Source organism: Xyrauchen texanus, chromosome 31 (assembly GCF_025860055.1).
Source record: "Xyrauchen texanus isolate HMW12.3.18 chromosome 31, RBS_HiC_50CHRs, whole genome shotgun sequence".
In the NCBI taxonomy this organism is placed as follows: domain Eukaryota; kingdom Metazoa; phylum Chordata; class Actinopteri; order Cypriniformes; family Catostomidae; genus Xyrauchen; species Xyrauchen texanus.
The window spans coordinates 40,211,538-40,491,020 of NC_068306.1; the positions used below are offsets into that span (position 1 = coordinate 40,211,538).

General features: G+C 40.0%; 3 protein-coding genes and 1 long non-coding RNA gene across 4 annotated transcripts; 1 reads left to right on the forward strand and 3 right to left on the reverse strand.

Annotated features, from left to right (window-relative positions):
* Nucleotides 1-57,421: 57,421 nt before the first annotated feature.
* LOC127624553 (protein Jade-1-like) lies at nucleotides 57,422-198,846 on the reverse strand. The gene is made up of 12 exons (XM_052099325.1): nucleotides 198,104-198,846; nucleotides 140,071-140,134; nucleotides 121,578-121,663; nucleotides 120,236-120,393; nucleotides 117,372-117,514; nucleotides 102,639-102,850; nucleotides 102,380-102,547; nucleotides 97,288-97,404; nucleotides 89,765-90,250; nucleotides 71,099-71,216; nucleotides 65,898-66,026; nucleotides 57,422-58,146 (listed from the first exon to the last, which is right to left on the reverse strand). Exons 1-12 carry the CDS (start codon nucleotides 198,188-198,190, stop codon nucleotides 57,422-57,424), a joined length of 2,493 nt encoding a protein of 830 aa, XP_051955285.1. The 5' UTR covers nucleotides 198,191-198,846.
* An 18,875-nt stretch (nucleotides 198,847-217,721) lies between these two features.
* On the reverse strand, nucleotides 217,722-220,041 carry LOC127625139 (uncharacterized). The gene is made up of 3 exons (XR_007968260.1): nucleotides 218,647-220,041; nucleotides 218,431-218,563; nucleotides 217,722-218,199 (listed from the first exon to the last, which is right to left on the reverse strand). It is a non-coding gene; the product is annotated as an uncharacterized LOC127625139 (long non-coding RNA).
* Nucleotides 220,042-220,131: 90 nt separating this feature from the next.
* LOC127625138 (CDKN2AIP N-terminal-like protein) lies at nucleotides 220,132-223,800 on the forward strand. The gene is made up of 3 exons (XM_052100228.1): nucleotides 220,132-220,382; nucleotides 221,249-221,363; nucleotides 223,530-223,800. Exons 1-3 carry the CDS (start codon nucleotides 220,171-220,173, stop codon nucleotides 223,533-223,535), a joined length of 333 nt encoding a protein of 110 aa, XP_051956188.1. The 5' UTR covers nucleotides 220,132-220,170; the 3' UTR covers nucleotides 223,536-223,800.
* Nucleotides 223,801-224,001: 201 nt separating this feature from the next.
* On the reverse strand, nucleotides 224,002-245,245 carry LOC127625137 (ubiquitin-conjugating enzyme E2 B-like). The gene is made up of 6 exons (XM_052100227.1): nucleotides 245,085-245,245; nucleotides 244,134-244,214; nucleotides 243,050-243,075; nucleotides 225,258-225,347; nucleotides 225,077-225,165; nucleotides 224,002-224,688 (listed from the first exon to the last, which is right to left on the reverse strand). Exons 1-6 carry the CDS (start codon nucleotides 245,126-245,128, stop codon nucleotides 224,560-224,562), a joined length of 459 nt encoding a protein of 152 aa, XP_051956187.1. The 5' UTR covers nucleotides 245,129-245,245; the 3' UTR covers nucleotides 224,002-224,559.
* Nucleotides 245,246-279,483: the final 34,238 nt, after the last annotated feature.

Consider the following 279,483-nt stretch of genomic DNA (forward strand, 5'->3'; position numbering starts at 1 on the left):
TACAGCAATCTGACATTCATTTCATCCCATGGATCAGGATGCCCGCTTCCGGATGCAACAACTCTTAAGAGAGATGACGACACAGATTACATTATTGGTGTAAAGGGGTTCAAATTTATAAAAGCAGTCATAGTGGTCATTCTGGATTATCTCCTCAACATAAAGTTAAAAGAGATCCAGCACACTTGTTTGTATGATCCTGACAATATTTCCTTTACACACATTTTGAAGAAATTTCCTGTAAACTGTTTAAACCTGTGTTAAATCAAGTCATCGCCCAGGCTTTAAAACCATTTTGGTTGACACCGCATCCTCAGAGAATCATGTCGAAGGCGTGTTGTGTGAACTGCGAGAGGAGCCGCACATTCTACAGAGACTGCGTGAAATCCGTGAGAAGCTGGTGAATGATAGCGGTGAACAGGCTGTCTATGACACAGTGGACGGTTGGAAAGGTTGTTCGGCTGATTCCAAATTTTGACGCTAACAATGGGTAACTGCTGTGGAGTTACCCATTGCTCGACTTCAATGTGAAATAGCCAATATGTTGTAAAAGATCATTAATGACGAGCGTTCTGGCCAAAACAATCTTGTAAATGAACCCTATATTAACAAACGGCTGATTTGTCTAAAGAAGCACATGGACATAGTCAGCTGTCTATCAAACAACTGGACTGAAATGATACAACTCTATGCCTGCCAGAATGATTCGCCCTGTGTGTTGCTTAAAAAGATTCTAAATACATTGTTTGAACGCGATAATGTCTGTAAAATTGCCAATACAATATGCTTATGTGCATATGTAACGGATACATGTGTAACGGATGTGGACAGACACACTCACAGGTGGAGTTCTTCCAACTTTGGTTTATCTTTTTGACAGAAAAAGTACAAATCAGGTTGGCTGACAACAGATTACTGCAGACATTCATAAAATACTAGAAAAATAGAAATTACACATTCACTCAACTCGTAATTTAAATAATTGTCAGAATGTTAAAACACTGACCACAGAAATTAACTCGTTCCCACTCGTGAGACGCACAAGGAAATTCAATACATTTATAACAATCTTAACAACCATGTTTAAGTGTTAAATGCATTATATATATGTTCAAATCAATTTATGCAAGCAACTGCGTCGAAAAGATTAACTTAAAACATATTGTTATCACAATTATTTTGTTATTGAGTTAGAGTGCAAAAAACCATACATAACTACAGCATTTACACTTGAATCTGCTGCAGTACGGCAAGAGAAGACGAACAAAATACAATGCCTGCAGTACCATAAACAGCCACAGGTGGGAAGCCCTCGAACCCCAATGAATAAAACCAAATGCCTTATTTTATGGAATTCACACATCAAAACTTTAAATTAAATATTATTTTTTTTATCCTGTTACACATGTATGATGTTATTGTCAAGAAACGATCAGAGTGATAGGCATCTTTGAAAAGGTCTTTGAAAATGTTGATACTCTGTTTAATTACCTGATTGACAAAAATGCTGATACATGTGTTAATTTCCTACAATATCTCGACATTGGTTGATGTTGGTGTTTCTATTTTAACTATTTAAGCATGCATGTGTGATTAACCCTGATTTAAAATAAAAGGATGCTTTTATAGAATCACTGTTTCATTATTTACTACACACCATCAAACCCCGGCTCTTTAGGGGGTGTCAGTAGTTTAAAACGTGGTGTATTAGAGGAGAGTGGTGATTTGCTAAGTGATAAAGAAGTTTCAGACTTGCTAGCCAGTCAAGATGCTTATACGCTCCACAGACCACTACGCCATCATTTTAAAAGGAATAGGCGGATCTTTTGTGACGTCATTGTTTATGTTTGTCGCGTTGCATCATGGGAATCGTGTGGCAGGAAACACCGCTAAATACCTGTAATTTGATTGTTTTGCACATTTGGATGAGGATTTAGAGAAGAGGATGGTTCACTCTTGCTGTGTGGTCGATTGTACGGCTCGTTGGGGGCCTGATAAAAAGTTTTTTCGAATTCCCTCGCGAAAAGGATCGTTTCTTCGATTATTTCGCCGTTCTCTTTGGCGATCACCCACGGGAGATGCGAATCACGCTGTGACTCTGCTTGGCCAGGTCTAACCTCTGCTTTTAGCATGATCACTGCTTTCTGTTTGGCAGAAAAGATCGGCCCAACTTTTCGAGAAACAAAATAATCATAGGCCTCCAGACTTTTGAAAGCCTTTAATCTTTCATGAGTGAAGGGTCCAGGGGTTTCTATTAAATAAGAATAAATGTCTCCCCAGCAGATTGGTGGCCAAGACACGGGCGAGTCGGACCAACGTTTTTTGTCATCCCAGATCTCATATGGGCTTTGAATAACTTCGATTTTGTCACAATACAAATTTTGAGCTTCTCTCCAAACCTCCTCCGGTCTTCAGATGTTAAAGTGCTTATATATTGTGGATTTTGCCCGCTAACTCTCTTGAAAGTGCTCGTCGCGTCTTTACAGCCCGCCATACTGTTTGTTTTGTTGCCACACAACCACTCGCGCATGCGTACAAAGATGTCAACAAAGATCCTCCTATATGGTCATTGTTTATGGTATTGATACACAGTTTCAAATGGACCTGGTAGATATGTCAATATATTCTATGGAAAATGACAATACTAAATTTCTGCTTACATGTATAGACGTGTTTAGCAAATATGCATAATATGCATATGTTGTATAAAGAACAAGACTGGAATGGCGGTGGCCAATGCATTTAATTCAATACTACAAGAGGATAGAATACCTCAGAAAATTCAGACTGACAAGGGGAAGGAATTTTTTAACAAGCATTTCCAACAACTAACTAAAAAGCACAGCATTTACCATTTCAGCACGGGGAGTGAATTGAAGGCAAGCGTTATTGAACTCTTTAATAGGACATTAAAAGGACGGATGTGGCGGTATTTAACAGCTATAAACTCTAAAAGCTACATCAATGTTTTACAAGACATTATTCAAGGATACAACAGTAGTCATCACAGAAGTATTAAAATGAGGCCTGTAGATGTCAACAAAGAAAATGAACCAGTCATTTATGACAATTTGTATGGTAATGTGTGTAAGAAGACACCTGTATTTAAATACAAAATCGGCGACAAGGTTAGAATATCAAAGATGAGGGGGTCTTTTACCAAGGGGTATGAACAAAACTACACTGATGAGTTCTTCACTATAACCGAATGTATACCACGTCAACCACCAGTCTACGAACTATCTGATTATGATGGTGATGTTATCGATGGATCATTTTATGAAGAGGAGCTACAAAAAATGATTGTGGACAAGGACAAAGCTTTTAAAGAGGAAAAGATATTAGACAAGAAGAAGCACGGCAAAAGAACCATGGTGCTCGTACGGTGGGTGGGATGGCCTCCGACGTTTGACAGCTGGTTTAATGAAAAAGATGTTGTAGATCTACAGAGCTCTTAAAGCATATAAAAATATACATTTGTCACCTGAGTTCATTTCTGCAGTAAACGGTCATGGATGAAGCAGGGTTTTATGTCACATTGCCATGCGATGCTTCATTAGCTCTTTCCCCCGAAAACCGAATTTCAAATTACAGAACAAGATTAGCCAGACCTATAAACTTAAAAGGCAAGTGGGAGGTGGGTCCACTTGAGAGAGGTTAGAAGCGACAGAAAAATATATTTTGGGAACATGAAACTGAATAGCGGATATTATGACGAAGTTTTGTTTGTAATTAGGGAGATAAATGCTTTGCTACCTCAACATGTACGTCTCGGTTACGATCATGTGAAAAACAAAGTGTACATGACAGCACCACCAGGAAGATCTAACATTCCACGGTAAACTAGCCATTATTTTGGGTGTAATACAGAAGAAACCATTGGAAGCTGCAAATGAGCATACTGGAAATGAATGCAACGAAACCAATTCTACAACAGTGTACGCACCACACCAAGCCGAAAAAAATGGAGGGTTTTACACCGTGTACTGTAGTATATTTTTTATCAAGTTAAATTGTTGTTTTATACCACAGTTATGTCTGAGGAGCAAACATGCAGTTTACTGTGTGTAAAGGCCTGTGACGTGATGAATATGTGCTCACATAGGTTTGACTATTTGACTGTGTGTGCAGAAACATAAAACATAAATAGCATTACTTAGGGGAGAATTGATCTCTTCCAAAGGACATTCTGTTACTTCTTAATATGGTCAAGACCAGAGTCAATGAAGAGCATGATAGATAATACATGTAAGCCCCACCTTGTTTGAGGAGATGTATTTAAGTAAAACCAAACCAGAGATGCTTCAGTTGTTGTTGGTACTGTGGTTTCACCGTAGGCAACTCGGCTTTATTGTGTGATAATAAAGTCTATTCTTCTGAAATCAAAACCCCAAAGATGCTGAGTGATTTTTCACAAAATTGGCATGAAAAACTACTACAATTGGCTCCGAACAGGGACAGAAGAGAGCAGAGTCGTTACATCGCGGGCTGGCTGGGAAAGCAAACACAAACACGGTGGCCACCATTAAGAGGTAAGCATATTTTGCTTATAAACGTTTGTGTTACTTGCCAGTTTGCCTGTGGTGGTAAGAACGCTCAAAAAGCTCTTCTAAACCAATAAAGAAAGGAAAATAAGAATAAAGGGTTTTGATTCCAGAAGAAATAATTGCATGCAATGATGCATGCAACAGCGTATTTGCTGTTAAGGGCTTAGATGAAATAACAGTAAATAAGGGCAGATAAAGTTTAAGAAAATATTAATATAGGCATATGCGGATACCGCTCTTTGGAAATATTAATATAAGAGGTCTGAATAGGCATATGCGGATACCGCTCTTGGGAAATATTAATATAAGAGGTCTGAATAGGCATATGCGGATACCGCTCTTGGGAAATATTAATATAAGAGGTCTGAATAGGCATATGCGGATACCGCTCTTGGGAAATATTAATATAAGAGGTCTGAATAGGCATATGCGGATACCGCTCTTGGGAAATATTAATATAAGAGGTCTGAATAGGCATATGCGGATACCGCTCTTGGGAAATATTAATATAAGAGGTCTGAATAGGCATATGCGGATACCGCTCTTGGGAAATATTAATATAAGAGGTCTGAATAGGCATATGCGGATACCGCTCTTGGGAAATATTAATATAAGAGGTCTGAATAGGCATATGCGGATACCGCTCTTGGGAAATATTAATATAAGAGGTCTGAATAGGCATATGCGGATACCGCTCTTGGAAAATATTAATATAAGAGGTCTGAATAGGCATATGCGGATACCGCTCTTGGGAAATATTAATATAAGAGGTCTGAATAGGCATAAAAGATTAAAAAGTAAATAGATAAATTACTAATAATAAATCCTGCAGGTCACCTAAGAGGGGTGAAAAGTTGTCGTTCACTGTGTTAAGGAAGTGAATCAGTGATGGTAAAATAGGGGTGTTTTAGAATTTTAGTGTATCTTCTGAGAGCTCTGTGTTTATAAAGGCCTTGTGTTTGTAATAAGTGTAATATTTCTGTGCTTGTAAGAATAATTGTGGTTCAAAGAGTGTGCAGAGTGAATGTGTATGAAAAAGTATGACTGAATAAAAATATAAGTTCGGTACAGGGATTGGAATGTGTGATTAGTCGTTGACCATAAAAGGAACACTGTGTGGATGTAATATGAGCCCAATAAATAAATAAGAGACAACGCTGAATGGAGTAAAGTTGTTCCATAATGAAAGTGTGTCATTTATATGTTGAATGAATGTTTGAAATGAAAGCTGTCTCATAAAACTGTGGAAGGAAATTTCCGTTGTTAAAATATAGAAAACTAAAAATGTTCCAAAATATCAGCCTGTGCTGCATAAATGGTAAGGTGTATATATGCAATTTACAGCAGGGAAAATATATTTGGGCTATTTTCAACCTTCCATCAATATATGGAGGCAGAAGAGAGCTGATAATTACAGGCAGAGAAGGCACCTAATAAATATTCTAAATATTGCAAAGTGGAGATAAAACCAATGATAAAGATATATAGATAGAAAAATAAATTTAATAAAGTATAAACAAATAATAAGAAAAAGAATAAAAATAGCTGAAATAATATAGATGTAAAACGAAATTAGGAAAAAAAGAAATCAAAAAGTTAACTTACAACTGTCTGGAAAACATTTAGTCTTGGCTGTTCTTAGTCTAGCAGCTGTTGATTGGAATGGGCTAGAACATAACTCCTAAACTAGACTGTAGCATAGAAATGTATTTGACTTCATGCAGATAATCTATACATTCAAGAGATATTGTAGGGTGTGTGACCAAGTTAGAAAGACTCAGCTTTGCTGCGTAGACAGAAAGTTAACTCTCAGCTTGTGAGGTTTTTTTAGAACTAGCAGCTGGCAGTGAAAATATGCTTAACTTCTGAACTGGTCAAATCACAGAAGAGAAGTAAACTTCATATAGAAAAGTTATGAAGTCAAAATAAATATCTGTGCTTAAAGTTTAACATTTCAAGCACAGGGACAAGTAACAATAAAAAATTGAAATTGAAATAAAAAATGAAACAACTGTAAAGTAATTAAAATCAGTTTGAGAAATCAAAAATAAAATAATAAATAATAAGAATAAGAATTAAAGCTTTAAGTCCAGTGTATTGCATTTAACTGAAGTCAACTAAGTAATTGGAATTTAAACAAAGGTTGTATATAAGATAAGTGTTGTTATATTACATAAGGTAAAACTCCAGTGGAAAGAGTAAAATCTAGAAGTCCACTGTGTAAAATCTCAAAGAAATGAGAAAGCACAATAAAAGTATTAAAAAGTAAAGGTGAAAGAAATCGGGAAAATTGTTTCAAAATATTGCTGTTGAAGATTAGTGTAGAAGGAAATACATTTAAAGAAGAAATAAGAGACTAATTTATTCTCTAAATGTATTGATTTATCTAAATTAATGGTGCTAAAATAATTTTTCATTTTTATATGCCAAGTAAAAATGAAGAAGGAACAAGTGGAGAAATAAGAACTAAAATCTAGATGAAAACCGATCCTAAAAATTGACAAACATATAGGAAATGTATTCATGTATGGGGTATAATAATTCATATATTAGAAGAAGATAAGGAAAATGATTTAGAAAGACATTTAGATTAAAATGTAAAAAAAATAAATAAAAAGATAAGAGTAAAAACTAAGAACAGGAAAAATAAACAGAATAAAGTAAGAGCTATATCCAGAAAATTTAAAATTCACTGAGGAAAATGAGACAGGGCAGAGAAAAAGCTGAGAGATGCAGAGGAGGGTAAAAGGACAGGGTTCTTTTTAAAAATACCTCCCTATGTGACCCCAAAGGTCAGCTCCCAAAGGTCAGCTCCCAAAGGTCAGCTCCAAATACTTTGGATAGAATGTGGATGTCATTTCACGTAGTGTGGCCAGTAGTTATCAAAGCCACAGAAAATGGGAAAGGGAGATTAAAAAAAAAAAGATTTTGAAATTGGAATATGAAAAGTAAATCAAATTCATGTGTCTGTTTTATGTTCTGTCTAGTCCAATATGAGAGAATAACATTTTTAACATTATTAAATTAAACTATAATGTCTTGATATATAAATGTTATATAAATGTATATAAACCCATGATTATATGTTTTATTTTTGATGTGTTTAAATATGTCTGGAGAACAATGTACATGTGTGTGCAACTTTATTGGTGTAAACTTGATCAACCAACAAAAATAAAACAGATAGTGTTTATTATTTTTGCTAGGAATGTCTGACTGGAGAGATTGAGTGAAACCTAAGTGCTCTTAATAGAAACCGATCCTGCACTCTGTAAGAAGAAAGAGCAGGAGGGGTTCAACCTGGTGTCTCTCATGGTGTCTCTCATAATGTCTCTAGTCAAACACAGGGGGCCCCCGAATTTAGGAAAAAGAGATAGCAGATTCTTTTGAGATTAGACATTTTTCTTTTATTTCTTGTTTTATATATACAGTGTAGGCATTGGTTGATCATGGGTACACTGAAAGTTGTCACTGAGACTAGAATTAAAGAAAATAAATTTAAGAATGATTTAAATCATTTCATGTTCTCTACGTTTCAAATTTACTCAGATAAGTTTTTTCTTGGGTTTGTTCTATGACCAATCATGCCAGATAGAATTGAAATAAGTCCCAATATGTGGTATATTTGATTGAAAAAATATTAAATGCTAAGGAAAAACTGGAGATTGGTATTAGGTGAAACCCATAGAGAAACATTAAGATTAAATTGAATATCATGAATAATTTGATGTTAATGTGTCTATTCTGTGTGAAATTGATGCTAACTATGTTTTACTCTCTCTGTTGTCAGCATTGTGTAAGTCATTTCAATAACTCATTCTGGAACCAGTCTCTCACCATTGCAGATTGCTGGGCCAGATGAGTTATTGAAGAAGCTTATATTACAGGAGACAGTCCGGAGAAAAGAAAAAAACTGAGAAATACAGTATGTGGGCGGTTATATGATTGGCCCTCCTACTATCATGAATGCTGGTAATCATTACTGAATTGACATTTCAATTGTGGATTCAAATTTCTCTTGATAAGTTGATTTCAGTCATATATGACTAATTGGATGTTTGATTCTCCAAATGCCATCCATGGGTTCAATATCCATGTCTAAATTGTTCTGAGGGTCTAAATTTAAATCCAGCATCTAATTGCGAATTTGTTGATATGAAGGTTAAATATTAAAACTAAATGGCAAAGTAAGAGTAACATATTGGATTGTTTACTCCCCTAAATTTTCCAAAGACTACCCTCACTTTAAAGAAAAAGATTAATCAGTACTGCAAGGAGTTAATTAAGTGTCTATCTCTAGTAAGCTATTTTTTATTTTGAGGTAAATCCATGAAAAATCAGTTTTAAGGTATACAGTTTATGCACAGTGACATCTGTCTCCGCTATTTAACTGAATAATTGATCATGAAATGCTGATAAGTATAAAACGTAATAACTGAAAAATAATATTATTAAATGATGATAACATTAGGATATAAAAAATGAGACTTGTAAGAAATTCAAAGAACATAATGTATTTTAATGATCAATTATTGCAAAAAACAAGATATTTGTCTGAACTTCCATTGTGCCAATTTACTATTTTATTTTGTTTAAAATCTTTAATTTATTAATTTAAAAAGGTGATTTATGTTGGTTTATTTGACATAATGAAAGTTCCTTCTCCTGAGAAAGAGTAAGAAAAGGGAGAAAGTAATCATAAGAGAGTTTATTGATTTAAAACAAAAACTTAAATTTCTCAATGGTCTGAATACAAATGCGCATTATTTTTATTGCGCGAGGAGGGAAGGGATAAGAGAAGTAGAAATTCTAGAAGTTTTCTTGAAGATGGTTTACAATGGCAAAGGTTGAAAGCAGATAATATAATAAAATATATTTGATTATATCATTTTATTAAATTACATTTATCACTATTCTCACTGTTGTAGAATTACAAATGTGTTATTGTGATTTTCTAAGAAAAAAAAGGAATAACTGTAACAACAGTGTGAAGGAGTGCAATCTCTCTCTCAAAATTCTTTCCCTCTCAGCTCTCAGTTTAAGTTTTTAAGTGGGCTAGAACCATATCACTAATTTGTTTTATTTTCTTTTGATTTTATTTTCTTTTACATGGAAAATGATGTGATTTGACAATAATGTTAGATACAGTAATATGAAGGAAAGGTTCAAACAGCTTTCCTCATCATGATTAAAGATTTGTTATTTTCAGAGGGCAATTTGAATCTCATACTAAAGATAAGAGATTTGGTTGAGTGTACATCTGGATGAATAAATGTAGGTTCTAAAACTACCTAGAAATTATTAAATTAAGTGATGATTTAAATTAAGCATCTTAGAAGCTTGACAGAGGCGACCCTGTATTTTGATTTGTTCTGATGGATAGTCTTCAACAAGGGACAAGGTCTTTTGTGACCTTTGCCAAAGGAAAAAACATAGCAGCTTGAATGAAAATTAGTGAACTGTAAATGAGTTCAATTGTTGCATTTTACTTTTCATTTGGACAGTATCAATAGATTGTTGAACTTTGAATAATGTTTTGTGAATTTAACCATGTTTTGGACTGTCTCAATGTTTGAGCAGTTGTAGATGGCTCCATTGGCTGTGATGGTTCTCAGGTGATGCTCCCTAAAACAAGGGAAAATGTTTGTTTACAGATACCAAATTATTAAAGATTGGATAATAAGACTGAGCGGTACCGAGACCAGAGACAAGAGATGATGACCCAATAATGGGTAAAATTCTCCAGTGGCAAGAGGTGACGACCCAATGACGGGTAAAGACTCTCTAATTGCAAAATGAGAGCTGCCTAAGACAGGCGCCACCGCCCTGGAAACATGCCCAAGAAGGGTGAACTGGGTTTAAGGAAGTGGATGGATGCTTTAAGGAAAGAAGCATCAAAAGGGAGGTCTAGAAGAAACCTGCCAGAAGTTGTGAGTTCCACTCAACCTGACAGTGTCTTAATAACCGCTTTATTAAAATATTTTATCACAGCGATGAATAACAAGCATTCTATCACTGTGTTATCAGGGGATCACACCCTGTGTAGAAGACCAATTATAGATTGATTTTGGAGGTAAAGCTTTGAGAACCGTTGCATACAAAGAAGTGCCTAAATTATTATTAAGCAAACCTGGGACTGTTTGCATGATGAAGGAAAATTATTTTTATTTATGCTGTTATTGAACTCATGTACATTTGAATAATAATGAAGAATGGAAAAGAATATATGGTGGTGACTAAAAATGAACATGACCTGATTGCCAAAAGAAATGGGGTACACAATTAACTAAAATTAATATAATATCTGGATAATAACATTGTGGAAGGAATAAGATTCTGTGTGATCCTTAGTAAAATAATTTTGGATTCAAGCAACAGTAAAGCAGATGACTTTGATTGATGTGAATGGCCCAATGCAATGGCAACTACCCTGAATGGACAGAAAGACCAAATTGGGAGGAAATTGATTCCTTCAATGAATATATAAGAAGATATGAAGAACCACGCCCTGGGTGTAAGTGCTGGTTAACCTCTCCCCAAAGGGTGATCCTCTACGATGCATAAAGCATCTGGGTTGAAGACATCTACACTACAAGCAAGAACTCTTAAAATTAGGATGAATATTTTGTTTAATGCAATCTACATAACTGTGACAACCAAAAACAAGACCAAACCAGGAGCACGTACATGCTTAAATATGTTAATTTGTGACTATAGAAAGTCACAGAGGAGGGAATATGTAGTATATTTTTTATCAAGTTAAATTGTTGTTTTATACCACAGTTATGTCTGAGGAGCAAACATGCAGTTTACTGTGTGTAAAGGCCTGTGACGTGATGAATATGTGCTCACATAGGTTTGACTATTTGACTGTGTGTGCAGAAACATAAAACATAAATAGCATTACTTAGGGGGGAGAATTGATCTCTTCCAAAGGACATTCTGTTACTTCTTAATATGGTCAAGACCAGAGTCAATGAAGAGCATGATAGATAATACATGTAAGCCCCACCTTGTTTGAGGAGATGTATTTAAGTAAAACCAAACCAGAGATGCTTCAGTTGTTGTTGGTACTGTGGTTTCACCGTAGGCAACTCGGCTTTATTGTGTGATAATAAAGTCTATTCTTCTGAAATCAAAACCCCAAAGATGCTGAGTGATTTTTCACAAAATTGGCATGAAAAACTACTACAGTACCTGTACACGTATCGAATATCAATCTGTGGGGGATGCACACGCTCCGCTTTTGAGATGTGTACATAACTGGATCAGATCGTGAAATGGTCAGTGTTGCATATGACAGAGTGCACTACGTGTCAGTGAATAAAAATTATATTGGAGAGATTTGTATGGAACTCAAAGACGACAGAAACAGGGAAGTGCCGTTTTCTTACGGTAAAGTTGACGTTAAACTACACTTCAGACCTGTGAAACAACCAATCCTTTAAAAATGGTGTATTATAACCCATACCAAATGGATCCTACTCACTAAGTAAACTATTATAAAAATCAAGCAGGCGGAGGAATGCCGGGGTATGTTGGCGGAGGTGTTATGTATGGGGCAGGGCTCAGGTCTTTTCAGGGATTTGTTTCGAATGGCTCTTCCGTTGTTAAAAAGAGGTTTCAGCATAGCCAGACCACACCTTAAAAATGCTGCTAAAAACATAGTTAGAGACATTGTCACCAATGCCATGACACATTCCTTTAATAACAATAAATCTCAAGATGGGTTGGGTTTAATGGTTATGTTACGTAAACGGAGGTCTAAACCGATGACATCTATTGAAAAAAAAACACATACTTTGAAATCCCTCTTCTATCTGCAATATCGAATATCGCTCCATTGGAGTTTTTCATAGCGGAGAATGATGAAGATTATATAGATTTGAATAATACACTACTTTACATGCGTGTTAAAATCACAAATCCGGATGGTTCAAATATCAGAGATGGGACTCCTGTTGGACTGGTCAATTATTAAACACGTACCCTTATCGATGCATTATATAATGCCTTTTAAACTATTGTAAAGACACCCTGGAATGTGTTTTTTCAGCAGGTTTATTTTACAAAGATTCTGCAGGCCATATGGATGTAGGCGATCCGGCAGGGGCTAACAATGGTCTGACAAAGAGGGCTGCCTTTAACCAAGAAAGTGCAGTAGTCAAGCTTTTATCACCCATACACAGTGATATTTTCTTTCAAGAAAAACTAAAGCTTAATGGGGTGGACATTAAAATCCATCTGACAAGAGGCAAAGATTCATTTTGTCTAATGAGGAGTGATGCTATAGCATACAAACAAAATATTTTGTCAGCATCCCTGTTTGTCAAAAAAGTATCTGTATCACCAGGAATGAGACTGGGACACGCTCAAGCACTACTCTCAACCACGGCCAAATACCCCATTGATAGGGTCTGCCTGAAAAACTTCTCCATACCAGCTGGAGGACGTGTATCAAACCAGGAAAACATACAGTATTCTTAGGCACACTTCCCAAATCTATCATACTGGGTATGGTCGATAATGATGCTTTTACAGGGTCATACAATAAAAACCCTTTTGCATTTAAGCATTATGATCTGTAGTTTCTAGCTGTTTATGTGGATGGTCAGCAAAACCCCGCCAACCCATTACTACCTAACTTTGGAGCAGGCAACGCCGTGCAAGAATTTTTCCAGCTTGCGCTTTCGTCTGGAAGACATCTAAAAAACCAAGCGCTGGTAATCGACAGAGAAGATTTTCAGCAGGGTTATACCCTTTATGGTTTTAACCTCACTCCAGACTAAGATTGTGGCCAACACATCTTGCATGTTAAGCCTGGGAATAACAGACTAGAAGTGCGGTTCAGACAACCGCTTTCAAGAACCATTAATCTGAATGCTGTTTTTGACAACATCATAGAAGTTTCTAACCGAAGGCAGGTGCTTATTGACTACTATTAATTGAAAACATGAACACCATACAACTTACCGCGGCTATGGAGAGAATCACACAAAACACACATTTTCTTGGTGTACTACCGTGTGATTATTTACCAAAGGATCCGTTAAGAACACTACCCACATCTGCTATAATCAACACACAGCCTTCACAACTCCCCGGCAAACACTGGCTGGCTATTTATATAAATAAGGATGGTTAGGCATTTTTCTTTGACAGTTTCGGTAATAGTCCTGATTTTATTCATTTTCCTGTATCAATCATTGACTTTCTAAAAATGAATTCAACACGCATTCTATATTCAGCTAAACAAGTTATTAACATTATTTTATGTCTGTCACATGTGGTCATCATTGTGTTTTTGTTCTATATCATATGATTCGAGGTCAAGATTATGATGATGTTATGATGCTTTATAGTGATGATTTTATTACAAATTATGAATTTGTATCACGTTTTGTGAAAAAACTAAGGATAACTCATTGTAACAGTACTGCATTTAAGTGTATTCAATGTGTGCAAATGGGTGAAACGTTTATGTTAAATACATGATTGTAAAATGGATGTTTCTAATAAATAAAAAAAGGTCAATGCTAAATATACCAATGTCATAGCGTTATTGAATATCACATGATTAATTTGTACAAAAATATTAACATCAAAATTATACAAGATCAAAATGACAACCATAAGTTTTGATCAAGAGTCGGTGATTTAAACGCTGACGCCTCTGAATCCTTAGAAGAAGGTGTACTTAAATACATTCTTTGTACCATAGAGGACGATGTAGACAGTTTGGTTTTAAATGAACTTATTACACGTCTAACCGTATGGTTTGGTAATGTTGAATAGGGGATGTTTAAAGTAGCAATTGCCTGCAAAAACTCAGTCCATCCATGAGGTCTACGGTCACCCCTAATATTATGTGGAGCCGTAATACTCTTCACAAGATCCAGCTCGTGTGATCCCTGTATAGTAATACATTTAAATACAAACTACCCCGAATCATTCCAAGATGAAACTTCTTTCGCTTTAGACATTTTATCCATAATGTATCTTGTGTTTTTCACACTTCTCAATGGTAAATTTTTCAACACATCGGCAACTCCATCTTCAACAGAGGTAACAGATCGGGGGGGTGGTAATGTAAGCGTTAAGGTGTTACTGTCCCGATCACCCTGTTTAACTACGGTTAAAAATCTTTGTAAAACTGCGGTGTAAAGCTTAGCCTTCTGATGAGTATCCAAATTGCCTTTATACAAAATATTTATTATAGCAACATCCAGATCGTCCTCCACGGTTTGTTGAATAGATTCTCGGGTATTGGACATCTTAAGTTTATCTATTTGATTTTGAGGAACTAAAAACAGCTTCTCAGCATACTCCATCTTCAACCTTGTTCAGACGTTATCAGACTGGATATAAAGGGGACTGCTATGCTCAAGAGCGGAAGAAGAATTCCTCCGTTCTGTTTGATCTTGTGTTTTTTTCTGTACACACCAATCTTTTTATTGGCTATGTATTTAATTTCAGTCCTTCTCCTCTTCAACCGGCGGTGTTGCAGGGTTGTTAGCGGGATTGTGCCATAGAGAACATTAAGCGCGACCTCACACAATGTTAAAATGAGCTCATCAGATGCTGATTGAATAATAAGATGCCTTTGCATCGGGGTCGCTTTAAACATATACTTTTTATTTGTTATACCTTTTATTATACACCACTTGAAACTTTTTAACAGCTGATTTTTTTTTTTGCAAAGTGAAGTTCTTTTTATTCCTCACGATGTTGTCTGTGTAGGCTAGGATGTGTCTGGTGTCATGCGATTTTACATAACTGTCAACAAGACCGATCAAAGTGTCTAATCTAATGGCCATGGAATTTTCGGCATTCAAAGTTATACCCTTTGCTTTCATACACACTTTACCTTTCGCAGTGCAATATCCATATGTTTTAGGCCCTCCTGAGCAAAACTCTGTGATGTAATCATCATTGCCTATTTCATCAGTCAGATCTCCTAAATAAGGCCCCATAGGAGGTTCCCAATCGCCATCTCTAGAGATAAAGATAACGCTGTCTGTGTCGCTATACAACAATCTGTCCCCCAGTTTATCCATATGGCTATACAATTCTAACCGTGCGTGTGCTGTTGTAAAGGCCCCCAGAAATATATTCACATCCCCGGTGTTGTACATGGCACCATCATCATGACAATAATTTACAAGCGCAATTTCATCAGACACAAATGTGAAATATTTAATGTCATACTGACAAATATGATGTGAACAAAGTCGTCTGGGTCTTTCAAAAGCCTAGAAGTGGGTAGATTTTCTCTCATTGAAAAACACCCCTCAGACTATTCAGCAACAATTTGTTGATAGACCTCTGTGTAGGGTTGTGACAGATCTTTGCAGGATCGAGTTTAATCCCTTCTTTTTTAAAGTAATCATCAATATAGGCTTTTTTGTCTGACTCAGTGACTACGTGAGAGGGGTAGTCTGAGGCCTCCTGTTTAAACTTCAGAAAGGTCTTTACATAATCGGAAAACAGTGTTTCCGATTTCTCTGCAAAGTGCCACACCTCTGAGACTTCCATTACAATATACCCCTTCTCAATCACCTTCAACAATTCAATGGCTCACCCAGCAGCCTGAGATAGATCTCTCCTCATCTGTATGCGTACAAGATGTAACATTGATTTGTTTCTCAGCGCATGATCTGCATAGAGGAAACATGAGTTTCCCTGCACATCTGTAAGGGAGAACAGGGTGAAGCAGTTTTTGGGGGGTAACATTGTGGCCTTAATAAGTCCGTAATAATTTTCAAGGGGTTCAAAATCCTTGTCCAACAGGGTAGCTTTTTCGAGCCTGACAGTAAGGATAAAGACCTGTGAAATCAACATATCTGATCTTCTCATTTTCTGTAGTTTTGTGGTACAGCTTGTAAGCATTTGTAGGACCCCCAAAGAGTGCATCACGCGGTTTCAGTGCACGCAATTACATGAGGGTCAGTTTGCTTAAGATTCTTCCATACATACATTACCTCAACGTCTAAACAGTATGCGTTCTGCAAAACATCAAGCTTTTCATTAAACATCCTCCTGAGCACTCCAAAAGGAATATTTGACAGGGGATTTTCATAGTCAGGTCTGTAACGACACTCGTGACCATGGTGAAAACAACCAGCAAATTCTAGAGCTCTTCGTACACCGTCTTTTTCATAATATCCATCAACAAATTAGCCTCCAAATTTCAGGGCATGGTGGATGTCTATGTCACAGGTTTTTTTCACATACTCAAGCCATTCAATAGAGATGTTAGAGAATGTCTTATACTGATTGAAGTATGTATTATTATGCGTCAGAGCCAGTGTATTTCTAGAGAGAAATTGTGTCTTGAAAGTCCCCATACAGCAACTAGCAAGAGTCACGTAGCTGAAAGGATCTACCTGTGTGCATCGCAGGAATTCATCTCTAAATGTAATACATGCTTCACGTAATAAAACAACATCATTCATGTAATAGACTCCAATCTCGTTTCTGAAATCAAAGACTTTACCATCGACTGTTTCGTACCACTGATCAAATTTTGCCCTGGTACTATCTGTCATGGTGTTGTACCCGTAGTAGTTTTTCGCAGGCTATGGTCCTATATAAGTCTGATTTTCCTGTCTGTTGAAATAGTGAGGAAAGAATCCTTTTTCTTTATTTTGCAAATTTAATGCAAAAGTCTTAGACAGAGCCATGTGGAGGAAGGAGTAAGAATCAATAAAACGCTGCCTAAAAGTCTCATCATACATGAAAATGGTTCTACATCCTTGCATTACTATGTGAAGTTGGAGTCCTGCATTGCAAATACTCCAGAATTAAAAAGTTGTCAAATCCGCTTGAATTGTGTGCTATCCATGTGTAATTTTTGAATCTCGGCGGTCTAAACCTGCAAACGAGTTGTCTCACACACTCCTCACCTCCAAATTGAAATGTCTCACCATCAAAAGTCATGGCAAAAACATAATTAGCGTGTTTCAAAATCATAGAAAATGTAGCGATCTGTATATTCCTTGGGAGGGGTAGGCTGTATGAAATACGGTTGTTGACCTCCACGGCTTACATCATCCCCGGAATGTAAATACTTTTTATGAGGTTATGAGGTTTGGGGTTTTTGGCTGCAGTGTGGTAGCATTTACCGCATTTACGACAATATTTTGTAGTATTGCAAGGAGATCTACCACAATCATCATCTGTAGGGGCTACTGTTTTATGGGCATTAAAACAGTAGCTAGATCTGCAATAGCGTAAGCAGTCCAGACAGTGTATTGTGTTTTTAGGCTGCTTGTAGCACTCACTATCATTGCAAACAGAGCACACATATTTACAGTCATGATTCTGTCTGCTCGTTTACCCTGTGTAACAGAAATCACACACATATGCAGACCCTATAAATGTTTTCAGGTTGAATATAAAGATATGCTGTTTTGGGGTGTGGTTCATCAGAAGTTTTATAATTTTCTAACTTTCCATCGCTTGACCTGTGAAAGACAACAATTTTTATGTCTAATGAATGTTCAAATTTCGCAATGTCTCCTAGACCTATTTTGTCCTGAGGTGTGAAACCGCCAGCACTCTGAATGGTTTTACCCCTACTTTCTAAGTTGTCATGTGAAATCTGCGGGTCGAGAATATATGCTAGGCATATTGAAAAGCACAGATTGTTTGACATATTGACAGGACAGAATAACTGCATTAGTTTTCTTCTAATTACATCATCATGTGCTATATCAACAACCTTCCTACGAGACCCACCGTTCTTACTTCTGGCTATGGATACGTGTAATTGCAAACTGTCGTCGGACATCACTTTCGTATTACCCTGCATAATTTTTTCAAATTGTTCTACAAAATTGTTTTCATTGTAGTCATTATTAGGTGATAATACACAGTTAACATCAGATTTCAGACTGGGGCCTCTCAGTGTAATATTAATCAAACTGGCTTCACCGGCCATCTGTCTGGAAAATGACACCATCTTCTCTGCGTTTGAATAATAGCCTCTAATCTAGCATTTAAATCCAAATAGGTAGGACCTAAAACATCCATCAGATGATCAATTATGGCTTGTAGCTGTTCAATATTTGACAATTGATCGTATCTAGTTCTTGCAGAAGGGTTTTCTTCAAAGTCTGGTTGACACTCTTGCAATTCATCGTCTGAACGTAGTCTTTTACTAGCCATATTTGAAAATCTTTTTCTCTTTAGGTTTATTCTCCACTGATTATACACCAACTACACAAATCTGCTGTATGAAAAAAACAATCACAGATCAACTAAATAAATAAGTTAAAACAACACCCCTTTTAAAACAAATCAGTCATAAACACAATTAGTTATTTTCTACCATCTATGACAGGGTTATTGATGTTGGATAAAAGCTCTACCATGAGTTGACATTCTCTGTAAGCGTCCTGGAGCACACGGTCGTATTTATTTAACACTTCTCGATTGGCACCAACCCATTCAGCGCCGTCTCTTCCACACACACCTGATTATTCGTATCGCCGTCCGTACAATCCAAGACTGGATTAATCTCCGAAATCACATTCTCTTCATCATTTAGCAACAGCTCCTCGTTATCCATAACAGCGTCTGAAACCACAGGCACAGCGGCTGATGATGAGATTGCATTGTCACTATTGTCTGGAATAAGTTCCCTGCTGAAACTACCAGCAGTTATATAAAGAATGAGAATATAATATGTGTATTAGTGAGGGATTACCATTTTTTATTTTTAACAAATGTTAGCGTGAAATCATACTCCCCAACTGACTTGTTTAACACTGAATGTAGTTGTCGTGATGGTGTTTGATCGTTTTTTCGTTCTCCTGATAAATTACCCCGTTTTTTTCCACCAAAATAGCCTCTCGTACAATTTCCAGCTGGGGATACAACATGTAATCGGGGACTGAATTCCTCAGAATGCTATCCTTGTTGCCTCTCCGTGAATGGAGCAACAGTGAGGCCTTTGGTTCAACAGTGGTGAACCCCGGTTGTGAGACAAGCGATGACACGTCAATAAATTTTTTGTTTTGTTTTATCAATACTGCATGTTAGAGATAGACCGCAGTTAATGTATACATACCTTGCAGTGCACGTTTGTTGAAAGATTTGCTCTGACCTGTTGTTTTATTAATTAACGGTTCAGTCACTGAAAATAAAAAGAATATAGTCACATAATATCTAAACACTTCCAATATATAAATACATGAAAAAAATTATATTTACGTAAACTTACACAGTTGATCAATGCGATCCAGGTTTTCATATTCGTCGATATGTCCTGAATTACGTACATACAAAATGTTTAAAATCCTGTAAAACATCAAGTTATAAAATGTTTAAAATCCTGTTAAACATCAAGTTTGTAAAGCACAAATATTTTAAAAATCATCGTTCAAGCGTTCAAGCAACACGTACTTTTGACAACTGCTATCGTCTCGCCCACGCTCCTGAATGACTCGGCTGTGACAGATGACCACAGGACACTGGATATTCTGTTTTAAATAGGGGTGGATCTGTTCTGGAGATGCACACATAATGATTTAATATCCTATCCCCATCTAGCAGCTATAAGACCCCATGAGAGCAGGACGCCCCCACCGGGTCATAAAAAAGCTGACCACAAGACACTGGACATTCTGTTTTAAATAGATTTGGATCTGTCCTGGAGATGCACACATAATGATTTAACATTCTGTCCCCATCTAGCAGCTATCAGACCCCATGAGAGCACGACACCCCACCGGTCATAAAAATGACGTGTCGTGACACTCAAAATGATTTAACAGTTTTGTTTAAATGATTACTTTAAAAACATACATGCCTCCTAAGAGAAATGATGTTGTGAAATTAACAGAGGGCTTATATTTGGCTCTGAGGACAGTATTACAATCCATTGGTTTTCTGAAAATCTAGGAATGTAAATCATCATTAGGATTTCTGATTATTTTCAAATCAAGAAATGTATCTCAGTAAATTAGTATTCCAAGCTCACTTTCAAATGATTATTGAGACAAATTTGTGAAAAGTATGAAGTTCTTTAGCTGAACCTGTTCAAATCAAAAATACATCATCTAAATCCCTGCACCAGCATAGGCTACAGTCTTATTAAGGAAGAGGTTGTCTAAGGGATATATAAACCTCTCTTCTCACAATCCAAAAAAATTAATAAAAAATAATAAGTTTGCATTAAAAAAAAGTATTTTTGGAGTGCTGCATTGCTGTGGGATCCTTTATGTGGGATTATTGCAGGCAAGTAAATCAAGCTCTGTGTTGCAGCCAAAAGAAGATTTTGAGAATGATTTGGTTAGGCTTCAGTATGAAGTTAGCGAGCTTCAACAACTCATTGAATTGTTAAATAATCCCCAAGATACAGTAAGTCGAAAAAGGTAGAGAATAATCCTGAACTACGGAAATTTTTCAGTTGCAGATACGTGACCATTTACTGGTGAGACTTCCTCCTTCTAATTCGGATGCTGCTGATAAAGTGCAGGTGGTTCTCCCTAAAGGCACTGTTCCTCAGGTTTTAAAGATGTTGCATAATGCTGTTACAGGGGGACATCTGGGAGTGCATAAATTGCAAGGCAAAGTTAAGGATCGTTTTTAGTGGCCAGGGTGGTTTGCTGATGTAAGGCAGTGATGTAGAGAATGTGAGGACTGTGTATCACGCAAGTTGCCAGGTTATAACCCCCGGCCCCCCTTTGCCATTCTGTTGTTTCACGCACTTATGAGTGTGTTGCTTTGGACATACTTGGTCCACTCCCAGAGACCTCTAATTCAAATCTGTATATTTTGGTCGTGGGTGACTATTTCTCAAAATTGACTGAAGCATTTGTGTTGCCTAACCAAGTGGCAAAATCAGTTGCCAAAGTCCTGGGTGAGGAATGGGTTTGCTGTTATGGGGTTCCACGGAGTCTTCACTCTGATCAGGGCCGTAATTTTGAGTCCATACTTTTTCAGGAGCTTTGTAAGTTATTGGAGATAAACAATATTTGGTCCGCCCCATATAGCCCCCAATCAGAGGGTCTTATTGAATGGTTCAATAGGACGTTACTTTCCATGTTGTCATTTTACGTGGATAAAAACCAACAAAACTTGGATTCTTTATTGTCTTATGTGATGATATCCTACCGTAGTAGTGTTCATGCTTCAACCGGTTTTACCCCATATAGAGTGTTGTTTAGGAGGAAAATGTACTGCCTGTGGATGTTATGTTGAATGTGAACTTGGAAGAGAAATTTTACTCTCCTAGTGAATAAGTGGAGCGTACAGCCGAGACCTTGTCTACTGTGGTAGAGGCGGTAAGAGAACATCAGTCACATGCATCTAATCAACAGAAGAAATGTTTTGATTTTCGAGCTCAAGTACAGTACTATTCAGTGGGTGAACTGGAAAAAAGGAGTTTTTTTTAAGTTGCAGAGAAATTACAAGGGGCCTTATAAGATTTTGAAAAGATTTTCTGATGCGTTGTATCAACTGGGACCAGTAAGGGGTGGGACTACTATGGTGGTTCATTGTAATCATTTAAAACCATATGTTTCTCGATTTGTTTCAGAGAGACTGGATGTAAATAAAGACCATGGACAACTACCATTACTGGAACAGTCGGATCCTCCCCCTCAGCCAATGTTCCAGACTGAACTAGGTGAATCCTGCCAGTTAGAGGAACAACCCACAGATTAAATGGATCCCAATTGTGTTTCAAGTCCATCAGCACCTCCAGAGCAGCAGGCAGGGCCTACAGTGGGACACAGTGATTGTGCTGTGCCCTCAGGAACACAGGATGGTATGGAGGATACCGTAGAGAGGGTAATGGCCTCTGGCACGAAGTCTGCATGACCAAAAATGTTGCCAGTATAGGCCAAGGATTAGCTTTAAAAATTACTTTTTAGTAGAGGAGGTAGTGTGACGTGTGGAATGCTGTCTGTAATTGGGAGAAATGAGCGAATGCAAGATCGGCTATGAGAGAGCAGCCGGACTTGATTGCCTCCACCTGGGTGTTGTGGCGGAAAGGAAGTGTTTAAGAAGGAACACGGGCAAAGGAGAGGGAAGGGAGCTGGTGACTTATATGGGGAATGTTACCCTCATCTCTGTTTTAGTGTCTCTGTTTTTACTCCGAAAAGGAAACATCACGACCAAAGTCATTACATTACTTGCTGTAATAGGGCTATTGTGCCTTACAGTGGCCTTTAAACACAGCCAAAGGACATGGACTGAATATTATCCTTGTGTGACTTTGTTGGCATACAGAACAGTCACTGGGTTTGCTCCAGCTTACCTACAATCATTTTGCAGAGCTATGTTCCCACCGGAAGGCTGCAGCCTAGTGTCTGTGAAGCAGACTCTCTGTCTTCAAAAAATGGCTTAATACTTTTCTGTTTTGGAAGTTAGTTGTTGTAATCCCCACTCACTACCCTCATTTTCATCTTTTCAAGCCCATATCATTACCTTTTCTATGTCTCAAGAGTGAACAATGTTGTAGCAAAAAATTATTAACCAACCATTTTCACTTCGTAAGAGACACTCTTACACAATTATTTATTCTTGCAAGAAGGACCCGGTCATTACACAGGAGTTAATCTGTGCCGTGAGTGGGACCCAGAGGGGAGGGCTGACTTGTATTTTATACTCTTTTTATCCCAAGGTTTCTTAACAGAAACAGATCCTCCCCCTCTGCATTCCTCAGACACAGAGGCATTCCCTTGCAATGACTATCACTGATCAATGAGTATCAACATTTCTACAACAATTCCCCGCTTTTTATCATTCAGATTACTCAATCACAATAATAAACAATACGACAAATTTTAAGTCATATCATCACACATACACTCTTCTTCTCTGATTTTCGCATAAATGATCACTCTCTTAAACATTTGTGAAATAACATTTGGAAAAAGTAAAAAAGCTTAGGCTGTTTTTTTTGTGGGGATAGTCCCTTAAGTATTAGCAAGCAAGTAAATACTTTATCTGAAGCCGGGCTAAATGAGTAAACACTGTTACTGCACGTCTGACATAAAATCAGACCCTCAGTCACCTCAGTATAAACAAGAAATAGTGTACAGATTAAGTAGGAAAAACACATCAATTTAACATTTTGGTTATGTCACATCTCTTGGTTATGTCAGCAGGCTATAAAAATACAAAGAATAAAAGTAGAATAAAATCCCTCATTTCAAACCCTCTCCTTGTACGTCATATCGTAACACGGATGACCGCTGCTTATAACCCTCTTTACATATCAAAACATTCTCAGAAATAAAAGACATACCTCATTTTAACACATTTCACAGTAGCTCTCGCTACTTGTATCATCATATTTGTGTTCATCATCCTCTGGATATACGGTCACTTTTTCAATTGAACAGACATCCCTGCTTTAACCAGTCTCTGTACTGAGCTGGAAACACAGGTTATAATGCATGGTAAACATAACAATATCAACAGTCCTATCACCGCAATTGGTAACACAGTTTGAATCAGCCAATACCCCCATCCTCCCCAGAGATTCATAAACCAAGTAAACCATGTACTCTCAACATGTTCTGGCTCCTGTACGGCTTTTCTCATGTGTTCAATTACATTCGTGATGTTGTTGCTGTAATCTGGAATATTGAAACAACAAGACATTCCCAACATTTTGCAAACTCCCCCTTTCTCTGCAGTTAACATATCAAGAACCAACCTGTTTTGAATGACCGCATCTCTTAACTGTTTCATTTCATCATTTATCGTTGTCAAAGCATTTTCAGTGCTATTAGCTATTGCTAATACTGTCCATGCTAGCCCATTTATCTTGTTAATTGTTACCGTTGTACCCACCCCTAAGAACAATGACCACCCCACATTTGCTGCATAATGCTTTGGTAAAACCCCAGGCAAAATTTCAACATTTCTTTCTTTCCCTTCTTGTAGTCGTAGTAGTACGCTTTCACGTTGCCCCACTTGCATGGATCTCTGCAGACATAGAAATGTGCGTACTCTTCGCTGCGTCCCTCACAGTTCGGACAGTTCTTTTGAAATGGGTTGCAGTTGAAAGTCACATTTGTTCCTTCCTGAATCGTGATGATTTCTCCTTCCAGGCCACGTGTTGGCTCCACGAACATAAATGCGCTTCTCTTGACACATCGGATGGTATTGTTTGGCGCAGTTGTCTCAGTCCAGTTGGTGTGGTTTTCTGTTGATAACACTCTCAGGCCCTCGGTAAGGTGCAGTATTATCATACAAATTGTCGCTACAAGCAAAGTCATTATGCACATACTCTTACCCAGACCACACATTCCCTGCACTCTGAATGGGTGCCACGGTCTCCATTTCTTCCGTTTGCTAGATCATTACTGCAGCTGTGTGACCAGAAGATGTGAAGGAGTTCAGTCTTTGAAGCACTCAGAGTCTTACCTGTTTTGCTGATTAACGGTGCTCAGCCGGATGCTGTTTCCACAACTAGGGCTGCCTGCCTTTTCCAGTCTCCACCCTTCTTCTTGTATCTTGCTCCTCTTAAACACACACAGCTAGAATGCAGGGGTCTGTTGTTAATATTCCTTGAATTATTTTCAGTTCGTACCTTTTCACGATGATTACTGCTTGTGACCACACGATGGGGTCCACTCTGCACACAGGCCGTGTTATTCTCTGTGGTTGGCCTTGCTCTTCCACTGATAGTGGTGCTTGGTGTTCAGACTTGATCTCTGCATTTATTGACATTCACTCGGAACAATCTCTTCCTGTTGCTGATTCTCCTGTGATGTGGGCGGAACTTTCCTGCAATGGTTGGCATGAACCCACGTAGCTCTCTCTGAGACCTTCACTGGCGTGTGAGTCGTTAGTAGCACTTGGAATGGTGCCAGCCAACTTTTTGCCTTTCAGCTCTTTCTCATCAGGTCATGAACCACAACGAAATTGCCAGGCCTGATTTTATGAAGGAAGGTTTCAGCAACCTTCCTCTGAGCAGCTTTCACCTGAACACAAACATTGGACAACAGAGAAGACATTTTTTTGCAACAATACAACATGTCATTCTCACACAGATCTGTTGATGGCAGCCTCTGTCTACCCCCCTCTATTTCAAATGGACTTAAATTTGTTTTGACTCTTTTTCTCATTCTGGTGTACATCAACACAATTGGGAGTGCTTTAACCCATGTGAGCCCAGTTTCCTCACAGCACTTAGCCAATTTGTTCTTGATTGGTTGATTCTCCCTCTCAATAGCGCCTCCACTGGCAGCATGGTAACTGCAGTGTGTTCTCATTTCAATTCCCAAAAACTGACCCACCTGCTTTATTGCTTCATTGACAAAGTGTGTCCCATTGTCCGAGCTGATTTTCATTGGAATTCCCCATCTCGGAACAATCTCGGTTAAAAGAGCCTTTGCTACTGCTGCCGAGTGTTGTTTCGAGGTTGGGAAGGCCTCAACCCATTTGGACCACATGTCAACCATCACCAGGCAGTATTTCTGTTTTCCACAAGGGGTTAACTCGATGAAATCCATCATCAGATACTCAAAAGGCCCCCCTGATGGTGGTTGAGATACTATAGGTGTTTTTATCCCTCTTGCCACGTTATGTGTGTTACAAATTACACATCTTTTGCAAAAATTTTCAGCAAACCACAATTCTTTCATTTGCGCAACCATCCCCTCTTTTGATACATGGTTTAACCCATGTATCAACTTTCCATAATGAGGAAAGAAGTGTTTGGGTAAACAAGGCATGCCATCACAGCTCATCCACACATTCTCCTTAAAGCTACAGCCAGCCGCCTCCCACCGTTTTTTTTTTCCCCTTGCCTGTGGAAAAAGTTTGCATGCTCTGTAAACAAGAAGAAATGTTGAGGTTATTGTCAGATATCAAAGCACACGTAGTCTCTTTTGTCTCCATCGCTGCCTCGACCTTCGCTGCCACGTCTGCTCGTGCGTTTCCTGTTGAGACTGAACTGTTATCGTTAGTGTGCGCTGCGCATTTGCAAATCGCGACCTTGTCTGGTAAAAGAATGGCCTCCAAAAGCTCAGACACAAGAGATTCATTTAATATTGGACGACCATCTGACTGCAAAAATTTTCTGTCCTTCCATAAAGCACCAAAATCTTGTGTTACCCCAAAGGCATAATGCGAATCTGTGTAAATTGTCACACATTTGTCTGCCCTAAGTTTACATGCTTCTGTTAAAGCAACCAGCTCAGCTGCCTGAGCTGAATAATTTGATGGCAGTTTGCCAGATGTCACGACCTCAAATTCAGTGGTTTTCTCGTAACCAACCTTATTCTTTCCTGTTTGTGGATCTTTGGAAGCCGACCCATCCACAAAGAGGATATTGTCACAATTGTCTAATGGCGTGTCTAATAGATCTGGATGTGGTGTGCACACCTGTGGCATGTCCAATAAAATTGTGTGGTACCTCAGCCATCGGGCTGTAGATAAATGTGACGTTCTCTGCTCTTGCAAAATCATGGAGACTGCGTGTGGGTCCATCAAAGTTAAATCAGAATACCCCACAAATTCGCTGGATGCCAGTACTGCCAGTTCAGCAGCTGCCACAGCCCTCAAACAGTGTGGTAGACCTGCTGCTACTGCATCAAGTTTGGTTGAAAACTATGCCACAGGTCGCAGTCTGTCTCCATGAGTCTGCAAAAGAACAGAAGTCATAAACCCATTTTTCTCATTAACCATCTGAACAAATGGTTTGTTTAGATCTGGCAGGCCCAAAGTGGGAGCCAGAGCCATTTGCACTTTAATGTTAACAAATGCCTCTTTGGCTTTGCTTGTCCAAACAAGCTTGTCACATGACCTCAGCCCTTTCCCTGTCGTCAGGGCTCGTAAAGGCTGTTCAAGAATGGCATAATTAGGAATAAATGTACGACAATAAGCACACATTCCTAAAAATGACAATAATTGTTTTTTCGTAATTGGTTTTGGCACATCTTTTATGGCATGTACACGTTTGTCACACAGATGGATTTACTGTTTGGTCTGATAACATGTCCCAAAAACTTTATTTCCTGTTTCACAAACTGCAATTTTGAAAGACTGACTTTGTGTCCCTCCCTCTCTAGGTGCTTCAAAATGGACACAGAGTCAGCCACGCACGTAGCTTCATCACATGCACAGATCAACAAATCATCCACATACTGCACTTCAATCTCAAAATCACATTTTGATATAAATGCTCCTACACTCTCCGGGCGGATCCGAGGCAGTCCTCCAGCACCTGGTGGACGGAACACCCCGCCGCGTTCTCAGGGAACAGAAGAACAGGTGCTCTCGCTCCAGGCAGTCGGCAGTGAGCCCCTCCCCGCTCACGGTCAGCGGTCTTAAACCCCGCCGTGTTTCAGCGGCCGGTAGGCAACTCCTCTGCCCCTGGCAGTGGCCCTGACTGCTCCAGGCGGTCGGCTAGGAGCCCCTTCTCCCCTCGCAGTTCAGGCAGCTGGGCTCCTCGTCCCCCGGCAGATGGCCGCGGCTGCTCCGTTGGGGTGGACGGTAGTGGTGAGAACTCTACTACGGCATATCCCTCCTCCTTCCCGGCTTTCGGCACCAGTGTAACACAGTTAAAGGATGGGCAAGCAGAGGCGAGAACCGGCTTTTCAATATAAATCATATTTAATGAAACTCAAAACACACAAACATAAACACACATGACGGACATGTCTGCTAACAATCTCTCTCTCCCGCACGATACTCTGCAGTCGACCTTTAAACCTCAGCGGCTTGATTAGCCCAATAAGGGACCGGGTGTGTATGATCACGACCCGGCCCTGCCCTCCGCCCTGCCACAATCACTAAGATGGTATCTCAGGATCAGAATGTCATAGAGACTTCCGGAATTACTTATTTCACCCAGGGTGGCAAGGAGCCTCATTAAGTATCACCTTGGTAACTGCCTAGCTACCACATAAGTTACCCTAGCAACCGATTAACAAATAACTTATCACTGCAAAAGAAAATTGTAGAGACTTCCGGTTTGAATTATTTCACTCAAGATAGCATGGAGGCTCATTAAGTATTACTCTGGTAACTACCTAGCAACGACATGGGGCTACCCTAGCAACCAAGTAACAAATCACTTATCCCGGCACCAGAAAATTGTAGAGACTTCCGGGTTGACTTAATTCACTCAGGATGGAAAGGAGGCTTGAGAAGTATCACCCTGATAACAGCTTAGCAACCAGATGAGGTTACCCTAGCAACCAAGTAACAAATGACATATCTCTGCACCAGAAAATCGTAGAGACTTCCGGGTTGATTTATTTAAAAGAGTATGGCAAGGAGACTTGATAAATAACACTATGGTAACTGCCTAGCAACCAAATGAGGTTACCCTAGCAACCGAGTTACAAATCACATATCTCTGCACCAGAAAATCGTAGAGACTTCTGTGTTTATTTATTTCAATCAGGATGGCAAGGAGACTTGATAAGTATCACTATGGTAACTGCCTAGCAACCAGATGGGGCTACCCTAGCATCCGACTAACAATTCACATATCTCTGCATCAGAACTTCGTAGAGACTTCCGGGTTGACTTATGTCACTCAGGATAGCAAGGAGTTTTGAAAAGTATGACTCTGGTACCTCCCTAGCAACCAGATGAGGTTACCCTAGCAACCGAGTTACAAATCACATATCTCTGCACGAGAAAATCATAGAGATTTCTTTATTTATTTCAATCAGAACGGCAAGGAGACTTGATAAGTATCACTATGGTAACTGCCTAGCAACCAGATAAAGTTACCCTAGCAACCGAGTAACAAATCACATATCTCTGAATCAGAACTTCGTAGAGACTTCCGGGTTGACTTATGTCACTCAGGATAGCAAGGAGTTTTGAAAAGTATGACTCTGGTACCTCCTTAGCAATCAGATGTGGTTACCCTAGCAACCAAGTAACAAATCACATATCTCTGCACCAGAAATTCATAGAGATTTCTGTGTTGATTTTTTCAATCAGGATGGCAAGGAGACTTGATAAGTATCACTATGGTAACTGCCTAGCAACGACAAGGGGCTACCCTAGCAACCAAGTAACAAATCACATATCTCTGCACCAGAAAATCGTGGAGACTTCTGGGTTGACTTATTTCACTCAGGATGGCAAGGAGTCTTGAAAAGTATCACTCTGGTAACTGCTGATCAACCAGATGGGGTTACCCTAGCAATTGAGTAACAAATCACATATCTCTGCACCAGAAATTTATAGAGACTTCTGGGATGATTTATTTCAATCAGGATGGCACGGAGACTTGATAAGTATCACTATGGTAACTGCCTAGCAACCAGATGGGGTTACCCTAGCAACCGAGTATTAAATCACATATCTCTGCACCAGAAATTCATAGAGATTTCTGGGTTGATTCATTTCAATCAGAATGACAAGGAGTTTTGAAAAGTATCACTCTAGTAACTCCCTAGCAACCAGATGGGGTTACCCTAGCAACTGAGTAACAAATAACATATCACTGCACCAGAAAATCGTAGAGACTTAGGGGTTGACATATTTCACACAGGTTGGCAAGGAGATTTTTGAGTATCACCTTGGTAACTACCTAGCAACCATATGGCATTACCTTAGCAACCAAGTAACAAATCACATATCTCTGCATCAGAACATCGTAGAGACTTCCGGGTTGACTTATGTCACTCAGGATAGCAAAGATTTTTGAAAAGTATGACTCTGGTACCTCCCTAGCAATCATATGTGGTTACCCTAGCAACCAAGTTACAAATCACATATCTCTGCACCAGAAAATCATAGAGACTTCTGGATTGATTTGTTTCAATTAAGGGCAAGGAGATTTGATAAGTATCACTTTGGTAACTGCCTAGCAACCAGATGGGGTTACTCTAGCAACTGAGTATTAAATCACATATCTCTGCACCAGAAATTCATAGAGATTTCTGGGTTGATTCATTTCAATCAGAATGACAAGGAGTTTTGAAAAGTATCACTCTAGTAACTCCCTAGCAACCAGATGGGGTTACCCTAGCAACTGAGTAACAAATAACATATCACTGCACCAGAAAATCGTAGAGACTTAGGGGTTGACATATTTCACACAGGTTGGCAAGTAGATTTTTGAGTATCACCTTGGTAACTACCTAGCAACCAGATGGTGTTACCTTAGCAACCAAGTAACAAATCACACATCTCTGCACCAGAACAACATAAAGACTTCTGGCTTTGTTCATGGGTCTCAGGGTAGCAAGGATCAATCTCTCTATCTGTCTGTCTGTCTATCTATCTATCTATCTATCTTAGGGTAAATATTTATCTATCTATCTCTCTATATATCTATCTATGTATCTGAGGGTCAATATCTATCTATCTATCTATCTATCTATCTATCTATATGAGGGTGAATATCTATCTATCTATCTATCATCTATATGAGGGTCAATATCTATCTATCTATCTATCTATATGAGGGTCAATATCTATCTGTCTGTCTATCTATCTATCTATCTATCTGTCTGTCTGTCTGTCTGTCTGTCTATCTATCTGAGGGTCAATTTCTATCTATCTATGTATCTGAGGGTCAATATCTATCTATCTATCTCTCTCTCTATCTATCTATATAAGGGTCAATATCTATCTATCTATCTATCTATCTATCATCTATATGAGGGTCAATATCTATCTATCTATCATCTATATGAGGGTCAATATCTATCTATCATCTATATGAGGGTCAATATCTATCTATCTATCTATCTATCTATCTATCTATCTATCTATCTATCTATCTGAGGGTCAATTTCTATCTATCTATGTATCTGAGGGTCAATATCTATCTATCTATCTATCTATCTATCTATCTATCTATATGAGGGTCAATATCTATCTGTCTGTCTGTCTATCTATCTATCTATCTATCTATCTATCTATCTGTCTATCTATCTGAGGGTCAATTTCTATCTATCTATGTATCTGAGGGTGAATATCTATCTATCTATCTATCATCTATATGAGGGTCAATATCTATCTATCTATCTATCTATCTATCTATCTATCTATCTATCTATCTATCTATCTATCTATCTATCTATCTATCTATCTATCTATCTGAGGGTCAATTTCTATCTATCTATGTATCTGAGGGTCAATATCTATCTATCTATCTATCTATCTATCTATCTATCTATCTATCTATCTATCTATCTATATGAGGGTCAATATCTATCTGTCTATCTATCTGTCTATCTATCTATCTATCTATCTATCTATCTATCTATCTATCTATCTATCTATCTATCTGTCTGTCTATCTATCTATCTGAGGGTCATTATCTATCTGTCAGTCTGTATGTCTGTATGTCTCTTTCTATCTATCTATCTATCTATCTATCTATATATATATATATCTATCTACCTGACTGAATGGTCTTATAATTTGTAAACTTTGAAAACTACTAAAACTTATATCTAAACTAAAAACCTTAAAACTTCAAGCTTTTACAACTACTTCAAGTCTTATCCCGAATAGTGTGCTATATTTTTTCTAACTGATCAGACTTACAGTATTCCCACAGCGGATGATCAAAAACTGGAAAAATCCCATTCACTTACATTGACGGAATGTTCAGATGAGCCAACACCAACTGTCAAAATTCAAATATGAGCCAACAACAGAAGGCATAAACATGTTTAGGCTGCTTTTCTATCAAATCTCTATTTCTATCTATCTCTTAAAGTGATGAGGGCCACTCTGTTCAATCTTCACTTCTAACAAATTCAATCAAACTTTATTTAAAAAACTGTTTTTACAATATTGCTGTCAATACAATGTTTATATATCTCTCTCTATCTATTTCTTTCTATTCATCATTTTTCCTCCCTCTGTCATATCTGTCTATCTGTCTGTCTGTCTGTCTGTATGTCTGTCTGTCTGTCTATCTGTCTGTCTATCATTTAGTGCAACCTAGCAACCAGAACCCATTGACTGCCATTCAAAATTGCTTAGATGGATATCACCTGATCAGAATGTCCTACAGACATGAGAGTTGGCTTGTTTGAATTGGGTGAGCAGTCAGTCTATAAGTATCATCATGGAAACTACTAAGCCACACCCTAGCAACCATTTAGAGCACCCTAGCAACCAAATCCCTTTGACTTCCATTCAAAATCACTAAGATGGGAATCTCAGGATCAGAATGCCATAGAGACTTCCGGGTTGACTTAGTTCACTTAGGATAGCAAGAAACCTCATTAAGTATCACCTTGGTAACTGCCTAGCAACAACATTTGCTTAACCTAGCAACCTAGTAGCAAATATCATATCTCTGCACCAGAAAATCGTAAAGACTTATGGGTTGACTTGTTTTAATCAGTATGTCAAGTACCCTTGATAAGTATCACTATGGTAACTGCCTAGCAACCAGATGGGGTTAGCCTAGCAACCGAGTAACAAATCACATATCTCTGCACCAGAAAACTAGAGACATCTGGGTTGATTTATTTCAATCAGGATGGCAAGGAGACTTGATAATTATCACTATGGTAACTGCCTAGCAACCAGATGGGGTTATCCTAGCAACCAAGTAACAAATCAAATATCTCTGCACCAGAAATTCATAGAGACTTCTAGGATGATTTATTTCAATCAGGATGGCAAGGAGACTTGATAAGTATCACTATGGTAACTGCCTAGCAACGACAAGGGGCTACCCTAGCAACCAAGTAACAAATCACATATCTCTGCACCAGAAAATCGTGGAGACTTCCGGGTTGACTTATTTCACTCAGGATGGCAAGGAGTCTTGAAAAGTATCACTCTGGTAACTGCTTAGCAACCAGATGGGGTTACCCTAGCAATTGAGTAACAAATCACATATCTCTGCAACAGAGCATCGTAGAGACTTCTGGGTTGATTTATTTCAATCAGGATGGCAATGAGACTTGATAAGTATCACTATGGTAACTGCCTAGCCACCAGATGGGGTTACCCTAGCAACCGAGTAACAAATCACATATCTCTGTACCAGAAAATTATAGAGACTTCTGGGTTTATTTATTTCAATCAGGATGGCAAGGAGACTTGATAAGTATCACTATGGTAACTGCCTAGCAACCAGATGGGGTTATTCTAGCAACCGAGTAACAAATCACATATCTCTGCACCAGAAATTTATAGAGACTTCTGGGATGATTTATTTCAATCAGGATGGCAAGGAGACTTGATAAGTATCACTATGGTAACTGCCTAGCAACCAGATGAGGTTACCCTATCAACCGAGTAACAAATCACATATCTCTGCAACATAGCATCGTAGAGACTTCTGGGTTGACTTATTTCACTCAGGATGGAAAGGAGCTATGTATTGTATCACCCTGGTAACTGCATAGCAACCACATGGGCTTAACCTAGCAACCTAGTAACAAATCACATATCTCTGCACCAGAAAATAGTAGAGACTTCCAAGTTAACTTATTTCACTCAGGATGGAAAGGAGCCATGTATTGTATCACCTTGGTAACTGCATAGCAACAACATTTGCTTACCCTAGCAACCTAGTAACAAATATCATATCTCTGCACCAGAAAATCGTAAAGACTTACGGGTTGACTTGTTTTAATCAGTATGTCAAGTACCCTTGATATGTATCAACCTGGTAACTGCCTAGAAACGACAAGGGGCTACCCTAGCAACCAAGTAACAAATCACATATCTCTGCACCAGAAAATCGTAGAGACTTCTGGGTTGATTTATTTCAATCAGGATGGCAAGGAGACTTGATAAGTATCACTATGGTAACTGCCTAGCATGGATTTACTTGTGATGGTTTTTTGCTTTTGAGTTGCTGACGTCATTGGACATCCTGTTGCTGACGGCACAGCATGCACGCACGCTGCACGAGAGTTTGTTTGTGGCCTGCTTAGCACTGCTTATTCTCATACGTTCAACGTTATAGTCATCGTTCATAGTTATATCCTTTGTCATTTTACCGCGTTTCAGATCCTTCTGCTTTTTCTCCCGTTTCATCCGCGTGTATTTTACCGGTTGCTGCTGACACCTAGCTAGAGTCTGTGTTTGTAGCCTTTAATCCTTAAACATCTGCCATTTTTAAGCACGCATCGGGTCTTCCCGTATTATTCTCTTATCGGGATTCAACTGCGCGCATATTCCACCTGCATCCGCATTCTATTTTTATCGCGATTAAACTGCGTGCATATTTTCAGCACGCACCCGTTTTTTCTCCTCTGCGGTACACAGATTATTGCATCGATCTCAAAGCACCGCTTATCAGAACAACCACCACCAACAACAAACCATTTTGTGAGGGATTCAAATCAATCTCAAAACCCTCACCGCCATAAGTCATGTCATCGGCTCAAGGTATTTGTTCCTGCATTGCATGTCACATGTTTAAAATAGCCTCCTCCATCGGCAGTGAGGGATTCACTTGTGATAAATGTAAGGAATTAGTCAGGCTGACGGAGAAGGTTAATGAGTTAGAGACTCGCATCCGAACGCTAGTAGAGGCCAGTGAGAAAGAGAAGCCGGTACATACTATTTCGGATGCAGGCAGTACAGAGAGCAACACACACACTTTGGTTCCGGCTATAGAGCCCCTGCAGCAGGGCATTTGGGTGACGTCTCGGTGGCATACTCGTTCAGCAAAGAGACACCACTCTCCCGTTCCTGTTAGGGTTTCCAATCAATTCTCCCCACACAGTGATACACCCACTGAGAATCACATTGAAAGAGCCCTTGTTATCGGTGATTCTATTGTAAGGAACGTGGAAATAGAGACTCCAGCCACTATTGTTAATTGCATTTTGGGGGCCAGAGGGTCTGACATCAAATCAAATTTACAAGTGCTGGCTAATGCTAAACGTAGATTTTCTAAAATTGTTATCCATGTCGGCACTAATGATGTCCGGCTTCGCCAGTCAGAGATCACTAAAGATAATGTTAAAGAGGTGTGCAAATTTGCAAAAACGATGTCTGACACTGTAATATGCTCTGGTCCCCTCCCTGCTCGTCGTGGTGACGAGGTTTATAGTAGATTAGTGTCACTGAATGGGTGGATGTCTGAGTGGTGTCTGAAGAATAAAATAGGATTTATAGACAATTGGAAAAGTTTTTGGGGTAGACCTGACCTGCTAAAGAGAGACGGACTCCATCCCTCCTCTCTAGTAATTTGGCTCATAGAATTAATAATGATATTAATTGACTAAATGGGGCCCAGGTCAGGAAGCAGACAAACTGGTTAATCCGAACGTCTGCTAGCTGCCTTGAGACGTCACACAGGTCACATAAACTACAACACATAGAGACTGGATCACCTAGATATCTCATAGAGACTGTGTCTGTTCCACGAACTATGAAACACAATACCCTCACTAAATCATTTAGAAAAAATTTGATTAAGGTCAAACTTGATCAAAACAAACAAATTAAAAATAAATATCATATAAAAATAGGGCTACTAAACATTAGATCTCTTTCTACCAAAGCACTAATTGTCAATGAAATGATTACAGATCATAGATTGGATGCACTCTGTTTGACTGAAACCTGGCTTAAACCGGATGAATATATTAGTTTAAATGAATCTACTCCCCCAGGTTATTGTTATAAACATGAGCCTCGTCTGAAGGGTCGAGGAGGAGGTGTTGCTACAATTTACAGTGAAGTTTTTGGTGTTACTCAGAGGACAGGATATAAATGTAAGTCTTTTGAACTAATAATGCTTAATGTGACACCGTCAAATCCAAATATAAATAAAAAATCTCTGTCATCCTTTACCCTTGCTACAGTGTATAGATCACCCAGGACTTATTCAGATTTCCTTAGTGAATTTGCAAATTTTTTATCAGATCTTGTAGTTACTGTAGATAGAGCCTTAATTGTTGGTGACTTCAACATTCACATGGATATGAAAAAGATACATTGGGATTAGCATTTATCGATATTCTGAACTCTCTTGGAGTCAAAATGTAACAGGACCAACTCATCGCCATAATCATACGCTAGATTTAATTCTTTCATATGAGTTGATGTTGATAATATAGAAATTCTGCAGCAGAGCGATGACATCTCGGATCATTTCCTCGTCTCTTGCATGCTGCAATCAGCTAATGTTACTCAATCTACACCACGCTATCGTTCAGGTAGAACTATTCTTTCGGCCACTAAAGATAGCTTCACTAATACTCTTCCAGATCTACAGTATCTCATATACTCAATAAACCCCAAAGCCCAGACGAACTTGATGAAATAACAAAAATGTTTAATGCAGTCTTCTCTAGCACCCTTGATGTTGTCGCCCCACTTCAATTAAAGAAAATTAAAGAAATAAGCCCTGCACCATGGTACAATGATCACACTCATGCTCTCAAGAGAGCAGCTCGGAAAATGGAGCGCATGTGGAAAAATACAAAATTAGAAGTATTTCAGGGTGCATGGAAGGATAGTGTCTGTAGCTACAAACACGCACTCAAAGCTGCCAGGTCAGCATATATTAGTAAACTCATAGAAAATAACCACAACAGTCCTAGATGTTTATTCAGTACTGTGGCTAAATTCGTTAGGAATAAAGCCTCAACTGAACCAGATATTACATCACAGCTCAAGAGTAATGACTTCATTAATTTATTTACAGATAAAATTGAAATAATCATAAATAAAATTGGAATTATGCAATCATCTGTCATAGCACCTCAGAAAACAGTGTCGAATAATTTTCCTCATGTGCAACTTCAATCCTTCGCTATCATAGGTCATGAAGAGCTAACAAAACTTATCGAAACATCAAAAGCCACAACTTGTTTGTTAGACCCTATACCAACTAAGCTCTTAAAAGAGGTATCTCCTGTAATATCAGAACCTCTTCTTAATATCATTAACTCCTCACTATGCTTAGGACATGTCCCAAGAAACTTTAAAATGGCAATTATCAAACCGCTTATTAAGAAGCCACAACTTGATCCTGGAGAACTTGCTAATTATAGACTGATTTCAAATCTCCCGTTTATGTCAAAAATACTAGAAAATGTATTATCCTCCCAAATATGTTAATTTCTACAGAGAAATAGTATATATGTAACAGGTACATAAAGTGTACTGTTAAATGTATGTATAGTTTTAGAATTCGCACAAAATTGTTCGTTTACATGTACCTGATATGACTGCCTAAGTGAAGTGAGTACCTTTCTCTTTAATTAATGTGATGTCATGAGTCAATATAATTTCCCGTTCTGTCCCCTCCTCTTCCTCTTTGCATTGGTGATGCAGTGAGAGGTGAGGTTATTTTGGGCTCCTGATAATCATCTTTAATCCTAATTTTAATTGTTGCTTTTAGGTCTATATTTTCACTCTAATTCATGTGTATAATATTATTTTACCTATTTGTGTATTTATTTTTGTAATTTCATCCCGATTAATTGATATTTTTGCATCTGGGCCTAAATGTTAAATGAGAGCACATGTGACAAGTGTACATCACATTTGTTTTATAGCATTAACGAGGGCGACTTTCACTAAGAGGCTGATTTACATTTGTTTGTATATCAGGTATGTTCTCTGTTATGCATTTTATTGATTTCTTTCTCTTTGCATTGGTGATGCAGTGAGAGCATTAACGAGGGCGACTTTCACTAAGAGGCTGATTTACATTTGTTTGTATATCAGGAATTAAAGATTTGTGAGCTGCCGAATGCTGTCCTGTTCTTCTCATGCGCAACCCGAAAACACAACGCAGACGACAGACCAGTTACATATACAGTATGAAGAATTTCAATCAGGATTTAGGCCTCACAGTACAGAGACTGCACTTATCAGAGTTACAAATGACTTGCTCTTATCATCTGATCACGGCAGCATTTCTCTTCTAGTGCTTTTAGATCTTAGAGCTGCATTCGACATGATAGATCACGACATTCTCTTGAATAGGCTGGAGAATTATGTTGGAATTTGTGGAGTGGCATTAGCATGGTTTAGGCAGGGGCGCAACTACCCAGTGTTAGAGGGCTATGCAGCAACAATTTTTGCCCCCCCCCCCCACTTATAAATAAATAAGTTTGCCGGACATCATCATGTATGGGCTTCAAATAATAAAGGTTTATTTGAAAGTATATCAGACAGCCACTGTAGGCCTACGGTATATATGTACATATATATATATATATTAATATATATTATTAACAATGTTATCAAATAATAAAAAGTTACAAACAGAATAAAAAGTTACAAACAGAATAAACAGTTAGAACTAGTCTGTCACCGATTCTCGATGCCCAATCCAAGTAACAATGTTGCTACCAAACATTCAAAAGCGCTCTTTAGTTTCTACTAAATTGTAACATGGCGTGCCTTTTCACTTGCCCATTTATCTATTATTGCATCGAATGAAATGGTTCGTGCCACACTGTTTTCAACTGAAATGACTGCTAATTGGGTTAAGCGATCATTACTCATGTTGGAATGAAGGTATGTCTTTATCAGCTTTAGCTTGCTGAATGATCTCTCCGCAGAGGCAACTGTCATAGGCATTGTCAGGAAAACTCTCAGGGCTACATTTGGAAAAACCAAATCAAGGTTCTCCTGTAGGAGGAAATTTAATTTATCCAGAGCCTTTTCATGACCCCTAAGTAGACGGCTCGCTGGGTAAATTTCCTGAATGATATCCCTTGAAACATCATTGGTAGCTAGGGCATATATTGTCACTGATTCCTCCAACTCAGCTTTTGTCATGTGTTCCATTTTAAAAATGAACTTAAACTTTTCGGACACAAGCTGAAGATTGCAAAATCTGTCAGACAACTCCTGAATTACTGTGTCAACAATTGCATTGAAAACCTCACTGTTAAATAAAGCAGCCTAAATTCAATTCTTAAATCAGCCTAGTGATGGCATCATATAAGACAACTACTATGCAGTAAGGTTGTGCTGCTGTTGAAATTACATTAACATTTTGGATTTTAAAAAGTACAAATATGGCACACACACACACATATATATATATATAGATATGTAATTACAGGGTCACATCTCTCTCTCCTTTAAAGGTCTGTGCTATATATATATATATATATATATATATATATATATATATATATATATATATATATCACACACACACACACACACACATAGCACAGATTTTTAAAGAGAGAGAGAGAGATGTGACCCTACCATAGGGTTTAACCAAAATCTAATGTAAATATCAGCAACATTATTTTGCATGAAGTTAGCAAACACTTTCCAGTCTGTTAACATTAATATTTGCAAGCCTCTAAGTTTGCTAGCAAATCTATGCATGATTCCATGGTAAACCAGAGATATTGCATTAGTTGTTTTCCAGATTCTTGTTATTTATCATACATGCTACCTTATATTTTTCCGTTTTCAGCTCAGCAACCTCGGTTTTGCATATTCTAAGCTAGCTAGCTACATGTTCTGGCTGCTACATTCCCAGTCTTAGCAAACGCTAGCTAGTCTGTTAACATGAATATTTGCAAGCTTCCAAGCACAGACGTCACACTTTAAATCCTACCTGTTGCCTTTCACCATCCACTTATTAAGCTGCTGTCGCATCCCTTGACATGCAATCTCCTTTTCCCTCTTTCTTTTTCTGTTTTTAGCCCCCGACAGCTTTTTTGCTTTATCCATCTTTGAGTTTTAAAGACAACTCACTCCTGCTGCTCACTCCTGCTGCTCATTCAGCGCTCGCGTCGCGATATTACCCTTCTGTCAAAATAAATTCTATGATGGAATCTTATGAGGGCGCCGGCGCCTACACTAGTCTGTTAGTCCTCTAAAATTTATATAACTTTTTTATATTTAACTTATATAACTTTTATATAAATTTATAAAACTTATATAAATTAGAATTTATATAAATAGCGCATACCCACTTTTTGCGCCACTGGGTTTAGGTCATATTTAGCAGACCGCTACCACTTTGTCTATGTAAATGAGGAATTGTTAAACCAAACAAAAGTAAAATATGGAGTGCCACAGGGATCAGTTTTAGGGCCTCTGCTTTTCTCCTTGTATATGCTTCCCCTGGGAGATATTATCAGGAATCGTGGAATAAGTTTCCACTGCTATGCTGACGATACACAACTTTATATTTCTTCAAAACCTGATGAGATTTCACAATTCTCAAAATTAGCAGAGTGTATCAATGAAATAAAAAATTGGATGGCCAGAAATTTCCTTCTACTCAATTCTGACAAAACAGAGGTTCTAATTATTGGACCAAAAAACTCTAAAAATAAGCCACTAAAATTTAATTTGACTCTAGATGGATGTACTGTTACATCATCTTCAACAGTGAAGAACTTAGGTGTTATATTTGATACCAATCTGTCCTTCGAAAATCAAATTACAAATGTTTGTAGAACAGCATTCTTCCACCTAAGAAATATTGCTAAATTAAGGCATATGCTCTCGGTAGAGAACCAAGAAATATGATCATATTAGCCCCATTTTATCATCGTTACATTGGCTACCTGTTCAATTCCGTATTAATTTAAAAATTCTGTTAACTACATACAAAGCTTTGAATGGTCTAGCTCCGCAGTACTTAAGTGACCTTCTACCACGCTATATTCCAACACGTTCATTAAGATCGCAAAATTCTGGCCTATTAATAGTTCCTAGAATATCAAAATCCACTAAAGGAGGAAGATCCTTTTCATATTTGGCTCCTAAACTATGGAATAGTCTCCCTAACACTGTTTGAGATGCAGACACACTCTCTCAGTTTAAGTCTAGACTAAAGACTCATCTATTTAGCCAGGCATACACCTAATTTATCCTCCAACCCACAATTAGGCTGCTTTAGTTGGGTCTGTCGGAACCAGAAACCAGAAACATTGAGCATGATCTCTAACTCTGCAATAAATTGAATGGCATCTACGCTTACATCTTTTTATTTGTTTCCCTGTCTCAACTTCGGGACTCCTATCCTGAGATCACCAGAACCGGCTGGATCCAGCACCATTCCTGCTTCATGTTGGACTCCACTGCTACATGTCGCAGAATGATGATGACTAAATGCAGCCGGTGCCAGCCAAACATCACTTCAGTCTATTATGATGGACTTCAGAGGATGAAATGATGCCAACTCCAACCTGCATCACCTCGGTCTATTTATGGGCTATGATCTTGAAATGAAATGCTTAGACTAAAGGGGGTCGCACACCGAACGAGAAGCGCAGCGCAGCGCCGCGCCACGTCTAGAACAACTCACAGGTATCGCACACCAGAAGCGCACATTCTATTCGCGCGAGCTCAATTTTGAATCAACTCCTGGTAGAAGTCTAGAAGAGCTGCACGATGGGTGAGTTTTAACTTGATGTATTATTTATTTTTTATGTTAATTGAATAATAGCTGATGTTTGAACGTTAATCAAGTAAAAGTGTCTATCACGTTGTTAAATCTGTTATTTTGTTGTAACGTTATCCGTTGTCTTGGCAACTATGTTACATAATACAATTGTATTTATTTAGCTAGCGTTTAGCTAACCCAAGTGAAAAGTATGAGAGTATGGTTAGTATGGTAGAGTATTGAAAAATGGCACAACAGGGGAAAATGAAAGATTTAAAAGGGCTATGTCTGTTATATATTTTTTCCAATATGACTTTATTCAAGCTGTTAAATTAGGAATGTTAAACTAAATGTATATTGCAGCACAGGGTGAATTCAGTATGTACATTAACGACGATTTGAGACAAATAAATGTAAATTTAATATACAACTATGTAAATGGCGCTCTGTGGCGCGGCAGGGTTTTGAACAAGGTGCTGAGCCGTAGCTGGGCGCCGCTGACAGATGCCGAATGGCGCCGCCGGTGTGTGTACACTCATAGAGAATAATGTGTTCGAATTTTAAAGACATGGCGCTGCGCGACGCGGCGCTTCTCGTTCGGTGTGCGACCCCCTTAACTATTGCCAACAAAAGCCTTCATCAGCCAATTAACAAGGACAATTGCATCTATGTGAACTTCTGCAATTAATCAAGATGGACTTCAAAGACTTTGGTCATTAATCTTACAGTTCAAACACAATCGATGTTTAATCACTGACCCTTAACACTTAGTTTAATAATTTTAAACCATGATTTTACCTATACATAATTAATATTTACATTACATTCCTAATGTTAGCCAGAGGGGAACTGGCCCCCACAGTGCGTCTGGTTTCTCCCAAGGTTATTTTTCTCCATTAATCAACATCTTATGGAGTTTTGTGTTCCTTGCCACAGTCGCCTACAGCTTGCTCCCTGGGGTTATTAATACAATTATCATTTAATTATTTTTAAACACTATTAAAAATAGTATTTTATCTAAATTACACAATGATGATTAATCGACTTTATAGACATTACAGTTGTATCGTCTGTTAATGCTGATATTCTGTAAAGCTGCTTTGAAACAATGTGTGTTGTGAAAGGCACTATTCAAATAAAATTGACTTGACTTGACTAGCAACCAGATGGGTTAGCCTAGCAACCGAGTAACAAATCACATATCTCTGCACCAGAAAACTGTAGAGACTTCTGGGTTTATTTATTTCAATCAGGATGGCAAGGAGACTTGATAAGTATCACTATGGTAACTACCTAGCAACCAGATGGGGTTATCCTAGCAACCGAGTAACAAATCACATATCTCTGCACCAGAAATATATAGAGACTTCTGGGATGATTTATTTCAATCAGGATGGCAAGGAGACTTGATAAGTATCACTATGGTAACTGCCTAGCAACCAGATGGGGTTACCCTATCAACCGAGTAACAAATTACATATCTCTGCAACAGAGCATCGTAGAGACTTCTGGGTTGACTTATTTCACTCAGGATGGAAAGGAGCCATGTATTGTATCACCCTGGTAACTGCATAGCAACCACATGGGCTTACCCTAGCAACCTAGTAACAAATATCATATCACTGCACCAGAAAATCTTAGAGACTTATGGGTTGATTTATTTCAATCAGGATGGCAAGGAGACTTGATAAGTATCACTATGGTAACTGCTTAGCAACCAGATGGGGTTACCCTAGCAACCGAGTAACAAATCACATATCTCTGCACCAGAAAATTGTAGAGATTTCTGGGTTGATTTATTTCAATCAGGATGGCCTATTGACTTTATAAGTATCACTATGGTAACTGCCTGGCAACCAGATGGGGTTACCCTAGCAACCGAGTAACAAATCACATATCTCTGCACCAGAAATTCGTAGAGACTTCTGGGTTGATTTATTTCAATCAGGATGGGAAGGAGATTTGAAAAGTATCACTATGGTAATTGCCTAGCAACCAGATGGGGTTACCCTATCAACAGAGTAACAAATCACATATCTCTTCACCAGAAAATCGTAGAGACTTAGGGGTTGACATATTTCATACAGGATGGCAAGGAGCCTTTTGAATATCACCTTGTTAACTGCCTAGCAACCAGATGGTGTTACCATAGCAACCAAGTAACAAATCTTATATCTTTGCAACAGAACATCATAGAGATTTCCAGGTTGACTTTTTTCACTCGGATGGCAAGGAGCCTTGATAAGTTTCACTCTGGTAACTGCCTTGCAATGACATGGTGTTACCCTAGCAACCAAGTATCAAATCACATATCTCTGCACCAGAACAACATTAAGACTTCTGGTTTAGTTCATGGGACTTAGGATAGCAAGGATCTATCTATCTATCTATCTATCTATCTATCTGAAATAATGGTCTTATAATCTTTAATTTACATGGTAGTGATCAATTGATGTATTACAGGAAGATCCTCCAAGTCAGCAACGATCTTCGTCAGCATTGCAATAGACATTGTGCAACATTTCTCACCAAAATTCCCTAATTTTTCTGACCAACTTGACTCCCGGGTTTGCGGTCTTCTGCTAAATGACGTCAGCCTGAGCACATAAGTGTCTTTTAATGTCTCCAGGGTCACAGGATTTTGAATTCTTTGACATCATGTCCTCCTAGAATAGTTATGGAACAGAGCATATCGAATCTCACTGGTTTATGACATTAATAGTGTTAAAACTAGCAAAGTGTGCAGAGCTCGCGTTCACATATTCGGCATTACGTGACCTCTCATTTTGAGGCTTCTTAATGTGGTGACCAATCATGCTAATTCAAACGGATGCACTGCGTAGGCTCTCTCTGTGATCTTTAGAGTTCATAGAAACAAAATAATTATAACACTAGTAAGTAGACTTTCTTTTTCACCCCCTATCCACATCCTTATCTGAGTTGGCCACAGCGGAGACTCTGCCACCCTTTCCCGTTAACCCACCTCTTACTTTTCGATGTGGTATACTTCTGAAGCTTCCCCAGTAGAACTTTTTCCTTGCAGTAATTGTCTACTGAAGTATTTGTTTTTTTTTTATCTTCCGTGTCAAATGAAAAGTTAATTAAATGGTTACCAACAATTAAATTCTCCTATGACGGGAAGTGTCACCTCACATCTCACACACTTTACATCAAAAAAAGAAAAAATGATTGTGAGGTGCTTGCTACTTAAAAAAGGTTAATAGATAAATTTATTGTTATGATTTTCCAGTGTTGAAGTATTAAATATGTTATAAGCTATTAGACAAGGCAACTCCATGAGCAGGCTTGTATGATCAGACAATGTCTTTTTATTATTAAGAAAAAATGTAAGTTGTTCTGGTTATGACAAGCAGGCGGAGGCAGACGGGGAGTGAGGATCTATAAGCGGGTTTATTGAACAATAGTGAAAACAAACAACACTGGAACAAATGAAATGGGGGGACTGAAACTAAAATATGAAAACATCCTGATGTGCTGGATCCTGGCATGAGGGCAGCTGCGAATTGCATCTATCCATACATGTCTTTCGGAAAGCGTGTGTGGCAGGGGCGATTTTAGGATTTCTATTTTAAAGGGGTTCATCCCTGAATGAAACCAATGCCGCTCACCCTCGGCACAAGTTAGATATATTGTCGGGGAGGACGCATTGCGGCCAATGGGCTAGGAGGCTGGGCCTCCTAGCCGCGGGTCTGGGGAGACAGGCCGCCAATGATGCTGCAGCCCCTCTCAACCCAGTAAATAGGAGGGGAGTGTGGTCGCCCGTCGGAACCTGCTTATGCCCTGGACCATTCCATGAACACTTCCCCGACCTTTACTGAGCCCCATCTTACTGCAAGGATCCCCCTTTCTTTTGGATACTTATCCCCCTTGGAGACTTTATTTTCACATTCTAAACATTTTATTTTAATAATCGTTTTCATTAAATGCCTCTACGAGGCCTCACGCCACATCCACTCTGTCTTTTGCTCACCCCGCCACAACATTTAATGTATTTAATGCATAGATAGTGTTTTGTTTTTAAAACTGCATTTTATATATGCTATATCAAGCTATAGCAATTCTACTTTTAATTTGAGGATGATGATGATGATTAATTAGTTCATGAGTTTTCCATTATTTGGAATTTCATCCATACATCTGTCAGGGTTATACTAACTAATCAATTAATTATGTAGGAAGTGACAGACATAATGTAGAATCGCAGACCCCTTACATTACAAATCAGAGATTTCTTACATTTCAAGACATGATTTAAATAGTTTGTCAAAGGTGTTAGCACACATTTTTTTATCAATGGACTTCGGGTTAATCTGGGGTTGATGGTGGGGTCAGAGTTCATTTCCGACAAAAACGGAATGGCCATTCTGGCTAATGGTGGTGGGACGAGAGCGCATTTTTGGCCATTTGTCAAATATGAGCTTTCCATACACCATCATCCTCACCTCAAAATCCATTGAGAAAGAACACCCATGACATACTGTTTAAAGTTATGCACCCAATTACATACTTCTGCATAAAATATATAGACCTCAGTTTACGGTATTTCAGTGCACCTCAGTTTATTAGAGCACACTTCACCAATCCATGTTCAATCCTCGACACAGATAGAGGTACTTGCTTTTGATATGAGTGAGTTTGGAAAAAGTGGGTTTGCACTGTGGTTTGGCTGGTCATTATAGCCTTCAAGTGCTCTTGGTTAAATCAGAAATATGAGTTTCCCACAGGGAAATTGCAGTTCTGACATTAAAAGCCATGCAAACTAACTCAAAATCTGAGTTTTGTGACCTTGTGTAAAGGTAGGATAAGTGTTTGGTTTGTTCACCCGACTCTTTATGGAACAAAAGTCAACCAGCTTTTCCTTGAATGTCTGTTTGCAAGTTATAATCTTATTAGTTTTACACTTTAAAAAGTAATTCACAAGCACCTCAGGACAACACACTTGAATCGTGATTCACAATGCACGTGAATGTGTATTGTACGCATTGTTGATAATACTTCAGTTTGTTTTGCCCCCCCCACTTCACTTGAGTTTATGGGTAAAACACTACTAGTGTTTTGTTTGAGAACAAATCATTGTTTTTGAAAATCTTGTGAATGTGAAGTATATCATTCCCTTTCATTTCCATTGGTTAGTCATTAATTACTTTTTTTTTTAAGAATCAGTTGATTTAATGATTCATATAGCACATAAAAGATGGTTATTTGTCATCACCTACTTGTTTGAAGAAATACTTTAGAAACACAAAGAAAAACTGGGATAAATCAAAATCTCTACTACTTCAAACCCCTGTTAATAGATAATCATCTCATGTTATAAGAGTGAAAGCATAAAGAAATGCACACAGTTTTGCATATGCTAGACCTAGCATATTAATATGCAGGTAAACAATAGACTGTTAACTTGACTCTTTGTCTCCAATTTTCAAATCTCAGATTGAGAAGGAGCAATGTAGATTCTGTCCTGGTTGCAGAACAGTGGATCCGCTCTTGAGACTAGCGAGGGTCCTAGAGCAGTGTTTCCCAAACCTGGACCTGGAATACCCACAACACTGCACATTTATCTTGTCTACTTATTTAAGACACCTTATTTTACTCATCAGCTCATTAGTAGAGGCTCCATGAGTGGAATTGTGTATGTAAATGTAAAGGTTGGAAGAGGAGGAGGACACAGAAGGCGGGTTGCTCCACTCAGGTAATGATTTTTACTGAACACACTGCAGCACTCACAGCTTCATAATAATATATCAGAATAGCAACCCTTCAGCTTCACAATAACAAATCTACAGCTTCACAATAACATCTGTTCAGGACCCAGACTCTCTCTGCCTTCTGCTGGTGGCGTGGGTGGTTTTATCCGCTCTCCCCATGCTCACTGGAATTAGAGACAGGTGTTAGTCATAATTTAGCTCAGGTGTAAGTGCACTTACCGCTTTCTCTCTCTCTCTCTCCGGATGGGCACTTGACCATGCCCCTGCTGCTACATACCCCCCTGCCTGACTCAGGCCAGGGTGCCATCCGGTCTACTTTTAAATAGAACAATTCAAATTTAAAACAAATATTCTGCTGCAATGTAATCTGTATGAAACAAAGCGATGTACAGTTTCACCTGGCTCAGCAAATTATCTCTAATGTGATCACACCCACCAGCAGAGCACGCCATTCATACGGTAATGTGCTGAGACGATCAATGCAAATGGTAAACGCCCCCGACTGTGCCTTAAAAACAACAAGTTTGTTAATTTTTCTGCGTGTTTGAAAGACAGCACGAAGAGTTACAATTTTCCTAAGAAGAACAGCGGGAATTGCATTTTGAAGAGAGACTTGATCCAGCCGCAGATACAATTTCAGACGAGTAAGTCATCTAGTTTAAATTAGTTGACATGCTATTTTATATAAACATGTACATATTTTACTAGTGGGACTGTTTCCAGACTTGCCAGCCAGGATTCAGAGTATTGACATTTTAAATATGTCCTAATAAGCAAGTTTTAGTTAAATTTAAATGCTGTTTTGGCTAAAGCAGGCATTTAAATTGGATGCTGTATGATATAAATATGATATGTAATATGATATAAAAATAATATGAATGTTTAGATTATATTTTATCTAGTTTTTATGCTGCCTCATTATCATCAACAAAGCTTGTGCTTGCAAATATGTGTTCAGGTGTAAATGAGTAAAATGCACTTTAAATATGCCCATATTAGAAAATCAGCATATTATAATGATTTCTGAAGGATCATGTGACACTGAAGACTGCAGTAATGATGCTGAAAATTCAGCTTTGATCACAAATTGCCTTTGACAATATATTCAAATAGAAAACTGTTCAAAATATCAATATTTTTACTGTATTTTGGATCAAATAAATGCAGCCTTGGTGAGCAGAAGAGACTTCTTTTAAACGGTAGTGTGGGTCTAAAATTAAGTAAAGTCTTTTTGTAAAGAATATGTATAGTCCGATTACTTCTTTTAACTTAAAACTTGATTTTGATCATTAAGTCTCCTCACATTCATTCGCTTTCTTTCACATTCCTCATTGATAGGCACAGGGGAGGGGTCTTTTGTCTCCTCAGGTGTGAAATACAATCGATATTCATGATAGTTCAGGCCTCCACGCATATAACCTTTCTAACACTAAAAGTGTCTTACAAAAGTTCAATTATTATACTGTTTTGTATAAATGAATGATCAGGATGATTTTCACATCATTATGTAGCAGAAATTCTAGGCTACAAGATCCAGTTCTCAAAAGGCTTGTGGACAAATGTTTAGTATGTGTTATATGGCCTTATTTCAATGACTTAATTTAGGTTCATGCCGATTGGGTGCAATGGCGCTTTTGGGGTGGCCGGCAGATTCACCAGCTGACATTCACGGCAAGCCGCACACCGCCTCCGGACATCGCCGCCAATGCCCGGACAATAAAAGCGGGCTATTAAGCAGTCCAGTGTCTTTCTTTTCCCTAGGTGACCTGCCATCGGATTATAGTGAGCCCCTGGAAAACCATTTCCTAGCATCTCCGCGGTATCAAGAGCTGGGTTGTATCTTCCTTTGAAGTGTCCTACATCACTCGATACAACTACTTGTTTATAATTGCGAAATAGGGATATGAAAGTGCGACATTCGGCCAGAGTTGTTGACCATCGATTACTCTAACTTGGTCGAAGGCATGCTTAAGGGTCTCATCTCGTGACTGAGCTACTATTTTATAATGCTTTTATAATGTTTATTAATTTAAATGCATTGCATGTGCATGCACATAATTTGCAGTCCTCCACATGCTTTGTGCAGTATTAACATTAATGATTAACAGATTAATAGATTAATTTTCACGCCGATCGATTATAAAATGTCTGAATTTAAAAGTGCGAAGTGCATGGGTATGTGGTGCAGTAACACAACAGTAGCACAGGTCTGGATTTGATGTGAAGCACAGCTTTATTGACTGCACTGGTTAAACACAGCTGAGCGCTGGCAATGATTAAGTCATCACAAACAACATGCACATACAGTCACATGAACATTATATTGCTCTAAACGACTGCTTAACATGGAAAATTTGCAAAAAAAACGAAATAATAAAAATATTTTTTTGCCTGATAAAAATACTTTTTTAAACTCCTATAAAGATTTCCAAAAAAAGAAAATAAATATAGCTAAACAAAAGCCTAAAATAATTTAAAATAGCTCGTCTTTTTTCTATGTTCAATAGTTCTCTCTGCTATTAACAAATGGCACAACATTCTTTGAAACAAAGAATATATAAAGAGAAACTCCTGCAACATTCATGTGATCATATCGTGATGATTCTACATCCACTCCGGACCCTGATCTCCTTCAAGAAAACAAAAACACCACAGTGCTCGTGACAGGGACCTGATGTTGAATATTAAACAGGCAGGAGAGAGAATGAACCAAGACCAACTTTCATATTACAACAAAAGCATGTTTGAGCAGGTAAAGATCTTTCCTGACAAGCTTCTACAGCAGTTCAAGAGCTCAGCACACAAGTTAACAGAACTTCTGTCCCAACGGATGAAAGTTAACTGAGGTTTATTGAGAGATGAGTGAATCTCACAAAAAACATCAAGAAACATTCAGGTCATATTTGACCCCACTTTTGTTTCTAAATGTATTATAAGCATTACTCTAATGAGAATTTGGGAGGATGTGTTTAAATGTCATGAAAATAATGTATTAATATAATATATTATTAAATATAGCTGTCAATTTAAAGCGTTAATTCAGGTTATACAGAGAACAATCCACACTCACCGACAGCAGACAAAACAAGTTGAGAGCACATTTTTGCGTTCAAACAGCTTCAAACTATATTTGACTTGACAGTGATCTAAAAAACGGTATGTTAATGACTTGACGCAAACGTTAAGCAGGTGTGCATTGACGTGTCATTAGAAAAGCCCTCATAATAAATCTATCTCGGACTGATTGGCGAATTCAATTGCAAAATGGATTATGTGAACTGTAGGCCAATGATAGGCAGATGACACAAGTTCAATAATATGGAAATAATAAAAATATTGCATACTAAAAACACTTTTTTAATTGTCTTTTGGTGACACTTTACAAAAAGTTTCTGTTTGTTATCATTAGTTAATGCATTAGGTATCATGAACATACAATTAACAATATAATGTTTACAGCATTTATTAATCATTGTTATTATTATTTAATAAAAATACAATTGTTTATTGTAAGTTCATGTTAGTTCATAATGCATTACTAATGAATCAATAACAAACACAATGTTATTGTATTAGTATGTTGAAATTAACATTAAGATTAATAAAAGCACATTGTTAGTTTATGTTAACTAACATAATTAACTAATGTTAACAAATGGAACCTTATTGTAAAGTGTTACCGTCTTTTCTAATGCTGTACTCGTGTGTCACAATTATGTAACACATTTTAATGACCTATATTATAATTTTTTTTATAATGATTTAAATATAACTATTTATATATATTTAATAATTATTTACTGAATTATAGTTATTTGAGGTGCTTTCTAAGCAAAGATTTATATATGTGATCAATTGCGTTTAATTTGTTTAATGAATTGGCATACCATGTAATTAATTCAATTAAAATTTTAACTGATTGACAGCCCATATATATATATATATATATATATATATAAACACACACTGCATCCGGAAAGTATTCACAGCGCTTCACTTTTTCCACAATTTGTTATGTTACAGCCTTACTCCAAAATGGATTAAATTCATTATTTTCCTCAAAATTCTACAAACAATACCCCATAATGACAACATGAAAGAAGTTTGTTTGAAATCTTTGCAAATTAATTAAAAATAAAAACCGATCACTTGTACATAAGTATTCACAGCCTTTGCCATGACACTCAAAATTGAGCTCAGGTGCATCCTGTTTCCACTGATCATCCTTGACATGTTTCTACAACTTGATTGGAGTCCACCTGTGGTAAATTCAGTTGATTGGACATGATTTGGAAAGGCACACACCTGTCTATATAAGGTCCCACAGTTAACAGTTCATGTCAAAGCAAAAATCAAGCCATGATGTCCAAGGAATTGTCTGTAGACCTCCGAGACAGGATTGTATCGAGGCACAGATCTGGGGAAGGGTACAGAAACATTTCTGCAGCAATGAGCACAGTGGCCTCCATCATCCGTAAATGGAAGTTTGGATCCACCAGGACTCTTCCTAGAGCTGGCCGCCCGGCCAAACTGAGCGATCGGGGGAGAAGGGGCTTAGTCAGGGAGGTGGTCAAGAACCCAATGGTCACTCTGACAGAGCTCTGGAGTTTCTCTGTGGAGAGAGGAGAACCTTCCAGAAGAACAACCATCTCTGCAGCACTCCACCAGTCAGGCCTGTATGGTAGAGTGGCCAGACGGAAGCCACTCCTCAGTAAAAGGCACATGACAGCCTGCCTGGAGTTTGCCAAAGGCACCTGAAGGACTCTCAGACCACGAGAAACAAAAGATTGAACTCTTTGGCCTGAATGCAAGCATCATGTCTGGAGGAAACCAGGCACCGCTCATCACCTGGCCAATATCATCCCTACAGTGAAGCATGGTGGTGGCAGCATCATGCTGTGGGGATGTTATTCAGCAACAGGAACTGGGAGACTAGTCAGGATCGAGGGAAAGATGAATGCAGCAATGACACATCCTTGATGAAAACCTGCTCCAGAGCACTCTGGACCTCAGACTGGGGTGAAGGTTAATCTTCCAACAGAACAACGACCCGAAGCACATAGCCAAGATAACAAAGGAGTGGCTATGGAACAACTCTGTGAATGTCCTTGAGTGGTCCAGCCAGAGCCCAGACTTGAACCCGATTGAACATCTCTGGAGAGATCTGAAAATGGTTGTGTACCGATGCTCCCCATCCAACCTGATGGAGCTTGAGAGGTCCTGCAAAGAAAAATGGGAGAAACTGTGTCCCAAGCTTGTAGCATCCTACACAAAAAGACTTGAGGCTGTAATTGGTAACAAAGTTGGTTTAAAGTATTGAGCAAAGACTGTGAATACTTATGTACTTGTGATTTATTTCGTTTTTTATTTGTAATACATTTGCAAAGATTTCAAACAACCTTCTTTCATGTTGTCATTATGGGGTATTGTTTGTAGAACTTTGAGGAAAATAATGAATTTAATCCATTTTGTAATAAGACTGTAACATAACAAAATGTGAAAAAAAAAAAAAGAAGCGCTGTGAATACTTTCCAGATGCACTGTGTGTGTGTATGTGTGTGTGTGTGTGTATATATATGTATATATATATATATACACGGACACACACACACACTACCATGCAAATTGACATTTTGCTGTTTACTGCATTTAAATGGTCATGCAGTCTTAAAAATGATTTTTTAAAAAGGAAGAATATTCCATGTAGTCCATCAATAATTATAAAAGCAGCATGCATAATAATTATACCAGTTAGAAAAATGTTGGTTAAAATATATATTTTTTCTTTTCAGTGTGGGGTGAAATATGACCCAGAAATTGTAATTATGGAATGAAAAATCAATTCCAGCAGTGGAATGAATCACCGTCACTGACCTCATTTGACCAAAGAAGGTATAAATAAACATCTCCTCGAAAGCTTGAGCCCATGCTGTGGTTAAAATGCAGCGCTCAAACCCATAGAAAAGATCTCCATGATATTCTGCCTCTCTACATTCCAGGAAAAACTAAAAGTGGAGATCAAAAACTAACAAAGCACTAGTTAGCGTTTGTGTTTGGAGTTGTCAGCACTCTATACAAATACATTTGTAACAGAGATTTTGTCATGTAACTATTCCAGTACAGCAGGGGTTTGAGGGTTTGTGGGTAAAAACACATTACTTGACAAAAGCTGAACATGTACAGTGGTCAAGCAGTAATCAGAGTATAAGTTTTACACAAACGGCAACTAGGCATGAGAAAGCAGCATGAACCCTTGCAAATGGGTTTAAACTAGATCACTAAAGGCACAGTATCCATTGTCTGCGTTTGGTGCATCCTGAAGCATCTATGATAAGTCCCTATTGAAGCAACTACTATATATGAGATATATACAGAGTGTTTGTCTGATGACTGTATAATTCAGACAGCGTGAATGAAGAGTCCGAGCGCAGCTTAATACGGGTAGATGAGTGAAGTTTAAAGGGATAGTTCAGCCAAAAAAGACAATTCTGTCATCATTTACTCACCCATATATTGCTCTAAACCTCTATGAATTTTTCTTATGCTATACACAAAAGATGATGTTTAGCAGACTGTTCATACTGTGCTTTCCATCCAATGAAAGCATCCAAAAAGTACCGAAGGTTTTAGTCTGTTTAGAAGGTGAATTTGATCGGCTGCAAATGAAAACAAGGCTGTTCACTAGGTACTTTCTTAAGGTTTAATGCCATGTCTAATTTTCTTCACATATGTTTTCCAAAGTGTTTTTTTGGAAAGACATACTTCCAATGTTGTGCCGACAACAATCAACAAAAAGGTACACAACAGTAGAACTCATTTTACAGTCTGTATGGCTATCACTTAGTCTCATTTTCATTCATGTCAAAACAAATGTAGCATCTCCCCTGACTAAGCTCCATAAGGCTTCCTCTCAAGTCATGTGATAGATTTGTGAGGAACAGTCTGAGATTTAAATCAATGTTTAATATTTCAATGAAAATCTTGCCCTCGCCAACAAGCTCTCAAATCTCATTCTCAACTTGGTGTTTTATGAAACATGCAAGATGTTATTTGGTGACATTTGACAATTTATGTGACAAAATTAGATTATCACAAAACCATTTTGTCAAGTTTGAATATGAACATATTTTTAGAGCAACGAAAACGATTATGTTTGTGTCTGTTTCTCACAAAATGCGATTGTATGGCTTCAGAATACACAAATCTTATGGACTACATTTATGATACTTGAATGTGCTCTTTTTCTGTTTTGGAAATTGTCAGCCGCTAGTTGCCTTTCACTTTCATTTCCTGTTGTGTTCCACTGAAGAAAGTCATACTGTTTGGAATGACAAAATTACCATATTTTTTGGGTGAACTAACCTTTACGTGTGTTTAAAGGTTGACACTACATCAAATAAGTTACATATCAGTTGCTTGTGCCTAATAAACAGAACATTTCTGAAAATAAAGACATCACTGAACCTCTGATGAGAAACAACTGATTGATGATGCATCCAGGAGTGTTTACAATACATCCACTGCACAACATATGCTCACTTCATATTCTTTGGCATCATCAAAAACAAAAATAGGAAATCAAATCCACCTTTGTCATTGTGCTGAGACAAAGCCGCTCAGTAGTCATGAAAATAAACATTTGCTAAAGAAACATTGTCTGTGAATGTATACGTTTTACTTACGACTTATGATTGGCATCTCTTCTACTCTGTAACCCTGAGATAAACACTATGGGTTGATTCATTACACCAGCCAGATATTAATTACCAAAGACTAACAATACCTTGGAACTGTAAAATTCAACAATGAATTCATTGAAGCTTGTTTATGGTCTCTTGGGATTTGGGGTCCATAAATGGCAAATGCTGTATTTCTATAAGATTTTCTAGGCACTGCGTTAAACTACACTTTAAATGAGCTTTTTGACCCAGCAGATGCTCATTTCTGATTGCCATCGATGTATTGAATAAGTTAAACAAGCTGATTGTGACCTTGATCTGGGGAGCTACAGAAGGCACGCTGACTTTACTGGAGAACGTAAATGATTCTTTCTGAACCAAAACCAGTTCAACCAAATTGGTTCAATTCACACCGCAGCTGATTGTGAACTAAATCTGATTTCTCTCCCTCATGTGTCACACAGATCTGGTTTTTGAATGACAGGTGTGACATTTTCAATTAAGATCTGGTCACATATGGAGAAATATATGTGATATGTATCAGATTTCTTTAAATATCAGTGCAAACAGTTCATGTGATTTTTACATCAATCTAATGTAATATTTGTCAGAATTGTGCACTTCATTTACTCTTGGCATGAAGATGATGTAGGAAAGCAAAAGGCTTTGTTCACAGGCATAAAAATATCTTAAATTTTTTTTATAGCATATTCGACTCAAATCTGTTTAGTTATTTTCAATGTGAACAGAAAGCTCAGTGAATCCAGTTTCTACAAACTCAATCAAAAAAGCATGCGTATGTGCTTTGAAATACGATTAAAGATTTTTGGAATGTCTCAGTCTGAATGGTCAGATCGGATATCAAGTGGGTCTTTTTTTGTCATTTGGGAGATGATGCCTATGAAACATCGTATGAAGTGTGCAATTAAGTCTGGAGCTGACTCGGTGCACTCATTTCTGCTCATAGTGAATAATATTTGACGTATTCTATATTCAAATATAATAAAAGTCCTATTTTAGTAGTATTACATTATTTATCATCTCACAAACAGCCAGTATGTGCTGTGGTGGTGGCGAGAAGGGGTCCAGTTCGTTGGATTAGAATAAGTTTCCATGGCGGTCTAATTTGGCCTCATATCTGTCTCTGTGGTTGTGCTTTAGACAAATGTTGGATGGTCTTTCAAATCTACCAACAGCAGCTGCAGGACAATCAGGCCTTAATAGAGCAGAGTCAATCACAATGATGTAATCTGTGTAATTTCATAATTAATGCCAAGTCCTGAGTTTGCCCTGGTCCACTGATGCTATCTGAAATTTAAAGAAGCCCAAATCTCCCATAATCTTTGGGAAATGGGATGTTTACTCTACAAACAGCACTTTTTGGTAATTTTCAGCTCAATTTCAATGAAGTGATCATCTAACGCCGCTCTATTCCAGATTGCTAAACAAACCTTGGAGCGTTTGATTGTAAACAGTAGTTCCATCCATAAAGATGGTAAAGGTCTCATAATTAATCCACGTGCAATTTGACGCCGGTCTTTACACATTAACTGCTCTCTCCATTTGTTTACCTCTGTTGAAGTGTACAACAGAGTCTGTCAGAGTAGCAAATGGGTCGCTTAAAGAGTGTGTTTCAATCAGAATTGCACACTTTGGTTTGTGGTGCAAATTAAGCCTTAAAGGGCTGCACACTTGCAGTGGTCTGGTATGTATTGGGCTGGAGTGTACACTTGGCACTGGTATGTCTAGTCTAGTCTCCATCAATGCAAATGAAGCAGTGCGCATGACGGGTATGTGTGCTACATTCCCCCATCACTATTTGTGCTTTTAAAGATGCATCATATTTTCTCTCTACATAATTTGAAAATGAGCCACTTCCTCTGCAGACAAACATAATAATTGAAAAGCAGACTTTCATAATGCCCACATCATCAGCCCTATTCCAGGACAGATCCTATTGCTTCACGAGATACCATAGAGTGTTCATTTCCACAAACCGAGCATTGTTTTGTTTTGTCAAGCGCAAATGGTTACGGTTGCCTAAAGGTAGGCAATTGACTTACAAACTAAAAGAGCAAAACAATTTCACAAGCTATTACAGTGTATGTATATAGAAAACTGCATGTCCTATTGATGAAGTACATACTATAGCAAAGGTACCATGGCATCCAAAAACAATGCCAGCACTGTGTGCATTTTGATTGAATTTTAAGAGGCCAGTACGCTTTGCCGCACTACTTCCTCATTCCCTGCATGCAGTTGGGGCAAGCGCAACTTTGGGCTATTGGAGCGCAAATCTGAGTCACTGTGTTCCACATCTGAGTAATATCCATCCGTTTCAGTGTCCAGTGCAGACCTGATGTTCCCAGTGCGGTTCTGTGGCGAGACCGCCGTCATGTTACTTTTAAAGCCTGACTTGCCCTGTCTCGGCAGACGCAACGCCGCCCGCGAGCTCTTGCCGATGTCTGTGTAGGGGCTTGAGGTTGCAGCCCCGGTACTCACAGCTGCATCCCAAGAGCCATGATCCTCTGAAATGTGGCAAGAATCCATTTTGGAGCAGGGAGGCAGCAGAGGGTCGTGTTTGCCCTGGCCGCTGTGTGTGAGACGGTGGCGGTGATGCGATCGCTCTCCTCGCTGGCCCTCAGCTGGAATCTTGCCTTTAACGGTGGTCTGGGGAAGCGAGATGGTCTTCCTGCGGCCCCTCGCCCTCCGGCCCAGCTGTGGTGTTTTCCAGGTGGATTTAATGGAGTGGTTCATCATGAGGCTGAGCAGGTTCTCCTCACCTTGCAGCAGCTGGTCTGACAGCAGACTGGACGACGGGTCGGTGGTCTCTCCTGGCCAGCGGCTCAACATGTTGTCAGCGCTGATGTGGACAGACTGAGCCAGCCAGCTGTCAAACAGTGTACCGTCCAGAGGGAACGATTTGGAGAAACCTGCAGAAGAGACAGTGGACACTGTGGATATACTGTACATTCAGGAAGGTACATCCATGTTCAATATGGAACTGAACCTACAGTGGAATGTCTACTTTTGTTATAACAGTTTTCTTGGACCTCTGTTCAGTAGTCTGTAAATATTTGTGAGCTTGCAGTCTGAATTGAATGTGATGGGATAAAAACAGTATGTACAGTGAAATAATGCCAAAACAACACATCTTTCTATTGCAATTTTTTTCTAAACTAGTATTATCTAGTTTATGAACAATTGATTCTTGTGAGCCAGATCTTTTAATGAATGATGAATCCTTCACAACATGAACATTACTGAAATCTTTATTTTCAGATGTATCTGACTTCAGATGAAGTAACAACTGTTTTGTGTTCTTAAAATCAATCATTACCCTTGTCATTTCAACCAGTGATTCTCAGCTGGGAATATGCATACCCCATTTACATTAAGTAGGTGCCAGGAAGTACGCAAAAAGAATTGGATTTTGCTCTGTTCAACCGATAAAATTAAATGTATGACTTAAAAATAATAGGGGTTAAAATATAGATTTCACAATTAATCATGATGTTAATTTGAACGATCTTGATATTTATTCTTAAAATTCCAAGACCTTTCTTTTAATAGGCAACGTTCAGCCCAGTGTTAAGAGTAAAAGTTTGGTTTGACTTGTTCTGAGTAATGTTTCAAAGTTGAGATCTAAGCAATCTGTTTGTCATTGAATAATACCCTTTCTAATCTCTACAGTCAGTTGTTGATCAAAAACAACAACATTTATTATTTATTCTAATAAAGAAGCTGTGTGACTTTACACTTGTTAAAATGTGCTCATCCACCAAAACAAAACGCTGAACAGCCGGTACTCTTAAAGAGACAGTACTGTTTTAGCACATTTTTTTACATATGAATATTATATATATACAGTGAGGAAAATAAGTATTTGAACACCCTGCTATTTTGCAAGTTCTCCCACTTGGAAATCATGGAGGGGTCTGAAATTGTCATCGTAGGTGCATGTCCACTGTGAGAGACATAATCAAAAAAAAAAAATCCAGAAATCACAATATATGATTTTTTAACTATTTATTTGTATGATACAGCTGCAAATAAGTATTTGAACACCTGAGAACATCAGTGTTAATATTTGGTACAGTAGCCTTTGTTTGCAATTACAGAGGTCAAACGTTTCCTGTAGTTTTTCACCAGGTTTGCACACACTGCAGGAGGGATTTTGGCCCACTCCTCCACACAGATCTTCTCTAGATCAGTCAGGTTTCTGGGCTGTCGCTGAGAAACACGGAGTTTGAGCTCCCTCCAAAGATTCTCTATTGGGTTTAGGTCTGGAGACTGGCTAGGCCACGCCAGAACCTTGATATGCTTCTTATAGAGCCACTCCTTGGTTATCCTGGCTGTGTGCTTTGGGTCATTGTCATGTTGGAAGACCCAGCCTCGACCCATCTACAATGCTCTAACTGAGGGAAGGAGGTTGTTCCCCAAAATCTCGCAATACATGGCCCCGGTCATCCTCTCCTTAATACAGTGCAGTCGCCCTGTCCCATGTGCAGAAAAACACCCCCAAAGCATGACACTACCACCCCCATGCTTCACAGTAGGGATGGTGTTCTTGGGATGGTACTCATCATTCTTCTTCCTCCAAACACGGTTAGTGGAATTATGACCAAAAAGTTCTATTTTTGTCTCATCTGACCACATGACTTTCACCCATGACTCCTCTGGATCATCCAAATGGTCATTGGCAAACTTAAGACGGGCCTTGACATGTGCTGGTTTAAGCAGGGGAACCTTCCGTGCCATGCATGATTTCAAACCATGACGTCTTAGTGTATTACCAACAGTAACCTTGGAAACGGTGGTCCCAGCTCTTTTCAGGTCATTGACCAGCTCCTCCCGTGTAGTTCTGGGCTGATTTCTCACCTTTCTTAGGATCATTGAGACCCCACGAGGTGAGATCTTGCATGGAGCCCCAGTCCGAGGGAGATTGACAGTCATGTTTAGCTTCTTCCATTTTCTAATGATTGCTCCAACAGTGGACCTTTTTTCACCAAGCTGCTTGGCAATTTCCCGTAGCCCTTTCCAGCCTTGTGGAGGTGTACAATTTTGTCTCTAGTGTCTTTGGACAGCTCTTTGGTCTTGGCCATGTTAGTAGTTGGATTCTTACTGATTGTATGGGGTGGACAGGTGTCTTTATGCAGCTAACGACCTCAAACAGGTGCATCTAATTTAGGATACTAAATGGAGTGGAGGTGGACATTTTAAAGGCAGACTAACAGGTCTTTGAGGGTCAGAATTCTAGCTGATAGACAGGTGTTCAAATACTTATTTGCAGCTGTATCATACAAATAAATAGTTAAAAAATCATATATTGTGATTTCTGGATTTTTTTTTTAGATTATGTCTCTCACAGTGGACATGCACCTACGATGACAATTTCAGACCCCTCCATGATTTCCAAGTGGGAGAACTTGCAAAATAGCAGGGTGTTCAAATACTTATTTTCCTCACTGTATATATATATATATATATATATATATATATATATATATATATATATATATATATAAACATACTCTGCGATTAAATGATGTCATAGTTAATATAACCATAAGAATTTAGAATTGATGGTTAAAAAGTATAATTTATATATTGTATATATGTTTATGTGCCTGGGTGTTTAGAGCAGTTGCTGCTATGGTTTCAGATGGTGTCTGTGTGGTGCTTTGCCAGGTGTTGCGGACTGAAATTTCTATTCACATGAAACTGGGGCCACACATGAACTCCAAAATATAACAGAAGAATTCGATCTATCAGACTCTAAATATAACCTTTAATTGGCTGTGTAGGAGCATTTTAATGACTGAGAGTTACCGAAGATGATAGATGAAAAACATGTCGACAGATGTATTATAAAAGGTACACATCCTACAAATGGGACAGGATGTTCTACAAGTCGTCCAACAACAAACTAGTGAGTTTAATATTTTTAGCTGTGTTGCTTTTAAAGCAATAAATTAAATTACTGCTGCTTGCTCTGACAAGCTTGGCAGAACTTCCCATAGAAAAGAATGGGAGATTGCAGGGAACAGAATAATGTCATAAACAGAATAAATAACATTCTTAACTGTGGAGACTGGTCACTCAAAAAGACAAAAGAGCCATTTGATGGGGATTATACTTTTGATAATATTAGTGTACGTGAAAAGAACTGCTCATAAAGTCATAACACTATGATGCTGTGAAAATCGCCTTATAAGAACTAAAACAATAAATTAATTAACATTAAGTTATTAGGTTTAATTTGCCTTTGAGGAAATGTAGGTGTTATCGCTGATGTTATACATGTTCATTTGGGAATAAAAGCTGACAGTTTAATCCATAGCATGCTCTTAAGATTAAAAGGGGAAAAAAAAGAAAGAAAAAACACTGTGTATATTCTCTAGTTACCTTGTGTCACTATTACATGACCCAGGTCTGCAGGTTTATTTGTGAGGTGTTGTCATGTTGGAGCGTCTCTTATTATATACCCATTTATTTGTCTGTTTTCCAATTTTAGGACTGAAACATGTCCACTAATATGTTCAATTGTGATTTGATGTGACTTTTTTTTGCCTTAATGCTTTTGCATAATAATAAAACATGCAAATAATCATAAAACCAGTTAACCAATTTGTTTTTCCTCAAATGGTAATAGAACCGGCAAAAACTCACACCATGGATAATTGTAGTCTACAATAGTAGACTACCCTAGTCGCTGTACAATCAATGCATCATTGTGCAAACCCACAATATAATGTTACATAAAGAGCTTCAGTACTTAACAGTAACCAGAATTATTATTTGTTCATGATAATTGCAGGGATATTTGCAATGTAAAACCAGCCACACAATTGCAAGAACCAACTACTCAACTGGTTAGACCAGACACAGCACAGACCAGCAGTTTTATCAAATTTAAGACTTATGAGAGCTTTTTAAGACATGAACAAATAAAATTAATACAACATGTCCATATAAGAACAAACCCACACTTTCTTAAAATAAATAACATATCAGATTCTTTTACTTAAAGTGCCATGAAACCCACCAAATTCAGCACCAGTCATTCACACTTCAGACCAAAAAGGCTTTACCTGGACGTGAAAATATGTAGAAAGGTGGGAGGGCAGTGAGTTGGAATGAGGAAGACGAGAAGGGGTTAAGCACAACTGACCCTCACTTATGATAGATATGAACATCAACATGCGAGTGGAGACAAAAAGAATTTAGGCACTTTGCTGTATGTCAATCATAGGATGATTGAAAAGTGAAGACGATAGAACTGTTTGCAACTATTTGGATATTTTATTCAAACTTTTGAGAATTAAATGAGAACAGCACTCAGAGCATAGACTTTCTTTTCTTTTTTTACAAGGATTGTTTCGTGTTTAATAGTTTAACTCTATTGATAGCATTTGTGGCATTATGTTGATTACCACACACATAATTTTCGAATCATCCATCTTTTTCGTAAGATAAAAATTGCGTTCAGTAAGGCACATACAATGAAAGTAAATGGGTCCAATACACAAAACAGTAAATACACACAGTTTCAAAAGTATCGCCACAATACTTAAAACATGTTATCATGACTCTAGTGTGATAGAATCGCTTACTAACCTTGTCTGTGTAAAGTTATCCAGTATTTTATTTAATACCAAAAAGGTTTTCATCATTGTCTTCTGCTTTTGAACAAGTCGTCATGTTATCCTGTCCATGATAAGACGTACAGAGAAGACGCAATGATTTGTATGCCTCTCTAAACAAACAGCTGCTTCATGTTTGAAACACAATAGCAGAACTGCAGCCAACAGACACGTTCGCTCTGGTCCGGTTATCAACTGTGTTCCATTCAGATGAGTGATTTCTATCTCACCACAGTGTTTAGTGTAAATGTTAGCTCTCATATCTGTTCCGCAAGAGCTGTTGAACTTGCCAGGATCAACTGTCACGTCTGTGTGTAATTTTTAATTCTCCACTGTAATGTGAGCTCATGCATGAGGCAGTGCAGTGATTGAATGGAAGCGTTCCTTCTCATGAATAATGTGGAGAAATGCTCAGAATGTAATGATTCAGATGCATACTCTCTAACCAGTGACACCTCATATTTGACACATTTTGTGAGACTGCTTCTATTTCAACTTAAAAAAAACAAACAGAAAGAAATGATTTTTTTGTTGAAAAAAAAAAGAAAAAAAAAAGAATATAACCTCAGCAAAAAAGAAACATCCTCTCACTTTCAACTGCTTTTATTTTCAGCAACATCATTCAACCACTAAGACATAAACTGATCAAGTTTCACAGACATGTGACTAACAGAATTTGAATAATGGGGGGGTTCAAAATCAAAAGTAACAGTCAGTATCTGGTGTGGTCACCGGCTGCATTAAGTACTGCAGTGCGTCTCCTCCTCATGGACTGCACCAGATTTGTCAGTTCTTGCTGTGAGAAGTTACCTCACTCTTCTACCAAGGTACTTGCAAGTTCCCGGACATTTCTAGGGGGAATGGCCCTAGCCCTCACCCGCTGATCCAAAAGGTCCCAGATGTGCTCAATGGGATTGAGATCAGGGCTCTTCGCTGGCCATGGCAGAAAACTGATTAAGCGTTAAGATTGCCTGCAATGACAACAAGCGGAGTCCAATGATGCTGTGAAACATCACCCCAGACCATGACGGACCCTCCATTTTTGCTATGGCCAAAAGTTGTTGACCGGAGTGTTTGGGGGTTTTCGAGCAGGGGCATCGCCAAACTGGATCGAGCAACCTTAAAAGCACAGGGCCCCCGCCGGGCAGTCAAGGGCCCCTGGGCATTGCCCCGGTCGGTAGTTTAAACCCTTTACAATAAAGATCTGTAAAGTTATTTGGATTTTTACTAAATGTATCTTTAAAATATAGTGTCCTGAAAAAGGGACGTTTCTTTTTTGCTTACTTTATTATTAAATAATAAAATAAAATAATAAATAAATAAAATAATGAATCCTCAGTAAGCGAGAAATACCCGGATGACCTACTATTTCCAGCGGGATTCTGAATGCATCTGATATTTAATTCCCACACTATATGCAAATAAAATGGAAATTATTTCACTGATTATGCTAATCCTGCCAACAAATTTAAAAGATGTATTATTCATTATTATTCCAAGTGACTTTGCCCAGTGCCCATGTGTGTCTGTGCACACTGTGTATTTTTCCCCTCAGGGCTTGTCGAAGGTAAGATATGTCTATGTGTGTCAGCTGTACTTCTTGTCAGTGTTTAATTTTAGATTCTTCAGCGATCTGCAATAAATTAAGAATAAAGTTCTGTCTCTCCAACAACATGCATTAATTTCTTTATTTGTTATTATTTGTTGCACAACATAAACCCTATACAAACACTCGGTCACAGCTGTTATGCTTCATGTTTTCGATATGCTGACATAGCACTATATGGTGGAGGAAAGTTTACATACAAAGTCAGATACATTATTTACACATGGAGTTTCGTCTGGAAAGCCTTTCAAAACCACCTTGGATTTATATCAGTCTCGAATCCATCTCGGAGGGCATTTACGCTTGGTCTTTTCTTGATCGGATATCAATTCAATCAGCAAAAACGCATGTGACCAAGTGTAAATTCCCCCACATATTTGAGTCGAGGGCCGATGCCCACATTCCCAGATGAAGTATATCCGAAATCTATTCATACTACTCTCCCGAATACCTAAAGAACATACTTTATTACCAGCCGAGAAGTATGACCTTTATTCATTTATCGAATTACCTTTATGCCTCTGTACTTTTTAAAAGTGTACGTTTTGGACACCATTGTCTTGCTTTGTATGGACAAAAGCAATCATAAATCCTTCAAAATATCTTGGTTTGTGTGCCACAGAGTATAGGCATGAGGGTAACTAAACAATTAAATAATTATAATTTTTGGTACATTTTTCCTTAAAGACTTGTTATGGCCTTAACTTTTGAAAACTGAATTTAAGACATTAAGGACCCGTGGGACATCTGTATTAACAATGACGGAGTTTTGTTTCAAGTTTCAAGTTTTGGCTGTAAACACAGAAAGTCCATTGTCAAAGTCTGTCAGTCAGTTCTCAGTTATTCAGAATGAAAACATTACATAAAATTTAAAGCATTAAAACATACACTGGGATTGTAAAATGGTTAGTTAATTGCAGTCATGCAATAAAGGTTTTTTACACAATTCTGTTTTTACAGCCGAGGAGACAAGATCACAAACAAACATGTAAACACAATATGGGTCCTAAATAACAATATTATTTTTTGTAACATCTTTCAGTTTTTTTTTCTTAGTTTTAACAAAATACAGTTTGTGAATGTGTATCAGTGAGTCAGATGTTAATTCAGTTACAACTCAGCGAGTCATTCTTTGATTCAAACTGATAACTCATGAGTTTTTTGACATATATGTGAAGTTGGACTAATCAAGTCGTGCTGTGTTTTTTTATGCGTACAACGCAATACAAAAGTGTTGTGTATTTATTCTCTTGGTATTATTTTACTCTTTTTATCAATCAATTCAGACTGCAAACTCACAACTAAATAAAACAAAATGAACTCTTTTGCTGTCGCACTGTAGATTCAGTAGTGGCACAGGAAACACTGCAGTCATGAAGCATCTTTGCACATGTGGCTGAAGAGCGTTTCTGAGCCAGGTAAAATCACTTACCCAGCTGTCTGAAGAGAGAGTTGCTGTCCACTCTACATGTGTCTTTCTTGTCTGGACTCATTTTTCTCCGCTCTTTCCCACGCTCTCTGACCCCATTACGATGACCTCTCTCACCTCTCAGAGTTTGTTCTACAAAGCACAGCACATCACTCAATAAACTTTACACTTTCAACTTAACATGTTATGGAAAATTTAAAGCTGGGTTTCACAAAACAGGGGTTCGTGAGGGAACTCCAGAGGGTTCGTGAGAGGTGTGTGGACTCTACAAGTCTCATCTAAATTAAGGCTATAAATCATTTTAAAAAGTAATCTATACAAGGACATGATATGCTAATTAATTTCAATTGATCAATTTAATCAGATAGAATTATTATTCCCTAAGACATTACATACATGGGCACCACTGTTTTAAAGAGCAGTGGTGGTAGTGCTGAAATAGACATGCTGGTTGTGATGTCCTATTTATCTGTCTTGGTCCTATTTACTTAGGTCCTATTTATCTGACCGCTACCACTTTGTTTGTGAGCTTGTCTGATTTCATGAGGACATACATCAATCACTATATCAGTGTGTTACTGAATGATAATAAACAGCAAAAAAGTTATGAAGACAAAGAAAGCGTGAAAAAACAGCACGCTGTTTCTCCCAGATGCAGTTGTGATTTAATCGAAGCACAAACGCAACATTTTGAGCAAAATGATCAGTTGTTTTAGTGAAGCACCTGTGTTAGTTCAGCTTCAGATGTGTGCGCTTGTCATCTTGGCACCCTGCATGTTCAAATCAGACAGACACACTGAGGAAGAGACGTGAAGTTCTCAACCTTGGGTATATGTAATCGCTTTTTCAAATTTTCTGATCGGACGGTTATTTCCTTTTTAATCTGCATAGAATTTTAATTATCTTTTGATCGGCGGGTGATTGACTGGTGAGAGGTGGTGCTTCGCTGCTGTCCAGGATGCATCAGGATGCCATTTTAAACCTCAAAGGTGATCATATACCTCTGTATATGTTTTTTATGATCCAATCACAAAACATTTTGCACCCTGTTTACAACTATATTTAGCGCTGACCATTTGCGATCTTATTACCATAGTAAACAGGGTCTAAAATGACTGCAGCCAGAGCTAGGGAATGCTAAAGAATGACTTCCTTATTTCCCAGTAAGACCCCCAGGAAAAAGGTGGATTGATAGAACCTAGAATAACAAAATCCACAAAAGGGGGTAGATCCTTTCGTATTTGGCTCCTAAAATATGGAATAGTTTTCCTAGCATGGTTCAGGACTCAGTTTAAGTCTAGACTAGGGCTGTTACTATATATTATTTTGGTAACCGTTACAATTATTCTGACAATTAATAGAGTAATGTGAAAAATTATTTAATAGATTGCATTAAGTTGTCGAGATGAATTCACGTTTAGCTAAAATGCGTGAATTAGACTAAATTTGTATGTATTTTACAATATCTAAAGCAACAGACACCAAAAGCATATCTTTAATACAAAAATATATTTAAGCTAACAAATATTGGCTTCTCTAGGTGTGCCCAACTTTTTTCTTTATCTAGTTCAATATAATCTACCCATTTCAGTCTAGAACTCAAATATGAGAAAACAAGCCATGGAAATGAAATATTTGATCTTTTCAGAAAATATGTCTGCTTACCAATCTTGTTTATAGAGGATAAGTTGTATATGTTGTTAAACTAATTTACAGAGATATAAAAGCCATTTTATTTGTTTGTTGTTGTTTTTTTTTACTATCACTTGCATGAATTCACAAGAGATACATTTTTTCACTCTTGCGTTGAGCTGCAGCAGTTGCAGGCATTGTTGCGCGTGTGCTTCATCCAGATCGCAAAAGCTTGCCACTTGTGTAAAATGCCCTTAAGCATCTGGATATTCAGTTAGTTGAGTAAAAAGCTGTTAATAATTTCACATGCAGACGACCATCCATTTCTCCATCAGGTAAGTTAAAGTTTTATATTGCATCTGTGGGGTGCAAGACACGCAGCTGTGGTTTAACAGCAGACTCACATTGAGCTTTGACTGACAGCATACAGACAGACCTGCGGTTTCATTCAGAAAATAAAGTTCTCTGGATTCCCACATTGAGTTTTACCCGTAATAATGGCCATAAACTATTAAAAAATATCTGAAGTGGGGCAATGCAATCTATATTTTTTAACAATCACCACAAAATCTAATTTACATGAGAAAGATCGCATTACATGAAAATGGTAATTAATTTACACAGAACAGAACTCAAATAATAGATCATTTGCTGAAAATAACCTACTTAGATCATCTGGATTCAGTCACATTTATTGAACAGAATGTGTTTGTGCATCCGTAACTGTGTGTGTAACTTTAATCAATCCAACGGAAATCTTTTTTGTGACATTTAATTTTGCTTCATAAAAGCCTATTATTGCAAAACGATTGTGTAGATAAAAAGGTTTAGAGTGCATTCCAATGTTTTTTGCTGCGTTCAACGTGTCCTATGTGTCGATGAAGGGCTCAACTTCCCTCACGCATCTAGACAAGCAGCACCGCAGTCAAATGCAGATGAGTTTACCGTGTGTGTGTGTCCGGCAGGTTTGTGAAAACTGGCTGTCATCTTTTCAAGTGCTGTTTCATTGCTGAAGTGAAGTTTTTTAGGTCCTGCACTGTTTTTAAAATCTAAAGTAAAGCGTTGTAACAGCTGACATCTCTTGTTGTTTGTGTTCGCACCCATTTCCGCTTTATTTTTGATTCGTCGACTCTAATTAACCTAATTAAATTGAGTTATCATGACAGCCCTACTAAAGACTCATCTGTTCAGTCAGGCATACACCTAATTTATCCCTTAACTCATAGTTATGCTACATTAGTTAGGTCTGCCGCAACCCTGAAACACATCTCATATTCTATAACTCCGTTTTAAAAGTGAATGGCATCTATGCTAATATTATGCTCCATTTCCCTGTCTCAACCTCGGGATACATATCGTGAGTCTGCCAGATCCAGCTTCAGTCGAGCCCGATGTCCCACTGCCACTCCACTTCTATGTGTTGCTAAGTGATGACTACTAACTGCATCCTGTGCCAACCAGACAGTGAGCGGTGCTTCGATGATCGCTGACTGCATCACTTCAGTATTCTACGACAGACTTCACAGAGGATGAACTGCTGCCAACATTAAGACATGGGATAATACATTGTCCACTGCCTGGACCTAGGACTTCACCGATATGAACTATCAAGCTTCCATCCGAACTGTGAGGCACACCCCTCTGACCTCCACTAGCATCATCTTGGTCCTAGGACTTGGCCTACATTATCTTAAAATGAAATGTAGACAGTAAATCAAAGACAACTAAAGCCTTCATCAGCCAAACAAAGGAAAATGCATCGAAGTGCATTTCTGCAGTCAATTCGGGATGGATTTCAAAGAAACATAATTATCAAAGTTTGTACAAATCCTTTAGTTTTAAACATTACCCATCAAAATGTACTCAGCTTACTTACATAAAACAACACTTGTACTACACATTCAGTATATAACTATTATTGGCATTATATTCATGCTATTTAACCAGAGGGGAACTGGCCCCCACAGTGAGCCTGGTTTCTCCCAAGGTTATTTTACTCCTTTAACCAACATCTTATGGAGTTCTGTGTTCCTTGTCACAGTCACCTTTGGCTTGCTCTCTGGGAGCCTAAAGACAATAAGTTTTATGGCATGCTTTTTCAATTTTGTTAGTCATTTGTACCACACGAGTACTTTAAGACATCACAGCACAATTTCTGTAAAGCTGCTTTGAAACTATTCATGTTGTGAAAAGCACTATTCAAATAAATCTGACTTGACTTGATGCCACAAAATGGCGATGACATTAATTAAGTTAGTTATGTTATGCTCAAGTAATTTCAATTTATATTTTACTGTTTTGACAAACCGCTTTTTTGATGTATTGACCTGGAGATCTGGTCCATATTACAGATACATACATCACGATTAGAAATGTACAAAAATATATTTAAACTACAATGAAATTCTTGCTGACCATTAAAGTGCTCAAATAAACATGACATATATAATTTGTTAATCCTTATATTTGCCCCTGTCAGTCTGGGCATTTTATGGGCCTGATCCATTTATAAAATCTTAACCTATGGGTTGTAGTTTGGAGGTCACATGAATTATGTTGTTTGCATGTTTCATGTGAATTTTTTCATTTCCACTGTTTTTGTTTCCAACGACTTCTCTGATTGCTGGATCTCTTTTCAGTTTTATAGGCGGCGGAGTTCTTTACAGAGAATTCAGTTTTTTTAAATGAATGACCTTTGTTTTAAAAGGTTTCTATGTCATCGTGAATAATCATTTTCTCAATGGAGGGATGGGATTTTTACCTCTAGTAACCTCACACGCTCTATTAAGGTGGTTTTACACAGAACGCGGTGGGCAGCAGGCGTTGCTGCCTCTCGTGTGTACAGGGAAATTGTATTTCCTGTCTATCTAAAAATTATGTTTCAGACACTTGTTGCAGAAGACAAAATTGAAGTAAACGGTCCATGGTCTATTTGTATACACTGCACAGTACTTTCCATACATAAGCTATACAGGTTTCAGTAGTCTATTTTCACCTGGTACACAGACTCATCCACTCACAGCTTTCCATGAGGCTGCTTTCCAATTTATGTCTCTATAAACGCTCAAAGGAACGTTATATATGTCAGGAAATTTAACAAGAGTGAGTATATTCTTCTCCATGTTTTTTTTGACAGCACAATAGTTATACGTCATTTGATTGGTTGTGAATACATTTAGCTCTGATTGGTCAATTACATGTGGCAGCCGTGGAGAGATAAAATATTTGTATCTTGCGTGGTGTGTGCCATAGGCAGTCATGCACAAAGCCCCAAGATTCTCGTGAACGAGCTTCGAATGTGGCAGCGCTTCGACTGTCGCCTCCATTTTGCCACATGCCACCTCTCTCTCATTGAAAATGAAAAGGGAATGTGAAAAAAAAAAACCATCTTTATGCTCCACACTTTGTTGCATTTTATCTTTATTACTTGGGAACACAGATAGATGTTTACTGGGCTAAAACTGTGTTACCAATACAAGCTGCCACTGATGGTAATGTCATAACAAATTTGAGTGCGTATGTGTGTGTGTGTGTGTGTGTGTGTGTGTGTGTGTGTGTGTGTGTGTGTGTACCTCCGGTCAGGTCTTTCTCTAACAGCTGGATCTGCAGGTTAAATATCTTCTCCTGCAGGTTGCATAGAGAGTGTTTGATCTTCTCTCGTCGCGTCACCATGTAGCACAAGTTCCTGACCTGAGAGAAAACGGTTTAAGAAAAAGCTTTAGACACAATCTGGGGCAATGCTGTGAACTTCATGAATTTGCTCCAAAACCTAGTGAGAGTCCTCCGGAGACAGCACTTTAAGACATCATAGGCGCGCTCCTAACGCAAAGGTTGTTCCAAAAGATAAGTATCTTAATTATGCTGCCTCTTAAGATATCTTGTTTAGGTAACATCGTATGTATCCTTCCCCGGGTAGGCGATCTCAGAATGCAATGTAATGAGCTCGGTGATAAATTCACGACGGTGGATGACCGAGAAATATTTTTATTATAAATATAATAATAATCCATTCAATGCTGAGAAGCATAGTTTATAGTGATCAAAAAGGCAATATTTTAGCCACAATGTGTGTGCTATGTGTATTTATGCTGATGAGAGTATTACCTCGTGTCACCTGTATTGAAATCAGTGAGTTGAGTGCACTGCGCGTGAGGAGCGCTATTTGAATGACAGTTGCCACCTATGTAGAGCATTCCAAATTGGTCTCTTATGAGGCATAATTTCAGGTAGGATGCTGCCATAGAAGACCGCTCCCAATGTAGGCAGGAGACAACGAGATAGCTTGCTAAGTAGGCCAATTTTTTATTGCGTTTAAGTTTTTTTGTGGCAGTGCTTGCTGACTGTGTGCTGTGATTTAGCTTTTAAGACAGTTTGCATAATACCAAGAATTTGCAAGAATTTACCTTAATATTTTTTTAAACCGTTTAAAAAATAACATTATAACATTCTTGTTCATGACATGATGCATTTAGGACTGCTGCAATTTACATTCAAACACTTTCCTCTCTAGAATGTTCATTTGTAGCCACAAGAAAACTTATTCCTTGTCAAAATAGAATAAATCTATCAAATGAAGTCCAATTTGAAATTATATTTTCAAAAGCTATGGCCAGTTATGCAGTCCACCAATAATATAAGGCTATCTGGCACTATGCATCTGGAATGCTCACTATTCACGATACCGATCACTAATGTTTTAATATCATGATTGGCCAATACCAATTTGATCACTGATTTTTCATTATAAAGTGTCCTTTGCGACACTTTTGCAAGTTATGTTTATGCTGCAGTAATACACTGCTGTTCAAAGGATTGGGGTCACTTGACTGAAATGTTTCTCATGATCTAAAAACCTTTTGATTTGAAGGTGTATGCTTAAATGTTTGAAATTAGTTTTGTAGACAAAAATATAATTGTGCCAACATATTAATTTAATTACAAAACTAAAATGTTATATATATATATATATATATATATATATATATATATATATATATATATATAAAAAACGTTTTCAAATGGATGACTTGGACCGAATAATAAAGAAAAGCAGCTAATAAGTGCCCAGTATTGATGGGAACTCCTTCAATCATCAACAAAGCTTGTGCTTTCAAATATCTGTTCAGATGTAAATGAGTAAAATGCACTTACATATGCCCATATTAGAAAATGAGCATATTATAGTGACACTGAAGACTGCAGTAATTAAATTGTAAAAAGAGTTCAAAATATTACTGTTTTTACTGTATTTTGGTTCAAATAAATGCAGTATTGGTGAGCAGAAGATACTTCTTTTAAATGGTAGTGTAGGTCTAATATTAAGTAAAGTCTTTATGTAAAGAAAATGTATAGTCAGATTACTTTTTTTAACTTAAAACTTGATTTTGATAATTAAGTCTCCTCACATTCATTCCCTTTCTGTCACATTCTTCATTGATAGGCCCAGGGGAGTGGTCTTAGTCTTCTCAGGTGTGAATCACATCAATATTCATGAATTCATGAATATTCACCCATTTTTTTCACCTCTGCGGTACACAGATTATTGCATCGATCTCAAAGCACAGTTTATCGAGAACAACAACAAACAATTTTGTGAGGGATTCACATCAATCTCAAACCCTCACCACTCAGGAACAACCAATAACAAACAATTTGCGGTAAGTCATGGCATCCGCTCATGTTATTTCTTCCTGCATTGCATGTCACATGTTTACAATAGCCTCCTCCATCAGCAGTGAGGGATTCACATGTGATAAATCTAAGGAATTAGTCAGGCTGACAGTGAAGCTTAATGAGTTAGAGACTCGCATCCAAACGCTAGTGAAGGTCAGTGAGAAAGAGAAGCCGGTAGATACTGTTTCGGATGCGAGTAGTACAGAGAGCAACACACACACTTTGGTTCCGGCTGTAGAGCCCCTGCAGCAGGGCATTTGGGTGACGTCTCGGCGGCATACTCGCTCAGCAAAGAGACACCACTCTCCCGTTCCTGTTAGGGTTTCCAATCGATTCTCCCCACTCAGTGATACACCCACTGAGAATCCTGTTGAAAGAGCCCTTGTTATTGGCGATTCTATTGTAAGGAACCTGGAAATAGAGACTAAAGCCACTATCGTTAATTGCATCTCAGGGGCCATCAAATCAAATTTACAAGTGCTGGCTAATGCTAAACGTAGATTTTCTAAAATTGTTATACATGTTGGCACTAACGATGTCTGGCTTCGCCATTCGGAGATCACTAAAGATAATGTTAAAGAGGTGTGCAAATTGGTAAAAACAATGTCAGACACTGTAATATGCTCTGGTCCCCTCCCTGCTCGTCGTGGTGACGAGGTTTATAGTAGATTAGTGTCACTGAATGGCTGGATGTCTGAGTGGTGTCTGAAGAATACAATAGGATTTATAGAAAATTGGAAGAGATTTTGGGGTAGACCTGACCTGCTAAAGAGAGACGGACTCCATCCCTCCAGTTAAGGTGCCATTCTCCTCTCTAGTAATTTGGCTCAGAGTCTTAATAATGATAGTATTTGACTAACTGGGGCCCAGGTAAGGAAGCAAACAAACTGGTTAATCCGAACATCTGCTAGCTGCCTTGAGACATCACACAGGTCACATAAACTACAACACATAGAGACTGTATCACCTAGATATCTCATAGAGACTGTGTCTGTTTCCCGAACTACCAAATACAATACCACACTAAATAATCTAGAAAAAATTTGATTAAGGTCAAACTTGAACAAAACAAACAAATTAAAAATACTCATCATATAAAAATAGGGTTACTAAACATTAGATCTCTTTCTACCAAAGCACTAATTGTTAATTAAATTATTACAGATCATAGATTGGATGCGCTCTGTTTGACTGAAACCTGGCTTAAACCGGATGAATATATTATTGTTGATAATAATATACTTCATATGCCATTGTCTGAACCTTGGATTTAGGATGGACCACACCGAACCTCACCGAAATTACAGGCCAGGTTGAACTGCATTTCACATCCCTGATCTCTGCCTGCATCACCTTTTGGTGGACTATGATCTTGAAATGGAATGCATAGACTAACAATTGCCAACAAAAGCCTTCATCAAGGTTATTGTTATAAGCATGAGCCTCGCCTGAAGGGTCGAGGAAGAGGTGTTGCTACAATTTAAAGTGAAGTTTTTGGTGTTACTCAGAGGACTGGATATAAATGTAAGTCTTTTGAACTAATAATGCTTAATGTGACACTGTCAGATATAAATAAAAAATCTCTGTCGTCTTTTGTCCTTGCTACAATGTATAGATCACCCGGGCCTTATTCTGATTTCCTTAGTGAATTTGCTAATTTTTTATCAGATTTAGTTACTGTAGATAGAGCTTTAATTGTTGGTGACTTCAACATTCACATAGATAATGAAAATGATACATTGGGATTAGCATTTATCGATATTCTCAACTCTCTTGGAGTCAGACCCAATGTAACAGGACCAACTCATCGCCATAATCATACGCTAGATTTAATTCTGTCATATGGAGTTGATGTTGATAATATAGAAATTCTGCAGCAGAGTGATGACATCTCGGATCATTACCTCGTCTCTTTTATGCTGCAATCAGCTAATGTTATTCAATCTACACCACGCAATCGTTCAGGTAGAACTATTATTTTGACCACTAAAGATAGCTTCACTAATAATCCTCCAGATCTATCTCATACACTCAAAACCCAAAGCCCAGAAGAACTTGATGAAATAACAAAAAATATAAATGCAGTCTTCTCTATCACTCTTGATATTGTCGCCCCACTTTGATTAAAGAAAATTAAAGAAATAAGCCGTGCACCATGGTACAATGGTCACACTCATGCTCTCAAGAGAGCAGCTCGGAAAATGGAGTGCATGTGGAAAAATACAAAATTAGAAGTACTTTGTGGTGCATGGAAAGATAGTGTCTGTAGATACAGACAGGCACTCAAAGCTGCCAGGTCAGCATATTTTAGTAAACTCATAGAAAATAACCACAACAATCCTAGATGTTTATTCAGTACTGTGGCTAAATTGGTTAGGAATAAAGCCTCAACAGAACCAGATATTACGTTGCAGCACAAGAGTAATGACTTCATTAATTTATTTACAGATAAAATTGAAATAATTAGAATTATGCAATCATCTGTCATCGCACCTCAGAAAACGGTGTCTAATAATTTTCCTCACGTGCAACTTCAATCCTTCTCTGTCATAGGTCATGAAGGGCTAACAAAACTTATCGAAACATAAAAAGCCACAACTTGTTTGTTAGATCCTATACCAACTAAGCTCTTAAAAGAGGTATCTCCTGTAATTTCAGAACCTTTTCTTAATATTATTAACTCCTCGCTATGCTTAGGACATGTACCAAGAAACTTTAAAATGGCAGTTATCAAACCGCTTATTAAGAAGCCACAACTTGATCCTGGAGAACTGGCTAATTATAGACCGATTTCAAATCTCCCGTTTATGTCAAAAATACTAGAAAAGGTAGTATCCTCCAAAATATGTTCATTTCTACAGAGAAATAGTATATACGAAGAATTTCAGTCAGGATTTAGGCCTCACAGTACAGAGACCGCACTTATCAGAGTTACAAATGACTTGCTCTTATCATCTGATCGCGGCTGCATTTCTCTTCTAGTGCTTTTAGATCTTAGTGCTGCATTCGACACAACAGATCACAACATTCTCTTGAATAGGCTAGAGAATTATGCTGGCATTTGTGGAGTTGCATTAGCATTGTTTAGGTCATATTTAGCAGACCGCTACCACTTTAAAATATGGAGTGCCACAGGGATCAGTTTTAGGGCCTCTGCTTTTCTCCATGTATATGCTTCCCCTGGGAGATATTATCAGGAATCGTGGATAAGTTTCCACTGCTATGCCGACGATGCACAACTTTATATTTCTTCAAAACCTGATGAGATTTCACAATTTCTGAAATTAGTATATCAATGAAATAAAAGATTGGATGGCCAGAAATGTCCTTCTACTCAATTCTGACAAAACTGAGGTACTAATCATTGGACCAAAAAACTCTAAAAATAAGCCACTACAATATAACTTGAGTCTCGTTGGATGTACTGTTACATTATCTTCAACAGCGAAGAACTTACAGTAGGTGTTATATTTGATACTAATCTGACCTTTGAAAATCAAATTACCAATGTCTGTAAAACAGCATTCTTCCACCTAAGAAATATTGCTAAATTAAGGCACATGATCTCTGTTGCTGATGCCGAAAAACTAATTCATGCGTTCATGACCTCAAGACTAGATTATTGTAATGCATTACTGGGAGGATGTCCAGCAAGATCAATAAATAAATTTCAATTGGTTCAAAATGCAGACCGCCAGAGTGCTAACGAGAACCAAGAAATATGATCATATTAGCCCCATTTTATCATCGTTACATTGGCTACCTGTTCAATTCCGTATTAATTTTAAAATTCTGTTAACTACGTACAAAGCTTTGAATGGTCTAGCTCCGCAGTACTTAACCCTCTGGGGTCTGAGTGTTTTTGGGCCCTACTCCATATAACTCCATGTAAAAGCCAGAAACTAAGCTTTTTTTTGCACAGGCTTATCTAAAGGGTTAATGGTGCCACGTGGTTATCAACAGTAAAAATTACAAATTTTACCTCTTCCCAACAGGGAAAACCACAAACAATCAAAAATGCATGATTATATAGTGTCATGGCTTTGCAATCAAAAAATGTGGTTATAATGGAAGTCAATGGGGCAAAAACAGCCACGAACAGTAAATGAGGGAAAAAAAGTTAAAATCTGATGCTGCACAAAAACTAACAATGCATCGAAACCAATGTTGTTTCTAATCTTTGACATGTCCAAGACTGTGATAAAAGGTAAAAACAAATCCAGTCCACAATCACATTTTATATTGAAAATAAGTCATTTTGTATGTTTTTTTCCCCAAATCAGTGACATCATTTATGAATTTGGCAATTAAAGATCCTGATTTTTTTTTTTAAACCTTTAGTAGTTTTGAACAGGACTGAGGTTGATTAATAGATTTATGCAAAAAAATTTGAAAAAATATTTATCTGATACATTTTTACAGCAGTTTAAAGTAGTGGCTGTTTTCAGCCACGAACATAAGGAAAGTGTAGTGAATTTGAACAATGCACAAGGGTTAAATTGATTTGTTTTATTTATAAGTAAACATTTTAAGCTTTCTTTAGACATATGTTTCATGTTTGTGTAATAAGTATTCGCTGAGTTTCAGTTCATTTTTGTGACGCATTTCATTTTCTTTATTTTACAAAAGCACAAGATTTTGTTGTTATAGTGTGTACACAAATAAAAGTAGACCCTTTAAAGTTTCTAATGATGTCTTACACTTATCTGTATGCCCAAAAATGACAGAGTATTTTAAGTTGTTTCCGCTGTTCTGAGGAAAAAATCCAGCATGAGACGCTGGCATGTCCGTTGATCCCAGTGTTGAGAGAGAGAGAGAGAAAGACAACACACACGCTCTACATACACAAACAATACAGCAGAGAAGGCAATCACAATGGGGGACATATTTCTCTTTTCTATTTCCTGGAAAAGTGCGCAAGCTGCAGAAAAAACTGCCAACACTTAACGACATTGATAACAACGACAAATAAATAAACTGAAAATAACACATTCCAGCGCTGGATCGATCCATCCATCCATCCATCTTCAACCGCTTATCCGAAGTCGGGTCGCGGGGGCAGCTGCTCCAGCAGGGGGCCCCAAACTTCCCTATCCCGAGCCACATTAACCAGCTCTGACTGGGCGACCCCGAGGCGCTCTCGGGCCAGTGTGGAGATGTAATCTCTCCACCTAGTCCTGGGTCTTCCCGAGGCCTCCTCCCAGCTGGACGTGCCTGAAACACCTCCCTAGGGAGGCGGCCAGGGGCATCCTTACCAGATGCCCAAACCACCTCAACTGACTCCTTTCAACGCAAAGGAGCAGCGGCTCTACTCCGAGCTCCTCACGGATGACTGAGCTCCTCACCCTATCTCTAAGGGAGAAGCCCGCCACCCTTCTGAGGAAACCCATTTCGGCCGCTTGTACTCGCGACCTAGTTCTTTCGGTCATGACCCAACCTTCATGACCATAGGTGAGGGTAGGAACAAAATTGACCGGTAGATCGAGAGCTTTGCCTTTCGGCTCAGCTCTCTTTTCGTGACAACGGTGCGATAGAGCGAGTGCAATACCGCCCCTGCTGCCCCGATTCTCCGGCCAACCTCCCGCTCCATTGTCCCCTCACTCGTGAACAAGACCCCGAGGCACTTGAACTCCTTCACTTGGGGCAAAACCTCATTCCCTACCTGGAGTACGCACTCCATCGGTTTCCTGCTGAGAACCATGGCCTCAGATTTAGAGGTGCTAATCCTCATCCCAGCTGCTTCACACTCGACTGCCAAGCTGATCCAGTGAGAGCTGAAGGTCACGGACCGATGATGACATGAAGACAACATCATCTGCAAAAAGCAGCGATGAGATCCCCAGCCCACCGAACCGCACACCTTCCCCACCCCGACTACGCCTCGATATCCTGTCCATGAATATCACAAACAGGATTGGTGACAAAGCGCAGCCTTGGCGGAGACCAACCCCACATGGAATGAACTCGACTTTGTGCCGAGGACCCGGACACAGCCCTCGCTTTGGACGTACAGGGATTGGATCGCCCTAAGAAGGGACCCTCCCACCCCGTACTCTCAGCAGCACCTCCCACAGTCTCTCCCGGGGACCTGGTCATACGCCTTCTCCAGATCCACAAAACACATGTAGACCGGATGGGCATACTCCCAGGCCCCCTCCAGGATCCTTGCGAGAGTAAAGATCTGGTCCGTCGCTCCACGGCCAGGACCGAAAACCGCATTGTTCCTCTTCAATCTGAGGTTCGACAATCGGCCGAACCCTCCGCTCCAGCACCTTGGAGTAAACTTTACCAGGGAGGCTGAGAAGTGTGATACCCCTGTAGTTGGCATACACTCTCTGATCCCCCTTTTGAAGAGGGGAACCACCACCCCGCTCTGCCACTCCTTAGGCACTGTCCCAGATTTCCACGCAATGTTGAAGAGGCGTGTCATCCATGACACCCCTCCACATCCAGAGCTTTCAGCATTTCTGGTCGGATCTCATCAATCCCGGGGCTTTGCCACTCGCGCAGTTGTTTGACTACCTCAGTGACCTCCCCCAGGGAAATAGAATCTGATCCCCCATCATCCTCCGGCTCTGCCTCTACCATAGAGGGCGTGTTGGGATTTAGGAGTTCTTCAAAGTGTTCCTTCCACCGCCCAATAACCTCCTCGGTTGAGGTCAACAGCGTCCCATCTTTGCTGTATACAGCTTGAATGGTTCCCCGTTTCCCCTCCTAAGGTGGCGGACGGTTTTCCAGAAGCACTTTGGTGCGGACCGAAAGTCCTTCTCCATGGCTTCTCTGAACTTTTCCCACACCCACTGCTTTGCCTCCCTCACGGCCGAGGCCGCAGCCCTTCGGGCCTGTCGGTACCTTGCAACTGCCTCCGGAGACCTCCGGGACAACAAATCCCGGAAGGCCTCTTTCTTCAGTCGGACGGCTTCCTGACCACCCGTGTCCACCGCGGTGTTCGAGGGTTACCACCCCTTGCGGCACCTAAAACCTTGAGGCCGCAGCTCTCCACCGCGGCTCGGCAATGGAAGCTTTGAACATTGCCCACTCGGTTCAATGTCCCCAACCTCCGCAGGGATGCCTGAAAAGCTCCGCCGGAGGTGTGAGTTGAAGATCTCGCGGACAGGGACCTCCTCCAAACGTTCCCAGTTCACCCGCACTACTCGCTTGGGCTTCCCAGGTCTGTCCAGAGTCTTTCCCCACCCCTGACCCAACTCACCACCAGATGGTGATCGGTTGACAGCTCTGCCCCTCTCTTTACCCGAGTGTCCAAAACATATGGCCTCAGATCCGACGACACGATTACAAAATCGATCATCGACCTTCGGCCTAGGGTGCTCTGGTACCACGTACACTTATGAGCATCCTTATGTTAAAACATGGTGTTTGTTATAGATAATCCATGACTAGCACAGAAATCTAATAACAAACATCCACTTGAGTTCAGATCAGGGAGGCCGTTCCTCTCAATCACGCCTTTCCAGGTGTCCCTGTCATTTCCCACGTGTGCACTGAAGTCACCCAGCATCACTATGGAGTCCCCTACTGGGGCCCTATTCAGGACTCCATTCAGGGTCTCCAAGAAGGCCGAATACTCTGAACTGCTGTTCGGTGCATATGCACAGACAACAGTCAGAGTTTTCCCCCCCACAACCCGTAGGCGTAGGGAGGCGACCCTCTCGTCCACCGGGGTAAACTCCAACGTAGTGGCGCTCAGCCGGGGACTCGTGAGTATCCCCACACCCGCCCGTCGCCTCACACCCTGGGAAACTCCAGAGAAGAATAGAGTCCATCCCCTATCCAGGAGTACGGATCCAGAGCCAAAACTGTAGCGTCGATGTAAGCCCCACCAGATCCAACTGGTAACGCTCCACCTCCCTCACTAGTTCCGGCTCCTTCCCCCAGTGAGGTGACATTCCACGTCCCCAGAGCAAGCCTTTGCTGCCCGGGTCTGGTCCGTCGAGGCCCACGGCCTTCACTGCCGCCCATATGGCAGCGCACCCGACTCCTGCGGTTCCTCCAATGGGTGGTGGGCCCAAGGGATGTAGAGGGGGGTTCCACGTTGCTTCTTCGGGCTGTGCCCGGCCGGGCTCCGTGACAAGCCCGGCCACCAGGCGCTCGCCGACGAGCCCTCCATCTGGGCCTGGCTCCAGACAGGGGCCCCGGGCTTCCTCCGGGCAGGGTAACTCCTCCTCTTGCCGTTTTATCCATGAGTCATTTTTGAACCATTCTTAGTCTGGTCCCTCACCTGAGACCACTTTGCCTTGGGAGACCCTACCAGGAGCACATGGCTCCAGACAACACAACCCTCAGGATCATAAGGGCACACAAACCTCTCCACCACGATAAGGTGCTGGTTCCCGGAGAGGCGCTGGATCGGTAATCAAAAAATAGACAGATCAGAAACAGAAACTCTAACTCAAGAACTGGAGATGTTTAACACATGAAATGAGAAATATAGTTAACAAAAAAAGTAGATACACACTCTTCAGTTAACGTTACATGAGAAAACACTTAACTTGTTCCCCAATTTCTGAATAGGTGGACATACAATGATAAATCTTTAGACATGTAACCAAACCATAATCCATACCAACAAAAAACAATAGCTTATTTAACCTTACTTGATATGAACTGTGCGCTGCAAACACGAACATTTCTGATGATCATTTTTGTCCAGTCCGCTCGTTTTATTGCGTCTAACCACAGCTGTTGTCGTTTTTTTGTCTGGTAGTGGCAGCAGGTATGCGATAAAATTTCAAATTGGAGCCTGCACTCCATCGATTCTGGCACCCAACAACACAACAAGATGACATTTTAAGCTCCTTGTGTAGCTGACTCTGTGCTGGTTTAATTGGCCACCTCCAGTTTTACCTTTGTTTTGCCTCCAGCTAACGCTGTGACGTAATTGTGACGTCTTCGATCCCTTAGACAGGACACCAAAAATCTCCTTTTATTTTGTGAATCATTCATGGAGTTGGATGTCCTCTATTGGCCATTTCTTGTAATTGCCACTGATTACATAAACACAATATAAAATTGTTTTCTATTATTTTTACATTTCAGTTGATATTTTTATTACATTTTATTTATATAAAAATGTATATGTTTTTTAACAATAAACTTTAAAAACCAGGCTTGCCAACACATCAAAACATGTGAATATGCACAAAATGAAATTATGACATTTAAAGCATTGCCATGGCAACAGTATTTAAGATATCAAGAATCCCTTCAGAAATCCCTTTACAGTATTCCATTTTTTTTACATAATTTTGTCGCTTCGTCATGGCAACACCGTTCGATATATCAAACATCCTTTTGCAATTTAGCATCGTCAATGTCTTGGCATGATGTCGCCCACATTTTGTACCTGTACCAATAAATCCCTGGGAGCAGTACTTCAAATTCCTTAGGATGCATTTTTCAAACAATCCAAAATGCCAACTTCCTTTTGGGCAGAGCTTATGACTGTCAGCACGAAAGTTTTCCGGCTTGATGAGATCGATATGTGTACAAAGTTTGGTGACTGTACCTCAAAAGGGATGTGCTAGATAGCCCCCTGAATATGCTCATGTTCTAGGTGGCACCGAAGAGCCCCTTCTGCACCCCCTCACCTGTAACTCTGCCACGACCTAATGGCCAGCGACTGATGTGTGTGCAAACTTTCAAGAGTTTTTACGCATGTACCCCAAAAGTACTAAAAACTTTGAAAAGAAGTGTAATAATAATAATAATAATAATAATAATAATAATAATAATAGGAATCCTTAGAAGAACAATAGGGCTCCGCACTTTCAGTGCTTGGGCCCTAATAATAATCCTTAGAAGAACAATAGGGCTTCGCACTTTCAGTGCTCGGGCCCCAATAATAATAAAACCGTCATTAATAGAGGTCGACCGATATTGTTTTTTTCAGGCCGATGCCGATCTTTTGAAATCCGGGTCGTCCGATTAATGCTGCCGATTTATTTTGGCCGATATGTGCTAGTTTTTAACCTCTTATTTGAACCTTTTATTTGAAAGATAAAATGTAACACAAATAATTACTTAAGATAGACAAAATTTCTCAACAAATACATTTATTGAACACTTGACCAATCTGCACTTGTACACTTAAATTAAAAATGTATAATGTAAAAACATATTGTATAAATAATGTAAAACAAATATATTAAATAAACAAAGCAGGTGTTACGAACTGCTCTGAGACACGAAGTTTGAGATCCAAATGCAGCTTTAATTAAGGGGCAATCCAGACACGTAATCCAATATTCAGAACATCCAAGAGAAGCACAGGCATAACTAGGGATGGGTATCGTTAAGGTTTTAATGGTATTACTACTCTTACCGATACTGCTTATCGATCCGGTACTTTAACGGTATTCTTAGCGGTTCTTTTGTTTATATATATATATATATATATATATATATATATATATATATATATATATATGTACACACTCACCTAAAGGATTATTAGGAACACATACTAATACTGTGTTTGACCCCTTTCAGCCTTCAGAACTGCCTTAATTCTACGTGGCATTGATTCAACAAGGTGCTGAAAGCATTCTTTAGAAATGTTGGCCCATATTGATAGGATAGCATCTTGCAGTTGATGGAGATTTGTGGGATGCACATCCAGGGCACGAAGCTCCTGTTCCACCACATCCCAAAGATGCTCTATTGGGTTGAGATCTGGTGACTGTGGGGGCCATTTTAGTACAGTGAACTCATTGTCATGTTCAAGAAACCAATTTGAAATGATTCGAGCTTTGTGACATGGTGCGTTATCCTGCTGGAAGTAGCCATCAGAGGACGGGTACATGGTGGCCATAAAGGGATGGACATGGTCAGAAACAATGCTCAGGTAGGCCGTGGCATTTAAACGATGCCCAATTGGCACTAAGGGGCCTAAAGTGTTCCAAGAAAACATCCCCCACACCATTACACCACCACCACCAGCCTGCACAGTGGTAACAAGGCATGATGGATCCATGTTCTCATTCTGTTTACGCCAAATTCTGACTCTACCATCTGAATGTCTCAACAGAAATCGAGACTCATCAGACCAGGCAACATTTTTCCAGTCTTCAACTGTCCGCGTTTGTCGTGTTTTTTCTTGAAGTTGGCAGTAACATATCAAAAGTTTTTAATTAAATATAAAGAAGTTATACAAATTTAATCCTTACTGTTTTCTCCAAGGAACTTAGCTTCTTCCTTAGGCACTGGATGAGGTCTGCTCACTCTGGCAGTGACTCTAGGGGCAGCGTGCGTCGAACACGTGTTCCACAACAACACTAGGCTGCCCACAGATGCGCCTGCCTAATAATTGGCTTGATATACTTGGATATTGGCCGATGCCGATTATGTAAAAAAATGCAAAAAAATCAGCCGATTAATCGGTCGACCTCTAGTCATTAACAATATATTTCCTCCTACCAGAGGAATCTAATAATATTAATACTTAGAAGATCAATGGGGCTTTGCACTTTCAGACTCGGGCCCTAATAATAATAATAATCCTTAGAAGAACAATTGGGCTTCGCAATTTCAGTGCTTGGGCCCTAATAAACATAGCTGCTAGCAGCAATTAACAGGGTTCAAGCGGTTTAAGTCCTTTACACACATGCGTAAAAAGGTATTAGTTTTAATTAGCAAGCATGTAACCACCTTGATCATAGATGGAAAAGACAAATTACAGCAAATACAGGTAATTTACTATGGAAATATATGTTTTTTAAAGCTTTTTAACAGTTATAGCATAACCTATTGTCCAATCTCCATAAAAGTTTGTATTCTTCTTTAGAATTATATATTGCATGTGCTCACTTATTCTTGTGAAGTTTTGACTTTTCATTTAGGATTTACAGGATTTTTGTAACCCAGTTATAGCTCCATAAGTTCCAGATTTTTTGGATAACTATTGACGTAGAGAGTCCAGGGAATTGTACTGAATTAGTTTTATTAAGTTTGAGCTAAAAATCTAGGACTAGTTTGCAAAAGTAGGTTTTATGAAAAATCCAAGATGGCAGAAATTTTTTATAGACGGCAATTAAATCGGAGATATGCATTTTGCTTGGTTTGAGCCAAGGATTCCAATGATATAAAGCAGTCTACGACAAACAGTCTAGGAGTTAAGAGCAGTTACATGTATTTGATCACTGTAGCGCCCCTATTTACCATTTTGGCCATTTATGTTTCTGAATAGCAAGCAATACTACTACCATCTGACCAAGTTTCAAGTCTCTATGCCTTACAGTTTGCTCTGCCCGATCAGTTTTATGGCGAAATAATAATAGCAAAAATGATAGGTTTCAAGCACTTCATGCTTGAACCCTTAAATATAGCTGCTAGCAGCAAATAATGGGGTTCAAGCCTTTTAAGAACTTTCAAAGTATGCAAAAAAGGAATGTATTTGTACATGTATACGTACTTTGTAAGTTGCTGAATTTGCAAACTGGTGTTAAATATGACTGATGTCTTGTGTTCAACAATCCTGAAACGGGATAATTGTTATGGTGGTCATTTTTTTTTAACATTTTAACTGTTATAAAGCCACAAAGCACTCAATCTCAATCAATCAAAAAGGTTTTAGAAGTTTGAAAATGTATTTTAGGAATTATAGGCTTTTGGATACACTTGGTCAAACCCACATGATAAATACAATACCTAAATAACTAAATAAATAACTAAAGTTAAACTTTTTATAATTATTGACCTAGACAGTCCTAGATGTATTTCACAATATAAGGTAACATTATATAATATACAATAATTAACACATTAATTAAATAGCCATTTTGCTGAAATATGATTTGCTGCTGGTGAACCCCTAATAATAAGAATCCAAGCAAAAACTATAGGTTTCTAGCACTTCGAGCTTGAACCCCTAATAATAATAATAATAAATATAGCTGCTAGCAGCAATTATCGGGTTCAAGTGGTTTAAGGCCTTTACACACATGCGTAAAGTTTTATTAGCAAGCATGTAACCACCTTGATCATAGATCGAAAAGACCATTTACAGCAAATACAGATAATTTACTATGGAAATATATGTTTTTTTAAGCTTTTTAACAGTTATAGCGCCACCTATTGTCCAATCTCCATAAAAGTTTGTATTCTTCTTTGGAATTATATGTTGGATGTGCTCACCTATTTTCGTGTTTTTTCGTGTAGTTTTTACTTTTCCTTTAGGCTTGAGTATATTTTTATATTTTTATATTTTGCCACGGCCATTTTCTAAATGACCCTGTTATAGCTATCCAAAGGGTAAGGTTTCAAATGAATTTGCTAACTTTTGATGTAGAGAGTCCAAGAATTGTACTGCATTTGTTTTATTGAGTTTGAGCTAAAAACCTAGGACTAGTTAGCAAAAGTAGGTTTTTTACATAATCGTGAATATTTAATTAACAATTTGATTGACAGCAGAACTACTTTAGGAAAAGTTGTTCAGAATGAGGAGATCTAAGATATGATATGCATATTGTGTCTATGTGTGAAAGTCAGTGTGATTACAGAGGCGTAAAACTCGTTAGTGCCACTCGGTGTCCGATTTCTTTCAAATTTCTCACAGACGTCTAGGGCCAGGAGTCAAAAAAGCCCACAGAGTTTTGTGCAGATCAGCCTCCGATAACCTTGTCTAATAGGTGCTCAAACTTCATTGGCAGATGTGGGTGGAAAAAAATTGGCCACACCCACTTCTGATGTTTTCACATACCGTACTCATCTCGAGTTGAAAGTTGACGATCAATGCAGATGATAAACGCCCCCGACTGTGCTTAAAAAAAAAAGTCCATTCACTTTTCTGCACGTTTGAAAGACAGCACGATACACAAGTGAGAAAACTCCTGGATAGTGACAAAGGGTTAAAATTTTCCTCAGAAGAAGAGCGGGACTCAGATGAACGTTTGTATTTTGAAGAGAGACTTGATCCAGACGAGGATACAATTTCGGACGAGTAAGTAATTTAGTTTTCATTAGCTGACATGCTATTTTATATAAACATGTACATATTTTACTAGTGGGACTGTTTCCAGACTTACCAGACAAGGATTCAGAGTATTGAAATTTGAAATATGTCGTAATAAGCAAGTTTTAGTTACATTTAAATGCTGTTTCGGCTAAAGCAGGCATTTAAATTGTATGCTATATGATATAAATATGATATGTAATATGATATAAAAATAATATGAATGTTTAGATTATATTTTATCTAGTGTTTATGCTGCCTCATTATCATCAACAAAGCTTGTGCTTGCAAATATGTGTTCAGGTTAAATGAGTAAAATGCACTTTAAATATGCCCATATTAGAAAATCAGCATATTATAATGATTTCTGAAGGATCATGTGACACTGAGCACTGCAGTAATGATGCTGAAAATTCAGCTTTGATCACAAATTACATTATACAACTACAAAACTGTTTACAATATCACTGTTTTACTGTATTTTGGATCAAATAAATGCAGTCTTGGTGAGCAGAAGTGACTTCTTTTAAATGGTAGTGTAGGTCTAATATTAAGTAAAGTCTTTATGTAAAGAAAATGTATAGTCAGATTACTTCTTTTAACTTAAAACTTGATTTTGATCATTAAGTCTCCTCACATTCATTCTCTTTCTGTCACATTCCTCATTGATAGGCCCAGGGGAGGGGTCTTTTGTCTCCTCAGGTGTGAATTACAATCAGTATTCATGATAGTTCAGGCCTCCTCGCATATGACCTTTCTAACACTAAAAGTGTCTCACAAAAGTTCAATTACTATAAGTTCAATTTTGTATGAATGAGTGATCAGGATGGTTTTCACATAATTTTGTAGCAAAAACTCTAGGCTACAAGATCCAGTTCTCAAAAGAGCTGAAGGCCACTATTAGAGCAACCTGGGCTCTCATAACACCCGAGCAGTGCCACAGACTGATCGACTCCATGCCACGCCGCATTGCTGCAGTAATTCAGGCAAAAGGAGCCCCAACTAAGTATTGAGTGCTGTACATGCTCATACTTTTCATGTTCATACTTTTCAGTTGGCCAACATTTCTAAAAATCCTTTTTTTGTATTGGTCTTAAGTAATATTCAAATTTTCTGAGATACTGATTTTGGGGTTTTTCATTAGTTGTCAGTTTTAATCATCACAATTAAAAGGAATGAACACTTGAAATATATCAGTCTGTGTGGAATGAATGTATACATTATCCAAGTTTCACTTTTTGAATGGAATTACTGAAATAAATAAACTTTTTGATGATATTCTAATTATATAACCAGCACCTGTATGTATGTATACATGTATATATATACATACATACATACATACATGCATACATACACACACACACATATACATACACACACGTGTGTGTGTGTGTATATATATGTGTGTGTGTGTATAAGTATGTATATATGTGTGTGTGTGTGCATATATATGTGTGTGCCTTTTTTCATATCTGAATTGAGACTTTATGGTCACGTACACACTGCAGCTAAATGCAGTTGTCAATCCACCTTTGAGTGTTTGATTATGTTCTGTACAAACACAGTTCAGTAAATAATGGGAGTAATAACCGCATTTTACAACCAATATAACTCCCAAAATGTTTGGACATAATAACCGCATTTTCAAAAATTCCACACAGTGTGTAGGAATGGAACAGAATGGAACAACTAGTTGTTAATGCACGTGTGAGATGTGTCTTTCTACTCCCGGTGTAAATCACACTTTCAAGAGGTACAGTATGTGCATTTATTCATTCATATGTTCCAGTCCACTGTTTCTCTCATCAGCCCTGCAGTCTCTGGGTAACCCGTACATACAGTAAAGAGACATTGCAAACTCTTTAACAAAAGCTGCTTAGACATGCAAAAACAAAACACAACGATTCTGTGGATGCCACCTAACTAATCATTACCTGATTATAATACATCTTGGTGGATAATCTCTTTGCTCAAAAACACCGAACACAAAATGGGTTAAGCTGGTAGCATTCATGTTTCTTGCTCACAGGTGTGAGGTGCTGCAGCGTTGCTATGGTCACTTGTCAATCATCGCAATTGAAGGAGTAATGTCTGTATTCTGTACACACATGGAATGATAATGTATGGGATTCACTCCAACGTTTAAATGTGGTTGTCACTCCCGAAACTTTGAAGTATGTACTTTGCCTAGTGTCCTTTTACGTTTTAAAAGGACAGTAATCTGTCTCCATATTGTGAGATTTCATCAATGTCTCAAACTGTGCTCAGATCTGTCAAAATTATAAGTCTGCAATCAAAAGTCAAGAGATCGAAATGGGGACAGTTCAGAACATTTCTCATAAAATTCTTCCAAGACCAAATCATCTGAGCTATTCTGTCCACATTAACTTTGTAGCTCCACAGTCTTATCAACAATTGTCTCATTAGTCTATATTTATTTTTCCAAAGCCATTTTAAGAGAAACATCTGAGACAAAGTTGATTTTTCAATTAAACACAACGGAGGCCTCAATTAAAGGAATGGTTCACCCAAAAATGAAACCTCTGAACAATTCAAAATTCAAAGTCAAAAAGTCAAAATGCTGGGTACTTACCCGCTCTAGATCCTGTCGTAAATGTGTGAATAGCTTCAGTCGGCGATACAGGACATCCTGCTCCTGTTGGGCCAGATTGTCCACCTCATCTCTCTTCAGGCTCACCAGAGGCTGGTTGAAGTTGGCCTTCCGCCGCAGTTTCCAGTACTGATAGAGGAAGTCCAGGTGCACATCGGGCAGACAAAGACTCTCGGCCACATCCTTGGGGTCCACTAATGTGTAGAAGTCGTCTTCCAGCTCCTGCAGCTTCTGCTTGCGCTCGCTGCTCTTCTGCAGCTCTGCCTCAGAAGGATTGACCCCAGAGTGACGGGATTCGGCTCTGTCAGCATTTCCCCCGCAGCTGCTGGATTGAGACACACTACTATGCTCCAGGCAGTATGATTTGAAGCGCACTTCATCATTCTCTGCAAGTGTAGTGCGCATCTCTAGTCCATGCTCAAACGCACAGGTAACGTGGAAGGCAACAATGCAGGATGGCATGGAGCACTGTGCAAAGAGAATGACAACATTTAGGACAGCACTTCACCAAAAAGATCACACAAAAATTACACCTCATGTAAAAAAAAGCCTGTGATTAAGGCTCTGTTTGCTCTCTGTCCCTGCTAAAAGTGTTAATTCATTCCACTAGACAGCAGAGTGTATGAGGAAAAAATAAACTTTTCATATCACCTTCCATCACAATATACAGATCTGAATGCAGGTGGTGCTCTAATGCAGCTGTGTTTACCCAGTCTATTTTGTGATTGCACACACCTTCCCCACTGTTTTGTCAAATATCTCGACCTCTGAGTGGACTACAAGCTAAATCTAGGAGCCGTTTGAAAGCTGGCATCCCCAGCTTTACAATGCTATACATTTAATATACATTTCATAGTCGATAAGATCTGAGATGGTGTATTTACCGAAGCAAGCTCACAGACAAGTATAAATTGGTTTATTTTGTAGAAACCAGCCTAAGGTAAAAGCTGATATAGAGTTTGTGGCTCAGAGAACAGATATTGGAGCAGTCATGAGACATGTGTCTTTGTTGTAGGGATGTGCATAAATGTCTGACTAGTCAACAACTTACTAGTTGATTAAAGACATCAACTAGTGTAGGACCTTGCCTCACTCAAAATAGCAGCGGAGACAGCATGGTACTTTGTTCTATGATCAAAGGGGAGACATTGAACTCGGTTTCCCAGAATGCTTCACAGCCGGATGGGAAGTCCCGCCCATGAACTCAATCTCTAACGTCATTGGTCAAAAGCGGCCTTTGACCGATGATGTCATCATCTTATAACCAGCGGTCAGATTTGATTTCGCTCTCTCTGCCTACAGCTGCACAAGCTGCGGTCTAAAGAGATGCGTATCTACACACAAAGGAATTTCTCTCCTTCTGGACAAAGAGAGACCACGTTTTTCTAACCTCACCATTTGGCCACGGTAGAGTAAGATTAACTTAGCTTTGTTCCAGTCATGTAGTATACTTGTTACAACTGGTTCATTTAATTTTTACTGCGAGACAGCAGTGAATATATTTAGAAAATAAATTTACTACCTCCTGCATTTTCTCTCCATCACCGGACCTGAGAAATAATGCAGAGACGCGTCTTTTCGCTGACGAGCGTAAGACAAAAGGACTGAATCCAGATCGTTTTCTCCTGACCGTTCAACGCAACAGGAATTCAAACGGACAACCCTGCTGAAATCACACAGGATTTCCCAAGTAAAGCTTGATATCTGGGCAGATTTAGGTTAGAAACTGTGACTTTTCTTATCAAACTAAATCATATAGTTGATGCTGAATGTTTGATGTTTCGTTTACAATTGTATGTTAACTACGATCGTTGATTGATGTTTTGATTTGTGAGATCGTCATTTTTGGGTGAAATGTTATTTTATTGAGTGATCTGAACTAACGATTCAATTGCGCTGTAACCAGCGTGTATCCTCTGTTAAATTGCATGAACCCCTGTTTGTTCTCTCTCTCTCACACTCACTGAAATTCACGGAGCGAGCAGCACCGTGGTTTATGTCCGAATCAGGCTGGTGTTTTCAAATTCTCCCGCCTGTTTTGTTCAGTTCCTTTGTGTGTCTGCTCATTACCACCCACACGTGGTATTAGCTCTGTTGTTCTGGATCTGATCCAGCCATCTTTCTTTCCCTACACATTCAAATAATCGTTGGCTCCACCCTTTACGATCTAATCCTCCATTTTGAAACTAGTTTCCATTTTCAATTCAGTTCGCCATTTTGAACCTAGTTCTCCATTTTGAAACTGGTTCCACACGTGGAGTTTAGTCCGCCATTTTGTGACTTTGATACCGAATCTAGACACACACCCACACACACACACACACACATACATACACTAGCATATAGCTCCACAATTTAGTTAAGATTTCCATGTTATGTTTTTTCGTTATATTCATATAGTATTGGCAGTGTTAAGTGCTGTTTGTAATGTAATAAGAAGTACTCCTAGTTGTTTGTTTGAATATTGTGTTGAAGCCAGCCTCTGCCACGTCAAGAACTCCAGTATTTCTTCAGTATTGTTAAACTGTTGTTGTTAGAAGCCAACTGTAACCAGATTACTGTTGCATTCATATGGCAATCATTTGACTAGCTTATTCCCTTTTTGATTATTTTGACTATTAATTAAAATACTCAATCTTAAGGGTATATAATTTTATGAGTCTTGATCAGTCACTTACTATCATTTTTCTCTTGTCAAAGAGTGGTGCCCGAGGATAGAATTTAACTAGTTAAATTCTATTATTTAAATTATTAATTAATAATTAATAAACATTAATTATTATTTATATCTGATAGTAAAACTGATCTAAACAACCAGTGCACCCTACACTAGTAATTTTTTAACCACATTTTTTTTTTCCAATGTTTTTACTTTTTAGTTTTTATATTGGAATTATTATAGTTTAAAAATTGTTTTTATCACAAATACTATTACGATTAGTATAAGTATAGCATAAACATTTTCATAACTCTGATGGTAGCCAGTATTTGCTGCAGGAGCTAAACTGTTCTTAGTCATATCATGGAAAACAAGTGCTGCATGGGCAAGTTTCACAAAAGTGGGAACTGATGTAGTACAATGCAATATTATATGATAACGGCAATCAATTGCAGTTTTTTTTTTTTTTTTTTATACTACTCAAACATATTTAGCCGACCTATAGTGCTGGAGATATATGACAAAGATCACTGCATGGACCCGGACCAGAACCCTCTCCAATGGTGGAAAATGAAGGAGTAAATATTTTATAATCTCTCACATATAGCTGTCCCTTCCACATCTGTCCCAACCGAGTGTGTTTTCTGCAGCAGGTGTCAAAAGGATTAGCTCACGTCTACTTCCTAAACATGTAGCTTTTGTTTCTGAATAAAAAATATGCTGATGCATGAATGATTAAGCCTTTTTTGTCAGTGAAATATCTAGATAATTTGTATTATTTCATGTTTTTTTTTCTTGATTCTCTCATGAATAAAAAAAATAGTCAGTAGATAAGCTGGCATTTAAAACACATCTCATTTAAACATGGTGAGGGCCTTTGTTTAAAATTCGATGCCCGGTTCAGTTCTTTATTTATTTTAAATGCACTGACAGATTAGTTTTATTTTTCATATATACAATTCATTTATCATCATGGTATTTTGAAACACTGATGTTTGGCCTATCATCTATCATTTTTAGTTTCAGGTCTTATCTTTTAATTTTATTTAACATAAATGCAAAAAAATTTACTTTCATATTTTAAAAGTAAACTTCTAGTATGGGCTGAAATATGTGCCACCAGAAACTGAATTTGAACCATTTATATTTGAATCTGAATGGCTAAACTTGAATAATTGCATTGAAAAACTGAATTTGAATCACATCATTTGAAATTGTATTGTTTAATTAAAATTGAATTTATTCAAAAACTGAATCTGAATTGTATCATTTGAAATTGAATTTATTCGTTTGGAACTGAAGTCCAATAAAATTTGATCCTCACTGAAAATTAAACTCTCTATATGCCTTCACATTCACTTCTCACAATTCAGATTCAGTTCTCAAATTCAATTTCAAGTTACTGAGACAGACATCCGGGTAGTTGGAGGATGAAGGAAGAGCAATCGAGCGCAGATCGATAGATAGCGTTCATTAGCGCACAGGACTCCTCTTGGGCCAATCAGCACCAATTTTTGGAGCACAGTACGTTACCCGGCATGAAACTATGGAATTACGATTGTGTCAATAATAATGAATGTAACTTTATAAAACTGAACGTAATTTTCTGAAAAAGTTACATTCAGTTTTATAAACTATCAAAAATATTCCATTACATAAGAAGAAAAACACAATTAAAATGAAAAAAAATGAACTCAGTCACACGAATTTAACAGGCTCTTCAAATATGCTTCATTTTTTGTTAATGTTTTTCAAAGATTCGTTTTGCAAATCGTGGATTCTGAATACATTGCCACAGATTTACACTACGCTCGCAGTTTTTCGTTTGCTGTTTTGAGACAAACCTCTCGTGGGGGTGGGCTTAACAGTGATCTACTCTGATTGGATAGTGAGCTTTTGATGGACAGGTGCTCTCTGACCGGATGTACAGGCGTCACTCAGTGGCGCGCATATTGAAAGCTCTGCGGTGATTTGTAGTTATGCAATACATCGTGCTTTGTTGTATTACTTACTAACAATATGTAAATAATATTTGACCTATAATTATATAATTTAATATTATATGAGACCTTCGATCGTCTAATTATCGTCTTCGATCAGTCTGTAAAGATGAGCTCTCAGGAGAGACACGGAGCGGCATCATCTTCCTCCTCTTGTTTTTTATTTATTTATTTAAACAGACATTTTCGTTTGTGGGGTCTGAATCAAAATACCCAAATATAATGTTTCTCATATGTATTGAGAAGCCTGGTAAATTCTTACACTTGATAAAAACATCAATATCATTCCAGAGCTTCTGAGTGTAATGACACGACCAAAATAAATGAACCACTGTTTCATCAGAATTCACACAAAAAGAGCATGTTAGCTCAATGTCAGATTTAAATCTTTGTATAAATTTCTTAACGGGATAGAACCTGTGTATCAACTTAAAGGAAATTTCTTTCACTTTATTTGTGAGAATGAATTTCTGCTGTCAAGACCAGATTTTTTTCCAATTAAGGTTACCAAACAAATTATTCCAAAAGGAAATAACAGGTGGAACAGAAATCAAATCCTTAAGAAATAAAGATCTTATAGTTTTTAGCTTTCGACTATGAAAAACAGATTTGACCAACAGAAGTATCACAAGGTTTAGGAAAGGATGCAGTAGATACTGGGGTGAAGTAATTACGGTTTTTACATAAACCAGAGGGAATAGCACCCATTACTGTAGCAAATTCTTTTGGGGTTACTGGTATTTGGTATTCAGAAAGAAATTCTGAATATCTGAATAAAAGACCTTGCTTATTAAACAAATGCTCCACTCCTCCTCCTCTTGTCCTTCAAGGCAGCTTGAAGTAAGTTCGTGTTACTGAAGTAACCAATAACATCGATAAAAGTTGTATTCACGTAACGTTACAGTGTGCAACAGTTCTGGCTTTATTTTGCAAATTTATTGTTTAACCACTTCAGCTCTGCAGGATATTTAGAATTTTTTAGAGAATTAGGCATATCTGAATTTAAAAGAGCGTCCTGCCCACATACATTGGAGTAAATGGATAGAAATTGTCTAATTTTACAGAAAACACTCTAAATTTCAACACAGTGGTGGAATATTGCATATATTTTATTATATTTATTCACAATGTTTTGATAAACACATATAAAATATCATATTTTTATATATTTTTTTGTATTTTTTTATTGTCATTCACAAGTTTGCAATGCACTGATGTCATGTCATGATGTTATGTAGTTTGATTGTTTGCTCTTTTGCACAGTTATTATATTCAAGGACGTGTCAATGTAGACAGTGCAGATATCAAACTGGTCTTTATTCTACAGCAAGGCAGAAATCTTGGTGCAGATGCTGCATCTGCAGCTGTACATAACAACCTTGAAATTCTTAACCAGTCGCTCGGGAATACCAGCACAAGGCAGGGTCAGCAGCAGTCCGTTCAGCAGTCGGGGCAGAGTCAAACAGTGGACCAAGATATGGCCAGGTTTCAGTTTTGCAGTCATGACAATGACAAAACAGCAACATTTTATTTAGCATGCATTTACAATACAACAATAAATTTGCAAAATAAAGCCAGAACTGTTGCACACTGTAACGCTACATGAATAAAACTTTTATCGATGTTATTGGTTACTTCAGTAACACGTAACTTACTTCAAGCTGCCTTGAAGGACAAGAGGAGGAGGAAGATGATGCCGCTCCGTGTCTCTCCTGAGAGCTCATCTTTACAGACTGATCGAAGACGATTATTAGACGATCGAAGGTCTCATATAATATTAAATTATATAATTATAGGTCAAATATTATTTACATATTGTTAGTAAGTAATACAACAAAGCACCGATGTATTGCATAACTACAAATCACCGCAGAGCTTTCCAATATGCGCGCCACTGAGTGACGTCTGTACATCCGGGTCAGAGAGCACCTGTCCATCAAAAGCTCACTATCCAATCAGAGTAGATCACTGTTAAGCCCACCCCCACGAGAGGTTTGTCTCAAAACAGCAAACGAAAAACTGCGAGCGTAAGTGTAAATCTGTGGCAATGTATTCAGAATCCACGATTTGCTAAAACGAATCTTTGAAAAACATTAACAAAAAATGAAGCATATTTGAAGAGCCTGTTAAATTCGTATGCGACTGAGTTCATTTTTTTCATTTTAATTGTGTTTTTCTTCTTTTGTAATGGAATATTTTTGATAGTTTATAAAACTGAATGTAACTTTTTCAGAAAATTACGCTCAGTTTTATAAAGTTACATTCATTATTATTGACACAATCGTAATTCCATAGTTTCATGCCGGGTAACGTACTGTGCTCCAAAACATTGGTGCTGATTGGCCCAAGAGGAGTCCTAGTCGCCAATGAACGCTATCTATCGATCTGCGCTCGATTGCTCTTCCTTCATCCTCCAACTACCCGGATGTCTGTCTCAGTAACTTGAAATTGAATTTGAGAACTGAATCTGAATTGTGAGAAGTGAATGTGAAGGCATATAGAGAGTTTAATTTTCAGTGAGGATCAAATTTTATTGGACTTCAGTTCCAAACGAATAAATTCAATTTCAAATGATACAATTCAGATTCAGTTTTTGAATAAATTCAATTTTAATTAAACAATACAATTTCAAATGATGTGATTCAAATTCAGTTTTTCAATGCAATTATTCAAGTTTAGCCATTCAAATTCAAATATAAATGGTTCAAATTCAGTTTCTGGTGGCACATATTTCAGCCCATATTTCTGGCACCACCTATGGACCAGCCAGAGATTGATGCAGAGCTGTAGAGGTAAGAGTTGTCCATACAATACAAAAAACAGATTTCTACCCTCCTGTCTCTCACCTGTATACATGTGCCTATGTGTTCCCTGCACAGACTGCAGGATAGGGCCCATCGACTGGCTGGGATGTGAGATACTTTTGTAATGGGCTCCATCTTCTCAGGGCAGCCGATACTCACCTTCAGCAATATATAAACATGTCACAAACACCATTCAAAAGCTTAGCACACAGTCCACTGTACAAAACATGACACTTATGTTCAATTGAAGGGTTTAAATCGAGAGCAGTGTAACAAGAGCTACACTAAGAGGAAATAAAACCATAGACCTGACAAATAGTTCTCATGAGCACATAATTGTCATGAACATGTCTGGGACATATTTCACCCCAATATCTATTTGTTTTGTTTTTTAAATTGTAAAGTATTTTAACATCAATGTAACATTTGTTGTGCTAGATTTAAGTTATGCTGATTTTTATTAAAACAATTACTGAGAATCACCTTATTACATAGAATAATGAGAGTCTAATGATAATCATCATTGAGAATGATCAGAATTACAATACACCTCAAAAGTACAATGTCCAAACAAGGGCTAAATGGTTAATCGACTTTTACACAATTAAAATTATAATTAGTAAGGCAATATTTAAGAATACTCTTTTTAAAGGTTGAAGAACTCAATTGCAACACTGATGACATAATGGCATATACTGTACAATATGCTGCGAGTATATATATTATATATATATATATATATATTATACATATATTTTAGGGCTGTGAATCGATTAATTAGTCACATTTTTCTGTGATTACTCAGGATTAAATTATGGTACGATACATTACAAAAAACATGACAAGAATCATCATGAATATATATATACTTCATACTTTGTCTCAAAGAACTTGCAAGAAATTGGTTTGTCATTTATTTTAATTATTTAAATATGTACGGTTTTAGTTTTTTGCGAATGGAGTTAATTAGACACATTTTTACAGGTCTTAATCTTTGACACATGTACATGTATTCATGCCATAAAATAAGTGGACATGCTGTATTTAGAATTTCATTATTTAGCAATTCATAATTAGACTATATATCCAGATATAAAACATATTGAATGTTGAAGTTAAATTTGCTGAAATTTAAAATCTCAAAAATTTTCTCTGACTCTCATTCAGTCTCTACAAGTATACGTGACTGCAGACTGATGAATGGTCAGGTCCTTCTCAGTATGTATCGTGCACACTCTCTCGGGCGGTTTCGTTTTTGAAATGGGTTCAGATGAAAGTCGGTGAGTGTTTTTGGGTAATGCAAAGAGAAATAGCAGCTTGCCCACATCACTCGCCTACTTGCGGATGAAGAACCTTCATTCTCCATACAGTAAATTAAGTATTTTAAGGCCTACCTTCAAACTCAGTGCCTCTTTGCTTGACATCATGGTAAAATCAAAAGAAATCAGCCAAGACCTCAGAATAAAAATTGTGGAACTCCACAAGTCTGGTTCATCCTTGGGAGCAATTTCCAAATGCCTGAAGGTGCCATGTTCATCTGTACAAACAATAGTACGCAAGTATAAACACCACTGTGCCACACAGCCATCAAACCGCTCAGGAAGGAGATGCATTCTTTTTCCTAGAGATTAACATATTTTGGTGCGAAAAGTGCAAATCAATCCCAGAACAACAGCAAAGGAACTATTTTTCCATAATGACCATCGTTATGTTTGTAGGAAAAAGGGTGAGGCTTGCAAGCTGAAGAACACCATCCCAACCGTGAAGTATGGGGGTGGCAGTATCATGTTCTGGGGTGCTTTGCTGCAGGAGGTACTGGTGCACTTCACAAAATAGATGCCATCATTAGGAAGGAAAATTATGTGGATATATTGAAGCAACATCTCAAGACATCAGCCAGGAATTCAGGTCGCAAAAGGGTCTTCCAAATGGACAATGACTCCAAGCATACCTCCAAAGTTGGGGCAAAATGGCTTAAGGACAACAAAGTCAAGGTATTGGAGTGGCCATCACAAAGCCCTGACCTCAATCCGATTTCTGGCACACCAGAAAATGTGTGTGCAAGCAAGGAGGCCCACAAACCTGCCTCAGTTACACCAGTTCTGTCTGGAGGAATGGGCCAAAATTCCAGCAACTTATTGTGAGAAGCTTGTGGAAGTCTACCCAAAACGTTTGACCCAAGGTAAAAAATTGAAAGGCAATGCTACCAAATACTAACAGTGTATATAAAAATCTGACCCACTGGGAATGTGGTGAAAGTAATAAAAGCTGAAATAAATCATTTTCTCTACTATTATTATGATATTTCACATTCTTAAAAATCAAGTGAATATTTTCTACAATTAAATGTCAGGAATTGTGAAAAAGTTTAAATGTATTTGGCTAAGGTGTATGTAATTATGTGTATATATATATATATATATATATAGTATAGTTTCACCCAAATAAATCAGTTAAAGATTAATGAGAGGCTAAATATTCTGCTATACGGCAGCAGCTTTGGATTTACTGCATTTGCCCTGTCTCTTCTAATTAAAGAACATAATGAGATTATGTTTTAATTGTTCAAAACACTCTGGATGACTTTTCCAGATGAACAGCTGCTCTAAAATCATGTATTAAGTTCAGCTGCAGATTGTATGCTGTTCAGTTCAACAGCGATTTCAAACATTTCTCTGACTTCTAACTCATTTTTGTGCAGTTCAGGATTCCTTCTCACTCTTCAATGTCAAGATGTTATTGAGCAGCCTTTCCTCAATCCACTCATTCAATCGGTCTCTTCATGCTAATTCTCCTTTTGTCCTCTTTATAATAAAATGTTCTGCAGTCTTATAGAGAGCTCAATGTGTGTGTGTGTGTGTGTGTGTGTGTGTGTGTGTGTGTGTGTGTGTGTGTGTGTGTCTAACCAGCGAAGATGTTCCATTAGGGGGGTCCACGTTTCGCGGCACGGGCTGGAGAGGAGATGGAGTGATGTGGTACAGGAGGATATGGAGCTGAGTGGACTTGCTGATGTCTGGTACCAGCGATGTCAAGATCGGCCTCTTTGGAGGAGGCTTGTGAAGGACGCTACTGGCCAGTTGGTGGCTAAAGCACAGCAAGTTGGCACAGTAGGGGGCACAGGTGATGCATCAGCCAGTCATCTCGGTCAGTGGACCCGTGTCACCTGTTGGATCTGTCCAGTGACCTCCTGCCAGCGGGCGTTCGACACTTCATGTGGCCTTAATGTGCACATAGCCTGGCACAAGCGCCGTGGTGACGTCATCGCCACTTAGTGGCTAATGGCAGTTGTTGTTGTTGGGTGCGTGTGTGTTTGAGTGTGTGTGATTAGCCCTACTCTTGATTTAACAAGTTTCACATTTCCAGCTGAAAAGCTATCCTTCCAACCGGAAATATTACAATTGCAATTAATTATTACATTGTAATTGCAAGTTTGCAGTGTCATCCATGTGAATGTATTTTTTAGAACGAGTGAACATGAAAAGACGCTAAGTGACGTGCTTGGAGTCCTTGCGATAGTTTCCTAATTTCCGTTTCACATTTCGTGTCGTGAAAATTGTGAATTCCTTGACACCTTATTGCATATTTTTCCAGGCCACCAAAATGTGTTAAATGTGTCAAATAAAATGCATTAAACACAGCAACTTCCAACCATTTGATTAGTTTATTTTTGGGTCCTTTTGTGATTTGATTGGTTTGTGTGATGTGAAAACGAAGAGGTACCAAAAGAGGTAGTGGTAACGAACATAGGTAGAGGACTTTGATGTTCGAATAATGGTTGATTTTTTGGGTTCATTCATACACGCAGTGTTAATGACTTTAATCCTGTTAAGATGATAAAACAAAAAAACATAATTTCAAATACCCATAGAATCATAAAAACAAATCTTACATTGTGATCTTATTTAGAAATATAAAATTATTGCTGAACATTATTTGTTTCATGCCATCGTGCAGATGTTGTAGATGAGCAGAAGTGAGTGGCGGCTGCTTGCATCATAAAAGTGCACAGACGGGCTCTCCGCTTCTCTTGCTCCGCTTCAGTATGGTGTCGTGCTCACGGGATAAATTCCTCAACTGTTTGCTCTTCTCATTTAAAATAAATTGTCCTTTAACACTATAGCACACAGTGCTATAGCCCACTTTTCTGCCCATTGGCTCATCTCACTAATGCATCTGTTTGTTGCATAAAAAAGCCTCCTCCCCAGCAAGAAGCCAAAAGTGCAGGAGGGGTGGATGTTATTTATTTAGTAAGTTAATCAGGTTTGAGAAATCACAAAATATAAATGTACCCAAATGCTACAATGTAGTTAATAGTAAATTAACAAAAATAATATCTGGATATGTTAAATAGTGTTGATGTTAATAATAAATTTACAGACCATTAACTACTTTTAGTGTATGAATCACTGACAAATTTTAATTGTGAAATGTTTAGTTTTTCATTGTTTTATTCAATTGGCATGAAGGAGTTGCTAAGTTTTTAGTCATCTCCTCCTCTGTATCGGTGCATTAGTTTTGTAAGCTATGTTAATTTAATAGCCAAAACATTTTGAAATAAGTGAATGAGAAAAAAGTTTTGTTTCAGTAACAATGAACATTAGGCAAAGTAGAGATTATGCAATTTTGTAATTATTGAAACATACAATTTTTCAAATTGAATTAATTGTGTTAAAATAATTTTCTGGGTTCAATACAATTTAAGCTCAGTCAACAGCATTTGTGGCATAATTTTGATTACCACAAAAAATTATTGACTCTTTCCTCCTTTTCTTTAAAAAAAGCAAAAATCTGCTAACCGATGCAAAAGGGTAAACATTATTTTAGTGTTATTTTAATGTTATAAAATCACTTACTAACCTTTTCTGTGTAAAGTTATGGCCAATTTTATAACTTCGCTACCATGACGATGTACTGTCAACAAACATTAAATGACTGTAAAAATGACAATTTAAACAACTTACAGCTTAAATAATACGCAAGTTCATCCACATATTTATTTAGATTTTGGGTTAAATATGACCCAGACATGTTCTCGACAGGTTGCGTGAGATTGAACCACTAATGTTAATTATTCATGAATATGAAACACTATTTTCAATCTCTATTAAGGTTGAAATGAGCCGTCAGTTTGTACCTCTGGGATCCATAAGGCACAGCTGACGTGGACCCACTTTGTTCCACTGCGAGTGGGTTTCAGGGCTCCTCTTCTCTTGGGACACAGCAAACACTTGGGCTGCACTCCGAGGGCACACGTGCGGCACAGCCAGTTACCCTGCGGCACCTTTAAGATGCCATAACAAGCCTTCAAGATGAAAAAACAACATCTGTGTCAACACAAATGCCAATCGTTTCAGACTAGCAAAGGTTTCCTCATATTTGCCTGGTTCACACACCTGGTGCACACAAATGTTGCACTTGTCGCAGAACACCATCTCATTGCCATCCTCACCCTCGGGTGAGCGGCACACGTCACACACCACGTCCTCGTCGTACTCAATGCCGAGTCCCTCCTTCGTCTCGATGGCTCGCTGCATGTTCTGCTCACACCTGCTCTCCAGCTCCAGCAGCGCCTGCTCCATACTCAATTCATCCAGCTCTGGCAATGCTGACAACACACACAGGTACACATTCTCATTCAATCATAAGGCAGTGTCCATTTTACAAGTTCTGTACAGATGTCTTGCATTGCTCCGTTGAGCCGCGTTTGTTTTCACCTTGCACCCTAATCATTTAGATGCAATGCCTTTGCAACAACCAGCTGCTTTACATTAGATTTGTTCCATATTCTGTCACGCTCACCATGATGTCCACACTCCTCAGCGTAGCACAAGAAGCTCTTTTGGGGGAATTTTGTCATATGCTATATCTGGTGGCATTCTAGGGTATTTAGGCTTCACTTCTATTACTATTTATCATCTGATTGTTCACCATACTCGCTAAACTGCATACAGTAAACAGTTTATCTTTTTTTTTGCAAGCAGCCATGCTTTCTCCTTTACAAGTGTAGTCAGCTCATAACAATTCAACATACAAGATATGAGAAAAGGTTGCATAGTCTGCCAGACTCACAAAAGTGTTACAACAGCAACAGTAGAGCATGTCAGTATGGGAAAGCCAAATACAAGTTATATTTTCATCTGTGAAACAGTTCTTGCTCAAGTATATTCAATGCTGTTAAATTCGAAGGTTCTTTATCATGCATATTGATTATTATGCATAATAATTAGGCATGTGTTCCTGATTATCATTTCTCCATTAAGTTCAGTCACTTAATGACTGAAAGTGACTTGCATTTATCTGCTTAATTTGTTAAATCATGTTTCTTATATTTTAAGCCATTTTCCAACTGACACATTTTAGGTAACTGACCACCAAGACTAATAATCAATGAACACAGAAATATCAGTAATGCTACCAAAAATATATATATTATAACATTGAATAGTGGTGCCTAATTTCTATATATTCCCCACACTCATATGTTAAGTAGTTTGAGTTATTAGAGGTCGATCTTGCAATACTTTCAGTTTCAGTGATTGCATATACACATCAGCCACAACATTAAAATGTCTACGGTAACTCAGCTAACCACTCTGTACAATTGTGATGAGAAGAACAGCATCTCAGAATCCTGAGTTTTGGCAGCACGAGGGGGACCTACACAATATTAGGCAGTTGGTTCTAACGTTGTGGCCGATCGGTGTATATGGGTTTTATGGTAATCTATTAATATTTATTGATCTGTATATTTGTGTATTTAGCATATTTCCAGAACATGCACACTTTGTCCTTTTGCAACAATACAAACAATGCTCACCCTTTTGAAAGGGCTAATACGTATCATAAAAGCACTGTTTATCCTTTCAAAAGGATATTGCACTAACAATGCTCACTCTTCTGCAAGGACACACACAGCACAGTTACCCTTTTTGAAAGTTTTACACAATCCATGTTCACACTTTGTCATTTCACAGTTTTTTTTTTTTTTTTTTAGATAATTTGTTTCACCTTCTGAAGACCTGGTCATTGTTCTTCCGAGTTACTGTATTGTTCTTGGTTTTCTTTTTAAGATGGGTCTTACATCAAAGGAAAGTATTCTGTCCAAGTCTTTCTGGTAGAACTAAAAGATATGTTTGATAAGTTATCTACCATCAAAAGAAGCCCTGTAGTAGCACTTCTGAAATATATCCAGTGCAGATGGAAAAAACATCCACCCACTGCAAAGGTGTGAGGGAAAACCTAGATATTTCATGTATTAGAGCTCTATGCATGCTCAGTGTTTCAACTGGAGTCCAAAAGAATGTTGATTTTTTTTCCAGTATGGAGCTGAAGCTTTGAGTGAAATCTTATGTGAAATCAAGGTGGAAATACTCATTAAGTCATGAGACAACAAATAGGCCTACATATAACCACATTTACCATGAGACAAGAGCGTTATTGGTGAATGTGAAAATACGGCTGCATGCCCGAACATTTAAATGTGCTTCATGGTCAATGTTCATCCCACGAGTGATAAACAAAAACAGTCGCTTGTGTATTACGTGAGTGCTAACAGGTACAACAAATCAGGTATGTATCAAAATATCGAATCAGTGTGTAAGACACATTAATGCAGCCTAATATACCTGTCGCTATCTATTATGTTGATAATAGTAATAAAAATATATATATTTTTTAATGATTATTATTATTTTATTATTTTTTATTTTTATGCAACATACTACAAAAAAAGAAAACAAGAAAAAAAAAAAACAATATCTACATATAAACAGGCGACATAGAGAACATACAAGCAATTCAGTGATTTGAATTTGTAGTATATCCAAATATGAGATTTGATTAGAATATGAGATAAGGATGAAAAGGTAATACAAGACAATGAAAACCGGGAGAAAAAAATACATACATAAATAAAATAAATAAAGCATGACGGAAGACCAGATGGGGGCATGCTCACGAGATGCACCAGCACATCGCAGACGCCACCCAGTAGGCACACCTTAAGCAATCAAATGCAATCAAATTTACCCATTGAACACACAACTCCCCTCCTTCTGTCTCTAGCCATCACCAAAAAAAAAAAACTATCTGGTCAATTTGAAAAATAAAGATCAAATTTCAGTTACAAAATGGTTACAATTGTTAAGAGATCATGTCACTAAGGAGAGACAGGCTGCCTCTTTTAAAAATCAATTATATACATTCACACAACTCTTTACTGTTCTTTAATAGTTGCACATTTTATTATAACAACTACTAATACCACTATTGTCATTAGTATTAGCAATATATTATACATTTATCTCTGTTTCTTTAACACTGCAGTTTAACAAAAAAAAAAAAGATTATTATAAAGTGTGAAGCCCTATTGTTCTCCTAAGGATTATTAGGATTATTGCAAAAGGGGCTCTTCGGCACCACCTAGAACACGGGCATGTTCGGGGGGCTATTTAGCACATCCCTTCTGAGGTACAGTCACAAAGCTTTGTACACATATAGATCTCATCAAGCCAGACAACTTTTGCGCTGAAAGTAATAAGCTCTGCCCAAAAGGAAGTTGTCCATTTTGGATTGTTTGAAAAATGCATGCAGAGGAAATTGATGATTTAATGTACAGGTACCAAATGTGGGCAACATCATGCCAAGACATTGACAATGCTAAATTGCAAAGGGATTTTTTATATATCGAATGGTGTTGCCATGGCAAAGCGACAAAATAAGTTTAAAAAAAATGTAATAAGGAAAAGTCTCATATCTTCTTGATGCAGAAAATTAAAAACATCAAAATTGAGCCAAATGTTTGTCCTTGCAGGATGATCACATTGATGTGACTAATGTAGGTCATGGTCGTAGCGCCACCAAATGGCAGATGTGTGTCACTTAACAGACGTTGAAAAATCCCTATTATGTTAGCCTGAATTGCTTTAAAAAATACAGATTAGTGTCAAGGCATTGCACATTTTAAATTCTGAAGGGTTTCTTGAAATCTTAAATACTGTTGGCATCAATATATTAAATGTCATGATTCCTTTTTGTGCATATTCACTTGTTTTGAGGTATTTGGCATAATTGAATTTTAAAGTTTAATGTTAATAAACATATATATTACATTTTATAAAAATAAAATATAGTAAAAATATCAACTGAAATGTAAAAATACAAGAAAACCCATGTCTGTTAATTCTCTGACTGGCAATTACAAGAAATGTCCAATAGAGGGCATCCAAGCTCCATTGTTGCATGATTTCCAAACACTGGGCTTTCGCTCAGGGTTGCCAGATAACACCCAGAGCAGACATTTATACTTGCACAAATAGGAAATAATTGCCTTTTGTCATACTCAATTTATGCAATATGGCAACCTTGCATGAGATCTTCAAAAAATTAACAACTAATGCAGAGTTTACACTACACAATTTTAAGCCCAATTTTCCCTCGCCGACAAAAGCCTGAAATTGTGGGCAAAACGGAGCTTGCTCCCGTGAGCGACAATCGTAATGTATGCACTATCAAAAGACGTGTTTTGAGAGAAGCGCCGACGCATTGCTGATGTCAGCGAGATATATAGAATTTTAAATATCTGGACCAGTCTGCGATTGCAAATCGTGCAATGTGAAATATGTTTTGACTGAATACAACTGCAGCGTTGACCTACAGCCAATGAGAGAGCAAGAAACAGGTCACAGGAAGTTTCAGTGGCAGGAGTCCTGATGTACCTGCAACAGAACATCAACTAGCATGGCTGCGGAATAAAGAAAGACTCATTGGACTGAAGAAATGGAGGGAAAATTAGTGGGACATTGGCAGTATTTGACCAATTTGACATTTGATGTACCACAACCGGGTGAAACGTAATTTGGAGTCCAGGCAGAGCTGTCGGGGATTCATCAATTGTGAAATGATTTGTAATGTGTTCACCCCTGTCACGGATTTGTCATGTAATTTGAAAATGCTACGACTTCAGCGACAAGACAGACAGTTGTGTAATATGAACGGTACCATGATTCGATGTCATTGAAATCTTGTTGTGCGTAGGAGCCATAACGCCGCGTTTAAGTTTGAGCACTTTTCCAGTCGAATACCATAGAAAAATGCAAACAAATGTGTCCCCACTCAATATATACATCAACTGAGGTGCGGATGCAATCTTTGTTAATTAAAACATAGTTTATATGGACGGATTAAAACCTTTCGGAGCGTTAAAATTTGGGAACAATTATTCCAATGGTTCCTGTCTCAGTGTCTTCGTGTCCGATCACAGATTTTATTTCTGAAAACTGCCAGATACTCATGACAATATAAGCTAAAAGGCACATATGATTGGTTAAGGGGTTATCAACATCTTCCTTCATTTGCCTGGGTGGAGACAGAGGGAATATCCAGGGAGATTTACTCCAATGTTGGACTTACTGCTTCAAATTGAAATTTACGCAATTAATCGCACTGTCCTTGGACCGCAATAAGGAAGATTCCTGAGAAATGCAAGCTTGTAGTCCCACCTGTTTACTCCAGAGGGCAGTAAGTGAAATTTAAGCTGTGTGTTAACGAGCAGATTATACAGTGAAGAAAACAACCAGACAGCACGAAACAGACATTCGTTACGTTCTTGCATTCAAAACATTTGATGGAGTGCAAATTCGAACTAAGGGATCTCAAGATGTGTTCTAAATATTAAACTATATTTAACTTGACACAGTGACCTAAAATTTTTATGTTTATGATGCTACACACCCGAGACGTTACACAAGCATGTCTGATGCTTGTTGAAATTGATGGGTCCTTAAACAAGCCCTCATAATACATTTTGAACTGATTGACAATTCACTTGTGAAATGGATTGCTGTGAACTGTATGCCAATGGTTGGAATATGTTCAATAATATGGTAGTAAATAATACATTGTATTCCAAAGCTGTTTTTTGTATTTTTCTTATCAAAGATTTACTCTTCTGCCACAAGAATGTAATGCATTAACTGTGGGACCTTATATAGACAGGTGTGTGTGTGCCTTTCCAAATCATGTCAATCAGCTGAATTTACCACAGGTGGACTCCAATCAAGTTGTAGAAACATGTCAAGGATGATCAGTGGAAACAGGATGCACCTGAGCTCAATTTTGAGTGTCATGGCAAAGGCTGTGAATACTTATGTACATGTAATTTTTTTTGTTTTTTATTTGTAATCAATTTGCAAAAATTTCAAATAAACTTCTTTCACTTTGTCATTATGGGGTATTGTTTGTAGAATTTTGAGGAAAAATTAATTTAATCCATTTTGGAATAAGGCTGTAACATAACCAAATGTTCAAAAAGCGCTGTGAATACTTTCCGGCTGCACATATACATATATATATACACACACACACACACACACATACACTCACCTAAAGGATTATTAGGAACACCATACTAATACTGTGTTTGACCCCCTTTCGCCTTCAGAACTGCCTTAATTCTACGTGGCATTGATTCAACAAGGTGCTTTAAGCATTCTTTAGAAATGTTGGCCCATATTGATAGGATAGCATCTTGCAGTTGATGGAGATTTGTGGGATGCACATCCAGGGCACGAAGCTCCCGTTCCACCACATCCCAAAGATGCTCTATTGGGTTGAGATCTGGTGACTGTGGGGGCCATTTTAGTACAGTGAACTCATTGTCATGTTCAAGAAACCAATTTTAAATGATTCAAGCTTTGTGACATGGTGCGTTATCCTGCTGGAAGTAGCCATCAGAGGATGGGTAAATGGTGGCCATAAAGGGATGGACATGGTCAGAAACAATGCTCTGGTAGGCCGTGGCATTTAAACGATGCCCAATTGGCACTAAGGGGCCTAAAGTGTGCCAAGAAAACATCTCCCACACCATTACACCACCAGCCTGCACAGTGGTAACAAGGCATGATGGATCCATGTTCTCATTCTGTTTACGCCAAATTCTGACTCTACCATCTGAATGTCTCAACAGAAATCGAGACTCATCAGACCAGGCAACATTTTTCCAGTCTTCAACTGTCCAATTTTGGAGAGCTCTTGCAAATTGTAGCCTCTTTTTCCTATTTGTAGTGGAGATGAGTGGTACCCGGTGGGGTCTTCTGCTGTTGTAGCCCATCCGCCTCAAGGTTGTGCGTGTTGTGGCTTCACAAATGCTTTGCTGCATACCTCGGTTGTAACGAGTGGTTATTTCAGGCAAAGTTGCTCTTCTATCAGCTTGAATCAGTCGGCCCATTCTCCTCTGTCCTCTAGCATCAACAAGGCATTTTCGCCAACAGGACTGCTGCATACTGGATGTTTTTCCCTTTTCACACCATTCTTTGTAAACCCTAGAAATGGTTGTGCGTGAAAATCCCAGTAACTGAGCAGATTGTGAAATACTCAGACCGGCCCGTCTGGCACCAACAACCATGCCATGCTCAAAATTGCTTAACTCTTTCCCCGCCAAACACAGAATTTTCCGTGTTTTATGAAAAAACGCTTCCCCGCCAAACACAGAATTTTCCGGGTTTCCGTGTTTTAGGTGTTATACGGTAAGGAAGACCCCTCCGCATGTTTTGAAAGAGTACGCAACTCTTTGATCAAAGAAACAGACTGCGATCGTCTCAAACATGAAGAAGTGGAGTATTGAGAAGCTCAAAATATCAGACATAAACATGCCTTTTTATCAGCTTTTTGTCTGAAATGTTGTTTTTTGACAAAACCGACCTCTGTTCAAGTCGCAATAAAAAAAGAACAAATGAAGATAAAATAAAATCTTTTTTTTGCCTAAAAGCAGAGGCTCAGATCTTTATTGTGATATATAGCATCTTCATATATTCATGGAAGAAAATATTTTGCGGGCCATTCAAGTTTAGCGAAAATCGTCAAAAACCCTGGCGGTGGCTGGCAACTTTTTTTTAAAAACGCTGGCGGGGAAAGAGTTAAATAACCTTTCTTTCGCATTCTGACATTCAGTTTAGAGTTCAGGAGATTGTCTTGACCAGGGCCACAACCCTAAATGCACTGAAGCAACTGCCATGTGATTGGTTGATTAGATAATTGCATTAATTAGAAATTGAACAGGTGTTCCTAATAATCCTTTAGGTGAGTGTATATATACACATACACATATACATATACAGGTGCTGGTCATGTAATTAGAATATCATCAAAAAGTTTATTTATTTCAGTAATTCCATTCAAAAAGTGAAACTTGGATAATGTATACATTCATTCCACACAGACTGATATATTTCAAGTGTTCATTCCTTTTAATTGATGATTATAACTGACAACTAATGAAAAACCCCCAAATCAGTATCTCAGAAAATTAGAATGTTGTGAAAAGGTTCAATATTGAAGACACCGGGTGCTCAATTATTATACTCAATAATTAACTCAAAACACCTGCAAAGGCCTTTAAATGGTCTCTCAGTCTAGTTCTGAGGCTACACAATCATGGGGAAGACTGCTGACTTGACAGCTGTCCAAAAGACGACCATTGACACCTTGCACAAGGAGGGCAAGACACAAAAGGTCATTGCTAAAGAGGCTGGCTGTTCACAGAGCTCTGTGTCCAAGCACATTAATAGAGAGGCGAAGGGAAGGAAAAGATGTGGTAGAAAAAAAGTGTACAAGCAATAGGGATAACCGCACCCTGGAGAGAATTGTGAAACAAAACCCATCCAAAAATGTGGGGGAGATTCACAAAGAGTGGACTGCAGCTGGAGTCAGTGCTTCAAGAACCATCACGCAGAGACGTATGCAAGACATGGGTTTCAGCTGTCGCATTCCTTGAGTCAAGCCACTCTTGAACAAGACACAGCGTCAGAATACAAAAAGGACTGGACTGCTGCTGAGTGGTCCAAAGTTATGTTCTCTGATGAAAGTAAATTTTGCATTTCCTTTGGAAATCAAGGTCCCAGAGTCTGGAGGAAGAGAGAAGAGGCACAGAATCCACTTTTGCTTGAAGTCCAGTGTAATATTTCCACAGTCAGTGATGGTTTGGGGTGCCATGTCATCTGCTGGTGTTGGTCCACTGTGTTCTCTGAGGTCCAAGGTCAACGCAGCCGTCTGCCAGGAAGTTTTAGAGCACTTCATGCTTCCTGCTGCTGACCAACTTTATGGAGATGCAGATTTCATGTTCCAACAGGACTTGGCACCTGCACACAGTGCCAAAGCTACCAGTACCTGGTTTAAGGACCATGGTATCCCTGTTCTTTATTAGCCAGCAAACTCGCCTGACCTTAACCCTATAGAAAATCTATGTGGTATTGTGAAGAGGAAGATGCGATACGCCAGACCCAACAATGCAGAAGAGCTGAAGGCCACTATCAGAGCAACCTGGGCTCTCATAACACCAGAGCAGTGCCACAGACTGATCTACTCCTTGCCACGCCGCATTGCTGCAGTAATTCAGGCAAAAGGAGCCCCAACTAAGTATTGAGTGCTGTACATGCTCATACTTTTCATGTTCATACTTTTCAGTTGGCCAACATTTCTAAAAATCCTTTTTTTGTATTGGTCTTAAGTAATATTCTAATTTTCGGAGATACTGAATTTGGGATTTTCAGTAGTTGTCAGTTTTAATCATCACAATTAAATGAAATAAACATTTTAAATATATCAGTCTGTGTGGAATTAATTTATATAATATCCAAGTTTCACTTTTTGAATCAGAACCAGCTTTATTGTCAAGTATGCTTACACATACAAGGAATCTGTCTAGGTGACAGGAGCTTCCAGTCAACAACAATACAAACAATACCAAAAACAGTAGCAAGACATAGGTAATTAAAAACAAAAAAGAACACAAAATAAATAATTATACATATACGTACATACACTCACCTTCATACATACCCACATACACACGTAGTGCAAATCTAATACAATCTGTTATATAAAGAACAAAAACCTGTATATTATGTACAGAGCAATATAAGTAATTGCAGAAGTGGATATGTTAGATAATATAAATTAAAATTAAAATTAAACTGTGTATTGCACATAATTATTGCTCAATGGGGCAATTTAATTGTTCATTAGATGGATGGCCTGAGGGAAAAAACTGTTCCTGTGTCTGACGGTTCTGGTGTTCAGAGCTCTGAAGCGCCGGCCAGAAGGCAACAGTTCAAAAAGGTAGTGGGCAGGGTGAGTGGGGTCCAGAGTGATTTTACCAGCCTTTTTCCTCACTCTGGAAGTGTACAGTTCTTGAAGGGGGGCAGGGGGCAACCAATAATCCTCTCAGCAGACCGAACTGTCCTTTGTAGTCTTCTGATGTCTGATTTCCGTAGCTGCACCAAACCAGACAGTTATTGAAGTGCAGAGGACAGACTCAATGACTGCTGAGTACAACTGTTTCAGCAGCACTGGTGGCAGGTTGAACTTCCTCAGCTGGCGAAGGAAGTACAACCTCTGCTGGGCCTTTTTCACAATGGAATCGATGTGTATCTCCCACTTCAGGTCCTGTGAGATGGTAGTGCCCAGGAACCTGAATGACTCCACTGCTGCCACAGTGCTGTTTAGAATGGTGAGGGGGGACAATGTTGGGGTGTTCCTCCTAAAGTCCACAATCATCTCCACTGTTTTGAGCGTGTTCAGCTCCAGGTTGTTTTGACTGCACCAGAAAGCCAGCCGTGCTGCCTGTCCGTCAGAAAGCTGGTAATCCACTGACAGGTACAGGTGGGAACAGGGAGTTGGTTTAACTTAGTCCGGAGTATATCTGGTATGATTGTGTTGAAAGCCGAGCTGAAGTCCACAAAAAGGATCCTTACGTATGTCCCCGGTCTGTCCAGATGTTGCAGGATATGATGCAAACCCATGTTGACTGCATCATCCACAGACCTGTTTGCTCGATAAGCAAATTGAAGGGGGTCCAGAAAGGGTCCAGTGATGTCCTTCAGGTGGGCCAACACCAGTCTCTCAAATGACTTCATGACCACAGATGTCAGGGCGACAGGTCTGTAGTCATTAAGTCCTATGATTTTAGGTTTCTTAGGGACAGGGATAATAACTGAGCATTTGAAGCAGCATGGGACTTCACACTGCTCCAGTGATCTATTGAAGATCTGAGTGAAGATGGGGGCCAGTTGGTTAGCACAGGAACGAAGGCAAGCTGGTGAGATGCCATCTGGTCCTGGAGCCTTCCTTGTCCTTTGCTTCCGAAAGACACGGCACACATAGTCCTCACAGATCTTGAGTGCAGGTAGTGTAGCAGCAGAGGGGAGGAGGGGGGTTGCAGGAGGTGTTAATGGTTGTGTGAAATGAAGATCCGAGTGCATGTGGGGTGTGAAATCGGGCCTTTCAAATCTGCAGTAAAACACATTCAGGTCGTCAGCCAGTCGTTGGTCCGCCACAGGGTTGGGGGTAGGAGTCCTGTAATTAGTAAGTTGTTTCAGGCCACTCCACACTGATGCAGGGTCGTTAGCTGAAAACTTGCTTTTCAGCTTCTCAGAGTAGCTTCTTTTAGCCACTCTGATTTCCTTATTCAGTGTGTTCCTGGCCTGATTATACAAGACTCTATCCCCACCCCTGTAAGCCTCCTCTTTGGCATGACAAAGCTGTCTGAGTTTCCCTGTGAACCATGGTTTATCATTGTTGAATGACAAAATTGTCCTAGTAGGGATGCACATATCCTCACAGAAACTGATGTATGATGTAACAGTATCTGTGAGCTTGTCCAGGTCTGTAGCTGCAGCTTCAAAAACACTCCAATCAGTGCAGTCAAAGCAGGCTTGTAGTTCCAGCTCTGCTTCAATAGTCCATCTCCTTATAGTCCTTACAACTGGCTTTGTTGATTTTAATTTCTGCCTGTAGGTCGGGAGAAGATGAACCAGACAGTGATCAGAGACTCCCAAAGCTGCACGTGGGACAGAGCAATATGCATCCTTTAATGTTGTATAGCAGTGATCCAATATATTCCTGTCTCTGGTGGGGCATGTAATGTGCTGTCTGTATTTGGGCAGTTCGCGTGTGAGATTTGTTTTGTTAAAGTCCCCAAGAATAATAATAACTGAGTCCGGGTATAGTTGTTCTGTGTCTGAGATTTGATCAGCCAGCTGTTGCAGCGCTAAGTTCCCAGACGCGTTAGGAGGAATGTAAACACTCACCAGAATAAACGAAGAAAACTCCCGCGGCGAGTAGAACGGCTTACAGTTAATAAAGAGCGCTTCCAGATTAGGACAGCACATCCTCTTTAGTGTTGTTACATCTGTACACCAACTTTCGTTGATGTAAAAGCATGTTCCACCGCCTCTCGTTTTCCCGTTAACTCCGCGATGCGATCCGCTCTGAACAGCTGGAAGCCCGGCAGATGTAATGCGCTGTCCGAATGGCTTCACTCAGCCAGGTTTCAGTGAAGCACAGTGCAGCAGAGTTTGAAAAGTCCTTATTAGTATGTGTGAGGAGATGTAGTTCATCCGCTTTGTTGGGAAGAGAGCGGAGATTTGCGAGATGAATGCTCGGCAGTGCTGTTCGAACGCCGCGCTGATGGAGTTTAACCAGCGCGCCAGCTCGTCTCCTCGCCTGCGCCTCAGTAACGCATCTAAACGACACAGCAGCGCCTCCAACTAAAATGTCCAGCAAAACGTCCGAATATTGAAAAACCGGGAAAAGATGATCTGGTATGTGCTGCCGAATGTTCAGCAGTTCGTCCCTGGTAAAACTGATTGGGTAAAAGATTGCTAAACACAGGACAAACTAACAAAAACAACAAAAGAATTGAAGAGCTCCACACCGAGGCAGCCATCTGCGGCGCCATGTTGATCATGTCAATACTGGATGGAATGGAATTACTGAAATAAATCAACTTTGATGATATTCTAAATAATATGACCAGCACCTGTATACATTGGGGATGCACCGAAATTAAAATTCTGGGCCGAAACCGAAAATCCAGGATGCACTTGGCCGAAAACCGAAACCGAAACTTACTTTTTTTTTTTCTTTTTTTTTTTACCCATTTAAGAAAAACAAAAATAATAATTTGTGTATAATTGTATTAATATTATACTTTTTCATTAATTTCATGAATTTAATGAATCTGAATTGAAAAACTACAAACCAATAAAATAAATCACACTTTTATTGAAAGTAACACCAATATTGGACAAAAAATATATTAAAACATTATTAAATATTATTCTTCATTCAGTTCTGTAAAAATCTAATTTTAGATTTTATTAACAATTATCCAAATAATGTAAAGTTTTAGAAAACTATTATATGCAAAACAACAGTCAAGTAATGAACTTTTAATGAATGAAAGTTTAAATATGCAACAGTCATTTTAAAACAAAAAGGAAGAACACAGAATGGCAGAGGGCCTCTATTTCACTGATCTATAACTATAATATATAATTATATATATATAGATCAGTGCTCTATTTTGTTTATGTAAATGTATGTACACTTTAGGTGAACATTATTGTGCAAAACGGCAGTAATTGAACTAAATCCAACCTCAACTGTAAACGACAGATGTATCCTCAAGTGAAGAACAAGTGTAATGTAATTGCTATTCACATCATATTGGACTGCTTTCTATTTAACTACAAGTGACAGGTTTCTCTTCAAGAACAAAAGTTGCTAAACTTTCTGACAGTCTCTCCTGTCAGAAAGCTCATCAAGAACATGAGATGCTGCACTGAACAGTTTCTCACTCTCTGTGCTGGTGCTTGGGCAGATAAATACCTGTGCGCAATCCGTGCAAGCAAAGGAAAGCGGTCTTTGTTTATGCGACCGTAGTCAAGGAGATTGTCGCTTCTGGCAACGGGTAGTTCAGCTAGATACGTCTCAAGTTGTGTTGTAGCTGCGCTAGTTGTGGTACTGCTGTGGATCGGGGGGCTTTCCTGTAGAACTGTACTCTGTGTGTGTGTGTGTGTGTGTATATATATATATATATATATCTTGAAAGTTCTGCTGAACAAACACTGCAGATCGCAAATGTGATGTCCTTATCAGAAACACCGCTGACATGATCGGCCTTTGTTTGGTAGCGCCGTGATAAGGGCTAGATCGATCCAGAGTGAAATCAGAGCACTGAGGGGCGGGGCGAGGAGGTATATATTTTCGGCTCATATTTTCGGCCTTTTTTCTCTTTCGGCCGAAAACCAAAAGTGCCATTTTCGGCCGAAAATTTTCGGCGGCCGAAATTTCGGTGCATCCGAATATATATATATACTGTACACACAACCACACACACAAATATATACTAGGGATGGGCAATTGTACTTGAGTACTCGAGAACTTGAACGTGACAGCGAAGATCGATCATAAAAACAAAATATTTCTCTTTTTTCTGATTGGATATAGAAAAATGTTGGGCGGCACCTTGAGCTCTGATTGGTTAGCGTTGCCAGAGCATGCGGTCCAAAGCCCAGACCGAAGAACAGAGAGAAAGATGGCTTCAAAGTTGCGTAGCGATGTCTGGCTTCATTTCGACAAAATAGATGAAAATACAGTTCAATGCAAGATGTGCAGCGCCAAGCTGTCACACAAATCTACCACAAGTACAATGCGTTATCATCTAGTATTTGTACATAAAATATCTTGTGATACCAGAGAGGCAACTCAGACGAGCATCGCATCTTTTACCGTCAGACAGAAATGCAACGCAGCCAGAGCTGAAAAATGTACACAACTAATCACCGAAATGGTAGCGAAACATTTGCTGCCCATTAGTTTCATCGAAGGAGAAGGGTTTAAAGATTTGATGCATTACGTTGAGCCCCAGTATAACGTCCCATCACGCAAAACAGTCACGGGAAGAATAGATGCTCTATATGAAAAGACTTCTTCCCTGAAAGACAGACTGTCAAAGACAGCGAAGATGGCTATCACAACGGACTCACGGACCTCGCTGACCACGGAATCCTATATTACACTAACTTGCCATTACATTGCTGAATGGGAAATACATAGTTCATTATTAGAGACGTGCAATGTTGGCGAACGACACACCGCTGTGAACATAGCCAACTACCTTAAAGATGCATAGCCAACTACCTTTCTCTGTCAAGCTCGGAGAAAGTAATTGCATTTGTTCATGATAACGCTAGTAACATGGTTTTGGCAAATCAATTTTTATTTAGTTTTCATTGCCAAACTTTCTTACCTTGTAAAAGAAACATTACCTCATAAATCAATCTTACCTAATTGTCTGAACTCAGCATTAACCAGTTCAAGCCAGGCCACATCCAGATCATCCAGATCATATCGACTAAGTGGTTCGGTGAGCCCGCGTGAATCCAAAGTGGGTGAGAAGAATGGGATTCCACTGGCCTTTGGAAGCATTCTGAAAAACAATCGCACATTTACACTCACATGACTACCACACCTGTTACAGGTTTCTTCATTATTATAATTTTTTTTTAATAACCAAGTTGTTATGCAACTGACCAAAAACACTAATGAACAGCAACATGTAACTAAATAGTATGTTCTTTTCTAAAAATTATTGTGTATGAATGTTGTTTTGTGTACTGCCAAAAAAAACAAAACAGGGAATAATATGAACATATCGTCTTTATATGAACAGTCACTAAAATTAATCAGACTTTCCAATACTTCATTTATATGAACAGTCACTAAAATTAATCAGACTTTCCAATACTTCATTTATATGAACAGTCACTAAAATTAATCAGACTTTCCAATACTTCATTTATATGAACAGTCACTAAAATTAATCAGACTTTCCAATACTTCATTTATATGAACAGTCACTAAAATTAATCAGACTTTCCAATACTTCATTTATATGAACAGTCACTAAAATTAATCAGACTTTCCAATACTTCATTTATATGAACAGTCACTAAAATTAATCAGACTTTCCAATACTTCATTTATATGAACAGTCACTAAAATTAATCAGACTTTCCAATACTTCATTTATATGAACAGTCACTAAAATTAATCAGACTTTCCAATACTTCATTTATATGAACAGTCACTAAAATTAATCAGACTTTCCAATACTTCATTTATATGAACAGTCATTAAAATTAATCAGACTTTCCAATACTTCATTTATATGAACAGTCACTAAAATTAATCAGACTTTCCAATACTTCATTTATATGAACAGTCACTAAAATTAATCAGACTTTCCAATACTTCATTTATATGAACAGTCACTAAAATTAATCAGACTTTCCAATACTTCATTTAAGAATGAGAATGGCCATTAGGCTATAATAAGAATGTTTGATCATTGCCTCAGCTAAATATTATAAAAAGAGCAATGTTACATTTTGTCACACTACATCACTGCACAACGAAAAAAGCTAGGGCTGCACAAAAGGGTGAAAATAACAATCATGATTATTTTGCTAAAAATGTTAAAATCACGATTATTACTCATGATTATTCTGTCATTTGAAGAAAAGAAAAATATTACAGGGCTGCACAATTTGAACAAAAAAACAAAATTGGTACTGCCTCTTCTTGGATATGGATTCTAAAAGAACAAAAAAAAAAAACAACATAAAATTACATTAAATGGTAGCTCTCATGTTGAACAATTGTTAGAACTACAAACTAGTAAATGATTCATGTTTTGCCCAATCTTTACTGCTAATAAAAGCAGTAACTCTCTAATGAGTTTACAATTGCATCCTCTTTTAAGATCCAAACTTTAAATGATTAGAATTAACCATTATAATTAACATTATTATATTCCCATATCCTGCAGTAATGTATGATATGAATTATTATTACTTAATATTGTCAGCAGCCATATCACCCTGTAGCTCAAGACTGGTTGCCTACTGAAGCTAAGCAGCACTGAGCCTGGTCAGTACCTGGATGGGAAACCTCCTGGGAAAACTAGGTTGCAGCTGGAACAGGTATTAGGGAGTCCAGCAGGGGGTGCTCACACTACGGACCTGTGCAGGTCCTAATGCCCCAGTATACAGATGGGGATACTATATTGTAAAAAGTCACCGTCCTTTGGATGAGATGTTAAACCAAGGACCTGACTCTGTGTTCATTAAAAATCCAAAGACACTTCTTGAAAAGAGTAGGGGTGTCCAGGCCAAATACTCCCAACTGGCCCTTTATTTGAGCCTTTTTTTCAAGAAAGGCTCAAATAAATGTGTTGTTTCTGTGTCTTACCAGCAGAGGTTTATCTCCTCCTCGCTCCAGACAACCTTGGTACCATAGGGTTACTTTAGATTTGTTTACACACTTATTATGGACAAACATATTTGGAATTACGCAAATGTCCAACCGTAAGTTTTAACTCTGTTAGTATCTGTAAGTAAGTGCTCTTCTCAAGTAAGGGTTTAATGGCCACAGCAGTGATCACAACTTTACAATTAACAGAAAACATAAACTTCTCAATCGTCATGCAACACTCTTGCTGTGTTCTCGTAACACGCCAATACTAGACTAACGCGTGTCTCTCTCTCTGGCTGGAGGTTCTGTGGCCGTTTTTATGCCACTCTCCCTGTGCTCACTGAAATTAGAGACAGGTGTTAGACATAATTTAGCTCAGGTGCAAGCGCCCTTACAGCTTTCTCCCCCGGACGGGCGATTGACCATGCCCCCACTGCCACAGTATCATTATCTTTATTTGTGTACGGAGTAAGTGTAAAACACTACAGATCAGAGCGATTCACATACAGTACTCGTAAACATCTGAGGTTCTGTATTTCATCATGTGCTCGAAAGTGAAACAGTGATTGGCCAGTGGTGAACTTCTGAGGAGAGCCTGATTGGTCAGGTGAGGTGAAAATGGACTACGAAAGAGCTTGTGATTTGGTCTATCATCTGTAGACACAACCCATAATGAAAACGAACAACAATTTGCAACTTCACCTGGCAGATAATGTCTGTTTGCAAACTCACTAATTATGCTTAATTAACAGTGAGAGGCAGAAATCGTGATCGCGGTTAAAATATGATTAATTGTGCAGCCCTAGTACAAGCTATACTTCTCACACTACTGAGCACTTCAGTGAAGTTAGTAGCACTGCTGTGATGATGATTGTTTGGTAGAGCTGAATCTCACCTGACCAAAGGCTCAGGAATGGCTTCCACATTGGCTGGGACTTGAACACCCTTCTCCCACTCCTGCCTCCATGGGTCTGACAGGAAATAAAACTCCTCTGGACTTAACTGTGCTGAATCAGGCAACTTCATGGCTGTTATAAAGTCCGTCCTAAACACCTGCAAGAAGATAGGTTAAGTCATATAACTTTTTCACTAGTTGGCCTGGAACTTATTTAAGATCTACAACATAATACATGGTTTAAATTGAATAGTAAAATGCTAGTCTGGTGTACAAACAGAATACAAACAGTGTACTAAAAAGAACTGAGGCAACTCGTGCGTTATGCATCAATGTAGCATTTTGGAGCTTGACAGCCACTAGTCACTGTCTGCTGTAGTTGCTTGTACAATCCGCTAAACATCTACCTTTGTGTTCCATGGAAGAAAGAGTAAAGGACGACAGAATCTTCCTTTTTGGGTAAATTATTTCACTTAACGCTTCAATGTAAGCAGCAAAACCTGTTTGCTTTAAATAACAACCTCATGACAGGAGTACATAATTGTGCATGCAGCTGTTTGTCAGGACTTTGCACAGCTGATTCCCATTTCACACAACTTTAATTTCCATTCAACTTTAACATCAGCTCACAGGATGCAGATAATTTGATGGGAGAAAATGCTGCATATCTGAGTGTTTTGCTCAATTTGTAGTTGTCCCTATAATGTAAGACTGTCTCAGTGTTTTGGTCTTGTCATGTTTTACTTTGTTTACTACATGTCGCCATTGTGTTCTCCCTATGTTTCCCATGCTTGTCTCTCATGATTCAATTCACCTCATTTTTAGAGTTGAACTTAAGTTACTGTTTTTTGATTGTTCATGGCTCAGTTTTTGGATGCGAGTTCACTAGTCTTGTTCTCTGTGTCTCCCGTGTCTCTGTGTATTACTGACACCATTGTTGGAATACTTTCTGTTCTTTGGATTTCATTTCTTGAAATACGTTTGTTCCTTGTTCCTCAGTCTTCAGTTCCCTCGACCTTGTGTTACCTGACAGACTGCTGTTGTGTGTAATCACTGTGGTGAGGTACTTCAGAGATCGACACTTGAAATAAGTACATGTTTTGTTATATTTTGGAATGCACCAGTACTTTAAGTGCAACAGTTGGGTTCTGGGAATAAAAATACCATTCATTGTTAGTCAGTTGAGAGAATAAACCTTGAGGAAACAGACTCAGCTGGGGGCCATAAAAATCCTCTCAGGAAACTCTCCACTGTGTCCCTGTGTTTTTTTAGTCAATCATTAAAAAGTGGTGGAGTTTCTTTTGGTCTGGGTGAACTTTATGAATGAAACAGCATTTCCCACCTCTGATGGTTTCTTCTGCTCAAGGCGACTCCATGTGCTCTTGGTTCCCATGTTCTTAGACGACCGCGACCAGGTCGTCACATGACCTACAAGAAAAAAGTGTCATGCCTGAAATCCCATCCAGTTAAAATGCAATACAACATACATTTTTATGGCACCATTGGTGTTGTTAGACCCTATTTAGGAGGGCTTCAGTGGCAGCACTGCACTAGTTTTAAGAGTGAGAATGCTTTGGTGGCTTTTCCCAACTGTTAAGACTAGGGCTGCACGATTTGGTGAAAATGTCATATTGCGATTATTGAGGTTAATATTGTGATATGTGATTGCGATATAATAAACAAATCGTATCATGAGTCAACTTGCTTGGTTATCAAGGAAAATGCACAAATAGATTACTGATAATGCTGAAATGTGTATTTCTCAACTCAAAGACACAAAATAGCAACAACAACAACAACTATAAATGCACATGGTTTTCAAATTAAAATATTTTTACAAAATTAAGACCGAGTCAGAGTAGAGTCCGAATTTTGTGGTAATCAACATTATGCCACAAATGCTGTCGATTGAGCTTAACTTGTGTTGACCCCAGAATATTCCTTAAGTGCTTGTATCATGTAAAAAGTGCAGTTTCGCTGTCTGAATGTGACACTTGTCTGATCTACCTCCGTGCTCGTGGGGTAAATTAACATTAAGAAAATACCCCGCTTACACTTTCACATGGATCGGCTTCTTTCAGCTCATTGTTGAAAACACATTTTTGCATTATTTTGGGCATCTATGCTGACTGACAGGATGACATCATCCCAAGTGCATGACATCATTGCCATGGTAACCAGATACATTTCAGCTGGTTTGCTGAAGACTTGAATGAATGTATAATGAATTTTCTTCTCTGCAAACAATAACAAGAGACAATAGCAAGAAGGACAATGGGGAGATTTAATTTAAGAAGAAAAATAAATCTGTGACCCTACCAAAAACGGTGACTGTCCTGTGTAATAAACTGGGATGTCTGGTCACCCATTCTATAATTAAATTATAAAAAAAAATTACTTTATATTTCATTGTGCATTTTATGGTGGGGAAAAAAAAAGTAAAATAAAAGCAGGTCTTCAATGCTTTCAAAATAGAAAAACAATAAAAAGGTGCCGTTTATCTGTTATTCAGAGTAGCAGTCTTTCCCCGACTATTTAAAAAGTTACAGTTAATTCATCAAGGGCCAGTTTAAGTTGTCAACATTGTGTGGACCACAAGAGACTACAGATGCCTACATGTGTGGATACATTACATCTAAAAAGACTTCATCGCTCAATATTAATAATATTCTTCTGAATTTTTATTTTGATATGTTGTTTTATTAAACTGTGAGAGACATGATGTGGGTGACTTGACTTAATTAAGTTCTTAACCACGATGAAACCATGATGCGAGTACCGTTTTGGCTGCACAAACGGTGTGTATGATTTTACCAGTTGTCAGGTCCCGTGTCGTACGAAGCTGCCTTATAGTTTCTAGTACATTGGCTTCATACCTGTCTTTATGTGTTTGCCATGCCAGCCACCTCGGCAATCAATGTTATACAGCAGTCTCCGTAGTAACATTCAAGCATGTTGGTTAACTGAGTGTGCCGCTCTGCAGGTGTGTTTGATCAACACAGTGAAACAAACTCTGGCTACGTCTACGACATGAGGGAGTGCTACAAATGCTTGCAGTCAGAGTCGCCATTTGTTTCGCTATTTCGCTATTTTACGGTTTCACTATTTTTATTTATTTATTTTGTTCATTGCATCATAAATCAAATGCCATGGACTCAAAGGCTCAGGTCCGAGTCAAAGTCCGAATAAAAATGCATCTGAGTACATGACAAGTCCATTAAAATTTAACTTGTGACTCGGACTCGAGTCCGAACTTGAGTACCTCAACTCTACCAATAGAATTGGAGGGCAAGCTGTGAAGAAGCATATCACTGGCTTAACCAACAAACAGACATGCCCGTTCTCCCATTTGATTCGTGAACAAGCGAGGATCAGCATCTGCTGACCAGCTGAAGGAGAGGATTGGCATGTTGTTCATCTAGTACAGTGATCTCATTTAACAAGGAGAGAAAGGGGCTGGATGAATTATGAGTAAAAGTGACTGATGATTGACAGAATTGACAGAATTATTTTTAAGCTATTGTTGTCTTTTTTTGTATAGCTAGACAAAAGCACAGCAGTCCATGTTCAGGGGGTCGCATGTCTCCATGCAAGGGTCGGACGTGTGAACGGCAAGCTCTGTGCACTTTGCTAGTTATTAATACTTTGTGTCATAAACCAGTGAGATTCAATACACTCAATTACTGTTCTATGAAGACAATACGTCAAAGAATTCAAAACCCTCGGGCTCTGAAGACATTAAAAAACACTTATGTGCTCAAGCTGAACACCCCCGACAGGGCCGCAGACCAGGGACTCAGTTTGGATGGTGTGGCGGGAGAGATACGGTGTCAACTGTCGAGCATGTCGGCAATGCTAGCGAAGCTCGTTGCGAAGGATCTTGAGTTGGTTACAAGAGTGGGGGACATCGAGAAACGTATCGATTATCTGGAGTCATCGGATATGGAATTAGCTGCTAATCTGCTAGCAACCAAGGTGGTCTTGGAACACATTTGAGAAAAGTTGGAAGACATTGAGAATCATAACCGGCGAAACAATGTCTGAATTGTTTGAAATCCTAAGAATGAAGGCAGAGATTTGGTGAAATTCCTAAACGAGCTCTTCCCAACTCTGCTCGACATAACAGGCCATAAGCTGGAAATCAAGCACGAGGAGTAAAGGAAGGCTTTCTTGGAAGAACCACAGCATTTTCTTGTTCCCAGACTTTGCAAATTCGACAAGAGAGAAACGTGATCGATTCAAAGAATGCCCAAGGAAACTGAACAGCCTTTTTTTTTTGTTTTGTTTTTTGTGCTGGTTCCACTAGCGGCTGGAGTTTGTTTTGTGGAATAACACTCTTTCGGAACAGTTATGTGGATGAATCTACATGTTCTTTGTGCTTATGCCTCCTATTGACTGGAGTTTGCAAGCAATCTGATGGCAAAGTTGTCATGGGAAGTCTCGTAGGCATATGCAGGGTTAATGCATATTTTTTTCCCATTTGTTTGGTTCTGGAGGAAGTTCGGGGTTTGATTGGGTCACTAATGTTGGAATGTGGTCTTCATAATTTTGTATTGGACTCAATCTTTTTTCTAATATGTCTCTCTCAACGTGGAAAGTGAATGGGTTGGGCCCCCATAAAGAGAGGGAATGTTATTTATTTTCTTATAAACGTAAGAAATATAGTGTTTCTTCCAGAACATCTACTGATGAAGACATCAGAAACTTTGTAGAACCATTAGAACTCCCTAAACTTACGAATGAAAAAAAATAAATAAATAAATAAAAAAATCTCTTGATTCTGATATAACCTTGGAGGAGCTTGGCGAGGTAATTAAGGCCTTGCCTACAGGCAAGACTCCGGGACCAGATGGTTTTGCCGCTTAAGTTTTTAGATCTTTTGCTACAGAATAGGCTCCACTTTTGTTAGTAGTTTACAGGGAATCATTAAACAATGGAAAGCTTCCACCAACCATGACAAAACCCGGATTAGTCTGATTCTTAAAAAGGACAAAGATCTAAAGGAGTGTAAGAGTTACCATCCAATTTCCTTGATCCAGCTAGACGTTAAAATATTGTCAAATTCTGGTTAATTATTTAAGTAAAGATATGACATCTCTAATACAAATAGATCAGTTGGGGTTTATTTGGCGCCTCAGCTCTCCTGATAACATTAGGCATTTCATCAATATCATGTAGTCAGTGGTGAATGATCAGACTCCGGTCCGAGGTACAAACAAATAAATTATTTTACTCTGGATAGGGGCACCCGGCAGGGTTGCCCTCTTTACCCATTATTGTTCTGTCTGGCCCTGGAACCATTAGCAGCCATGCAAAGAAGGAAAGATGATTTCTAGGGGTGGTGGCAGGAGATGTGGCACATAAACTTTTTGCTTTACGCAGATGATATTTTATTATTTGTCTCTGACCCCATTAGATCTATGCCTTAATTATTAATTCCTTGGGAATATTACGTTTTCAGGATACAGTTGGTCTAAATCCGAAGCTTTGGGTCTGACAGTGTACAGTGCATTCAGTATTTGGGCATTAATTTTGACCCCTTAATAAAAAGGTTTTTGAGCGGTATGGGCAGATGGGGTTCATTACATTTATCTATAATTGGGAAGGTTAATATTATTAAAATGAGTTCCAAAAATGTAAAACCTCTCCCTGTAGATGTCCCCCACTCTTACTTAAAGCAATTTGATAGCATAGCGAAGTACTTCATTTGGAATGGTAAGCATCCTAGATTACATTTTAATAAGTAACATAGGCCAATTGACAAAGGTGGACTAGGCCTACCCAAGATTTTGTTTTATTATTATGCATTCAGACTTTAGACACTTGGCTCATTGGTCGCTTCTACCTGAAAGAGCCCCTCCCTGGTTTGTATTGAACAGGAAGTTATTGCCCCCAGTTTACCATTGCAAAGCCTTTCTATCAAACTAATCGCAGAAGTTAAGTTACACCCCATTATCTTGCATTCGCACTCGGTATGGACAAAGGGGTCAGAGTGGAATGTGAGGGGGGTTACTACACTGGGTGACCTATATGAGAGTGGAGTTCTGAGATCTTTTGAAAATTTGGTTCAACATATTGGGATTCCCAGATATCAGTTCTATAGGTATTTACAGCTGCTCCACGTGCTCTGTATTGTTTTTGGGAGTAGCACACATCCCCCTAAAGCGGCAGATACTCTGGGAGAGGTGATTGATGCCTCCTGACCTTTTCCAAAAGCAGTAGTGTATTACTCCCTGCTATTTCAGAGTCTGGGGGATGGAGCTTCAACTTCTCTCAAGAGATTATGAGAGGAAGTCTGCATTGAGAGATGCAAGGGTTCGCCTTATGCAATTCAAGATTTTGCATAGATTCTGTTGGACCCCCTCTTGATTGTATAGGCTTGGTCTTAAAAGACATATCGATCTGCTGGTGATGCCAATCAGAAGATGGACACAACCCATGTCTTTTGGGGGGGGTGTTATTTTCCAAAATTGTGGTTGAAAATTGTGGTTGAAGGAGTTGTATTTGTGATGTTTTGGGACTTGTTTGTTAGGAAATTGGGTAATTATTCCACATTTTTGGGGGACTCTCTGGGAGGGGATGGGGAGAGAGAAGTTTAGTTGAATTATGTATTTTTAAAATTTTCTTTTTTACTTTCTTCTTTTTGTGTGTGTGTTTGTATTATTATATGTGACCACAGGGCTGTTCGTTCAGGGTGGGGTTGGTGATTGGGGAGGGATATTAGTGGGGGTTAAATGTTGATTCAATGTGTATGTGTTGTGTTATTCTCGGTTCTGTGTATTTTTGAAATAAATAAAAATATTTAATTGGAACCCGCCTCCCTTTTCTACTATCACGGCTTAATATGCAGTCAACTTTAAATAAGCCATTCATAGCTTAATTTTCTCAGAAACTGTAAATACTGTGTCTCTGTGGCGATATAAAAAGTTTGTTTTGAGCAACCCGTTCAGCCCGACAGAACAATATTGACTTGACAATGAGTTGGGGGCCAGAATATCTGTTTGTTCGATCAATGAAGACGGGAGGTGTGGTTAAAAAGTTAACAAATTTAGTTGACAAAATATTTTTTTAGTTGACCATAATGTGCAAAATGACAAAAACGTGTCAAATTGTAACAAACCAGACTTTAACAAAATTTTCAAATGTTTTGGAAAATGTATAAACTACTTACAATTATTTAAACATGTATCAAACATATTAGAGATAATTCTGTTGAATATGTGCCATTAAACAACATGAGAAAAGCTGTGCTCATGAAATAATAACATATTAAATATATAATAAGTATAAAATTTGAGTCTAGTCTGAGACTAATAAAGTGTGGTGCTGATACATGTATTGTGATCGAACAAGAGTTCAAAAGACTGATTGCTTGAGAGAAGAAGCTGTCATGAAGTTGGCTGGTATGGATCCTGATGCTGCAATACTGTCTGCCTGATGGCAGCAGTGAGAGCAGCCTCTGATGATCCTCCAAGCTTTTTCACACACCGCCTGGTATAAATGTCCTGGAAGGAGGGAAACTCACCTCCGGTTATGTGTCAGGCAGATTCCAGGTCTTTGCTTAAAGTCAGGATGCTCTCTACAGTGCTGGTGTAGAACCGTGTGGGGATGTGGTGGTTCATTCCAAACTTCCCCAGCTGTCTCGGGAAGAAGAGGCTTTCGAGCCTTCTTCACAACGGCCTCAGTGTGGATGGACCGTGTGAGTTCCTCAGTGATGTGGAGATGAGGATCTTGAAGCTCCTGACTCTCTCCACCAGTGCTCTATTGATGATAATGGGGCTGTGTTCTCTGTGTTTTCCACCACAAGCTCCTTGGTCTTGCTGATGTTGAGCTCCAGACACCGGCGAGTCAGAGTATGTACCTCCGCTCTGTAGACTGTTTCATCATTGTCAGTGATCAGACCTACCACCGTCGTATCGTCAGCAAACTTAATGATGGCATTGGAGCTATATGTTGCCACATAGTCATGTGTTTATAGGGAATACAGGACTGGGCTGAGAACACAGCCCTGCAGGGCTCCAGTGTTGGGGGTCAGTAATGATATGATGCTGCCCATTCTAACCACCTAGCATCTGATTGACAGGAAGTCCAGGATCCAGCTGCACAGCAAGCTGTTTAAGCCCAGAGCCCGGATTTTCATATCAAGCTTAGAGGGCACTTTGGTATTGAATGGTGAGCTGTAGTCTTCAAACAGCATTCTCACATGTGTTCCTTTTTTCCAAGTGGGAGAGAGCAGTGTGTAGTGTAGATGCAATGGCATCATCAGTGGAGCGGATATTGCGGTATGCAAACTGCAGTGAGTCCAGTGAGGTGGGCAGCACAGAGCAGATGTAATCTTTGATTAAGCGCTCAAAGCATTTGCTGATGAAGGGGGTCAGAGCAACAGGACGCCAGTCATTTAAGCAAGTTATTTTGGATTGCTTTGGTACAGGAAAAATGGTGGACGTTTTAAAGCGTGTGGAGACTACAGACAAGGAGAGGTAAAGGTTGAAAAAGTCAATAAAAACACCAGCCAGTTGGTTTCGCACACATGGCCCGAAATGCCGTCTGGACCTGCGGCTTTACGGATATTCACCCGTTGGAAGGATCAGATTACGTACGCTACTGAGACGGAGAGTGAACTAATCTCTGTAGCTTCGGCCACAGGAGCTCTCTCCGCGAGGTGTTATTTCCCTTAAAATGAGCATAAAAATGAGACTCCAGAGGGGGAAATTGATTTATTAACATTGTTCCCCTCTGGCGATGAGGAGGGTTTTATGGAAGAGCACATTGTACAGGACACAGTGGCAGCTGAGCCAGGAGTTGCTCTTAATTTAAGGAGGTTATTGGATGAGTAGCTAAGGCCTTTATCATTCCTATGCATGAAGATCCTAATGCCCCCCATTTTCCCCCAGACAGGCAGAGGCTCTGTCTGGCCTGCTTAAGGTTCCCCTCATCCCAGACATTGAGGCAGTGGTACGAAAACAATTTGCTGCTCCAACAGCCTCAATGGCCTGTTGTCTAAGATGCACAAGGCCATGGCCATACAAACAAAGCTGGCCAACACTGGTGCCATTCTCTCCTTTAACCTGGGTTAATTATCCCATAAAGCTAAGGAGAAACAGGAGGACTTCGGTAGGTTTCATCTGTCCTTCCTACAGTAATGAAGAAAAAGGCTGAGGCCACAGGGAGAGCTATGTCATCCCTGTGAATAGCGCAACATCACATGTGGTTGTCACAGTCTTGGCTACAGTTGAAGTGTCTCTTGGACCAGAGGCACTTCAACTACTACAGCAGGCCCAGAAGGATCGGCGGTATGCTAGGGAGTTCTCAAGGTGGTCAGCACAGAGGTAGCCATAGAATGTTTCAGCCCCTAGACCCTAAATAAGAGCCTTATTGGGTCCTAGAGATCGTAGGCCTCAGCTTGTGTCATTTTGCAGAGAGCGGACTCAGTGGCAGGGCAAAAAAAAAAGGATAGCAGCCGGAGCCAAGGGCCCTTGGGTCCGCCACCTTGTTCCTGATGGGACACTACACTCAGGCTACCCTCACTCCCCCATAGTATGGGTTGAAGCATGGGCAGCACGGAGGCCAAGTCCCTGGGACTTTTCAACCATGCCCCAGGGTTACCGGTTGTAGTTTTACCGGGTTGCTCCTCTTACCAGGCTGCCTCAATGGTCCAGAGAAATGGATGCTGCTCAGGGAGATGCTGTACGCAGGTTACCTCACTTCTCTCAAAAAAAAGGCAATAAGGGAAGAGGGAAAAGGCAACCATCAGGCCGAGTTTAACTCAAATAATTTTCTCGTCCCCAAACGAGATTGGGGTGCTAAAGCACAACTGTCAACCGCAAAGACACATACTTTCAGATTCCCATCTGGAAGTGGCACTTGTGGTTTCTGAGGCTGCAACATTTGCCACACCTGGAAACAGAAAGCACACCAAACAGAAAGCACAGTGAGTGCAGCATATATCAACAAGTAGGAAGCCCTTTTGGGAATTGGTGCAAGTAGCAACTCATTTCTAAGTTCAGCTGCTATCAAGCCTTGTGTATGGTGGGCCGATGGCCTTTCATCCCTCCATATAGGCCTTGGCATTTGCCAGGCTGGCAAGACATTGGCAGTGCCCTACCACCATGGCTTGTAATAATTGCACCAGGCAATGTACCTAGCAGCATCATGTTGTGTGGGTGCTTTGCTGCAGGAGGGACTGGTGCACTTCACAAAATACATGGCAAGGAAGGAAAATTATGTGGCTATATTGAAGCAACATCTCAAGACAGCCAGAAAGTTGAAGCTCAATCACAAAAGGTTCTTCCAAATGGACAATGACACCAAGCATACCTCCAAAGTTGTGGCAAAATGGCTTAAGGACAATAAAGTCAAGGTATTGGAGAGGACATTACAAAGCCCTGACCACAATCCGAAAGAAAATTTGTGGGCAGAACTGAAAATGCATTTGAGAGCAAGGAGGCCTACAAACCTGACTCAATTACACCAGTTCTGTCTGGAGGAATGGGCCAAAATTCCAGTACCTTATTTTGAGAAGCTTGTGGAAGGATACCCAAAACGTTTGACCAAAGTTCATCAATATAAAGGCAATGCTACCAAATACTAACAAAGTGTATGTAAACTTTTGACCCACTGGGAATGTGATGAAAGAAATAAAAGCTAATTGACCAAAGTCCGGGAATGTTTTCTAAGATTAAATGTCAGGAATTGTGAAAAACTGAGTTTAAATATTTTGCCGTATATAAACCGCTTACTTCAACTGTATATAATTTGCTTGGTCTTACCCAGTTTTGAAATGTACTGTCTCTGTACAGAGTGTCTTACAGAGTTTCCTCGTATGGTATATATAACAGAGTAAAGAGATCATTTCAATACGAAAGAGAATGTTTGGTTAAAATGTAACCTTTGTTCTCGAAGTGAAGAGACTTTCTCTCCACCGTGAGGCCGCTCAGAGACATGTTCCGATCAATACAAAGCAGTAACTCCATGCCAAAAAAGGTGCTTTATAGGGCACTAATTAGGCCACAACCAGCACAGCTGGACTGTCTTAACCATCTGTGGTCTGAGGGTGTTTTGGGCCCTGGAGAAGTGTTTGACGTGTGCTATTGACATTTGTGCTATTTTCAGTTGCTTAAAAACATATTAATGGCTTAAGTCTGATAACACTGTATTCAACACAAACTGGGCTACAATAATATGTGAGCAACATGTGTGTACATGTTTGTATTTTTCAGATGGTTTATGCAAGGTTTTAAAAAAAAAAAAAGTCATTGAAATAAAGCCATATACACATACTAAACATTTGTCCACAAGCCTTTTGAGAACTGGATCTTGTAGCCTAGAGTTTTTGCTACAAAATTATGTGAAAACCATCCTGATCACTCATTCATACAAAACAATATAGTAATTGAACTTTTGTGAGACACTTTTAGTGTTAGAAAGGTCATCTGCGAGGAGGCGTGAACTATCATGAATATTGATTGTAATTCACACCTGAGGAGACAAAAGACCCCTCCCTTGGGCCTATCAATGAGGAATGTGACAAAGAGAATGAATGAGAGGAGACTTAATGATCAAAATCAAGTAAAAGAAGTAATCTGACTATACATTTTCTTTACATAAAGACTCTACTTAATTTTAGACCTACACTACATTTAAAAGAAGTCACTTCTGCTCAAGACTGCATTGTGACTGCAAGACTACAGTGATATTGTAAACAGTTTTCTATTTGAATATATTTTAAAACGCAATTTGTGATCAAAACTGAATTTTTAGCATCATTACTGCAGTCTTCAGTGTCACATGATCCTTCAGATATCATTATAATATGCTGATTTTCTAATATGGGCATATTTAAAGTGCATTTTACTCATTTAACCTGAACACATATTTGCAAGCACAAGCTTTGTTGATGATAATAAGGCAGCATAAACACTAGTTAAAATATAATCTAAACATTCATATTATTTTTATATCATATTACATATCATATTTGTATTATACAGCATACAATTTAAATACCTGCTTCAGCCGAAACAGCATTTAAATGTAACTAAAACTTGCTTATTAGGACATATTTAAAATGTCAATACTCTGAATCCTGGCTGGCAAGTCTGGAAAGAGTCCCAACTTGTAAAATATGTACATGTTTATATAAAATAGCATGTCAACTAATGAAAACGAAACGACTTACTCATCCGAAATTGTATCCTCGGCTGGATCAAGTCACTCTTCAAAATACAAACGTTCATCTGTGTCCCGCTCTTCTTCTGAAGAAAATGTTAACTCTTCGTCACTATCCAGGAGTTTCCTCGCCTGTGTATCTTGCGATCTTTAAAACGCACAGAAAAGTGAATGAACTAGATGCTTTTTAAGGAACAGTCCGCGGCGTTCACCATTTGCCTTATGAATTGCGCCCTCTGCCTGTGGGTGTGATCACATTAGGGATAATTAGATGAGCCAGGTGAAACTGTACATCGCTTTGTTTCTTACAGATTACATTGCAGGAGAATTTTTGTTTTACATTTGAATTGTTTAGAAATTTTAAGCTTTCTTTATACATATGTTTCATGTTTGTGTGATAAGTATTCGCAGAGTTTCAGTTCATTTTTTTGACGCGTTTCAGATATATGCTTGTGAACACAGAGACTGCTGTAAGCTCACCCTTTTTATTTTCTTTATTTTACAAAAGCAGGTATTTTTGTTATTGTGAGGGTACACAAATAAAAGTAGACCCTTTATAGTCTCTAATGATGTCTTACGCTTATCTGTATACCCAAAAATGACAGTATTTTATGTTGTTTACGCTGTAATGACGAAAAGAAATCCAGCAGGACGTGCCAGCGCGTCCATCTACCCCAGAGGGTTAAAAAGAGTTTCAATGTCACCTGACCCGGTGTGTCATTCCCCGTACATATGGAATATGTAACAGTGTGGAGAGATAGTCTCTTCACTCAGAGAACAAAGGTTGCATTGTAACCGAACTTTCTGTTAGAATGGTGTTCGAAAGAAGGACTAGCCTTGTTTGCCTTCAGATATTCCCAAAGATTAATTAAATTATAACAGATATTGTTTTCCTTTCATCAGGTTCTTAATAGAGTAGGAAACAAACAATTGTTAAGGTGTTAATTAAATTACATAAGGTGCTAATTAGGTGTAGTTTAACTTCACACAGAAGCTTTAAGTAAAAATGTGTCAAATTAAAAAAGGTTACATATTACGGAGCCCCTGAAGTGACCTGTGAAAAACAAAAAAACCATCACAGAGACTTTGGCGTGCGCACACGTTACAGTTTCCGGTGTGTGTATAACTCTTTTCCGATTGCGTCATTGCCATCATTCATTTACTCAAAGATACTGAGAGCATGGATGCTCATTCATTTATAGAGATATATTTTAAACTTGGCCTTCAATACAAAGACATTACTGTCTATGACATTTGTAATACTGTCATGGCTGAGACACGCTTTAATCTTCCAAAGGACAGTAATCAAGCAATAGACTTGTACTTGCATTTAAGGAATGACATATTAACCTCATTATAACCTGTGCTTAGCATGTTTCTTTTATCTTAGATCCAGATAAAAAAATTATGTATATTTATATATATATTCATACTTATGTAATATTTTTGTGAAAGTGTTTATTCAATTATTTCAAAGTTTAAAATTAAACTGTGAGCAAGTTTGTTACTTCAACAGTCATAAACTTTTACATTAATAATTCACTCAAAAATCTAAATTCTGCCATTTACTCACCCTCACATTGTTCCTAAATCATTGTGTAGGGCACAAAAGGAAATGAAAGGCAGAATGTTATGGACTGAGAGTCTCAGTCACCATTCACATTCATTCTAAAGAATATTGATGCAGTGAATTTGAATGGTGACTGAGACTCTCAGTCCATAACATTCTGCTTTTTCATATCCCGAACGGTTTCACATGCGCACGCGAACGGTTTCATGTGAAAAGTTTCACGCGAAAGTCTCTGTGATGTTTTTTTTTTTTTTTGCACAAGTCACTTCAGGGGCTCCGTACCATATACTTAAAATATCTTTCATCCAATGTAAATATAAAATACAATGAATAACGTTATATACTGTATGTTATAAACCAACTTCGATCAAGTGGATGATTCTACCACTTTTGTCTGTTAATTCTTGTTGTGGCAGGATCATGGCAGCCTCCTCTGCCTGTTTGTTTCTTATGTGTGCTTGTTTCTGTGTTTTACCCTCTTCCTCTTGTTTGCAGGTACCACGTGGAGAATGCTAGCTCTGTTGATCCTGACAACTGCCCGTTACCCCACCCTGCTCGTTATCTGCGGCACCTGCCTCCTATTATCTTTCCATTTAGAAGCTCCTCTAGTGTTCAGTCTTCTGCCTGATTGATTTGTGTCTTCCCAATTGGTTGGTTCCAGTCTGTTATTGTAACTTTGGTCAGTTATCTGGTTTGTTCTGTGTTTTTTTCTCCATTGTGAGATTTTATTTTTGTTTGTTTTTTGGTTTATTTGTAATAAAGCCCTTTAATTTCCCTCTGCGTTTGGGTCCTCCCTCAAAATTAGTGACAGATGACTGTATTTGTCAGTCACCACAAAGAACACTGTGACCCAAGAAAAACACTGTTGTTTTTTTTATGCCTAAATTGTCATGTCCAAACATTGACATGCTCCCCCAAAAAGCAGCACATTTTCCACTGTAACGCAGTTCAATGGAAAGGAGGAGGCGAGAACCGGCTTGGCAATATAAATAATATTTTAATGATAAATTTAAACAAAAGACAAAACACCCACACGACGGACATGTCTGTAACCTATCTCTCTCTCCCGCACCATCTTCCGCAGTTGGCCTTTATCCCTCTTGGAGGTTTGATTAGCCTGATAAGGGACCGGGTGTGTATAATCACGACCTGGCCCCGCTCTCCGCCCTGCCACATCCACTTTTTCATTCTTTTTTATTTTGTTACAATATTATTTATTGTTGTACTTTCAGTTAATTTACTGAAGTTGACTTTATGTTGCAAGGGCCTAGAAATTACTATATACTGTGTTTTTAGTGACCTTCAAAAAATATTATTAATCTCTTAGAAGGCTGAATGCTTTATGTAGGGCTCTAATAAAGTCTGTTTTTTTTTTTCAGAATTCCATGTTTTAAAGTTCAGCTTCCAGTGTATTGCTTTACACATTCAATTGAAATTTTTGTGCGAGCACTTGAAAGGACTGCATGCGTGTATCGAATTACTGGTACTGCAGATAGAAGCAGTGGTATTGTAACGTTTGAATAACGAGGCTGACGAGGAGATGCGGATCCAAACGCAGTTTGAGTTTATTTAGTCAGAAAATACCAAATGAACAAAAGAACAACCCACGATGGGGAAAAGAAACATAAATTAGTTAAGGTAACCACGGTAGAGACAAACAGGGAACAAGGGAGAGAAGCACACATCAGGCTAACATCAAACAACGATCGACAAAGACAGAACAAAGACACGGGGTATAAATACACAAACATGGGATAGGTGGCCAATGAAAGAACAGAACTCAAACAAGATAACAAGGTGATTAACAGAAACCAAAGGCAAATTAACAAGGGCAGGTGTAAACAATGAACAGTGAACACGAACGCTAACAAGGACTATGGAATTACATAAGGGACTAAAGTGAAAACTAAGAAGTGCAAAAGTGACAACAATGGTAAACAAGAGGGCAACAGTGAGACAAGACAGGGTAATCGTTACATAGCCCCCCCCCCTTAAGGATCGGATACCAGACGATCCAAAACAACAAAAAAAACACAAAAGACAAAAAGACCCACAAAGAAAAAAACAAAATGAGGGCACCAGGGGCAAACACACAGAGACAGTTCACGGGGTACAAGGGGCACTGCGACAGTCCACGGGGGCCATTAGGCAGTCCAGGGAGGTGGAGAGGGTAGACAGGTAGACCATGGAGGCCGAGAGGGCAGGCAAGCAGTCTATGGGGGTGTGTCAAGGGACCAGGGTCAGGTGGCCTGGTGGACATCCACTGGGTAGGGACTGGGTCAGGAGGCCAGGAGAGAGGACTCAGGACGGGAACAGGGGCAGGAGGCCTGGGTGGAGGCCACAGGACGGGAACAGGGTCAGAAGCCCTGGGAGGAGGCCACAAGACAGGGACCGGGTCAGGAGGCCTGGGAGGAGGCCACAGGATAGAGGCCGGCTTCGGTGGCCTGGGAGGTGGTCGTGGGCCAATGGCCGGTTCAGGGGACCTGGGAGATGACCACAGGGCAAGGGCTGGTTCAGGGAACCTGGGAGGTGTGGCCACTGGGGGAGCTGGCGGAGCCACGTGAGGCGGAGCCAAGGAGGACCTCTGAGGCGGGGCAGTCGAAGACTTGGGTGGCGGCGCCGCAGGAGGCATAGGCAGGGCCGCAGGAGACCCTGGGGGCGGAGCAGTAGAAGGCTTGGGAGGTGGCGCCGTGGAAGGCTCGGGAGACGGAGCTGAGGGAGGCTCGGGAGGTGGAGCCGGGGGAGGCGATGGCGTAGAAGGCTCAGAAGGCGGAGCTGAGGGAGGCTCAGGAGGCGGATCCGAAGGAGGTTCTAGAGGCGGAGGCCTGGAGGGCTCTGGAGGTGGAGCCGAGGGAGGTGGCGCCGTAGGATGCTCTAGAGGCGGAGCCCTAGAAGGCTCTGGAGGCTCAGCCGTAGGAGGCTCGGGGGGCGAAGCCCTGGAAAGCTCAGGAGGCGGAGCAGAGGGAGGCTCTGGAGGCTCAGGAGGCGGAGCTGAGGGCGGTGGCGCCGTAGGCAGTTCTTGAGGCGGAGGCCTGGAAGGCTCCGGGGACGGAGCTGAGGAAGGCACAGGAGACGGAGCCGCAGGAGGCTCTGGAGGCGGAGCCGCAGAAGGCTCGGGAGGCGGAGCCGCAGAAGGCTCGGGAGGCGGAGCCGCAGGAGGCTCGGGAGGAGGCTCGGAAGGCAGAGCCGTGGATGGCTCGAGAGGCTTGAAGGGTGGAGCCCTGGGAAGCTCGAGGGGCTTGAGAGGCGGAGCCCTGGAAGGCTCGAGAGGCTTGAGAGGCGGAGCCCTGGAAGGCTCGAGAGGCTTGAGGGGCGGTGCCCTGGAAGGCTCGAGAGGCTTGAGGGGCGGAGCCCTGGAAGGCTCGAGAGGCTTGAGGGGCGGAGCCATGGTAGGCTCGAGAGGCGGAGCCCTGGAAGGCTCGAGAGGCTTGAGGGGTGGGGCCCTGGAAGGCTCGAGAGGCTTGAGGGGCGGAGCCCTGGAAGGCTCGAGAGGCTTGAGGGGCGGAGCCCTGGAAGGCTCGAGAGGCTTGAGGGGCGGAGCCCTGGGAGGCTCGAGAGGCTGAGCCCTGGAAGGCTCGAGAGGCTTGAGAGGCGGAGCCCCGGAAGGCTTGAGAGGGTTAAGAGGTGGAGCTCTGGGAAGCTCGGAGGGCGGAGCTCTGGAAAGCTCGGGAGGCTTGAGAGACGGAGCCCTGGAAGACTCGAGAGACTTGAGAGGCGGAGCCCTAGGAGGCTCGAGAGGCTTGAGAGGCAGAGCCCTGGGAGGCTCGAGAGGCTTGAGAGGTGGAGCTCTGGGAAGCTCGGAGGGCGGAGCTCTGGAAAGCTCGGGAGGCTTGAGAGACGGAGCCCTGGAAGACTCGAGAGACTTGAGAGGTGGAGCCCTAGGAGGCTCGAGAGGCTTAAGAGGTGGAGCTCTGGGAAGCTCGGAGCTCTGGAAAGCTCGGGAGGCTTGAGAGACGGAGCCCTGGAAGGCTCGAGAGGCTTGAGAGGTGGAGCTCTGGAAAGCTCGGGAGGCGGAGCTCTGGAAAGCTCGGGAAACTTGGAAGGCAGAGCTCCGAAAGCTCGGAAACTCGGAAGGCGGAGCTCTGGAAAGCTCGGAAACTCGGAAGGCGGAGCCCTGAAAGCTCGGAAGGCGGAGCTCTGGAAAGCTCGGAAACTCGGAAGGCGGAGCTCTGGAAAGCTCGAAACTCGGAAGGCGGAGCTCTGGAAAGCTCGGGAAACTCAGAAGGCGGAGCTCTGGAAAGCTCGGGAAACTCGGAAGGCGGAGCTCTGGAAAGCTCGGGAGGAGGAGCCCTGGAAGACTCGAGAGACTTGAGAGACTTGGGAGGCGGAACCCTAGGGGGCTCGAGAGGCGCTGGCTCTTGGACGGTCACGGCCATTGGCACTGGCTCTTGGACGGTCATGGCTACTGGCACTGGCTCTTGGACGGTGAAGGCTTCTGGCACTGGCTCTTGGACGGTCACGGCTACTGGCACTGGCTCTTGGACGGTCACGGCTACTGGCACTGGCTCTTGGACGGTCGTGGCTTTGGGCACTGGCTCTTGGACGGTCGTGGCTACTGGCACTGGCTCAGGGACGGTCGAGGCCACAGGCGCTGGCTCAGGGACGGTCGAGGCCACAGGCGCTGGCTCAGGGACGGTCGAGGCCACAGGCGCTGGCTCAGGGACGGTCGAGGCTACAGGCGCTGGCTCAGGGACGGTCGAGGCTACAGGCGCTGGCTCAGGGACGGTCGAGGCTACAGGCACTGGCTCATTGACGTTTGAGGCTTGCGGCACTGGCTCATTGACGGTTGAGGCTAGCGGCACTGGCTCACTGACGTCTGAGGCTACAGGCTCTGGCTGGGTTACCGTGGTTGTCGAGGATTCGGGCTCGCTCACGGTGATATGCGTGGGCTCTAGCTCGCTCACCGTGACATGCGTGGCAGCTGGCTCGCTCACCGGGGCAGGCGTGGGCTCTGGCTCGCAGACCGGGGCAGGCGTGGGCCGGGAGGCGGAAGCCTGTCTTCTCCTCCTCCTCCGGGCAGACGAAGAGGACCGCGCTGGCTCGTTGACTGGCGTGAAAGGACGAACCACGGGTGAATGGAGGGTCAATACTGCGGGAGGCGCTACGGGGTTCTCCTCGAGGATGTCCACTGTTAAGGGAGAACCGCAGATCTGTAGGGTCTCCTCAACGAACGCGCGGAGCGTCCAGTCGCGCGTTGGCGGTGGCAGCCGCTCCTTCAGCCCGTCACTCAGGTTGCCTCGGAAGAAGACCACCAGGGAGAAATTAGGGAAGTCTGAAACGTTTGCCAGAGCCAGAAAGTCGTGGATGTGATCTTCTATAGGTCGGTCCCCTTGCTTCAGGCTGAGCAGTTCATAGTTCGCCCGAAAAACTGCTGGATCCATTGTGCGGTCGATCGTTCTGTAACGTTTGAATAACGAGGCTGACGAGGAGATGCGGATCCAAACGCAGTTTGAGTTTATTTAGTCAGAAAATACCAAATGAACAAAAGAACAACCCACGATGGGGAAAAGAAACATAAACTAGTTAAGGTAACCACGGTAGAGACAAACAGGGAACAAGGGAGAGAAGCACACATCAGGCTAACATCAAACAACGATCGACAAAGACAGAACAAAGACACGGGGTATAAATACACAAACATGGGATAGGTGGCCAATGAAAGAACAGAACTCAAACAAGATAACAAGGTGATTAACAGAAACCAAAGGCAAATTAACAAGGGCAGGTGTAAACAATGAACAGTGAACACGAACGCTAACAAGGACTATGGAATTACATAAGGGACTAAAGTGAAAACTAAGAAGTGCAAAAGTGACAACAATGGTAAACAAGAGGGCAACAGTGAAACGAGACAGGGTGGACTATGGAGTTAAATAAGGGACTAAAGTGAAAACTAAGAAGTGCAAAAGTGACAAGATGGAAAACAAGGGGGCAACAGTGAGACAAGACAGGGTAATCGTTACAGGTATCATGACATCTTTTCTATTTTAGCATCAACTTCGCACTGAAGTACTAATACTTTTGAGGGAGTAAATGATGACGGAATTGAACTTTTGAAGAGCTGCCCCTTTAAGAGGTATGTGAGTGTGTTACTCACTGTCGGTGGTGTCTGAATCGTTGCTGCTGGTAGAATATTTCCTCCTCTTAAGCTCAGTCTCCATCTGTCAGAACAGAAGACATGAAGTGTATAATCACACACTGAAAAACTCATGCGAATGTGCAGCTGAAGTAAAAGCAAATATTTAGAACCAACTCAAACCACACATACTCCCAAAAAATCACAAACTCCCTTGTATTATAGCGAGAAATTATATAATTAGGCTAAGTGACCCTAAAATAGCCCAAGTCTTACAGTACCAAAATGATGTGTGCTATACAGTAGGACAGTCCAGGACAGGTTCTGTAAAAATTTCAGTAGGTCATTCAGCATAGTCTAGGCCCATATAAAAGTTTTTTGTGTGTTTCAACTGGTTTTGATATTGACACACTCGGCTTTACTAGAAGAGCTTGTTTGTATGTGAAAGCGCATAAAGATACTTTCATTTGTTTGAGTGAAAACAATATTTAAAAATGGTGGTAACCAATTAATAATGTTATTATTACCATGAGAGTATTGTGAATTAGTATCTTGAACCGAACCAAATCGTGAGATGAGTTTAATATTTGACCAGAAATATTTCCAGTATGATTGCACAATTTGATGGTAGCTCAACGTCATCCATTATGCAAGACATGTATACACTGGCTTAAGACCAATGCGCGTACCATCAGCAGAGGCTCGCGCTACACTCGCGCAAAAATAAAAATGAACAAATATAAACTTCTGTGATGTCCAAAGCTACATTTGGCTAAAAACCATGTGACTGCTTTAGTATCTAATTTAAAAGAAGCACAAATCCCAGCACAAGTTTGACCCAACACAGTCACATAATGGCAATTCCAGCATTTTGGATGTGACATCTGCAGTGAAAATAAATGACATGTTACATATAAAGTATGTATTACTAGTATATTGAACCATTAGTATTAGGGGGCCTCTAGGGCCTCTGACGTCAAATGACCCTAAAATAATTGTTTATGGAGCCATTAAGGAAGCGAAAATGCAGAATTGTTAAGAGTAATCAGAACCGTTACATTTTGTACCATACACTTCCCTAAGGAGTAAACAGAAATGGCAAGGGAATAATAAAAAATGTATTAAACATTGTTGTGGAGCCACAAAGCTGTGTCCTCTGCACATAAATATTTGACACAAGGTAAAACAAGACTGTCCTAACACTTATGATGTAGTCATTAGCCAACCATTCTTTACAGAATGTGGATTAAGCAGTACTAGGGATGTCACGACATGATTTTTTTGATGGTATGATTATTATCTGATAAAAAAATAAATAAATACATAAATCTAGATTTTCGTTAGATTAATCATGGGTAAAATGGGGAGATTATTGAGACAATTCATTAAAATTTGCCAGTTTACTGTCACTTTAATTTCACAAATAAAAGCAATCAGAAAAGGAGGAATTTAAATCAAAGTTTTGCCCTTCTGATAGGACCGTAATATTGGTCCTGCTGTTGCACCTATCGCAGGTTGGCACCGGTTCCGACTTGAAATCGGATCATCATGGCCCTGTTCAAGCTGGCAACCTGCACCAAGTAGTGGCGGAAACATTCTGTCTCAGTATAAGGACATCCATCATATGTGTGCGCAGCTATTAAAGAAAAAGAAAATGATGCAGTGTAATTTCAGGGTTTACATATGATACATTAATGATATTCAATATTTTGAACAATCATCTAATCAAAAGCATCGCCATCACAACTGCATTATGTCCCGCATACTTCTCCAGCAACTCTTAACGACCAACTGAACTTGATTATCATCTAAAATTAATTTTAGCTTCAAAATGCAAATGTTACTGAAGAAACAGTAAATGCTATCTGAGGTAAAGAGGGTTAGATTTAAAATATTTAAATGTTTTAAAATGTTCAAAAGCTAGTTTTCTGAAAGTGAACTCAGCATTGGACAAATAGTTCTGATAGTTTATAGTCTTGATAAAAGTGTAGAACATTCTGAGAACGTCATTCAGCTGACTTTATCTACAGGACAGGGTACAGCTAATTTAAGTTTGAGAAAAGGCATATATATATGTCTAAAAAAAAAAAGAAAATCGTTTGGCAATTTATTTAAATTTAATGCTTTTCCGTTTGTAAATATTTAATTTAATGCTTTTTTCGTTTGATAATTTATTTAATTTAATACAGGAAATTTTGCTGGCATTTTTTTCAAAAGTAGACTAAACAATAATTTAATTTAATTGGGCTGTAAGTGTTCCAAAAAAAAAAAAAACATGCTGAAGCTTTTCACCTAGTATTGTGTATTTATTCTTCATTTAAAACATCTTTGTGCACAGAAATTATATGTTTTTGGAAAAAAAATTATCGGAAAAATATTATGTTGACATTTGTGACATCTTAGCGATAATATGAGTTTCCATCAGCTTTATTTTGATTTGCTAAAACTTTTTCGGCAAAGTCTTTGTATGGAAATGTAGTTATTGTCGAATAGTCGGATTTCATTTAACACAACATGAGATCTTTCGAAACGCGAATGATGACGTGGGAGAGCCACACATCAGCTCGCACTTGATTGAGGAGAGGTTGTTCACAGTCCAGACGCAGTACACATTTTCCAATAGGGCTGAGTGATTTGGGGGGAAAAAATTTAATTGCGATTTTTCTGCCAGATATTGCGATTATGATTCAATTTGCGATTTAAAAAAAAAAGTTTAGCTTAAGTTCAATATTCTCTGTGTAATAGATAAAACATTACAACATGAGACACCATCAAAACTGCTTTTTATTCTAATGCAAGGATGAGAACATAGATCTGAATTGCCTGTAACAACTGTTTTTTTTTAATAAGCATGTAACATTGAACAATCAAAAAAAGAACATTACAAAGGCTAAAGTAAAATAATAAAAAAATAATACAATTATTTTCTAAATAATAAAAAAAACTATTCCAGTAAAAAAAAAAATAGCAGTACTTTCCTGTAAACTGACATTTCTGATATGCCTCAGTTCAAGAGCATCATCTACATATTGCACCTTCTGCAATCATGTTAAATAAAGTAATAATACAAAATAAATAAATCCACTGAAAATGGGACATTTCTGTAAACAATCTGTAGTGATGTATTGTATATATTCTTCTGACAGACCCCAGTTGGACAAACATGCTCTAAGTCCATGAGCAATATTGTCTCCCATGTGGTCAACGTCAAAGTATGCAGTTTGCAGGCATCAACTCTTCAACTGAAAGTCATCATTAATTAAATGTACGGTGAGACTAGGTTCAGCTCGGTCATCCTGCTAGACCACAAATCTGTTGTAGTGGCATAATACACCACATTTTCCAGCTCTGCTTCCACTTCATTTTTACACTCCACATACATTTCTGGTATGGCAACCTGACTGAAATATGTACGGGAAGGAACTGTGTATCTTCTGTCCAACATGCGGATACATTTTTGAAAGCCGTCTTTTGTCACAGTGTTAATTGTCACCATATCTTTTGCAAGATAATTTGTTATAGCGTTTGTTATTTCGCAGTGTCTTCGTGAGTCCCTTTCATAAGGAGTTACAGTCAAAAACGACTCTGCAATGGTAGACTGCTTGGTTGACTCGGCTGGAGCAGAAATACTTTCCTTAGACTTTTTGGCCATACACTCCTCGTATAGCCGCCCGTGGTGCTTTTTCAAATGTTGGTATAGGTTTGTTGTATTGCCCTGTGATGTGGCAACTGCTGCACGACAGGTTTTGCATATTACCTTTTTTTGGTTTACATCTGATTTCTCAAAGCCGAAATAGCCCCAAATTACTGAAGTGCTGGTCATTTTTGGGACTAGCCCTGTAGGTTCAGCTGATGCCGTTTATCCCACACGTTTTCACCTAGCTTCATTTGTTGTTGTAAAATGTACACACCCAGTGCCGACTCTGATTGGTGAGCAGGACCGTAACAGTAGGCGCATGGCGCTTGTGACTGGCGAGCAAGTCTGTCACAAAAACAAGGATGAAGATCGGAATCAATTTGTAACTGTATGACTGTTTAAAACGGGTCAGATGCGCTGTAATATAACCAACATTTTTAAAAATCGCAGTTTTCACGATGAGCTAATCGGGTTCTTTCAAATCGCGATTTCGATTTGAAAATGATTAATCGTTCAGCCCTACTTTCCAAACAGATTAAGGTGATGTAGATTGCAGAGTATTATAATACAAAAATGCAAAATAAGTAAATACAGAAGCAGCGTCGTCGTGAAATAAAGCAGAGCTGAACTTGGTGTTCCGCTTGAGCAAAACTTGCCTGTCAAAGCATCTAAAAAGGAAACACTGTGCCGTTATATACTGTATTTAAATCATCCTTTATTAAAGTTCAAATAATAAGGAAGCGGGCTGTATAAATAAGCACAAACTACGAAACTGGCATTTGTCTATGCGGTCAGAGCCGCTTAGATGAGTCGCGTGAAAAACAGCGCAAGAGAGTTTCAAACTTCTCTCGGCTGATACACTGTCTTGCGCGGAGACGCTCATCACTGGCACGTGCTTGCTGCAGCAAGATTTAGTTTATATTGTTTGCTCGCGACAGAGTGAATTATAATATGAGTGTCATGGTGTGTAGCTTATGGTGAAGAAGACACGCAGCTCTATCAAGAAGAGAGAGTTTGTTTTTTGTGAGTTAAAGATGGATCGAAATCAACTGAATAAAATGGTGAGAGGGTGTAGTCTTAGCCCATTATACAATGCAAAAATATATTTTTTTGATTTGTAGTTTTTGGTTTGTTTTCCAATATAAATATCTAAATTTACTTCAGCAGCTATACTGCAGAAACTAAAAAATGTATTGGAAATTTTGAATATAATATTTAATGAATTTAATTATTTAAATATTTTAAAACATATAAAAATCTCATGCATTTACATGAGAAGAAAGCTTTTAGATCATTTATGTTGAATATGAGTATATTTATATGAGTCTAAATATCTTATATGTTGCTTAAGTAAATGTATCTTGTTTTAAGGATTTTTATACAATGTTAAATGGAAAAAAGACAAAAACACTTAATAACAATAGGATTTTTTGCAGTGACATTTTTAATTAATTAAACAATAAAAATCCAAGTAGTTTTCCCCCTTTAATGTCATTTAGGGGTATTTTTAAAAGATGATTTTGTCCTCTTTATTGTTAGTAAGCACGTTTAATACAACCTTTTAAGTTGGGGAACAAGCTGAATAATTGGTTAAGGCCTAATGATTAATTGTTGCAATAATCGCCCGAATTGTCGAATAATCATTCCACTAATCGTTAGATTAATCGAATATAAAAATAATCGTTAATTGCAGCCCTACTCGGACTGATTGATAAATTCAATTGCAAAATGGATTGGGTGTGAACTGTAGGCCAATGATAGGCAGATGACATAAAATCAATAATATAAAAAACGAAATATTGCATACTAAAGCCACTTTTTTAATTTTCTTTTGGTAACACTTTACAATAAGGTTCCATTTGTTAATATTAGTAAATGCATTAGGTATCATGAACAAACAGTTAACAATATATTGTTTACAGCATTTATTAAAAGGTGCTATATGTAATATATTTTACTGTACAAAATCATTAAATTACCATAATACCTCATTAGAGAATTAGGAAACATGCCAAGTTGAAATACTGGCTTCACCAATAACAATGCTACAGTCGGTATATTCTACTTTGAAGTTTCCATTCTGGGATGGAATTTCTGTTTATGTTTGGCCTGTGTGATCCCGCCCACTGACCAATAGTAATTAGACACTGCCGGGTTGCCAGATTTGAACACTGCGTGCTGTAACCATGGAAGCAAGTAAACAAACTGGATCAGAGATAACAGATTCCACCTGACCTAAAAAGCCTCACCATCCATCTAAAAACCATCATGACCAGAGGTGTAGTAAAACAAGGATAAATATTCATGTATCGTCCAAACCGTTCAACAGACGACGCCATCGCCACCATCTTCCATCTGGCTCTCACCCACCTAGATAAAAAGGACTCATACATTCGAATGCTGTTCATAGCATGTCTCTTACGGTGTCTATTGTCCTGTTCTTTTTAGTAATTTATTGTACTGTCCCGTACTTTTTTGCACACGTTTGCATGTGCACTTCATGTAGAAATATTATTTAGTCTGTGTACTCATATGTGGTTCTGAGTTTGTCTTATGTTATTTTATGTAGCACCATGGTCCTGGAGGAACGTTGTCTCGTTTCGCTGTGTACTGTACAACTGTATATGGTTGAACGACAATAAAAACCACTTGACTTGACTTGGAGATGCCTTTGGAAGATGGAGACAGCCAATAAATCCTTTAAAATGGATGCAGAGTTGGCTAAATTGCTTATCAACATTCTGGCAACCCACATGAGCATCGAGTCTGGAGCGGGGCAGACAACTCTCCAATATTTATAATTTGGACTGCAGTACCCATTTCAAATGCTTGTCAATCTTACATATAGCACCTTTAATGTTTGTTTTTTGTTATTAACAATTTGTATTGATTACAATCATAAAACAAACACAACATAAAATAAGAGTGACACCCTTCAAGATACTTTTGCACTGAAGGAAGATCGCTTTTACACTGAAATTCCCGGCCAGTGATAAGTATGACAGCAAAATATCTACATGCCTACAACAAGCTAAGTCTTTTATAGAGTTGATGGACTGAGGAAATCATGTGTTTCTCTGAGTCAACTTGACTCATTAAATATACACTTGACCGTCTGAGGAACCGGGACCCCCATTTTGTTTTTTATGCTGGTTCCGCCTAGCGGCTCGAGTTTGTTTTGTGGAGGAACATACCTTCGGGACAGTTGTGGATGAATCTGCTTGCTCTTTGTGCTTACACCTTCTATTGGCCGGAGTTTGTTTTACAAACTATTTTCTGTTATGTAATTTTGCCTCACAAAATTAATTTGGAGGTATTGACCGGTTGGTCTGCACGTTTTTCTTTATTCTATTTGTTTTGATGGACTCAGTCCTTTATCATAGTGAAGCAAAAGTGTGTAAACCCTCTAAAGCCACATTGACACTTCACAGCATGTATAAAAATCTTGGTCTTACAGATATTTGGAGACTTTTGAACCCATCTGGGAGGGACTCCATAAGATTTATTCTAGAGAATAGTTTTTTTTTTATATACAGTATCTCACAAAAGTGAGTACACCCCTCACATTTTAGTAAATAGTTGATTATATCTTTTCATGTGACAACACTGAAAAAATGACACTTTACTACAATGTATAGTAGTGAGTGTACATCTTGTATAACAGTGTAAATTTGCTGTCCCCTGAAAATAACTCAACACACAGCCATTAATGTCTAAACCGCTGGCAACAAAAGTGAGTACACCCCTAGGTGAAAATGACCAAATTGGGCTCAATTAGCCATTTTCCCTCCCCGGTGTCATGTGACTGTTAGTGTTACAAGGTCTCAGATGTGAATGACACCAAATTTAACACAGCTGCTCCCCATCGCTCTAACACTCCCTCATACTGGTCACTGGAAGTTCAACATGGCACCTCATGGCAAAGAACCCTGAGGATCTGAAAAAAATTATTATTGCTCTACATAAAGATGGCCTAGGCTATAAGAAAATTGCCAAGACCCTGAAACTGAGCTGCAGCACGGTGGCCAAGACCATACAGTGGTTTAACAGGACAGGTTCCACTCAGAACAGGCCTCGCCATGATCGAAGTGAACAATGAAGAAGTTGAGTGCACGTGTGCCACGTCATATCCAGAGGTTGTCTTTGGGAAATAGACGTATGAGTGCTGCCAGCATTGCTGTAGAGGTTGAAGGGGTGGGGGGTCAGCCTGTCAATGCTCAGACCATACGCCGCACACTGCATCAAATTGGTCTGCATGGCTGTCGTCCCAGAAGGAAGCCTCTTCTAAAGATGATGCACAAGCAAGCCCGCAAATAGTTTGCTGAAGACAAGCAGCCTAAGGACATGTCTTTAAGGACATAACCATATGCTGTGGTCTGATGAGACCAAAATAAACTTATTTGGTTCAGATGGTGTGAAGCGTGTGTGGCGGAAACCAGGTGAGGAGTACAAAGACAAGTGTGTCTTGCCTACAGTCAAGCATGTTGGTGGGAGTGTCATGGTCTGGGGCTGCATGAATGCTGCCGGCACTGGGGAGCTACAGTTCATTGAGGGAACCATGAATGCCAACATGTACTGTGACATACTGAAGCAGAGCATGATCCCCTCCCTTTGGAGAATGGGCTGCAGGGCAGTATTCCAGCATGAGAACGATCCCAAACACACCTCCCAAGACGACCGCTGCCTTGCTAAAGAAGCTGAGGGTGAAGGTGATGGATTGGCCAAGTATGTCTCCAGACCTAAACCCTATTGAGCATCTGTGGGGCATCCTCAAATGGAAGGTGGAGGAGCACAAGGTCTCTAACATCCACCAGCTCCGTGATGTCGTCATGGAGGAGTGGAAGAGGACTCCAGTAACAACCTGTGAAACTCTGGAGAACTCAGTGCCCAAGAGGGTTAAAGCAGTGCTGGAAAATAATGGTGGCCACACAAAATAGACACTTTGGGCACATTTTCACATAGGGGTGTACTCACTTTTGTTGCCAGCGGTTTAGACATTAATGGCTGTGTGTTGAGTTATTTTGAGGGGACAGCAAATTTACATTTATACAAGCTGTACACTACTTTGAAGAAATGACACTTAGCTACAATGTAGTGTTTTCACATGAAAAGATATAATCAAATATTTACTAAAATGTGAGGGGTGTACTCACTTTTGTGAGATACTGTATATATCTAAATCCCTAATTTCAACTGTTGTTGATTGCTCAATTGGAAACATCTTAGTCTCAGATCACGCCCTGGTGAGTTTAGAGGTGTTGCCATATATGGAGAATAAGAAATCTTACAGCTGGCGCTTGAATGTATTTTTGCAAAATCCTGATTTTCAACAAATTTTAAAGGCTGAAATCAGTGTTCATATGGAGACCAACTAGTCCTCAGTATCATCTGCATGCGGTGCATGGGAGGCACTTAAGGTGGTTCTTAGGGGCCAGATCATACATTAATCCTCATTCATCAAATAATCCATAGCACGAGAACTCGTCGAGTTGGAAGTAAATAATAAAAGAGCTGTGGCCTCACGATACGATTACGATTCTTATGGAAATGATTAGATTATAAAACGATTCATGAATCAACATGCATCTTGTCCTTCAATATCGTACTTTTTCCAGTTTCTTCAAAGTTTATTATTTACACTTCAGCTTTTCATTTAACAGCTGTTTTAAACATCAGAACAAGTCACATAACATAAACTGGCCCTTTACATTCAGTATAAGCTGTGAACAAAACATGGTACATCCACAAGATTAAATAAATGGTTTTATAGTTTAAAAGAGTATCTCTTTAAAGCACAAATAAAATATTGGTTCTCCATCAAAACACACTGAATACCATTACTTCAACTGATTATATTATTATTTTTGTCACTCTGTTTACATTTAATATATATTTACCATCTATAAATTTAATTAATGTTAACAAATTATACATATTGTCAAAGGTCTAAGGGTTCAACATTGATATCCAATCTCTGTTTCTCGATAGCAATGCTCCAGTAGGGTTGCAACGGTATGAGATTTTCATGATAACCGTCTCAGAAAATCTCAATTACTATTATCAGTGAAAACAGAAGGGTTATTTAATTTATTTTTGAGCATACACTTTATTATAATTGAAACTTGAAACCGTTTATTTTATTGAAGTATGTGTTACACTTTTAAGAATGATGCGGCGACCACTCTTGGTACATGTGTAAAAAAAAGTCTCCCTTTTGAAAATAAAGTAAATAGAAAAAATAAGAAAGCTAACAGTATTATAAACATGATAAAAAAACATCATGCAACTATAACTGTTATATAACTAAAGCATGTTAGGTTAAATGAACTGCTAAATGAAAAATAACCTCAGCTGTGTGAGATTTTGAAGTAATGTCCGATGATTATCAACAGATAACATATGCTGTAGGTGCGCGACAGCCAGACTGCTCTTGTCTGTCCCTTTATCTCAGTGCTTCTCAACTGGTTTTGCTTCAGGACAGATTTTAGTGTCGACCTGCCATAGATTAAACATAACCTGGATTTAATGTATCCTGGGTTGCATTTCCTTTTATGTTGCATAGTTATGTAATTGTTTTCAAGGACATGCATCAAGTGTCATTATTTTTGTTGTTGATGTCAACAACTAAATCTACAGGAAGTTGTATCTAACCCTTTTAAAAATTGAAGAGCATATTTACTTCTATGAGCCCATTATTATCCCGTTTGTTAACTAATATTACATATTTATACACGTATTACACAGAAGGAAAGGCTGCTCATTACCATGGTCAGGTCCGTGTGCTAGTCTTAAATAACAGTAATAATAACTAGAAAAAAAGTTTGTCGAGACAAACTTTAAGTTGGCTTGTGAAAGTTCGGACCAGAAAGTTTGAAGAAGTTTAAAGTAGTTTGAAGTTTACATTAGTTTAAAGTAGTTTATAGTTTAAAGTAGTTTATAGTTTAAATTAGTTTGAAGTTTAAACTAGTTTAAAGTTTAAAGTAGTTTGTAGTTTAAAGTAGTTTAAAGTTTAACTTAGTTGCTAGATAGACAGATAGATAGATAGAGAGATAGACACTCAGATAGATACATAGATAGATAGACACGTTTTTAGCATGTTTTAGCACTTTGCTAGGCGAAGCTAGCATGTGTTAGCATGATGCTAGCACATTTTTAGCATGTTTTAACACTCCGCTAGGTGATGCTAGCATGTGTTAGCATGATGCTAGCACGCTTTTAGCATGTTTTAAGCACTTCGCTAGGCTATGCTAGCATGTGTTAAGCATGATGCTAAGACGCTTTTAGCATGTTTTAAGCACTTCGCTAGGCGATGCTAAGCATGTGTTAAGCATGATGCTAAGCAGGTTTTTAAGCATGTTTTAACACTTCGCTAGGCGATGCTAAGCATGTGTTAAGCATGATGCTAATGACGCTTTTAGCATTTTTAGCACTTCAGCTAGGCGATGCTAAGCATGTTTTTCCATGATGCTAAGACGCTTTTAGCATTTTTTAGCACTTCACTAGGCGTATGCTAACATGTGTTAACATGATGCTAAGACGCTTTAAGCACTTCAGCTAGGTGATTTTAGCATGATGCTAGCACATTTTTAGCTTGTTTTAGCACTTAAACTTCAAACATACAGTGTGACTAGTGTAGTCTGATTACAACATTAATGACTCTAATGAGCCGGTTCTTTTGAATCTACAGTGTGAAACATACAGTGTGACCAGTGTAGTCTGATACTCAAATTAATGACTCTAATGAGCCAGTTCTTTTGAATCTAAAATGTGAAACATACAGTGTGACCAGTGTAGTCTGATTCCCAAACAAATTACTCTAATGAGCTGGTTCTTTTGAATCTACAATGTGAAACTTACAGTGTGACCAGTTTAGTCTGATTCCCAAAAAAATGACTCTAATGAGCCAGTTCTACAGTGTAGTGTTAAAAAAGTTTAACTTAGTTGCTAGATAGATAGATAGATAGATAGATAGATATTTACCCTTAGATATATAGAGAGATAGATATAGATAGATAGATATTTATCCTCAGATATAGATAGATAGATAGATAGAGATATTTACCCTCAGATAGATAGATAGATAGATAGCATGATGCTAGCACGTTTTTAGTATGTTTTAAAACTTCGCTAGGCGATACTAGCATGTGTTAGCATGATGCAAGCATGTTTTTAGCATGTTTTTGCACTTCTCTAGGCGAATATAGTGATATTTATCAAGTCTCCTTGCTATCCTGAGTAAAATCAGTCAACCAGGAAGTCTCTATGATGTTCTGATCCAGAGATATGTGATTTGTTATTTGGTTGCTAGGGTAACCCCTCCTTGTTGCTAGGCAGTTACCATAGTGATTCTAATCAAGTGTCCTTGCCATCCTGATTGAAATAAACCAACCCAGAAGTCTGTACGATTTTCTGGTACAGAAATATGTGATTTGTTACTCGGTTGCTAGGGTAACCCCATCTGGTTGCTAGGCAGTTAACATAGTGATAGTAATCAAGTCTCCTTGCCATCCTGAGTGAAATAAGTCAACCTTGAAGTCTCTACTGTTTTCTGGTGCAAAGATATGTGATTTGTTACTCGGTTGCTACGGTAACCCCATCTGGTTGCTAAGCAGTTACCATAGTGATACTAATGAAGTCTCCTTGCCATCCTGATTGAAATAAGTCAACCCGGAAGTCTGTACTATTTTCTGGTGCAGAGATATGTGATTTGTTACTCGGTTGCTAGGGTAACCCCATCTGGTTGCTAGACAGTTACCATAGTGATACTAATCAAGTCTCCTTGCCATCCTGATTGAAATAAGTCAACCCAGAAGTCTCTACGTGTTTGTGATGCAGAGATATGTGATTTGTTACTCGGTTGCTAGGGTAACCCCATCTGGTTGCTAGGCAGTTACCATAGTGATACTAATTAAGTCTCCTTGCCATCCTGATTGAAATAAGTCAACCTGGAAGTCTCTACGTTTTTCTTCGCTAGGCGATTTTAGCTTCAAAATAATCCCGAATAGTGTGCTATATCTTTTCTAACTGATCGGACTTACGGTTTTCCCACAGCGGATGATCAAAAACTGGAAAAATCCCATTGAAATTTAAATCCAAACTGACATTTTCACACACACAGACAAAAAGGGCCTGTCAGCCCTGCATCTCTCCCTCTCTCTCTCCCTCAGAGGATTTATTTTATCAAGCAGCCAAAAAGTAATGACCTACAATCTTCATAGCCACACGCTAAAACATGCTAAAAACGTGCTAGCATCGCCTAGCGAAGTGCTAAAAAATGCTAAAAACGTGCTAGCATCATGCTAACACATGCTAGTATCGCCTAGCGAAGTGCTAGAACATGCTAAAAACGTGCTAGCATCATGCTAACACATGCTAGCATCGCCTAGCCGAGCGCTAAAAAATGCTAAAAACGTGCTAAGCATCATGCTAACACATGCTAAGATCGCCTAGCGAGCGCTAAAACATGCTAAAAGCGTGGTAAGCATCATGCTAACACATGCTAGCATCGCCTAGCCGAAGTGCTAAAACATGCTAAAAACGTGATACCATCATGCTTAACACATGCTAAGCATCGCCTAGCCGAGCGCTAAAACATGCTAAAATCATGCTAAGCATCATGCTAACACATGCTAAGCATCGCCTAGCGGAGTGCTGAAAACATGCTAAAAACATGCTAAGCATCATGCTAACACATGTTAGCATCACCTAGCGAAGTGGTAAAACATGCTAAAAACGTGCTAGCATCATGCTAGCACATGCTAGCATCGCCAAGCGAAGTGCTAAATGATGCTAAAAACGTGTTAGCATCATGCTAACACATGCTAGTATCACCTAGCGAAGTACTGAAAAACGCTAAAAACGTGCTAGCATCTATCTGTCTGTCTATCTATCTATCTATCTATCTGAGGGTCAATATCTATCTATCTATCTATTTGAGGGTCAATATCTATCTATCTATCTATCTATCTATCTATCTGAGGGTAAATATTTATCTATCTATATCTATCTATCTATCTGAGGGTAAATATCTATCTACCTATCTCTCTATCTATCTATCTGAGTGTCTATCTATCTATCTATCTATCTATCTATCTAGCAACTAAGTTAAACTTTTAACTACTTTAAACTACAAACTACTTTAAACTTTAAACTAATTTAAACTTTAAACTCATTTAAACTATAAACTACTTTAAACTTCAAACTACTTTAAACAATAAACTACTTTAAAATTCAAACTAATTTAAACTTTAGACTACTTTAAACTTTGAACTAATTTAATCTTCAAACTACTTTAAAATTCAAACTAATTTAAACTTTAGACTAATTTAAACTTTAGACTAATTTAAACTTTAAACTAATTTAAACTTTAAACTAATTTAAACTATAAACTAATTTAAACTTCAAACTACTTTAAACTTCAAACTACTTTAAACTTCAAACTACTTTAAACTTCAAACTACTTTAAACTTCAAACTTTCTGGTCCAAACTTTCACAAGCCAACTTAAAGTTTGTCTCGATCGAACTTTTTCTAGTTATTATTATTAAGTTGGCTTGTGAGAGCCAACTTACTGAAATCCTATTTAAACTTATTATTATTATTATTATTATTATTCTGAGACTAAAATTACCAAGACTAACTCCTCCTAGAGCTTGCTAGGGTAACCCCATCTGGTTGCTAGGCAGTTACCATTGTGAAACTAATAAAGTCTCCTTGCCATCCTGATTGAAATAAGTCAACCCGGAAGTCTCTACGTTTTTCTGATGCAGAGATATGTGATTTGTTACTCGGTTGCTAGGGTAACCCTATCTGGTTGCTAGGCAGTTACCATAGTGATACTAATCAAGTCTCCTTGCCATCCTGATTGAAATAAGTCAACCCGGAAGTCTCTACGTTTTTCTGATGCAGAGATATGTGATTTGTTACTCGGTTGCTAGGGTAACCTCATCTGGTTGCTAGGCAGTTACCATAATGATACTAATCAAGTCTCCTTGCCATCCTGAGTGAAATAAATCAACCCGGAAGTCTCTCTGATTTTGTGGTGCAGAGATATAGATATTGCTAAACGGTTGCTAGGGTACTCTGTTTAGTTGCTAGGGAGTGGCTTGGCAGCTGCCAATCATGAACCTTCAAAGGCTGCTTGTCAGTATGAATGACATAAACCAACTCCCATGCCTCTGTGACATTCAGAATGGAAGATATCCCTCTATGGATTTTGGTTGCTAAGGTGCTCGACAATGGTTGCTAGGGAGGGGCTAGGAAGTGTTGAGGTGATTCATGATTGGCTGTTTGCTGCTCCGAGTCAAACGAGACCACCCTTGTGTTTCTATGACACTTCTATCCGGAGATATCCCTTTGATCTGTTTCAATAGAAGTCTATGGGACTTGTTGCTAAGGTGCTCTTAATGGTTGCTAGGGCGTGGCTTGATAGCTTCACAATGATCCTGAGAGACTGATTGGTCGTCTGAGTAAAATGAGCCCACCACCTCGTCTCTATGACACTGTGATCCAGAGCTATGTTCAATACAAATCCCTATGCCTTTTCATTTCATGGGCCGCCCTACACCATTATAAGTCAATTGAGGCAATTTTGGGCAGCTCCTGCCCCCAGGGGTGCAACTTTTACCCCATATTGAGGTATGCTCTTACAGAGCCTGCCAGCCTCTTCAAATGTGGCAAATCACACGTTTCTACGAAATCCTCGCTTGGAGCTGTGACGCGTCAAAGTTTGTCTCAATGTTAAGTCTATGGGATTTTTCGGCCGCTTTTTTGCCCCTGGGGCAAATACCGCACTCGATCGCTTATAAAAGTCATAGCACACGTGTCCTCAATAGGCCGCTCGATTTGACACCTCATTCGTGGGTCTACGCCAAACGGTGCGGGACGAAGTTAGGTGCCGAAGTTTTGTTAAGAGATATAATAAATAAGAAAGAAAAATAAATAAGTATGTGAGATTACAATAGTGATGCTTTGCAAGCACCACTAACTAGAATGTACATTTCCTGAAGAAAATGTGAGTGGTGCTTGCCGTGGCAAAACTCGTCGAAACAGCATGTTATAACTTGAAAAGAGCAAAAATTATGGTCATAAATAAATCAACCCAGAAGTCTGTACGATTTTCTGGTGCAGAGATATGTGATTTGTTACTTGGTTGCTAGGGTAACCCCATGCGGTTGCTATGCAGTTACCAAGGTAATACAATACATGGCTTCTTTCCATCCTGAGTGAAATAAGTCAACCCGGAAGTCTGTAGTGTTTTCTGGTGCAGAGATATGTGATTTGTTGCTCGGTTGCTAGGGTAAGCCCATCTGGTTGCTAGCCAGTTACCATAGTGATACTAATGAAGTCTCCTTGCCATCCTGATTGGAATAAATCAACCCAGAAGTCTCTCTGATTTTCTGGTGCAGAGATATATTTGTAGCTAAATGGTTGCTAGGGTACTCTGTTTAGTTGCTAGGAGTGGCTTGGCAGCTGCCAATCATGAATCTCCAAAGGCTGCTTGTCAGTATGAATGATATAAACCAACTCCCATGCCTCTGTGACATTCAGAATGGAAGATATCCCTCTATGGATTTTGGTTGTTAAGGTGCTCGACAATGGTTGCTAGGGAGGGGCTAGGAAGTGTTGAGGTGATGCATGATTGGCTGTTTGCTGTCCCGAGTCAAACGAGACCACCCTTGTGTTTCTATGACACTTCTATCCGGAGATATCCCTTTGATCTTTTTCAATAGAAGTCTATGGGACTTGTTGCTAAGGTGCTCTTAATGGTTGCTAGGGCGTGGCTTGATAGCTTCACAATGATCCTGAGAGACTGATTGGTCGTCTGAGTAAAATGAGCCCACCCCCTCGTCTCTATGACACTGTGATCCAGAGCTATGTTCAATACAAATCCCTATGCCTTTTCATTTCATGGGTCGCCCTACACCATTATAAGTCAATTGGGGCATTTTTGGGCAGCTCCTGCCCCCAGGGGTGCAACTTTTACCCCATATTGAGGTATGCTCTTACAGAGCCTGCCAGCCTCTTCAAATGTGGCAAATCACACGCTTCTACTAAATCCTCGCTTGGAGCTGTGACGCGCCAAAGTTTGTCTCAATGTTAAGTCTATGGGATTTTTCGGCCGCTTTTTTGCCCCTGGGGCAAATACCGCACTCCGATCGCTTATAAAAGTCATAGCACACGTGTCCTCAATAGGCCGCTCGATTTGACACCTCATTCGTGGGTCTACGCCAAACGGTGCGGGACGAGTTAGGTGCCAAGTTTTGTTAAGAGATATAAAAAATAAGATAAATAAAATAATAAGAATAACTAGATAGGTACATTTCCTGAAGAAAATGTGAGTGGTGCTTGCCGTGGCAAAACTCGCCAAACAGCATGTTGTAACTTGAAAAGAACAAAAATTATGGTCATAAATAAATCAACCCAGAAGTCTGTACGATTTTCTGGTGCAGAAATATGTGATTTGTTACTCGGTTGCTAGGGTAAGCCCATGTGGTTGCTATGCAGTTACCAAGGTAATACAATACATGGCTCCTTTCCATCCTGAGTGAAATAAGTCAACCCGAAGTCTGTAGTGTTTTCTGGTGCAGAGATATGTGATTTGTTACTCGGTTGCTAGGGTAACCCCATCTGGTTGCTAGGCAGTTACCATATTGATACTAATGAAGTGTCCTTGCCATCCTGGTTGAAATAAATCAACCCAGAAGTCTGTACTGTTTTCTGGTGCCGAGATATGTGATTTGTTTCTCGGTTGCTAGGGTAACCCCATCTGGTTGCTAGGCAGTTACCATAGTGATAGTAATCAAGTGTCCTTGCCATCCTGAGTGAAATAAATCAACCCGAAGTCTGTACTCTTTTCTGGTGCCGAGATATGTGATTTGTTTCTCGGTTGCTAGGGTAACCCCATCTGGTTGCTAGGCAGTTACCATAGTGATAGTAATCAAGTGTCCTTGCGATCCTGAGTGAAATAAATCAACCCGGAAGTCAGTACTATTTTCTGGTGCAGAGATATGTGATTTGTTACTCGGTTGCTAGGGTAACCCCATCTGGTTGCTAGGCAGTTACCATAGTGATAGTAATCAAGTGTCCTTGCCATCCTGAGTGAAATAAGTCAACCCGAAGTCTGTACTCTTTCTGATGCAGAGATATGTGATTTGTTACTCGGTTGCTAGGGTAACCCCATCTGGTTGCTAGGCAGTTACCATAGTGATAGTAATCAAGTGTCCTTGCCATCCTGATTGAAATAAATCAACCCAGAAGTCTCTACGTCTTTTCTGGTGCAGAGATATGTGATTTGTTACTCGGTTGCTAGGGTAACCCCATCTGGTTGCTAGGCAGTTACCATAGTGATACTAATCAAGTGTCCTTGCCATCCTGATTGAAATAAATCAACCCGAAGTCTGTACTCTTTTCTGGTGCCGAGATATGTGATTTGTTTCTCGGTTGCTAGGGTAACCCCATCTGGTTGCTAGGCAGTTACCATAGTGATAGTAATCAAGTGTCCTTGCCATCCTGAGTGAAATAAATCAACCCGAAGTCAGTACTATTTTCTGGTGCAGAGATATGTGATTTGTTACTCGGTTGCTAGGGTAACCCCATCTGGTTGCTAGGCAGTTACCATAGTGATAGTAATCAAGTGTCCTTGCCATCCTGATTGAAATAAGTCAACCCAGAAGTCTCTACGTTTTCTGATGCAGAGATATGTGATTTGTTACTCGGTTGCTAGGGTAACCCCATGTGGTTGCTAGGCAGTTACCATAGTGATACTAATGAAGTGTCCTTGCCATCCTGATTGAAATAAATCAACCCGGAAGTCTGTACTGCTTTTCTGATGCAGAGATATGTGATTTGTTACTCGGTTGCTAGGGTAACCCCATCTGGTTGCTAGGCAGTTACCATAGTGATACTAATCAAGTGTCCTTGCCATCCTGATTGAAATAAGTCAACCCGAAGTCTGTATGTTTTCGTGATGCAGAGATATGTGATTTGTTACTCGGTTGCTAGGGTAACCCCATCTGGTTGCTAGGCAGTTACCATAGTGATACTAATGAAGTGTCCTTGCCATCCTGATTGAAATAAGTCAACCCGAAGTCTCTACGCTTTTCTGATGCAGAGATATGTGATTTGTTACTCGGTTGCTAGGGTAACCCCATCTGGTTGCTAGGCAGTTACCATAGTGATACTAATCAAGTCTCCTTGCCATCCTGATTGAAATAAATCAACCCAGAAGTCTCTCTGATTTTCTGGTGCAGAGATATAGTTACTGCTAAACGGTTGCTAGGGTACTCTGTTTAGTTGCTAGGAGTGGCTTGGCAGCTGCCAATCATGAATCTCCAAAGGCTGCTTGTCAGTATGAATGATATAAACCAACTCCCATGCCTCTGTGACATTCAGAATGGAAGATATCCTCTATGGATTTTGGTTGCTAAGGTGCTCGACAATGGTTGCTAGGGAGGGGCTAGGAAGTGTTGAGGTGATGCATGATTGGCTGTTTGCTGTCCCGAGTCAAACGAGACCACCCTTGTGTTTCTATGACACTTCTATCCGGAGATATCCCTTTGATCTGTTTCAATAGAAGTCTATGGGACTTGTTGCTAAGGTGCTCTTAATGGTTGCTAGGGCGTGGCTTGATAGCTTCACAATGATCCTGAGAGACTGATTGGTCGTCTGAGTAAAATGAGCCCACCCCATCGTCTCTATGACACTGTGATCCAGAGCTATGTTCAATACAAATCCCTATGCCTTTTCATTTCATGGGCCGCCCTACACCATTATAAGTCAATTGGGGCATTTTTGGGCAGCTCCTGCCCCCAGGGGTGCAACTTTTACCCCATATTGAGGTATGCTCTACAGAGCCTGCCAGCCTCTTCAAATGTGGCAAATCACACGCTTCTACTAAATCCTCGCTGGAGCTGTGACGCGCCAAAGTTTGTCTCAATGTTAAGTCTATGGGATTTTTCGCCGCTTTTTTGCCCCTGGGGCAAATACCGCACCTCGATCGCTTATAAAAGTCATAGCACACGTGTCCTCAATAGGTCGCTCGATTTGACACCTCATTCGTGGGTCTACGCCAAACGGTGCGGGACGAAGTTAGGTGCCGAAGTTTTGTTAAGAGATAGAATAATAAAAAGTATAAAAATAAAAATAAGTATGTGAGATTACAATAGTGATGCTTTGCAAGCACCACTAACTAGATAGGTACATTTCCTGAAGAAAATGTGAGTGGTGCTTGCCGTGGCAAAACTCGCCAAATAGCCTGCTTGAAAAGAACAGAAATTGTGGTCATAAATAAATCAACCCAGAAGTCTGTATAATGTTCTGGTGCAGAAATATGTGATTTGTTAGTAGGTTGCTAGGGTAACCCCATGTGGTTGCTAGGCAGTTACCATAGTGATACTAATCAAGTGTCCTTGCCATCCTGATTGAAATAAGTCAAACCGAAGTCTGTATGTTTTTGTGATGCAGAGATATGTGATTTGTTACTCGGTTGCTAGGGTAAGCCCATCTGGTTGCTAGGCAGTTACCATAGTGATACTAATGAAGTCTCCTTTCCATCCTGATTGAAATAAGTCAACCCGAAGTCTCTACGCTTTTCTGATGCAGAGATATGTGATTTGTTACTCGGTTGCTAGGGTAACCCCATCTGGTTGCTAGGCAGTTACCATAGTGATACTAATCAAGTGTCCTTGCCATCCTGATTGAAATAAATCAACCCAGAAGTCTCTCTGATTTTCTGGTGCAGAGATATAGTTACTGCTAAACGGTTGCTAGGGTACTCTGTTTAGTTGCTAGGAGTGGCTTGGCAGCTGCCAATCATGAATCTCCAAAGGCTGCTTGTCAGTATGAATGATATAAACCAACTCCCATGCCTCTGTGACATTCAGAATGGAAGATATCCTCTATGGATTTTGGTTGTTAAGGTGCTCGACAATGGTTGCTAGGGAGGGGCTAGGAAGTGTTGATTTGATGCATGATTGGCTGTTTGCTGTCCCGAGTAAAACGAGACCACCCTTGTGTTTCTATGACACTTCTATCCGGAGATATCCCTTTGATCTGTTTCAATAGAAGTCTATGGGACTTGTTGCTAAGGTGCTCTTAATGGTTGCTAGGGCGTGGCTTGATAGCTTCACAATGATCCTGAGAGACTGATTGGTCGTCTGAGTAAAATGAGCCCACCCCTCGCCTCTATGACACTGTGATCCAGAGCTATGTTCAATACAAATCCCTATGCCTTTTCATTTCAGGGGCCGCCCTACACCATTATAAGTCAATTGGGGCATTTTTGGGCAGCTCCTGCCCCCAGGGGTGCAGCTTTTACCCCATATTGAGGTATGCTCTTACAGAGCCTGCCAGCCTCTTCAAATGTGGCAAATCACACGCTTCTACTAAATCCTCGCTTGGAGCTGTGACGCGCCAAAGTTTGTCTCAATGTTAAGTCTATGGGATTTTTCGGCTGCTTTTTTGCCCCTGGGGCAAGTACCGCACTCCGATCGCTTATAAAAGTCATAGCACACGTGTCCTCAATAGGTCGCTCGATTTGACACCTCATTCGTGGGTCTACGCCAAACGGTGCGGGACGAAGTTAGGTGTCAAGTTTTGTTAAGAGATATAAAAAATAAGAAAAATAAAAATAATAAAAATAACTAGATAGGTACATTTCCTGAAGAAAATGTGAGTGGTGCTTGTCGTGGCAAAACTCGTCAAACAGCATGCTATAACTTGAAAAGAACAAAAATTATGGTCATAAATAAATGAAACCAGAAGTCTGTACGATTTTCTGGTGCAGAAATATGTGATTTGTTACTCGGTTGCTAGGGTAAGCCCAAGTGGTTGCTATGCAGTTACCAAGGTAATACAACACATGGCTCCTTTCCATCCTGAGTGAAATAAGTCAACCCGAAGTCTGTAGTGTTTTCTGGTGCAGAGATATGTGATTTGTTACTCGGTTGCTAGGGTAACCCCATCTGGTTGCTAGGCAGTTACCATAGTGATAGTAATCAGGTCTCCTTGCCATCCTGAGTGAAATAAACCAACCCAGAAGTCTGTACGCTTTTCTGATGCAGAGATATGTGATTTGTTACTTGGTTGCTAGGGTAACCCCATATGGTTGCTAGGCAGTTACCATAGTGATAGTAATGAAGTCTCCTTGCCATCCTGAGTGAAATAAGTCAACCCGAAATCTCTACAAATTTCTGGTGGAAAGATATGTGATTTGTTACCGGTTGCTAGGTTAACCCCATCTGGTTTCTAGGCAGTTACCATAGTGATACTAATCAAGTCTCCTGGCCATCCTGATTAAAATAAATCAACCCAGAATTCTCTTCAATTTTCTGGTGCAGAGATATGTGATTTGTTACTGGCTGCTAGGGTAACCCCTCCTTGTTGCTAGGCAGTTACCATAGTGATCATAATCAAGTGTCTTTGCCATCCTGATTGAAATAAACCAACCCAGAAGTATCTACGCTTTTCTGATGCAGAGATATGTGATTTGTTACTTGGTTGCTAGGGTAACCCCATATGGTTGCTAGGCAGTTACCATAGTGATACTAATGAAGTCTCCTTGCCATCCTGAGTAAAATAAGTCAACCCGAAGTCTCTACTGTTTTCTAGTGCAGAGATATGTGATTTGTTACTCGGTTGCTAGGGTAACCCCATCTGGTTGCTAGGCAGTTACCATAGTGATAGTAATCAAGTGTCCTTGCCATCCTGAGTGAAATAAATCAACCCAGAGGTCTGTGATATTTTCTGGTGCAGAGATATGTGATTTGTTACTTGGTTGCTAGGGTAACCCCATCTGGTTGCTAGGCAGTTACCATAGTGATAGTAATAAAGTGTCCTTGCCATCCTGAATGAAATAAATCAACCCAGAGGTCTGTACTATTTTGTGGTGCAGAGATATGTGATTTGTTACTCGGTTGCTAGGGTAACCCCATCTGGTTGCTAGGCAGTTACCATAGTGATACTAATCAAGTGTCCTTGCCAGCCTGATTGAAATAAGTCAACCCGAAGTCTCTATGTTTTTGTGATGCAGAGATATGTGATTTGTTACTCGGTTGCTAGGGTAAGCCCATCTGGTTGCTAGGCAGTTACCATAGTGATACTAATGAAGTGTCCTTTCCATCCTGATTGAAATAAGTCAACCCGAAGTCTCTACGCTTTTCTGATGCAGAGATATGTGATTTGTTACTCGGTTGCTAGGGTAACCCCATCTGGTTGCTAGGCAGTTACCATAGTGATACTAATCAAGTCTCCTTGCCATCCTGATTGAAATAAATCAACCCAGAAGTCTCTCTGATTTTCTGGTGCAGAGATATAGTTACTGCTAAACGGTTGCTAGGGTACTCTGTTTAGTTGCTAGGAGTGGCTTGGCAGCTGCCAATCATGAATCTCCAAAGGCTGCTTGTCAGTATGAATGATATAAACCAACTCCCATGCCTCTGTGACATTCAGAATGGAAGATATCCCTCTATGGATTTTGGTTGTTAAGGTGCTCGACAATGGTTGCTAGGAGGGGCTAGGAAGTGTTGATTTGATGCATGATTGGCTGTTTGCTGTCCCGAGTCAAACGAGACCACCCTTGTGTTTCTATGACACTTCTATCCGGAGATATCCCTTTGATATGTTTCAATAGAAGTCTATGGGACTTGTTGCTAAGGTGCTCTTAATGGTTGCTAGGGCGTGGCTTGATAGCTTCACAATGATCCTGAGAGACTGATTGGTCGTCTGAGTAAAATGAGCCCACCCCCTCGCCTCTATGACACTGTGATCCAGAGCTATGTTCAATACAAATCCCTATGCCTTTTCATTTCATGGGCCGCCCTACACCATTATAAGTCAATTGGGGCATTTTTGGGCAGCTCCTGCCCCCAGGGGTGCAACTTTTACCCCATATTGAGGTATGCTCTACAGAGCCTGCCAGCCTCTTCAAATGTGGCAAATCACACGCTTCTACTAAATCCTCGCTTGGAGCTGTGACGCCAAAGTTTGTCTCAATGTTAAGTCTATGTGATTTTTCGCCGCTTTTTGCCCCTGGGGCAAATACCGCACTCGACGCTTATAAAAGTCATAGCACACGTGTCCTCAATAGGTCGCTCGATTTGACACCTCATTCGTGGGTCTACGCCAAACGGTGCGGACGAAGTTAGGTGCCGAAGTTTTGTTAAGAGATATAAAAAATAAAAAATAAAAATATAAAAATAACTAGATAGGTACATTTCCTGAAGAAAATGTGAGTGGTGCTTGCCGTGGCAAAACTCGCCAAACAGCATGTTATAACTTGAAAAGAACAAAAATTATGGTCATAAATAAATCAACCCAGAAGTCTGTATGATTTTCTGGTGCAGAAATATGTGATTTGTTACTCGGTTGCTAGGGTAAGCCCATGTGGTTGCTATGCAGTTACCAAGGTAATACAATACATGGCTCCTTTCCATCCTGAGTGAAATAAGTCAACCCGAAGTCTGTAGTGTTTTCTGGTGCAGAGATATGTGATTTGTTACTCGGTTGCTAGGGTAACCCCATCTGGTTGCTAGGCAGTTACCATAGTGATACTAATGAAGTCTCCTTGCCATCCTGATTGAAATAAGTCAACCCGAAGTCTCTACGCTTTTCTGATGCAGAGATATGTGATTTGTTACTCGGTTGCTAGGGTAACCCCATCTGGTTGCTAGGCAGTTACCATAGTGATACTAATGAAGTGTCCTTGCCATCCTGATTGAAATAAGTCAACCCGAAGTCTCTACGCTTTTGTGATGCAGAGATATGTGATTTGTTACTCGGTTGCTAGGGTAACCCCATCTGGTTGCTAGGCAGTTACCATAGTGATACTAATCAAGTGTCCTTGCCATCCTGATTGAAATAAGTCAACCCGAAGTCTCTACGCTTTTCTGATGCAGAGATATGTGATTTGTTACTCGGTTGCTAGGGTAAGCCCATCTGGTTGCTAGGCAGTTACCATAGTGATACTAATGAAGTCTCCTTGCCATCCTGATTGAAATAAGTCAACCCGAAGTCTCTATGCTTTTGTGATGCAGAGATATGTGATTTGTTACTCGGTTGCTAGGGTAACCCCATCTGGTTGCTAGGCAGATACCATAGTGATACTAATCAAGTGTCCTTGCCATCCTGATTGAAATAAGTCAACCCGAAGTCTCTACGCTTTTCTGATGCAGAGATATGTGATTTGTTACTCGGTTGCTAGGGTAACCCCATCTGGTTGCTAGGCAGTTACCATAGTGATACTAATGAAGTCTCCTTGCCATCCTGATTGAAATAAGTCAACCCGAAGTCTCTATGTTTTTGTGATGCAGAGATATGTGATTTGTTACTCGGTTGCTAGGGTAAGCCCATCTGGTTGCTAGGCAGTTACCATAGTGATACTAATGAAGTGTCCTTGCCATCCTGATTGAAATAAGTCAACCCGAAGTCTCTACGCTTTTCTGATGCAGAGATATGTGATTTGTTACTCGGTTGCTAGGGTAACCCCATCTGGTTGCTAGGCAGTTACCATAGTGATACTAATCAAGTCTCCTTGCCATCCTGATTGAAATAAATCAACCCAGAAGTCTCTCTGATTTTCTGGTGCAGAGATATAGTTACTGCTAAACGGTTGCTAGGGTACTCTGTGTAGTTGCTAGGAGTGGCTTGGCAGCTGCCAATCATGAATCTCCAAAGGCTGCTTGTCAGTATGAATGATATAAACCAACTCCCATGCCTCTGTGACATTCAGAATGGAAGATATCCCTCTATGGATTTTGGTTGTTAAGGTGCTCGACAATGGTTGCTAGGGAGGGGCTAGGAAGTGTTGAAGTGATGCATGATTGGCTGTTTGCTGTCCCGAGTCAAACGAGACCACCCTTGTGTTTCTATGACACTTCTATCCGGAGATATCCCTTTGATCTTTTTCAATAGAAGTCTATGGGACTTGTTGCTAAGGTGCTCTTAATGGTTGCTAGGGCGTGGCTTGATAGCTTCACAATGATCCAGAGAGACTGATTGGTTGTCTGAGTAAAATGAGCCCACCCCTCGTCTCTATGACACTGTGATCCAGAGCTATGTTCAATACAAATCCCTATGCCTTTTCATTTCATGGGCCGCCCTACACCATTATAAGTCAATTGGGGCATTTTTGGGCAGCTCCTGCCCCCAGGGGTGCAACTTTTACCCCATATTGAGGTATGCTCTTACAGAGCCTGCCAGCCTCTTCAAATGTGGCAAATCACACGCTTTCTACTAAATCCTCGCTGGAGCTGTGACGCACAAAGTTTGTCTCAATGTTAAGTCTATGGGATTTTTCGGCGCTTTTTTGCCCCTGGGGCAAATACCGCACTCGATCGCTTATAAAAGTCATAGCACACGTGTCCTCAATAGGTCGCTCGATTTGACACCTCATTCGTGGGTCTACGCCAAACGGTGCGGGACGTAGTTAGGTGTCGAAGTTTTGTTAAGAGATATAAAAAATAAGAAATAATAAAGTAATAACTAGATAGGTACATTTCCTGAAGAAAATGTGAGTGGTGCTTGCCGTGGCAAAACTCGTCAAACAGCATGTTGTAACTTGAAAAGAACAAAAATTATGGTCATAAATAAATCAACCCAGAAGTCTGTACGATTTTCTGGTGCAGAAATATGTGATTTGTTACTCGGTTGCTAGGGTAAGCCCATGTGGTTGCTATGCAGTTACCAAGGTAATACAATACATGGCTCCTTTCCATCCTGAGTGAAATAAGTCAACCCGAAGTCTGTAGTGTTTTCTGGTGCAGAGATATGTGATTTGTTACTCGGTTGCTAGGGTAACCCCATCTGGTTGCTAGGCAGTTACCATAGTGATACTAATCAAGTGTCCTTGCCATCCTGATTGAAATAAATCAACCCAGAAGTCTCTATGTTTTTGTGATGCAGAGATATGTGATTTGTTACTCGGTTGCTAGGGTAACCCCATCTGGTTGCTAGGCAGTTACCATAGTGATACTAATCAAGTGTCCTTGCCATCCTGATTGAAATAAGTCAACCCGGAAGTCTCTACGTTTTTGTGATGCAGAGATATGTGATTTGTTACTCGGTTGCTAGGGTAAGCCCATCTGGTTGCTAGGCAGTTACCATAGTGATACTAATGAAGTGTCCTTGCCATCCTGATTGAAATAAGTCAACCCGAAGTCTCTACGCTTTTCTGATGCAGAGATATGTGATTTGTTACTCGGTTGCTAGGGTAACCCCATCTGGTTGCTAGGCAGTTACCATAGTGATACTAATCAAGTCTCCTTGCCATCCTGATTGAAATAAATCAACCCAGAAGTCTCTCTGATTTTCTGGTGCAGAGATATAGTTACTGCTAAACGGTTGCTAGGGTACTCTGTTTAGTTGCTAGGAGTGGCTTGGCAGCTGCCAATCATGAATCTCCAAAGGCTGCTTGTCAGTATGAATGATATAAACCAACTCCCATGCCTCTGTGACATTCAGAATGGAAGATATCCCTCTATGGATTTTGGTTGTTAAGGTGCTCGACAATGGTTGCTAGGGAGGGGCTAGGAAGTGTTGATGTGATGCATGATTGGCTGTTTGCTGTCCCGAGTCAAACGAGACCACCCTTGTGTTTCTATGACACTTCTATCCGGAGATATCCCTTTGATCTGTTTCAATAGAAGTCTATGGGACTTGTTGCTAAGGTGCTCTTAATGGTTGCTAGGGCGTGGCTTGATAGCTTCACAATGATCCTGAGAGACTGATTGGTCGTCTGAGTAAAATGAGCCCACCCCCTCGTCTCTATGACACTGTGATCCAGAGCTATGTTCAATACAAATCCCTATGCCTTTTCATTTCATGGGCCGCCCTACACCATTATAAGTCAATTGGGGCATTTTTGGGCAGCTCCTGCCCCCAGGGTGCAACTTTTACCCCATATTGAGGTATGCTCTTACAGAGCCTGCCAGCCTCTTCAAATGTGGCAAATCACACGCTTCTACTAAATCCTCGCTTGGAGCTGTGACGGCCAAAGTTTGTCTCAATGTTAAGTCTATGGGATTTTTCGGCCGCTTTTTTGCCCCTGGGGCAAATACCGCACTCGATCGCTTATAAAAGTCATAGCACACGTGTCCTCAATAGGTCGCTCGATTTGACACCTCATTCGTGGGTCTACGCCAAACGGTGCGGGACGAAGTTAGGTGTCAAGTTTTGTTAAGAGATATAAAAATAAAAATAAAAAATAAAAATAAAAAGTATAATAATAAGTATGTGAGATTACAATAGTGATGCTTTGCAAGCACCACTAACTAGATGGGTACATTTCCTGAAGAAAATGTGAGTGGTGCTTGCTCGTGGGCATAAACTCGGCCAAACAGCATGCTGTAACTTGAAAAGAACAAAAATCACGGTCATAAATAAATCAACCCAGAATTCTGTACGATTTTCTGGTGCAGAAATATGTGATTTGTTACTCGGTTGCTAGGGTAAGCCCGTGTGGTTGCTATGCAGTTACCAAGGTAATACAATACACGGCTCCTTTCCATCCTGAGTGAAATAAGTCAACCCGAAGTCTCTACGTTTTTCCGATGCAGAGATATGTGATTTGTTACTCTGTTGCTAGGGTAACCCCATGTGGTTGATAGGCAGTTACCGTAGTGATACTTATGAAGTGTCCTTGCCATCCTGATTGGAATAAATCAACCCAGAAGTCTCTATGATTTTCTGGTGCAGAGATATAGTTGTAGCTAAACTGTTGCTAGGGTACTCTGTTTAGTTGCTAGGGAGAGGCTTGGCAGCTGCCAATCGTGAAACTTCAAAGGCTGCTTGTCAGTATGAGTGATATAAACCAACTCCCATGCCTCTGTGACATTCAGAATCGAAGATATGCCTCTATGGATTTTGGTTGCTAAGGTGCTCGACAATGGTTGCTAGGGAGGGGCTAGGAAGTGTTGAGGTGATTTATGATTGGTTGTTTGCTGCCCCGAGTCAAACGAGACCACCCTTGTGTTTCTATGACGCTTCTATCCGGAGATATCCCTTTGATGTCTTTCATTAGAAGTCTATGGGACTTGTTGCTAAGGTGCTTTAAATTGTTGTTAGGGCGTGGCTTGATAGCTTCACAATGATCCCGAGAGACTGATTGGTCGTCTGAGTAAAATGAGCCCACCCCCTTGTCTCTACGACACTGTGATCCAGAGCTATGTTCAATACAAAATCCCTATTTCATGGTACTTTCACAAGCCAACTTAATAAGTTTAAATAGGATTTCAGTAAGTTGGCTTTCACAAGCCAACTTAATAATAATAAGTTTAAGTAGGATTTCAGTAAGTTGGCTCTCACAAGCCAACTTAATAATAAATTAATGTATTTTTGAAAAATAAATACTAGCTGAAACACATCTTGAAACTTTAACGATAAGTGCCACTGTTGATATAAAATTAGGTCTAATAGATTCTACCTTTTAGATTATTTCATATGAAACTATAACATTTTGTCATATATAACAGTTACTTTTACTCATGTAAAATCCTGAAACAAATTGGTAAAGGGGATGGTGTGTAATTATTCATATTTGTAACTATTTTGGTAAAGTGGCCACATCGGGCTTTAAGTAGTGCAAAAGGGGCCACATTGTATTCATTTTGAGATACAATGTTCTGCATTGATTTGGTTTTTGTAAGTTTTAAGCCCAGAAATAGTTGTGTACTCAATTTTAAGTGTATCTGTGACTAGGCAATTGCAGAATAGTCCCATTAAAGTATTATATTGCTCTACATATGTAGATACTTTTCTATCATGCATTAAAAAACTGAATGTATTTATATTTATATAAATGTATTTTGCAATCTCTACTTCCCTGTTAATTTATTATTCAGTTTAATAATAATAAAAAAAAAAGATTTATCGAACTTTTAATGTTTGTCACAAAGCAGGTGAGTTTACTTTACTTTGTCTAGAACATTACCCGTTTACACGCTAAAAGAGTCATGATGCGGGTCTCCTCGATGGTTTGACTTTCAGCACACAACTGAATAACACAGGCTGCATGACTATGATAAATGATAACTGCAAGAGTTAGATTAACATACAGGTGCGAAGGGACTTCAACATCTCTGTATTGCACAAATAAAAAATACATTTACAATAGTGCAGCACGATAAATCATTTCGCAATCGTGATGTCAGCCTGTGCGATTATATGACGGCAAAATGTTCCGATTATATTAAATAAATAAGTGCATGTGTGGACGTGACGGCCCATTCTCTCTGAGAGCGGATTGCCCATTTTCTACACTGCTAATAAAGATGACCAGTCAGTCTCAGTTGAGGGAGTGGCACGTGTTGTCATGTCATGTGAGTTTCCGGTGTGCAGCGTGGAAATCAGGTGAAAATGGACGTCGAGCAGACAGACACTGAATTGGTTGCCAGAAAAAAATAACACAGATCATAGCTTGGTGATATATCTTTATTTCATCCTTAATTCAAGTTCATATTATACGGGAGCGTGCCATGTAAATAAACACAAACTCCAAAACTGTCCTTCTCTGTGCGGTCAGAGCCGCTTCAACCAGTCGTGGAACAGACCCAATCTGAGCGGGAGTCGAGACCGGAAGAGATATAAAGTTCTGCCGGCTGATGCGCACTCTAACACGGAGACGCTCGTCTCTCACCCCCGCTGTCTGCAGCGCAACATGTAGCATCATTGATGAGATCATCATGATAAGATCAATCTTATGTGAAAAATAACACTAAAATGACAACAATAAAATGTGTGTGTGTGTGTGTGTGTGTAATATATATATATATATATATAGGTTTTGTATAGACAAGATTGACAAATGCTTATCAATAATACTCTTATGGCAAAATTTTTTACAGTGTTCAGTGACTAAAATATCAATGACTAAATGTTACTAAAATGTCAACGGTTTTCATTGACTAAAACTACATTAAAAAGCCCAGTAAGCCAAACAAAGCGGTACCAAGAGGTACCAGCGATAAGTAGAACTTTTTAGAAAGAGGATTTGGAAATACCAGTTGGTCATTTAAAAAAAACAAAACACACAACAGTTTTAGTGGTTCGAGTGAACCACACTTTTATATCCAGTTTCCTTTCCAAAGAGTTTATAGAAAGTACATGTTACATCCTGATTCAATGTCCCTGTTTGTTTGGACAATCTTATTTTCATGAAAATGTGTATGTTCTTATTTATTGTTCTATTTTATTTAGGTGTAATATTGAGAAAATAACAAGTTTGCAGTAATGCAAAGATGTTATTATTTAATTTTGTAAAAATATTATTTTAATTTGAAAATTGTTGTTGTTGCTAGTTTGTATGTTTGAGTTGAGAAATACACATTTCAGCATTATCAGTAATTTATTTGTGCATTTTCCTTGATAACCAAGCAAGTTGACTCATGTTACCATTTGTTTATTATAATCGCAATCGCATATCACAATGTTAGCCTCAATAATCGCAATATGACATTTTCCCCAAATCGTGCAGCCCTAATTTACATATTCGTCTCTGGCTTGCTTTTGCTCGCATGTCAATGATAACTCCTCCGTGTGTAAATGATGCCGAGATCTACTTTTATATTTAATTTAATCACTGAGAATGTTTACCTGAAAAATTAGTAGCACCAAACATCACAAGCAGCCTCAAGAATGGACACAGAGTGGCCGTATAACACTTTTCCTTGAGCAGAATATTGCACTACAGATCGCTAAGTTTGTTCAAAGGGGAAAGCGAGAGACGGAAAAAGAGCACTCGCGTGCATGGTTGCCAGATTGCACAAAATAACAACAACATTAGATGGAATATTTCCCATTTTTGCAAGTATAAATCTCAAACTGGGGGTGTTGCGTCTCTTATCTGGCAACCCTCAGCATGGTAAACACTTGTGGAGACGCTTTAGGTCCCAATGCAAGTTAACTGAAATATCCAATGAAAAATAAAAACGCTTTTACGATAAATGACCGCGGGCCACATTAAACCATGTCTGCTTTAGCGGTTTGCGAGATTATCATATAATGCCTCAGCAGTCCTAAATAGTCTATACCTTGGGCGGCTGCCGAAATATCTTCAATGGGAGAACCATGGCATTGAGAAACACTGCTTTAACTCACACACACTCATGTCAGACCCCCCCGCCTTGCTTCTCTAAGACATTTTCTCTGCTGCGTGCGCGTTTGTGTCGCATGACGAGTCTGACAGGCAGACAAGGAATAAAGGAGATGCGCACGCGCATGTGAGATTCTCAGTCCGGTTGCATTTTTTACATGGTATGATAACAGTCTATTTTCAAACCGTGGTATACCGCTGCAACCCTATGCTCCAGTAACAGCAATTTAGTTATTTGTGCCAGGAGTACAAATGAAAACATACAATATCAAAACGAGACTTCATACCTTTGTTATGAAAACGCGATCGCCAGATGAATCCAGTTCACCACACATTGGTCAATTGTCCATGACAAGCGTTCATTGAAAAACCATCCAATAGCACTTTTTGTCCATAAAAGTGATAAATCTGAGAAATATTGATCTTGCCTTAAAGAATTACCCTTCGTCATCGTTCTTCAACAAACTATGCAATCTGAGCAGCTGTTAATGTTAATGTTGTAAAACTATATATTAGAGTTTCATAAACAAAACAAGAAAATACTGCATAGTTTTATTCATAATAGCCAATCAGTGCAGTCAGATTTTCTGTCGTCTTGAGAGGAGCCTTAATTTTACTCTGTACGGTTCCAGCGTTTTTACCGAGAGAAAAAAGCTTGCTGGAACCTCATTTTTTGTTAAATCATCTTCAAATTTGAAACATAACTTTTTAGATGTGTGGCTTTGAGAACATTGTATTTTTGTCTTGGTACTTTTATTATTGTTTTTTTAGATTATAAAAACATGTTCAGCACAAAATATTTCCATTATTATAAACTTCAGCTTCTCTAACTGTAAAAAATAACAATATATATTAATTCTGAAACAGAGAAATAAAGCCAAAAGTGTCTTCTTCCAAAAGATACTACAACTCTGTCCATACTCCAAAGGGTCCAGTAAATACAACCATTTAAGTTCAAGTATGTCATTTTCATGGTTTGTGCTCAAAAAGGAGTGCATATCAACAGGTTAAGCATTGTAAATCATTTAATAGCATTTCATTATTATTTAAAATTAATCTAGGCCATGCTATTCATTTTAATTTTTAAGCACAAATGGAAGTTGCTGGTCCAGGATGAGAGATATATCTGCTTGCTGTCAGCTGCTTCTTTCCTCACCTGCAGAGGTGATAGAACAGAAGTTTAAATGGCACAGTTGTTGCTTCAGAAATGTATCAAGCATCCCATATGCACTGTTCTATCTGCACTCCAAAAAATATTTTAGCCTATTTTTTTGAGTGCAAATAGAACAGTGCATATGGGATGCTTGATAAATGTATTTTTAAGGTTTATCCATTTCAATTGAATGAAAAAAATTCCATCTAATTCAATTGCCTAATCTTTAACTAAATAAAATGTATAAATCTTACAAAATGCAAGTTTTATTAATTACATTTTCTTCAAGACTATTCAATTAAATTAGATGGAAATTTGTTATTCAATTGAAATGGATAAATCTTAAAAATAGGCTAAAATATTTTTGAGTGTGTTTGCTCTGCAAGTAGAAGATAAAACCTTTATCATCAGGTGTGCGTACTGTCCTGACAAACGAGTAACCGGCAATGACAAAAGCCAATGAAATGGAGAGCGCGAAAGGCATCGGGCAAAAAATGTATTAAATGTAAACATCACCAACATCTCCTGAACCGCTGCCTCATTATTTTCTTCTGTGTTTTCCCCGTTGTGTGAAAATCAGTGCAATTATTGGTGCGAGCTCATCTTTCATGTTGTTTGTTAGCTTCTTATCACTAATAAACTCTCCCGTTGCTATGTACGTGGGTTTGTGAAAGAATTTCGGGATTGTAGTTTCATTCAGGTACAAATGGTCATGTGTTTGATACAACTGGTCTGCAAACGGTCATGTTTGTGCACTTGACTTTAGTGTATGCACTTAACTCGTGTCTTAGTTTCAACATCTGATTTAAGAATGCCATGATTTAAACTGAACTCAGAATCGATTCGGATTCTTTTGAGAATCAATTCAGAATTGCGATGCATCGCTGAAATGTTTTTTCCAACAGCTCTACTGGATCAGTCCTATTCTTAAAAAGGACAAAGATCGAAGTGAGTGTAAAAGTTACTGTCGAATTTCCATAGTCCAGCTAGATGTAAAAATGTTGTCAAAAATTCTGGCTAACCAATTAAGTTATAGCATCTCATATACCGTAATTTCCGGACTATAAGCCGCAACTTTTTTCCCACGCTTTGAACCTCGCGGCTTATACAATGACGCGGCTAATATATGGATTTTTCCCACTTTCAAATTTTATTAAAAAAAAAAAAAAAAAAAAACATTCTGTGACATGCTCAGTTTTTTGGCGTGAAGCTTTCATTAGACCAATGAAATTGCCGAACGGGTTAAGGTCAAAACAACTTTTTTTGTTTACTGTTTAGATTAAATCGAGTGCGCTCAAACTTCCCATCATTCTGATTACGGTAGTAATTTTGTCACCCTCACCATGGCAAAGACATGGAGAAACGCATATGATGCTGCTTTCAAGTTGAAGGCGATTGATCTGGCTGTTGGAGAAGGAAATAGAGCTGCTGCACGGGAGCTTGGGCTTAATGAGTCGATGATAAGACGCTGGAAACAGCAGCGTGAGGAATTGACTCTAAACTAAAGCTGAGGCTATTCTGAGGCTATTCAACTCCGACACCGAAGGAGATGACTTCAGTGGTTTCAGTGCACAGGACGAGGAAGATAGTGACCAATGACTTTCTTGGTAGGCTACTGTTTACTGCAAATGTTTTATTACAAGCCGTGTGTGGCAGCGGGCGTGGTCAAGCGCCCGTCCGGAGAGAAAAGCTGTAAGGGTGCTTACACCTGCGCTAAATTATGTCTAACACCGGTGTCTAATTTCAAGTGCCCTGCTTCACGTGTCCTTCTTGGGAAAACTGTCACACGGGCACCAGTGTGACAGTTTTCAGCAGGGCACTTGACGTTCCAGGTAAGGCTTAAGGCCACAGCAATGTTTACAATCAATTTTATAAAGTTTCTCAATTCTTCTATGCGCCAACACTAGACTGACGTGTGTCACTCTCTCAGCTCTGTGGCTGCTGCCTTTTTATGCCGCTCTCCCCATGCTTACTGAAATTAGAAACCGGTGTTAAGACATAATTTAGCTCAGGTGTAAGCGCCCTTACCGCTTTTCTCTCCCGGACGGGCGCTTGACCACGCCCCCGCTGCCACACCGTGTTTCGTTAAAGCCTGAGTAAAGTTAATTTGTTTCAATGTACCGGTAGGCACCTGCGGCTTATAGACAGGTGCGGCTTATTTATGTTCAAAATCATATTTTTTGTAAAAATCAGTGGGTGCGGCTTATATTCAGGCGCGCTCAATAGTCCGGAAATTACGGTACATATAGAACAGGTGGGGTTTATTCGCAGCTCTTCTGATAACATTAGGCATTTCATCAATATCATGTGGTCAGTGGCAAATGATCAGTCTCCGGTCGCTGCCATCTCACTTGATGCTGAAAAGGCGTTTGATATGGTAGAATGGGATTATCCTTTTAAAATTTTGGAAATATATGGCTTTCAGAAATACATTTATTGGATGATTAAGTTACTTTATAGACACTCTGTAGCGGCGGTACAAACAAATTGATTAATTTCAGATTATTTTATTTTGGATAGGGGCACCCGGCAGGGTTGCCCTCTTTCCCCATTATTGTTCTGTCTTGCCCTGGAACCATTAGCAGCCACGATAAGAAAGGAGCATGATTTTCCAGGGGCGGTGGTGGGAGGTATGGCAAATAAGTTTTTGCTCTACGCAAATTATATTTTATTATTCGTCTCTGACCCTACTAGATCTTGCCTCCACTGAATTATTAATTCCTTTTCTATGTTCTCGGGATACAGATTTAATTGGTCTAAATCTGAAGCTTCGGCTCTGACAGCGTACTGCCCAGTAACGGCTTTTCAGCCGGGTGCCTTTCACTGGCCCAAACAGGGCATTAAGTATTTGGGTATTTTATTCCCAGCAAACGTATTTGAGTTAATTTTGACCCTTTAATAAAAAGGTTTGAGCGATGTGGGCAGGTGGACCTCATTGCAGAAATCTTTGATTGGGAAGGTTAATGTTATAAAAATGAATTGTATTCTAAAATTTAAACTACCTATTACAGTCTCTCCCCATTGAAGTTCCCCTCTTATTTTAAGCAATTTGATAGCATAACTAAATCCTTTATCTGGAATGGTAAATGTCCCAGATTACATTTCAGTAAACTCCATAGGCCGATTGACAAAGGTGGGCTAGGCCTACCAAACATTTAGTTTTATATTATGCATTTCAGACATTTGGCTCATAGGTCGCTTTCACCTGAGAGAACCCCTCCCTGGTTTGTTTTGAACAGGAAGTTCTTGCCCCTATTTCGCCACTGCAAAGCCTTTCTATCAAACTAACCGGAGAAGTTACACCCTGTTATCTCACATTTGCATTCGGTATGGACAACAGTGTTTACTTTGGACATTTATTTAAATGTTGCCTCGAGCATATGGCTGAACCCAATATTATGTATTTATAAGTCCCCTTTCTGCTGGTCAGAGTGGATTGTGAGGGGGGTTACTACACTCTGTGACCTATATGAGAGTGGAGTGTTGAGATCCTTTGAAAATTTGGATCAACATTTTGGGATTCCCAGATCTCAGTTTTATAGGTATTTACAGCTGCGACACCTGCTTTGTACTACCTTTAGAGTAGCATAAACCCCCCCCCCCCATAGCGGCTGACACTCTGGGAGTGTCGATTACTGCTTTTGGAAAAGGTCAAAAGGCATCAGTGTATTACTCCCTGCTAATTCAGGGTCTGGGTGATTTTTAACTTCTTTAACTTCTATCAAGAGATTCTGGGAGAAAGATTTAAACTTGGTATTGGAGGAGGGAGTGTGGGCTAGGATTCTAAAAAACGTCAAGTCTGCTTCTAGAGATGTAAGTGTACGTCTTATGCAGTTCAATATTTTACATTGATTCTATTGGACCTCCTCTAGATTGTATAGGCTTGGTCTTAAAGACACACCCACCTGCTGGCTATGCCAATAAGAGGATGGAGACACAACCCATGTCTTTTGGCGGTGTGTTAAGATCCAAGAATTTTGGTTGAAGGTTCAGAGTTTTGTGCATGACGTATTGGCAATTGGGTTTCAATTTGGGCAATTGGGCGGTCATCAATGTAGAGAACAGACATATAAAGAGTTGGTCCTAACCAGTGTCATGATCGCCAGAAAGATAGTTTTAAGGGAATGGAGGTCGGTTGGAGAGCCCCCATTTCAGGAGTGATGCTCGGAGATGGGGAGGGTGGCTTTTGAAGAAGGGACATCTAGAAGACTGTTGAGGGCCAGGGTGGGGATTGGGAAGGGTAATAATGAGGTTTAAATATTGATTCTGTGTATATATACATTTTCCTTTTCTGTGTTTAATATATGAATCAATACAAAATTGTTAATCCCAAAAAAAAAAAAAGATTCCGTATAAACTCTAACAAAAGTGGAGCAAGTTCTGTAGCATAAGATCTAGTATGACTGTCTTGCCTTGAATAGCCAAAATGCCACCTTCTGTGACAAAATAGTATTATATCTGTATTTCAATAGGATACATTTTCTGAGGCCATCAGACGACATTCGGCACTTCAGCTCTGCCTCGACACTTAATATTCCCTTCCAACTCCACGAGTTCTAGTGCTTTGAATTTTTTTATGAATGAGGCATACTGTATGATCTGAATCCTAAGAACCATCTTAAGTGCCTACCAAGCCACGCCCACAGAGGATACTGAGGACCAGTTGGTCACTATATGATCATTGATTTCAGCCTTTAACATTTGTTGGAATTCAGGATTTTGCAAAAGGGATACATTAAGGCAGCAACTATAAGATTTATTTTTATCTTTATGTGGTAACATCTCTAAACACACCAGGGCATGTTCTGAGACTAAGATGTTTCCAATTGTGCAATTAACAACAGATGAAATGAGGGACTTAGATGTTAAAAATATTCTAGAATAAATCTTATGGACTGATGAAAAGAATGTATAGTTCCTACCAGATGGGTTCTAAAGTCTTCAAATATCTGTAAGACCAAGATTTTTACCCATCCTGTGAAGCATCAATGTTGCTCCAGAGTATTAAAGTCTACTCCCATTATTTGATATGATGAGTGCCAGCAACTTGAAACATCCCTTCAAGATCTATAAAAAGCCCTGACCATCAGTGTTAGGTGCATAAATATTAGCTAAGATCAAACTTTGCCCCTGAATTTCTGCTAAAACTATAATGACTCTTCCCAATTTCTTTAATCTGTTTGAGACATTTGAATTGTAGATGTTTACTTATCAGTGTAATGATTCCCCTACTCTTTCTTATTTTGACGTTATTCTACCGGTTACGATTCTCCAAGTCCTCCAGCTTCTCTCAGACCTGCTCCAAATCCACCTTGGTGGCTAGCGGATTAGCAGCCAATTCTCTCTCCGATGACTCCAGATAATCGACCCGTTTCTTGACATCCCCCACTCTTGTAACCACTTCAGTGAATTTAGTCTTCATAGCAGTGATCGATCGACGCATAACAGCTAGATCCTCAAAGTCAGCAACAACCTTCGTCAGCATTGCCGACACATTCAACAACTTCCTTCGCTTCTCTGGCCAAATAGGCTCCCTGCTTATGGTCTGCTCGAGGACGTCAGCTTGACCATGTAAGTGTCTTTAAATGTCTCCAGAGCCAGAGGATTTTGAATTCTTTGACATTGACTTCCTAGAACAGTTAAGGACCAGGGTGTATCGAATCTCACCGATTTAAGGCACAAAAAGTATTAAAACTAGCAAAGTTCACAGAGTTCGCTGTTCACACGTCCAAAACCTTACATGGCATTTATATATTCATTTATTTAATTACAGAACTAACATTTTATTTAAAAAAAAAATAAAAAACGTTTTTGAAATGGATGACCGAAGAAAATCGGTCAATAAGTGCCCAGCATATAGATGGGAACTCCTTCAATACTGTTTAAAAAGCAACCCAGGGTGATACCCCAAGAAGTTGGTTGAGAAAATGCCAGGAGTAAATTTCTGCAAAATCTAGGCAAAGTATGGCCACTTTGAAGATGTTAAAATATAAATTTAGATTAAATTTTTTAGTCACAATATAATTCCCATATTTCCATTTCTATTATTCCATAGTTGTGATGACTTAACTATTATTCTAAAATGTGAAAAAAATTGTGACTCTATAATTTTTTATTAAAATTGTGACTAAACTTTTGAACAGTAGTGTATATTTTATTAATAATCATTTAAATATAACTATTTATAAGTATTTAATCATAATATATTGAATAATTTTTATTTGAGAGGCTTTCTAAGCAAATATTTATAGATGTGATCAATTGCGATTAATTAATCAGCATACCATGTAATTAATTCAATCAACAATGTTATCGATTGACAGCCCTAATTTAAATATCATACAAAATATATATTTTATTGTATTTATATTATATAATATAACATTATGTTAAATTAAGAAATAGTAAATATTTCTGTCCTAATTTCATCACTTTCACATGTTATTTCAATGCTCTGATTAAACCCATGAGCCCTTATTTGTCATCAAGCAAAACCTCTTGAGATTTTGTTTCATTTTATCACAGCGCAGAAATAAAGTGTGCGCCGCCCCCTCTGTGTCACCGCGTATCATTAACACTGCACGTATGAACCCACTATGACCAGAAACACTTGCCATTACAGGATTGTTTCAAGTGAAAACGCAGCGCTTTGCATTCACTATCACAGTTTATACTTGTTAGTTTATATTTGGCGCGAGCCTCTGACAGCGCACACATTGGAGCACTTGACGTGCAGGAGCTGCTCTGGTTAGATCAGCGGAGCGATTCAGTGACATTCGGAGTTCAATTGAATGACACACAAATGAGCCATTTATTACATTTATACATTCGATTGAAATTCTCTTATTTGGGCATTTATCTGGGATTGGAATTTTAAGTACTCATTGCACAATAATCGCAGTTATCTTAAAAGGGTCATGAAACACTAAACTACATTTTCTAAGATGTTACAAGATACAGTATGTGTATCTGATAGAAGACAAAGTAAGCATCCATTTATTTTAATTTTAAGAGGACTGTATATAATCTAGTGATTTTTTGCGCCATTTTCATCTTCTGGGTTTAATATCAACATCGAGTACATCCTGTGTAATGTATTGTGAGCTTACAGAACACTGTAATATTTATTTGTGAATTATGTTATGAGCAATTGTGAGAATGTTTGATGCTGTTAATTGCATTAGTGTAATAAAGTGCCTGACAGTTGTTGTGTTCACTCCCTTTCTCCCCTCCTACTACTGATCACACCAACTTGGACTGTATCTTTTCAAAATGTGGCATGTTATTCCACAACGAGAGTGCTTCTGTATTTTCTTACTTTGTATTTTTGCATTATAATTCCCTCATACATTGCGATCTATATCACCTGAAGCCGTTTGCTCACAGTCCAGATGCACTCTAAACTTTCCAGTGTAATTCTTCCTCTCCTAAGTCAGGTGCGAGCTGCAGTGCTGCTCTCATCATTAGAGTTTAAAGTGATCACGTTACATTAAATTAGATCAAACAATTATTCGACAATGACATTTTTTTATTTTCTTATACAGTGGACATGTACATACGCAAATACAAAGAATCTTGAAGAACCTGTAGGAAATCCTAATGACCGCTCTAATCATAGCCCCGCCTACTACCAACAGATGCTACTCACTGCCACTAATGAGCAGCCATTTGTAAGTGAGTGTGCTTGAGCATGGCAGCAGCTCTTTTGTTAGAAGGCATAAACTGGCTGACGGCTACCATGCCTTGCTGTCATGGAAGCTAGCTAACCGGCTAATATGATATCGTTGTGTACCGAACAGAACAGCACAGGACAGCACTGACAATGCAGAAGACAGCTTTTGACTGAACACAGCAGCAACTCTGACATCAACACCATTGCTGTTTAGCGTTGTCACAGGCAAGAAAGTGTTTCTTTTTCTTGTGATGTTTATTGATGGACGGCAATCCAGCTTATGGCACTTTACTGCAAGTAAGTCTTCCAGTGGAGTCAAACATCTGCTAAAAATGACGAAATTTCATTGAAAAAAGATCAAACACACCTCCAAAATAGAGTGTACTTTAAAGTAGGGGTGTGCGATATGACGATATTTGATCATGAACGATTAAAATGTCTCCACGATTCACTTTTTCGGAAATATCGTTGTATCGTGCTACAGTGCACGTTCTATCAGATGCAGTTCTATGGCTTTTCAACTACTTAACAACATGTGATGCAAGGTGCGCTAGATCAGGGCTCCAGATTAACTTTTTGCCTTGGTTGCACTGGTGCGCCTAACATTTTTATTTAGGTGCACCAGCACAAAATTTAGGTGCACCCAAATTTTTCCTCTGTTTGCGTCACCTTTAACGGCACAATTTCAAGGTCACCTTTTTATCACGCTCCATATACATTCATATATTATGTAAATGATTTTAAACAAGAATAAGGTGTAGGTAAATACTTTTTTTATTTGAAGCACAATTATGCTGCATATAAAAATAAAAATCTTTTTTAAAAAATAAAAAAAAATGTTTAAAGTGCCTCACTGAGCTTCCAAACTAAAAAACTTTAAGCAAAATAAAACATTTCAACACTTCCCTTTGCGATGTTATAGGCGACGTTGAATTTATTATCATCTCTGATTGTTCTGAGGACCTGATAGCTGCTGCCTGTCGCTGAAATGCAGCCGGAGGAGGAGCCACTTTAGTCACACACTTATCGCGGCATGAAGTGTGTTTTTTTTTTTACATATTGTGCTTTTTCAGCGTTTCGATTCGAATTGATCCACTTACAAATGCACTGTTCCCTGCCATGCTCTGGCCACATTCTTTACAATAAATGCAGTGCATTATGTTCTCTTTCTTATTAAACCTTAACCAGGGAAACTGGTCTAACCAGTCTTTACGAAATATATGTTTTTCCCTTTTTATTTTGAGTCTCTATCTCGGGCCCGGTAACGTTAGGCTCTACCTCCGTCTCTGAGTCGGATGCCATCTCCGACGAAGGACCAGGACTTGGCATCTTACCACGGACTGGGGAGACTGGCTGAAGTAGCTCCGTGTCTGGGCTGTTGTCGGAGCATTGACCGGGTAGAGTGTAGGGAGGAACAGGCCTACTTTTCTTACAGAAAATAAGAACCACTCTCTATGGGTCTATTTCTTTTCATTGTTCGACTTCTGCATTTTTTTTTGTTTGTTTTTTTGCTGATGCTTATTGCCGTAACTGATTCTCTTTTGCTCCGGTCGCAATTTCAATCACACAGCACGGAGCCTACATGAATATCTGGACCACAGCCAATCAGAGGCAATGACCCGCCCCATCTCTGTCTATGATTGGTTTAGACCACAATATGATCCAACCATGAGTGAGTTCTGTCTAGGAGAACAAACGCTTAGTTAGCGGGAAAAAAAAAAAAAGTTCGCCGAGAAGCAGCGGATGCGTGCGAGGACGTTAGGTGCACTGGTGCGACCAAGGAAAAAAATTAGTCGCACCCTTACAAATTTATTGGTCGCACTCTAGAGCCCTGTAGATGTCGGCGTGTTAACAGCATCATAAACTTGCTCGTGAGATTTAGCAATGCAGGGACGATGGATGAAAACACAGAGGAGTTGATTCCAAAAAAAAATTCAACATCGGTAATATGGAAATGGTTTGGATTTTCCATAACAGACACGGCGCAAACAACAGTTATTTGCAAATGTTGCAATGATAAGATTTGCATCGTCGGATGGCAACACAACAAATCTTTTTAACCACCTCAAAAGAAAACACCCTAAAGAATATGCTGACAGTCAAATTGTGAGGGGACCCCGTGCGAGTGCATCAGGTACATCCACAGAGCAGCCAGAGGCTAACGTTACAAGGCTTAAATAAACAACTCTAACGAAGGAGGTATTTGAGAAGGGAACTCCGTATGACAGGACAAGTAAGCGCTGGAAAGATGTAACTGATGCAGTGACATTTTACCTGGCCAAGGATATGATCCCCATAAAAACTGTGGAAAACGAGGGTTTCAAAAGACTGCTCAAAGTCGTTGATCCACGTTACGAGATTCCCAGCCGCAAATATTTTTCTGCGACGGCCATTCCACGGCTGTATTCCGAATGCCGCAACAAGATGGAACACAAAGTTCAAAACGTTAATTTTTTTGCCACAACAGCTGACTTATGGTCTAGCCGCACTTCAGAACCCTATTTAAGTCTGACAATTCATTTCATTGATGACTGGAAGTTGTGCAGTGCATGTCTAGAAACAACATACTTCCCGCAAGACCACACGGGAGAGCTCATAGGAAGTGCTTGAATGTTGGGGACTGAAAGAAACGAACATGACCTGCATGAATACTGACAGTGGGGCTAACATGGTGAGAGCCTTGGAGCTCAACAGTTGGACACGTCTGCAGTGTTTTGGGCACAGACTTCACCTAGCTATTGGTGAGTGAAACTAAAAATAAAATATTGTCACTGGCATTTAGAAGTTTGTTTGTAAATTGTAATACTAAATATTTACTAATTAGGGTACATTAGGAACACTAAACAGTAAAATGATGAGACTAGTTTACAATATAAATTGGATTATTATATTTAAATGTTTTTTATATGAAAAAAATATGGTATTGTAGCACAATTTGTTTGGTTTCAATAAAATATTACAATTGAAAAATATAAACCTTTGTGAATTAAAATTTAATCAAATCTAATCAATACATTTTTATTTTATTTTTTAATTTAGAAAAAAGTGCTAAAGACCCTCGTGTTGAACACATAACATCTATCTGCATGAAAGTCGTCAGTACCTTCTCTTTCAGTTGGAAGAAAAAAAGGGAATTAAATAATGCTCAAACTGAGCTGAAACTACCTCAACAGAAACTCATCACTGAATCCCCTACACGATGGGGTTCCAGACTCAACATGATTGAGAGAGTGCTTGACCAGGAAAAGGCCATTTCGCAGGTCCTGAAGGCAGACCGGAAGGCGAGGCATTTGGTCCCATCATGGCAAGACATTGACGTGATGGAGTCTGTGAAAAAGGCACCGAGTCCACTGAGAGACTTTACTGATGCACTCTCCGGTGAGGACTATGTGAGTGTGTCCTACGTAAAGCCAGTGCTTTAGCTGTTGAAAGTCAACATCTTGAGCCTGAATGATGATGACAATTAAACAAAAACAATGAAGAAAACAATTCTAGATTACCTCACTGACAAATATCAGGATCCCACCACTGATGACCTGTTGGATATGGCTTTGCTTGTTGATCCCAGGTTCAAAACCCAATACATTGACAGTGACAAAATAGAGGGAATACAAGCCAAAGCTGTATCTGAGCTGGAGTCTTTGCTGACCATACAGTATCCAGCATCGGTTCAACAGCCTAAATCTGCCTCCACATCACAGAGCCCTGACGCAGAACAAACACTACACAAGACAGTAAAGAAATCACTTGCCAGCTTTTTGAAAACATCAGGTGCAGTTCCAAGATCATCTTCCTTATCTCTAATGGCGCTTTTCCACTACACAGTACCAGCTCGCCTCGGCTCAACTCGACTCGACTTTGTTTGGTTTTCCACTGTGTAAAAGTTGTACCTGTACCTGCTTTCGGGTACTTTTTTCGTACCACCTCCGGCGAGGTTCTGAGCGGGCTGAGGCGAGCTGAGGCGATACCAAAATGCGACGTAAAAACAATGCCGACTGCTGATTGGTCAGAGAGAATCGTCACTATTCACTGCGTCATCATTGCGCGCGCCAGACGGAGTATCCAGAATAACCCCGCCATTTTTAAATGGTTTGCACAGATATAGCCTACTAAACTATTATTATGGCAACTCGGAAAAATACGCCGGTCAAACGAGGAGGTGCAGACTTTTCTTTGTTTGGTTGCCGAAGAAAGGATCCAGCGAGCGCTTGATGGGGCAACGAGGAACGAAAAAGTTTATCAAGAAATCTCCGAACTGCTGTCCACACATGGCTACAACAGGACTTTCCAGCAATGTAGGGAAAAGTTAAAAAAACTGAAAAGTGACTACAGAGCTGTAAAGGACCACAACGGCCGCAGTGGTTCAAACCGAAAAAGCTGGAAGTGAGTACGAACAGATGGACGGTATCTACGGCCATAGACCGGCGAGCAACGGGAGGGAGGGTGGACTTGACTCGGCCACCAGTTTGTTGGAGTCAGCTGATGGAGGATGGTAAGTCTTTTAAGTTTACATTACATTAATTCTGTAGGCGACTCAGCTCGAGAGTTATGTTTTCTGTAGGCTGGCTTTTGAAAAGCTGAAGCTCACTTATAACAACGAAGACTGTAAACTTGTGTCGCAGATAACAATTGCTGCTAACTCTAGCTAGCTGCTAACTATCTGCCATTGCTATTTTCAGTATTGTGTTGACTTTTGTATGATCTTTCTATCTAAGATTCATTTTCGACGAGCGAGAATGGTTCAGTGACACCCACTGATGCCACGTCGGCACCAGAACCAGCGGCACCATCGACACCAACAAGATCAGCAGCGTCGACACCGAGACCACGCAGCAGCGTCGACACCGGCAACCGGTTAGTATAATTGAGAAAAAGTAAACCCTTCTAGCCTGTTGTCTGTGAATCTATACACACTTATTAATATATCATTAATCGTATCAATAACTCATTAATAACGTAAATTTACTTGCATAACAACAGGAAGCATTCCCAGTTATGGGAATACAGGATTCATTAATATACCTGTTCAGTATTTTTATAACTTTCCAGACGTACACAGTGTACACCTATACTGTACACATAGTATTTTAAAGTTGACATTTACTAAAATAGTTGGGCTCAGATGTTAAGTCGTTACATATACTATATAAGTAATAGTAAGTTGTGGGCTTGTCTTTTTTTGTGTAGCAACATGTGAACAATTTAAAACACACACAACCTTTGAATGAAACGTGACTTGTCCGTTTTTCTTTATAACTCATTCATTGTAATTATTTTTTGGCCAGGACGGAGGAAACGAAAGAGGGAACAGGAGCATCTGACTGTCCTGAGGGAGATGCAGACATCGGATGTCGAGCAGCTGGAGTTGAACCGGGCACAGCGGGAGCGCCATTTACAGATGGCACTCGATGATGCAGCACATGCCCGAGAACTCGAAGCGGCTTTAAGGAGAGAGGAGATTGCTGCAATGTTGTCCTTCAACCAGGCCTTTCTGGGAACCCTGAGCCAGCTTGTCCAGGCACTGAACAGGCGGGATGCTGTTCCACCGCCCCTGGACTGAAACCCCTTTGTTTATTTTCATTTAATGTTTGCACTACATGTAACATATGTATATAGTTGGATGTGTGAATTTATATTAATATTATATTTTTTCTATTTGTATGCGTGTTTAAATAAAACCTTTTTGAAACTTATTACAAACAGTGTCTTTTTTTGATGGTTTGCTTTTTTACAAGGGTTTGAACAAGTATTTTCAGATTGTATACTGTGATAACCTTTAATGAAAAACTGCAGAGACAACATATTTAATGATAATGTATTTATTTAGCAATTAAAATAACGCATCAGACCCTCTCGTACATCTCTGCCCTCCTCCTCAACACCCTGTGCCACTGCCACCACAGGCTCTGCTGCTGCAGGTGCATCCCAGTCATTGTCATAGTCCTCTCCGTGACTCTCACAAAGGTTATGCAAAGCACAGCAAGTAAGAATCATAGATTTCACAATTGCAACATCACAGTCATTTCTTTTCATGAGGCAACGCCACCTTCCCTTCAGTCTACCAAAAGCGTTTTCAACCACTACCCGTGCTCGACATACTTTCTTGTTGTAGATCTGCTGTTCTACTGTCAGCCGTCCAGCGTCAGTGAATGGCTTTAGGAGCCAGTTCTGCAGGGGATAGGCAGAATCTCCCAGGATGTAGCAGGCAACATTCACCCCACCAATATTCCTGGTGTAAGTTGGAAAGTGGTTGCCACGGCTGGCCAACTCCCACAATGTGGACAGTCTTAAAACACGAGCATCATGCAAGCTGCCAGGCAGTCCTGCAAACACGTTCCAGAACAGTCCTTTTCCATCTACAACACCTTGAAGGACGATGGAGTGCCAGCCTTTACGGTTGAAATAGTCACAGTGGTACTCCTGTGGTGCCAAAATGGGTATGTGTGATCCATCAATAGCACCAACACACTCGCGGAGCCCCCATCTGTTCTCAATGTAGGCAGCCATTTCTTCAAACTTCTCCTGGTCTGGGTAACGGATTTGTTCGGGAACCAACAACGCTTCTGCAGCAGCAGTGAACTCTTGAACACACCGGCAAACAGTTGTTATGCTTACTCCGAAAAGATGGCCGATAGTTCTGTACTCTGAACCGGTCGCAAGCTTCCATAGTGTGATGGCCACTCTCTTCTTTAGAGGAACACACTTGCGGAAGCTTGTGTCTTGTCTCTCCATCACTGGACGCAGTTTGTTGTACAAATATATGAATGTTTCTTCCGACATTCTGAAGTTCTGAACCCACTGCGCGTTTGTGAAACCAGGAACAATAACATCCCACCACTCGGTAGCTCGGTTGAAAGCCCAAACAGGCGGTCTGTCATGGCGACTTTGCAAAGCTAAACAGATCTGAAACACATAAACCATGCACATTTTAGTACGTAATACTGGTAGCTATAAAGTTGATTAAATACTTTGCATATAGTATAGTATTTACACATATGCAAACGTTAGCTATGTTAGCATAACTTACCCTCTTAGCGTCGGCTTTGAACAACCGGATTCGCCTCGTAGTCTGAACTCTGTAGTAATTCCCAAACTCTCCTGTTTTTTTCAGCAGTGTTTCGTTTTGCTGCCCTCAGCCTCTCATGAAACAACGTTTGTCTTCTTGCTGTGAGAAACAGCCACATCCCGAGGATCAAAAACAGCATACACTCGATTTCCTCCATTGTCCTGTGTGTGTGGGTAGCGGATGTGTGTCGCGTATAAGATTACGTCACGGCAGTTTCCTGCGGCGTCGCTATGACGACCGGGTACTATTTGTGGCGGTACTGTCTGCAATGGAAAACGGAGCGTAAAGCGAGTCGAGTCGAGGCGAGCTGGTCCTGGTAATGGAAAAGCGTCATAAAAGAGGCAATAGAAGGGGAATTGAAGGGATACTTGTCCACACCGAATGCAGAAAGTGAGGTGAATCCCTTGGAATGGTGGAAAGTCCATGAGGCAAACTTTCCAAGAGTTAGCCAACTTGCTAGAAAGTACTTTTGCATTTCAGCAACAAGTGCTCCCTCAGAAAGAGCTTTTAGCACTGGTGGCAATATTGTCACATGCCAAAGGGCAACTCTCAAGCCAGATACAGTTAATCAACTGGTTTTCCTCTCTAAAAATTTGTGATTGGGATCAGTCATACTTTACGTTCTTAGGATATATTCTTTGTACGAATGTGAAAGGTTTGTTCTAAAGCTGCTAAGTTTAAAAGAGTCAGGATTCAGAAATATGTTTGCACCTTTGGTTGATTGTTTTGGTTCTTAATCACATTGCACTTTAAAAAAAATTACTTAAGAGATTATAAAAGGTAGTTTAAATTTTGTATTTGACTTTTCTTTATTAAGCTATTTATTTTTGTAGTGTTTTACCTTTTGAAGAAAATGTTTATTTGGGGATTTATTTAAACATTTTTATTTCACCTTTTTAAAATAAGCTTACATTTTTTAACTTGTTTTTGCTGCATCTCTTTATTTATCTATATTTTTCATGCTAGATGCTACCTCAAAAAAATAGAAATAGAAAAAAATGCTGACATGGGTTTTGCTCAGGGTCTGTTACAGCTGTTGCCAATGTTAGATTTCTTTTTAAAACAATGTTCATTTTGCGATGAGAAGTCTTTGATTGTAATGCAAGTCCTGTTGAATGTTCTTACTTTGCACAATTGCAATTATTAAATATACACTTGATTAAAATATGCTCGAAAACGTACTTTGACATAGTCTGTCATTTTTTTTTCCCCTTTTATGTTTTGTTACCTTGTAGGGCTATGTTTTTTAAAATAGGGATATAATTTTTCCTGTGTTGCGGCTCAGTAATTTGCAAATTAGTCTTAAAAAGCAACATGAAATAGAATTGTGATAAAATCGTGAATCGCGATTTTTCCTGAAAAAATCGTGATATTATATTTTTTCCATATCGCCCACCCCTACTTTAAAGGTAGCTTACCTTCTGGCGTTTACTTGTAAACAAGCAAGTTACATTTGCATTCATTCTAACAAACATGTGAAACGCATTTTCTCCCTTATTAATGGTATGAAATATATACATTGTGATAAATACTGATCTAGAACTATGTGAAAAAAAAACATTGTTATAATATTTTTGGCCATATCACCCAGCCCTTCTGAATGGACAGAGCACACATCAGGTTTAGCACTTAAATTACGCATTTTTGAAATTGCGATTGAGACAAATACATTTTTAAATTGTCATCATATTGAAGAAAAAGAAAAAACCTAATTTTAGATAGATAGACACAAACTGGTTCTTTCCAAGAGGTTTCATCTCTTTAATTTTAATGAACCTCAAATCCTCTTCCAAGGGTAATATTCCTGTAATTAAACATAATCCACAGGTTTATTTGTGAGCTATTGTGGAGTATTTTTCAGGAGTCATTTTGCAGATTCTATATGACATTGCTGCATTGAACATTTTTAAAAGCAAATTCTATGATATAAAGCAGCAAAAGCTAGATGAATAAGCACTTAAAATGCTTTTCATGTGGTACACTGATGCGATGGTGATTGAAGACTGGTATTGCGTGCGTGTCATGCGATCCACTGAGAATCTCTTGCATAAGTGACGCGCTCTTCTCTAGCCTACTACTGTATATTGGAGCAAGCAGGTGTGCACGCATCAACTGGGCTTCCGTCGATATACGAGCTCCGGTGACAGGATAGCGCAGAATGAATCACATGCACAATTAAACTGGGCTCCCCTCAATATCATGCTGCATTACAAACCTCATGCGACCCATTTGAATTCTACATGATATCTTTCCATTTTAAAGCACTATGGAGCAATTAAACCATTTCAAACAGCTACAAAACTGAAATTCTGAACAGCACCGATGAGGTCAAATGAAAAACCTGCCCTTCACCAGCATCAATTACAAGACTTTTTACACCTACACATTTATCACAGTAAACTTTGATAGTTTATTTTTCATTACAAATAAACTGTTACTTTAAAAAAAATATAAACAGAGGAGCCATCCATGGACTTAACTATATGGTAAACACAAGGGCAAGTTGGCGACAATGTAGGACTTTTAGATATTTTGAAGATTGGCATGTGTAATATTGTAATACAGTGGGTACGGAAAGTATTCAGACCCCCTTAAATTTTTCACTCTTTGTTATATTGCAGCCATTTGCTAAAATCATTTAAGTTCATTTTTGTTCCTCATTATTATACACACAGCACCCCAATATTGACAGAAAAACCCAGAATTGTTGACATTTTTGCACATTATTAAAAAAGAAAAACTGAAATATCGCATGGTCCTAAGTATTCAGACCCTTTGTTCAGTATTTAGTAAAAGCACCCTGTTGATCTAATACAGCCATGAGTCTTTTTGGGAAAGATGCAACAAGTTTTTCACATCTGGATTTGGGTATCCTCTGCCATTCCTCCTTGCAGATCCTCTCCAGTTCTGTCAGGTTGGATGGTAAACGTTGGTGGACAGCCATTTTCAGGTCTCTCCAGAGATGCTCAATTGGGTTTAAGTCAGGGCTCTGGCTGGGCCATTCAAGAACAGTCACGGAGTTGTTGTGAAGCAACTCCTTCGTTATTTTAGCGGTGTGCTTAGGGTCATTGTCTTGTTGGAAGGTGAACCTTCGGCCCAGTCTGAGGTCCAGAGCACTCTGGAGAAGGTTTTCAGTCCAGGATATCCCTGTACTTGGCCACATTCATCTTTCCCTCGATTGCAACCAGTCGTCCTGTCCCTGCAGCTGAAAAACACCCCCACAGCACGATGCTGCCACCACCATGCTTCACTGTTGAGACTGTATTGGACAGGTGATGAGCAGTGCCTGGTTTTCTCCACACATACCGCTTAGAATTAAGGCCAAAAAGTTCTATCTTGGTCTCATCAGACCAGAGAATCTTATTTATCACCATCTTGGAGTCCTTCAGGTGTTTTTTAGCAAACTCCATGCAGGCTTTCATGTGTCTTGCACTGAGGAGAGGCTTCCGTCGGGCCACTCTGCCATAAAGCCCCGACTGGTGGATGGCTGCAGTGATGGTACAACTTTCTCCCATCTCCCGACTGCATCTCTGGAGCTCAGCCACAGTGATCTTTGGGTTCTTCTTTACCTCTCTCACCAAGGCTCTTCTCCCCCGATAGCTTAGTTTGGCCGGACGGCCAGCTCTAGGAAGGGTTCTGGTCGTCCCAAACGTCTTCCATTTAAGGATTATGGAGGCCACTGTGCTCTTATGAACCTTAAGGGCAGCAGAAATTTTTTTGTAACCTTGGCCAAATCTGTGCCTTGCCACAATTCTGTCTCTGAGCTCTTCAGGCAGTTCCTTTGACCTCATGATTCTCATTTGCTCTGACATGCACTGTGAGCTGTAAGGTCTTATATAGACAGGTGTGTGGCTTTCCTAATCAAGTCCAATCAGTATAATCAAACACAGCTGGACTCAATTGAAGGTGTAGAACCATCTCAAGGATGATCAGAAGAAATGGACAGCACCTGAGTTAAATATATGAGCGTCACAGCAAAGGGTCTGAATACTTAGGACCATGTGATATTTCAGTTTTTCTTTTTTAATAAATGTGCAAAAATGTCAACAATTCTGTGTTTTTCTGTCAATATGGGGTACTGTGTGTACAATAATGAGGAAAAAAAAATGAACTTAAATGATTTTAGCAAATGGCTGCAATATAACAAAGAGTGAAAAATTTAAGGGGGTCTGAATACTTTCCGTACCCACTGTATATTTCCTGTTCAAATGATATTTGATATTAAGAAACAAACAAATTTTGGTTTGGCTTTATATATTCCTAGAATCACAATGATTCCTAAATCATTAAGAGTCTGATTAAAAAGAAAAACAATATCTGTTATGGAGAAGTAAACAAACATATTTAATATAGAAGCACATTCCCAAATCAGTAAAGTGGTTTACTCTACAGATGCACCGATACCTGGATCGGTATCGGCTCTGATTCTGAAGCTTTTAGACGGAACGGGTATCCAATCCAACACATGAACAAATATTTGCAAGCACAAGCTTTGTTGATGATAATGAGGCAGCATAAACACTAGTTAAAATATAATCTAAACATTCATATTATTTTTTTTATCATATTACATATCATATTTATATCATACAGCATACAATTTAAATACCTGCTTTAGCCGAAACAGCATTTAAATATAACTAAAACTTTCTTATAAGGACATATTTTAAATGAGACCTTGAGAGATTAGTTAGCACCACAGACTCTAGCTCTGAGTGAAAATTGTGGGTCGGGTAGTGTCAATCCAGATCATTTTAGCCAATCGCTTTTGGCTAGGCAGACCTTGGCTCTGTTTGTGAACAGCTGATAATTAAACCCTGGCTGGGGGTGAAGAGCATCATGTATATGGGGAAGAATTGGGGGCACTGTTTCTCACAATTCAATTTATTTCAAAGTTGCCTACTGCAGTTTTAAGAGCACAATTGTTTACAAGACCACAACCCTAGCCTCTTAATTTTGCTCTCAAATTGCACCAGATGGAAGTATTTAACTTTTTAAAATGTACAAAATTTTCTTAAGAGGCAACTCAAGAATAAACACAACAACAAATGATAAGCTTAATTTAATGAACCAGCTGTGTTTAGTACCAAATTAGCAAGTTAGCATGATTACTCCAGGAGAAGGTAATAGCTGCTGGAAACAGGGCCTGTCTAGATATAAAAAAAAAATGAATGACTATACTTTGGTGAATTAAAGTACCAATTTCCTTCCGAAACAGCAAAATCTGTACATTATTCCAAACTTTTGGTTGCCAGTGTATGTGGAAAAAAAATAAAAAATTGTGTCACCGCAAAAAAACAAAAACAAAAAAAACATTGGCCTGCACATGTGTGCACGTTGTGTCTAATGACATGGATTCATTGATTCTAATGATATGGATTATGTCTAATGATATTAGCCTACATGGATTCAAGGTTTTCTAAACAAAACTTATCAAAATATGGAGCAAATCCGACCTTTCGCGAGTTGGGGAGCGCAATGTTCCATGACACATAATAACATTCCATTTGTATTAGAGATGCGCGGATGGGCTATTATTATTTAATCCATAACCGCATCACAAAACTCATCTGTCCGCACCAAAGTTTTTTGATAAATTTTCAAAACCGCATCCATGGCGCTGACTGTTTTAAGGTCTGAGTGATGCAAGAGCTGCTGCCGTGAGGCTAGAAAGCTCTTGGCTGTTCTAGAAAGGAGACTGATCCAATGCAGCAAAGATATTTTAAAGGCTAAAGTCCCTAGTAGGCTATAGCCTATTGGCTATGTTGTATCCCCAGAATATCAGCAGTGAAGTCCGTTTCCGATTGGCACAGGGATAAAAATAAATAAATAAATAGTAGCATTACATCGGCAAACCTGACTACTAGGCTACTGTAGCCTAAAATTTTATCATTTTGTTTTGAATTTTGTTTAAAATGCATTTTAAGATTTCTATTTATTTCTCATGTCTGTGAGGCAGTAGGCCTAGCCGCCGAGTTTCGGTTCATTTATGAGAGAGCTCACGCAGCAAGAGATCGCATCGGCGCTTCCACGTCCTGCTGCTGATTATATGTCTGCTATATTTGCTTCTTATTTATTAATTCCAGGCAATTAGTTAATGAAACAGTGATTAAAATTAAGATACAATTTATACAAAACGAAATTTTAAGTTAAAGAAAGGCTTTCTACAAAACAAAACTTAATAAAGTGGTCAAAATCATGTCTGACCCATCTTCAATGCGAATGTATCTGAGAATAATCTTAAATAAGGAAATCTATACAGTGATTAGTTCATGCCAAATTACTGCTTGATGAAAATTTGACTATTTAAAATTGTGCTCGTTTTTTTTCTTCGGATGTAGGTGACAATATTTAAAGTCTGTCTATCAAAAGCGACTTCTGATGTGTGCGCCAAAGTCTGTCGAGGGGACTTCTCTGATCCAATGTAATGTATTTAATGCGGTTTACCGCTATACCGCGGGAATATCTTGCTTTTCAACCGCGGTTAGAAAAAATCCATACCGCCCCAGCCCTATGTCAGCTACCACCAAAGACCATTTTTGACACAGGAAAAACCCTGAATATCCATCCATCCATCTTCAACCGCTTATCCGAAATCAGATCGCGGGGCCAGCAGCTCCAGCAGGGGGCCCCAAACTTCCCTATCCCGAGCCACATTAACCAGCTCTGACTGGGGGACCCTGAGGCGTTCCCAGGCCAGTGTGGAGATGTAATCTCTACACCTAGTCCTGGGTCTTCCCCGAGGCATCCTCCCAGCTGGATGTGCCTGAAACACCTCCCTAGGGAGGCACCCAGGGGGCATCCTTACCAGATGCCCAAACCACATCCTTTCGACCCAAAGGAGCAGCAGCTCTACTCCGAGCTCCTCACGGATGACCTTAGCTCCTCACCCTATCTCTAAGAGAGAAGCCCACCACCCTTCTGAGGAAGCCCATTTCGGCCGCTTGTACTCGCGACCTAGTTCTTTCATGACCCAGCCTTCATGACCATAGGTGAGGGTAGGAACAAAAAATTGACCGGTAGTCAATTAGTTTCACATTAAATCAATACGTCTCATCAAACTGTTGACCGTGACCTACATGTTGCAAGCCCACAATATTCATAAACAGTTCTGAACTTTGGAAAGGGGAGCAAGGATCACCCTGTGACTTCAAACGCTCCGGTTACATTAAAGTGCATCATTCTGCATCCCTGTTGCACATAAGCTCTTTATCGAAGCCTTTCTCGCTTCTTGCATTTCTTACTTTGATAGTTTTCTGCAACAAGAGATTATAGTTAATTTGTTTTAATATCTGTTAATATCCTGTTAAAGAGATTAGTTTAACGGGCTCGATTTTCACAAGCATGCAAAGTGCAGTCAGAGACAATTTAGCAGAGGCGAGTCGCTTCTATAAAAATGAATGGGAGAAATTGGAATGCCAAACGGATGTAGAAAGGAAGTCCCGCCAAATGGGTAATAGAGCTAACCACCTTTTAAGATACGGATATCATCTGTCAATCAACTCGAGAACGTGCATGCGCATTAACAATACAAGCCGGGAATCTGCTTTTTTTTTGCGTAATCTGAGGTAAAGCACAATTTATGATCCCAGAGTTGTCAGATTACACTGTCAATTTGATATATTCTTTGATTGTAATCTTGACCAACCGTCTTGGAGGTTTCAGTCTTTCCCCATTGAAGTAGATAGGAACTGCACTTGTTAACATATAAAATAGCTGCCCGGGAGCATTCTAAAAATGGCCAAAGACTGACCTGACTTTCTAAAAAGTCTATGGCGCATCACTACACACATAGACCGTGCATTATGTCTTGTCCAATTTTCATGAGAGCGCTAATTTTAAGTGCAATTTATGTGTCAGCACAAAGTGCAAGTGGGTGTGGGTGGGAGTGTTTGAGCTATTTTGGATGCATGTGCACAAACTGTGTGCCACTTCATTACCATACAGTACACCCAAAGAGCAATTTGTTATTTTATTGAGAAATAGGTCATTGATATAAGACGTCAGATGTTAGGCAAAACGGTTCTATAATAAACATTTAATTTCTAAGAAAAAGGGGTTAACATAGCTTAATATATTGTAACATAAAATTGCAATACTTACAGAATCGCAATATTTAAAAACAAAAAAAAAAAAATCACAATATACAGTATATTGAAGCAGCAAATACATATCGTTAATATCTAATCAGGGGTCTGTGTCAATTCCAAACCCTATGTTACAGGAAGTGACAGATTGATTATTTTTGTTTGAATTTATTGTAAATTATTTTATTATTTGAAGATCTATGTATTGTGCCGTTTAGGCTCATAGATGTGGACTTTATTCATTGCTAGTTTGAGAAGTGTTTGACGCATATCCATTGCAATAAACTTTCTTTCTTCCCTAATACCGACAAATGACGTGATAACCATTTGTGAACCCTCGCGGTTATGCAAATATTACAAAACAGTTAGTGTCATGTGAATGTGGACATCCCCATCTCCTATGTATTATATGTACAGTATAAACCAAAAATGCACATTCCATGGAATGTACTGTACTGTTTATACTGTACATATAATACATATATAGTAGTATGTTAAAGAGCAACATGCAGGTTGGACACCCCTATATAGCATAGTGTATGTTCATGATAAAACAACTAGATTTTCTGAACTGGAGTAATATATATTTAGCCATTAACGATATTTTGAGATAAATTGTGATAAAATAACTTCAGCGTCTATAAAGCACTAACCGGAAGTGACGATGGGCGAGGAGTCTGGTCAAGTTCAAGCTCAGGTTACAATGGATCGCGAATGAAGAAACCGAGTTCTCCGGTGTGGGCGAACATGCCTATGATGGCCCACAGGCCTATAATTATGAGCAAATTAAGAGTTAAAATAATTAAAAGTAAGACTTACTCTGCTAAGTCCTCGTTTTAGATTGCACAGAATGTCTGCTAGCGTTAGCACTTTGTCCTCCAGTCCAGCCCGCGCCAAAATCCGGTGTACACTTTGGCGGTGGACTTGATTCCATCGAGTGCACCGAGGGAACAGCATCAGTAATCAGCCTCACGTGGTCCTTACTCCGAAATCCCATCCGAGACTCCAACAAATCTCCAGGTCGATAATTCTCGGAGTGAAATGTGCGCCACAAGCGACCGAGTGTGTGGTAACAGACACGGCAGTGAAGTCTGCTCTCTTCACCTGCACAAAACGCACCCAAGACTGAAAAGCCTTGTTTTTCTAGAAGGAAAATGATGGACACGATGTCCTGACAGGCTGGAATTAGTGCAACCAGCACAAATACAATAATTTACCATTATGGCTTCTTTAAAACTTTCTGTCTCTCACTACTGCTCTAACTACATCAACACCCACAATGAGAGCTGACCATGAGCTCTTTTGTTTGCCTCAGCCCTACGTCATATGGCGTGTTGCTATAGCGGGAAAAGCGTATTCCAGAGCCTAGCACATTTTCATCAAAATCTCTACATCAAATGAGATTTCATTAGTAATTTCTACATATGTGTTTTTAAAAGACCTCTACAGACAATATAAAGTATTAATTCAGTTATAAATTCAACCTGCATGTTGCTCTTTAAAATACTATTTCAAACATAATCAATGACTAGTTTCCAAATAGAATGTTCCAATTTCTCTACAATCTGAATTATTTCCCGTGTTTTAGTCACTGCCATCCGGAATGAAGGCTGAGCATGTGTAGCTGACAAATTATGGACATTACTTTTTTCCAACAACAGATTTACGTTGAATATACATTTGAATGTACAGGAAAGTGTATAGTTTAGATGCTTTAACTGAATGGCGTTTATTTGATGAATGTACATGATGATGCTCTGCACTGTCACAGGCAGCAAATGAATGTAAACAACAGCCACGCCCCTCCTGTGTGACGTCACGCCGCCGTGTGCAGTGGACAACAGACTGTAGGGGGCGTGACTGATGACCCGCAGGGCTCGTGCTTGTTTATAAATCTGTACAGAGAGGCACGCGAAGTCATTCAGTGTTCAGATATTCACATGACACCAAAAAGCATCTCGAAAATCCACATCGACTTCAGCCTAATCAAATTAGTTTAAAACTAATTAGTGTTAAAAGTTAATGTATTTAACTTTCATGCAACTTTATCTTGAGCAGTTTGATGGAACCAGCAGTTGTTGCACACAACAGTTTGACAGTAATATTGTGTCGGATGCGTCTAAATCAGACTGTCTGTCAAATATTCAAATGTAGAATTAACCGCAACAATAAATGTGTAACTTCCTGGCACAAATCGTGAAGATGTAATCCCGCTAAATGAGGCGATGCACCTCGTCGAAATTAATCTGCACTTGACAACATGCACACCACACGCACCATTGGTGTAAAACGCACATCTGATCTACAAACTGTGTGTTGCGATGCATGCAAGAAAGATGGCACATTTTCGCTTTACCTTGTTTGCGGTTTGCTCAAGAGGGCGTGATGTCCTCGGTGCACACAGATGGACCGAAATCAGGAGATCATTTGAGGCCAAGCACATGTACCTCACTTCACCTCACTATATGCATGTGACAGCAGCACGGCAGATGATTTCCCCTCCGCAGCCCGATTAAAACTTCCTGACGGCCGATGTAATTAATCCACAACAGTGCCGAGCCGATGGCCTCCTACGCAGTTCTCTGCAGACTTCCTAAAATTGTTGTTTCCTCACTTGTGACAACGGTTATTGGTTCGTCATCCGAAAAATGTTTGAGTATTTTCCTCACGATCCTGCAAAGTGAAGTGCTCTAACTGATCGACTGTCGTGACGACACATCGGTTTGAATTTCCAAAACCATTTTGAATTGAGACGAGCGTCTAAATCCAGTTCAAATATCTGTCAAGTGAGGCGTCTTACATGTTGTGTTTGTCCAAAGGTGATTTTCTCCCTGCGTACACCAGACAGGGAGAGGTGAGGGAGAGCTAACTGGCTAGATTTTCTCTATATAAGCAACACTTATAACTCTTTTGGCGCCATATTAATGACGTACCAAAAAAAAATCGTTACCAGCGAAGGGTGAAAAGCCTATTTCTGCACTCGAGCATCACACACGGCGGAAAAAACAAGCAGCGAAAACCTTTCACAATACCTGTCAAGTTTTAAAATGTCCATCAAGTAGCGAGCGTGAAGAAAAAAGTGAGCGGCTTCTTTCCATAAATGAGGGAACGGGGCGGTTCACAAAAATAATCGACCGTTTTACAGTGAGTCCGATGGGGGGAGCCAACAACAAACGCAAGAGAGGAAATACTGTTTGATACACCAAATAGATGGCAACTTCAATTTTTTTCCCCGTCAACTCTCAAATACGAGTGAATGATTCCTACAACAGACACTCTGAACACTGTTCATTAACTGTACATCGACACTTTGACAAGACAATAACAATACTGTACATCATCAATCACTGTTTGAGATGAGAAGTGCGTCAGGTGTACAATGTGCGTTATAACTCGTCTAAATGGGGAATTTACAAATAGCATGTCCATTAACTTTTTGCAACATCAACATTTTAACTGACGTGTAACTGATTAACATTTATTCCCTACAGTTTTTCGAATAAGATTTTAATTATTCATTTTATTCACATAAATGAAATACATTAAAAAGGCCTGTCGTATAATGGTGAGACTGATAGACCAATGAAGAGGAATGGGCTGAACAACAGTTTTATTGGCTTACAAATATTACTTAATAATGCTCATGCTTGCTATAGCCTAATTATCATCAGACAAGGCATTATATCATACTTCCCGCTGTTTCGTTCCCATTTACTCCCACCTCTGTACAATAATAAGAAAATATATTTTAATTATATTCAGAGTTTTGTGATCTACAAATTAAACTATTATTATTATTATAGAAGCTCACTAATAATAACAGTCAAAACACAGCACAAAGTTTCACATTAAAGACCTTTAAAATATCTTGGGAATATGTGAACAATGTAGCAGTCAATTGATCAATCATTTAAACAGCACAGGTTAGGACACCTTGAATCATATAAAATATTGCTGTTTTTGTAAACTCTTATAGCATAAGATCTGGAAGTCTTAGGATATAAGATATATACTGTGTGTGTATCCCTTTTAATGTCTCACAGGGATGAAGAGAAAGAGGCAGGGTGCTTATAAACCTCAGATATTGTGGTCTTAATGATCGCTGTGTACGAGTTTTAGATTATTTTCTTCACATCCAGTGTTTTCTGAGTTGATTTTATTTATTTTAATTAAGAAATACTTTATATTATCTGCACATTCACCTAAAGTGACTGTGATATCTGGCAGTGACACGTAACAATGTCTAGTTTAGTGTTTAATGTTTAGTGTCTTTTTGTTCAGTGGGATTTTAGCCATGAGCCCTGGTTCATTCCAGTACGTGATAAATAGACATGCGGTGAATTCACCCCAGTAATTTTATCCCACATTCACTCACGACACTAGATGTATTTTTAATTAATCATAATAACAATACAATAGTAGCATCTCCAAAAGATATGAGAAAGGAAATAATCTTTACAAAATCACAAAATATAAACATGCTTTTACCACTCTTCATTCTGACTTTTAAAGAGACAAGTTGATTACAAAAATGCTATACAAATGTATGTGACAAGTTCGTTGTTAAACTGATAGAGGAAGTGGGAGCAGGTTTCCACAGTCCACATAGTCACTTTATTATAAATAGTGGGATTCCACCCATACAGCAATTCAAATGCAATACCCATTTGCTGTCTGTTCTAATAGCCCGACAAGGTCCATGCCAATTCTTTTAAAGGGAACCTCGATCAACGGAATAGGGTGCAATGGTGCATTTGGAGTGGCCAGTGGATTCACCAGCTGACATACGTGGCAAACATCCCAGTGAATGCCTGGCCAATAGAAACGAGCCATGAGATGTTTAGTGTTTTTTCCTGTCCTAAGTGACCTGCCTCCTGAATAACATATTGTGATGGCTTGTTGGTACTAATAACTGGGTTGCATCTTCCTTTGATGGAGCGTTCTGTGTCACTCGATAAAACCAATCATTTATAATTGAAAAACATGGATGTGTGAGTGCAATGACCATCGATTACTTTCACATATTCAAACACGTGATTAAGGGTTTTGTCCTGCGTCTGCTCCAGGGGGAAATCTCCTACAGGGAACCCTCTAAGTTAGTCGAGACCTTCCCTTCCCTGGCATCCTGCTGATGCAGATGGTCCAGGCAATGCCTCCCCAGCCAGCACATTGCACAAGTCACACGACTCAATCTATCGCAGGACCCATCCATACGCAACCCCTTTAAAGGAGACCTTTTATGCCCCTTTTTACAAGATGTAATTTAAGTCTCCGGTGTCCCCAGAATGTGGCTGTGAAGATTCAGCTCAAAACACCCCACGGATCATTATACCATGTTGTAAATGTCTCTTTTTGAGTGGAATCAAAAACACGCCGTTTTCATTTGAGTCTCTTTAAATGCAAATGAGCTGCTGCTCCCCGCCCACGACATAGATTTGGTCTCTGTGAATACAATCAGAGACAATGGTAACTTTAGTTGCATTAGCTGTGGAATCAGCTAACAAGTGCATTCAGAAAGGCGATATGCAAACATTGACAAAATATAAAGTGTGATACTTATATCTTCAGGATATAAAGCTGGAACACGAAGCAGAGACATTATTCTTCTCACTGTATCTGCTCCAGCAGAAAAATGGCAGTCTGTGTGTAGATCACTCAGGGGAGAATCTATGATAATGGGGTGGAGTCAGTCACCAGTCGTGGGCGAGGCCTGCTCCAACGTGACCTCACGTTAGAGCAGAAACGAAAAACATTCGTTTTTGATTCATAGAAATATAAGAGAGTGGGTGGACTTTTAACATTGTAGGGTGGTTGTGTACACACACTGCCGACTCACATTTATGTACAAACACCATGTAAAAGTGAATTTTGCATAATAGGTCCCCTTTAATAACATTTGGAAAGCCGACCAATTGGTTCACAAAATTAGGAATAACCACTGCCTCAATATTATGCTTTTGACCCCAGAATAGAATGGTGAAGGTCAGTACAGGATAACCATGTATATCACCATGCACACACCTCACCCGATTATTTATATCCATATACGCTGCCATATGCTCCTCCGCTAACTGGACTGTTTCATTCAGCTCACTCTGCCTGGACTCACTCAATCATCCCCTTTGGCAGCTGAGAGATGAATTGTTCCAGTATCACGTGGCTGATGATGTCATCTGTATTGCTCTCCTCGTGAGCTAGCTCTTAGGCATTACGGAGCTGTTGTGCAATAGCGAATGGGGGGTTGACCTCACTCAGTGTCAGGGAACGGAACCGCTGGTGGTGCTCTTCTGGACTGCAGCCAACCCATTACAGGATGGCATTCTTCAAAGGGGTGAAGTCCAGGAGGCTGGCGACCGTTGCGCCCGCTGCCATTTTAGGACTTTGGCCATTTGTTCAAGCAGCTCCAGGTAGGCCTCCGGGTCATCCTGGGCCCCCATTTTTGCAAGCAACACATGGGGGTTCGTTGCTGCTGGGGTCGCATCAGATGCCCCAGCCTGGGTCGACAAGCTCTGCAAGACGTACTGGTCCTCCTTTTCGGCCTGAAGGAGCGCCTCGAAGCGTTGTTGCTACTCCTGCAACTCCATGAGGGCCTGGTGTTGGGCATGGTAGATGCCAGCAAGAGGTTTCAAGACCTCTTCCAGTGGCAAGGACGATTCCATAGCAGCGTATCCTTCCTCCTTTCCTGGGTTTTGACACCAGTGTGACAAGTTTGTTGCTCAATTGATAGAGGAAGTGGGAACCAGTTACTTTAATTATAAATAACACAGAAAATCGCTTTTCAGCATACACAAAACAAAGTCCGGCTTTTCAGCACAAACCAAAAGACACATGCAGTCTCTGGTATGTGCTTCTCTCCTCTCTGTGGACTGGGCCCCTTTCATCTCCCCATCTCTTACTGCAAATACAGAACAAGTAATTAGCCCCAATTCACCCCAGGTGGAGACACCACTTCCTCTCCCTCTCAGACAACCACTTGACCGCACCCCTGCCTCCACAATGGAATAGATTTAAATATTCAGTATTTGCAATTATGGAATTTATCAAATTATGTTGAATGTGTTGTCTATACGTAAAACACATTATAATGTAATTAACAGTTGACTTTATACTAAAGGATTTTTCTCAGACCAAAAAGATGCAATCTTTTGAGATTTTGACAATCATGAAACAAATTACACAATTATTCAAGGGTTTTACAAAAATATTATTCTTTTCAATCATCTGTAAACAAAGAAAGCGTAGTGTAGATGTTGAATAAAATCTTTAAAATGCAACATTTTAGGGCAGCATCCAGGACTTCTTTAAATTCATATAAGAATAATTCCAATTAGAGTTCTCTTTTGGGGGGGTATTTACTTTCATGAAACACTTGTCTGATGTCAAATATATCTTTATCCATAACGGTCTTTTGTGGTCTTAAATAAAAGGCCAGAAGAAATATCTTTAATCACAGTTACAAATAATTTTTTCTCTGCCCTTTTCTCCCCAATTTGGAATGCCCAATGCGCTCAAAGTCCTCGTGGTGGAGTAGTAACTCTAAGAGGCTCAAGCTATTCTCCATGGCATCCACGCACAACTCGCCATGCACCCCACCGAGAACCACACATAGAGACCACGAGGAGGTTACCCCATGTGACTCTACCCTCCTTAGCAACCAGGCCAATGTGGTTGCTTAACAGACCTGGCTGGAGTAATTCAGAATCCTGGATTCGAATTTGTGACTCCAAGGGTGGTAGTCCGCGTCAGTACTCGCTGAGCTACCCAGGCCCACAGTTACAAATTCTTATTTTAAGAAGGGTCATCAACAGGGAGCCATTTATTGTTTGAGCTCAAACTATTTTTGTGAAAACATGACTATGCATTAAACAATTTAGGCCAATAAGTTAACTGCAACCAAAGCTAAAGTTCAGAGGCTAAAGTTTAGGTCTCTACATCAATAATGAGTATGACATAAAAACACATCTTACATTGCCAGTGAAAATAATATTATATAAATTGTAGTTCCTGCATAACAATGTTTTTTTCCCTCTAAAACATCTACATATGATTTGAAGTCATTTAAAAAGAGTGATGTTTACATGTACACCTGAAACAGGTTATTGCAAGAAAGTAGCGTTCTTGTATACATGCACTGTATAAGCGGCATACTCATTACTCCCATATACATGCAGCACGTGAGTAAGCAGCTTTCCTCATAGCAACTAATTTCCCCACTACCCTTGTGTAAACAACAAATATAGTATACAATGAAGACTTCACTATTTTATTCTCTGTTGCTTCACTTTATTTTCAGATATTTCTATCTCGATCTGCTGCGGAATTGCGCTTCAATAGTGGGGTTTCCCCTTACATAAAACTCCGGGATTCCCTGAATGTAGGAGTGCACATATGAGAACGTGAGGAACTGGCAATATTTTACAGTGATGTTTATATAGGTGTATAGTTTATAGTGTATACCAGAGGTGGGACCAAGTAATTGTTTTCCAAGTCACAAGTAAGTCAAGTCATTGCATTAAAGTCCCGAGTCAAGTTACAAGTCCTCAACTTTTAGCTTCAAGTCTTAAACAAGTCATTAGTGCGCTTGCCCAAATTAGTGTCAGAGTATTAATTAGTAAATTTATAAAAATGTTATCTTTTTTAATCGATATCTACCTGTAAAGACCAAAAGAGGGTAATCAAGATGATGCATGGATGTTATCTTTGGACACACATTAAGGCAAACCAAACTTTTACTCTAAACATGCAGTGAAAAGACGCTGGACAGGTGAGTGAAATCTGAAATATTACCAGGCAGAAAGTGCAGACATTAGAGTTGCATATACGAGTTATATACTGTAAAGGGTTGCGAACAGAGTAAATGACCGGTTTTGTAATTTTTAGAATCAAACCAATATAATTAAATAAATACAGCTAAACACATGACAGAGGACCAGCGTGTCCGCAAAAGAATGAGTGTTTATATGCACGTTCTAACCAGTTATGCTCAAAAAGCACCAACGTGTGTGGTCACAATAAATGGCGTACCTTTTCGAGGTCATACAACAGCGTAATAAAACACCGGGTAGATTTTGTCCATTACATCAATTGCTAGAACACGTTAAATGCTGTAAAACTGCAGTAAAAAAAAAATAGTTTGCGGTTCAATATGCAGACTTTGTTAGCCTGTAAATCTGCCATAGACATGTTACTGAACCATAGCTGATGTAAATTAGTTAAGAACTTACCCCTGTCTGTGGATTTTTTTGATTCTATCAAAAGTAGCGAGTCAAATTACTGAGTCGAGTCCGAGTCAAGTCCAAGTCACGCGACTCGAGTCCACACCTCTGGCATTTTCCCCAGAAATGTTTGTTGACTTGTTGTTGGGCTCAATCCTATGACGTTTGTTATTCGGTCTGTTCCACACAGATGCGCACTCTTCAAAAACCTGTTAGAATGCTGCTTATGTGTTTACATGACCACATATGCAGTTTTCTCTGAAAGAAACCTATGTGTTAAACTGCTTTCCCTTAATCGGCGTAAGGAAATCAGCACTCATTTACATGACATTTCAGAACGCCGCTTTCTGCAAAAACCCTTTGTAAAGGTGAGGTCATGGTCGAGCGCCCATCTGGGGAGAGAAAGAGCGGTAAGGACATCCACTGTGACTAATTACCATCTTTTATGTTCACAGAGAGAGAGTAAGGGGAGATATTACTAAAAAAAAAAAAATAAATAAAAAAAAAACAGTCTTCGTGTCTATTCCCCGAGGGAGAGTCTTATGTGAAGCTGAAAAGTGAACTTATTTGAGTGACACTGAAAAGCCATCTTATGTTTTGAGTGAAGCGATTGCTGGTTATTTGTGAATAATACGGACTTATGTGAACTGTGGAAACTGGTTCCTGCTTTCTCCTCTATCTGCCCAACCTGACCATTTGTTACACCCTGTAATTACCAGTTTTCTTAAGTGCATGTAAACATGGATTTCCAAAAAACACATTTTTGGCTTTTTTTCTAGTATTTATTAAAATTAATAACTGTAAAATACATCTTAACTTTCAAAATATTATATTTAAAATAAAATCACATCAAATATACATTTCACACATTAATTTCAAATTTTATCACAGACATGGAACAATTCCTGGACTTACTTATTCTTGGTGATTTTAACAAGGCAAATCTCACATATGAACTGCCCAAATACAACACATTACATGCCACACCAGGGACAGAAATATACTGGATCATTGCTACACAACAATAAAGGATGCACATCACTCTGTCCCTAGAGCAGCTGTGGGACTCTTTGATCACTCTCTGGAGTGCTGGAACTACAAACCGGTTTTGACTGTGTAACGGTGGCGCACCTCTACTAAATTTAAATGACAAATTCGGGTGCCAGACAGGTTTAGGCCTGTCAAAATGAATACATTGCCCAGATAGCTCTAAAAGCCACCAATTACACCCAATAAAACAAAAACAATAGTGTATCAAAGCATAAGTGCATTTAATTAACAAAGAAAACCGTCAACAAAAAGGCAAGGAGTCAAAGACTAGATACCAGAAATAATTAAATACCAACCAAACAAATATCACATTACAAATATAACATAATAATTCAAGTGTGTCTGTGTGTGTAGTTGAGAGATTTAAGGCAGTAGGAGTGTTTGTGAAAGGTGCACGCTGGGTTATGGAGAGTTTGCAATGTACCTGAACGGCGACTGTGGGCAATACTGCAAGACATAGAGTGAGTCAAACAAACGGGAATAAAGGTAGGTCAGATGCTTCCTCTTTAGATTTTAAATTTGCACAAAAAGTGCAATCAACGGTGATGAAAAAGACCAAGCCTCACTCTCTGGTGATGAGCACTTGTGGAATTAGTCCCCTCGTTGTTCCGGCCTCTCTTCTCCAATCGTGTTCCTAATCCACGTCGCTATACACAAAAACAAACTTTCTTTCTCCACTCACAGCTTGGCACACCAAAACTTCAGCTCACTTCAGTCTCAAATCTCTCTCGTTTTTTTTTTTTTTTTTTGTGACATCAACCTGTTTTTTTTCTCTTTTGACCACAACAACCATCTACCTTTATATATTGCCTTTATTGAGGACACCTGGTACTCTAACGAGCAGCCATTTTAGTTGGTGGTGGTGGAGGATTCTTAAAAGGGCAGTGCGTAGTTCTGCTCTGCCACAACTGCACTAATTGGAGTGTTTTTGAAGCTACATACACCAATCTGGACGAGCTCACAGATACTGTGACATCATACATCAGTTTCTGTGAGGATATTTGCATTCCTTCAACAGCTTATTTAATACAACAATGAAAACCTTGGTTTTCAGCTAAACTCAGGCAGCTTCGTCAGGCCAAAGAGGATACTACAGAAGAGGGGGTAAAATCTTGTATAGTCAGGCCAAAAACAGACTGACAAAGGAGATCAGAGTGGCTAAAAAGAAGCTATTCTGAAAAGCTAAAAAAATAGTTTTTAGCTAACAAACCTGCATCATTGTGGAGAAGCCTGAAAGACTTTACAAACTACAAGACACCATCCCCAAACTCCGTAGGGAATCAAGCTAAAGGTGTTTTATTATAGATTTGAAAAGCCCAGTCTCACACCCCATACCCGCTCTGACCTTCACACCACCCAAACATTTACACCTCCTGCAATGGACTTCATTACATATTTCTAGACAGACAAGGGACTTATGCAAGGAAACTATTTGTTGACTTCAGTTCGGCTTTTGACACCATCAGCCCCGTTCTCCATAGACTAAATTAACCCAGCTCTCTGTTCCCGCATCTATCTGTCAGTGGATCACCAGCTTTCTAACAGACAGGCAGCAGCTAGTGAGACTGGGGAAATTCACCTCCAACACATGTACAATCAGTACTGGTGCCCCCAGGGATGTTTACTCTACCCACAACTCTTCTCCCTGTATATCAATGACTGCACCACCAAGGACCCTTCTGTTAAGCTCCTGAAGTTCGCAGATGACACCACAGTCATCGACCTCATCCAAGATGCCAATGAGTCTGTATACAGAAGGGAAGTTGAACAGTTGGCCGTCTGGTGCAGTCAAATCAACCTAGAGCTGAACACGCTTAAAAGAGTGATGTTTGTGGACTTTAGGAGGAACACCCCAACATTACCCCGCTCATCATTCTAAACAGCACTGTGGCAGCAGTGGAGTCATTCAGGTTCCTGGTCACAACCATCTCACAGGACCTGAAGTGGGAGACCCACATTGGCATCATTGTGAAAAAGGCCCAGCAGATGTTGTACTTCCTTCACCAGCAGAGGAAGATCAACCTGCCACATGTGCTGCTGATCCAGTTCTACTCTGCAGTCATTGAGTCTGTCCTCTGCACTTCAATAACTGTCTGGTTTGGCGCAGCTACGAAATCAGACATCAGAAGACTACAAAGGACAGTTCGGACTGCTGAGAGGATTATTGGTGCTCCCCTACCCACCCTGCTTGAATTGTACACATCCAGAGTGAGGACAGGGCTGGTTAAATTTATTTTCGAACTGTTGCCCTCTGGCTGGTACTACTGAGCACCAAAACAGCCAGGCACAGGAACAGTTTTTTCTCTCAGGCCATCCACCTCATGAACAGTTAAAACAACCCCAAATACTTTCCTTTAGTCAATACAACCATGGGCAACATTCATTTAATCGATTCCAACTCATATCCATATTTCATTTAAATTCTACCTCTTCATCAATACATTGCATCACCTGCACATAACTGTATATCTATATATAAAATATTCTAACAACATTATTGCTCTAATGTATATTTCTCTTTTTTCATCTGTTATATATTTTTTTATGTCACAATATGTATATAAACTCAGCAAAAAAAAGAAACGTCCTCTCACTTTCAACTGCTTTCATTCCCAGCCAACTTAACCTGTGTAAATATTTATGTATGAACATAAAAATATTCAACTGAACAAGTTTCACAGACATGTGACAAACAGAAATGTAATAATGAGTCCCTGAACAAAGGTGGCCGGGGGGGGGGGGGTCAATATCAAAAGTAACTGTCAGTATCTGGTGTGGCCACCAGCTGCGTCAAGTACTGCAGTTCATCTCCTCCTCATGGACTGCACCAGCTTTTCCAGTTCTTGCTATGAGATGTTACCTCACTCTTCCCACAAGGCATTTCCAAGTTCCTGGAAATTTCTGGGGGAATGGCCCTAGCCTTCACCCTTCAATCTTACAGGTCCCAGATGTGCTTAATGGGATTGAGATCCAGCTCTTCGCTGGCCATGGAAGAACACTGACATTCCTGTCTTGCAGGAAATCACACTCAGAACGAGCAGTATGGCTGGTGGCATTGTCATGCTTGAGGTACTGTCAGGATGCGGCTGCAGGAAGGCCACAACATGACGGAGGAGGATGTTTTCCCTGTAATGCACAACATTAATATTGCCTGCAATGACGACAAGCTCAGTCCGATGATGCTGTGACACACTGTCCCAGACCATGAAGACACACTGTCCCAGACCACCTGGTGGGACGAAACCGTGACTCGTCAGTGAAAAGGTCTTTTCGCCAGTCCTGTCTGGTCCACTGAAGGTGGGTTTGTGCCCATAGGCGACGTTGTTGCTGGTGATGTCTGGTAAGGACCAGCCTTACAACAGGTCTACGAGCCCTCAGTCCAGCCTCTCTCAGCCTACTGTGGACAGTCTGAGCATCGATTGAGGGATTATGTGTTCCTGGTTTAACTCTGGCAGTTGTTGTGGCCATCCTGTATCTGTCCCACAGATGTGATGTTCAGATGTACCGACCCTGTGCAGGTGTTGTTACACATGGTCTGCAATTCTGAGGATGATTAGCTGTCCTTCCTGTCTCCCTGTAGTGCTTTCTTAGGTGTCTCACTTTACGGACATTGCAGTTTATTGCCCTGGCCACATCTGCAGTCCTCATGCCTCTCTGCAGCATGCCTATGGCACGTTCACATAAGTGAGCAGGCACCCTAGACATCTTTCTTCTGGTGATTCTCAGATTCAGTAGAAAGGTCTCTTTAGTGTCTTAAGTTATTTTAACTGTGACCTTAATTGCCTACCGTCTGTAAACTGTTAGTGTCTTAATGACTGTTATGGCACTTTTCCATTACCAGTACCAGCTCGCCTCGGCTTACCTCGCCTCGGCTTGCCTCGACTCGGCTCGCTTTTCGCTCCGTTTTCCATTGCAGACAGTACCGCCACAAATAGTACCCGGTCGTCATAGCGACGCCGCAGGAAACTGCCGTGACGTAATCTTATACGCGACACACATCCGCTACCCACACACACAGGACAATGGAGGAAATCGAGTGTATGCTGTTTTTGATCCTCGGGATGTGGCTGTTTCTCACAGCAAGAAGACAAATGTTGTTTCATGAGAGGCTGAGGGCAGCAAAACGAAACACTGCTGAAAAAAACAGGAGAGTTTGGGAATTACTACAGAGTTCAGACTACGAGACGAATCCGGTTGTTCAAAGCCGACGCAAGAGGGTAAGTTATGCTAACATAGCTAACGTTTGCATATGTGTAAATACTATACTATATGCAAAGTATTTAATCAACTTTATAGCTACCAGTATTACGTACTAAAATGTGCATGGTTTATGTGTTTCAGATCTGTTTAGCTTTGCAAAGTCGCCGCGGCAGACCGTCTGTTTGGGCTTTCAACCGAGCTACCGAGTGGTGGGATGTTATTGTTCCTGGTTTCACAAACGCGCAGTGGGTTCAGAACTTCAGAATGTCGAAAGAAACATTCATATATTTGTACAACAAACTGCGTCCAGTGATGGAGAGACAAGACACAAGCTTCCGCAAGTGTGTTCCTCTAAAGAAGAGAGTGGCCATCGCACTATGGAAGCTTGCGACCGGTTCAGAGTACAGAACTATCGGCCATCTTTTCGGAGTAAGCATAACAACTGTTTGCCGGTGTGTTCAAGAGTTCACTGCTGCTGCAGAAAAGTTGTTGGTTCCCGAACAAATCCGTTACCCAGACCAGGAGAAGTTTGAAGAAATGGCTGCCTACATTGAGAACAGATGGGGGCTCCCGCAGTGTGTTGGTGCTATTGATGGATCACACATACCCATTTTGGCACCACAGGAGTACCACTGTGACTATTTCAACCGTAAAGGCTGGCACTCCATCGTCCTTCAAGGTGTTGTAGATGGAAAAGGACTGTTCTGGAACGTGTTTGCAGGACTGCCTGGCAGCTTGCATGATGCTCGTGTTTTAAGACTGTCCACATTGTGGGAGTTGGCCAGCCGTGGCAACTACTTTCCAACTTACACCAGGAATATTGGTGGGGTGAATGTTGCCTGCTACATCCTGGGAGATTCTGCCTATCCCCTGCAGAAATGGCTCCTAAAGCCATTCACTGACACTGGACGGCTGACAGTAGAACAGCAGATCTACAACAAGAAAATATGTCGAGCACGGGTAGTGGTTGAAAACGCTTTTGGTAGACTGAAGGGAAGGTGGCGTTGCCTCATGAAAAGAAATGACTGTGATGTTACAATTGTGAAATCTATGATTCTAACTTTCTGTGCTTTGCATAACCTTTGTGAGAGTCACGGAGAGGACTATGACAATGACTGGGATGCACCTGCAGCAGCAGAGCCTGTGGTGGCAGTGGCACAGGGTGTTGAGGAGGAGGGAAGAGATGTACGAGAGGGTCTGATGCGTTATTTTAATTGCTAAATAAATACATTATCATTAAATATGTTGTCTCTGCAGTTTTTCATTAAAGGTTATCACAGTATACAATCTGAAAATACTTGTTCAAACCCTTGTAAAAAAGCAAACCATCAAAAAAAGACACTGTTTGTAATAAGTTTCAAAAAGGTTTTATTTAAACATGCATACAAATAGAAAAAAATATAATATTAATATAAATTCACACATCCAACTATATACATATGTTACATGTAGTGCAAACATTAAATGAAAATAAACAAAGGGGTTTCAGTCCAGGGGCGGTGGAACAGCATCCCGCCTGTTCAGTGCCCGGACAAGCTGGCTCAGGGTTCCCAGAAAGGCCTGGTTGAAGGACGACATTGCAGCAATCTCCTCTCTCCTTAAAGCCGCTTCGAGTTCTCGGGCATGTGCTGCATCATCGAGTGCCATCTGTAAATGGCGCTCCCGCTGTGCCCGGTTCAACTCCAGCTGCTCGACATCCGATGTCTGCATCTCCCTCAGGACAGTCAGATGCTCCTGTTCCCTCTTTCGTTTCCTCCGTCCTGGCCAAAAAATAATTACAATGAATGAGTTATAAAGAAAAACGGACAAGTCACGTTTCATTCAAAGGTTGTGTGTGTTTTAAATTGTTCACATGTATTATCATTACAGCTGCTACACAAAAAAAGACAACCCCACAACTTACTATTACTTATATAGTATATGTAACGACTTAACATCTGAGCCCAACTATTTTAGTAAATGTCAACTTTAAAATACTATGTGTACAGTATAGGTGTACACTGTGTACGTCTGGAAAGTTATAAAAATACTGAACAGGTATATTAATGAATCCTGTATTCCCATAACTGGGAATGCTTCCTGTTGTTATGCAAGTAAATTTAAGTTATTAATGAGTTATTGATACGATTAATGATATATTAATAAGTGTGTATAGATTCACAGACAAAAGGCTAGAAGGGTTTACTTTTTCTCAATTATACTAACCGGTTGCCGGTGTCGACGCTGCTGCGGGTCTCGGTGTCGACGCTGCTGATCTTGTTGGTGTCGATGGTGCCGCTGGTTCTGGTGCCGACGTGGCATCAGTGGGTGTCACTGAACCATTCTCGCTCGTCGAAAATGAATCTTAGATAGAAAGATCATACAAAAGTCAACACAATACGAAAATAGCAATGGCAGATAGTTAGCAGCTAGCTAGAGGTAGCAGCAATTGTTATCTGCGACACAAGTTTACAGTCTTCGTTGTTATAAGTGACCTTCAGCTTTTCAAAAGCCAGCCTACAGAAAACATAACTCTCGAGCTGAGTGCGCCTACAGAATTAATGTAATGTAAACTTAAAACACTTACCATCCTCCATCAGCGACTCCAACAAACTGGTGGCCGAGTCAAGTCCACCCTCCCTCCCGTTGCTCGCCGGTCTATGACCGTAGATACCGTCCATCTGTTCGTACCACTTCCAGCTTTTTCGGTTTGAACCACTGCGGCCGTTGTGGTCCTTTACAGCTCTGTAGTCACTTTTCAGTTTTTTTAACTTTTCCCTACATTGCTGGAAAGTCCTGTTGTAGCCATGTGTGGACAGCAGTTCGGAGATTTCTTGATAAACATTTTCGTTCCTCGTTGCCCCATCAAGCTCTCGCTGGATCCTTTCTTCGGCAACCAAACAAAGAAAAGTCTGCACCTCCTCGTTTGACCACGGCGTATTCTTACGAGTTGCCATAATAATAGTTTAGTAGGCTATATCTGTGCAAACTATTTAAAAATGGCGGGGTTATTCTGGATACTCCGTCTGGCGCGCGCAATGATGACGCAGTGAATAGTGACGATTCTCTCTGACCAATCAGCAGTCGGCATTGTTTTTACGTCACATTTTGGTATCGCCTCAGCCCGCTCAGAACCTCGCCGGAGGTGGTACAAAAAAAAGTACCCGAAAGCAGGTACAGGTACAACTTTTACACAGTGGAAAACCAAACAAAGTCGAGTCGAGTTGAGCCGAGGCGAGCTGGTACTGTGTAGTGGAAAAGCGCCATTACAGAGGTGCATGTGCATTTACTGTTTATGGTTCATTGAACAAGCATGGAAAACATTGTTTGAACCCTTTCCAATAAAGATCTGTAGAGTTCATTTGGATTTTACAAAAATGAAAAAAGGAATGTTTCTTTTTTTTTTGCTTAGTTTATATTTAAATGTGTATGTTTGTATGTATGTATATATGGTTGCATTTGCACTGGAAGCTTCTGTCACTATGACAAATTCCTTGTGTGTGTAATACTACTTGGCAATAAAGCTCGTTCTGATTCTGATTTCATCTCAGGATAATTTTCCAAATCCTTCCAACACAATCTTGCATAATACAAAATGCTTCTCCAATCCACAGAATTAACAAGCATATGACATTTTCTGTTTAAAATTAACCTTCCAAAGACACATTAGGGTGGATAAATCCTATGCAATTCTTTGTATGATATCTTTAAACAAAATGTATTCTGTATTTTCCCAAGATACAGAGTTGGGAGGATGTAATTTGTAATGTATTCTGTTAGATTACTCAATGTCAGTAACATATTCTAAATACTTTGTATTACTTCTTCAGCACTGGTAGATTTTTTTTTCACTTGTTTTGACTATAAAACTCTGCAAGTACAGTAAGACAAAATACACATGTTAAAAATACATTCTCTGAAAAACCTAAATATCTTATGCAGTGTTGTTTCTAAAACAAGATTAATCAAATTGATCTTGTTTTAAAGATTTTTAAATATTTTTACAGGAAAACAATACAAAATGTATGATCAAGAATATGATTTTTGCCCTAATATCAAAAGGTCTTACTAGAAAAAAAAAATGATGATCTAATGTGAATTTTCTTGATAAAACAATGTGATCATCCCTGGTAACATGTGCATGTAAAATGGCTAGAAATAGCATTTTAAATTAGCGTAAAGCTGACAATTTTCACAAGGTTTATTTCTATTTCTTCTGCTCCAAACTTACTTCTCTGTCTGCTCGTATGAATGTAACACATCATAAGAAAGTGTTTCACCGCTGTTCAAATGCACTTTGGATCATCATTTATATGTATAAATGTTTTCCATCTGAAAGGACTAAATATTAAATGAAACAAAAGACAATAAAATGCAAAGTAATCTCTTCAGTAATCAAAATACATTTTGAATGTAACTTTATTCTAATTACCAAAGATTTAAACTGTAACTGTAGTGGAATACAGTTTCTAATATTTATATTAGGGATGGTAAGATTCACTGATTCACTTAAGTTGGCATTCGTATCACGATGCATACTTTCTAACATATTTGCATCAGTAAAAAGCGATTTATTTATATATAATTATTAGTAGATGCTATACTTTTATTATTTGGAAAGTGACAAATAATTTGTGACCAATATTTTATATGTAGATTGATTTCTCCTCTCTAAACTGTTTCTCCAGCGCGTTCTCTCATCACCACTGCTGCTACGTGAACATGACATATCACAACACTACGGAGTCCGGTACAGACATGGCGAGTTTGTGGAGAGGATTATCTTCCTGTATCCAGGTACAGCAACTAGGAACACTCCGTTGCTCCTCTAAAATTACAGTAGAGTGGAGAGGATAGAGAAGACTTCATTGAGCAGAACCGGCATCTGTCAGACCTTGTTGAGACGTTTCGCAGCATCTCAGAGAGCAACAAACACTGGAAGGCATGTCCTGAGAGTGGTTCCCAGTATGTCGATCGCAATGGCGATGCTGGTAGATTGCACAAAATTTAAATGTGCTTTCGTTAAATTTGAATAAAAATTTATATAATGTATTTCCTTCTTTTAGTTTCTGTCTTACTTGCACTTGACGAATACATTTTGACCAGGCGAAATTTTTGTTTATTCAGTTGCAATGACAACTAGGTTCGCGCCTTCCAAGGGCTTCTGAGAACAGAGCGCGAAATTGCGAAACTATCAGTGTTTAAGACTAGCTAGCAGCAGCTACTGCCCGGATTATACAAAACTGTCTGATTCCATTCAGTGCAAGTCATCAGAATAAGGTAAATGCCCTGTCTATTGTAATCTATTGTGCTGTAGGTGTTTTGGTTAAACTGAATGATATCAACATCGAACATTATTATATATTAATTAATTAGAAGATGAATTCCATGTAGGGATACATGCAGTAGATTGTTTTAAATGAAACTTTGTTTTTTTAGTTGGTAAAGCTTATTGAGTTGGTCATTTAAATGCATTATCATCACACAAAAAAGTGTGGACACCCCTGACATAGAATATCAAATCAAAATCAAATCAAATCACTTTATTGTCACACAACAATATACACAAGTGCAACAGTAGGTGAAATTCTTGTGTGCAGTTCCGAGTAACATAGCAGTCATGACAGTGACGAGACATATACCAATTACAGTAAACAACATACAACACAACTTACATATCAAATGTAAAATATGATACATATAGATTAAAATGGCAGAGGCAGAACTGCATCTTCCACCAAATCATTACAAATCCAATGTTTGGAAACTCTTTGGGTTTTATAAGAGAGATGGAGATTTTGATAAAATGCAGTTTGTAAAATATATAAGCAGTAGGCCTACGAATAATTTAACAACACACTTGAAGCGCCGACACGAATGCACATTAGTCTGCTGGCAAGTTACGGAACATTTCTTAATTGTTTATCCCTGAACAATGTGTGAGATGTTAAATGTGTAACTGGAGACAGAACAGAAAAAGAACATCTGTTTATTTACTTATTTGAAATCTTTTTTTTATAATTTTTTTTTGCACTACAAAGGCCTTTTTGCGAAAGGTCCATGCATTAGAAGTCAGAAGTCACTTAAGTTAATTTATGATTTGCTGTCTGTCTGAACCAAAGAAATAAAAGCAAACTATCTGAAGCCTACCACATTGAATCGCATAGCATCATATTTTCCCCATTGCATCGTATTGCATTAAATCGCATTGTGTTGAATCGAAATCGTATCGCATCGGTAGCTGCTTCATATGTATCTTTAATGTATCGTATTGTTGGCTATGCATCGAGATGGGTATCGCATCGGCCTCAGTTATGGAGATGCACATCCCTAATATATATACATTTTGCAGCAGGAAATTAAACGGAGCAGAGAGTAAGGCTCAGTGATTTTTTTTTAAACATCAACATTTTCAATATAAATATGTTCACAAATCTCCTGATAGGCGGTGGGCCGGACCTCGAAATTATGAATTTAATACTTACCTCACAGCTGTGTAAGTCTTTTTTTGCTGAGGTCATGTAATAAAATCGTATAAGTACTACAGACATTGTTTCCAACTTTGTTGTTTGCACATTTGACGCAAAATGTCCTTACAAACTCTTACTTTTTTAAACCGGCAAATAAGCAGGAGTACTAATCATAACGTTAGAAAACCTCCCGTTTCCTTGACAACCAATGTAAATAATGAACACAGATGACCAGGAAGCTGCGTTCTTGAAATGACAATTTTGCTGTAAATCATTTAAAAATGTAAATTTAGTTCTGTAGTTCAGTAATACTGAGGTAAAAATTAGGTGTTTTATCCATTTAGCCTCAAATGTAAAAAGCCCTGTAACCCCCCTTTCCCAGACAAGTTGGGCAAAGATTGTTCAATGTACAAATTTATGGGTGAACCTGCAAACCACAGAGAGTACAGTAGCTGAAAAAGCCGTATTGGCATTTAACTTAAATTCGAAGACGTCCAAGATGTGCCGGCTAATGTTGGATTTCACAGAGAATGCTACATGCTCTTCACCAACAAAGAACACATAAGAAGAGCACGTAAGAAGATAGAAAATGCAGCTAACAACAGTGAAGCTTTGTATCAAATGTATAATTTTTATATAAAACGTTTCATTTATATACGTTTAACCCCTTACTAGTCAGCCCCAATTTTGGCAAGTGATGCATTCATGGCATCCCCAAAATAAAAAGGTTGCTGCTCAGAAGTCATTCTGAATATACACATAACCAACATATATTTAGAAAGCCAACTCTTGAGAGTTTACATTTCAAGACTCAAAATTAACCAGACTGTTATTAATATTGAGATATATAAGCTCAAACATAGAAACAAAAACAACAAATATTAAGAATATATTTATAAAATGTATAAAAATATTATGTGAATTTAGGATTGCAACTTATAACCACAACTAAAACATGGGGATTTTTTAAAGACAATCATCCCAGCACATCCTATTCAATATTCTATAATAAAATCAACTAATCGAATATTTAAAAATCGTGACTCATCCCTAATTAATATAGTATTTCAGTGCAAGTGGATGACATGACAAGTAGCAAAAGGCAGTGCAATATGTGTGTAAGTGGGGTCAAATGTTCATAGCAAATTTAAAAATAAAAAAAGAAACCAATGTAGCAGCATCATAGTGTAAACTACCAGTGTATTTGTGCAAGAGTCAATCAGCTGCCCTTAGGTTATTGGAGGGTGGGGGTGGAAGGAAGAGGCTCTCTATGATTCCCCTATAGAAAGTTAAGAGGATGGATTTGTGGGAGATGAGCCTTCCTCAACTGTGGGAGGAAGTGCAGAGGTTTTTGGACTTTCTTGGCCAGGTTCTGTTGGTGGTGTCGATAGATCAAGATGGGTCATCTGTGATGTGGATACTAAGCAACTCCGTGATCTTGACCTGCTCCATTCATGGTGCTGTTGATGTGATGATTGTCAGCGATCACCTCTGTAGTCATTTGGGTGTGGAGAGATATGATGTTGTCCTGTCCGTGTCTGTGTGTTAGATAAACAACTGAATTATATTCAGATAAATAAACACAGAAAGCACAAATTACTAGATAATTTTAAATCACATTTTTCATCTTGACATTTGTATTAAGATGCTAACCATCTTAAACGAGCTTGACAAGACTACTGCAGTTCTGACCACAAATAATTTTGTTAAATAGCTCAAAAACAGCCATCTTTAAATAAAATATTTTTCCACCATATTCCATCTTATACCTGTTCTGTTATGTAGGTGAAGCCCAACCACTGCCGTTCAATGATGAGTGTCTCCAAGGTCCGTATTCTGCGCTCTGCATTGGATGATGGCCCCGAACAAAGGAGAGCATCTCATCTACTCCCAGCTAGATGCCTAATATGCAGGAAGAATCAGTATGTTATTGACAGTCATAGAAAAAGGAGAAAAGAAAAGCTTTCAAAATGTGAGACACTGACAGCAGGTAACTTGCTTTTTGCGGCAGAGGACAAGATGGATGAGAGGGTTCTCATCCATATCCGAGGGAGAGACCTTGTTGCCTCAGAGGCCATATGACGTAAAAGATGTCAAAAGTGTCAACCAGGCAAGGTGGCACATGTTTAAGTCTGGGAAATGTCTCGAAAGGAGCCTTCCTCCAAATCAAGACTCCCTTCAGCAGCATATTCAGCGTGCCAACTACCAGACTGCAATACACAGGTACATGACCAAGAAACAGAAAAAGAGAAAATGGTTTACAGCTAATATGTCACTCTAAAGATAACAAAATTAGAAACATAAAGATAATAAACAAAATAGAAACATAAACTGATACAGTAGGTTAATAGGCCAAAGTAATGTTTTCATATTTTTCATTCTACAGGAGAAGTCTGCAAAAACAACCTGACATACCCCCGCCGGTACAGCATGGATGGAGGATGGAGGGAGAATACCTGGTAGTGCACTGGATGACACTGCCCCCAGCACCACAGAGTGTCTTACAGCTGGTGCACTGCCAATGCAAAACCCTTAAATGTGTGGGAGGGAACTGCACTTGCAAAAAGCATAAGCTACCATGCACAGAATTGTGTCATTGTATAAACTGTGACAATCAACCATAAATGGCTTATATAACTCCATGACTACCACTATAAAGTTGATTTGAAATCATTTCTTTGTTTTGCTTTGCACTCTTTTTAGCTGATAATTAGTCTAGTTTACTTGTAGCCTAGGTAGCTTGCTATAAACCAATCCAACCTTGACATACCTGTCAAATTATTTCCTACTGTCTTCCCGTTTAAATATTTACCCGTAATTATCCCGTATTTGAATACTCTTTGCTTAGTTCATTGTGTATGTACCGAATGATTTGGATTAGCCTAAGCAACATACCGTTAGACCTAGCTTTATTGCTCCACTACCAACATTCTTTCGTGGCTACTGTTCTCATCAACGACAACGCATATATTCACGACGAAGTATAGCTTGCAGTCTTAAATACAACTTATATGAAAAGCATTAAGATATAGGGGTGTATAATCATTGTAAAACAAAGTTTACCTTGACGTTGTCTTGCCGAGACACACCGGTCTCTCCAGGTTGGGTTGTAGACTCATTTGGCTTCAGACTGACGCGAGTCACGCGACGCCGATTCAACGAATAACGTGATTGGCCAAATCAATTCAACAAGGTAACAACACAAGCGTTGATTGGATCTCACTCCGGCCAACGTTTGTGATCAGCTAGCGAAATTAAATCTATTTTTATACTTTAATGTGCAACAATTGGCGTTGGAAACAATCGGTAATCTTTTTGTGAATTATTCATACAGACAAATAAAAAAAATGAGCCACACAGCTGCTGGGTAACTATCAAATCAAAAACTAAACGAGATAGACGGACTCGGCCCACCGCCTATGACGCGCGGGGGCAGTGTGCCGAGTGTCTGCAAACGCGTCAAGAGCGGAAGTTGGAGGCTGACGTCATCTGTTGGGTCCGGTACAGACATGGCGAGTGCAGACGTTGAAGACTTCATTGAGCAGAACCGGCATCTTTCGGACCTTGTTGAGACGTTTCGCAGCATCTCAGAGAGCAACAAACACTGGAAGAGCAGGAGAGAGTTTATCTTCAGAAACATCAACGACTATGAAGATCCTCATCTTGATCATCTGCTCGCGCTCTCCATGGTGTGGGCGAATCACGTGTTCCTGGGCTGCAGGTCAACAACACCACACCTCTGGCTCGTGCAAAGATTCACTGCCGTTACTCTTAAAACATTTACTAAGGTTTACGATATGATGTTATCTACCGTTAGATCTATACAGCACGTACTCTTCACAGAGTTTGTATGTGTCTATGTGAATATAAAAGAGAGGCCAGGATGTTCAAAATATAGAAGTATTAAAAAATAATAATAATAAAGATGATCAATTAATTAAAAAATGACAAATTAACGCCACGGTGCAAAACAGTTTTAATGGTCATAAAGAGGTTTTATTTGCTTGAAATGGAATTATTTATTTTTCCTTTGATTTGGGGGTGATATATTACTCAGATATTTCTTCATGAGATCCGCCCTGTTATGATATTCAAATGTAAATAACAACCCTGTTTTTGAAGTTTCAAGATGAGGTACAAGTTAAGTACAAAATTTACATGTATGCATTTGGCAGACGCTTTTTTTATCCAAAGTGTCTTACAGTGCCCTTATTACAGGGACAATCCCCCCGGAGCAACCTGGAGTTAAGTGCCTTGCTCAAGGACACAATGGTGGTGGCTGTGGGTCTCAAACCAGTGACCTTCTGATTAACTGTTATGTGCTTTAGCCCACTACCAAAATTGAATAATAAAAAATATATATTAAAAAGGTACACGATGGCCTTCTGGGCTGTCTATTAACATCTGTGGTAAACATAAAATTGCAAATTACTTGCGTAGGATAATTTTTTCTTCAGTGCAGATGAATCTGAAGGATTGAGGTGGTTGTCTATCGATGTTAAGACAAATTTATATTTTGTTCATTTCCAACAAGAACCCTCCATAGTGTTCAAAAAGACCTTAAAATGTTGAACTGTGAATGTGCAGGTATAATCCAGTGCTGCTGGAGGAAGTGAAGGTGATGGCCGAGGGGATTATTGTTGAAGATGCTCCCGTTTTTAAAACCAGAGATGAACTCATCAAACAACAACAACAGCAGAAGGTGAATATTCCCACCATTTTTTTTGCAGTTCTTCACTTGTGATCTAGACTAGAGTAATTATCACGTGTATTCATAGGCGGCAAGTGAATTTAGTAACTGCAAATGCAGGTGTAAATCTGTCACAGACCTGTATGGATGTCAGTATGGAGGAAACATCATATGTGGGATTCCAGCGATTCTGCAGAATGTCTAAACATATACTGCCGTCTGCATATACTAATACGTGACACAATATCATTAATATTCAATGTGTGCAAGAAACACTGCAAAATTCATGAGCATTTATTATTGAATTGTTAACAGCTTACCATTTGGATGAAACATTTTGGATATAAAGCGAACTGTAGGAGGCTTGTTGGGATATTCTTCTGAAAATTCAATAACTAGCTTGAAAGTTCCTGCAGAAAAAATAACATCTTAAGCCAAAATTGTACATTAAGCAACCAACAGCATTCCACACTGATGCTGCTGCAGTCAGTCAACAAATTGAAAAGATTAAGAATCCGGTCACATGTCTAATAACTGAGCCATACTAAAGGATATCCATCGATTGAATGAATATCTTTAATTACTATTGAGTAGAATATATATTAGAAATGAAAGAATGGGAGTCGTGTGATGCCATGCAAGGTTCGGATGTGTGAACTGTGAGCTCTGTGCACTTTGCTAGTTTTAATACTTTTCATGTCATAAACTGGTGAGATTCGATACACCCTGATCCATAACTGTTCTAGGAAGACAATATGTCAAAGAATTAAAAGACATTAAAAGACACAAAGGTGCTCAAGCTGACACCCCCATGAGACCATGGAGTCAATTCGGCATGTTTGCTTGGCTGATTTTTTCCGCAATACTTTGAGCCTTTAAAGTGGTCATGACTTGCTTTTTTATTTTAACATGTTACTTGATTTTCACTTATAATAATAATAAAGGTTTTCTTGCACAAAAACAGTCTGTCAGAAACTCTGTTTTGGTGCCGCTTCTCCTTTTAAGACTTGACAGTAAAACTGTCCTGATTGGCTCTCAGCTGAAACGCCAACTGTTCTGATTGAGTACTGTGAGTGTTTAAAAGCATTCATTTATAAATGTCTAGTTTTTTTATTTATTTCCTACTTGTGACTACATTTCTACTGAGAAATAAGCAGTGTAGTTTTTAAATATTAGCTTTTTCTAAAATGGTAAATTCACTTGAATAAGTCTTAGATCATTGGACTAGGGTTGCAATGGAGATTTTTCACAGTATGAAACCATCTGAGAAAATATCATGGTATCACCAAATTATTATTATTATCAGTTAAAGAATTAAATGTTTTTTTTTTTTTTTGGTTGAACAACGCTTTATTATAATTGAAACTTGTAACAGTTTTTTTATGGATGTGTAAAGTCTCACTTTTGAAAATAAATAGAATTATAAAGCTTACAGAATTATAATAAACCGAATTATAAACATGATAAAGAAATAGCATGTAACTATAACATGTTTTATAACTTAAGCATGTTAGTTTTGCATGTTAAATTAACTACTAAATAAAAAATTAAATCAGCAGTGTGAGCTTTTAAAATACTCTCGCGCACACTCCGTCCTCGAGGACAACCCCCGTTCGTTTTTGGGATATCCAAAGTAATCCCACGCTGCTGATTTTAAGTTATTTTTCTGCAGGGGATGGAGATTGGTGATATCAGCCTCATTGATATGTGACATTTTCTCTGCTGCATGTGTGTTTATGGCACAAGTTGATGAGTCTGACAGGTAGTCCTGGAGGAAAGGAGGTAAATTTTTATACCGTGGTATATCACTGTAACTCTACATTGGGCATTAAATGACAGGTGCCTTAGGTCTTGGATTAGTGCTGTGAAAAAGTCTTTGCCTGATTCCTGAGTTACTTAAAGCAGACACTGCCCAAATATTAGAACTATAAAACCATGATTGCGATGCTGCGAGCTGTGTGAAACGTTAATAAATAACTACAGGAAGAGCCAGTGGGGTGGTACCATTTACTACTGACTCTAAATGGGCAATTACATTTTTCACATATAACTTTCTTGAATAAATACATTACAAATTTATCTCATTGTTCTTTGTTTGTCGGTCCCTTTCATGCATTGATAGGTTTTAGTTAAGATTTGAGAAAATCTTAAGTACATGCATTTCTTTTTCCCCTGCAGAGGTGATTCCTGGAGGACTATAGCATCATTAAACCTGCTGAATGAGGAACATGGGAAGAACATTTGAGAACTGCACACACTTTTAATTGGCCAACCTGGAATGGCAAGCTTGGAATTGTACTGGTTTTCTCTCTGTGCATGCATGACATTACCCATTTTTAAAATGTTTCTATTTTTTTTTACTTTCTACTGTAGTTGTTATTAAGCTGGTTTGTTAGCCATGCTGTGGATGTACTTTCCTACATTAAAATGAACTCATTCATTAACGACTCCCAAGTCTGAAAAAATTGTTTATTTTATTTTTTTACAGGATATTATAAGTATAAATGTTCTTATTTGACAAATTCACAAAAACTAACTTCAAAATGCTAACTTTGCAATCCTTTAACATGTCATCAAAATCCACACATTCTTTGAAAAATGACCATAACCACTGTGTCCAACTACAGTGTGTTATATGGACATGCCCTCTTATTGAATCTGAAGCACAAACACATGAGTGTAAAGAGCCAAACGCATGTCAGGGGCATGTCCAGGATTTTATTCACAGGGTGGCAAAGGGGGTGCAAGAGTGTAGTGAGGGGTGACAGCCATTAATGTCATTCGACCAGGGGGGTTGCATAACCTTGTGCACTTGTGTCTGATAAAGCCGTTGTGCACTGTCTCCATTATGCGAGCTAGGTCCGAGTTGGGGTGGCAAAGCTAACTTTTAGGGTGGCAGCTGCCACCCTGTGAAACCCTTCTGGCCACGCCCCTGGCATGTAAGATCTTTCAAAGATTTCTGTCAACCCTTGATAAGTTGAAGCATCTCGAGATGTTTTGAAATATATTAATAAGGAGAATAACTTGGAAATCTTTGCCAACAATCGGCATTCCTTTAAATCATCAACTGCATCAATCCAACTGTAGTACATGTCAAATTGAGTTAATCATGCAGTTCAAAACAATAAATAAGCACACAAATATTGTTGTTTTCTTCATATTAATTGAGTGTTGGTGGCACTTGTCAGAGATGTTTGCTGATGTGACATTACGAGTCAACCCAGCTCTGCTCTACGACAGCAGACACTCTCTTCTCGTACTCACGTTTGTTCTCCTGATAGAGTTGTGCGGCCTGACTGTTCGCTGGGCTGTTCGGGTTTGGCTCATCCAACAGAGACTAAAAACAATCACACAACAATTACTGATTAATGGAATAAATTCTTTCTACTGCGGAACACAAACTTCCGGGGGGGAAAATAATCTCACAAAAAAAACATTTAATGGTCCTAAAATATGTCTTTTTTTTTTCTTCTTTGAAATCAGTCAAACAGTTTACCAAAACCACACACTTGCCATTAGCATGACTTATGGAATTTCTTCTAAGTTGCTGTGACAAGAAAGTATTTAAAATATATTGGACAAATAATACATAAAATATGGATATCAAACATAACCCATTGAAGAAAACAAAGTGCTAATTTAAACTGTAGTTAAAACAGTGAGCTAAATGAATAATACAAAGTGAATGTGGTGACTGCAAATGCAGGTGTAAATCTGTCACAGACCTGTATGGATGTCAGTATGGAGGAAACATCATATGTGGGACTCCAGCGATTCTGCAGAATGTCTAAACATATACTGCCATCTGCATATACTAATACGTGACACAATATCATTAATATTCAATGTGTGCAAGAAACACTGAAAAATTCATGAGCATTTATTATTGAATTGTTAACAGCTTACCATTTGGATGAAACATTTTGGATATAAAGCGAACTGTAGGAGGCTTGTTGGGATATTCTTCTGAAAATTCAATAACTAGCTTGAAAGTTCCTGCAGAAAAAATAACATCTTAAGCCAAAATTGTACATTAAGCAACCAACAGCATTCCACACTGATGCTGCTGCAGTCAGTCAACAAATTGAAAAGATTAAGAATCCGGTCACATGTCTAATAACTGAGCCATACTAAAGGATATCCATCGATTGAATGAATATCTTTAATTACTATTGAGTAGAATATATATTAGAAATGAAAGAATGGGAGTCGTGTGATGCCATGCGAGGTTCGGATGTGTGAACTGTGAGCTCTGTGCACTTTGCTAGTTTTAATACTTTTCATGTCATAAACTGGTGAGATTCGATACACCCTGATCCATAACTGTTCTAGGAAGACAATATGTCAAAGAATTAAAAATCCTCTGGCTCTGGAGACATTAAAAGACACAAAAGGTGCTCAAGCTGACACCCCCACGAGGCCGCTTGACCAGGGAGTCAATTTGGCCAGAGAAGTGAAAGAGATTCGGTGTGAATTGCTGAACGGCATTGCTGGCGAAGGTTGTTGCTGAGATGTTGATCGATCACTGATGGTTACAAAAGTGGCAGAGGTCGATAACGGATCGATTTTCTGGAGTCATCGAAGAGGGAATTAGCAGCTAATCCGCTAGTGACCAAAGTAGATTTGGAGCATCTTTGGGAAGACTTGGAGAATCTTAACCGGTGAAATAACGTACAAATTGTGGGAATTACTGAAGATGAAGAATGCCGAGATGGTGAAATTTATGGATGGGCTCTTTCTGAGTCTGCTCGACATAACAGGCCATAAGCTGGAAATCGAGCAAGCTCACAGGGTTCCGGCACAGAGATCCGCTGAGGGAGACAGGTCCGATCGATTCTGCCCAAATTTCTGAGATCATCCAATAAAGATCTCATGTTATGCGAGGCGATGAGTAAAGAAAGGCTTTCTTGGAAGAACCACAGCATTTTCTTGATCCCAGACTTTTGTAAGCACAAAGAATCTGCACATTCTTTGTGCTTACAAAGGTTGGAGTTTGGAGTTTGTTTTGTGGAGTATTTCTTGCAGGACAATGGAGTGATCAGCTAGAGGCTGGAGTTTGTTTTGTGGAACACACCTTCAGGACAGATATGTGGATGAATCTACAAGTTCTTTGTGCTTATCCCACCTATTGGCTGGATTTTGTTTTATAGATTTTTTTTTCTGTTGTGTAATTCTGTCTCGCAAAATAAAAAAAACAAAAAAAAAACACCAGATTTGGGAAATCCAATGGCAAAACTGTCACGGGGTCTCTCATAGGCATGCATGCACTGTTTGAGTTTAAAGGGATGGACGCCAGTTGACGATGTTGTGCGTGGGGTTAATGCACACGTCTTTTTTCTGTTTGTTTGGTCCGGGGGGAAGTTTGCGGTTTGATTGTTGCACTAATGTTGGAATGTGGTCTTTATAATTGTATTTTTTACACACAATAAATTTTTTCTAATATGTCCAAATGTTAATATGAGTGGAATGTCTCACTCAACATGGAATGTGAATGGGATGGGGCACACCATATAAAGGTGTAGAAAGATTCTTAGTTCAGGGCAATGGATGAGTCAGGAGACAGCTAAGCAGGTTCAAGGTCAGTTCTTTAATTTGCAATTTTTCCTAAACACAAATGACGGTAACCGTCATTATAAACATAAAGGTAATAAAATGTAGCAGACTCTCAGATGCTCTGGCTGTTGTGCTTTCTGGTTACTCTCTCTCCGTTCTCTAACACTCTGGCATGCCTTTTAGTTCTCCCTCCACCATCACTATAATGAGAGACAGGTGTTACGATAATTATGATATAGTGTTTCTTCCAGAAACGCATCTTTCCCCAGAGCATGCTGAAAGATATGAGGTGGACATGCTTTCTTTAGTGCTGGTTAAAGTAAGAGCAGGGGAGTCATTATATTGATAAGTAAACATCTACAATTCAAATGTCTCAAACAGAGTAAATATAAATTAGGAAGAGTCATTATTGCTTTAGCAGGAATTCAGGGGCAAAGGTTGATTTGGCTAATATTTATGGACCTAACACTGATGATCAGGGCTTTTTTTATAGATCTTGAAGGGATGTTGCAAGCTGCTGGCACCCCTCATGATTTAATATTGGGAGGAGACTAATCTATTGATGGACTCAATCCTTGATCATAGTGAAGCAAAAGTGTAAGCCCCCTAGAGCAACATTGACACTTCACAGGATGTGTAAAAATCTTGGTCTTACAGATATTCCAAACTTCTTCAAAAAAGTCTTCAAAGACTTTTGAACCCATCTGGGAGGGACTACAAATTATTTTTTGTATCCAAGTCCCTGATTAGATTCCTCCGGTAGGAGGAAATCTATTGTTATTGACGGTTTTATTAGATTCCTCCAGGCCATAGGCCATACCGAAAAGAGCAAAACAATTTTTCGAATTGTGTACATTGATACTACAGGCCAACAGGAAACCCCACACCAAGAATGGCCCACATTCGCCCTTACAAGCCATGCCCAAATGTCCTATTTACAAAGTGATGGTATTTCCACCCAATTTATTCAATTCTTCTGAAACTTAATGTACATGCCTCATTTCTCATTGGAAACAAAAAAGCCTCAAGGATCCATAAGGTCCGGCATGATGGATTTTCCTGTACACTGACATTTTTTTTGTTTAGGATTCAGATACAAAGACATGATTTTTAGATTCCTCCATTGGGAGGGTTTAACCCCAACTCTCAACTGATCAATTTTAAATGATTTGCCATTTTGAGGAGGAATTGCATTGCTGCTTGCAGCCATATGTTTTATTATTATTAATATTATTATCATTCTCCTTGACCCCCAATATCTCAAAAAGTCACTGGTCAAAAATGTTCTAAATTGGCATATTGATACTCCATGCCAACGGGTACCCCCAAACCAAGAATGGCCCACATTATTCCATAGGGGGCGCTACAGGCCATGCCCAAAATCACATTTTCTGGTCAAATATTTTCTAATTTTGTACATTGATACTACAGGCCAACAGGAACCCACAAACCAAGAATGGCCCACATTCAACCTTAGGGGGGTGCTACAGACCACGCCCAAATGTCCCATTTTCAAAATGATGCCATTTCCAACTCATTTGTTCAATTCTTCTGAAAATTAAATGTACATGCCTCATTTCTCATGGGGAACAAAAAGCCTCAAGGACCCATACTTTCCACCATGATAGATTTTCCTGTACAGTGAAAATTTGGGGAAACCTATAAGGATCTTCTTCACCTAAACCGTAGCTCCAATTGACTTGAAATTGGTATCCATGTGTATAACTGATGTCTTTCAATATGTTACTTAGCAAAAATAAATAAAACACAAAATGGCAGAAAGGGGTGTATTTATGTAAATGTCCACATTGCCTCAATAAATATGTGTCAATTAATCAAATGTAATTTTGTCTGATGGTTTTTCAAACCTAATATTCTTCAATGTGACATCACTCTGAAGTACTATGCAAAGAACGGCCCACATTTACCTTTAGGGGGCGCTACAAGCCATGCCGAAATTCCCATTTTCTGGTCAAACATTGATACTACAGGCCAACAGGAACCCACAAACCTCAAAAATGTTCTAACTTGGATTCCTCCATTGGGAGGATTTTACCCCAACCCTCTACTGATCAATTCTCTACTGAATCTGCATTGCTGCTTGCAGCTATATTTTCATCTGTTGTTGATTGCTCAGTTGGAAATATCTTAGTTTCAGTTCACACCCTGATGAGTTTAAAAATGTTGCCACATACGGAATGTAGGGCCTTGCCCAATCAAAATGGCAGCAGAGACCAAATGGCCCTTTGTTCTATGATCAAAGGTGAGACATTGAACTCCGTTTCCCAGAGTTCTTTATAGTTTCACAGCTGGATGTCAAGTCCCACCCATGGACCCAATCTCAAAAGTCATTAGTCAAAAAACGGCCTATGACCGATGGCGTCATTTTGTCAACAAAACTAGCGGACAGAGGCAAAAGCGGCCTCTCTGCACCCAGCGGTTTAAAGAGACGTGTAGCTACACATACGAAGGAGTTTTCCCTCCTTCTGGACAAAGGACAAAGAGAGACAACAATTTTCTAACCTCACCATTTGGCCACAGTAGAGTAAGATTTACTTAGTCCCAGTCTAGTAGTATATTCATTACAACCGGTTCATTCATTTTCACTGCAATTTATTTAGAAAACAGAAAGGCGACCAGCTTCCTTTCTCCCTCGTTTTCTATCAACGCTGCACATCGCCTGCATTTCTCTCCGTCACCGGACCCGTGGAACAAAGCAGAGACGCATCTTATTGCTGACGAGCGTAAAACAAAGGACCGATTCCAGATTGTTTTCTCCTGACCGCTCAATGCAACAGGAATTCAAACGGACAATCCTGCTGAAATCACACAGGATTTCCCAGGTAAGGCTTGATATATGGGCAGATTTAGTTTAGAAACTGTGACTTTTCTTGTACAACTAAATTGTATATTTGATGCTGAATGTTTTATGTTTTGCATGTAATCTTGTATGTTTAACTCTGATCACTGATTTTGCTGTTTTGATTTGTGAGATTGTCAAATTATTATACGTAAAATTTTTTTTGAGTGATCTGAACTAGCGATTCAGTTTATCCTCCATTAAATGTTTCCTTCTCCGTTCTGATTCTTAAAAAGGACAAAGACCCAAGCGAGTGTAAGAGTTACCATTTAATTTCCCTGATCCAACTAGACGTTAAAATATTGTTTAAGTAACCGATTAAGTAAAATTATGACATCTCTATATATAGATCATATATATATAGATCAGTTGGGGTTTATTTGGGGCCGTAACTCTTCTGATAACATTAGATGTTTCATCAATATTATGTGGTCAGAGGCGAATGATCAGACTCCTGTCGCTGCCATCTCACTTGACGCAGAGTGAACCATCCTCTGTAGTGTTGGCTGCGAGTGCTCTCTCCGTGAGGGCGGTGTTATTTTCCTCTAAACGAGCATAAAATGTATTTTATTTTTTTATAAAAAATTTTTTATAAAAACTCTCTGAGTTTTTATTCCCTTTGTAGTCCGTGATGATGTTAATTCCCTGCCACATACTTTCTAGAGTCGGTGGTGTTGAACTGTCCTTCAATTTTGTGCCTGTACTGGTGTTTGGCTGCTCTGATAGTGTTACGGAGGGCATATGTAACCCGGGTGATCCAGGCTACCAGTAGAAGTGTTGACAGATATGTAAAAAGATGGGAAAATTAAGTTCTTGCCTTGGTGAGTTGTTTTTTTTTGTATATTGACTTGACATTTTACAAGGAAACTGTTGCAGACTCAGCGGCAAATCAGTAGTGTGACATTAGCGTTCATATAGGCTGCTTATGCATAGTGTGTGAGCTAGTGCCAATTTGCACGTTGGGCTAAAGCTAGTCACATGTGAAGATGCAAACGAGTCAATGAAGAGTGACAATGTTGTGTGTGTCAAGATATTGAGTTAATACGCTGTTTGAAGTGTATACATGATATTTGTTAATGAAAGTGTTTGAATGGAAGATTGATTATTGTTCTGCCTTGTGTTTTTTCAAAGGCTGGGTTTTTTTGTTGCATGCGTGTTTCTTCCGAGAAATTGTGATCACCATCCTGGATACGTGAGACGCATATGAGCGTATGTACAAGGCGAGCCACCCACGGAGACCATTTGATTGTTGAACTTTGATCTTGAACTCATCGAATCCTTTTTGTTTTTGGACAAATGGTACTGAGACTTTGTTTTTGCACATTTTTCCTCGAGCTTTGAACGGAGAGACATCGATTCTGAACTGAACGATTCTAAAGAGTCAACAACTCTTTTGATCCGAGTCATTTGACTCTGAACTGACATTAACTGAATCAATTCAGTGGATTTTGAATATTTGATTCATTTGGCTGAAAAGACTTTTACTTTTTGAAGGGAAAGAGTGATTTGAGTTAAGTTTGCAATATGTTGTTTTGAGAACATTGTTTATTGTTTCCTTCAAATTGTATTGGGTCATAACCAAACGGAGTCTGAGTTTTACAAGAAGTTTTATTTTATTATTTCATTTTCATACAAAGTATATGACAATTGTTATCTATTGACTTGATTTGTTTGAGTCAATGAGTCCAACTTCCTGAAATTTCAGAAAAGAGAGTTGATTATAAAGCATTATATACATTGTATGTTGTTAAATGACAGTATTGAGATTTACATACTCCAGACAAATTGCAATTAAGAATTTCTTCAATGAATGCGAGATTCCAACCAGTAAACGAAGTTCTTGGTTTTCACCTACCTGCCGTGTTGTTTCCCTCTCTCCAGTAGCCGCTCCTTACCTTCTGATCAGTTGGCCCACATCGAACCATATTGAACCTTATACAAGTGTAACACACAAGACCTGGCACGTGTGCCTCGTTACACATAACTGGCTTGTTTATGCTCCTTTGCATTCCCGGATTTAAAAGCAGAGATCCGCGTTTTAAGTTGGGGTAGATCCGTTTTGTTTTGGTCGGAACAACGTCCTCTATGCACTTCCTGATGAAACACGTTACGCTATCAGCATAAACCTCGATGTCGTCAGTGATCCCAGTCCGCGTGATCAAAACAGTCTTGTAGCATAGAGTCTGATTGGTCTGACCAGCACTGGATCGTTCTGAGGGTGGGTGCTTCCCGTTTCAGTTTCTGCCTGAGAGGTCTTTTGCTCTGTCCGCTCAGTGCATGGAGAAACCCACGGGTTTGATGGCAGAGTCTGGAATCTCCGCAGACATCCAGGTTTCTGTAAGGCAGATAACGCAGCAATCTCTCATCTTGGAAAGAGGTCCGCGCTCTCAGCTTGCAGAGCTTGTTGTCCAGAGACTGAACATTTGCCAGTAGTATACTGGGTAGCGGGGGTCGATTTGCACAACGTCTTACTCTGATGAGAACGCCGGCTCTTTTTCCTCTGCGTTTCCACGGCCGGGCAGCCCAGACAAAGGGCTCCGCTGGTGTGTTTGTAAACAGCGGGTCGGCATTGAGGAATTTGAAGTCCGGTTTTCGGTGTGTAATTGCAGAACCAAAGTCCAAAAGCGTTTGTCGGTCATATACAATAAGGCAGACACCATCCAAGACAAAAAAAAAAACTGTAAACAAAACAAACAATAAACTGCAGTGTTGTGTCGGAGCTCGCAACGCAGCAGCCATACTCGGCGCCATCTTGAGCCCAAGACTAAAAAAACATCTGTAAAACCGCTGGTCAAGATGGCATTCCGGGACGGTGTCAGAGCGTGTGCGAACCAACTGGCTGGTGTTTTTACGGACATTATCAACCTGTCCCTCTCCCTGTCTGTACCCCACATGCTTCAAAATGTCCACCACTGTGCCTGTACAAAAGTAATCAAAAATCACTTGTTTAAATGTCTGGCGTCCTGTTGCTCTGACCCCCCTGTGTTCTCAGCCCACTCCTGTATTCCCTATACACACATGACTGTGTGGCAACACATAGCTCCAATGCCATCATTAAGTTTGCTGACGATACGACGGTGGTAGGTCTGATCACTGACAATGATGAAACAGTCTACAGAGAGGAGGTGCACACTCTGACATGCTGGTGTCTGGAGCACAACCTCTCCCTCAACGTCAGTAAGACCAAGGAGCTTGTAGTGGACTTCAGGAGGAAAGACAGAGAACACAGCCCTATCACCATTAATGGAGCACCAGTGGAGAGAGTCAGCAGCTTCAAGTTCCTCGGTGTCGACATCACTGAGGAACTCACATGATCCGTCCACACTGAAGCTGTTGTGAAGAAGGCTCACCAGCACCTCTTCTTCCTGAGATGGCTGAAGAAGTTTGGAATGAACCACCACATCCTCACACGGTTCTACACCAGCACTGTAGAGAGCATCCTGACTGGCTGACTGGCTGGCTGCATCACCACCTGGTACGGCAATAGCATCGCTCACAACCGCAAAGAACTGTAAAGGGTGGTGCGAACTGCCAGAAACATCATCGGAGGTGAGCTTCCCTCCCTCCAGGACATCTATACCAGGCGGTGTGAAAAAAGCTCGGAGGATCATCAGAGACTCCAGCCACCCGAGTCATGGGCTGCTCTCACTGCTACCATCAGACAGGCGGTATCGCAGCATCAGGACCCGCACCAGCCGATTACATGACAGCTTCTTCCCCCAAGCAATCAGACTTCTGAACACTTGATCTCTTCATGATCAATATAAACTAGCACTGCACTTTATTAATCTATTATCTCACACTCGACTGTCATAATTATATTCTCCACAATAGAACTACAGCATATATATATATATATATATTTGTTTTTATATATATACACTTTTTATTTTTTTATTGTATGTGTATTCTATACTGTACATTGTATATTATATTGTGTAATTAGGTGTACATTTGATATGTAAATTGTGTTGTGTAAATATGTTGTTTATTGTAATTGGTACATGTCTCATCACTGTCATGACTGCTATGTTACTCGGAACTGCACACAAAACTTTCACCCACTGTTGCACTTGTGTATATGGTCATGTAACAATAAAGTGATTTGATTTGATTTTGATTTGACGCTGAAAAGGCATTTGATATGGTAGAATGGGATTATCTCTTTAAGATTTGCAAATATATGGGTTTGGGAATACTTTTATTGGGTGGATTAAGTTACTTTATAGACACACAGTGAGTGTGACGGTGAGTCTGTGTTTGTAGCCTTTAATCCTTAAACATCTGCCATTTTTAAGCAGGCATCGGGTCTTCCCGTATTATTCTCTTATTGGGATTCAACTGCGTGCATAATCCACCTGTATCCGCATTTTTTTTTATCACGGTTAAACTGCATTTTTTCAGCGCGCACCCGTTTTTTCTCCTCTGCGGTACACATATTGCATTGATCTCAAAGCACCGCTTATCAAGAACAACCAACAACAACAAACAATTTTGTGAGGGATTAAAATCAATCTCAAAACCCTCAACTCTCAGGAACAACAAACAATTTGCGGTAAGTCATGGCATCGGCTCATGTTATTTGTTCATGCATTGCATGTCACATGTTTAAAATAGCCTCCTCCATCAGCAGTGAGGGATTCACATGTGATAAATGTAAGGAATTAGTCAGGCTGACTTAGAAGGTTAATGAGTTAGAGACTCGCATCCGAACGCTAGTAGAGGTCAGTGAGAAAGAGAAGCCGTTAGATACTGTTTCGGATGCGGGCAGTACAGAGAGCAACACACACACTTTGGTTCCGGTTATAAAGCCCCTGCAGCAGGGCATTTGGGTGATGTCTCGGCGGCATACTCGTTCAGCAAAGAGACACCATTCTCCCGCTCCTGTTAGGGTTTCCAATAAATTCTCCCCACTCAGTGATACACCCACTGAGAATCATATCGAAAGAGCCCTTGTTATCGGTGATTCTATTGTAAGGAACGTGGAAATAGAGACTCCAGCCACTATTGTTAATTGCATTTCGGGGGCCCGAGCATCTGACATCAAATCAAATTTACAAGTGCTGACTAATGCTAAACGTAGATTTTCTAAAATTGTTATCCATGTCGGCACTAACGATGTCCGGCTTCGCCAGTCAGAGATCACTAAAGATAATGTTAAAGAGGTGTGCAAATTTGCAAAAACGATGTCAGACACTGTAATATGCTCTGGTCCCCTCCCTGCTCGTCGTGGTGACGAGGTTTATAGTAGATTAGTGTCACTGAATGGCTGGATGTCTGAGTGGTGTCTGCACAATAAAATAGGATTTATAGGCAATTGGAAAAGTTTTTGGGGTAGACCTGACCTGCTAAAGAGAGACGGACTCCATCCCTCCAGGGAAGGAGCCGCTCTCCTCTCTAGTAATTTGGCTCATAGACTTAATAATGATATTAACTGACTAAATGGGGCCCAGGTCAAGAAGCAGACAAACTGGTTAATCCGAACGTCTGCTAGTTGCCTTGAGACGTCACACAGGTCACATAAACTACAACACATAGAGACTGGATCACCTAGATATCTCATAGAGACTGTGTCTGTTCCATGAACTACGAAACACAATACCCTCACTAAATCATTTAGAAAAAATTTGATTAAGGTCAAACTTGAACAAAACAAACTAATTAAACTAAAACAAATTAAAAATGTACATCATATAAAAATAGGGCTACTAAACATTAGATCTCTTTCTACCAAAGCACTAATTGTCAATTAAATGATTACAGATCATAGATTGGATGCGCTCTGTTTGACTGAAACCTGGCTTAAACCGGATGAATATATTAGTTTAAATGAATCTACTCCCCCAGGTTATTGTTATAAATATAAGCCTCGTCTGAAGGGTCGAGGAGGAGGTGTTGCTACAATTTACAGTGAAGTTTTTGGTGTTACTCAGAGGACAGGATATAAATGTAAGTCTTTTGAACTAATAATGCTTAAGGTGACACCGTCAAATACAAATATAAATAAAAATTCTCTGTAGATCCTTTACCCTTGCTACAGTGTATAGATCACCCGGGCCTTATTCAGATTTCCTTAGTGAATTTGCAAATTTTTTATCAGATCTTGTAGTTACTGTAGATAGAGCCTTAATTGTTGGTGACTTCAACATTCACATAGATAATGAAAATGATACATTGGGATTAGCATTTATCGATATTCTCAACTCTCTTGGAGTCAGACAAAATGTAACAGGACCAACTCATCGCCATAATCATACGCTAGATTTAATTCTTTCATATGGAGTTGATGTTGATAATATAGAAATTCTGCAGCAGAGCGATGACATCTCGGATCATTACCTCGTCTCTTGCATGCTGCAATCAGCTAATGTTACTCAATCTACACCACGCTATCGTTCAGGTAGAACTATTCTTTCGACCACTAAAGATAGCTTCACTAATACTCTTCCAGATCTATCTCATATACTCAATAAACCCCAAAGCCCAGAAGAACTTGATGAAATAACAAAACATTTAAATGCAGTCTTCTCTAGCACCCTTGATGTTGTCGCCCCACTTCGATTAAAGAAAATTAAAGAAATAAGCCCTGCACCATGGTACAATGATCACACTCATGCTCTCAAGAGAGCAGCTCGGAAAATGGAGCGCATGTGGAAAAATACAAAATTAGAAGTATTTCAGGGTGCATGGAAGGACAGTGTCTGTAGCTACAAACACGCACTCAAAGCTGCCAGGTCAGCATATTTTAGTAAACTCATAGAAAATAACCACAACAATCCTAGATGTTTATTCAGTACTGTGGCTAAATTGGTTAGGAATAAAGCCTCAACTGAACCAGATATTACGTCACAGCACAAGAGTAATGACTTCATGAATTTCTTCACAGATAAAATTGAAATAATCAGAAATAAAATTGGAATTATGCAATCATCTGTCATAGCACCTCAGAAAACAGTGTCGAATAATTTTCCTCATGTGCAACTACAATCAGCGGCTGCATTTCTCTTCTAGTGCTTTTAGATCTTAGTGCTGCATTCGACACGATAGATCACAACATTCTCTTGAATAGGCTAGAGAATTATGTTGGAATTTGTGGAGTGGCATTAGCATGGTTTAGGTCATATTTAGCAGACCGCTACCACTTTGTCTATGTAAATGAGGAATTGTCAAACCAAACAAAAGTAAAATATGGAGTGCCACAGGGATCAGTTTTAGGGCCTCTGCTTTTCTCCATGTATATGCTTCCCCTGGGAGATATTATCAGGAATCGTGGAATAAGTTTCCACTGCTATGCTGACGATACACAACTTTATATTTCTTCAAAGAGATTTCACAATTCTCAAAATTAGCAGAGTGTATTAATGAAATAAAAGATTGGATGGCCAGAAATTTCCTTCTACTCAATTCTGACAAAACAGAGGTTCTAATTATTGGAAAAAAAACCTCTAAAAATAAGCCACTAAAATTGAATTTGACTCTAGATGGATGTACTGTTACATCATCTTCAACAGCGAAGAACTTAGGTGTTATATTTGATACCAATCTGTCCTTTGAAAATCAAATTACAAATGTTTATAGAACAGCATTCTTCCACCTAAGAAATATTGCTAAATTAAGGCATATGCTCTCGGTTGCTGATGCCGAAAAACTAATTCATGCGTTCATGACCTCAAGACTAGATTATTGTAATGCATTACTGGGAGGATGCCCAGCAAGATCAATAAATAAACTTCAATTGGTTCAAAATGCAGCAGCCAGAGCGCTGATGAGAACCAAGAAATATGATCATATTAGCCCCATTTTATCATCGTTACATTGGCTACCTGTTAAATTCCGTATTAGTTTTAAAATTATGTTAACTACGTACAAAGCTTTGAATGGCCTAGTTCGCAGTACTTAAGTGATCTTCTACCACGCTATATTCCAACACGTTCATTAAGATCGCAAAATTCTGGCTTATTAATAGTTCCTAGAATATCAAAATCCACTAAAGGAGGAAGATCCATTTCATATTTGGCTCCTAAACTATGGAATAGTCTCCCTAACACTGTTCGAGATGCAGACACACTCTTTCAGTTTAAGTCTAGACTAAAGACTCATCTATTTAGCCAGGCATACACCTAATTTATCCTCCAACCCACAATTAGGCTGCTTTAGTTGGGTCTGCCGGAACCAGAAACCAGAAACATTGAGCATGATCTCTCGCAGAATGATGATGAATAAATGCAGCCGGTGACAGCCAAACATCACTTCAATCTATTATGACGGACTTCAGATGATGAAATGATGCCAACTCCAACCTGCATCACCTCAGTCTATTTATGGACTACGATCTTGAAATGAAATGCTTAGACTAACTATTGCCCACAAAAGCCTTCATCAGCCAATTAACAAGGACAATTGCATCTATGTGAACTTCTGCAATTAATCAAGATGGACTTCAAAGACTTTGGTCATTAATCTTACAGTTCAAACACAATCGATGTTTAATCACTGACCCTTAACACTTAGTTTAATAATTTTAAACCATGATTTTACCTATACATAATTAATATTTACATTACATTCATAATGTTAGCCAGAGGGAACTGGCCCCCACAGTGAGTCTGGTTTCTCCCAAGGTTATTATGGAGTTTTGTGTTCCTTGCCACAGTCCGCCTACAGCTTGCTCACTGGGGTTATTAATACAATTATCATTTAATTATTTTTAAACACTATTAAAAATCTTATTTTATCTAAATTACACAATGATGATTAATCGACTTTATAGACATTACAGTTTTATCGTCTGTTAATGCTGATATTCTGTAAAGCTGCTTTGAAACGATGTGTGTTGTGAAAGGCCCTATACAAATAAACTTGACTTGACACGGTAGCGACAGTACAAACAAATTGATTCATTTTTAGATTATTTTATTTTGGATAGGAGCACAGATTACATTTCAATAAGTTACACAAGCCGATTGACAAAGGTGGGCTAGGCCTACCCAAGATTTTGTTTTATTATTATGCATTCGGTCTCAGACAGGCCCATTGGTTGCTTCCAACTGAGAGAGTTCCTACCTGGTTTTGTATTGAACAGGAAGTTCTTGCCCCTATTTCGCCATTGCAAAGCCTTTCATCAAACTAATCTAAGATGTTAAGTTACACCCCGTTATCTCGCATTTGTATGGACAAAAGTATCCAGTGTTTAATTCAGACATTTATTTAAATGTAATATTATTTTGTATGCTTGTATGCGTGTGTGTGTGTGTGTGTGTACTGATGAGTACACACACAGTACACACACACACAGGTCTGGCTAAACAACCCCCTACCTCCGTGTGGTGCCGGACGGGCAACGTTGTAGGTAGCGCCATGAGGGGAGGGCCAATAAAGACTGTTCCTTCCCCTTTCTGTCATGGTGCTTTACAGCGGCCAAATGGGGGCTCTGGATCGGGTGCGAGGGCTGGTAACCCTCTACTCTCAATCTCATTACCACTAAACCACGAGATATAATTAAGCTAGTGCCGGAGGCCCTGGGGGACAGGCGTCTATGACGTCTCCTGGCCAAACTCCATCAGGCAGAGCCAGGAGACTGAATCCTCACCCTCGGGCTCCTCCAGAAACAACAAAAAGCCACTACGGATGGCCACGTGGAATGTTCGAACACTCACAGCGGAGGAGAGGCTGCCACTCCTCTGTCGGGAGCTGGACCGGTACCGCCTGGATCTCTGTGGTGTTCAGGAGGTCCGGTGGACCGGCTCTGGCTCTTGCCACTATGAGGGGTGGACTGTCCTCTACTCGGGGCAGGCGACTGCCAAACAACAGGGAGTGGCTTTTCTTCTGAACAAGAGAATGAAGGCAGCGTGGGAGCGTGGCGGCGAGGTGTGGGAAGCTGTGAGCCCCAGGTTACTTTGGGTTCGCCTTCCCATCAACCAGAGGCGAGGAGTGGTGGTCGTGGTTATTTATGCCCCCACCGAAGACGAACATCCGTGGAGGGATGCGGGAAAGACCGATGAGTCAGATGCCTTCTATGACCTCCTGTCACAGGTGTTGGCTAAAGTGGCCCCTCGGGATAGAATCATCATGTTGGGTGATTTCAATGCCCGAGTTGGTCATGATGCTAGCACCTGGTCAGGAGTGATTGGAAGACATGGGCCTGATCAGCTCAATAACAACGGCAGGAGGCTGCTAGATTTTTGTGCAGCCCATGGGGTTGTAATTACCAACACACTGTTCCGTCATCGAGCATCCACACAACATCATGGATGCATGCTGGGTCCAAGCAAGAACATCTGCTGGACTACATAGTGACGGAACAGCGGATGCGGGCCCATGTCCTTGACAACAGGACCTACCGTGGAGCTGATCTGCCCACTGACCATCGACTTGTCATCTGTAAGATGCGCCTGCCATTCTTCCACTCGGTGGTGGGTGTAAACCCAGGGCCCCTTTCAAACCCATAGTGGCCTGGTCTAGGCTAGCTGATGAAAGTTGCAGCGAGAATTTCAGCATCGCTTGCAGCTGGAGTTGGCATCGTCCCCCACCCCTCTGGATGTCGAGGGAAATGGGCGAGGTTTAGAGCTGTGGCTCATGTAACTGCAATGGCAGTTTTGGGCACACGGTCCAGACCTCCTCAGAAACCCTGGCTGACAGAGGAGGTGTTCAGGCTGGCTGAGAAAAGCGACAGGCCCACTCTCATCGTCTACAGCATCCCACGCCAGAGAATGAGGAGGATTACCGCAGCCTTCGCCGGAGGTTGCGGAGAGCCGTGAGCGCTGCAAGGATGGTTGGTGGTCGCGGGTTGCTGAGGAGATGGAGTCTGCCTCAGTGGCCCACGATCACAAATCGCTCTTTAATTCTATCAAAAAGTTACTTGCAGCGCACACCTATTACCATCATTAGGGGAAAGAATGGTGATCCAATCTCCGACCCCCAGAAACAGGTTTACAGATTTGCTGAGCATTTCTGTGAGGTCCTGGGGAGGGAAGTCCCTGAGCCTGGAAAACATTGTGGGACAAAGTGGGGATGACCCTGCTGGGGCTCGTGGTGCCACAAATATTGAAGGAAGAAGTCACTCCTTGTGGGTGGCTGGCTGAGGTACCATCTTTAGAGGAAGTACTGAAGGCGATCCAGAGCCTGAGGCCAGGAAAGGCACCGGGCAGAGATGATCTCCCCAGTGAAATGCTGAGGGAGGGTGGTGTTTGTGCACAGACTGCCCTACATAACATCATAACAACAGTCTGGACCACTGGGCGGGTTCCATGAGGATTGGAAGGATGCCCTGGTGGTCCCTCTCTTTAAAAAGGGGACCGCTCAGATTGTAATAACTATAGGGGCATCTCACTCCTCAGTGTGCCAGGAAAGGTCCTGGCAAGGATTATTCAACATCGCCTTGCCAGGCACGCTGAGGAGAGACTTGCGGAGCCCCAGTGTGTTTTCAGGAAGGGGCGGTCTTGCACAGATGCCATTTTCTCTGTTCGTCTGCTACAGCAGAGGTGTAAGGAATTCCAGCAAGACCTACATCTCTGCTTTATTGACCTGGTCAAGGCCTATGATACCATCAGTAGGCCTGGGCTCTGGGTTGTTCTTCGTGCTTTCGGAGTCCCAGACCCGCTGCTCGCGATCATTAAGGACCTTCATGATGGCGAGCGGGCCCGGGTAAATCTACGTGGTCGGGAGTCGGAGCCATTCCCTGTTCACCTTGGAGTGCGACAGGGATGTCCTCTGGCCCCCACATTATTTAATATCTATTTTGACCATGTGGTTCAGTGAAGCCTTCGATGGCTGTACTGGAGGAATTTCCATCTGGTACAGATATAATGGGAGGTTGATCGATGCCCGGTGCTGGTCAAGGGATGGCTCCCTATTGGTCAACCACATTATGTATGCTGATGATCTGGTGATTGCTGCTCACTCAGAGGAGGAGTTGGAGGCTGCTGATGAACCTGGAGCTTGCCACTAAGAGATGGGGCCTGACCATCAGCCCAACCAAAACTAAGCACCTTCCTGGGTATTATGTACCAACGGACACTACACCCCCACAGCTCCCAATTGGTGATGGGGCAGTTGTGGAGAGAGTGGAGTGTTTTCCATACCTGGGAAGTGTGCTTATGACCAGCTCGGTTTGACAGCAGAGGTCTCACTCCGAATCAGTCGAGCGGCATTATCTTTTCATCGGCTGCGTAATGCTGTGTGGAAGCTACCCGGTTTGTCGCTCCGCACAAATCTTCAAGTATTCTCGGCCACGGTCGTTCCCTCCCTTCTCTATGCTTGCGAAACGTGGACCCCCCTAATGGAACATCATCGCCGGCTAGAAACATTTAGGCTGGCCTGCCTAAGATCCATCCTGGGTTTAACCAGGCTGGATTGTGTGAGGAGCTCACAAGTCTTTGAAAGATGTGGACAAAGTCCCATCGGTGAGCTCCTCCGGCAGGCAAGGTTGCGTTGGCTGGGTCATGTAGCCTGCATGCCCGGCCACCGCATGCCTAAACAGTTATTGTTTGGCCGGATAGAGGGGCTAAGCGGAGCGCACGGGCTGGAGAAGGGATGGAGTGATGTGGTACAGGAGGATCTGGAGCTGAGTGGACTTGCCGACCGACTGGTACCAGCAGTGTCATGATCGGCCTCTTTGGAGGAGGCTTGTGAAGGATGCTGCTGGCCAGTTGGAGGCAGTCGCCTCCAACAACAACGGAGGGCAGAGGAGCGACGCTCACAACAACGAGCAGAGCGCAGGGTGGCTAAAGCACAGCAAGTTGGCACAGTAGGGGGCACAGGTGGTGCATCAACCAGTCATCTCAGTCATTCGACCCATGTCACCGGTTGGATCTGTCCCGTGACCTCCTGCCAGCGGGCGTTCGACACTTCACGTGGCCTTAACGTGCACATAGCCTGGCACAAGCGTCGTGGTGACGTCACCGCCACTTAGTGGCGAATGGCGGTTGTTTGTTTGTTTGTTTGTACTGATGTGTGACCACAGGGATGTTTTTTGGGGAGGGGTGGGGTTGGTGATTGGGGAGGGGTAATAGAGGGAGTTAAATGTTGATTCAATGTATATTTGTTTTGTCTTTGTCAACGATTTGAATCAATAAAAAAATGAATATATTATATTAACTATCACAAATCGGTCTATATATAATTTCAGCATAGGCTGGAAGAAACATTGCATACAAGTCAATTTCTTAGCAATAAATTTGTCATGTGGTTTGACAGCTTCAATAAAGCCTAGGCTACATATATATAGAAATTGCTTAATAAATGTTGCCCTATCTAAAAAAATTAAATAAAAGAATGGCTGACTCACCATCTTCAAATGGAGTTCCTCCAGGCCTGTAAAGAAGTAAACAGGAACAGTCATGAGAAAAACTACTGACTAAATATAAAAGTGATGCATGACACATGACTCACAGTATGTACAGCATGAACTGCTTCATATTAATATTTCAGATTTTTTATTATAGTGCAGTTGAATTCTTTTAAATTCTAGTCAATTTGGCAACATTTTGGCTCTCAAAATTACAAAAAAAAGACAAAAATGCTCATTCCAAAGCTAAAAGTGCGTAATCACATTTTTTTATGTGTGCCTAGTACTGACGAAGACTCCAGTCGGGTTGAGTTCATGTGCAAAAAAGCTAGACACAGTGGAACAAATATGACAAGATTCATTTGACACAGAATCTAAAAAAATTTTGCACTCCCTCACAAGAAGTGTCCTAGCATGTTTACAATGAAAACCATTTGAAAAACAGCATGAATTGAGACTTAAGCAGATTCGGTGTGAATGGCCCCAAGGTGGTGATCCTTGCCCATTGTACATGCTGTTAACACAATGAGGTAGAGTCTGAGCCATAAATAAGCTTCCCAACTGAATACCACAGGGAATTTTATTACCATACATACAGATTGAGTCCGAATATAATTCGAATTTGAGTAATATTTAAGTGAAAATTTGAATTTAGTTTCTCTGCCCTGTTGACAGCAGTAAAAGTGGCCAGAAGCACAGGTTATTGTTCTACAAAAGGTTGATTTTTATAGATTATAGTTTGTGTGCTCAAACAGTGAAATTTCTAAAAGGAAATAATTAACTAACTCAAAACTGTTTTGCACAAATTATAGTCTTTGAACACTCTGGGCTCGACAGGAGCTTTTACATTTCATACCCTGTCAATCACGTATTTCATCTTTTGAGTTACTGGCTATTTGTCACCAAGGTCCACCCATTTGAGAACTTGACCAATCAATCGAAAATTTTGAAATGCACAAAGAGTGATATGTACGGTAATTTAGATTTTTTTTTTCACCATATATTGAACTCGTCATTCTGGCATTACTTTTGAAATCATAGATGAAGCCGTGAAGTCTTCCGTAATCGGCACTTATATACGTACCCAAAAATCACAGCGTTCCACAGCATGATGTTATTTTCTGAAGGTGCACCGCTGACACCAGTCGGAGGGTCTTCTTGAAGTCTGACAAGACAGAGACTTGAGTGAAATCGGTCATACTGTCAAACAACTCCACAGTCTACCCACATTTTATGAAACAAACAGCTTCAAGAATAACATTTGTACATTGAAAGATTTCATTTGTTTTAGTTTGATAATGCAACAAATAAAGAATAGCTTATAGTATGAATAAACAGAAGATCACAAGCAAACAACACTTTAATGGCAATAATATATGTCTTACCAAACAAAAAGGTAATGGTGAAAAAAACATTGGCAGTGCACATTCACATGTCTTATATAATTATCATCAGGATGAAATAACTAGATTTGTACGTTTGGTAAATTGTGTCTGAAAACCAGGATGGACAACCTTTTGGGGCATCATAATTGTTTTCCAATGCCCTTATGCAGTTGTGCCATAAGACAGTGTTGGATATCAGATGCTAACACCACAGTACTAAGATATGCTGCACAGAATGATTACTATATTCATGTACGATTATATTTACAAGGTAATTGGACGAATTAGATGTATAATGCATGGTCATATGATGAATCATGCAAACAAATGAATAAAATAGTATTGCATGGTACTATGAGAGAAAATAAAAACATGGCCCTTGAACTTGTATGTGGGCACTCTCAGTGAGGATTTGTCTGAGCTGCATTCAGTTCTTCTGAGTAAAGCTCGTTTGACATCAGCACATTCGTCTTACTACACATCTCATCTTATTCCTGCCTTTCTTAATAACACGTACTGAGTAGTGGCTCAAACTACATGTACATGAACACAAATGCTGAAGGCCTGGCTAACACGGCTAACGGCTAGTCATGCATATAAACACACATTTCATGAACACAGCATACACATGAAGCTCAAATGACACAAACCTCTTGAAGTCTCTCATGAGTCGCCGTCTCGCTGGAGTGGACATGCTTTAATAGCGCCTTATTGTGTCATAAAGCGAGCAGACACCCGTTAGATTCAGGAAGGTGGTGTGGTGATGCCCTAGTGACATCAAGTGTGACACCATCAACCTGGCTGGCAACAGCCGCAGTGACGTCATAGACTATTTGCTAACTTTATTAGCAATTCATTCAATACAAATAACTAGAAAAATACAATATATAATACATATAATAATTCAGATCATTTAAAGGCATTACATTGTTGTAGCAGACCTGATTAGCCACACATAATGTTGCTTTAAAAGTCAGTATAGTGTTATATATTATTATTATTTCCATATCATTGAACATAAATTCACGCGATCCATTCTGTAATTAAGTTTATCTTGTGCCTCAGCGTGCACGCGCACAGTACCGCTGTGCTTCCACTAGATGGCAGTAAAATGTGTGAATTTCGTCTTCCCCCAAGCCATCCGAAAGATCAGCTTGGATGATAAGTTATACATTTTCCAGTAGATGGCAGCACAGACTCTGACATTTAATTTAAAGGATTTCAAAAGTCATTGCCCTACGTACTTTTGATCCTTATGGAAACAGTGTTTCTACACAAGTCGATTCTAGGTCTCTTTTGTCTGCTATTTGAACGTTAAATCTCTAGCCTACTGGTAGATTTTACACTAAGGTGTCACATGCTTTACAAAAGAAAATTAGTTCACACTCAACTCTTGTTACGTTACATGTTAATAATAATGTTATGGGTATTATATCTAAACACTTGTTAAAATTGTACATGTAGTAGGTGTAGTAAAGTTCTGTAATTGGCTGTTGGTGGAAAAATAATATAGATTATCTTTATTTCTACTGCACCTTTCAGATTTGAAGCAAAAAGTTTTTAACAAATGTATGTATATGACGTATATTATATACGGGGCGGGTACTATTTAGGCAGGAACATTATTTACACCTCTGCCTGGATTCTACCTCCCTCATTATTCTGTATGTATTCTCCAAAATTCATACAAATAGGTACAGTGCATTCACACAAGAAGAACTCTATGTCTCATAACACATTTGATTCTATTGACTTAAACATCTATATTATCCAGGGGGGTGTTATCTAGGCAGGACTATTGTTTACATCGCTGCCTCGATTCTACTTTCCTCATTATTCTGCATGGATGCTCAAAAAGTAATACAAATAGGTACAGTGCATTGACACAAGAAGCACTTTATGTCTCATAACACTTTTGATTCTATTCACTTCAACTCGTATATTATTCAGGGGGGTATTATCTAGGCAGGGACATTTTTTACACCTCTGCCTGGATTCTACCTCCCTCATTATTCTGCCTGGATGCTCAAAAAGTCATAAAAATAGGTACAGTGCATTGACACAAGCAGCACTGTATGTCCCAAAACACACTGGATTCTATTCACTTAAACACTTATGTTATGCCCAAACATTTAACATTATCCCACTTTAAGGAGAAACAGAATACTTTTGGTATTCTGTTTCTCCTTTAACATGTTCTTTTATTAACATTTAGTGTTTGAAGAAAATAACATAATAAATATGAACAATATTCACATAAATAATAAACAAATTTCACAGATAAATATATTGAAGAGAGAGAGAGAGAGAAATACAAACAAACAAATTTAGCCAATGGCACTCTAGAGGTATTTTCTGCCCTAGCATTCCAATTAAATAAACATCTGAAGAAACAAAATATGTAATATCCTAATTAACAAATAGCAGCCAGTGTTTGAACTGTCACGATCCCCTGTTGTCTGCACCGTGTTTCACTTGTCATAAACTACACTTCCCATAATTCCCTGCCCTCATCACTGCCTATGCACTTCATTGTTCTCACTGTCCATGTGTATTTAAACCCTGTTGGTTCTCCAGTAATTGTCGGTCGTTGTATGTTCAAATGTGAATGTTATCCCTGCCCTCCGTGGATGTTTCTCCTGCCTGTGTACTCCTTGGATGTTTTTCGTGTTTTTGTTTTGTTTTCCCCATGTGGATGTTTTGTTTGTTCCCTATATTGTTTTATTCAGAGTTATCTTAGTTCACCATTTGTTTCACCCATTAAAGAAGCTGCATTTAGATCCCCACTCCTCGTCTGTCCACGTCTGCCTTCGTAACATGTACAATGTAACTTATTAAATAAGTTATCATATATATTAGGGTATTGTAACGAATCCCACCTCTTCGGCTCAACCCATTCCCTCGTGTTCCCACACTAGTTCAGTTTCCCCGAGCATTCATGCTCGCTCGCATTCTCCCCCCTCGGGCACTCATGCCCGCTCCCTATCGCCAGAGTATTAGACACTTTCGCACTCGCCTCAATCAGCCTGAACATTATGACCACCTGCACTCACGCACTTCCAATCCCCACACATTAGTTACACCTGCCACAGTCCCAATCACCTGTCATTCGTTTCACCTGCACCACTGCTGTTTTCCACTATATCTACCACTACACATTCATTTCTCATTTGTTGGTTATCGTATAGTTTACCCCTGCACTTTGCCAGCGACTAGTGATCCCCTAGTTTATCCTTGTCCTTTCTACTTGCTAGATTACCCTGCTATATATTTGATTACCCGGCTTGACCCCTCGCTTCCCTTGACCACTCTATTTGTAGATTTGCCCTTCTGTTTCATCCTGATTACCCGGCTCTCGACCCTACGCTTTCCTCGACCATTCTCCCTCTGGATTTTCCTTATTGTACCTTCGCCTGCTCTTATAAAAATAAAAGCAGTTTTGATATACATTGTGACTGTCTCATCTTGTGTGTGCGAGTGTGGGTTACAGAATAACCAACCCCACCGCAGGCAGTCACAATGGAAACCGCTGAAGATTTCCGCAGCTCATTGGAGCGGATTTGCACGCGCTTTCCGCCCAGGGATCTACGGTCGGCCAACACGACCGAACTCTCGCGGCTCAGGGACAGCAGATTCAGGAGATCCTGCAGACGGTACGTGCTATTTCTACTCAGTTTTTATCTGTTCCGCCTGCACCTGTCCCTGTGTCCGTTGATGTTCCCACTGGTGATGTTCCCAATGCATTCCCCAGCGCCGCGAGCTTTCAAACCCCGAGCGGTTTGACCGGTTCGTCGGACGCTTGCCAGGGGTTTTTGATGCAATGCTCTGTGTACATGATGTATCACCCCTTTTGCAAACCGACTGTGAGAAGGTGCACTTTGTTATTTCACTGCTCTCGGGCAAAGCACGGCAATGGGCCACCGCGATTGTGGACGGCGCAGAGTCCCCTGTTGTTATCATACAGTCAGTTCTGTCACCAAATTGCCGTGGTCTTTAATCACCCGTCAGCTGGCGAGATCTCGGCAGCCGCCTCATGTTTTTAAAGCAGGCGTCGCGCACGGCCGCCGCCTACGCACTCGATTTTCGCACCATTGCCGCGGGTAGCGGGTTCAACGACCGGCATTATTAACTGTTTACCGCCTGGGGTTGAATGATCGACTCCAGATGGAGTTAGCGTGCCGCTGGGAGTCGCTGTCACTGGAGGACTATATACAGCTCTCTATCACCGTGGATAATTTGCTTCGGGATCGTGCTTTCGGAGCCCTTCTGTAGTCCACGAGCCTCCAACAGCTCGCAACCCATCTAGACCCGTAGCTTCCGAGCTCTTCCACTATTGAGCCCATGCAGCTTGGCGCGCCCCACTAACTCTGGCGGAGCTGAACCAGACGGCTGAAGCTGAACCTCTGCATGTACTGTGGCAACCCGGGGCACAGCGTTAATTCCTGCCCGCTCTGCCCTCGGGGCGCTCTCTCTGGAAGCCAGGTGAGAACGTCTGTTTTTCTCAACATTACCCAAAAACAAGTCTGCCTCCCAGTAATGTTGATTTTTAACAATGTCTCTTTCCCTACCCCAGCCCTAGTGGATTCCGGGGCAGCAGGGAATTTTTTAGACGATGGCTTGGTCCAGAAGCTGTCCATCCCCCTCTGTCCGGTCGTACCACCCCTCAGAATCAATTCTCTGGATGGGGCACCCCTCGGAACAGGTCTCATCACCCTCCGGACCATGCCATTGTCCCTCCAAGTGGGCCTTTTCCACATGGAGGTAATCCAGTTTTTTATTATACACTCCCCTAGGGACCCTGTGGTTTTAGGCCACCCCTGGTTAGCGCTCCATGACCCCCATATTTCCTGGCATGCGGGGAGCTGTTGCGCTGGACAAACCACTGCCTATCCCACTGTATTTCCCTTCCTGTGTCCTCCACCTCCGTGAGAGCCCCGAAGTGGAGTCGTCTGTTACAATCCCACCTGACTATTCTGCGTTTGCAGGCGTGTTCACGAGACCCAGGTACGCCTTCCCCCACCGTAGTAGTGACTGTGCCATTGAACTCCTCCCGGGACTCCACTCCCCAAGAGCCGAGCCTACCCTCTAACATTGCCCGAAACCAAGGCCATGGAGGATTATATCGATGAAGCACTCAAGCTGGGCATCATCCGGCCGTCCACATCCCCGGTGGCGTCCGGTTTCTTCTTCGTGGGCAAAAAGATGGCGGACTCCGCCCCTGCATCGATTACCGGGCCCTAAACAAGGCCACTGTGAAATTCGCCTACCCCTACCTCTCATCCAACCGTCCCTCGAGCAGGTCAGTAAGGCGAAAGTCTTCACAAAACTTCGACCTCAGGAGTGCGTACAACCTCGTGCGCATCCGCAAGGGGGCGAGTGGAAGACGGCGTTCATCACCACTAGGGGCACTATGAATATTTGGTGATGCCGTATGGCCTCGCCAACGCCCCTCAGTGTTCCAGTCGTTCATGAACGACGTCTTCCGAGACATGCTAGACCGCTTTCTTCGTCTACATCGACGACCTGCTGATCTACTCCGCCACGCTCTCCGAGCACACCGTCCACGCCTCGAGGGTGTTGCAGAGACTACGTGAGCATGATCTCTTTGTTAAGGCCGAAAAATGTGCCTTCCACCGCCCCTCCGTCTCATTCTTGGGCTATGTCCTATCAGCAGGAACCATGGAGATGGAGACCGACAAGGTGGCTGCGGTTCTGTCTTGGCCCGTACCGAGCACGCTCAAGGAACTACAGCGGTTCTTGGGTTTCAGCCAACTACTACCGGCGTTTTATCAGGGACTTCGGCAAAATCGCCGCACCCCTCATGTCCCTCACGCGGGCAACCCGAGTTCCTCACCTGGAACACACCTGCCCAGCAAGCCTTCCAGGCCCTTAAAGAGGCCTTCACGACCTCGCCGGGTCCTTCAGCAGCCCGACCCCACTCTCCCGTTACGTGGTAGAGGTAGACGCCTCTGAGGTAGGGGTGGGGCTGTACTCTCCCAACCCCACGGAACTCCTGCCAAGTTAAAACCATGTGCGTTTTATTCCCACAAGCTGTCTCCCCGAGGAAAACTACGACGTCGGAAATCGAGAACTGCTGGCCATCAAGCTGGCCCTGGAGGAGTGGCGCCATTGGCTGGAGGGCTCAAGGTTCCCCTTTGTCGTCTTCACTGATCATAAGAACCTTGAGTACCTCCAGCGCAGCCAAGAGGTTAAACCCTCGGCAGGCCAGGTGGGCAATGTTCTTCACCGGTTCAACTTCACCGTAACCTTTCGTCCGGGCTCCCAGAACCTCAAGGCGGACGCCCTGTCTCGCCTGTTCGACCGTGGTTCCGAGACTCCGGGTCAGAAAACATCCTCCCCATGTCGTCCGTCGTAGCACCCGTCCAGTGGGAGCTGACGGAGGCCATCCTACAGGCCCAGGGTGACGAACCCGCACCTCCTCAGACCCCCCCCAACAGAGTATATGTCCCCACTGCTATCCGCCCCCAGCTCATGCAGTGGGTACACACCTCACTTTGTTCTGGCCACCCGGGGATTACCCGATCCACCCAACTGCTCGCTAAGAGATATTGGTGGCCCTCACTCGTTGACGACATTTCTGACTTTGTCCTCTCTTGTCCAGTTTGTGCCCAGTCTAAAACGCCCCGCCACCTTCCTGCAGGTCTCCTCCAGCCATTGCCCGTACCTGACCGTCCGTGGTCTCACATAGCCATGGACTTCATCACAGATTTGCCCCCCTCCGACGGCCGGACCGAGATCCTGGTGGTCATTGACCGTTTTTCGAAGATGTGCCGTCTTATCCCTCTGCCCGGGTTGCCCAATGCTACACAGCTGGCTGACCTGGTGATAACCCACGTCTTCCGGAACTTTGGCATTCCGAGGAGATCACCTCTGATCGGGGCACCCAGTTCACATCCCGCTTCTGGCGAGCTTTCAGCGACAGGCTGGGCATCCAGCTCAACTTCTCCTCGGGATACCACCCTCAAACCAATGGCCAAACCGAAGCCTCAACCAAGAGGTAGGCAGGTACCTAAGGTCCTATTAGCCCAAAACCAAGGCAGCTGGCACACCTACCTCCCTTGGGCCGAGTATGCCCAGAACAGTCTGGTCAGCTCCTCTACACACCTCACCCCCTTCCAGTGCGTCCTCGGCTACCAACCACCTCTATTTCCGTGGGAGGCTAACCCCAGTGGCGTTCCAGCGGTGGATGCCTGGGCCCAGAGAAGCGCCCAGGTCTGGAGGGCCACCCATGACCGCATACAACGCTCGGTCCAAACCCAGAAAGCTAAGGCAGACCGCCGGCGCCGTCCTGCCCCCTGTTCCATCCGGGCCAAAGGGTTTGGCTCTCCACCCGTGACATCCGACTCCGGCTGCCGTCCAAGAAGCTAAGTCCGAAATACATTGGGCCCTTTAAAATTATGTCACGTATTAACCCCGTCACCTATAAGTTACTTTTACCACCCCGCTACAAAATTTGTCCTGTGTTTCATGTGTCCCTTCTCAAACCAGTGCACTACAGCCCTATGTTTCCACCCACGGCAGCCCAGACACCCCCTCCACCACTTTCGATGTCGGTGGCCAGCCCGCCTATACAGTCCGGGCTCTACTTGACTCCCGGCGTCGAGGAGGCGAGTTGCAGTACCTGGTCGATTGGGAGGGCTACGGACCTGAGGAACAATCATGGGTGCGATCTAGGGAAGTCTTGGATCCAGCTCTCAAACTGGACTACCACCGCCAGCATCCCGATCGCCCAGCACCACTTCCTAGAGGTCGCGCCCTCGTAACCGGCCGGCCGTCAGGAGCCGCCCGTAGCAGAGGGGGGAGTACTGTAACGAATCCCACCTCTTCGGCTCAACCCATTCCCTCGTGTTCCCACACTAGTTCAGTTTCCCCGAGCATTCATGCTCGCTCGCATTCTCCCCCCTCGGGCACTCATGCCCGCTCCCTATCGCCAGAGTATTAGACACTTCCGCACTCGCCTCAATCAGCCTGAACATTATGACCACCTGCACTCACGCACTTCCAATCCCCACACATTAGTTACACCTGCCACAGTCCCAATCACCTGTCATTCGTTTCACCTGCACCACTGCTGTTTTCCACTATATCTACCACTACACATTCATTTCTCATTTGTTGGTTATCGTATAGTTTACCCCTGCACTTTGCCAGCTACTAGTGATCCCCTAGTTTATCCTTGTCCTTTCTACTTGCTAGATTACCCTGCTATATATTTGATTACCCGGCTTGACCCCTCGCTTCCCTTGACCACTCTATTTGTAGATTTGCCCTTCTGTTTCATCCTGATTACCCGGCTCTCGACCCTACGCTTTCCTCGACCATTCTCCCTCTGGATTTTCCTTATTGTACCTTCGCCTGCTCTTATAAAAATAAAAGCAGTTTTGATATACATTGTGACTGTCTCATCTTGTGTGTGCGAGTGTGGGTTACAGGTATTTTGCCATCGCAACACTTTTTAATATATAAAAAATCTGTTCACAATTTAGCATCTACAATGTCTTGGCATAATGTTGCCGAAATGTGTTGCCAGTCACATGAATCCTGTTGAAAGTTTTCCAGCTTGATGAGAACAATCTATGTACCAAGTAAGTGAAACTGACCCCACTACTTTAGTTAAAAAGTGGCACTGAAATCCCCCCCCCCCCAATGTGTTAACAAGATATGTGTGCCAACTTTCTTAATTCTTTAAGCATGCTAAGTGCACCCAAAACTATGAAAAAACAACAACATAATAATAACAATAATACTGTTAATAATACATTATAATCCCATCAAAAATAAGGGCCCACCACACATTCAGTGATTGAGACCTAAAGTTAAATACTAAACAGTTTGTAACTACTTACCCAGTTATAATCTCCACTTTCTTCTCCACAGGCATGACACAGCTGGCTCAGGTCATCTAAAAAAAAAAAAAAGCAAGAAAGGTAACACAAATTATCTAATTCAATCAATGTACACAATGCATTTTAAAATACATTTTGCATCCTTTTAAAATTAAAATTTGCATGTTATGTTTTCTAAAGAAACCTATGCAGACATGAAAATCAAAGTGTTATATCAAATATGATGTAAATACATTACATTAAACATACCACTGTTTTGTAGAAGAGTGACAGCTATTGCTTTCTTCAATTCTTCCACTCCCTCAGCTGTATTAAGAAAAACAACTGGCTCCTCTCTGAGTACACATTCTGCAAACTGAAAAAGAGCAAAGTAATAAAAGAAGCAATAAATCAATTTTCTAATATAGAGAAATCAAACATATATTACACATCAACTGACCATATATGCCATACATTGCTTCATTGTGTTTTCCAAGATCATGCTTGAAGACTTTGTCAGTTTAGGAGGATAGCATAAAAAAGCTATTTTACATCACTTCCTTTCAAAGCAAAGACACCACATGATGTGCCATCTTTTTGCTTTGGGTGTGGCAGCATTCTGCAAGACCACCTTGACACATGGCATCCCTTGTGTCGCAAAAAAGCCCTTAACAAATAAAAATCATCATTATTCTGTCACTGAAACACAACTTATTTATTTATTTGTTTCAAATCAATTTAGCACATAAAAGCACATTTTGTAGTCTAACAATTTCTGGTACCTTGTTACATCCTGACACCTTTTTAGATTTAAAGAAAGGAACAAAGCCCTCCTTTGGGATGGCAGCATAATCTTTTAAGTTTTTAAGTGTAGAAAATAAAAAATGTAGGAGATAAGGATACTTCTTTATGCTTTATATTATGTTAAAGAAAACATTTCTATTCATTCAAAGTAAATTCAATGTACATCACAAGGTTTTAGAAAAACTATAAAAGGTTATATAATGTATTAATAATTCAATATCTGTCTTGTAATACGAAATCTTGCAAGTGTCTTATTTACATGTAAAGTCAAATTTTTTGTTTTTACCACAACTGTCCAGTGGTGATGGTCATTCACAATGCCAATGAGATATTTGTACATTGTGGGATCAACCTGAAATTCAGAAATAGTATTATAACATTTCTGTACTACATTTCAAAATTGCAACATAAATTAACCTGAATCAACCAACCTTTAGTTTTTATCATTTTCCATTCCAGATGTTTGTCATTTCGAATGAGTCAGTTTGGAATGCTTGTACTTCTGAATGTGCATTGAATCTCTTTACAAGAAGAGACATGTACGCATTTATGACCTTAAGCAAGACAATGATTTGATACTATGATAATCCTTGTCTATGATTTAAATCAGTGACATTTTTAAAAACTTTTACCTCACTTTCAAGCTCATTATTTGGAGCAGTTTTATTAATGTCTGCGAAGAAGATTTTGTATGGTCCAATTCTGGACAGCAACACATAGACATTTTTTCCTGACCAAGCCTCTTGGATACCTGTAACGATGAATGGTAAAAGTAAACATTTTAAAGCACTATCGGTCAGCATATGTGACCAAATAAGATTTCTAACTTACATTGGTTAACAACTGTTAATCCTGTTGCTGAGTTACTGCTGCTGAGTTTGTGCTGTACTGCTGTTGCTGTGGTGGTGCTGGTGGTGGTTGATACCACAACTGCTGTTAAACTGAAGTGAGAAGGCACAGATTTTTGCTAAGGTTATAGGTGATTGTGCTGTTGTAGAGATGGTGGGTGATGGCATGATTGCAACTGAGGTTACAGATGTTGCAGATGCTACAGCGGTGGTAGGGGATGACACAGATGCAGCTGTGGTGAAAGATATTGCAGCCATGACAGAGGTGGTGGGTGATGGCACTAATAATGCTGTGGTGGTGGGTGATGGCACTGATAATGCTGTGGTGGTGGGTGATGGCACTGATAATGCTGTGGTGGTGGGTGATGGCACTCATAATGCTGTGGTGGTGGGTGATGGCACTGATAATGCTGTGGTGGTGGGTGATGGCACTAATAATGCTGTGGTGGTGGGTGATGGCACTGATAATGCTGTGGTGGTGGGTGATGGCACTAATAATGCTGTGGTGGTGGGTGATGGCACTGATAATGCTGTGGTGGTGGGTGATGGCACTGATAATGCTGTGGTGGTGGGTGATGGCACTGATAATGCTGTGGTGGTGGGTGATGGCACTAATAATGCTGTGGTGGTGGGTGATGGCACTAATAATGCTGTGGTGGTGGGTGATGGCACTGATAATGCTGTGGTGGTGGGTGATGGCACTGATAATGCTGTGATGGTGGGTGATGGCAGGTGATGGCACTGATAATGCTGTGGTGGTGGGTGATGGCACTCATAATGCTGTGATGGTGGGTGATGGCACTAATAATGCTGTGGTGGTGGGTGATGGCACTAATAATGCTGTGGTGGTGGGTGATGGCACTGATAATACTGTGGTGGTGGGTGATGGCACTAATACTGCTGCGGTGGTGGGTGATAGCACTGATAATGCTGCGGTGGTGGGTGATGGCACTGATAATGCTGTGGTGGTGGGTGATGGCACTGACAATGCTGTGGTGGTGGGTGATGGCACTCATAATGCTGTGATGGTGGGTGATGGCACTAATAATGCTGTGGTGGTGGGTGATGGCACTGATAATGCTGTGGTGGTGGGTGATGACACTGATAATGCTGTGGTGGTGGGTGATGGCACTGATAATGCTGTGGTGGTGGGTGATGGCACTCATAATGCTGTGGTGGTGGGTGATGGCACTAATAATGCTGTGGTGGTGGGTGATGGCACTAATAATGCTGTGGTGGTGGGTGATGGCACTAATAATGCTGTGGTGGTGGGTGATGGCACTGATAATACTGTGGTGGTGGATGATGGCACTAATACTGCTGCGGTGGTGGGTGATAGCACTGATAATGCTGTGGTGGTGGGTGATGGCACTGATAATGCTGTGGTGGTGGGTGATGGCACTAATAATGCTGTGGTGGTGGGTGATGGCACTGATAATGCTGTGGTGGTGGGTGATGGCACTGATAATGCTGTGGTGGTGGGTGATGGCACTCATAATGCTGTGGTGGTGGGTGATGGCACTCATAATGCTGTGATGGTGGGTGATGGCACTAATAATGCTGTGGTGGTGGGTGATGGAACTGATAATGCTGTGGTGGTGGGTGATGACACTGATAATGCTGTGGTGGTGGGTGATGGCACTGATAATGCTGTGGTGGTGGGTGATGGCACTCATAATGCTGTGATGGTGGGTGATGGCACTCATAATGCTGTGGTGGTGGGTGATGGCACTAATAATGCTGTGGTGGTGGGTGATGGCACTAATAATGCTGTGGTGGTGGGTGATGGCACTGATAATGCTGTGGTGGTGGGTGATGGCACTGATAATGCTGTGGTGGTGGGTGATGGCACTAATAATGCTGTGGTGGTGGGTGATGGCACTGATAATACTGTGGTGGTGGGTGATGGCACTAATACTGCTGCGGTGGTGGGTGATAGCACTGATAATGCTGTGGTGGTGGGTGATGGCACTGATAATGCTGTGGTGGTGGGTGATGGCACTAATAATGCTGCGGTGGTGGGTGATGGCACTGATAATACTGTGGTGGTGGGTGATGGCACTAATACTGCTGCGGTGGTGGGTGATAGCACTGATAATGCTGCGGTGGTGGGTGATGGCACTGATAATGCTGTGGAGGTGGGTGATGGCACTGACAATGCTGTGGTGGTGGGTGATGGCACTCATAATGCTGTGATGGTGGGTGATGGCACTAATAATGCTGTGGTGGTGGGTGATGGCACTGATAATGCTGTGGTGGTGGGTGATGACACTGATAATGCTGTGGTGGTGGGTGATGGCACTGATAATGCTGTGGTGGTGGGTGATGGCACTCATAATGCTGTGATGGTGGGTGATGGCACTAATAATGCTGTGGTGGTGGGTGATGGCACTAATAATGCTGTGGTGGTGGGTGATGGCACTAATAATGCTGTGGTGGTGGGTGATGGCACTGATAATACTGTGGTGGTGGATGATGGCACTAATACTGCTGCGGTGGTGGGTGATAGCACTGATAATGCTGTGGTGGTGGGTGATGGCACTGATAATGCTGTGGTGGTGGGTGATGGCACTAATAATGCTGTGGTGGTGGGTGATGGCACTGATAATGCTGTGGTGGTGGGTGATGGCACTGATAATGCTGTGGTGGTGGGTGATGGCACTAATAATGCTGTGGTGGTGGGTGATGGCACTAATAATGCTGTGGTGGTGGGTGATGGCACTAATAATGCTGTGGTGGTGGGTGATGGCACTGATAATGCTGTGGTGGTGGGTGATGGCACTGATAATGCTGTGGTGGTGGGTGATGGCAGGTGATGGCACTGATAATGCTGTGGTGGTGGGTGATGGCACTCATAATGCTGTGATGGTGGGTGATGGCACTAATAATGCTGTGGTGGTGGGTGATGGCACTAATAATGCTGTGGTGGTGGGTGATGGCACTGATAATACTGTGGTGGTGGGTGATGGCACTAATACTGCTGCGGTGGTGGGTGATAGCACTGATAATGCTGCGGTGGTGGGTGATGGCACTGATAATGCTGTGGTGGTGGGTGATGGCACTGACAATGCTGTGGTGGTGGGTGATGGCACTAATAATGCTGTCTGTGGTGGTGGGTGATGGCACTGATAATGCTGTGGTGGTGGGTGATGGCACTAATAATGCTGTAGTGGTGGGTGATGGCACTCATAATGCTGTGGTTGTGTGATAACAGAGGTGTAAATAATGTTCCAGCCTAAATAATACCCCACTGAATAATAAACGTGTTTATGTCAATAAAATCACATTTGTTATGGGACATACAGTGCTCCTTTTGTCAATGGACCATACCTATTTTTATGACTATTTGGGCATCCATGCAGAGTAATGAGGGAGGCAGGATCTAGGCGGGCTTAATTTTTGTATGATTTTAAAAAAAAACTTTTTTTTTTCACGGTCATGTTTGTTTTCTAATTGTGCATGTTTAATGCTCTATTTTCCTTTTGTCATGTGTCTATGTTTTGCCTGCTCAAATAATATAAAGAAATGACATTATTATTTGGGTTGACATGGGATTTGTGTGTGCACTTACAGTACGCTAAAACATTTAAATTTAAACATCAAAGTAAATAGAATATGTTATGGGACAAACAGTGTTGTGTCAGAACACAGTATATATATATATATATGATATTCTTGTATGTTTATGTTATTAATTTATGTAGATTTCTCTTATTATTTTGTAAAAAAATTTTGCTTCAAATCTGAAAGGTGCAGTAGAAATAAAGATAATCTATATTATTTTTCCACCAACAGCCAATTACAGAACTTTACTACATCTACTACATGTACAATTTTAACAAGTGTTTAGATATAATACCCATAACATTATTAATAACCTGTAACATAACAAGAGTTGAGTGTGATCTAATTTTCTTTTGTAAAGCATGTGACACCTTAGTGTAAATTCTACCAGTAGGCTAGAGATTTAACGTTCAAATAGCAGACAAAAGAGACCTAGAATCGACTTGTGTAGAAACACTGTTTCCATAAGGATCAAAAGGACCTAGGGCAATGACTTTTGAAATCCTTTGAATTAAATGTCAGAGTCTGTGCTGCCATCTACTGGAAAATGTATAACTTATCATCCAAGCTGATCTTTCGGACGGCTTGGGGGAAGACGAAATTCAAAAATGTTACTGCCATCTAGTGGAAGCACAGCGGTACTGTGCGCGTGCACGCTGAGGGGGGTAGGCTTGAAAGGTGCGTACACACTGCCAGTGACATCGCGCGCGACAGCGACTCCATACCATTCATTTTCAATGAGAGCACAGCGACTTCTGGCGACACGAGCTATCGCGACCGTTGGCGCTAGATGTGGGCGTGTCCAGCGACGCGACAAAGTTGAGACAAGTTCAACTTTATTCAAATGAAGAGCGACTAATGGAAGCGACAGCCAATAGGAGAGAAGACGGGAGAGCTCACATGATCCTTCTCTCTCTCAGCTCCTGCAGTAACGGAAAGATGGATGAAAGGCTAATTCTTGCTGTTAGAAATGTTCCAGTGCTCTATGATATGTCTCTTCCCACGTACAAGGACATTTTTAAGAAAAATACTGCGTGGAGAGGTGTATCTGAGATCGCGGGGATTTTATGGACCCAGACAGACCGGCATTTGCATTTTCGCCGCAGATAAACAGCCGCTATGGCAAACAGTACACCTTGTTTCTCATTCATCTTTGATACAAAGCATTTTATGTACTGATTCCATTTATATTTAGTCTTTTCCCTCCAAAATGTTTGCTTTTAGTAGCAAGAAAAGTGATTCGCTGTCAACAGCAATGGAATGACATCCGTGAATGTCATTTATAAACGTTACTAGGCAACCAGTAGTGGGAACACCCACTAGCGATTTCACCACCAGCCACTGGCGACCTGCAGCGACAAAGTTACTGGCAGTGTGTACGCACCTGAAGGTGCGTACACACTGCCAGCGACATTGCGCGCGACAGCGACTCCATCCCATTCATTTTCAATGAGAGCACAGAGACTTCCGGCGACACGAGCTGTCGCGACCGTTGCGACTAGATGTGGGCGTGTCCAGCGACGCGACAAAGTTGAGACAAGTTCAACTTTATTCAAATGAAGAGTGACTAACGGAAGCATTTGCATTTTCACCACAGATAAACAGCTGCTATGGCAAACAGCACACCTTGTTTCTCATTCATCTTTGATATAAAGCATTTTATGTACTGATTCCATTTATATTTAGTCTTTTCCCTCCAAAATGTTTGTTTTTAGCGGCAAGAAAAGAGATTCGCTGTCAACAGCAATGGAATGACATCCGTGAATGTCATTTATAAACGTTACTAGGCAACCAGTAGTGGGAACGCCCACTAGCGACTTCACCGCCAGCCACTGGCGACGCAGTGTGTACGTAGCTTTAGCTGGGCAGTCGGAATTAGGCCGAAATTGGAATCCCTGCCAGAATCTGAGTGCCCCTCGTGTGTACGCGCATTACGTCAGTTGGCGAGACAGTGGTGCAGCGAGTTTAAAACTCTTTCGTCTAAAAAGCGTTCATAATCAATCTTTTTCACACAATTAACCAAAAGGCAACGTAGTAATTTATTATTTAAATGCATGAAAGTGTGAATTAATAAACATTTTGATGAAGTAACAATGGAAGCTGAAACTAAGCAGAGGCTTTGACAGTGCAAGCATTACACCATATGTTGCTAGCGTTGCAGTTGTGAATAATCTGTTTGTGTAAAGTACATTGATATATGTTTATTATGTAAAATGTGTACATTATGCAAAAAAGTGTAATATGTGTATGATGTGTAAGAGGACTGCACATTGGTGGAACAAACATTCAAGGAATTTCACTCCTTTCACAGATAAAACAATGTAAAATTTAACTGCATTGACATGCTATTCATATAGGTTATGGTGTTATTCTAGTCATTTTATATGTAATATTGATGATATGAACTCTTATCATTGGACCTAAATATGAACATCATACAAATTTATATTAATTAATCTGTATCATTATGTTTTACACCATAATAAACATACTAAAGTAGGCCCCTTCTGTCTCGAAAGACAATGGCTGCGCCTTCTTTATCTTTTTCAGTCAATTTTGTTGTTGGCAACATCTGGAGTGGCTCAGTAGTCCTATCCTTGCATGGCAGTCTCTGCCGCAATTTAGGCAGACAAAGCTGGATGGCGGGTTGGAGTCATGGCTTGGTTTCCCCTCCTTCCTGTGACTTCTTTTGTCCTTCAACTGCTGGAGTCTCTTCACTTTTCACCTTTGGATTCCATCACTTACTGTAGTTCTCCATGCGCTGCGATTTTCTGCAAGAGGCTCCCAGGTATCTGGGGATATACCAGTGGTTTTCAAATCATGCTTGAGAACATCCTTGTAACGCAGTGCTGGTCGGCCTACAGGACGGTGCCCTGTAGCTAGTTCACCATACAGTATATCCTTGGGAATACGGCCGTCCTTCATACGGCGCACATGACCTATCCAGCGCAGCCTACGTTGAGTTAGCAAAAGGTGCATGCTGTGGGAATTTGTCTGTTCCAGTACAGATGTGTTGGTGATCTTATCTTCCCAGTTTATACCAAGGATTTGACGCAGGCAGCGGAGATGGAAACTGTTCAAGCAAGGTGTTGAGAACGCATGCTTGGTATACTCTGAGTTTGGTATTCAATGAGATGTTCTTGTTATCCCACACTTTCTTGCTCAGTTTGGACAATATTGCAGAAGCTCTTGCAAAGTGTCTATTTCTTTATCAAGCGACAAGTGACTGGTGATGGTGGAGCCCAGATACTTGAAGTGGTCAGTGTTTTCCAGCACTTCGTCATCAATGCTGATTGATGGTGGTGAAGGGACATTTTGGCTCAAGACATTGGTCTTTTTAATGCTGATCGTGATGAAGGGTGAGGGTCGAAATCCCTTGTCTCTTCAGATATATCAATACATATATATATCCTTTTATATCAATATCTATCTATATTCTGTTGCTTAAATTCTTTAATAAAATGATGAATTAACTATATGCATGATCACATAATCAATTTTATTTTTCTTATGCATAACTGAAATATACGCTGAATCATATGTGTGTTAAGTCATATGTGTGTTAAGAGTTAATTTTTGATTTCATGCACATTCCTTGAAGCCTCTCTCTCTGTTCTGCACGGAGGCTGACTTGAAGGTCGTCTTGGGAATAAGCTTGAGATGAGACACCAGGGAGAATGTTAAACATATGTTCCAGATGTATTCTGTGGTTGATTTTTACCTGTCCATGACTAATTATATGATTTAAAATCCTATGTGATAGCACTTGAATAAGTAGAAGTGTAAATTTTCTCTTATTATTTCTTTCCTCTCCTTTGCCTGAGGGGTGAATATTTCTTATCTCACTGTTTTGGTTAAAATTACCTGATAAATGTGTGCTCTGGTTCCCTTGTGTGCAGAGAAACACTGTCGTTCGATCAGTGTTTACGTGTGTGCGTATTGACCTTCTACCCAGGTTTTGAACCCAGGGAGACACAGCAGGCAGACTCGAAGACGCCCGAGACCATCTGCGAGGTCACTTCAGATGTAAATCTCGGGCCAGGACGACAATTGCGCTGATTAATGTTGATGTGCTATAGCTATCTATATGTTGTGACTTTATGCTCTGTTAGCCAATCAGGAGTGAAATAATAGAATGTACTCCATGCAAATGGTATAAATGATGTAAGATTTTGTGTAATGTATGAGTTAGCTTTCGATCTCCTCTTGAGACATTGCCGCCTGGCTGTACCAATTTCACTGCAAACTATTCTTCAGTAAATTTTGGATTCTTTGATTGAACTTCTTGACTCCTGGTTTTTCTTTCTCCTTATCTGATCCGGGTCACAACTGTTATACCCCTAACAGTGAGCCCGAACTCTTTACAGGCATGGGAAAACTGACTGAGCAGCTGCTGTAGTTCTTCTTCAGTGTGCGCCACCAGGGCTGCATCGTCTGCAAACAGCATCTCTCTAATGAGTACTGAGCGGACTTTAGTCTTGGCTTTCAGGCGGGTCAGATTGAACAACCTTCTGTCACTCCTGGTGTGTACATGAACACCTTCTGTAGAGTGTCTAAAGGCAAATGTTAGCAGCATAGAGAAGGAGATTCCAAACAAGGTTGGGGCAAGGACATCCCTGTTTGACGCCACTCTTGATTTCAAAGGGTTTAGAAGTTTCGCCATCCCAGCTTACTATCCCCTTCATGTCATCATGAAAGGAGGCTATGATGTTGAGCAGCTGTGGGGGGCAACCAATCTTCTGCATCAGCTGGAACAGACCCTTCCTGCTCACTAGGTCAAACGCCTTAGTGAGGTCGACAAATGCGATGAAGAGTGGCATCTGCTGCTCTCTACATTTTTCTTGAAGCTGACGCACAGAGAATATCATGTCCACTGTACCTCTTTTAGCCCTGAATCCGCATTGTGACTCTGGATAGATGCGGTCAGCAAGGACTTGCAGTCATTTTAAGATCACTCTAGCAAACACCTTGCCCACTGCGCTCAACAGTGAGATGCCCCGGTAGTTGTTACAGTCTCTGCGGTCACCCTTGTTCTTATAGAGTGTAATGATCTTAGTATTTCGCATGTCTTATGGCACCATCCCTTCTCTCCAGCAGAGGCACAAGAGATCATGTAGCGGTTCCAGCAAAGCTGGTTTACCGCACTTGATGATTTCCGGTGGTATGCCGTCCTCACCTGGTGCCTTACCACTGGCTAATTCGTTGATGGCTTTGCTGAGATCTTCCAAAGTTGGCTCAGTATCCAGGTCATCCAGCACAGGCAGATTTTCAATACTGTCGAGGGCTTCTTGGGTAACGATGTTTTCTTTGGAAAAAAGTTCCAGGTAGTGCTCAGCCCAACGACATATTTGCTTGTCCCTGTCAGTGGTGATATCTCCATAATAAACATACTAAAGTACATTGATTTACATTTACATTTACATTGATGAAATGTGTGTATATGCAACAAGACCGTAAATAAGAGAATAAGTAACATATTGTTAGATAGTAAGGCACACAGAAAAATCTGACAATTGAAGTGAATATATGAGGGTAAGTTAAATAAGTGAGCCATTATGTTTGTGGATAGCATACTCACATTTTCATCAAAGGGGAAAGGTAGATCCCAAAATTGCTAAAGGATTTAAAGATTTTACTTTGTAATATATTTAAACGTTTATTCCCACAGTGCAAGTTTTTATTTGCTCAAGTACTGCAACAAGCTAATTTCTGTTTATTTTTTGTATAAATATAATCTGTAATAATATCCTTTGGCTATAGCATATCAATTGTAATATCCGTTATCCATAACAACATGGGTTTACCTGTGGGCAGAATCATTTAGACAATCACATAAAATGTATGCTGGTGACACATCTTCCTATGAAGGCTGTGTCCTCAAAAGCAGTTAGACTGTAGCTTTTTAATAAAATGGGTTTACCAGGGGGGATTATCATTTTGGCAATGCTATCAAAAAACCTGCCAAAATTGGAGTGCCCTCCCAATCTCAGGATTACAATGTCACAGAGACATCACATTTTTACTGGTAACATATCTTCCTATGGAAACTGTGTTCTAAAAACAATTTGACTGAGGCATTAATAAAATGGGTTTACCAGGGGGGATTATTATTTTGGCAATTATATTTTTACACCTGCCAAAATTGGAGTGCCCTCCCAATCTTAGGATTAAAAGTTCACAGAGACATCACATTTACACTGGGGACATATCTTCCTATGGAGGCTGTGTCCACAAAACCATTTGAATGTAGTTTTACTAAAATGGGTTTAACAGGGCGGATTATCATTTTGGCAATTTTATTATTACACCTGCCAAAATTGGAGTGGCCTCCCAATCTCAGGTTTACAATGTCACAGAGATATCACATTTTTACTGGTAACATATCTCCCTATGGAGTCTTTGTCCTCAAAACTATTTGACTGTAGTTTTAATAAAATGGGTTTACCTGGGGGGATTATCATTTTGGCAATGCTATTATTACACCTGCCAAAATTGGAGTGCCCACCCAATCTCAGGATTAAAAGTTCACAGAGACATCACATTTTTACTGGTAACATATCTTCCTATGGAGACTGTGTTATCAAAACAATTTGACTGTAGTTTTAATAAAATGGGTTTACCTGGGGGGATTATAATTTTGGCAATGTTATTATTACACCTGCCGAAATTGTAGTGCCCTCCCAATCTCAGGATTAAAATGTTACAGAGACATCACATTTACATTAGGGACATATCTTCCTATGGAGGCTGTGTCCTCAAAACCATTTGACTGTAATTTTAATAAAAAAGTTTTAACAGGGGGGATTATCATTTTTGGCAATGTTATTATTACACCTGCCAAAATTGGAGTGGCCTCCCAATCTCAGGATTACAATGTCACAGAGATATCACATTTTTACTGGTAACATATCTCCCTATGGAGTCTTTGTCCTCAAAACTATTTGACTGTAGTTTTAATAAAATGGGTTTACCTGGGGGGATTATAATTTTGGCAATGTTATTATTACACCTGCCGAAATTGTAGTGCCCTCCCAATCTCAGGATTAAAAATTCACAGAGACATCACATTTACATTAGGGACATATCTTCCTATGGAGGCGGTGTCCTCAAAACCAATTGACTGTAATTTTAATAAAAACGTTTTAACAGGGGGGATTATCATTTTGGCAATGTTATTATTACACCTGCCAAAATTGGAGTGCCCTCCCAATCACAGGATTACAATGTCACAGAGACATCAAATTTTTACTGGTAACATATCTTCCTATGGAGACTGTGTTCTCAAAACAATTTGACTGAGGCATTAATAAAATGGGTTTACCAGGGGGGATTATCATTTTGACAATGTTATTTTTACACCTGCCAAAATTGGAGTGGCCTCCCAATCTCAGGATTACAATGTCACAGAGACATCACATTTTTACTGGTAACATATCTTCCTACACTGCAAAAAATGATTTTCTAGACAAGTATTTTTGTCTTGTATTCCTGTCAAATTAAGTTTATTTTGCTTATCCCATTGGCAGATTTTTTTTCTTGTTTTGAGTCTAAAGTTCACTAAATTTAGTCAGATTTATCTTAAAACAAGACTTAATATCTTATCCCATTTTGCTTGACAAGTAAATAAATCGTGTTTTAAGAAAGTTTAGATAATTTGACAGGAATACAAGACAAAAATACTTGTCTAGAAAATCTTTTTTTGCAGTGTATGGAGACTGTTATCAAAACAATTTGACTGAGGCATTAATAAAATGGGTTTACCTGGGGAGATTCTAATTTTGGCAATGTTATTATTACACCTGCCGAAATTGTAGTGCCCTCCCAATCTCAGGATTAAAATGTTACAGAGACATCACATTTACATTAGGGACATATCGTCCTATGGAGGCTGTGTCCTCAAAACCATTTGACTGTAATTTTAATAAAAAAGTTTTAACAGGGGGGATTATCATTTTGGCAATGTTATTATTACACCTGCCAAAATTGGAGTGCCCTCCCAATCTCAGGATTAAAAGTTCAAGGAGACATCACATTTACACTGGGGACATATCTTCCTATGGAGGCTGTGTCCACAAAACCATTTGACTGTAGCTTTAATAAAATGGGATTAGCAGGGGGGATTACCATTTTGGCAATGTTATTTTTACACCTGCCAAAATTGGAGTGCCCTCCCAATCTCAGGATTAAAAATTCACAGAGACATCATATTTTTACTGGTAACATATCTTCCTATGGAGGCTTTGTCCACAAATCCATTTGACTGTAGCTTTAATAAAATGGGTTTAACGGGGGGATTATCATTTTGGCAATCTTATCATTACACCTGCCGATATTGGAGTGCCCTCCCAATCTCAGGATTAAAAATTCACAGAGACATCATATTTTTACTGGTAACATATCTTCCTATGGAGGCTTTGTCCTCAAAACCATTTGACTGTAGCTTTAATAAAATAGGTTTAAAAGGGGGAATTATCATTTTGGCAATGTTATTAATACACCTGCCAAAATTGGAGTGCCCTCCCAATCTCAGGATTAAAATACATCACGTTATGCAAGAAAGATGGCGGCGCGGTAGCACACAGCGGCCACTCCGGATCCAAAATGGTGCTATTTTTGTCACTTAGACAGACTTTTACGGCACATGGACATCGGAGAAACTGGTGTTCGTGTCTACCATCGCCAGACACTGCTAAAATATAAGATTCATGCAACAACCAAGCTGCATGATGATCTGCAGGAGAAGCTACGCAAACTCGGCTTGCTGCAGAGACGAGGCCTCCAGTCCTCGGCGTCACCTGATGCCGGTGGCCGGGGGAGGGGACGTCGTAAGCAGTTTGCAAGGAAGCGAAAGCGCAGCAAGAGGGTGGGGGTCCATGCTAGGCTAAAAACAAACTTTAGCCGGCCGGCTCTCCCTTCTATCTTGCTCTCAAATGTTAGCTCCCTGGACTATAAAGTGGACTACATCTGAGTAAAGCAGACTACACAGCGTGAGCTTAGAGACTGCTGCATCTTTGTTTTCACGGAGACGTGGCTCAGCGACAGAGTGAATGTGTGTGATGTCTCTGTTAACTTTTAATCCTGAGATTGGGAGGACACTCCGCCATTAAGCTAGATGGGCTCTCCTCGTTTCGTGCCAATAGAAATTGTAGCTCTGTGCGGTAAGACTCGCGGTGGTGGCTTGTGTGTTTACATCAACACGGAATGGTGCAATAACTCTATGCTAGTCTCTAGTTACTGCTCATCACTTGTGACTGTTAGATGCAGACCTTTTTATTTACCACAGGAATTCACCACTGTTATTATAACTGGCGTTTACATTCCCCCCAGCGCTAACACTAAGGAAGCGCTCGGTGAACTGTATAGGGCTATTAGTGAACTGCAGAATGCTCACACTGACGGACTGTAATTTCAACCATGGGAATCTCAAAACAGTGCTCCCTAAATTCCATCAGTATGTGGACTTTGCAACGAGAGGGGCGAACATGCTTGATCTTGTTAACACAAACAACCCAGGCGCGTACCGGGCAGAGCCCCACCCCCACCTTGGCTACTCAGATCACATCTCTGTAATGCTAATTCCACCATACAGACTGCTCGTCAGATGCACAAAACAGCAGGTGAATACCTGGCCAGCAGGAGCCATCTCTGCTCTTCAGGACTGTTTTGAGTGTACTTACTGGCACATGTTCAGGGAGGCTGCAACATGGCGACTCTACCAACTTGGAGGAATACACAGCATCAGTGACCAGCTACATCAGCAAGTGCATTGATGATGACACCTTCTCCAAGACCATCATCACACACTCCAACCAGAAGCCGTGAATGACTGTGGAGGTGCGTGCGCTGCTGAGGACCCGAGACTTCGCCTTCAGAGCAAGCGACAAGGCTGCCCTAAGAACAGCGAGGGCCATACTCTCCCGGGCCATCAGAGAGGCAAAGCGTGCACACACCCAGAGAATCCACAGTCACTTCCAGGACAGCAGCGACACGCGGCGCATGTGGAAGGGCATCCAGGCCATCACCAACTACAGGACAACATCAGTTGCCTGTGACAAAGATGCCTCCCTTCCAGATGTGCTGAACGACTTCTAAGCTAAGGTTTGAAGCACAGAATGACATGGTGGCAAGGAAGACCACTCCTCCTCCCAACGACCAGGTGCTCTGTCTTAATATGGCTGATGTGAGGAAAACTATACATAGAGTCAACCCACGGAAGGCTGCTGGACCAGAGAACATTCCTGACAGGGTGCTCAGAAGATGTGCAGAGCAGCTGACAGATGTTCTTACCGACATCTTCAACATCTCTCTGAGCAGAGCCGTCATTCCAACGTGCTTCAAGGCCACCAACATCATCCCCATGCCAAACAAGTCTTCAGTGTCTTGCCTCAACGACTACCGTCCCGTCGCACTCACACCCATCATCATGAAGTGCTTCGAGAGGCTCATCATGAGGCATATTAAGACCCAGCTGCCCCCCTCACTAGACCCACTGCAGTTTGCGTATTGTCCCAATCGTTTAACAGACGACACCATCGCCACCACCCTCCATCTGGCCCTCACCCACCTAGATAAAAAGGACTCATATGTTCGAATGCTGTTCATAGACTTCAGCTCAGCATTTAACACAATCATTCCTTAACACCTGATTGGAAATCTGAACCTGCTGGGCCTGGACACCTCCCTCTGCAACTGGATCCTGGACTTCCTGACTGGGAGACCTCAGTCAGTCCGGATCGGGAACAGCATCTCCATCACCTCCACACTGAGCACTGGGGCCCCCAGGGCTGTGTACTCAGTCCACTGCTGTTCACTCTGCTGACTCACGACTGTGCAGCAATGCACAGCTCGAACCACATCATTAAGTTCGATGATGACACGACCGTGGTGGGTCTCATCAGCAATAACGACGAGTCAGCATACAGAGAGGAGGTGCAGCGGCTAACGGACTGGTGTAGAGCCAACAACCTGTCTCTGAATGTGGACAAAACAAAAGAGATGGTTGTTGACTTTAGGAGAGCACAGAGTGACCACTCTCTGCTGAACATCGACGGCTCCTCTGTGGAGATTGTCAAGAGCACCAAATTCCTTGGTGTTTACCTGGCGGAGAACCTCTCCTGGTCCCTCAACACCAGCTCTATTGCCAAGAAAGCCCAGCAGCATCTCTACTTTCTTCGAAGGCTGAGGAAAGCACATCTCCCACCCCCCATCCTCACTACATTTTATAGAGGGACTATTGAGAACCTCCTGAGCAGCTGCATCACTGCCTGGTTTGGGACTTGCTGGTTTTGTACCTTGTCAGGCCATAAGAGCAGACAGCACGCAGACATCACTTTGTATTAGTCCTAGTGGACTATGCAACACGATATCCGGAAGCAGTGCCTCTGAGCAACATATCAGCACGTAGTGATGCGGCGGCACTCTTCAAAATAATCTCCCAGGTGGGGATTCCGAAAGAAATTCTCACCGATCAGGGCACAACTTTTATTTCACGGACACTACACGAGCTCTATGAACTATTAGGTACTGCTCGATTTTATTCGACATTGGATTTGACAAAGGGTTATTGGCAGATCCCCATGACACCAATTTCCCGCAAAAAAAAGAGCCTTCTCCATGCCATTTGGATTGCACCAATTTGTGACACTTCTGTTCGGTTTGTTTTGCTATGTTTCAGTGTCTCATGGACCCAGGGACATGCACAGACATTTTTGGGGGCAGGGGCTCAAGTGGAAAAAAGGGCACTTTGCATAATTATTTAGTAAAAAAAAAATTTAAACAAAACATAAAAAATATTAACACAACTCTGACTTCCTTACCAATTTATTTGAATTCCCTCACACTCACGCAATATATATTAACAGATTTCGTTTGACTTGGTGGCTGCATAGATTCCTAAAATAATTCCCACTGGTTAAATGCTGCTATCGACAAAATCTCATCTACCGACCTGATGTTTTTATTTTTTATTTTATATATTTGTTTGACAGGGAAGCTGTGCACAAACAGGAATATATATATTAATTTATTTATTAAAAAAAAATAAAAAACACACCCCAGAAAAAAGGGCACTTTCTCTCGAGGAAGAAAAAGGGCAGGTGCTCAAGCCCCCTTTGATGTTTATGTGTGCACGTGCCTGCATGGACCGAATCATCAGACCGCATACAGCTTACACCGCTGCCAATTTAGATTATATTGTCATTTATAGCAATGATTGGCAGCGGCAAATGCAGCATCTGAGGGCTGTCCTGAGATCGCTGCCGTGGGTGGGGCTCACAGCAAACCCCAAGAAGTGTGCGATTGGCTGGGTGGAGATACAGTATCTGGGGTTCCACTTGGGTCATGGGCAGGTGTATCCCCAAATTGACAAGACTGCGGAGATTGCGACCTGGCTGAGACCCAAGACCAAAAAGGGGGTGAGACATTTCCTGGGGCTGGCTGGATATTATAGGAGGTTTGTACCTAATTATTCAGACATCACCAGCCCGCTGACTGATCTGGCTCTACAGCCCTTTAAATTCAAGGTTGTCCACAAACCGTGGGCGCAGATGGCTGCCACCGACTTCCTCTTCAGAAATGGCAGGCAGGCCAGATGGCCCCCGGCCTGAGTCGGGCAGTGGGGGTATGTGGCAGCCGGGCGTTGTCAAGTGCCCATCCAGAGAGAGAGAAAGCGGTAAGGGCACTTACACCTGAGCTAAATTATGTCTAACACCTGTCTCTAATTCCACTGAGCACGGGGAGAGCGGATAAAACCACCCACGCCCCCAGCAGTCGAGAGAGAGTCTGGGGCCTGAACAATTATTAATGTAAAGCTATAGAGTTCATATTGTGAAGCTGAAGAGTTTGTTTTGTGAAGCTGGAAAATTATTATTGTGAAGCTGAAGAAATATTATTGTGAAGCTGTGAGCACTGCAGTATGTCCATTAAAAATCCTTACCTGAGAGGAGCAACTCACCTTTCGTGTCGTCCTTATCATTGTCAAACTTTACAAGGACACAACCTCCATAGGAAGATATGTCCCCCAACGTAAATGTGATTTCTCTGTGAATTTTTAATATTGAGATTGGTAAGGCAATCCAATTTTGGCAGGTGTAATGATAGCATTGCCAAAATGATAATCCCCCCCCAGGTAAACCCATTTTATTAAAGCCTCAAGGCCATTGCACACTGAGTCCGAAATTTTCGTATGCGTTTTTTCGTGTTCATCAGCCTAAAAATTCGTCACGCACAGAAACCTTGCACACTGAGTCCGATGCGTATTTATTAAACCTTTGCGGAAAAAAACGCAAAAATACAAAATGGATTCGGTCAAGCAGTGAGGATGATTTTGTTGCCCTCTCTCTTCTTTAAAAGAGAAAAAGAAAGAGGAAATATTGGGTCCATCCAATCCTGAGATTGCGCCGAGAGGAAGGAGAGTTTCAGCTCCTTATCAAGGAGTTGCGAAATTATCCCGAGCGATTCAAAATTTACCTCAGAATGTCTGTGGAAAAGTTTGATGCTTTGCTAGCGATACTGGAGCCACACATTAAAAAGAAGACTACAAATTTCCGTGAGCCAATCGATCCTGAACAGAGACTGGCAGTATGTCTAAGGTAGCTATCACACACACACACACACACACACACACACACACACACACACACACACACACACACACACACACACACACACAGCCGGCGGAAGCGCTGGGCAGACAGATCAGCTGTATACAGGTTATATTTTGTACCCTAATAATACAATAGTAATCGAATTGGCTGCTCAATCACACCTAAATCGATCCGAAATTTCGATCTGATTGAAAGGGAGGTTTATTCCTTTTCTATTCCGATCGAGAGAACATACACTTGATCGAATTGAAAACCGAAACTGAAAGGACTGCGCATATTCAGTGTTTTTGTAATCCGCATTTTGTTTTTCATACAGTACTTTGTGCTGTGAGACGAAGTGTATCAACTTGTCAGACGCCATTCTGGATTTTGCCGGTCACTTGTACGGTGGCTCCGATTTGTCAAAAAACCTCTCAAAATGCTGGCTGTGGATGCGAAAAACGCAGAAAATCGAACCCGATCCGAATTTTTTTATTACGGACGAAAGTTTCGGAGGCAGTGTGCAAGCGTGATTGAAATAACGTGAGGTCGAATTTTTTTTTTAACGTGCGAAAATTTCGGATGCGAATTTCGGACTCAGTGTGCAACGGCCTTCAGTCAAATAGTTTTGAGGACACAGCCTCCATAGGAAGATATTTCCCCAGTGTAAATGTGATGTCTCTGTGAATTTTTAATCCTGAGATTGGGAGGGCACTTCAGTTTTGGCAGGTGTAATAATAATGTTGCCAAAATGATAATCCCCCCTGGTAAACCTATTTTATTAAAGCTACAGTCAAATGGTTTTGAGAACACAGCCTCCATAGGAAGATTTGTTAACAGTAAAAATGTGATGTCTCTGTGAACTTTTAATCCTGAGATTGGGAGGGCACTCCAATTTCGGCAGGTGTAATGATAAGATTGCCAAAATGATAATCCCCCCTGTTAAACCCATTTTATTAAGGTTACAGTCAAATGGTTTTGTGGACACAGCATCCATAGGAAGATATGTCCCCAGTGCAAATGTGATGTCTCTGTGAATTTTTAATCCTGAGATTGGGAGTGCACTCCAATTTTGGCAGGTGTAATAATAGCATTGCCAAAACGATAATCCCCCCTGGTAATTTGTTAAAGACTTGTTAAAGTAATTGAGAATCTGATTTGGGGAACATCTTGTTTATATCTGTTTGTTGTGACTTCTAGCACTTAAAGAGCTGAAATTTTTGTTATTTCCTTACATGTCCTTTATGCTTTTTTCCCCCAAAATGTCACAAGTTTAATAAAAAAGATACATGTTTTGAAGCAATACTACAAGCTGCTTTTCTTCTGTTACATTTTTAATTCACTATTTCACTTTTACATTTATTCATTGTATTAAAACATGGTATTTTATAGCAAGATCGCTACAGGGAAATGTATTAAATCACAAGGTTTAGAAAATAACCTATAAAAACACAGTGGGAAAATGTATCCTTTTTGCTAGCTGTCCATTACTCAGTAGATTACACAATACCATGTAGTATATTTGTGTTGTAGTTTACACTAATTTCACCATGAAGAAGAGCATATAAGCATCCACTAACTGCCAATGCTTTTCTCAGAATTTTACCGTAAAATGTAGAAACAGCTTTATGCTGTATTTGCAAAAATTGTAGCCAACTGTAAATTTCACTAACAGTAAAACACTGTTAATTTAACAGTAACTTGCTGGCAACTGTGCTGCCAGTTCTTTACTGTTTTTTAAAGGGAACATTTTTAACAGTGTATGAGCATTAATACTTGCACTGTGGGAATAAATGTTATATTACAAGGTAAAATCTTTAAATCCTTTAGCAATTTTGAGATCTACCTTTCCCCTTGAAAATGTGAGTATGTCATCCACAAACACACTTATTTAACTTACCCTCATATATTCACTTCCATTGCCCGATTTGTCTGTGTGCCTTACTATCTAACAATATCTTACTTATTCTCTTGTTTATGGTCTCGTTGTATATACATACATTTTATCAATGTACATTAGTATGTTTATTGACATTTTTTGTGTAAACCATAATGATACAGATTCCTTAATATACGTTTTTATGATGTTCATGTTTAGGTCCAGTGATAGGAGTTCATTTCATCAATATTAGATCTAAAAATGACTACTTTATTTTATCTGTGAAAGAAGTGAAATTCTTTGAATGCTTGTTCCACCAATGTGCAGTCCTCTTACACATCATATACATATTGCACTATTTTGCATAATGTACACATTTTACATAATAAACATATAACAATGCACATTACACAAACAGATTATTCACAACTGCAACGCTAGCAACATAAGGTGTACTTCTACACATCAAACATCACAAACGCTGAGGCAGCTGAACATTTAAGTTAAATTACATGGAAATGTAAAACACATTGAGTTTGGCAAAAGACCACATCAAAGAGAAGTGCACAAACTGTCCTGTAATGTAGCATTGTAGAAGCCTCTGCTCAGTTTCAGCTTCCGTTGTTACTTCATCAAAATGAATTTACTTAATGTTTTTTAATTCACTCTATCATGCATTTAAATAACAAATTACTACGTAGCCTTTAGGTTAATTGTGTTGAAAAAGATTGATTATAGACGCTTAGTAGGCGGAAGAGTTTTAAACTCGCTGCACCGTCAGTTGACGTCATGCTCGTGCACGCGAGAGACACCCAGACTCTGGCACAACACCGGAACGGAAGAAAGAAATTACCCACGTGACTCCCGCAAAATATAAATCTATATAAAAAGTAAAAAATAGATTGATTTAATGTATTTAAGCTACAAAGTGTTATTCATGTTATCCGTCTATTGTGCAAGAGCAACAAACAAACAAAAAAAATTACGATTTACAGGTGCAGGGTTGATTCTTACAAATTCTTCCTTGTGCTCCATAGGCTACAGCAGAAAGTCCCAGTGCTATGGATGTTAGTGCTTTATTAAAAGAAGGTACAAACAAAACTTTGAAAGCAACCAAATGTCAATAAGATATTTGGCAATGTTGGTGTTAACAAAACGTTCTCTCTCTCTCTTTTATTTGCGGGCTTTTGCGGTCGGGAGCGGGACAAAATATTACATATTTTTTGCGTGAGCGGGACAGAATTTATCTGGAGCGGGTCTGAATAATCCATCCCGCATAGACACTTTATAATTCAGGTCCAGATCTTACGAACACCCGCAGTGAGATTTTAGGTAGCTGATGTGGAGAGAGAGGGAGATATTTGATAAGAGGGAGCCTGTGATACATTAACAGCCACATGGTCACAGCACACTGAGACAGCATCAGGCTTCGATATGGGCACTAAAAACCTATACATTGCACAAAAATATCTCTTATTACCGTTCTCGCTCACGTGACGTCTCGGACACTCTGGATTTTAGCAGAGCCATATAAAGAGAGAGTTGCGACAACTCCATTGACTCCAATGGAACGTTTTTTTTTTTACAGCAATGGCGGCTCATGGAGCCTCTCAATAGTTCCCGGAAGTAGCAGCAAACACTGTAGAGATGCATCAGAACAAACCGTTTGCGACTCACTTTTAAAAGGTGAGACGTTTAAAGAATAATATTATCTTATTCTGTATATTATCAGTACATCTAAATAAAAATAACTTGTAAATTAAAACCTTATAGTTGAGTATTACTCATTAAATTAGGAGATAAGAGATGTTATCGGATAACTAACAGATTAGGCAAGGATTGGAGCTGGATAAAGTTAGTAACGAACACCCTATTAATTGTAAAATCTTTGCAAATACCTCACAAATTTTTTTGTTGTTGTAATTTTTATTTATATTTAAATTGCTCCTGCTGACTTGAGCCAACCATTTTTTTCTCCTCTCCATGTCAGTGGGGAAGCCATACATTGGCACACCTTTCTCTGAGCGATTGGAGCATCCCCATGCAGCACAGCAAACCATGGTGAAGACTATGCAACGACAACATGAAAGAAAGGACACATACAAAATGCTTGGCATGCTATTTAATTTATTAGAAATGTATTCATGAATTGCTGTAAATAGTTATTGCATTTATTTGAATAAAAATACAAAAAAGTAATATCAGTAATATATTATTACAATTTAAAATAACTGTTTTCTATTTTAATGTATTTTAAAATGTAATTTACTCCTGTGATGCCAAGCTGAATTTTCAGCCTCATTACTTTTGAACGGCAGTTTATATACGAGTATGCTGAAGTTGTTTTAAAGCTGAATATATTGTGTATATGAATAAGTATTGTAAGAATTATACATTAGATATACAATATTTATAATACATAAATAATTATATTACTATATATAGAATTGTAAGAATTGTAAACAATAAGCTTCATTTCACTAAATTTTACATTTACGTAACTGCTGCTAATAGTTAATAGTTCATTGACCCATTGTGCGGTGCGAGCTGGAAATCACCTGTCACCAGCCTGTCTCTGTACTATCTGAAAAGTCATAAATATGAGATTAGTTACCATGAGATTAGTGAAAACAATGAACATGAGGTAACATAAAAAGGCAACAGAAACCCTAGCCTGAAATAAGTTGAGGCAAATAACGGTAGCTGAACACTAATCCTCAAATATTAGCTGATTTGATCTTTAAAAAACAACATCGCTGTAACAACATACTCATGCTACTTACATATGTCGGTGTGTTACATAAATATATAAAATAAATGCATTTATTGACTACTAATTACCAGAAATCGCAGTTCTGTCACTCTAACAGTTTGGAATGACCGCAAAACACTTCCTGGAACTATCTGAAGTCTACGTGAATCACGTGACGATCAAGCATTCAGAACTTCCGTTGTCGCAACTCTCTCTTTATATGGCTCTGGATTGCAGTAGCCACTTCATGAGAGTGTCCTTGCTTTCGGCCAATGAAAAAAATAGAAAAACACTACATATTTCTGGTGCTGTTTTGTGATTGGTTGGGCAGTCTATAGCCCATCCTCAATGTTTGCCACACACAGGCCGCCCACATATTCCTTTTAACTAATGCACAAATTGGGAGTTTTTATTTAATTTAATTTTATTTAAAACTGTTTCCCAAATGTTTGATTGGGTGGGCAAGACTCACGTTTGGTTGGGCTCAGCACACCCCTTCCCATGCCTACAGCGGCCCGGACCGTGGCGTTCTAATTTCTTAGTTACTGTTTACATCCTTGAAATGGTCTGACTTAAAATACAACAATATTTTACAGGTTTATTCCTGCTACATCTCTATCCATCAAGGGGTCCTTGGCCAGAAAATGTTGTGTGTGTCATGTGTGTGTGTGTGTGTGTGTGTGTGTGTGTGTGTTTCATAAGTGTGTATGCAAGCAAAGTCAATATTTGGATACTATTCGCCACCATTATCTCACAGAGCCTTTTGATAACTTTTTACTGGTAGAAATCTATCTTTTTGATTACTTTGACCACTGGTTGATTTTACTCTTTATCTTCAGCTGTGTTACAATGTCCATAGCCTCATTATTTTGTTACAGCTGGGTGCTCTTTGTGTCCTCTGCAGCATCAACACTTTTAGTAACCTCATATGCTCTCTGCTGGGTCACACAAAGGCCACGAAACTCATATAAGTACTTTGATATGAAACATATAATATTGAAAAATATACTATATATTGTAAAATTCAAACAGCATTTTTCCAAGTATCATCTACAGTAGGTACTCGTAATACACTTATTTTCTCTTTTCAGTGTGAACATTCTATTCACAATCTTGAACAAAAAATATTTTAGAATAGTGCAGAAGTGTGCGACGTGGGACGCACCTAATGTTTAATTTGCATATGCGTGAGCAAGGGCGAGTCTGGAGCTCAGCACCCCTAAAACTTGGAGTAAGAAATGTTGTTATTCTAAAATTTTTGTTCGTCTCTGACAAGGTTAAATAATGTCCAAAACATACTCCGTAGTTTGTGGTTTAAAATGTATGTGTTAAGGATGAAAATGAAAACATCCCCGCTTAGCAAATGGTGTCATCCTCTTCTCTTCTTCTACTTCTCCTCTGTACCTGCACCGCTCACCACGACTGTCATCCAGCGCGAAACACACGCAGAGGGAGAACCCGTTGTTATTCATTCCTAGATTTATATCTGTTATTTTTCAGTTGTGGCTGAGATCAAACTAGACAATAAAAGAAAGTTTAATGTTTTTATTTTGCTGTATTTATTCATTCCTCACACACAGAGGATTTAACCTGAACCAGGCTTAACTCCTGAACTCCTAGCATTACTCTCTCTCTCTCTCTCTCTCTCTCTCTCTCTCTCTCTTTCTCTCTGTGTGCGTGTGTGTGTCCTGCCAGTGAGCAATGGACATACGACAGTTCTTTAAAAGAAAAAAGACAGATTCAGGTGAGAGACTACGGACAGTCCATAAAGACCTCTGTCTTGTTTTTTTTTTTTTTTTTTGTTCTTCTGAAAAGTGTTAAGCTAAAGTAGCAGATAATGCAAACCAGCTATCTGTTGTTGTATCAAATTACTTATCTAGACAATCCCCTGCTTTTATTTTTTGTATTTATTTCAAACCTACAATGGAGAATACAGCTTCTCTTGTGAAAGGAATTTGTGATTTAAAAAGTTTCTAAGCCCAATAATAATAATAATAATAATAAAGACATTTAAAATAACACGCCTCTGTGTGCCTTTTGATCATATCCTTAGAATCTGTAAATGGTCTCCATAACATTTTTGTGACATGACAAACTGACCTCAACTCTCCTGCCTACAATATATTTGTGTATTATTGTCAGTGCCAAGGGAAAGAGAGGGAGATGGAGAAGGAGAAAGGGAAAGGGAGAGCATGCAGGAAGAACCAGGTGAGGAAACAACAACAATAAATTGACAGTGAATAGTGGCAAGCAAAACAGTAACTACTCATACTCCTATACTAACTTATTGGCATTAAGTAGCCTATATTACATTTACTTTTTGTAACATTATTTTACACCACATTTTTTTATAATAAAGGAGGAGGAAAACAACAGGGAGAGTCCATAAGGGATGAGAGGGAATTGACTAGTGAAAGAAATGAAGAGACAGAGGGAGTGCAACATAGAGACCACCAAGCCAAAGCAGCAGAGACAGAAGAGAGCTGTTCAGACTTAGGGGATAAGGACACTGGTCCTAAACAGTTAAAGCTGTCTCAATACCCTCATACTCAGTTTGGCACACAAAAAAGAGCCTTTCAAGAACCATTTTTTGTAAATAATTTACAGAAGATGAATTACATTTTGTTGTCCAAGTACCTGTTACTTTGTTCAATGACAATAAAGTTGAATCTAATCTAACCAATCTGATGACTGTTGATACAAAAGGAGGCACATGGAGTTAACGGTCAGGAAAAGCAGCTGAGTGAAGAAGGTTTTGTGTTTGTTACAGGGG

Coding starts and splice junctions, on each gene's coding strand:
- LOC127624553 (XM_052099325.1), bottom strand. CDS start 198,190: ATGTGCTTGGCCTCAAATGATCTCCTGATTTCGGTCCATCTGTGTGCA. Junction 140,135..198,103: donor TTGAGCAAACCGCAAACAAG/GTAAAGCGAAAA, acceptor CTGTTCTGACAG/ATGGAGACTGAGCTTAAGAG. Junction 97,405..102,379: donor GTGCCTTATGGATCCCAGAG/GTACAAACTGAC, acceptor ATATTGCTGAAG/GTGAGTATCGGCTGCCCTGA.
- LOC127625138 (XM_052100228.1), top strand. CDS start 220,171: ATGGCGAGTGCAGACGTTGAAGACTTCATTGAGCAGAACCGGCATCTT. Junction 220,383..221,248: donor CACGTGTTCCTGGGCTGCAG/GTCAACAACACC, acceptor GTGAATGTGCAG/GTATAATCCAGTGCTGCTGG.
- LOC127625137 (XM_052100227.1), bottom strand. CDS start 245,128: ATGTCCACTCCAGCGAGACGGCGACTCATGAGAGACTTCAAGAG. Junction 225,348..243,049: donor AGGAACTCCATTTGAAGATG/GTGAGTCAGCCA, acceptor TTTTTTCTGCAG/GAACTTTCAAGCTAGTTATT. Junction 225,166..225,257: donor CAAAATGTTTCATCCAAATG/GTAAGCTGTTAA, acceptor GTCACGTATTAG/TATATGCAGATGGCAGTATA.